Genomic DNA, 210,242 nt, shown 5'->3' with positions numbered 1-210,242 from the left:
AACATTTCAACTCAGGTCTTCCATTAGAGTACTGGGCTCACATTCTGCCTCTGACACTTGCTAGTGGGTTGGGGCAAGCCTTGGCTTGTTCATCCACAAAATGATGGAGCTTTGGACTAGATGACCCCTGGGGCCCCTTCAAGCTCTAGCTTTGATCTTTTGGATCCAACTCTGACCTTGGGCAAGTAACTTCTCCTCTCTGACTTTCAGTTTCCTCATCTGCAAAATAGCAAAAATGCAAAAGTTTTACAGAACAAATCCTTTTTTAAGAGGATTTGTTCTGTGAAGTTTGGATTCAGTCAAAGGGTCACATTTGAGGACCTAGAGGGCTCCCCACCCCTGCCCTAGAGTACATAATTACCCAGAGATGGGAAGATGCTGACAGTCAGTCATGGGATTTGTCTTCAACCTAACCACACCCATCATTTTCCTTCAACATTCCCATTTTGTCCCATCCCCTTCCTCCACTAAGCAAGTTCCTAACCTCCCTTCTCTCTCTTTTTTTAAATTTTATTAATTTATTTTGATTTATCAACAATCACTTCCATACGATTTTAAGTTGAAAATTTTTCTCCCCCTTCCTCCCCGCCACCCTCCCCAAGACGGCGCACAATCTGATATAGGCTTTACATTTACATACCCATTAAACATATTTTCACATTAGTGAAGTTGTAAGTAAAAATGAAAACCAATAGGAGGAATCATCAGAAAGATGAAACAAAACTCAACAGAAGGTAAAAATAAGTGAGAGCGATTCGACTTCCATAGTTCTTTCTTTGGATGTGGACAGCATTTTCCATCCCGAGGCCTCTGGAGATGTCTTAGATCCTCATAATGCTGAGAAAGATTCAGTTTAACAATCTTAGTCATTGCATAACGTGGCTGTTATTGTGTACAAAGTCCTCTTGGTTCTGCTCACTTCACTCAGCATCAGACCATATAAGTCTTTCCAGGTTTTTCTGAAGTCAGCCTGTTCATCATTTCTTATAGCACAATAGTATTCCATTACATTCATATAGCACAACTTACTCAGCCATTCCCCAATTGAATTTCCAATTCTTTGCCACCTAACCTCCCTTCTTTTGCCTGAGGAGTAGACCCCTCAGGGAGATGACTCTGGAGGAGAAAGTGGGGCTGGTGACTTTGCACAGCCCTCTCTCACATGCAAGTTATGACATCACCTTCCTGATGTTGAGGTCCTCTTTGAGAACTAAGGACAAACAGCAGACCCCTTAGGACAGATATAACCTAACAATTCCCTGGACACTCACAGCAAGAGCCATTGGGAAATTCTTCCCCTTTCCCCCAAGCATGATAGGGGGAGCAAGATCAGGGGGCTGAAGCAGACACTCTTGTTCCACTTTAACAACCAATGAGGAAGGTCCCACCTTTGCCTATTCATTTAGTCACTTAGGCTACCATCTTTGATACCATCTCCTTATTGTACTTGACTCTTCATGTACACCTATTCATTTGCCAAATCTTAGTCATTTCTACTTCTAACTACTCCCTTCTCTCTACTTTAGGCCATCATCAATTCTCACTTAAGACTATTCTGGCCTTAGTCTCCTAACTGGCCTCTCTGACTTAAGTCTCCCCACTCCAACCGTCTTTCACAAAGCTGCTAAAAGGATTTCCTAAAGTGCAGGTCTGTCCATGTCACTCAACAAACTCCTATGATTCTTTATTGTTTCATCCTTTTCTAGCTGTGAGGTAGGTGGCACAGTGCAGGTGATGCAGTGTATAGTGTGCTGTGCTTGGAGTCCGGAAGATGTGAGTTCAAGTCCAATCTCAGACACTTACTAGCTGTGTGACCCTGGACAAGTCACTTAATCTTTTTCTGCCTCAGTTTCCTCAGCTCTGAAATGGCAAGAATCATAATAGCCCCAACCTCACAGGGTTGTTGTGAAGGATCAAATGAGATAATATTTGTAAAGTGCTAGCATACTACCTGGTACCTTATTGTTTTTCGTCCTTCATTTTCCAAGAGGACCAATGACATCATGGAGCGATACACATAAGGCAGAGTTGCTTGGGGAAGACATCCCTCTAGCTCACCAATGGGTTTGAGCCTTGTCAGTTACCCTCAAGCTGATTTAGCTAGTTTTACTGGGGTGTGGTCACTGGGCATATCACAGCTTCTTGGAGCCACAGGTGAGAGGTGGGTGACAGATGGACACCAAAGGTAAATGAGCATGAAAAGGGCTTAGTAGCTCTCACACCAGAGGTGCTAGTTCTCCCTGAACATTCTATACACCCCAGGCACATGGTAGGCACTTAATAAATGCTTGTTCTCATTCCTTATCCCATCCTTTCAAATGTTTATTTTTTTAAAGTTTTACGATGTATGTAATTAGTATAAGCATATCATTTATAAATAATATAATTATTAATAATATGTGTGTATAATTTATAAAGAACTAAATTGTGCCCATACTGGGGGTACATGTTCAAAATTTTTTTTGCTATCAGTAAAATCACCCTTTATCAAAGGGTTCATGACCAAAAAAGTTTGGAGGCTGCTGATTTATATCTTTCTTTTGCCCCTATCACATACAACCTTAATTTTGTACAGGGTGTCACACCCCACTTGTAACAACCCCCTCTAGACTTTAAGGTCTGTGAGAGAAGGTATTCGTTTATCTTTTTCATCCTAGCACCTAGTTAATAAAAACAAAACAAAACTATATAATATTTGGGTTTTTTACTTAATTTTGCTGATATCTTTTGTGTTTTCATCATAATCATAATGTGAGGAAAGTGAATCTTAGCAGGAAAAACTCACTCAGGGCTTAGATGCAAGTCTTTTCTGTGTTTAGTACTGTCTTAAATGCATATGTTTACATGTGGTTTTGATTGCTTATACTTTGCAAGGTATCCTGGGATTTGGGGGCTAGAGTTTTTTTCTTTCCTATTTATTTATTGTTATTTTTAAAAACCTGGGCAATTAACTCTTGTTTCAAATAGTTTTCATTCATGTTTTCTTGAAATATAGCTCTGGTAAAGCAGGCTTCGATAAAGCCCATTGGGATTCAAATGGAGCTACTTGACTATGCCTTTAAACCCAAATCACTCTGGCTTTCACTGATTAGCCAATAATAGGTTCCAGCCCAAGCCTCACTTGTTCATTGTTTGGGTTTTGATGGCTCAGAATGGAGTGTAAACAAAACTCTGAGGGTTTTCCCTTCCCAGATTGATTCTTTTGGAAAGTCAGACATCTTTTGCCTCAATTCTTACCTAGCCTTTAGTCACTGAATGGGTGTTGCCTTAGACAAAACTAAGACCTGGGAAAGACCTTAGCTTAAAAAGGCCAGGATCCCCCACTGCAGCTGGAGCCATCTCCTGTCATCCTGACCTGTGTCTTGCCACTGGACACTGATAACTCTGGAGGAGACGGTGAGGCTGATGACTTTGTACAGCCCTGCCTCACTTACATCCAATTCACTTTCAAGTCAAGACATCACTCTTCTGATGTCATTAGTCCTCTTTGAGAATGAAGGATGAAAAACTATCCTAAATAAATATATTACTGTATCTGTTTCCTGTTATTAAGAGAGAGGTATGGAATTGACTTCAAAGCTGAGAAGATCTGCAATCAAGTCCTGCCTCTGACATATACTGGTTATGTGACCTTGGCCAAGTTACTTAAACTTGAAGTGTTCTAGGCAATACTTCACTATTATAAATTGCAGAGAATGTGCTGACCTGCATTGATAGCAGGAGTTCTCTTATTCAGAGTTCCATAGACGGGTGGTTCCCATTTGAGTTCAAGATGATGATCCAAGGAGTATGTCACAAAAATTCTTTAATGTATCTTAATAAATAAGTGCCCAGTTATGGTACAAATGTTTTTCCTCTGTGACAATAAGCAAATACATTTTGGAAGCATTATAGACGCATTTCTGCAATAATTATAAACCATCACGTCATGTACACAATGATTTTGGTGTTCATACAGCTATTACATCAAATTCTGACTGCTTCTGATTAAGCGCATGTCCTTGTCATTTTTCAACCTGTCATCAAATTGTTTGCAAACTGCCACAAAGGTTCAACATTCAAGCACAAATCAATTCCCAGTGGATAGCCAGAAACACATCAATGCCCTCATTTGCATTCTGTATACTACACCAGAATAGCACCCTCATTTCCTTCTGTTACCCTGTCATTGTACTTCATCAACTTTGTAATCATGTGATCAAAATGTCATCAATGTTTGTATTCTTGCAGAGAAAATGTCAGACTGTTTGCAAACTATGATTGCTAGACATGTGTATTTTAAGCCATCTTGAAATAATCATAGGCCATTACAAGTGTTCTGCAGAAATAAACCTTATATTGCCTCTCTGCAGTATTAAGGCTATTTTCTGACTTAAATTGACCTTCTACTTCTACTACCTTGTTCCTCTATCTAGCTGGTTTTCAAATTAACTGGTTGGCAACACTGGTTAGTCATTCAGTAGAGTTTATGTGAGAATGTAACCAGTGTGCCAGTGGTAGAAGAAAAGAAAGTCATATCTGAAGAGAATCTTTCCTCACAAAAGTTCGTTTATATACATGAAGTTTTGCAGATAATAGTAAACAGATGAGGTTTTGCTGGATTACTTCTTTAATTCTTATAGAATATACCACACAACTATTTATAATTATTTTGTTATTTTTATTTTTATTTTTCATAATTATAGCTAGACTAAAATTTTGTATTTTATAATTATGCAACAAATTTTAATTTGGATTTTTTTTGAGGGGAAAAGTTATCATTATAGTTATTATAAATACTTAATGGATAAAGTTAAAAGAAGGTTTGAGTATTATAGTACATTGCTCTAGGGGTTCACAACACTTTTGTTGTTGTTGTTGTTGTTGTTGTTGGAAGTGGTTCGAGAAATCAAAACCATTGGGAACCACTACTCTAGATCAATGAAATCACAAATCCAGGTTCTATTTCTACACTTATATTTCATCTTCTTGTTAGCCAGATGCTGTCAGGGGAAACTTCTGAGACTTGTGCCAGATTCTGCTCCTCCCAGAAGAAACCCTGGGTGAGGGGAAAATGAACCACAGAGATTATTACAGAGAAACATCCAAGATTACAGCAGCTCGTGTGTCAGAGGTCTGGGCCTGACATTCCTGTTACACAAGTATAGGAGTAGAAACAAAGAATCAGGAGGAAACAAAGGAATTTTAACACAAAGTTGCAAGGGAAGAAACCGGAGGAAAGAAACCAGTTACCAGACAACTCTTATTTCCTTCTTAGGTGTCAGGCTGGCATGACTTCCCTAGGTCATGACTGCATTTTTAGCTGAATATAATGTCTCCTCACCCACCCTCACTTGGTTAATTCCTTGCCTGTAATTCACTTGTTCTTTAAAAAAGGACATTTATCCCCTTCTCCTTAAGTTCCCTCTTCCCTGAAATCTGTGCTCCAGAAAAAAGGGAAGAGAATTTGATAAAGGAAATCCATCCTTTCTCTTTCTTTCCAGCAAAAGCTGGGGGCTTTTTGACAAAGTAAGTTTCTCTGTGGATCTTGACTTATCCTGCTCGTTTGCTAGAGTGCTTGTCTCGCAGAGGGTGGTAGGTAGGTAAGGCTTGGGTTTACACTAGCCAAGAACAGAGGAGAATACAGCCGGTTTTTGGGAGAAGAGAAATTTACCCTGAAATATCCTGGAAGGAAGTGAAACCATAATACAAGGCCTTGTAGTTACTTCCTTATTTACCCAGCAACCTGTAGAAATAGACCTATTTTTGATTATGGTACTTACCATTTTTCCCATCAGATTTAAACTCAACCAGCACGGAGCCAAGAGTTTCCTCATGCCTTTTACCTTTTTTCCTCTGTGCCTGAGGATGGGATGAGAGGCAGCATGGTGGAGTAGAGGGCTAGGGAGTCAGAAGAATTGAATTCTTGTCCTGGTTCTGCCATCTAATTAACTGTGCAGCCTGAGCCTCAATTTCCACATCAGTGAAGTGAGGGAATTGGAGTAGATGTCCTGAAGCTGTGACATTCTAGGATTCTTTTCCTACCCTAAGATATGATTGAGGAACTACCTTCTCGTTGCCAGGTTTACAGAGACCTGTAGGGAAACCCCACACCTGATAGAAATCAAGACCAAGGGATTTCAAACAAGGTTCTTTCAAGAAAATGAAATAAAATGCAATTTCAGCTTACTCCTGATTTCAATCAATGAATGTTTTCCTCTTTCCTTTCCCCTTTTCCTTCTCCCTTTGCCCTTTCCCTCTCTCAGGGATAAGTTATTCAGAACCTTACCTAAATTCTGATCAAGGCAGCCCTTGGCAGGCAGTAGATCTGAGACACTGAACACCAGACTGTCCCACCAGTTGAAACAAATGAAGATGGAAATATTCACTCAGTGCCAGTACACAGGTTGACTGACCAGGCGGACTCCTGGCCACAAACTGAACTGTTACCATGGGAAGCCTAGGAGGAATGCCAGACTGAGTAACGCCTCTGGAGGCATGGAGTGCAGGTGGGGGAAGTTAAATGGATACTGGGTTGCATCATCACCGCAAACACACCTAAGTTCAGGCAATGGCAGAGTTAGAAAATACATTCATTCTTTCATTTTGACTCTAGCAGAGGGCTCCCCACCTTTTCCTGTACCTATTTCCTACTCCCACTCCTACTAGAGCCTGATAAAGTTTGAAACTAGAAGAAAAAACTGTTTTCTTCACTGACCTTTAATATGCAGTATTAATATACAGAGTTAATATGCAGAATCTAGCTGCTCTCATCCTACACAAATTTCATGGGTTGGGAGGAAAAAGATGAGAGGAAGAGAAGAGAAGCTGTGTCCCATTGGCTCAGTGGTTCAAATGAGACCTCCCATGTTGGTAATAAACATCAATTAATAGGTATTTACTAAGGTCCTACTATATTGTTGTTCGGTCCTATCCAACTCTCCAAGACCCCATGGACCATACTGTCTATGGATTTTCTTGGCAAAGATACTAGAGCAGTTTGCCATTTTCTTCTCCAGTGGATTAAAGTAAACAGAGGTTAAGTGATGTGCCAAGAGTCACACAGCTAGTCAGTGTCTGAGGCTGGATTTGAACTTAGGTTTTCCTGACTCCAGGCCCAGCACTCTATCCCTTGAGCCACCTAGCTGTCCCTTTGTACTACATACAGGGACTTTTGAAGGAGGACACATAGAAGCAAGATACTGTGTATTCCTGACCTTGAGGACCTTACAGTCTAGTAGGGAGGGAAGACAAAAAGATATCAAGTTAAATGATGGAAAGTTAGAGCTGGAATGGAGCATCTAAGTCAACCTTTTGTTTTACATATGGGGAAACTGAGACCCAGAGAGGACTTGCCCAAGGTCATGAAATGACTAAGTAGTAGAGCCAAAACTAGAACCCAGGTTTCCTGACTCCTGGGCCAGTGTTCTTAGATTCCTTGAGGGAACTAGAAGGACTGGTTTTTATTTTTGCTTTTGTTTTTTACCTTTCTTTGTATTCCCAGGACTCAGCACAATGCTTGGCTCATTTTATTTTATTTGCTTTAAATAGTATTTTATTTTCCCCCACAATTACATATCAAGAAAATTTTTAGCATTCATTTTTACAAGATTTTGAATTCCAAATTTTTCTTCCTTCCTCCCTCCCTCTCTCCTCCTCTTCTGAAAATGGTAGTTTGATATATTTTATACATATACTATCATGTAAAACATGTTTCCATATTCATCACAGTTGTGGAAGAAGAAACAGATCAAAAGAAAAAAAAAAGAATAAAGTAAGTGAAAAAAGTGTGCTTCAATCTGCACTCAGAGTCCATCAGTTCTTTATCTAGATATGGATAGCATTTTCCTTCATGAGTTCTTTGTACTTGTCGTGGATCATTGTGTTGCTGAGAAAAGCTGAGTTATTCATAATTGATTATTATACAATGTTGCTGGTACTGTGTACAGTGTTTTCTGGTTCTACTCATTTCACTTTGTATCAGTTGGTACAAGTCTTCCCAGGTTTTTCTTAAATGTGCCTGTTTGTTATTTCTTATTGCACAATAGAATTCCATTATATTCACATACCACAGCTTGTTCAGCCATTCCCCAATTGATGGTCATCCCCTCAATTTCCAACCTGGCTCATTTTCGATGCTTAATACATGTCTGTTGAATTGACTTTTTTCCATTTTATTATACTACCTTACATTGTAGTTGCTATAGCACCAAGCACAGGATTCTGCTCACAGTAGGCACCCAATGAATGTTTGTTAAGAGAATATTATTAATATTGTAGCTCTGGATGAGCAACTGAGAAACCACGAAGTTCTTTCAGAGACTTGGGGATATTACAGGAGGAAGGGTTTTATATGTACTAGTTTTGTATGGTATAGTAGAAAGAAGAATGGACAAGGGGTCAGGAAGCCATGGGTTAAAATCCTGGTTCTGTTACTTATTAATAGCAAAACTTTGGAAAAGTCACTTTCTGTCTCTGGATCTCAGTTTCCTCTCTTGTAAACTGAGGATATTCCTTCCCTCCACAAAACTACTGTGAGGCTCAAATGAGATAATGATTAGGAAAGGATTTCATACCAATCAATCAATTAATAAACATTTATTAAACACCTACTATGTGCCAGGCACTATGCTAAGTGCTGGGGTATAGGGGTAGCCAGGGAAGACTAGTAACTCTGGTATGAGGTCTGCCAAGCCCTTTTTAGGGCTGCTCATCCATCTTTGTTGTCCATCTGACTCACCCAACTCTCATCTGCAGCTCCAAGAAACTGTAGCATATACAGTGGCCACACCCTGGGAAACCATTTTGGTAGATGGGCTAAACCAGGTTGAGGGTAACTGAGGGGTCTCAAACCTGTCAGTGAGTTAGGAGGGTGTCTACCCTAAGCATGTAAAGACTTTCCCTGGTGGAATGGGTGGATGAGAACAATTTGTTTCAGTGGCCATGAAAGTGGCTGAAGCAGGCACTGTGGAATGTTTAGAGCTTGATCAGACATTGAAGACACCAAGGTCATCTACTTCATTCCAGGCCATCGCCAGTCTTCCTGACTTTTGTCTTGCAACTGGACTCCGATGACTTGGGAAAAGAAAGTGAGGTGAAGACTTTGAGCAACTCTGCCTCACTTAAATCTTAAATCCAATTTATGCACTAGTCAAAAGTCATCACCCATACCATTTTACCATTTTTACCTACTTCAAATTCCTGTGGTGACAGGCAAGTGACAAAGCAGTAGGTGTGGATACACTGGGAACTGTGGTCACAACCTTGCCGACAAGTAGCCCAGGCCATAGGGTTGTCTTCTTACTGGTCTGAAACATCAGTGGGATTTGGCAGCTCCGTGGGTATCTGAATAGCCTTTTAAGGATCACACTGCTCACTTCCTGGTGTGAGGAAAGGGCTAGAAAAGGTGCCCTAAAAATTGTCTGCTTCACCTAACACTGACCTGGTTATCCTGGGAGTGGGGCGGGAGAGGGGATCTCATCCTGTGATTGAAACACAAAAAAATTATACAAAAATTTTTTTGGAGATGATCCCACTCACCATAGGTACATAGAATGTGCTTATGGACAACACAAAATCTAGTAGACCTGAAAGACAAACAGCTGTTGTTGCAAGAGAACTCAGCAGGTATTACATCCAAATAGCAGCCCTGAGTGAAATAAGGCTGGCAAATGAAGACTGGCTCACCAAAGTCAGAGCTAGATATGTATTTTTCTGGAGATGGGGAGTGCCTTGAAGCTGGCATAGGTTTTGCAATCAAAACTAATCTAGTCAACAAGCTTGTATGCCTCCCAAAAGGAGTGAACAAGAGGCTGATGACATTGCGATTGCCACTTGCAGGAAAGCACCATGCCACCATCATCAGTGCGTAGGCTCCCACTATCACAAACCCTGATGAGGTCAAAATAAAATCACATTTTAATCTGATTCTCGCTGCCCTTTGGAGTGTTGTGGGCCGCATGCAGCCTGGACAGCGTGTTTGATATTTCAAGGTTTAAGTGACTTGCCCAGGTCTTTCTCCCTTCAAGCTCAGCTGTTTAATCTCTATGCCATGCTATTATGACTCTGAAGGTAGGAAAGATCTTTTTAGGGCCTTAGGGCATTCAATTGCAACCCTTTCCCTCTGTCACATCCTGTTTTCTTGTCCTCCAAGGATAGATTTCCCCCAAAACAGGTCCTACTCTTCTGTTCCTCTCCAATCAAGCTCTAAATGTCATCTTTGTCAGTTGCTATTTCCCCAGGTGACAGGAGATGGCAGCTCTTGCTCATTCAGCTCTCACCCTGACCTCAGCCTTGTCTTTGTGACAAGCAGAAGGGACTCAGAGAAAACAGCTATGGACATTTGTCACATAGAAAGCAAAGGCTGCTGCATTCATGAAAGAAGTGTTCAGCACTGTCCAGCCCTGTGAGGAGAGCTGCAGGTGAGACAGGAGAGGACTGGCTGGGTCTTGAGCCACGATGCTCACTAATCAAATTTCTTTCCTATTTCTCTAGAGGAGACTGGCCAAATGTAGGTGCTGCTTAGAAAACTGAGGCTCCTTCTTCCACTTGTTACCCACCTAAATCTCTAGCACAGAGCTGGGTAAAAAGAATCAGAACCTGTCAGAGCTGAAAACAATCAGAGATCATAGGACATTTAATCTGGAAGGGACTTCAGGATATAGAATGGCTGGAATAGACCTTACAAATTATTGAGTTATTTTGCCAAGGAACAAACAGTTTCAAGTCACACAGCTAGCTCCTCTGAGATCTGATTCCAAGCCCTGGGCTCTTAAGACCAATAAAGAAACCAAAAGCATAAACCAGTGTCCCAAGATATGTGCTTATATGGGTCAGATTCAATCTTTGGGGTCACGCCAAACATCACCTCTTTTTGCCTTATTTTGCTCTTGACCAGAATTGTCTCAGAAATCTTAGAATATAGCTAGAATATAGTTCCTGTCTAGGTGACCATAATGTGGGTAAAAGGACCCCAGTTCCCATACAAACACTCAAGATAACAATATACATGTTGGGTACAGAATTGCCTTTATTGTACTCCACAGAAAATGCACAGAAGACTCCGAGTAGCCTATAAACAATTGACATAATTCTCTTCCTGTTTTGATGAGTTTCACCTTCCTACTCTATACAGTCCCCTAGACTCAGAGTGATTCCCTGTATTTTGGATTCCTCTGGGAAGATGAATTTAGGGTTCCTAGAGGAGCCACTCCCTCACATCCTGATGAGGCCTTTTTTTACCCTTGAACATTCAATCTTATGGTACTATCTCAAATACTTAGACTCTTCCTGGAATGGAAATTCACTTGAACTGCCAAAGAATCTCCCACTATACTGGTGAGACCCACTTTCACCTAAACCATTGAACCTTAGGATATCTTGAAAACTCTTCCCTTTCTGTCCCCATTCCCCACCTTCTCCAGAAGGAAAATGAACTTGAGGGGCCTAGGGAAACAACTCCAAGAACGGTACTACTCAGCAACTCCTCATCTCTAGAAAGCTGGAATTAGGGAAACTCCTACTACTTGGCCATGTGGTTTCTTTCCTGTGGCCATGTGGTTGAGAGAAGGAGCAGCTGCCACATGTCTCTGTCATTGCTTCTACAGAGCTGGGTCCAGGAACTCAGAATCAGGGAACTAGCAGTCCAGAAAATTTTGATATTCTGCTCTTGACCCTAGATTACTATGCTCATTTACTACTGTGTACCTAATCTATTCAGTTGACATGCTGATTTACTATTGTGTCCCTACTCTATCCCACTGATCCACTCTTCTATTTTATAGCCAGTACCAGACTGTTTTGATGATTACTGTTTTGTAATTTGAGTTTGAGCTTGAGATCCGGTACAGCTAGGCTACTTTCCTTCACTTTTAAAAAATTTATTCCCTTGGTATTCTTGACCTCATGTTCTTCTAGATGAATTTTGCTATTTTTTCTAGCTCTACAAAATTTTTTTTTTGGTAGTTTGCTGATGATTTATGTGGGTTTATTTTATATATTGCAACTTTGCTAAAGCTGTTCATCATTTCAACTAGTTTTTTTAGCTGATTCTCTAGGATTCTCTAAGTACACAATATCATCTGCAAAGAATAATAATTTTGTTTCCTCATTGCCTGTGCTAATTCCTTTAATTCCTTCTTCTTCTCATTACCATAGCTAACATTTCTTGTACAATACTAAACAATAGTGGTCATAATGAGCATCTTTGCTTCACCCCTAGGAAGGCTTCTGGCTTATCCCCGCTACAGATAATGCCTGATGACAGTTTTAGATAGATACTTAACCATTTTAAGGAAGGCTACATTTATTCCTATGCTTGCCAGTATTTTGTTTTTGAAATTAGGAATAGGTGCTATATTTTGTCAAAAAGCTTTTTCTGCATCTATTGAGGTAATTATATGATTTCTATTGGTTTTGTTATTTGTATGGTCATTTATGCTAATAGTTTTCCTAATATTGAACCAGCTCTGCATTCACCATATAAACCCCACATGGTCATAGTGTGTGATCCTTGTGATATATTGTTGCAATTTCTTTGCTAGTATTTTATTTAAAGTTTTCGCATCAATATTTGTTAGGGAAATTGGTCTATGGTTTTCTTTCTCTATTTTTGGTCTCCCTGGTTTAAGTGTCAGCATAATATTTGTGTCATAAAAGAAATTTGGTAGGACTCCTTCTTTGCCTATTTTTGCAAATAGTTTATGTAGTACTAGAATTAATTGTTCTTTAAATGTTTGGCAGAATTCACTTGTGAATTTATCTGGCCCTGGGGATTTTTTCTTAGGAGTTCATTGATAGCTTGATCAATTTTTTTTTCTAAGATGGGGCTATTCAAGTATTCCATTTATCTTCTGTTAATCTGGGCAATTTATATTTTTGTAAATATTCATCCATTTCACTTAGATTGTCAGATTTATTGGCATATAATTGGGCAAGATAGCTCCTAATTATTCTTTAATTTCTTCCTCATTGGTGGTGAATTCACCCTTTTCACGTTTGATACTGGTAATTTGGTTTTCTTTTGTTTTTTAAATCAAATTAACCAATGCTTTATCTATTTAATGGCTTTTTTCATAAAAACCAGATCCTAGTTTTACTGGTTCAATGGTTTTCTTACTTTCAATTTTATTAATCTCTTCTTTGATTTTCAGGATTTCCAATTTAGTGTTTAATTGGGGGAGTTTAAATTTGTCCTTTTTCTGGTTTCGTTTTTTAGTTGCATGCCTAATTCATTCATCTGCTCTTTCTCTATTTTGTTGTCTAAGCATTTAGAGATTTACATTTCCCCCTAAATATTGCTTTGGCTGCATCCCATGAATTTTGGTATGTTGTCTCATTGTTGTTGTTCTCTTTAATAAAATTATTGTTTCTATGATTTTTTTCTTTGACCTACTCATTCTTTAGGATTAGATTTAGTTTCCAATTAATTTTAATCTATCTTTCCACTACCATTTATTGCATATAATTTTCATTGCATTATGATCTAAAAAAGATTCATTTGATTTTTCTGCTTTTCTGTATTTGGTTGTGAGGTTTCTAGGCTCTAATACATAGTCAATTTTTGTGTAAGTGCCATGTACCACTGAGAAAAGGTATATTCTTTTCTATTCTCATTCAATTTTCTCCAGAGTTCTATCATATCTAACTTTTCTAAAATTCTATTCACCTCCTTAACTCCTTTCTTGTTTATTTTTTGGTTAGATTTATCTAGTTCTGAGAGGGGAAAGTTGAAGTCCCCCACTAGCATATTATCTACTCTGTACTATTTCCTCCTGTAACATTTAACTTCTCTAAAAGTTTGGATAAAAATTTTTTTTAAAAAATTAGAATGCTACACCATTTGGTGCATGTATATTTAGTATTGATATTACTTCATTGTCTATACTATTTTTTTTAGCAAGATGTACTTTCCTTCCTTATTTCCTTTAATTAGATCTATTTTTACTTTTGCTTTGTCTGAGACCATGATTGCTACCCTGGCTTTTTTTTTTACTTCAGCAGAAGCATAATAGATTGTGCTCCAGCACCTTACCTTTACTTTGTGTGTGTCTCTCTGCTTCAGATATATTCCTTGTATATTGTAGGATTCTTCTGCTTTTTAATCTACTGTACTATCTGCTTCTGTTTTATGGGTAAGTTCATCCTATTCGCATTCACAGTTATGATTGCTAACTGTGTATTTTCCTCAATCCTATTTTTCCCATTTATCCTTCTCCCTCTTCTTCTTTCACCCTGTCCCTCCTCACAAGTGTTTTGCTTCTGATCACCACCTCCCTTCTATCAGTCCCTGCTTCCCTTCTCTGATCCCTCTCCCTTCCTACTTCCATATAGGGTAAGATAGATTTCTATACACAACTGAGTGTGTATGTTATTCCCTCTTTGAGCCAATTCTGATGAGAGTAAGGTTCTAATGTTGCGGGCCTCCCTGCCCCCCCCATCTTTCCCACCATGATAATGTCTTTTGCACCTATTCATCTGAGATAATTTATCCTATTCTGCTGATCCCTTCCCTCTTCTCCCAGTGCAATCCTCTTTCTCACCCCTTAATTTTTTTTTTGATATCATCCCATCATAGTCAATTTATACTCGAGCCCTCTCTCTATGTATTTTCTAACTGCTCTAATAGCAATAATGTACTTAAGAGTTACAAGTATCCTCTTCCCATGTAGGAATGTAAACAGTTTAACCTTATTGAATCCTTTATGTTTTCTTTCCTGTTTACCTTTTTATGCTTCTCTTGAGTCTTGTATCTGAAAATTACATTTTCTGTTCAGCTTTGTTCATCAGGAATGCTTGAAAGTCCTCTATTTCATTGAAAATCCATTTCCCCCCTGAAGGATTATATTCAGTTTCACTGGGTAGATGATTCTTGGCTGTAATCCTAGTTCCTTTGCCTTCTGGAATATCATATTTCAAGCTCTCCACTCCTTTAGTGTTGAAGCTGCTAAATCTTGTGTTATCCTGACTGTGGCTCCATGATATGTGAATTGTTTCTTTCTGGTTGCTTGCAGTATTTTCTCCTTGACCTGGGAGCTCTGGAATTTGGCTATAATATTTGTGGGAGTTTTCATTTTGGGATCTCTTTCAGGAGGTGATTGGTAGATTCTTTTAATTCCTATTTTACTCTCTGGCTATAGGATATTGGGGCAGTTTTCCTTGATAATTTTTTTTTTACTTTTTAGGCAATTGGGGTTAAGTGACCTGCCCGGGGTCACACAGCTAGTAAGTGTCAAGTGTTTGGTCTGAAGCCGGATTTGAACTCAGGTCCTCCTGACTTCAGGGCTGGTGCTCTATCCACTGCACTACCTACCTGCCCCCGATAATTTCTTAAAATATGATGTCCAGGCTCTTTTTTTTTTATCATGGCTTTCAGGTAGTCCAATAATTCTTAAATTATCTCTCCTGGATCTATTTTCCAGATCGATTCCACCCCCCCCCATTGTATGTTTCACATTTTCTTCTATTTTTTTCATTCTTTTGATTTTATTTTATTGTTTCTTGATGTCTCATGGAGTCATTAGCTTCTATTTGCCCAGTTCTAATTTTTAAGGAATTATTTTCTTCAGTAATCTTTTGTACCTCCTTTTCCATTTGGCCAGTTCTACTTTTTAAGAAGTCATTTTTTTCATTGAATTTTGGTACATCTTTTCTCATTTTTTTCCTGCTTTCTTTGCCAAGCTATTGACTTTTTTTCATGATTCTCTTGCATCACTCTCATTTCTTTTTGCAATTTTTCTTCTACCTCTCTTATTTTTAAAAATCCTTTGTGAGCTCTTCCAGTTGTTCTTTTTTGGCCTGCAGCCAATTCACTTTTTTTTTTTTGGTGGCTTCACATATAGCCCTTTTGACATTGTTATCCACTTTTGAGTTTGTGTTTTGATCTTCCTTGTCACCATAGTAACTTTCTGTGCTCAAGTTCTTTGTTTTTTGCTTATTTTTCCAGCCTATTCCATGACTTTTAAGTTTATGTTAAAATTGGGCTCTGCTTCTGGGATGGAGGGGGTACTATTCCAAGTTTCTTGTGCTGGGGGCATAGGGCCTTACTGCTGCCCTATGCCAGGGGTGAGGAGCCTTGCTCCTGGCCTATGTTGGGGCCATGGCATCTTGCTGCTGGCTTGCCTGGACACTGCCTGCACTGGCCTGTGCTTCCCTTTTATCCCAGTGAGACAGGCCTTTCCTGCCAAACTCCTAAGTTGTCTTGGGCTGGAAAATTGTTTCATCTCCTCCTTTTGTTGGTTCTGCCACTTCAAAATTCAATTTGAGATATTATTTTATAGTTGTTTGGAAGTGAACTGGGGAGAGTTTAGGTAAGTTTTTGCCTTACTTTGCCATCTTGGTTCCCTCCTCAATCTGATGCTTTAGAACTAGATGGTAAGGGTGATGTCCATCAACCAGCCATATAATATATTATTAGGTCAGTTCTCTATAGAAGTTAACTCTTATCCTTACCTGTCAAAATGAAATGACCCTATATTAGAATTTAGATCAAAGATATGTACATGTATGCTAAAATTTATACCAAGGGAACGACTGTTAACTGAATATGAGGTTAAAACAGTAATGGTTCAGCCATCTAAGAAGTGTTGATATTTGTCTTATATCAGATAAAAACTTCCCCAAGGACAAATTTCTTTTCAAAGAAGGCTTATTCCAGCTTCATGGGGCTAACATGAAGTGTATTATTTGCCAGGGCAAATGTATACTTTGTGAATACTCATGCAGCAAATGCTATGCATCTACTAGCAACCCACTTAGAAGCATTTGTGATGGACCATAGATGGGCTAGATTCATCATATTCCTACTTGCTGATCCATAAATCATAAATAGAGTCACCAACCTAGATAGGATACTTACATTCAGGGGGAGCAATGATCTTCATTTTCATTGTGATAGAATACTTACATTCAGGGAGAGCAATGATCTTCATTTTCATTGTGCTAGGTGCCAGAGCTATGCTTTCTTTCTGCATTTTGTCAGCAATACCAGGACACATAGTAGTACCAACAGATAAATAGCGTTGCCATATAGATCCTTTTGGATATCAACATCACACTTCATGGAGTTAAAAATGGTTTCATGAATGCCACAGGATTCCATACCCAGGAAGGACGGCTGGACGAGGGCCTCTGGACACCTGAACCTCTCATTGCCAATGGTGATCACCTGGCCATTGGGAAGTTTCTAACTCTTCTCCAGGGAAGACAAAGTAGCAGCAGTGGCCAACTCCTACTCAAAGTCCAGGCCAAAGTCCACAGCTTCTCCTTGATGTCATGAACAATTTCCTTTTCAGCTGTGGTAGTGAAGCTGTACCATCTTTCTGTCATTATCTTCATGAAGTATCCTGTCAGGTAACAGCCAGCCATGTCTAGATGGAAGATGGCATGGGGAAGGGCATAACTCCCATAGATGGCACAGTGTGGGTGACGCCATCGCCGGAGTCCACAATTATATCAGTGGTACAACCAGAGGTGTACAGAGACAATACAGCCCAAATAGCAACATACATAGTTGGTGAGGTGAGGGTCTCAACCGTGATTTATGTCATCTTCTCTGTTGGTGTTGGTGTTTAAAGAAGCTTCTGTAAGCAGAATAGGATGTTCCTCAGGGCTACACGAAGCTCATTGTAGAAGATGCCAGATTTTCTCCATTTACCATCTCAGTTGGCAAGAAGGCCATGTTTATTGGGATTTTTAAGAGTCAAGATACCTCTCTTGCTCTGGGCCCATCATCAATATAATTGTCTTTCTGTCCCATTCCCACCACTACACCCTGGTATCTTGGGCATCCAACAATAGAGGGGAACACAGCCTGAGGAGCACTACTGCCAGCAAAGTCAGTTTTGTACATGCCAGAGCCGTTGTTAATGGCAAGAACAGTGACTTCTTCTTCCATTTTTTGTTTATCTCTTAGAGAAATTAGAGCCAGGAATGGGGGAAACAAAGAGTACAAAAAAGGGAGAATGTCCAAAGTAGCCTGTTAAGTGCTACCAGCTACCACTGAGTGAGCTGCTTCATGTGTTTTTAATGAGCAGAGGATTGTTGTGAACAGGATTATCTTTGTTTTATCTTTCAAAGTTTATTGTATAGTTTTGATGTATGCATGAGAGATACTTTGTTGGAAGAAAGTTTTTAAAATGATGTTTTGCTCTACTGAATCAAATGCTCTTTTTATATCCAACAAAAAGCAGAATTTTGTATTTTCTCTTTTTCAGTCAATCAGGGTCTATTGTGGCATATTGTTTTCAAAAAGCCCACCTATCCCCTGTTAATATCTTCCTGTGTATATTATACTTAAAATACTTCACATAGATGGGGAAATAGGCATATTGAATGGTGGTTGCTGATATTCTTTTGGTCACAATTTTTGTTCTTAATAGAATGTATTTTTTTCCACACCTTGTAACTTCCCCTCCTTGTGATTTGATCTTTTGATGTCCTTGGAACCCTGTTGCTGGCATAGATTTCTATATACCCTAGGTATAAAACAGATGAATTTGCTATCTTTGGGTATTTGTTTGGGTTTTGGGAGGGGTAGGGGGAGACAACTAGGGTTAAACGACTTGCCCAGGGTCACAGAGTTAAGTCTGAGGCCTAATTTGAACTCAGGTCCTCCTGACTCCAGTTTCGCTGCTCTAGCCACTGCAACACCAAGCTGCCCCTCTTTCAGTATTCTTTAATGCTTTAATTTAAAAATAACTCCTCTATAAGCACATCTATGACTGTGATATTAAGAGTTCAAGTGTGGCATTTTCCATTTCCTTTGATGATAAAAAGATTGTTATAAAACTACCCAGCATTTTGTCATCTGAAATTTAAAAAAATTATTACCTTTCCCCCCATTTTTAAAATAATGCTCTCATTCACTCAATGAAAAGAATACTAAATTTGGAATCAGAGGAACTTGGTTCATATGCCTGAGCTCTACCACTTGGGCAAGTCACTTAAGCTCTATGGACTTCAATTTCCTCACTTGTAAAGGTCGGGGGTTAGCTTAGATGAGCTCAGATGTCCCTTCCATCTATAATTCTTTTCATTGCACTGGACTATTGACGAGCTGGGGAGTGTTTGCTCCACCAGGGAGGATCATCTGTAGTCTGGCCACTCATGAAATTTACCTGATAAAGGCGAAAACTATAACCCTTCCCAGCACAGTGATGGCTACAGCTGTCAAGATGAGTGTAACCACATTTTTATTTGCAGAACAAAAATTTCAAAGTCTCTTAAACCTAAGTACATACATAAGAAAAGTGTCTAAAGGGGTTATGGATACAAGCTCTTGATGGTGTTTACTGAGAGATTCCACCAGCCCTTCCAACGCTCAGCTTTAGTTAGCTGGATATCCTTTTCTTCCTTAATTTTGTTCAGATCCAGCTGTAATTCTTCCAAATATCTCTGGGGAGGAGGAAAAGCAGAGGAAAGAGCCCATATTAGGAGAACTGCCATCTTCCCTAACGTGTCAATTTTTCGTCTCCTTTCCCTGCCTGCTTGCTTCCCTAGCCTAGATACCCTATTCAGCAGGCAGCAAGCAGTGAGCACCTGAGGAAACCCTTGCTCTTCCCAACCTTCCTCTCAGTGCTTCTTTCTCTTTCCATCTCCCAATTGGACACTGAACTTCCATTCCCACCCCTACAGGAAGTAGCTCTACTCTGACCCTTGGGTCCTCTCCCTCCTTCCCAGTGGTGGTGGGTCTGGCCCCTCCAATGGCTCCTTATGGTTGAACAGACCTAGCTGTTCGTACCACTTGGATATGTAGGGAGTTACCAACTATAGTTATTCCTTCCACATTGCAACTTTCCCCATTGTGACTTTGATATATCATGGGTTGGCATAAGAAATTAAATGGGAATTTCTGGAGAGTTTTGTGGAAGCCACAGATGATAAGAGAAGGCCAGCAGAAGACATAGAGCCTATGACCAAATACTTAACCCAAATTTTATAATAAGGTACTATAAACACCCTATAAAAGAAAACGAAAAAATTCAGACTTGTCTAGTATGAAGGGAAGGCAAAAAAATTTTACATGGATTTTCCAGCTCCCAGAGCTCCACACCCCTAACCCCCCACGATGTACAATCCTTCTGGGAAGATGGAGAGACACTAGGCCTTATAATCTACCCTGCCACTATGTATTCAGACCCCCAAGCGTTGACATCTAACCTAAAGATAGCACCCTAAGGACCCTTGGGCCTTGCCACCTGCCCTGCCACTTGGCCCCTAGGTGGTCCTCAGGACCACTGAAAACCATTTTCTTTGCCTTGGCATTCAGCTTTCCCATACGTGTTGTCTCTTCTAATTAGAACGTAGCAACTTGAGAGCAGGGACTGTTTTATTTTTGCATCTCCAGTGTTTGGCATAGTGCTTGGCCCCATAGTCAGTTCTTTTTCTTTTATTGTTTGTCTAGCATTCACTGAACATCTTTTGTCTTATCTAAGTTCCCTGTAGGATTTTGGAAAATGCATGGACAGTCACTACCTTTGTCAGAAGAATCTTTTTCCCACCCTGGTTTGAGAGTCTGGGTTGTAGGGTAGAAAAAGCTCTAGATTTGGAGTTGGGAGATGGAGTTTGGAGGCCTAGTGCTGGTACTTCCTAGCAATGTGAATATAACTTTCTGAGCCCCCTTTTCTGCATCTGTAAAATGGGGAATAATACTTATTGCTATCTTCCTCATACGGAGTTGCTGTGTAAACTGAAAACAAAAAAACCACTGTGCGCCTGTGGTTTTTAGCCTAAGGGCATATAGGAATAATCAGAGGGAGTAGGAGGTCTGGGGAGGGAGGGAAGTGAATCCCCCTGGGATATTTGAGAGTTCCATAAGCTCCTACTATTACCTCATCTCTGCAGGATAGGATTTTTATCCTAGCACTGGGATGTTAATGGTGAGAGCATCTGTCCCGCTTCTCACCATAAATGGCAGGTAACTATATTTTGGTTTTGCAAATACTAGAGTAGATAGCATTTGTGTTGTTAGGTTTTCCTGACAACCTTTTGTAGGATTATGCTAACTTGAAACACAAAGATAATTTGTCTTGAAAGGGACCTACAGGAACCATCTGGTTTAGCCTCCTGCTTTTAAGCAAATTGACATCTAAGTCTAGCCATATCTAAACCAGAGTTAATCAGGTTCAACAAATTTTATAATTACTCACCTTATAAATTATTTTTATTATATATCATATAATTATTACATGTTATATGTTATATAAATATTATTATTTCAAATTACTTATTTGAAATAGTTTGAGGGCAGAGTTCTACCATCTCTTTCTCCATTGGCACATCATCACCTACCCTCCGTGGTTGAGACAGTGCCCTGCTCATGAGCTATATTATTTACCCACTGATATCACCTTATATACATATCTTATGTACAACGAACTATACTGTAAGCTCCGTGAGGTCAGGAACGATGTCTTAAATATCTTTGGATTCACTGTTGTAATTTTTTCCAGATCAATTTTGTTTTGATCTCCTTCAACATCTAGTTACAAGCTGTTAAATATTTGAATAAATACAAAAGAGAGGATATGTGCGAAACCAAAAGCAAGAACAAGAACACCAAAAAATCACTACACTAGAAAATAAATAAGACACAGAAATGTAAGTAATGATGATCATACCTATAGCAGCACATTCTGCTTAGCTATCAAATGTTAAACACACACACACACATACACACACACACACACACACACACACACACACACACACACACACACACAAGAAAATCTGCTCAGATAAACTTTTTAGCCAGATTGTACCAATGTTAGATTTCATTGTTTATCACATGTTAAAACAATGTAAAAGGATGCATCTGAAAGCACGGCATAAAGGAAAAAACTCCAATGATTACATCAGTGGTTAATGAAGTGACTCCTCCATAGAACTAGTAATGGGAAGGGTATTTTCAATTTACTCCTGAAAAATAAGGGAGGGAAATCCAACTCTGAAATCCAATTTCAACTAGGGTAATAGCAACTTACATTTATATTGACTTAAGGTTTATAAAGCACTTGCCATGTATTATCTGAGCAGATCCTTAACAAGAACTCTATATGAAGTAGAGAGTTTGTGTTATGCTTCTTTTCCAGACAAGGAGGCTGACACCTTACCTTCATTCTTCCTCACTCAATGTCACCAACCAGTTGCCAAATCTCATGGTTTCCACTTCTACAAATTCTTTTGTAGCTGTCCCTTTACTCTCATGACTACAACCTTAGCTCAGTCCTGTATCTCCTGGGTAAGCCTCCTAATTAGCCTGCCTATCCTCTCAATTAATTCTCCACCCAATTGTTAAAGTGATTTTCTCAAAGCTCAGCTCTGTCATTCATACTTGAATATGTCATACTTGAAATATTCTAATGGCTCCCTATATAAACTCCTCTGGTTGGATTTTAAAGCCCTTTACAACCTGGTCCCAAACTACTGTTCCAATTGTGTTATATATTATTCAGTCTAGGCTGGCAGCCTTCTTGTTCCTCACACAGGACACATCATCTCTGGTACCTTTACACTGGTTCTTCCTTATTCCTGCAATACACTCCTGCCTCCTCATCTTTGCCTGGTTGAATTCCTTGTTTCCTTTAAAATGGTTGAAATGCTGCCTTCTACAGGAAACATTTCTTGGTCCTCCACCCACTTACCTTTTATTTATTTGCTTTATACATATATACATATATATATACACACATAATATCTATCTATCTCTATATATAATACACACATTTTATGTGTGTGTGTGTGTGTGTGTGTGTGTGTGTGTGTGTGTGTGTATGTTGTTTCTCCCCTGAGAGAATCTAAGTTCCTTGAGTCTGGGAAGTTTGATTTTTGTCTCTATTTCCTGTCATCTATTACCTGGCATATAGTAGGCCTTTGTTGACAGACTGATTAAAGTGATTTGTGCAAAGTCACACACAGTCTTCTGACTCCAAGTCCAGGGCTCTTATGACTACATTATATTGCACAGTAGACAAATTCCCACACAGAGCTGCTCTGGGTTGGCATATGATTTATACTGTATAGTCAACTTTCTGTTACATGTATAGGGATAGGGATGGGGTTTAAATCTGTGATTTCACTGGCAAAGAGAATGCCCAGGTGAGGAAACCCTCTCCCAAGACAAAATAGTCCCTTTTCTGCAGCTTAAAATTTTAGAGAGCTCTCACCTAGTATAGAGATGTTAAACTCATGGCCAGCAAGCTGCCAGCAAAACTCCCAAGTGGGGCAGGAACCAGATTAAGATGTACTTTAAGACATGTTTAATAAAATAAATAAAAATGCAATATAGCATAGAAAACGCTAATTTGTGGGTTTCTAAGTCAATATACAGATTGCAGGGATCCATTTCTACTTGAGTTGGACATCACTGCTCCAGGACACTGAAAAGTTCGTTAACTTCTCCAAGGTCACATAGCCAGTATGTTTCAGAGCAGAGACTGAACCCACCGGCTATTTCCTGTCTTTGAAATCATCTCTTTAGCCCCTACACCTGGGGCATGCCAGAACCAGACACGATCTGCTCTTGAGACAGATTATTAAATTTTTAGTGTGAGCATTTATACCTCAGAAATTGAGAAATGCTACAGAATAGGCCTTGATTTGTTATTTTGTTGATTGTCTAGTCTTAAGAAAGTGATGGAGAAAATGTTAACAATGCAGGTTAAATTCAGAAAGTGTCATGCCTACATTTTTTTCCTTGAGAGCCAGTTGTTAAAAATTATTTACTAGCACACTGCTTGCTATACCAGACTGTCTCTCTCTCTGTTATAGGAATGTAGTTTATTTTCTTTGTAATAAACATGTCATAAATGTGTGATCTCAGGCTAATTTAGCTCTAGTTACCTGCTTAGCATGTTTCTATTTGGTCTTTCCCCAGTGGGTTCTGCTTGGGGCATGCAGATAAATTTCAATTCTTATTTGAGCTTACCTGATTGAGGAAGGAAAATTGCTCTTACTGTCACCTCTTAGAATCCTTCACTTCTGTCAAGGCTTATCTCAGGTGCTACCTCCTCTGGGAAGCCTTTCCTATTATCCCCTAGTTGTTAGTACAGTTATTCCTTCCACATTGTAACTTTCCCCATTATGGTTTTGATATATCACAGGTTAGCATAAGAAATTAGATGGGAATTTTTGGGGAGTTTTGCTGAAGCCACAGACAACATGGGAAGATCAGAAAACAACACAGAAAAAAGTGTCTAAACTCAGAAATGCATAAATATATGTATGGTATTGCATCATATCAACATATTTTATCTTTTAATACCATAACAATTCAGACTTCTTCTCTGCTACGAAGGGAGGTCCAAACAATTTTACACGGATTTTCCAGATCTCAGGGCTGCCTTACCCCTAACCCCACTATATGGAAAGGATCACTGTGTTCCTCAAATTATCTTGGATTCACTTCTCTCTTTAAAAGTTATCAACACTCATAGTCACTTTACAAATATCATCACTCCTCTACCCCTCCAAGATCCTTATTATCATTTGTAGAATTGAAGCAAATTTTAGTTTCCCTTTCAAACAGCTGCCCTTTGCTCACACTCACCAAATATATAGTATCTCTTGCTTCCACCACTGCCTGGTGACCCAGGGTGCTTTTGGTGGTTATCATCGGAGGTGTTGGTCTGATGTGAATTTTGTTGGTAATGGTGAATGATGTAGGGATGATTCCTGGCCACTTCCTAGAATAAGAATACATTTAAAATACAGAGATGGCCTCTATTTTGAATTTCTCATCAGTGAGACATAAAGATGCAAACCTAATATCCTTTGCAGTCACCACTTGTTTGTCCTTCATTAAAAAAGCTTATAGTGAATTGGTTCATCCTTTCTAGAAAGCAATTTGGAATAAGGCAAGAAATGTTATTAAATTGCTCATATCCTTTGACCAGAGATCATACTATTAAGATGACAGCCCAAAGAGATTATTGACAAGAAAAAAACCCATCATGTGTATGTATGTGTTCATAGAAGCCTGATTTGTAACAACAAAAAACTGGGAACAACATGCAAGTCCAATGATTGAGGATGAGTTCAACAAATTATTGTAGATTAATGTAATGGAATGTCATTGGTCCATAAGATAAGTAAAAATGAATATGAAGAATTCAGAGAAATATGGGAAGACCTTTATGAAGTGATAACTGAATGCAGAAAACAGAGTCAAAAGAACAAATATACACAATAATTACACCAAATAATGACAATGTGGAGTGTCAATAAAACTTCAGTCAAATACAGTGGTCAATGTTAGAACCATATTGCCAAAGTTAATGGATACGTGTCTATTATCTCTGTTAATTAATAATATTTTCAAGGAGCATTTAAAAAAAATTTAGCACATTTTTATTTAATGCCTTCTATATACGTAGCATTATTCTTAATACTATGAAAAAGACGAAAAATTATAGGACCAAATCCCTTCCCTCAAACAGCTTAGAGTCATTACTAACATTTACATAGAGTTTTAAGATGAGCAAAATGTTCTTTCGGAGTATATTTTTAAAGGAGTTTGTTTAGGTGTTTGTAGAAATGAGGCTATCATGTCAAAACAAACAGCTCCCAAGATAGCAATAAATTAATAACATGTAACAATGATTAAAAATGGAAGCTAATCACAGTTCCTCAGTATTTCGAGGACAATGATTTAATTAGGCTAGGATGGGCCAGCAACTGCCCTGGTAAAGGCCTGGGAAACAGATGTGTGTCTTCTGACCCAGATGCCACTCTCAGTGTTTACAGAATATAGTCTGAACTCCTTAGCCTGATGGTCAAAGCCCTCTATAATCTTGCCCCCACCTACCTTACCTACCTACCATGATTTCCCATGTGAATCCAGCATTCCAGACAGGCTGGTCACACCATCTCTAGAAAGTTCCTCACTCATTCTCACTTCCAGGCAATTGTTCATTCTGTGACTTCTGGTTACCTCCCACACCAAGAGCGTCATCCCTTTTCTTCTCCTAATCTTATTCATTCTGTAAGACCCCTCTGAGGTCCCAGCACTTCCGTTTGGGCTGCTCTATTCAACATCTGGTATGTGAAAAAAGAGCTTTTATATTTTGTTTTTGTTCAAAGGCTCCACAGCTATATACCCGCTTTTGCTATGTGATTGGGCCATCTTTTTTTTAATGTCATCCTACTGATGACATGTGTCCTTTATGAAACTTCCTCTAGCACAAGTCTTCCTTTGTAATGCCTCATTCTTATCTGGGGTGAGCCTCAGTTTCCATTCTTCAGAGAAATGCCAGCATTTCATGCTCCATAGTGATATAAACACCAGAACATCGGTGGAACATTGCTTTTAAAAAGATAGACGTTATTGAATGGGGAATATTGTTCTTGAAGGTAAAGGAATATTACGGTGCCATAAGATATGGTGAATATGAAGGATACAGAGGAACATGGAAAGACTTAGATGAACTGAGATAAAATGATGTAGGCTGAGCCCAGACAACAACATTCCCAATGACTACAATAATATAAATGGGAAGAGGCAGCTGAATGATCACCATTCCAAAGTGAAATGAAACACCCTGTAAGTGTTAACTAAGCCAGTCCTGAAAAAGAGATGCAAAATGCACCTTTTTTCCCTTCTGTGAGGAGGTGGGGCACTAAGGCTGCTGTTGGTTAGATTTGCTGAACTGCCCTTTTTTCTCCCTCTCATTTTCAAATTCTTTGTTGTAAGGTAGGGGTTGGCAAAAAAAAAAAACTACCTAAGGATATACAGCTCAGTTTTCATACAGCCCACAAGCTGAGAATGTTTTTTTTAAAAAACATAATTAAATCATTTTAAAAAGTACAATAAAAACAATTAAAATGTTAAAAAAAAATAAACATTTTAATCAGACAGAAAAAGAGGCAGGTGGGCTGAATTTGGTTCTTTGGCTGACCCTTGTTATAAAAGATGGCTGGGGGGAGTTGAGTAAGAGTGATTTAAAAACAGATGTTAAATTTTTTTTAATATGAAGAGGATCTGGAGTATGTGCAGAATGCCTGGGATGTTGTTTCTCCACTTGAAGAGGCAAGTGAGTTTTTTTTGTGGGAGAATCATAATGACATGTAAAGTGAGTACCTTGGGAAGACTGTATAGAATGTTTTTGTGTGCAGACATTTTGTAACTGGATTAGGTCTGCTAACTAGGTGGGGAAGAGGAGGCATCCAAAAAGATCTAGGAGCCTTTTGGCCAATCAGCATCAGTCATTTTCTCTTCCTCATTAATTCTTGGGAGGAATTTCAGTGACTTTTTTTTTCCCCCCACAGAGTCCAGTGAGAGATGAGACTGTAAAGAGAAAGGTCCTAGAGGCTTCTTCCCTGTCTGAGGACATGGCCCTTATCCTCTGCCTTTTCTTTTTCCTGTTTTAGATAAAGGGAGTGGAGTTTCTACAACTCTGTAAATTCAGAAGGTCCAGAGGGCACCTTGGCATCCCAATGTTCCAGAGCCCTCCCAACATCAGTTTCCCAAGGAGCAAGGAGCGATCCCCAGGATTGACCTTTGGGACACAGGCCTGTGGAATCTGAGACAAGGACTCATCTGGCAGTCAGGCTGCATTTGGGCTTGAATTTGGTGGGACCAATGAGGTGTAGGAGCTAAACTAAGTTGAGCTGATTGCCCCCTCTCTAGCCTCCCCCCACTCAACTGAAGTGCTATAGGGGAGCTCATGCCCTGAAAGTATTGGGGAAAACTGTTTATATAGTTAGCCCTTCCACATTGTGACTTTCCCCGTTCTCGGATTGGCATAAGGAATTAAATTTTTTGGGGAGTTTTGTGGAAGCTACAGATCATATGCAAAGGCCAGCAGATGACACAGAACAAGTTTAGAAACTCAGAAATGCATAAAATATGTGTACAGTATTGTATAATATTAACATATTTTTTCTTTTAAGGTATTGTAAACACCCCATAAAAGAAAAAGAAAAAATTCAGACTTCTTCTCTGATACAAAGGGAAGGCCAAAAAATTTTATGCGGATTTTCTAGGTCCCAGGGGTTCCACGTCCCCCTAACCCCTGCAAAGTGGAAAGGATAACATACTTTGTTTTTGCTATATCTTTGGCATAAATGTGCCTGCATCAAAGAAGATGCCGTGCCCTATGAACACAGCAGAATTGTAGTAGCTCAAAAGAAACATGAGATGTGCAAATTTAGAGATATCTCTACTCCAAACGTTCCTGCCTACTCTTTGTGCCTGACCTGTGGTACAGCCTTCCAAATTCATTATCAGTCTGAGAGGTCACAGTCAGACACACTGCACCTTGACCCCCAAGAGAACAAAGCACAACAATCAAACCTCTGGTAAAAGCTAGTTGATGTCAGGTAATTAAATGGAACTGGGATATTAGTCATTGGCCCCCTAACAATGGGGGAACACAGCTGGGGGGGGTGCTCAAGCCAAAGGCTAAATAAAAAAGAGATTCCCCAGTCCCTCAGGGTGAGCTAGAACCCTTTGGGGAAGATGGAGCCCTCTTTGCCCTGTGATAGAGAGGCTAAATAAGTGTACTTTCTACAAAAAGCATAGGCCTTTATTTCAGCTCTAAACTTGGGTTCATTAAAACTATAATTTCCTTAAGGATATCTAGTTTTTCCTATTGTTCAACTCTAAATTCAGTTTATAGTCAACTGTACTATCTGTCCAAAATTGATGTACTAATGGCTCTACAGCTTGTTTGTGCAAGTGCACATATCCTGAACAGCAAGTATTCTTCATTCACTTCTTAGCACACGATAGGTGCTTAATAAATGCTAGTGGATTGATTACTTTATGGATAGGTAAGCCAAATTCTTTTGAGCGATGTTTTAGGAGGTTCTAAATGCAGTCAGCACAATGTCATCCGTAAACAGGAGCATCTGGAGAACTTTACCATCTACAGGGAGTCACTCTTCTAAATTTGGACTCTGTGCTAGACATGCAAAATAGTAGTGAACACCTTTAGAGAGCATATGCTTCCTCATCTCATGGCTTTGCTTGAGATTAATACTCAGCAGGTCATTGAATAAAATTTTATCTCTGTTGCTACATCTTTTCAGCAAATTTTTTATGTATGCCAAGGTGATGACTCATGGGGGTGGGGGGGGGGAAGCCTTTCAGGTGGCATTTTGTTCTAACAAATTAAATGCATTTTCCCAGTCATCAGAATGGTAAGAACAGTGGGAACTTGTATTCTCTATACTTTTTAGTCCTTTATTTGGCTGTAAAGGGTGTTCTGCTGTCCAATTCTGTTTGAGAAAGCCTGCCTGTTTCCTCTCAGAGGTTAATTAAGGCATTTGTAAAGATGATTCTCATTAAAAAATATCAATTAGAAAGTACATGTAAAGTGGTTCAAAGTCTGGGAGTTTCGTTTCTGGACACACCTCCATGTGAAAAGCAGGAAACTGAAATAGAGGATTTGAGACCCAGGGCCACAGTTTTACAGTTTACAGTAAAATAGGCCCCACCTGGCCTTCATCGTTCTGGCCTTGTCCCTGTTTGTTTGTGTGGTGAGCCACAGAGGACCTTGGAGCCCTGAGTAATGCTGGGGTGCTAAGCAAAGCCACAGTGCCTTGTGTCATACAACCCTTTGCAATTAGCTGGAAGGTGCCTTGCCACCACCCCACCACCCCAACCCTCTTCCTGCCATAGAATATATAGGTTTACTGAAGGACAATGAGAGCGTAAAAGACTTGCCTGAGATCTCAGTCAGCATATGTAGGAGGTGACACTTGACCCAGGTTGCCATGACCCCACAGTCCTAACCATCACCGAGTCTTCTCAGTGCTGCCTTTTATGTGGCCATGGCACTGTAATCAAACTGCTTACATGGAGGAATGTTTAAAAAACTAGATCAAATGATAAATGATAGCTGGCATTTATTAAGGTTTGGAAAGCACTTTGCATATATTATCTCACTTGATCCTCACAACAGTCCTGTGAGGTAGGTGCTGTTGTTTTCCCCATTTTACAGATGAGGAAACTGCGGCCCAGAGAAGTTAAATGACTTCTTGGTCACATAGTATCTGTGGGTAGATTTGAACTCAGTTCTCCCACCTAGCTGTCCCTTAGATATTAAGAATAAATTTAAAAAGCAATGAATTCTAGGATCATAGACCTAGGAGCTGGAAGGGACCTTAGAAGCCACTGCAGCAAATGTCCTCATTTTACAGATGAGGAAACTGAGTATGGAGCAGTTAAGTGACTTGTCCGAGGTCCTATGGAGATTCAGTGAGGGAGAACTGGGATTTGCATAAAGGCTTTCTGGTTCCAAAGCCAACCCTCTTCCCACTGCAGCAGTGATGGTGACTTTGAAAATTTGGGTGGCAAGGTTTGCCCAGTTATCCTCCATTAGACCAGGATAACTAAAGAACAGTATAGCTAAACACTGGTTTTCCTGTATTCACTGAAGACAGCATTCAGATGAGAAACAAGGATTTTCTAATACTCAGTCAAGACAGGGTTAGTCAGCAGCCAGAGGGAACAGCGGCGCCACTGCCAGCCTAGCTCAAAGCCCGAAAGTGCGGGTGCAGCTGGGAGAGGAGAGGGAAGGGAAAGGGTCAGAAACAGCTGTGGAGGCAGAGCCCCTCCCGTGGGGAGAAATTTGGTTTTTTTGTTCCCTCTCCTCTTCTGACTGACTATATGCTGATTAGGTATGTGCAAACGGACAAACAAACACAGAACAGCAGGTTGTTAGAGGAATTTAAAATTTTCCCTTTTTATTATTTGGGACTCAGGGACATTCCTTTTGCAATTTTTGGTTGAATCAAAGTCTGTCTTAATGGGTTTTTTTTCATTCTTTTTAAAAACTTATTTATTAATTTATTTTTAGTTTTCAACATTCACTTCCATAAGCTTTTGAGTTTTAAATTTTCTCCCTCTTCCTTCCTTTCCCCCTCCCCAGGACAGCATGCAATCTGATATAGGCTCTACATATATATTCACATTAAACATATCTTCACATTAGTCATGTTGTAAAGAAGAATTAGGACCAATGGGAGGAACCATGAGAAAGATAAAACAAAACAAAACAACAACAGAAAAAAAAGAGAGCAAATAGTGTGCTTCAATTTGCATTCAGACTCCACAGTTCTTACTCTGGCTGTGGACAGGATTTTCCATCATAAGTCTTTTGGAGTTGTCTTAGATCCTCGCATTGCTGAGAAGAGCCAAGTCTATGAAAATTAGTCATTGCACAATGTGGCTGTTACTGTGTACACAATGTTTTCCTTGTTTAGCTCACTTCGCTCAGCATTAGTTCAAAATCAGCAAAAATCTGCTTTTTCTCCCCTTTCCCCCAAACTCCCCACTTTGAGAACAAAAGAAAAACAAAAATAGTGTTACAAACATGTAGAGTCAAGAAAAACAGAACAAATTTCTGCATTGGCTATGTCAAAATACCTCTGTATTTTGTAAGTATACATACAAAATGTGTATGTATATTCTGGGATGTGAGTACGTCACACCTCTATCAAGAGGTGTCTTTTCATTACTAATTTCATTATTAGTCTTCTAGGATTGTGGTTGGTCATTAGATATTGGTTAGTTAGAGTTCCTAATTCAGTCAGTCAGTCAGTCAGTCAATAAACATTTCTTAAGCCCCATAGTTTATACCAGACACTGTGCTAGATCCTGGACACACAAAGAAAGGCAAAAGACAGTCCCTGACTGCCGAACAGAAGATTTTGTATTTGATCCCAGAGGTTACAGGGACCCACTGGAATTTATTGAGTAGGGAAGTGACATAGACACACTTTATACTTCCTCAGTACCCCCTTCCCCTTAGGCCCCTTTCTCTTGGTAATTGGAAAGGGTGGAGGGTTGACATCAGAGAACTCCTCCTAGATCCTCTATTTAAGGAGGGGGGCCCAGGGCAGAAACCTCATCATTTCCCATCTGGCTGCAAGACTTCATCATGCCTGTATACCTGATGTCTACTCCCTCCCTTCCCCATCCTCTCCCCCCTTTCTTTTTGCTTTTCAGTTTCTTTTTATGTGTTGTCATTTACCATTAGATTATGAGCTCCTTGAGGGTAGGAACTGTCTTTTGCATACATATTGTAGGTACTTCATAAATATTTATGTACTATGTTTTAGAAAAAATTACTTTGGCAGCAGAGTGGAGGATGAATTGGGATGGGGAGAGATTTGTGGCAGGCTGACCAATCAGCATGGGTTCAGTTCTAGATATGTTGATAAGATGTTTACAGGACATCCAAGGTGAGATATCTAATAGTCAGTTGTAGATGTGATACTTGAGGTCAACAGAGAAGTTAGGGCTCAATAAGTAGATTTGAGAATCACCAGTATGATGATGATCAGGGATGATAATTGAATTCAAAGGAGCTAATGAGATCACCAAGTGAAGTAGTATAGAAGGAGAAAAGAAGAGAGCCAAGGACAGAGCACTGTGGGATACCCACCATTAGTAGTCATGACCTAAATGAAGAGCTAGGAAGAGAACAGTCAGATAGGAGGAGAACTAGGAGATACTACTTCCCCAATAATCCTAGTGAGAAGAGGGCATCAAGGAGAAGAGGGTGGTCAAAGTGTCAAAGGCTGCAGAGAGAGCAAAAAGGATGAGAACTGAGAAAAGATCACTGGATTTGGAGATTAAGAGATCACCGGTAACTTTGGAGAGGGTAGTTTGGATCAAAGGATGAGATCAGAAGCTATACTTGGAGTTAAGAGGACAGTGAGAAGAGAGGAAGTGGAGGCACCTACTGTAGATGGCCTTCTGGAGGTCAGCCACAAAAGGCAGGAGAGAAATGGGATAATAATCAGTGAAGATGGCAGGACACAGAAGGATTGGCCCTGGCAAGAATTTCGTCATGTAAGACAAGGGTGAAGGAGGAGATAGTAGCAACCCCTGATGATGACAGAGTTGGTACTGGACAAATGTATTACCCCTCTCCCCCATATTAAAATGTAAACAGTTTATCCTTGTTTAGTTCCTTATCTTTGTTCATTCATATTTACCTTTTATGTTTCTCTTAACTTCTGTGTTTGAATTTCAAGGTTTCTATATAGCTCTGCTCTTTTAATCAGGAATTTTTGGAAGTCCTCTTGTTCATTAAAGATCTATTCTTTTTCACCTGTAGGATTATATGCAGTTTTGCTGAGTAAGTAATTACTGCCTTCTGAAATATGGTATTTCACTATCTGTGCTTCTTGTTAGTGATGGTTGCTGAATTGTGCATGATCTTGATTGTAGCTCCTTGGTACTTGAACTCTTTCTTTCTGTGTGCTTGTAGCATTTTTCCTTTGACCTGGAAACTTTGGATTTTGGCTGTAATATTCCTGGGAGTTTTCTTTTTGAAGGTTCTTTCAGGAGGTGACTGGTGGAGTCCTTCTATTTCCTTTTTGCCCTCTGGTTCTAAGAGATTGGGGAAGTTTTCCTGAAAGAGGATGTCTAAGCTTTTGTTCTGGTCATGTTTTTCAGGTAGTTCAATGATTCTTAAATTTTTCTTCTCTGTTTTCCAAGGCACATGCTTTGGATACCTTACATTTTCTATGAGATACCTTACATTTTCTTCTACTTTTTCAGTCTTATGAGTTTGTTTTAATATCTCTTGTTTATGGAGATGTTGTCTTCTATTTGATCTGTTCTAATTTTCAGGGAATCCGTTTCTTGGGTAAGGTTTGTACCATTTGTGCCAAACTTTCTTCCATAGCTCTCATTCTTTCCCAACTTTTCCTCTAGCACTCTCATCGAGAATACTTTTCACAGACAAAAAACATTTTTAACTCTTTAAACTTTTGCTTTAGTTTCTCTGATAAAGGTGTTATTTCCAAAATATGTAGGGGACTGAGTCAAATTTTCAAGAAAAAGAGCCATTCTCCGATTGATAAATAGTCAAAGGATATGAATTGGCAATTTTTAGGGGAAGAAAGCCAAGCTATCAATAGACATATGGAAAAAAATTCTCTAAATCACTAATAATTAGAGGAATATAAATTAAAACAACTCTGAGGTACTCCCTCATGCCCATCATATTGACTAAGATGACGAAAAAGGAAAATGACAAATTCTAGAAGTGCTGTAGGAAATCAGATTCATTGTTGTTGGAACTGTGAACTAGTCCAAACATTCCTTTAAGCAATCTGGAACTGGGACCCAAAAGCTATAAAAATGTGCATACCCTTTGACCCAGCAATTCCTCTACTAGGTCTATACCCCAAAGAAATCAAATAAAGAGGGAAAAGACTCACATACTTCTTTGACTTTTGTTATTTACCAATTGTTAACCTCACCCCTTAATGATGTATATATTGACTTTTATGTAATAGGAATCATCTTCTTATTTTCCCGATCCCCTTTCTTGATCTTCTTTACTTCATTGTTAAAGTCAACATTTATTGCTTTTTTGTTCCTGCTTCTTTTGCCTTACACCACTTCGCAGAAATCTCCCCATATTTCTTTGGATATTTCACATTTGTAATTTCTTACAGTGTAATAATGTTTCCTTACCTTTGTATATGGTAATTTGTATGATCATTCACCAATGAAGGGACGTTTATTCCATTTCCAATTTTTTCCTCTTACAAATAATCCTCTGATTTTTTTTTTTGTACAAATGATTCTTTTCTTTTTTGGTCAAACTCCTTGGTGCTTAATTTTAAAACTGCAACCATTAGAGTCAAATTTCTTTAATGCTTTATATTATTCCATATAATAACATTTTTGAAACTTGGAAGATTTGCCTTTGGAAGGCTACCACATGCCTTTTCCATTGCCTACAATGAAGGGTCAGCTACAGTTTTGACCCAAAAATTTGTTCTGAAAAGTGCTCATAACTTACTTGTAACCTCGTTCAACTTGTGGCTTCTCTCTCTCATCTTCCAAGGGAAGTCCAGCAACTTTCCGATGTATTAAGACAGATGACTTTTGCCTGAGTGGCTCCATTTCTGGAACAAAGAAGAGACAGATGAGATGACATCATGAAATTATTCATGTGGTAGAGTAGAAAGAGCACTGAGATCATTAACTCTATCTTCTCAAAAAACCTGAGGTAAGTCCCTTTGCCTCTCTGAGCCTCAGTTTTTTCCTTTGTAAAATGGGTGTTGTAATACTTGTGCTTTGCTTTGTTAACTTTGACATGTTTTGGAAAAGTGAGTTTTGATGGTGGTGCTGATTATTTGAGTGCAACTCCCACTGATCATGAATTTACTCGGTGTGACTTTAGAAAAATCTCTGAACCTTAGTTTCCTCATTTGTAAAATGAGGGGGTTGGAATTAAGCTCTTTTCCAGGCCCCAGCCTCTCCTTCTTCTGACTGTAGAGCCTTGGTGGGGAGGAATGCTGCTCTCAGAGTAGCCTTGGCTGGCCCCTGACACAGGAGACCCTCATTGGCTAGGCAACAACTTCCTCATGTCATCTGGTGGGCCAGGCATGTAGCTCTGGTCCTGGACTCCAACCAAGGGAAATTTTTAAAGGAACACAATTACAAGATGGTCCCTATCATACTGCTGTTTGATCAGTGGGATAATGCAATGAAGGGGATGAAAGAAGATGTGCTGAAGAATAATACTGTGCTTCCCTGCCACATCTACCATATTGCCTCAGTCATCCAGACAGTAGGTAACAGGTGTTCCTTCAGTATGAGGGCTTTAAGACCCAACCATGAATTCTGGTGTATCCTGGACACCATGGATGTGCACTCATCAGCTGCTGCACAATCAATGGCAAAATCTTGGTGCCCCTGAAGACTATATTCATGGAAAGTACACAGACTGGAAGAGTTGCCTTATGAAGCAGATGGTGGGAACCAGGACCTTCCTGGTAGATTTCCACAACAAGATGTCAGAAAGCATTAAATACCCCTTCCATCAGGGTATGTGAGTAGAGCTGGTGGACAAGCCACACTTGTCTAGGACATGAATGGCCAGGTTAGACATGGTGATGGGGAGGGGTGACTGCAGCTGCTCTATGATGATGATGATGGTGATGAAGGATTCTGGTGCCACATATGGAGTCTCCTCATCCATCCTGAGGGCTGGTCTCACCATGTTGGCCATAACATCAAGAAACCAGAGAGGCAAGGTGAAATTAGCAACTGCCCAATCTTTCAGAAGATCTAGTGTGACACCATCTACCATGGAAGGCAGAGCGTTTGAAGAAGAGATGAAGCTGAAAGCCATTGAGCCACCAAACCATGGCCACTGTCTACAAGGTTCTCCTGGATGGCTTCTTGATGATTTGCATTGATAGCTCCACCTCTGTGGATGGCTCAGACTATTTCTGCTACCACACCTCATCACCTGCCATCTTAACAGCCACCTTCTGCCACAAGAACTCTGTTGACCTTACTTACACTTATGAAAGGGTATGATGCCTTGTACCTCCAAATGAGCAGAAAGAACTTAAGTCTCTCTTTCACATGGGTGCCCTTTATATATTAGAAGACCATTCACTAGGCCCCTGGCTATCTCAGCTCTTCAACTTTTCTTCCTATTAGGAGATGTATCCAAATGTGATCAGACCAATGCAGAATCATCTGGATGCCATGCTTTGGGAATCTTTAGCTAACTTAACTCAAACCTCATGGCCTTTCCTCATGAGCTGCTACTGAGCAGTTCTGCACATGTGAAGGAGATTTTATGAACCTAAATTCAATACTTCACATTTGTCCCTATTTGATTTCATCTTATTAATGGCCTACTGGGATCTGGATCTTTTTGGATTCTGGCACTGTTATACAACATAGTAACTATCCCTCTCAGCTTCATAAACTCAGTTCTATTAAAATCCCTAAACTTTAAAATGGATTTAAATTAAAAAAAAAAAGATCCTTTCCAGTGCCAGATACTCTGGGCAAGTCACTTACCTTTTGTCTGCTTCAGTTTCCTCAACTTTAAAACAGGAATAATAATAGCACCGACCTCCCAGGGTTATTGTGAGAATCAAATGAGAATATTTGTAAAGCACACAGCAGGTGCTTAATAAATGCTTGTTCCCTCCCTTTCACCCGATGATGACTATCACAGTATATGGAGGTTTTTTTTCTTCTTCCACTTTTAGGGGAAATGAGAGAATTATTTCATAGACTTCAGGTGCTCGATATCTGAAATAAAAGGACTGTCTTACTTAAGCCTCTTGACTAGGAAGGGTGCCTGATAACAAGAGGAGCAATTGTCAAGGAGAAGAGGAATTTCAAGTCAAACACCAGACTCCAAGAAAGAGGAGCCAAGCCAGAGGGATTCTCTGTCCTTAGGGAGTGTCTCCTTTTTATTAGTCAGCCTCTTTGACTGAGTTCTATTTTTCTTTCTTTCTTTTTTTTTTTTTTGGCTAGGCAATTGGGGTTAAGTGACTTGCCCAGAGTCACACAGCTAGTGAGTGTTATATGTCTGAGGCCAGATTTGAACTCAGGTCCTTCTGACTCCAGGGCCAGTGCTCTATCCACTGTGCCACCTAGCTGTCCCTATTTTTCTCTTTATGAGAGAAGTAGTGCAAAGTTTCCTGGACTGGGATTGGAGAAACCTAGGTTCTTATACTGTCAGATCTGCTAAAAATTCCATAGGAAATTGGGCACATCTCTTCCTTTTGCTTGGCCTCAGTTTCCCTAACTTTAAAATTAGACAGGTTGGTCTCTAAGGTCTTTTCCATCTCTGATATCTCTTCTAGCTCTGATATTCTCTGTTCTAAGGGGTCTTCCAGCACTGGGATTTCTGTAATTTGACACACAGCTCTTGCTGGTTTCTTATGGACTTCCTTTCACTGTACTTGTGATACCAGATTTAAACAGTCTTGAGTTAAACATCTATGACAAATGTTTTAGAAATGGCCCTCTGGAGGTGCTTAATATTTGCTGAATTGAAATTTCCCTCACTACTCTTCATCCTTACCCAACCCCGTCAATTTATATTTCCAGTTTTAGATATATTTATATTATATTTTTTAAAACTGGAAAAAATTTGGTGGCAGCTCGTGTCAACATTAAAGGAGAGCAAGATTAAGAAACGAATGAAAAAAAAAACCCCAACACTTCCCATCCCACCCTCCTCCCCTTTACCCTAGAAACTTGAATCACTTGCAACTATAGTTACAGAGAAGAGCCCCTTACTTGCTTCTTGGATATCCTCAACTGTGGGGATTTCATCCAGCTGCTGAAGGAATTTCTCAGTCAAGAGGGTCAAAGAGCTTATAAATTTCCGGGCAGATTTCTTGGCACATTCCTAGAGAGAATGTGGAACTGATCAGGCTCGATCTAACAGAATAGGAAGGTGCTTACTTCCGTGCATCTGAAGACATGTCGTTGCTAGTGGGTTGTAAGCATTTTATTTATTATTTTTGTCTGGGAGGGAAGAGGAAGAGAGTGAGGACATGAGCTAGATCTATTGAGGGTTAATAAAATGATGTCGTGATTCATGCAGAAGATAACATGGCCAGAAACCCTGAGGATCTTCCCCTCACATATAGATTTTTTTTTTAATGAGGTAAAGAGGCCATTCTTGGCCTCATTTCTTATTAAGCCTTTATCAGTGAATGGGGGTTGCCTCAGTAAACCTGAGAACTGTTAAAGGCCTTAGCTTGAAAAGGCCGAGGTCTCCCACTGCATCCTGGGCCATCTCCAGTTGTGTTGATCCCTATCTGGCCAATGGACCCAGATGGCTCGGGAGGGGAAAATGAGGCTGGCGACTTTACACAGCCCTCCCTCACTTAAATGCAATTCACTTGCATGTCATGGCATCACCTCCCTGATGTCAAGGTCCTCTTTGAGAATGAAGGACAAACATCAAAGCAAAGTGGAGGAGGGTAGAGTTGGACCTGTGATTTCAATGATATGGGGAACTCCCCAAAAGGAAGCTCCTTCTACCAATGCAAGTACTCATTTCAGTGTCAGAATCTCCTGGGGGCACTTTAAGAGAAGTGAAATAGCTTGTCACTGGTCATACAGCTAAGTCCAGGTGATTGGACTTATGAGGTCAGGGTAAAGAGGAACTGAAGAACATGGAAGCCCTTTGTCCTGGTCCAGGTAGTAGAGAAACAGGAAATCCTTCTCCTTAGGACAAACAGGACATGTACCCATCCTGAGCCCATATTCTCTCCACTCCCTAGATAACTCTTGGGAGTAGAAGTGGCTGCAGGGAGTTTTAGACACTTGTCCAGGGTGTCCTGATGTAGTGCCAGAGGTTAAGCACGTATGTGGATGAGAATTCCCTTGGGCCATTAGGAAGTGGCTCTAAGGCCATCTCCAGTTGTGCTGATCCCTACAGGCACTGTGAAAGCAGGAGGCAGGTAAAACAAAGAAGTTTATTCAGCACATACTTGTGACCAGGAATAGCTTGGTTAGGTAACTAGCATGGGCCACTCTCAGATACAGAGTGGTGTCAGAGATTTGGTCTTCTGGGAGGATTTAGATAGGTGCCAAAACAGGGTCAAAGTGGTCACTTCTTTCCCTGACTTTTAGTCAGGGGGCTTAGTTGTGGCCAGGCCTGATACTAAAATTAGCTCCATCGAGACAGGTGGCTAGAGGGGTTGATGATAAGGGACCGGGAAGCTTGGGTCCTGTTACACTGATTAGGTAACCCTACCCTAAGGGGATGGAGAAGTATCCATACAGCATCTCTCAGGGCACTCCAAAGTAGGTGGACCTTTGGGTAGACTACAAGTCACTATATGTTAGTGGCTGGATTTGACTTCAGGGCTGGCTCTGGTATTGCAACCTGCCTTTCAAAAAAAGTTTAGAACCTTGAAATGGTCATACTGAAAATCTTTAAAATCTTGGGGGAAAAAAAGACATATACATAAATGTATGTATATATTATATATGTATATGTGTGTGTATATATAATATATACATACACACAAATATATATATAAACAAATCTACAAATTACAGGCCCAAAGTGAGTTGCTGAGGAAAGTGAGGATGTTTGGGGGCAGGAGAAAGGGACATTCCTAATTATTAAGGCTGCCATTAAGGACAGCAATCATGCTGTCATCAAATGATCTAGGAAATACTACCTGGAGGTTCTAGGAATACTACATGTAATAAACATGACCAAGTCTCATACCTCTAGTTTATCTGAAATGGCTAAAATCCCAGTATCTTGGTCTTTCTGCCTCTTTTCTTCCCTTTGGCACAGAGAATCCATAACTGTGGAGTTATTTGGGTGCCCGAGGTCTGGGTGTAGCTGTTGGTTATTTTCATCCTTCCAACCACAAACAAACAAACAAACAGTTAGATAAGCAATATATAAATAACATGAGCAGGGCTTAAGGTAGAGGATAGTAAGGTATTGAACAGCATTCTCCTTTTCCCCATCAACCTATGCTTCCCAGTACATACCCCTTCTCAAATACAAACTGAGCCCCTATAAGCCTTGTGGTGGGGGGAGGTAGGGGTTTAAAGGAAAAGGAATGGTTAGAAAAGGAACAGAAAAAGAATGGGAAGGGGATATGTATACTGTAGGATCATAATTTGTACCCACTTAGAACTAGAGAGTGGAATTACCCACTAATGAATCAATCAACAAAGTAGTTATTAAAAGCACCTATTATATGCCAGCAACTGTGCCCTAGGGATTTTTTTTAAATTAAAAAGTAAAAGCAGTCCCTGTCCTCAAGGGACATGTATTCTACTGGAGGATACAGCATTTATAAATTGGTACATAAAGGATAGATACAGAATAGATGGAAGATCCCCTTGGGCGGGTGGGGGATGCTAATTGCAGTTGGTGGGACTACAAAGGCCTCCTGGAAGATGGGAGCCTTTAGGTGAGTGGTAGAGGAGGGCCAGGGATTCTAAAGGTTAGAGGTTGGGAGGAAGAGCATTCCAAGCACAGAGAGATGAAATGTGCTACCTGAGAAAACCAATAAAGCTGTATTGTAGGGTGGGTGGAGAGGAATATAATTTAAGAGGACAGGAAAGGTAAGAAGGGGCAGATTACAAAGAGCTTTTAATGTCAGAGGACTTTACATTTGATCCTGGTGGCAACAGCCACCAAATTAATGCAAACTCATTAAGGACAGGGATTTTTTTTTTTGAGGGGAGTGGGGTCCTTTGTATCCCTAGCACTTAGCATAATACCTTAGCACAGAGTAGGTGCTTAATAAGTATTTGCTGAATTGAATTTTCCTTTATGACATATCCCTTATATTTCTCCCCCTTTTCAAGTACTAGATATGTTTGAAATACCAAAAGGAAATGAAGGTTCAGTTCTGAGACCACTGTTGTCTTTATTGAACTAGTTTCAAGTGATGTTGGTGCATAGTAGGTGCTTAATAAATATTTGTTGAGTTGAATTTTCCTTTACTATATATCTCTGATATTTCTCCCCTTTTCAAGGACTAGATACATTAGAAATACCAACCCCCTCATTGTGTAGGTGAGAAAACAGAGGCCCTGAGAGGGTCAGTAACTTCCTTGGGATAACTCTTTTTACTATGTCATTTTGCCTTCTTTTGGTTTGGTGTGTCAGCCTTTCCAGGACTTTTGTCTGAAAACTAATTATTACCCAGAGCAACTGTGGAACCAAGGAATCCTAACTGTGAGGCAGTCAGATTGCTGGGATGAACGCTCTTGTCCTACTGCAATTTACCCAGGGCCAACGTTTCTCTTTCTATCCTGTGAACTTGAACATCTCTGTGTCAATGGACACAGCTTGGCAATCCCTCCCAGACTGACTGGTTGACTCATCTTTAGCATGGGTGTGATAACAGTGACCAGACTTCTAGGTAGGTTGTTGATTGGGCCTAATAAACATGATTTCAAAGAACTCTAGGATTATTCAACATAAACAAACAATGGAGGAGCTAAGAATTTCAATGCCTGAGACAAATTTTAAGGCATTCTCTGTCTTGCAGTGGAAAGAACATTGAATGTGGAGTCAGAGATTTAAATCCTGACTCAGTGTTATCTTGGGCAACTCACTTAACCCCTCTGGGTCTTGGCTTCCTCATCTGTAAAAATGAGAAGGCTCGATAAGACCTCTATGATGCCTGTTTTAGCTAACTCCAGATCCTGTGGTCCTGTGTCTTTAGGATAGCTGGAAAGCCATCCAGATGGGGAAGGGTGCTCTGTTTTCCTTTCAAGACTGTGTCACAGTTAGCCATCCCACCCTAGCTAAGCCTCTGACAAAATTCACAGGTAGCTCAAAAACTCCTGCAAAGGTAGGCCGGGAATGGAGTTTTGGTCTGTTCTCCCTAAAAATTTTGAGTGAGAGGGGGAAGGAAAAAGAAACACAGATGATCCATAGACAGAAAAATCCTTGGGTACATAGTAGGGCAGCTAGGTCACTCAATGGATGGAGTTCATGGACCTGGAGTCAGAAAGACTCCTCCTTCTGAGTTCAAATCTGGTCTCAGACACTTATTAGCTGTGTGACCCTGGGCAAGTCACTTAACCCTGTTTGCCTCAGTTTCCTCATCTGTAAAATGAGCTAGAGAAGGAAATGGCAGGGGCAGGTAGGTGGCATAGTGGATAGAGCACCGGCCTTGGAGTCAGAAGGACCTGAGTTCAAATCCGGACTCAGACACATGATTCTCACTAGCTGTATGACCCTGGGCAAGTCAGTTAACCCCAATTGCCTCACAAAAAAAAAGAAAGAAAGAAAAGAAGGAAATGGCAAACTACTCCAGTATCTCTGCCAAGAAAACCCCAAAGGGGGATCACAAAAAGTCAGATGCAGCTGAAAAACTATTGAACAACAACCTGGATGATATGCAGAATAGGCAGCCACCTATATGCAATGCTTAGAGGGGCTTTAGGGGTTCCAGGTAAACCCCTCTCATTCATTTCATGGGCATGCAAATAAATAGGGGCTTAGAACATGTAGGTCTCAGGTGCTAGTTACTGAGGCCAAGCATCTTCTTTGACTCGTGCCATTTGACCTCAATAAAGAGATGATATTATAGGAAGACAAGGATAAAACCTTACTCTCTGGGTGGGCTGGGAAGTGGAAACAAAAAAAGCCAATCCTTTTTTTAGGTCAGTGGCTAAAGTAATCAGCCTTGGTCAGGCAGAGGAACTCATCCACACCTGGAAGACATAGGGCATAACTTCAGACAACCATCTATCTGTCTGATGACATGACATGGAGTCAGCCAGTTGGCAAGAGCACTCATTATCCAAGGCAGTAGTACCATTCTTGGTATTCTCACCTTGGGAACAACCGAGAATATGGTAGGCAGTGAAAGGCCTAATGTTTTCTCCCTTCCTTTTCTCCTTTGGATTAAGGGATAGAAGGCCCCGTTTAAAATGTAAATCTATTACCTAGGAGAGGTAACCTTAACCTCTCACTGGGAAATCATTTATCAGTTCCTCTCAAGTTCTAGGGGTTCTTAACCTGCTTTGTGTTATGGCTCCCTTGGGGCCAGCTAAGTGGTAGTGGATAGAGCATTGGGCTTGGGGTCAGGAAGATCTGATTTCAAATCTGGTCTTAGACATTTTACAGTCTGTAAGGCCCTAGGCAAGTCACTTAATCTCTATTTGCCTCAGTTTCCTCAGAAACAAAATGGAAATAATAACAACACCTACCTCGCAGAGTTGCTTTGAGGAGCAAAAAATCCTCATAAACATTTGTAAAATGCTTTTCCCATAGTAGGCTCTATGTAAATGCCTATTCCCTTCCCCTTCCCCTTTTATTAGTCTAGCAAAACCCACAGACTCTTCCCAAAATAAATTTTAAATGTATAAAATATAATACAAATTAAGCCAATTATATTTAAAAACCAGCTATCAAATTAAAAAACAAAAAAGTTCATGGACCCCAGGTGAAGAATCTCTGACCTAAAGAATGGGCCTTAGGAGAAGTAAGATTTAGGAAAAATACAACAGAAAACATTGCCAAGGGAAACCTTGCATCAGGATAAGGTGTAGGGAGGGGGAGCATATTCTGATAGCTCTTTCAAAGGGCTGAAAGTGCTGGAAAGGAAACTGAAGTTGATGGACTAACAGAAGACAGAGGTGAAAAAATCCATTTGCATGGTTTCCCAATGTAACACAAGTAACAATACAGGAGGCACTGGAGTTTTGGGACTCCAGCCTCTAACAAGTTCACTCTTGATCTGGGCATCCAGAAGTACAGGAAGACAAGCTTCGGTGGGGTTAAATAAGCTTACTTTATTCCAGTCTAGTCTTCTCAAAAGAGTTGCTGATAATGGGAGTACCAACACCTACAGTATTCCCTAATCACCCTTCTCACAGGGGCCTGTGAGAAGAGGGGGCAGCTACCCCTATGTCTCAATGGAGTCAGTTGAGACAGGCTCATTCCAGCTGTGTACTCCCCTAAATCCCCTTAAGCCTCAATGGCAGCCAGTTGAGGCAGGAACATGCATTCCTCTATGCATTACTAAAATCCCAAAATGGGTTCCCCACTTACTGACCAGTGCCCACTTGATTTATAGGGCAACCAACAAAGAAGGCAAATTGCCAACAATGGACTCACAAGTTTAACTTTAGCAATATGGTCATGACCTAGCATAGCACAGGTGTACATTACATCATCCCCATATCTCACTGTGACTATGCAGTAGAAGTTGTTTTCAAACATAATTCATGGGAAATTGTCTATTTGGGCCATGGATGCTGGGACCTATTATCTAAAAAGGAATAATAAAACCACCTTACTGACCCCCAGTCCTGCCCAGGCCCATTTCTGTGCAGCTGCTGAGGTTGGAAGCTGGCTGCTAGTTCTCCTCCTCACCTCAGGCTCTCTCCATTTTTGCTCTTCTAGGTATATAAAATGCTCTAGAGCAGTCCAGTTCTAGGGCAAAAGGTCACACTCAGTATACCATTCCCAAAGAATGGGTGAGGGGGTCCAAAGGAGCAAACAAAAGCACCAACCTCGTTCTGATGAAATCTGCCCCTTCTTCCCAAAGACCCACTGCTGATTTTTATTGCCTCTTGTGGTAAAATCTTCCACAGTCCAAAGATCTTACTCTGGTTAGCAGTCAACTGCCCTCTAATCTCTTTACCATTATGATTTCTCTCCTGTTGGCCACGTTTGGTCACTGGTTTCAGGTCATGGTAAGTCTGATATTTATTTTTTTAAAAAGCCCTTGAGGGCATCACTCTTATGCTTTTGGGATGAGAGTATAATATATGTTTGCATTTCTTAATGAGTTGCTCCTAGAAAAGTCTTGCTAATGGAAAATTCTATCCTGGATGAGGACCTGCCTGGTAGATAGAAGGTCAGAAGATCTTAGATTTAGAGAAAGGAAGCTTAAAGGGATCAAGTCCAAATTCCTCATTTTACCTATGAGGAAACTGAGGCTCAGAGAACTAAATGACTCGCTCAGGGGTACAGATGACGTTTCTGAGTTGGGTTTGAACCCAGGTCTTCTTGCCTCCATGTCCAGTGCTCTGTCCACTACTCCATGATGTTTCTCTACAAAGAAATGCTTTCTCTAGGCCAATAAGCATTTATTAAGCCCCTGCTATGTACCAGGAACTGTGCTAAATTCTGAGGATAAAAAAGGGCAAAAGAACTCTCAAGGAGCTCATAGTCTAATGGTCATCACACCTAGAACATTCTGATTTGAGAAAAGAAAACATGGAAAATTCAAGGCAAGCCTATGCTTTCTGGAGAGAAAAAAAAGGTGTGTTACAAATTTGTGTTATGATGTTACAAGCAAGCACCTTAGTTTCCAAGGGCAAAAAGATGGACTGTTTAACAAGTACAATCAGACTTCTGCTTCTGGGAGCCAAGATGGTGGAGTAAAAAGGTAGCCGCTCTCACCCTCCCCAATCAACCTTTGAAAACCCAGAAAATGTCACCCCAGAAAAAAAAAAAAAACCTGAAACAGCTGAACTAGAAGAAAGACGGGGAGCAGCAGTGCAGCAGCCCAGCAAACAATTCTCCCAGTACCTCAGCAAAAATTAAGGAAGCAGCACTACAAAGGGCCCCAGGCGGATAAGTACCCTGCAGCATTTATCTGAAATGAGCTGAAGAAAGCAGCCTAGAGTCTTCCTAAAGTCCCAGCCTTGCTGATTCCAACCCAACACCAGGTAAGCTGTCAGAACCCTACAGCCTCCAACTGTCAACCAGGAGGAGATCCTGAAGCCCAGGTGGTACAGCAGGCAAACACCAACACCTGGACCTCCGAGTGCCTCAGTGAGGGTGGGGAAACCAATGCAGACCAGCTGAGAAAACCAGCAGGTGCCTCAGCACTCTACCGAAAAGGAATCTCCCAGTGCATTAGCAGAAAGGAGGCAGGCAGCATTGCAAGGGGCCCCAGGCAGATAAACACCCTGCAGCACCCATCTAAAAGAAGCTGAAGAAAGCTAAAGGAAAGGAAAAGCAGGCAACCTAGAATTGCCTGAAAGTTCCAGCTTTGCTGATTCCAGACCAACACAAGGTAAACTGCCAGAACCCTACAGCCTCCAGTTGCCAACATAAGAGGTACCAGCACACAAAGCCAGTGACCAAGACCTAGGCTTCCAATACAAGAAGCTTGGGTCAGTGCCCTCTGTTCCCCAGCAGGAGAGCTCAATCTCTTTAGAGGCCAGGGAATAAAGAAACCATGAGTAAAAAGAAATGTACCATAGATTCATATTATGAGAAGAGTGAAGATCAAGAGAGAAATTCTGTTTATGCTTTTCTTTCTCTTTTTCCTTTCTCCCCTTCACTAGTGTTTTGCTTTTGACCACTGCCTCCTTCAGTCCCTTCCCCCTTTTATTATCCCTTTCCCTTTTCTTCCCCTTTAGTCTTACTGCTGCTTCCCTCCCTTCTTTCCCCCTCCCTTTTCTTTCCCCTTTTCCCTCCTACTGCCTATAGGGCAAGTTAGATTTCTATACCTAACTGATTATATTATGCCCTTCTTGAGCCAAATCTGATGAGAGTAAGGTTCAAACAATGCTCCCCCCCCTGCTGTAATAGGATTTTGTGTCTTTTCCTGTAATGTAATTTACCCTTGTCTGCCTCCTCCTTTCTCAGTACATTTTCTAAGATCAGATTGATCCACTTATTTGGATCCATTTAACCCACTTGATTAGATTTTTTTTATCATTACATCAAAGTCAACTAATATCCACCTCTTTATGTATACTCCTTTAACAAGGTGTAATAACAATACAGTTCTCAAGGGTTGCAAGTCTCATATTCCTTTGTAGGGGTTTAAACAGCCCCCCCCATTAACAACATATTGTATCTTCTGTCCCATTTACCTTTTTATGTCTTTCTTGAGTCCTGTACTTGAAGATCAAATTTTTTGTTGAGCTCTGGTCTTTTTATCAGGAAAGTTTGGAAGTCTCCTATTTCGTTGAATATCCACCTCCTCCCTTGAAAAATGATGCTCATTTTTGCTGGGTAATTGATCCTTGGCTGCATTCCAAGCTCCTTTGTCTTATGGAATATCATGTTCCATGCCCTGGTCTTTTAATGTAGAAGCTGCAAGGTCCTGTGTAATCCTGACTGTGGTTCCATGATATTTAAATTTTTCTTTCTGGCTGCTTGCAGCACCTTCTCTTTCATCTGGTAATTTTGGAATTTTGCTATTATATTCTTGGCATTGTCAATTTGGGATCTCTTTCAGGTGGTGATCAGTGGATTCTTTCTATGGTTATTTTCCCTTCTGGTTCTAGGACTTCTGGGCAGTTTTTTATGATTTCCTGAAAGATACTGTCCAGGCTCTTTTTTTCATCATGATTTTCAGGTAGTCCAATAATTTTTAAATTGTCTCTCCTGAGTCGATTTTCCAGGTCGGTTGTTTTACTGATGAGGTATTTTACATTTTCATCTATTTTTTCATTTTTTTGTTTCTGTTTGACTGATTCTTGCTCTCTCATAGAGACATTAGTTTCCATTTGTCCAATTCTAGTTTTTAACAGATTGTTTTCTTCTGTTAGTTTTTGTACTTCCTTCTTCAACTGGCCAATTGTGTTTTTTAGGGACTTGTTTTCTTCAGTGTATTTTTTTTCCAATTGGCCAATTGTATTTTTGAAGGACTCTTTCACCTCTCTCATTTGACTATTAAAATCCTTCTTGAGCTCTTCTAAGAAGGCTTTTTGGGCTTCAGACCAGTTCATATTCCCTTTTGTTGTTGCAGATGTGGGTTTGTTGACAATGTTGTCCTCTTCAGAATTTCTGTCTTGATCTTCACTCTTCTCATAATATGAATCTATGGTACGTTTCTTTTTACTCATGGTGTTTCTTTATTCCCTGGCCTTTAAAGAGATTGAGCTCTCCTGCTGGGGAACAGAGGGTACTGACCCAAGCTTCTTGTGTTGGGAGCCTAGGTCTTGGTCACTGGCTTTGTGTGCTGGGGCCTCTTATGCTGGGAATTGGAGGCTGTAGGTTTCTGGCAGCTTACCTTGTGTTGGGCTGGAATCAGCAAGGCTGGAACTTTCAGGCAATTCTAGGTTGCCTGCTTTTCCTTTCCTTTAGCTTTCTTCAGCTCCTTTTAGATGGGTGCTGCAGGTGTTTATCTGCCTGGGGCCCCTGCAGTGTTGTCTCCCTCTTTCTGCTAATGCACGGGAGATTCCTTTGCAGTGGATGCCAGACTCCTGGTGGTTTTCTGAGCTGGTTTCCACCGGTTCCCCCCTCACTGAGGCACTCGGGGTCCAGGTGTTGGTGTTTGCCTGCTTACCACCTGGGCTTCAGGATTTCTTCACAATTGGAGGCTTCAGGGCTCCTACAGCTCACCTGGTGTTGGGTTGGAATCAGCAAGGCCAGGGCTTTAGGAAGCCTTTAGGTTGTTTTCTTCACCTCCTTTCAGATGAATGCGGCAGGGTACTTATCTGCCTGGGGCCCCTTGTTTTTGCTGAGGCACTGGGAGACCCATTTGCTGGGCTACTGTACTGCTGCTCCTCATTTTTCTTCTAGTTCAGGTGTTCCAGGGGTTTTTTTTTCTGGGCTGATATTTTCTGGGTTTTCAGAGGTTGATAGGGGAGAGTGAGAGCGACTACCTTTTCACTCTGCCATCTTGGCTCCCAGAAGCGGAACTCCCCAAGAGAGAAATTCTGAAGAGGACAACATTGTCAACAAACCCACATCTGCAACATCAAAAGGGAATATGAACTGGCTGAAGCCCAAAAAGCCTTCTTAGAAGAGCTCAAGAAGGATTCTAAAAGCCTAATGAGAGAGATAGAAGAGTCCTTAAAAAATACAATTGGCCAACTGAAGAAAACAAGGCCCTAAAAAACACAATTAGCAAACTGGAAAAAAAGTACACTGAAGAAAACAAATCCCTTAAAAATACAATTGGCCAATTGGAGAAAGAAGTACAAAAACTAACAGAAGAAAACAGTCTGTTAAAAACTAGAATTGGACAAATGGAAACTAATGACTCTATGAGAGAGCAAGAATCAGTTAAAGAGAAAAAAAAAAAAGAAAAGAAAAAATAGATGAAAACATAAAATACCTCATCGGTAAAACAACCAACCTGGGAAATCAATCCAGGAAAGACAATTTAAAAATTATTGGACTACCTGAACATCATGATGAAAAAAAGAGTATCTTTCAGGAAATCATAAAGGAAAACTGCCCTGAAGTCCTAGAACCAGAAGGTAAAATAACCATAGAAAGAATACACCGGTCACCACCTCAAAGACATCCGAAATTGACAATGCCAAGGAATATCATAGCAAAATTCCAAATTACCAGATGAAAGAGAAGGTGCTGCAGGCAGCCAGAAAGAAACAATTTAAATATCATGGAACCACAGTCAGGATTACACAGGATCTTGCAGCTTCTACATTAAAAGGCCACAGGGCGTGGAACATGATATTCCATGAGGCAAAGGAGCTTGGATTGCAGCCAAGGATCGACTACCCTGCAAAAATGAGCATGATTTTTCAAGGGAGGAGATGGATATTCAATGAAATAGGGGACTTCCAAGCCTTCCTGATAAAAAGACCAGAGCTCAACAAAAAATGTGATCTTCAAGTACAAGATTTAAGAAAGACATGAAAAAGATTAAGGGGTAATATCTGGAGAATAAAATTAAGGGATGAGAGAGTATTATACTTGGAGAAGAAGAAAGAGAGAGGTAGAATGGGGTAAATTATCTCACAAAAAAAACCAAAAAAGAAAAGTCTCTTACAGTGGAGGGGAAACGGGGGAAGGTGAGAGGAAATGAGTGAATCTTATTCTCATAGGATTTGGCTTAAGGGGGGAATAATATAAACATTCAATTGGGTATGGAAATCTGTCTTACCCTACAGGAAAATAGGGGGAGAAGGGGACAAGAGAGCAGAGGGATGATAGAGAGGAGGGCAGATTGGGAAAGGGGGTAATCAGAAGTAAATACTTCTGAGGAGGGACAGGGTCAAAAGAAAGAATAGAATAAATGGGAGGGCAGAATAGGATTAAGGGAAATAGAGTTAGTTTTTTATAACGTGTCTACTATGGATGTGTTTTGCATAACTGCACATGTACAACCTATATTGAGTTGCTTACCTTTTCAGTGAGGGTGGGTGGGGAGGGAGGAAGAGAGAAAATTTGAAACCTAAAGTTTTAAAAACATATGTTTAAAAAAAGTTTTCACATGCTACTGGGAAATAAGAAACACAGGAAATGGGGTACAGAAGTCTATCCTGCCCTACAGGAAAATAGAAGGGAAAGGGGATAAGAGAAGAGGGGAGAGATAGAAGAGAGGATAGACTAGGGGAAGGGATATTCAGAATGCATGCCATCTTGGGGTAGGGGTAGGGGTGAGATGGGGTGAAAATTTGGAACTCAAAAATTTGTGGAAGTGAATGTTGAAAACTAAAAATAAATAAATTTATATTAAAATAAAAAGAAAGACATGAAAAGGTAAATGGGACAGAAAGATACAATATGTTGTTAATAAGGGTGGACTGTTTACCTCCCTACAAGGGAAGATGACACTTGCAACTCTTGAGAACTGTATTGTTATTACATCATGTTAAAGGAGTATACATAAAGGGGGTGGATATTAGTTGACTTTGATGTAATGATAAAAAAAAATCTAATCAAGTGGGTTAAATGGATCCAAGTAAGTGGATTAGTCTGATTTTAGAAAATGTACTGAGAAAGGAGGAGGCAGACAAGGGTAAATTACATTACAGGAAAAGACACAAAACCCTATGATAGCGGGGGGGGGGGGGGAGGTGAGCATTGTTTGAACTTTACTCTCATCAGATTTGGCTCAGGAAGGGAATAACATAATCAGTTAGGTATAGAAATCTAACTTGCCCTATAGGCAGTAGGAGGGAAAAGGGGAAAGAAAAGGGAGAGGGGAAAAGAAGTGAGGGAAGAAGCAGTAGGCTAAAGGGGAAGAAAAGGGAAAGGGAGCGAGGGACTGAGGTGGTCAAAAGCAAAACACTAGTGAGAATTTTTACTTACAACTTCATTAATGTGAAAATATGTTTAATAGGAATGTAAATGTATAGCATATATCAGATTGTGTGCTGTCTTGGGGAGGAAGGGGGAGAAAAATGTTAAACTCAAAAGCACATGGAAATGATTGTTGATAAATCAAAATAAATTAATAAAATAATTTTTTTTAAAAAAGGAGAAATAAAAAAAGCCCGTTAAAAAATAAAATTGTATACCCAAAAAACATTTAAAAAAATTTTTGAAAAGAATATTTTTTAAAAAGTAAAAAAAAAAGTACGATCAATGCCTGGGCCCATGTCTAGAACAACTCATGGAAATGTTGGTAATCTGGATGACTGGAAGTCTCTGAGGCACCCACCCTCATTTTCATCCACTGATCAAGCTGTTCTTTGAAGTGTCCCTGGATCTCAGCCTGGCTGGACTGAAGGCTCTTCCAGTGTCGCTGGAAAAAGCTTTCCATGATGAGATGAACCACATGAGGCAGCTGCTCCTCAAGCTCCATCAGCTGTTCCCGTAGCTCTGTCAGAATGGATGGAGACAGAACAGTTTACAGCCTAATCAGATGGCTGATGAACTAGGACACCCAGAGTGATTCTCAACAAGTATCTTAAAAATTATAAAAAGTAAATCCTTCCTTCAGAACAGTGTGATATGGAGCACTAACACAAAGATACTATAATCAGCTACACAGATTCTGCATTTCAGGTTAAATGTCAAAGGTCACTGAATATGAGAATTCTTCCCACTAATTAGTACAAGTTTTCCTATCACAGATTGTTGTAATAGTAGCTAATAGCTACTATATAAACTGATGGTTTAGTTTTTCAAGAAATGCCATGTTGCTTCTTCTATGCTTTTAATAGCACATTCTCAAGATTTCCATTTTATAAGACACCACATAATTTTCCATAGGAAATATATTTCTGACCTAACCCAAAGCTGAATGTTTCCTTAAGGACACAGAATCTCTGAAGGCCCTATAGTACAAATTCAGGATTGTCCATGTTAAACTGATCTCTTTGAGTTATTTTCAATATCTGGGTAGTGGAGAAGAGTCAGTTCCCCTCAAGTTCCCTTCCTTGCCCCTCCCCTCACAAAGGAATCACAGAAAGCAAGAGGAGCTAATGTGTCTATGCCCTGTCACCGCTTTACAAAATATGAAGGAGTTTCCTTGACACATTTGGTAAGTTATCTGACCGTTGGCTGGCTGAAGATTGACCACATGCCTGGTTGCCTTTAAAAGACTTCAGGCTAGAAACAGCTTTGCAGCTTGTAGTGTATTAGAGGGTAGCATGGGAAGAGGAGGAGGATTCTCCTTCCCACTCCTCTCTGTCAGCAATGGTATGTTGCAGTGGAGTAAGCTAAGTAGGCGACATCATACCCAGAGAGAGACAGATACAGAATTGAGGTTATAAAGAAGCCTCGAGGAAAGTGACCTCCGGCAGTTGAGAAGATAGCTGCCCATGGATTTAAGAGAGAACTAGCTTTGAAGGAGGAGAGGAGAGGGTCAAGGGCCTTAGCTGAATGACCCACCAAGTATACACTATGTCCAGGTGGGAAGAGCATGGGACACCCCAAGGAGATAAAGGACATGGGGGCCTAGCAGTAATAGAGGCATGAGTTGACTTGGTAATGTGTGTTAGTTGTGTGTGTCTCACTCCCAGCATATTCTAAATTTGTGCTCACTCTTTCTACTAATGTTATGTATATCCTGCCCCCAACCCAGTTTTATGGAGGGGGATGTTGTATAGATGTCCTTACTATGTGTATAACTTTGCATTGAGCTATTTGTGTTTACTGACTATTAAAGACAAGCATGCAGGGTGGCAGCTCATGAACTATAGATTTACAAGTGCAGACCCATCTCAAGATCTCTTAAACTTGAAGTGGAAGTCATCCCTCCAGGTGACCCACCCTGACAGTGTGAGTTGAAGCAGCCCCAGAGGGCACTCCACCTAGTTTTAACTCCTTGAAGGCAGGGACCATAAACAGTTATCCCTTCCACATTGTGACTTTCCCCTTCTGGTTTTGATGTACCATGGCTTGGCATAAGAAATTAAATGTGAATTTTTGGGGAGTTTTGTGGGAGCCACAGATGTGAAGCCTAGCAGACAGCACAGAAAAAGTTTAGAAATTCATAAACATATAAAATATATGTATAGAATTGTATGATATCAACATATTTTACCTTTTAATACCATAATAATTCAGACTTTTCTGATACAAAGGGAGGGGAAAAATTTTTATATGGATTTTCCAGATGCTGGGGGCACCATGCCCTTAACCCCCCATCCCCATGATTGGGACAACTTTATTGCCTATCTTTGTATCTTTCCCCCAAGGCTGAATATGGAGCATTACATAAAACTGGAGATATAATTGGAGCTTAATAGATATTCACTGAGAGACTGAATGAAGGAATTTTATAGAAGCAGATGAATCAACAGCTTTCCAAGTACCTATGAGACAGGCATTATGGTATTCCTCTGTCTGGTTCTCATAGTCTATGAGTTTCTTCCCAAATACCTCAGCACATTGGTCAAAGGTATCCTGCATGTAATCAGGCCTGGTGGCAGCATGTTTCTCTTTACGGTAAAAATCCTACAAAAAAATAAAGATAAAAATACTCTCAATAATAATAAAAAAATGTAGAAATATAAAAAATAAAAAAAAAATTCTCAATGGTCAGATTTGTCTAAGAAGCTTCACGGGTTAAGAAGTTGGTAGTGAGTTAGTTACTCAAAGACAAGGCCCATATTTTATTCATCTTTGTGAATAATCCCAGATTAAACCAAGCACGATAAAACAACTCACCTAAGACTCTAAGACTGCAAAGCATTTGATCTACAATGACCATGTAAGGTAGGGGTAGTGTATTATTAGCTCCATTTTAATATGTGCTAAACTCCTCAGAAAGGCTATCTACAATGGGTGCCTTCACTTTCTCTCCTCTCACTCTCTTCTTAACCCCTCCTTACAATCTGATTTTCAACCTTATCATTCCACTGGAACCTCTAACTCCTAAGTCACTAGGGATCTCTTAGTTGCCAGATCCTGGGGCCTTTTCTCCATCCTCACTCTCCCTGACCTCTCTGCAACCTTTGACACCATTGATCACTCTCTCCTCCTTTATATTCCCTTCTCTCCAGGCCAGGGGGATTCATGTGTGGCCTTGAGGCAGCTCTAGGCTTTCAGGACACCACTCTTTCCTATTTGTCCTCCTTGCCCAGAGTCAGACAATTAGTAAGTATCTGAAGCCACAGTTGAACTCAGGTCTTTCTGATTCCAGTTGCTCAATCCATTGCACCATCTAGATGCCCATATAACATATGTAAACAAAAGTTCTTTGTGAATCCTCAATAATTTTATTTTTTCTTGCTTTTTTGGTGAGGCAATCAGGGTTAAGTGACTTGTCCAGGGTCACACAGCTAGTAAGTATCAAATGTCTGAGGTCGGATTCAAACTCGGGTCCTCCTGACTCCAAGACTGGAGGTCTATGCACTGTACCATCTAGCTGCCCCTGAGTCCTCAATAATTTTCAAGAGTGTAAAGGGGTCCTGAGACCAAAACATTTGAGAGCTGCTGATGTAGGGGGAAAGACACCTTATTAAAAATCAGCAGAGAGAGGCTGCTAGGTGGCACAGTGGATAGAGCACTGGCCCTGGAGTCAGGAGGACCTGACTTCAAATCTGACCTCAGACACTTGACACTTACTAGTTGTGTGACCCTGGGCAAGTCACTTAAACCCATTGCCTAGTAAAAAAAAAAAGTATCAGGAGACTTAGGCTGTAGTATTGTCCCCCCCACGGATGCACCTTCGCTACCATAGCCTCTCCAAGTCTGTCAAATAAGGAGGTTACAATGGACACTGTGTAAGGTGTTTTTGTGTTCTGATGATCTCTAACCTTAAGTTCCTTTCAGTTCCAACATTCTATATTTTAAGTTGCTTTTTAGCTCCAATAGCCTCTGATTTCTCTGAAATTCTATGGTGGAAACCTGTTGGAACTTGGACCATGTCTTTCTTGCGCACAGAGCCGGTAAAATCCAAGATGTGATAGGAGTTAGAATTCCTTACCTCTGCTACTGAAAGCAAAGTGTCATTGCCTTCCCAGAGAAGTAAATGGATGATGCCTTTAAAATGACTGAAACCAAACAGAAGGAAGATGGCTGAAAAGACTTGCATTATACATATTGGTACTTATCCCACAAATTAAATCAAACCAAACTTTTAAGTGCTCAATTGCCACACCCCCAGTAATGGTAAAATAAAGTATATTTATGGGATTGAAACGAAAGCTGCCTTACTCAGAACGTGCAGGCTTCTCCCCAAAGACCTGATACTTCTTGTCTTGTCGGTTTGGCCGGGAATATCGTAGGCCACTGAAAAGACACAGACACTTCATTGCATTCAGAAAAGTCCCATTATTGGGGGAAAAAAACCAAACAAACCAATAACTGACTTTCTCTGGGGTAAGGATACTTTTCCTTTTGATGTATCAGCTAGGGAACTATGAAGCTATTTTCTGTTTGCATAATGATGGCTTACAACCAAATGTAGTACTGAAAATCCTAAATACCTCCTGTAGTTTCTAATTTATTTAAATTTTCATCCCTGGCCCATTTTGAAAAGGGCCTGCATGTGGAATCAGCCCAAGATGAAACATAAAGTTGGAAAGAGCAACACTTGATACTTCTAGGCTTTGGAATTAATAAGCATGATGGCAATATGTGGACAGCGAATTGGGAAGTAAAGCTTTTGGGCAGCTGAAGCCAAAATAATGCAGGAGGTTAGGGGGCAGGGGCAATATGATGGGTTTCATCTGACATAAGAAAGCAGATGTTTTTCTCTGTAGAGAGTTTTTTCTGGAAATAACGCAAGCGAGACTTTATGCGGTGGGTTTCTGAATGTTTGCACAAAAGAAAGAGAAATGCTAATTAAAGGAACACTTCTTGTATCAACTTTCTACAAAGTAAAGGACAATAGAATTAATTATAATTCAGTGCAAAAATTTCTACCAGGAGTTTAAGGGGATTTTTTTGGTTTGTTTTAAAAATATCATGTATTGGACTCACAGATCTAAATGAGTGTATTGACTATAGCAATACATGTTAAAAAATGAAGATAAAGCATTCAGTAATGAGAATAAATACAACCCTTCCTTTTGTGTCAGGCAGCAGTTTTCCTGAGAGGGGCTGATTAGCTCAGTTGGTCAAAATGTGTTGCTAATAATGCCAGGATTGCGTAGTTCTAATATATCTAAACACTTAATATACTCATATATACATATATTTACATATATTGATGTATATATGTGTGTATATACACATATATGTGTATATGTGTATATACATATATATACATATATTTATTTATTTAAAACATTCTTTTAAAAAAAATTTTGAGGGGCAGCTAGGTGGCACAGTGGATAGAGCACTGGCCCTGGAGACAGGAGGACCTGAGTTCAAATCCAACCTCAGACATCTAATACTCACTAGCTATGTGACTCTGGGCAAGTCACTTAACCTCAATTGCCTCATGAAAAAATAAATTGAATTCCAGATTCTCTCCCTCCATCCCACCCATCTTCTACCCACAATGAGAAAGCAACCAATACATAACTATACATGTGAAATCATACAAAACATATTTCCATATTAGCCATTTTGCGCAAAAAAAAGGCAAAAAAAAAAGCGAGAAAATTATACTTCAATGTGCACTCAGAGTTCATCAGTTCCTCTTTGGAGGTGGATAGCACTTTTTCATCATGAATTCTTTGGAATTATCTTGGATCATTGTATTGCTGAGAAGAGCTAAGTTATTCACAATCGATCATCTTACAATATTGCTGTCATTGTATACAATGTTCTCCTGGTTCTGTTCATTTCATTTTGCATCAGTTCACATACATCTTCCTAAGTTTTTCTACTCATCATTTCTTATAGCACAATAATATTCCACCACAATCATATACCACAACTTGTTCAGCCATTCCCCAATTAATGAATATCCTCTTAATTTCTAATTCTTGGCCCCCATAAAAAGAGCTGCTACAAATATTTTTGTGCGTATGCATCTTTTTTGCTTTTTCTTTTGCTGGATCAAAAGGTATGAACAGTTTTATAGACCTTTGGGCATAGTTCTAAATTGTTCTCCAGAATGCTTAGATCAGTTCACAGCTCCATCAGCAGTGCATTAGTGTCCTAGACTAACTGTTCTCTTTAGACAAAGACAGCACAGCACAACTACCATTAGTAGGACATGCCCTTAATTTGGCCAGGGTGACCACACACTATCAACCAGCCCCCCTTGTAACCACGAGTATTCATCTGTCTGCTAGCTAAATGTAGGGGTACAACTGAAGTAAAGAAGTATATGGGGCATACAGGCCAGGAGCCAGCTGAATTCTCTCAACATTCCCCTCCAAACAACTTTAAAATAATGCCTCATATCAAACTTTGGCAGCAGAGCCAACAAAAGGTCAGAAGGAGATTTTTTTTTCCAGCCTAAGACAACTTAGTAGTTGTAGGAAAGGTCTGCAAAACCAGAGTGGGCACAGGCACGAACTTGGCAGGAGCATCAGTGGTGGGCCTTGGAGGCAGCTGCAAAAGCAGCAGAAGCAGCTTGGGGAGTTCTCAGCCCAGACACATAGAAGAGTCAGACAACTGGCCAGAAAGAGATTACAGGGGATCCTTCGTTGGCACTGGATGCAGCTACCACTGATTGGAAACTCTATTGCCCCTAAGTAGTTCTGGGTCACCATTCCAGGAAGAGAGAAGCACTTGCGATTGGGCACAAGGGAACAGAGACCTTGGTCGCATTTCCAGGGCCAGGAGCAGCACTTGTGGCTGCAGGGGGACCAGGACCTCTTCCTAGGTAAAGGTAAAGACTAGAGAGTAAACCAAGAGAGCAGTTACCACATGTCCCCCAGGGTGCTTCCACCCTGGAAGCACTGAAAACTTGCAGACCCCCAGAACTAGCTCTGAAAAGAGCAACACAAAAAAAGCTTGTGGCTTGGCACCATGCCTCCCCACGCCCAGGTGAGCAGAGCCCAATTTTATATAAAGTTCAGTGTCAATAAATAGGCTGGGAAAATGAGCAAACAACAACAACAAAAAAAACAATAAAAGAACTTGACTATAAAAATCTGCTACAAAAAAAAAGCAACTATAGTGACAGGGAAGATGAAGAAATAAACTTATAAAGTGACAACAACGTGAAAATAGCTATAAGCAAAGCCTCAAAGAAATAATTTAAAAGTTATTAGACTACTTGAAAGCCATAATAAAAAAGGAGCCTAGACATCATATTTCAAGAGATTATCAAGGAAAATTGCCCTGATATTTTAAATTAGGAGAGTAAAATAGAAATTAAAAGAATCCACCAATCATTTCCTGATTGTGATCCCAAAACAAAGGCTCCTTGGAATATTTTAGCCAAATGCCAGAGCTCCCAGATCCAGAGATCAAGGAGAAAATATTGCAAGCAGCCAGAAAAAAAAAACTATTCAAATATCACAGGATTATACAAGATTTAGCAGCTTCTATCTTAAAAGAGTGGAGGGCTTTGAATTGATATTCTTGGAGGTAAAGGAGCTAGGATTACAACCAAGGATAACCTATCCAGTGAAAGTGAGTATAATCCTTCAGGGGGAAAAAATTAATGAAATAGAAGACTTCTAAGCATTCCTGATGAAAAGAGCAGAGCTGAATAGGAAATCTGACATTCAAACCAAGTCTCAAGAGAAACATTAAAAGGTAAATATGAAAAGAGTAATCATAAGGTACTCAATAAAGTTAAACTGTTTGTATTCCTATATAGGAAGATAATACATGTAATTCCTAAGAACTTTATCGGTATTAGGGGAGTTAGAAAGAGTCTATATAGACTGAGGGCACGTATGTGAGTTAATTATGGTGGGATGATCTCAAAAAAAATGTAGGGTTGAGAAAGAGGGATACACTGGGAGAAGAGGGAAGAGAGAAGTAGAATGGGGAAAATTTTCTCACATTAAAAAAAGCACACAAGGAAGAGTGGCAGAGGAAATAGGGAGGGGATAGGAAATGCTTGAATCTCACTTTCAGCAAAATTGGTTCAAAAAGGGAAGATTTACATACACACACTCAGTTGTGTATAGAACTTTATCTTACCTAATAGGGAAATAGGAGAAGGGGATAAGAGACATTGGGGGAGGGGTGTTGATAATAGGGAGGGAAGATTAAGGGAGGCAGTGGACAGAAGCAAAACAGACTTTTGAGGAGGGACAGGATAAAAAGAGAGAGAAGGATAAACAAAAGAAAATAGGATGGAGAGAAATAGACAGTAATTATAATGGTGAATGTGAATGTGAATGGGATGAACCAACCCATAAAACAGAAGAAGATAGCAGAATGGATTAGAAACCAGAATTCAGCACTATATTGTGTACAAGAGATGTAATTGAAATAGAAAGACACACATAGAGTTAAAATAAAGGGCTGGAGTAGAATTTATCAAGCTTCAGCTGAAGTAAAAAAAAAAGGTAGGGGTAGCAATCATGATCTCAGACAAACAAAAGCAAAAGTAGATCTAATTAAAAGAGATAATCAGGGAAACTACATTTTGCTAAAAGGTACCATTACAATGAAGTAATATTAAAAAATTTTATGGCAAGTTTCTCTGATAAAGGCCTCACTTCTCAAATACATAAAGAACTGAGCCAGATGTATAAAAATAAGGGCCATTCTCCAATTGATAAATTATCAGAGGATGTGAACAGGCAGTTTTCAGAAGAAATAAAAGATATCTATAGTCACATGAAAAAATGCTCTAAATCCCTATTGATTAGAGAGAGGCAAAGTAAAACAACTCTAAGGTACCACTTCAGATCTATCAGAAATGACAAATGCTGGAGGGGAGGAAGGAAAATAGGTAACATTAATAAACTGTTGATGGAATAATGAATTGGTCCAACCATTTTGGAGAACAATGAGGAATTATGCCCAAAGATCTATAGAATTGTGCATACCCTTTGATCCAGCAATACCACTACTGGGTCTATATCCCAAATATATAAAAAAAGGGAAAAGGACCTATTTCTACAAAAATATTTATAGCAGCTCTTTTTGTGGTGGCTAAACATTGGAAACTGAAGGGATGCCCATCAAATGGCCACACAGCTATTGTAAAATGTTTGTGATGGAATATTACTGAGCTATAAGAAACAATAATAGGATGATTTCAGAAAAACCTGGAAAGACTTACATGAACTGATGCAAAGTGAAGTGAACAGAACCAGGAGAACATTGTACACAGTAACAACAATATTGTATGATGAAGAACTGTGAACAACTTCGCTATTCTCATCAATACAATGATTCAAGACAATCCCAAAGGACTAATGATGAAGCAGACTATCCACTTCCAGAGAAAGAGTTGATATTGTTTTAATTCAGACGGAAGCAAACTATTTTCACTTTCTTTCTTTCTTTTTCTTGTATTCAAGTCTTCTTGTACAAAATGATTAATGTAGAATTGTCTTACATGATTGCACATATACAACCTATATCTGATTGCTTATTGTCTCATGGAGGAAGGAAGGAAGAGAGAGGAGGGTTAGAATTTGGAACTCAAAACTTTAAAAAACCCCATTAAATTGTTTTAATATATAATTAGGGGAAAATAAAATATTATATATTTTTTAAAAATAAAGAGAATAGTTAGTGACATTAGTCTAAAGCAGTGGTATCAAATTCAAATAGAAATGGGGCTATTAGTCCATACATAAGGATCCCTGCTGGCCACATATCAACTTAGTTTTAAAATGTAGTGTTATCTATTTTATTGAATTTTTATTTATTTTGTTAAATATTTAACTATTATATTGTAATCTGGCTCTGGGGCTGCATGGTTGATACCTCTGGTCTAAGGGATTCCACAATAATGTGATCAGAATGAATCTTGTGAGACTTGAATCTAAATTGCTTTAGGATTTTTTGACATTCAAACACCTGGAAAATATGCTAATGCCTTCCATTTCCTTGGGATAAGCTCATACTTCCAAAATCAAATGTAAAAAAAAAATGCACTCATTTTGAGAGGCAGAATAGAATAATGAAGAGGAAGCTGACTTCAGGGCCAAGAAGAACTGAGATTAAGTCTCATCTCTGGCACATATTGACTATGTGATCCTGGGCAAGTCACTTAACCTCTTAGTACTCTAGGCAACTATCTAAGACTGTTAAATTGCAGAGAATTGGCCAACCTACATTGCTAGAGGGGATTTATAAAACTGGAAGGTTCCTTATATCAATGAACTTATCCTATCCTATCTGGATGAATTTTGTTATTTTTTTTTCTAGCTCTACAAAATATTTTTGGTAGTTTGATTTGTATGGTACTGAATAAATGAATTAATTTAGGTAGAATTATCATTTTTATTATATTAGCTTGGCCTATCCATAAACAACTGATATTTTTCCAGTTATTTAAATCTGACTTTATTTGTGTGAAAAGTATTTTGTAATTGTGTTCATATAGTTCCTGGATTTGTCTTAGCAGATAGACTCCCAAATATTTCATATTATTCACACTTATTTTGAATGGAATTTCTCTTTCTATCTCATGCTATCCTTAACATTTTCCCACCTTAAATAATATTGCAGGAAGTCTTATCTCTGATATGAAAAGGAAATACTCTGAATAAAGATTAAGGCTGGTAAAATCTTAAGATAATACTAGTAACAGATATCTAGAGAGCATTTTAAAATTCCCAAAGTACTTTACACATTATTTCATTTAAGCCTCACAACACTACTTAGAAGTAGGTATTATAGCTATAATTATAACCATTTTACCTGCAAGGACACCGAGGCTCAGAAAGGTTAATTGACTTGTCCACAGTCAAATAGCTAGCAAGTATCAGAGGCAAGATTCAAATACAGCTTTTCAGAATTCCAAGCCTAGCAACTCTTTCCGCTGTACCAGCTTGCAAGCAGCACAAACCACCCCAATTTCCTATTTTAGTGGAAAACCCTGGTAGGAGGATACTTTTGAGCTTGTCTGGCTGACAGTAACTAGCTTATGGTATTGATAAAAGAGGAAAGATAGAAGGACTTCATTGAAAAGTAAAATAAATAAAGGTCCATGAGGAATAAGGGGGGGGAGGGGCGGCTATATCAGATGGCCAATGCTTCACAGAAGAGGAAATTAAGAACTGGCAGAAACTGAGTAGGAAGAGTGTGGAGAGGTAAATGGAGGGTTGAAAGGAAGGAGGGAAGGGAAGTGAGAAAGGCAGGGTAGAAAGAAGGGACAATTTTGTATTTCACAACTCCTACTTTAACAGTGAGCCGGAACTGGCGGTTGATGTGACCTTCTTTAATGTTGTGATGATGCTTTCAGTCCGTCGTCTTATACGTTTCCCTTTAGATGATGAAAAGAAAATAGCAAAATATTTGGGATATTTCCCAGTACTTTCACAAAAGCTGAAAGCATCCTTAGGATTCCTGACATCCAATTTTTTATATCCTGAAGTTTACGTACCTTTACCCTTGGTGCCATGCTCTCGATCACGCCTTTGCTCTGGGAGTCTGAAACCAAAAGGAAGAGCTCTGAGATTTCCTGAAAGAGGAACAGGTTTTATTTGTTTGTTTGTTTGCTTGCTTGCTTGTTCAGGGGGAAGAAGGTAAGAAGTTCAGTTGTGATTATGATGTCATGTTTGAAGAGTTGGAAAGATATCCAAGTTTCTAGTAGGTTACAGAAAACATTGACCTGGAGCTAGGATCATTGGTATAGAAATGAAAGGAAGTTATGAGAGTAGATGTGTCCCCTGCCAATTACCTTATACTTCTATATATTTACATAGGACCATATATTTATAGCTGAAAGGAACCTGAAGAGTTTATTGAGATCTACCTACTCATTTTAGAGATGAAGAAACTAGGTACAGAAAAGTTAGCATCATATAGCTAGTAAGTGTCTGAGACAGGAGAAGTCCTGTGCCCTATCCACTGTGCTATGATGTTTCTCCCAAAAGAGTGTAAACTTCTTGAGGGCATGGACTGTTTCATTCTTATCTTTGGGCCCCAGTGCTTGACCCATTTACCTAAAGGATCAAATAAGAAAAATAAAAATCCATTCTGTTTTTCAATTAACCCATTGTTTTGTTTATATTCTTCATGAGTATTTCTAAGCTGTTAAATTTCATCATTTAATCTTCATCTTTCTTGATTCTACCTCATGATAATTTTGTTAATTTTACCCTTTTGTTTCCCTCATTGTGCTTATTATCCATATTGAAGTACCCTTGTGTTAATTTCAGAAAATAAAAAAATAAAAAATCCTGTATGACTTTTTAAAGCCCTTTATAACTAGTCTTTTTTCTAATCTTTGTATACCTTACATCTCTACTCCAGAATCTAGTTTCTCTGCTCTTCCTTGCAAAGACTCTCCATTTCCTGACTCTGGGCATTTTTGCAGGCTGTCACCCATGCCTGGAATTCTCTCCCTCCTTATCTCCATCTTCTTGCTTCCCTGACTTCCTTCAAGTCTCATCTAAAATCCCACCTTCTGCAAGAAATACCTTTCTCAGTCCCTTTTAATGCTAGGAGCCTTTCCCCTGAGATTATCTCCAATTTATTCTGTATATGTGTGTGTATATATGTGTGTATATGTGTGTGTGTGTGTATGTATATGTATATGTATATCTGTATATACATATATAGTTTATACATTGTTGTTTGCATGTTATCTCTCCCATTAGATTGTAAACTCCTTAAGAACAGGGAGAATTTTTTTGGCCTTTTTATGTATCCTCCAGCACTTAGAATAGTGCCCATCACAGTACACACTTAATAAATGTTTGTTGACTTGACATAGCAGGTACTTAATGTTTGTTAATCCATCACCTGAATGACTAATAGATGAGATTGCTAAGGGAGAGAAAAGAGGGCCAAGGACAGAGACTTGAAATACAATCCCAAACTTAGGGGGTGGGAGGAACCAGAAAAAGAAACAAAGAGTAGAAGTGAGAGTGTTGTGTCAAAGAAGCCAAAGAAGGAAAAAAATATTAAGAAGGGCTGGTCAACATTTTCAACTGTGGCAGAGAGAAAAAGGAAAGGGAAGATGGAGGAGTGAGTGGTCACAAGAGAGCCTATCTTCTTAACACTCCCTTCAAAAAAGGCAATATAAATGACCCTGTTAAAAAAATTTTTTTAAAAGAGACAACCAAAGAAATAAGCAAACTACAGAATGCTCTAATTCAATGAATAAATATTATGGTTTAAAGGAAATTGAAGTCAAAATGCCATAGAGAAAATACACTGAACAATACCATCAGTAGACCCTAGAAACAAAGCTGAAATTAACACAAGGCACTTCAATATGGATAATAAGCACAATGAGGGAAACAAAAGGGTAAAATTGACAAAATTATCATGAGATGAAATCAAGAAGGATGAAGATTAAATTATGAAATTTAACATGTTAGAAATACTCATGAAGAATATAAACAAAACAATGGGTTAACTGAAAAATAGAATTGCTTTATTGGAGGACAGAATTGTAGAAACAGAATGAAAGTAAAGCAAGTTTAAAAAGCTAGAAGATTGCTTGGAAACTTTGCAAAAAAAAAAGGACAGCTTAAAATAACATGATTAAGCACCTTGAAAAATGTAAAGCAACAATCTCATGATTATGTTTTATGGGACAAAAGAATTTCTCAGAAATATTGAAGTTAAGGAACAAATTATAGATAAAATTCACAGGACATCAACAGAGATGACTCCTTGATTCAATTAACCCAGACACATTGCCACCAAGCTTTTAGATTAAAATGACAAAGCAATAACTTTATAAATAACCAAGAAGAAAATCTCAATGACATAGCTGGAATATGACATAATGAATGTCAAAGAAAATAGGACTTACTGAAGGATGTTTTTTATTATGTCCACAGCCACATCATCAAGCATTGATTTTCCCATCCGGCTGGGCTGAAAAAGCATATCTTTACCCATTTCTGTCTTGTTTTCCTCATCAGAAATGGCAACAGACACAAAGATAAGAGTCTCCTTTTCTGTGCTTGCCCCAAGTCCCTGGAAGAGAAGAGGGCAGGAGACAGAAGAGAATCTCCTTCTTCTGTTTCCAGCATCAGTCATAGGAAGGTTAAGCAAACAGAAACCCTAAGAATCCTCCCAATGATGCTCAGAATACACATTTTCCTTGGCTGTTTCCCAAGCCTAGAATGCTATTCCTCCTCATCTCCACTTCCCAGCTTTCCTGACTTCCTTCAAGTCCCTGATCAAATTTCATCTTCTACATGAAGTCTTTGCTAATCCCCCTTAATTTTAGTACCTTTTCTCTGCTGATTATTTCCAACTTATCCTGTATATAACTTGTTTGTCCCTTGTTGTTTGCATGTTGTTTTACCCCATTAGACTGTGAGTTCTTTGAGAGAGGGGACTGTCTTTTGCCTTTCTTTGTATCCCCAGTGTCCAGCACAGAGTAGGTACTTAATGTTTGTTGATTGACTGGTTTCAGCATCTCAAAGTGTCTTAGAGAAACTAGGCTCAAAATGTTATTTTCAGGTTTGGGATTCATTTAGTTGATTCTCCTACATTTAAAATTTGTAACTCAGATTTCAGTCTTTCCTCTTTCCCTTTACCCTCTGCAACAAATTAGTATCGAGATCCCTGAAAACTTGGGTCACAAAGGAATTCATGGACCATGGGAATGATGCATAGTATAATGGGGAAAATGTTGTTTTTAGACTCAGATGATGTGTTCATTTCCTTGTTGTACAACTTACTGAGTGACAATGGGCCAATAACTTAACCTCTCTTCTTTAGAGGCAGTCAGTGGCCCGGAGGATAGAATGCTGAGCCTGGAGTCAGAAGACCTGAGATCAAATCTGGCCTCAGACACTTACTGGCTATGTGATCCTGGGGCAAATCACTCCACCTCCGTCTGCCTCAGTTTCCTTAATTGTGAAATGGGGACAATAATGGTACCTACCTTGCAGGGATTTTGTGAGGATCAAATATTTGTAAAAAGCACTTAGTGGCCCTGCCCGGCCAGCTCTGTCAGTACAGCGTGGGACTCTTAATCCCAAGGTTGTGGGTTGGAGCCCCGGTTGGGCGGTATGTAATTTGGGGCAGCTAGGTGGCACAGTAAATAGAGCTCTGGCTTTGGAGTCAGGAGGACCTAAGTTCAAATCCAGCCTCAGACACTTAACACTTACTAGCTATGTGACCTTGGGCAAGTCACTTAACCCCAATCGCCTCACCAAAAAGAAAAAATTTTTAAAAAATTAAAGAAAGATGGGTTCTTATAAAAAAAAACACTTAGCACAGTGTTTGACACATAGTATGTGGTATACAAATACTTATTCTGCCCCTCTCCCTACACCCCCCCAACTCCCAATTTTTCTGCTATGCATATATTCCAAGGAGATCAATAATTCAAAAAAAGAAAAGCCCTATATACCCCAAAATATTTATAGCAATACTTTATGTGGTAGCAAAGAACCACAAACATGGCAGATGCTGATTGGCTGGGGAAGGGCTAAACAAATCATGGTAAATTAACGTAATGGCATAGTATTGTGCTGTCAGCAAGAATGACTACAGAGAAGCATGGTAGAACTTACATGAGCCAAAACAAGGTGAAGTAAGCAGAGCCAAGAAAACAACACACATAGTGACAACAACAATGAAAACTGAACCGCAGAGCAACGAAAAGAGGAATGTTGCAAAATTACAAGGAGCAAGCTTGGCCCCAAAGAGGAGGTTAGAAGACTTTTCTCCCACATCTTTGCAGGGATGGGGGAGAGGTCCATACATGTGGGAACATTGCAAGTGTTGTCAGATGTTTTCCAACGTGTTGGTCAGTTTTGCTGGGGGGGGGGGGCAGGGTTTGCCCCTCCTCCTCTTTTTTTTTCTTCTTTTAAAAAGTTTGTTATTGTGAGGAATGACTTTCTAGGAAGGGGAAGGGAGGAAAATGGGGGAAATTTAGATGATGACAAACAAAAGATATCAATAGAAATGATTTTTTAAAATGTGATCTCTCTGAAGCTCATGGTTTTTATCTGTAAAAAGAAGAGTTTGGTGTGGATGACTTCTAAGATCTCTTCCATCCATAAGTCACATGATCCTAAATACCATCAACTTTATATTCCCCACAGTGCTTAGCATGGGTATAGCACCCTTCATACTGCAGGCATTCAATAAATATTTATGAATGAGTGAATAAACACATTTATCAAAACTATCTTCAAGTATCATCTCTTTTTTCTATATGTTCTCTCTCCTCAGAATGCTTATCTACACTCATTACAACTATATCTCCAGTCTTGAACTCTCGTCCTATCAGTGACTTAAACTCAACATTTTCAAATCTGGACCCATTAATGAACCCTCTCAGTCTGGAGGGCCTTAACTAATCTTCCTGGAACAAATTCAGATGGGAGAGCTGGTAGAGCAGAAGAATAGAGGGCAGTTCAACTATGATACAGTTGCCCAAAACAGGAGAGGACCATTCTTCTTTGCAGCCCACAGAATTTGGAGGAGATTCTAGTACTGTGGGAACTGGAACCATGATGTAGTGGATTGGACTTGTAGAACAACTGAATTTGGAATCAGGTTGACCTAGGTTCAAATCCTGATTCAGACACTTGTTGTTAGCTGTGTGTTCTTGAGCAAATCAGTTAGCTTCTCTGTGCCTCAGTTTCTTCATCTGTAAAATGACATGACTGGATTTGACAGGTTCTAAGATCTTCCTAGCTCTAAATGTATGGGAACAGTTTGCAAAGTCCTTTGCATATATTACCTCACTGAAGCTTCCCTCCTATCTCATGAGCTAGGTACTCAGGGAAGTTGGTATTACAAAGAGCCAGCAAGGTTTCATTAAGAACACATGATACTAGACTAACCTGTTATCTTTTTTTGGATGGGATTATTAAATAGTAGATGACAGAAATATAGTAGATATAGTTTTTCCCTAGATTTTAGCAGATAAAATATTTCATACTATTCTTACAGAGAAGATGGGCAGATAAGAATTAGATCAGTGGTATGAAACTCAAACAGAAATAGCGAATGTACATAAGGATCCCCACAGGCCACATATTGACTTAGAAAACCACATATTAACATTATCTGTCTTATTGTATTTTTATTTATTTTGGTTAAATATTTCCCAATTACATTTTAATCTGGTTCAGGAGTATTGTGGCCAGATGTAGAATGCTGTGTGTTTGACACCTCTGAATTAGATGCTAGTACAATCAGATACAGTCAAAACTCATTAGATGGCCAAATTCAAAAGAGCAGTTGTTAGTGGTTCAATGTTAATATGGCAGGAGATCTCCAGTAGAATACCCAAGGATCTGTCCTTAACCTTATGTATTATGACATGGTTATCATTGATTTAGATAAAAGTATAGATGGCATGCTGGTAAAATCCATATATGAAACAAATCTTGGAGGGATAGCAACATTGGATAATACTCAGAATCCAAAAGGATTTTGAGAGCATAGACCATGGGGCTAATTGAATAAGATGAAATTCAATAGGGATGTAAAGGTAATAAAATCTTATACTTGGGTACAAAAAATTACCTACACAAATATAAGATAGGAGGCATGGTTACATAGCAGTGGTTCTGAAAAAGATCTGGGAGTTTTAATGAACCACAAGCTCAATATGAATCAGCAGTGTGAAGACAGTGAAAAAAGCTAATTCAGCCTTGGGATGGATTGAAAAAAAGCTTTAGCTTCTAAGAAGAGATGTGAAAGCCTCACTGAACTCTGCCCTCAAGAGAACTCATCTAAAGTATTGTTTTCAATTCTGGGCACCAAGGTTTAAGGAAGATATTAATAAGTTGGAGAGCTTCCGGAGAAGGGCAATCAGGACAATAAAGAGCCTTGACTCTATGTCACGTGAGGACTGGTTGAAGGAATTGGGCATGTTTACCCTGAAGAAAAGATTAATGGGGACATGATAACTATCTTTGAGTCCCTAAAAAGCTGGCATATGGATGTTTGGCCCCAGAGAGCAGGACTAGACTAAAACCAATGCACAGAAGTGCAAAGAGCCCAATTTCAGCCTGACATCAAGAAAATCTTCCTAAACATTTGAGTTGTCCCAAAGGAGCATGGGCTTCATCAAGAGGGGTTGTGACTACCCTCCTTGGACATCTTCCAGCAGAAGCTGGAGGGCCGAGGCTTGGGCATGTCATAGTGGGATTCTTCGTGTTTATGGCTTAACTAGAGAGCCACTTGGATCCTTTTTGACTCTCAAATTCTGTGATACCAAAAGTATTACTATCTGTATTTTACCAATGAGGAAACTGAGTTTGAGGGAGGTTCAATGACTTGCCCAAAGCTAATGAGTGTTAGGGGTAGAATCTGAACCTTGATCTCCCTAGTCTAGTAGCTTTTCCACTATCCCACACTGTTTCTCAGGGTTCTTATCTTAATGGACACTCTTCTCTTCAGACTCTATTGCCACCAGTTTAAGGTTTCTACCACACAGTTCTGCTCATTTCATTGCCCTACTGGAAAACCATACCCAGATCTTCATTTTCTGGCAAATAAAATTTAAATGCTTTGGCCTAGACTCTAGGACATCTTGAAGTCAGGGATCATTTCTTGTATCCCCTACAATGTCCATCATGGTGTGTGATATATTGTAGGCATTCACTAAATATTCATAAAATGAATGAATGAATAAAAGAAGTTTCCTAGTAAAAAATTCAGGCAGTCTGTAATATGTAATTTAAATACATAATAACTGAGTGAATTGAATTTTTTATCTGATCATTTTGCCTGTATACTTTATCTTCCCAACTGGATTATAAATTTTTTAGGGGTAGGGAATTTTGTCATATTTTTCTTCTAGCCTTCTCTGTCCTATGCATATATAGGAGGCATCTAATATATGCTTTTAAATTGTTTTTTTAAAAATACCACAAAGGGTTATGGAAAAAAAGGCATACTAACATATTGTTGGTGGAATAGAGAATTGACCAGATAATTCTAGAAAACAATTTGGAATTATGTGAACAGAGTTCTTAAAATGTCCATTACCGTTTTACCTGGAGATATCATTGCCAGGCATATATCTCAAAGGGGTCAATGAAAAAAGATAATACTCCCAGTCAAACGCACCAAAAATTTTACATTAGCATTTTTTTGTACTATCAAAGAACTAGAAACAAAGTAGATGCTCATTGACAAGTTGTGGGACTTTAATGTACTGGAATATTACTATGAAAAATAACAAAAATGATGAATATAGAGAGACATAAGACAACATGTGAATTGATGCAAAGTGAAGTAATCAGAATCAAGAAAACAATATACACAATGAGAACAACAATAGAACAATAACAAAACAACTAAAATTTAATGCTATGAAAATAAAATGATCAAGCCTGGCCCCACAGGAAAAATTAGAAGGTAGGTCCTCCCCTCCCTCTTTACTCCTTTGCAAAGGACTATGAAGGAACACTGCATATAGTATCAGATGTTTTTGGTGTGTTTCTTAATTTTGCTGAAAAATTTCCACCCTCTCTTTTTTATTCTTTGATATTGTGATGGAGGTGGGGAGGGAGGCTCTGATATATTGAAAAATGTAGATTACAGGTAAAAAGTACATCAATAAAAATTTTATTTTTAGAAAATCCTAATAAAAGAGGTATATTCAAAATAAGGTGGGCAAAATTTGTTACCTGTTCACCTCTAGCATATCAAAAGTATTATCTTTGATGTCATCTGGATGTTTTTAATCTGCTATATTGTTTCACTATCAATATGCAGTAGATACTTTAGATATTGGACCCCACCCAACATCAAAAGAAGGTATTTTCATTCTTTTCCAAGATTCATGTCCCTCCTGATTCTCCTAGACTTTCTCCAGGATGCCCCAGACATCTCTTCACCCTGGAGGCTCACCCCCACCCCTGGATTTTACCCATTAGAAGTATCCTCTGCCCTTTGTCCTTTCCCTCTGATTGGCTGATTCCTAGAACCTCCATTTTAAGAAGCCCAGGCCAGTCATATCTTCAAGGCTCTCTAGGTTTCCCTCTTGACTTTTTGGACTTTCTCTGTCCTTGCCATATCCCCCTCTAACTTGTTCCACTTCCTTTTATGTATCATCTTCCCCCATTAGAGTACAAACTCTGTGAGTCCCTGGACTGTCTTTCTACTTATATTTCTATTTCCAGTGCTTATCACAGCACCTGGCACATAGCACTTAATAAATGCTTGTTGACTACCTGATGGACCATGCAAGAATTACATGATCCTGTAGTATCTTTTAGGGCAATTAGGCAATTTGCTCCCCAATTAAAGACACTCCGCCACAGCACCCTGAGTTGAAAGACACAGAAGTGCTAAGTAACATATTTCCTAGGAAAAAAAATATAATTATTACCTGGTTATCTGAATGGCAATTGAGATACTGAATCCTTTGGTTTAGTTTTTCCACCACTTGTCTGGAAAAGCCGAATAAGTCTTTTGCACTCACAGTCTAATGACATGGGATAATGCAAATAAGTAGAGATTGAAAAAATTAGTTTTATTAGAACTGTACAGGAATAAATATTTAACTTTGTTTAGCAGTTTGAAGATATTTCGGTTCTGCATCTGGTTCCTTTAAGAAGTCAGGTGGGGAAATGAGTGTTTGTTCACCCAGAGAGAAGGGGTCTTGACCAAGTACGTTAGGAACAGCTGGTGTCAGAAGTTATATTATACAATCTACATCCTCTTAAAAAGTCAGTTTGGAGCCTCTTAGAAGAGGAAGGAGAGAGAAGAGCCTGGAGAGGAACAGTTGGTTCCACATGCAACTACTCAGCTTCTGACAGTTCTGAGCCTACTCAGAGAGTGCAGCAGAGAAAGAACACCAAAAAAAGCTTGGGACAGAAAGACGGGTCAGGTGAGGAACATTCCATGTTCAAAGTGAGTTGAAGAGATATGAAGTAATTAGCAACTATTTTTGAAATGGTAGCTAAACATATGATGCAATGAATGAGGCTAAAAGTAATGAAAAAACCTTGGAGCATCCTGTCTATGAGAGAAAGAAAAACACGTAAATATTTAGAGAATGGGAGCTACTAGTGATTCAATTAATGATAAGGGAAGCATCTGCTTCCCTTAATTTTTGCTTGTGATGCATTTCACATTCATAAGAAGAAAATAGAAGAAACCAAGAATAGGGTATTTTCTAAATAAACGGATAATATTTTCTTGTAAAAAGCAAGGCAATGCACTGAGTGATATATCTGCTTCTTTCAGTTAAAAATTGCCTACACTAAGCAAAGGTTCAAAGGGCTTTGAATACAGGATTTTCTTTGTAACCCCAAACCATTCTAAATGGTATAAATGTATAGGTTTATTTTTATATCCTCCTGGGACTTGTGTCTCCTCTGCCAATATCTGCTCTGGGAAAAAATATCTTATTGAGACTAGATGTTGCACAGTAGAAGATGCAAAGGGTAGCATTCAACATGCTGCTTTCTAAAGGGTCACTATACTACAATTCCTTCCTTAGAACTTGAATCATTTAGTGCCACATTAGAGAAATTATAGCAAGACCAAATTTGCAAAACAAAACAAAAACCCCCCAAACCAACAATACGAAACAAACAAAAAACAACAACAAACAGTTGTCTGGAAGTTTAATGGAAATACAGCATTATCTACAGCTCAGAGCCACAGCTTTGGACTCACACAGGCTAGGTTTTGACTGAGGGGTCTTTTCATGCAAATCTCTTTGACTTGGGTCCTTGCTCTCAGGATTTACCCTGAGAACATCAGAAATTGACTTGTCTCAGTATCCAGAAAAATGTCCTGGGTAAGTATTCATGTCAATGAAATATCTAATATAAGGCAGGTTTTATTTCATATAACAGAATATACAAAAGACTCTTAAGCCCATAAATGGTCATGGCAATTCCCTTTCTTTACAGATGGTCCTTCACCTACCCTGGGAGCCTCAACAATTCTGCAGGCTTTAGTACTTTTCTAGTTGGAAATTTCTTCTCCCCTTCCCCCTGCTACACACAATATAAAGGGAAAGAAGTCAAGATTTCTGGAATATTCTAGTCCTAGGCCATGCTAGGACAAAGATTATTCATTTATATTAAACTAGTAGTGTGATTTTTTTTTATGACAGAGATAAAGTTGAAGCTGCAAATTCATTTGATTTCACATTTCAAAAGGGGTACTGCTGAGGCTTGTATCAAAGATGCCATATTTTCTTTCCTAGGGAGGGCATTTCCCTCTAATCTCTGTTGATTTCAAGAAAAAAAGTTAAGTCCAAGAGGAGACTCAGAATCTTATCATCTAGGGCTGAGATTTATCATATTTTAGACACAAAAAAGTCCTCCTTAGAATTATATATCTATTACTAGGTACCTCTCAGATTCACAACCTGTTAGGCACAAGGTATAGGACTGGGCACTTACTTTTTGGTCCCCAAATTCTTGACCACAAATACTTATCTTGTGGCGAAGTTCTTCCAGAGCATTATTTAGTGTCTGGGTTTGAAAATTAGATTTGGACACCTGGAAATGAAGAGGGTTAGAATTTGCTTATCGAAGAAATTAAGAATACACTGAAATATATTTTCTGGTAAATGAATTGACACGTGAAAAAAAAGCTAGTACTCTCCATTTGAGGCTTAAGCCTCAAATTCAAGTTCAAAATGATGCTCAAATTTAGCAGGTAAAAAACTAGAACATTTAACTATGGGACAAAGGAAAGCATGAAGAATCTTGTTATATTTAACATCAGTTGTGACATCATATAAAAGCTAGATTATTCCTCATTAATTAGTACCTAGGAGAAAAAATGAAAAGCATTTGTTGAATTTTTTTTTTGGCTAGGCAGTAGGGTTAAGTGACTTGCTCAAGGTCACACAGCTAGTAAGTGTTACGTGTCTGAGGCCGGATTTGAACTCAGGTCCTCCTGACTCCAAGGCTGGTGCTCTATCCATTGCACCACCTAGCTGCCCCTATTTGTTGAATTTTAAAGAATTATTCAAATGATGTTTCTTTTGTGTGTGTTCTATTGGTGTCCACACAATGTAGTATGGTAGATACAGAGTTGGTCTTGGAATCAGGTAGCCCTGAGTTCAAGTCTTACCATTGTACTGGCTGTATTATTTTGGGCAAGTTAATTAACCTCTATGGGACCTGAGTAGTTATTTAACAGGTCCTTGACAATTCTCTAAGACTCTAAGTTGAAGAATAATTGCTGATCTGCATTGTTAGGTTTTCCTCAAATAGGAATTCTGTACATCAATGAAATCACAGGTCCAGATCAGACCAAAAGGACCTTGTTAATTTTTATATATCTTCATTTTAAAATTTTAAAATGCATATATCTTCATTTAAAATTAGTATGACTATGGGGCATCAAAAGCTCAAAGGACCACTCAGGCCCTTTTAAAGAACCTGCCACTAAGTAGAAAGCTGGGAAACAATTTTTACAGCTAGTATCTCTGATAAAGGCCTCATTTCTAAAATATATAGAGAACTGAGTAGAATTTATAAGAATACAAGTCATTCCCCAATTGATAAATGGTTAAAAGATATGAACAGGTAGTTTTCAGAGGAAGAAACTAAAGCTATCTGTAGTCGTATGAAAAAATGCTCTAAATCACTATTGATTTGAGAAATGCAAATCAAAATAACTCTGAGGTACCACATCACACCTATCAGATCGGCTGAAACAGGAAAATTATAAATGTTGGAGAAAATGTGGGGAAATCGGAACACTAATACATTGTTGGTGGAATTGTGAACTGATCCAACCACTCTAGAGAGCAATTTGGAATTATGCCCAAAGGGCTATAAAATTGTACATACCCTTTGACCCAGCAATACCACTTCTAGATCCCAAAGGGATCATAAAAAATGCAAAAAGGACCTACACGTACAAAAATATTTATAGCAGCTCTTTTTGTGGTGGCAAAGAATTGGAAATTGAGGGGATGCCCATCATTTGGGGAATGGCTGAACAAGCTGTGGTGTATGAATGTAATAGAATACTATTGTGCTATAAGAAATGATGAGCAGACTTCAGAAAAACCTGGAAAGACTTATATGAACTGATGCTGAGTGAAATGAGCATACTACTTGCTCTACTTTTCTTTTGTTGTTTTGTTCTGTTTTTTCATTCTCATGGTTCCTCCCATGAGTTCTAATTCTTCTTTACATCATGACTAATGTAAAAATATGCTTAATATGAATGTATAAATAGAGCCTATATCAGATTGCATACCGTCTGGGGGAGGGGGAGAAAATTTAAAACTCAAAATCTTATGAAAGTGAATGTTGAAAACTAAAAATAAATAAATTAAGGGGCAACTAGGTAGCAAACACTCATTAGCTGTGTGTCTCTGGGCAAGTTACTTAACCCCAATTGCCTCACCAATAAATAAATAATTAGTTAAAAAAGAAAAAAAAGATCCTGTCACTATAATAACTTAACATTTACCAAAAGAATATCAGGCAATGGATGCTAGCCTAGGAATCAAAAGAGATGGGATCTATTCTAGGCTCTGCCACTAAATAAGTGTGTCATCTTGGGCAAGCCACTTCACTCATAGGAGCCCCAGTTTGCCATTTGTAAAATGAGGGCATTGGGCTAGAATTGGGGGTTAGTGCTGGAATGAGTGGTGGTGGGAGCTGCCATGAGTAAAGTTCTACGATGGTTAACCAAGGGAGGTTGTGACTGTCTTATGCATTAAAAGAGATAACTCAATATTTATCAGGCAAATAAAATTTGTTATGTGTTCCACTGACCGTATCTAGATACCATACATATTCCAAATATGCTGCCTTTCATATGTGAAGATAATATTGATTACCACCTGTAAGGGAAACTTTGAGTTGTTTTTCTAATAATGTTGATGGATTTGTACTAATCTACTCCTATTTACCCACAGTCCCTGCTATGTCCAATGGCAGACAAAAGTGAGATAGTTGGTTGGGTCTGTCTGTGACTACCAAGAGATCTCAGGTTTAACTCAGAAGCTCATGAGTACCTTGTTCTAGTTAAGTAATCTGATAAGCCACAGGCAAAGCCAATTCATTCTATGTCACTTCATGCCATTCATTTGTTGCTCCTGAGAGTAGCTACTGAAAATGTCCCCCCTCCCTCCCAATTTTTTCTAGATTTGAGCCTTCACAAAGTAGAAAAAGAAGATGGCAACAGAGCCATGAGTCTAGCTAGGCACAAGGTTGGTCATGGCTAGCACAATCCCAAACTGCTGGTAGTTAGTCACTCATTTGTGAAATTCCTCAAAGGGTCTCACATTCCCTTCTTTAACAACATTACCCACTTTTCTCCACAGCTGGCCAGAAATCCCTAAGATGAAATAAATGACATCAATCCATCAGTAAAAGAAATAAGAAATTCTCTACCTCTGCCTTGATATTCACTTGCAGATTTGTCAAGAATCGCTGGATTTTCTCTATAAAAATGAGATCCACTGATAGGTTATGGAATTTACTTTCAAATTTGTTGATGACCTCACTTGCCTACAATGAAAGATAGAAAGTAGAGAGTACAGGACTAATTCTAATTCTAAATTGAATTTAAAACAAACCAACCATATACCCTTAAATTTTAAAACCTAGAAGATATTACTTTTACATTGGAATAATGGCAGAATGTCAATGACTAGTGGATTGAGAAAGATCTGCTCACCTGCTCTATGTATTCACTCTCCATTTTCTCCATTTTCAACATGATAAACCTCTCAACAAATTCAATCCGTAAGGATTCCTTTTCTAGTCGACTACAAAACGCGGTCAATTCATCAGGGGAGAAGTTCCCACCCTCTGAAAACAATCTGAAAGTAAGTTAGAATAAAAGCCATTGACTCAGAACATCTTGAATTTTCTAGTTACCAGATATAAGAGCTGGATTCAAGGAAAATGCCTGTAGGCTGCCATATCTGGAGAGAAAGGATAGAGGTGGAATCCACAATTTCATTGGTAGATAGGGCTAGTTCCCAGGTGAAGCACTTCCCCTACCAAGGCAGGTTGGTACCTTCTCTGTAATTTATCCTTTTAGAGCAGCTTGGTCTGGGGTGGAGGGGGTGCCTGCAAGGGGAAGGAGTGAAGAGGAATTCCACAAACTACTGCCTGAGGACAAATCTGGCCTACGACCTGATTTTGTACAGTGAGGTAAGAATAGGGGTTTTTTTTTCATTTTTCAACAGTTTTATTGGATTTAAAATTTTCAGAGTTAAGTCTTATTTTGCAGGCCATACAAAAACAGGCACTGCAGGGGTAGCTAGGTGGATAGAACTACATTCTTGGAGTCAGAAGGACTCAAGTATGGCCTCAGGCACTTGACACTTACTAGTTGTGTGACCCTGGGCAAGTCACTTAACCCTGAATGTCTCACCAAAAACCAAACCAAACCAAAGCAAACCAAAACAAAACAAAACAAAACAGGCACTGGGAAGGATTTGGTACTCAGGCTATAATTTGTAGACCCCCTGCCTTAGAGAGTTAATGATTTGACCACATAGCCAGTACCTACATTTTTCTGACTCTGAAGGCAACCTCTTTACCTACTACTCTCCATTTCAGCTCCAGGCATTTTGTCTGGCTGTCTTTCCTCCATGCCTGAAATGCTTTTCCTTGTCATCTCTGCCTCCTGGCTTTCCTGGCTTCCTTCAAGTCTGAGACTTTAGACTTCCCCCCTTCTACAAGGAAACCTTTCCTGATCTCCCTTAATTCTAGTGCCCTGCCTATTTTTATATCCAATTATCCTCTAACTAGCTCAATTGTACACAGATGTTTGCATCTTGTTTGCACCATTAGACTGGCATCTCCTTGATAGCAGTGACTGTCTTTTACCTTTCTTTGTGTCCCCAGGGCTTAGCACAAGTAGGTGCTTCATAAATTGTTATTATTGACTGGCTGACTACACCACACTTCCTCTTATTTGTAGAAGGAGAAACTAATGCTTACTTTAATATATCTAGTTTATGTACATGTAAAGATGGGGGAAGGAGGAGAACAAAAGCTATAAAAAAAAAAAAGAGATCATCGAGAACAAATCCACATCACTTTTTACCTGCATTTTTTCAGAAAATCCATATTTGCAAATTGGAGTTTCTCCATGTTTTCTTCTAGGTATTGTCGGAAACCACGAATGGACACCTGCATAACATCCACGTAAGAGAGCAGCTCTCTGTGCAGGCTGGAGCTGAACAGAGTCAGACTGTGAGAAAACATAAGAATGGAAATTTCTGGGGAGTGTTGCCATGATATTTTGTAAGATCATGTTCCCAAAACTCTGGCTCAAGACCACATGGATGAAAATTTTGAGCGCCCAGAGATTCTTTCCTTTCACTCCCATCTTCAACTACAAGTACCCCATTAGTCCACCAGTTTTCCATCATTGGTTTCACTTTCATGAAACCAATTTAACTGTTATCAGAAGCAGGGCAATCCATTGCTACTGCTTCCCTAGCTGATTTGAACATGTTCAAAACTTAGCGCTTACATAGTACTTTTAAAAAAGGGGGAGGTTCCTCAAAATGCTTTATATATATATATATATATATATATATGTATGTATATATATGTGTGTATATATATGTGTGTATATATATGTATACGTATATATGTATATGTATATGTGTGTATATATATGTATATGTGTATATATATGTATATATATTTTTATATATGTATGTATGTATGTATATGTATGTATATATATGTGTGTATATATGTATATGTGTGTATATATATATGTATATTTGTGGCACTGGTAAACACTGTAGCTAGAAAAAGGTATTTGAATACACTTTACACTCAGCTGATATATCCACCTCAAAGGAAGAATCAGAGGAGGACTTTGGGAAAGGAGATCAGTTTCAAAATAGGTCTTTAGGTTAAAACAAAGGAGAAGGATCAGATAATGCCTGGATAACAAATGCCTAGTTCTATTCTTCCTCTGGAATTTAAGACTAGTGATTCTGCATCTGCAGCCTGGTGGAAATCCTTTGAGGAGAGTTGCTGATCTGGGGAAAAGGTTGGCTCCCTTACTTCCGACTTGTGGTAGAGTTGAGGAAAGCTTGTTCTATGTTAGTCATCCAATTCCAGAAGTTTTTGTTCTTGGTGTTTTGTTCTTCCTGGAATTTATAAAACAGGATCCTCTCTTTTTTCAGCGTGTCCAAGATGCCGGCACAGTGACGATTGAGCCGTTCTTGGTGAAACAATAACTCAGCTACAAAGGAAAGATGGGACACAAATGAGCCTTTCGACCTGTCTTGGCAGTCCCTTCCCAAACAGACTGGGGAAACAAATAGATTTCTAAACAGTGGCGAATGATGGCATTTATGCACCACTCTTGCCAGCTGAGAGTACCCAAAGTTAGTAGAGAATGTTCATGTTCAAAGAGATGACTCACAATGAGAAAAAGAACATGGGCTCTGGAGTCAAGAGGATGTGTGTTCAAATCCTGCCTGGGATGTTTATGACCTGGGTGCCACTTAGTATCCATGGGCCTTAATGTCTTCAGCTATAAAACAAAAAGGATTGGGCTACATGGCCTCTGAGGTTCCTTCTGCCCATAGATCTCTGTGTTCTTATGATGTGAATTCATCTTTTTGTTCAAGGAGGTAAGAGTATAGCCGAGATGTATTCCTGTAGGACAGGACAGAAATTACCAATGTATTCTGATCCACAGACTAACTGGGGCTGTGACCATCCCTGGAAAAGACAGTCTATCTCTCTTCCCTCAGCCTAGAAGGTCAGGGATGGGAGAGAGTAGAAATTTCTCAAAGAAATGAGAAATGAACACGGCACACTAAGGTAAAAACAATGTACTATCTCTATAGCACTTTAAGATTTCAAAACACTTTCCTCACAATAACCCCAAGGTAGACAAAGATCATCCTCATTTGTCCTTGGATGCCCAGTGCCTAGCACAGGGTCTTTTACATAGCAAGTGCTATGTTTAATTAAATTATTGAAGGGGGGTGGATTGGATGGTCCCTGAGGCCCCATCCTCCTCTGTTATTCTGTGATTCAAATCAGAATTCTGAAGCCAACCTCTTGCAGGTCCTGCAGCAATCCACTAGTGATTCTATCTCCCTGGTTCATTTAGCCTTTGGAAGTCACATACAAAGGCAGTGATTACAGAGGGGATTCAGTGGATAGAGTGCTGGGCCTGGAGTCAGGAAGACTCATCCCCTGAGTTCAAATCTGACCTCAGATACTTCCTAGCTGTGTGACCCTGGACAAGTCACTTAACCCTGTTTGCCTCAGTTTCTTCACCTATAAAATGAGCTGGAGAAGAAAACGGCAAACCACTCCAGTATCTTTGCCGAGAAAACCCCCAATGGGGTCACGAAGAGTCGGACATGACTAAACAACAACAAATATCATTTTTGGTAATACAATACTTTGATGAATCTGGCATCTCATTGAAGTAGGCACACCCTCCCCCACACAGAAGACCTCAATCCATCCCTACATTTCTTATCGTTTACTGAAGCTGTAGCAAAATGATCCTGTAGCTTCAAGTCCGGAAGAAAGTGTAGGTGTGCAATCTCTGCACAATTGAGGGGGAAGTGTGAGAGTTGTATTCACACATAGATCAAGGCCATCATTTAAAAGACTTTAATTTCTTAATGTAGTAAAGGAAAGGGCACAAAAAGTTATCACCCTTTTGGGGAAAACTTCAGACAAATTGCAAATTCACAGTCATTTTCCACAGTTTGCTAAAAGGTGCTAAATAGACTATGAGTGCTAGGCAAATTGATGTAATTAACAAAGTGTAACCATAATTCCAGGAAAACTCTCAGACAAGCACATTTCATAGGGTTATAGATCTACAGCCCAAAGGGACCTTACAAGTCCTCTAATCTAAGCCTTTAATTTTAAAGCTGAGAAAACTGAGGTCTAGAGAGGAGAAGTACAGTGGTAGAGCTAAGATTAGAATTAGGGTCCTTTGACTCCAAACTGATCATTCTTCCAGCTATGTGATCCTGTCTTTTTGGAAAGAATTGAGGGAAAGTGGGATTCTACCTGCTCTGACATTGTGGATGTCTGTCTTTATGTATTTGATCCTTGGTTTATGTAAGTGGAGACGCAGTACCAGTTCTGAATCCAGCTCCTCAATCTTTGCAGCGACAATGATCTTGGAGTTGGTCAATGACTGGCCAAACCACTTCTCAAGGCATTCAAAAAACTCACAGCGGATTCTAGATTCAAGAGAAAAAGAACCTAGTTTAGAAGACACTCCCACTTCCAGATAAGTCAATTTAGGAAATATTATACAAGCACAGTAAAGTCATATAGAAGGAACAGAATTTACTTGATAAATACTTTAAAAAGTCATGAGTTCCATTTCAGCAGTCCTCAGCAGATGGACTTTGCAAAAGGCTTTGCAAGGGTGTAGCCAAAGCCACAAATCTTACGCATGCCTCAATTCAATTCATCAAGCATTTATTCAGTGCCTACTAAGGATGCACAAAACAAAAAGAAAAAATCCCCAGCCTCTAATGAGCTTGCATTCTACTGAGAAAACAGAAGCATATGCAAAATCATTTAGGAAGAAGAAACCATGCTAACTAGTATTTTACACAAATGTAGGCACTTTCTCCCAGCAGGTAAAGGTAATGGCTAGAGGCTGGGCTTCCTATAGCTTGAAGACAGTCACCAAACCAATGACCGTAAATAATTTCTAGAGAGGCTGCTGTGTTTTGTTCTGTTTTGTTTTGTTTCCCATCTAAATCGTTCCTCCCCCAACTCAGAATAACATCCCCTTTGCTCACTTATTTCAGATGCATCTTTTCTAAATTTTCAACATTTTAAAGGTCCCCTCTCCAATAAATTCCAGTCCAAAATACTGAAGGAAGGATATTCCTACTAACTGTTTTTTAAATCTTGAAAACAGTTGGGATGGTAAAATCACATGTTCCAGGCATGCGGCAGTATTCTGAGAAGTGTCATCCAATGATGCATCAGATAATGTAGTATGCAGCAATTTACTTTCAGCTTCTTCAGAAAGTGAAAAGACCAAATACTTGTTCCCACTGGAAGTTACAAAGGACTCGAACCCTTCATCAGAGCTTTCAATTATATTTTCCTCCTCTGATATAGTCCCAGGTTGAACCTAGACAAGTAAGATAGCTTTAATATATAAGAATCATGAACCCTGTAGCAAAGCTACAACTAGGGTAAAGTGACTGGGCTTTCCCCCATGACACTAAAATTTAGAGGGCACTGAGGACACTTTTGGTCCTTCAGGAACCAGAAACAATTAAACTTAGCACCTAGTTAGCAAATAACAGGAAGTGGTAAAATCATGTCCTTTTCCTCCCCTACACCTCAGGTGAGCTTTTCCCTAGAGTAGCATCATCCCTGCCCCTCCTAGTAAGTCTAAGTAAGTCACTAGCCATCAAGTAGTGTCTGGGGTCTCTGACCAACCTCTCAAATGAACTATGTTTTGTGCAGCTTGCCTCAGGTACAAATGGGTGGAAGGATAAATCACCCAAGGATCATGTCTTACTAGCATTTATAATCAAGATTCATACTTTATGTAGTTAGTGGCATTATAGTAACAATTTTTATTATCATATCCAAAGGGGGTGGGTTTGAAGACAGGAGAGACATCAAATGAACAAGATGTATTTAATGTGAAAATCTCTCTGCCAGCACATCAAGTTCAAATGGGGCCGTTAGGCAAACCTAACAACTGGAGTAAATATGACATTAACACTGAAGGCCAAAAAGAACTTACTCTCCATAAGATCCCCAGTGGGGGAGTATAGAAATGCTTCATTGAAAGGGACAGGGATGCTGTTACAAGGCAGTAAAAACCTCACGTACAGGGCAATGACACACTCCAAAAGCAAGACAGAATCCCATCCATGATGCTTAGTAAAAACCATTGCCTCTACTTCCTAGAAGCCTCTTCCAAATGAGTCCAATCCAATGTGATGCAATCTAATAAGCATTTATCAAGTATCTATGATGTACAAAAATTGATGATCATAGCTTGGCTGATAGAGAACTGGGGAGTCAGGAAGACTTGGGCTCAAGTTGTACCCATGAAACACACTGGGCTATGTGACCTTGGGCAAGTCACTTGAACTTTTCAGTTGTTCTTTAAGGGCAGCAGTGCAGTGTAATGGATAGAGCATTGTAGACAGGATACCAAAGGGAGTCAAGAGTCCTAGATTCTAGCCTCAACTTTGCAACTAATAAGCTGTGTGAATTTGGTTAAACTGCTCCCCCTCCCCAAACCTCCACTAGCTTACTACTTAGCCCGTGGCTATAGTGGCTGAATCTGCAGTTTATTTTATTTCTCTATTTTGCCTTTTTTTTTTGGTGGGGGGGAAGGGAGATGTGTAAACTTTTCAGTCAACGTGCTTTAGGATCTTGAATAAATTTTCCTCAATTTCCTTATAATCTTATGTCCCAATTACTAGCAAAAAAAGCATGTTGTTTACAGTATTATGGTTATAAAGAATCTTTAGAGTCAATTTATTGCAGCAAAAATAATAAAAGACAGAATGTAACTATGGGAAGATAGGTTCTATGATGGGTGGAGCTGTGGTTTGGTCTGTCTGTCTTGGGAAACAATTTGGAATTATGCCAGAAAAATCACAAACCTGTTCTTGCCCTTTGATGCCATGGTCACTCTACTGGGCAGTTGCTCCAAGGAGGTCAAAGTTAGAAAGAAAGGGCTACATGTATGTATATATATATATATATATATATATATATATATATATATATATATATATATATATATATATATATATAAAACCAATTACGCATAGCAGTACTTCTTTATGGTTAGTAAAAAAAAATGAAAGTGGAATGGGTGAATGTTTCTTGGGGAATGGCTATACACACTGTGGCATTTGAAGGTATTGTAATACTACTTTGTTATAAGAAACAATAAATTTGAGGAATTCAGAGAAACTTGAGAAGATTTATATGAAATGATGCAAAGAAAGCACAAGGAGAACAATATACATAATGACCACAATAATGTAAATTACCACAACACTAAATGGTAGCCTAACTCAGATTAATTGCACTCACTAATAATAATAACTGACATTTATATAGCACTTACCATGTGCCAGGTACTGTGCTAAGTACGTCATTATTATTATCTCATTTGATTCTTATAACAACCCTAGAAGGTGGGTGCTATTATTGTCCTCATCTTACAGATGAAGAAATTGAGGCAAACAGAGGGTAAGTGAGTTGCCTGTGGTCACACAGCTAATAAGTGTCTGAGGCCAGATCTGAGCTCAGGTCTTCCTGACTCTAGGTCCAGCACTCTGTCCACCACCACCTAGCTGTTCTTTCTTGCTGCCAAAGAACAGATGATGAAACAGATTTCCTTCTTTTTTGTTGGAGAAGTGGAGGATGGTTTAACAAAGTAGGGTTCTATGGGGTAGAAGATAGATTGGAAAATGTGATATAAAAACAAAAGATGTCAAAATAAAACTTATGTATCAACAATATTGTGCCTGGGCTGCATCGATATGATAAAAATGAAAGTGTCCCCTAAACTGCTTTATAGTTATAGCACTATACAAATCGTACTGCCTAGGAATACTTTTGAAGGTAGACAAAATGATAACAAAATTCATTTGGCAGAACAAAAGGTCTACAATCTCAAAGGAAATATAATCTAAAAAAGTAGGAATTAAGATAACACTTCCAGATTCTAAATTATACTATTGTGCTGTCTCTGCCCTCTTGGCAGGTGGTGCCCAGAAGGTGTTGTGCTTTGTATGTGTAAGGGGATATGATTGCTGATTGTCTGAGAGAATGCTGAGCCATGATGCTGTGTGAACGTAAAAGAGATTCTCTTCATTTTTATTGGACGTACACTTCTAGAGAGGACCTTTAGAAAGGTTGGGACTTCTGAATAGTAGGCTGGAGACTCAGAAGCCTTAAGAGGTATAAGGAAGCTGGCCTCCCATCATGTCTAGTAGCCCTAGACATTGCTGAGGGCAGACTTCCCTTTGGTGAGATTCTTCTCTCTCCTAGTTCGAGATGAGACCTTAGCTCGCTCTCAGATAATGAGCTTGTTTTCTCTTATGCATGCTTTTTGGTATATTCTAATATGCATGACTTTTCTTATTTCTGTTTTAAACTTTCTATAATAAAGATGTTTACTAGTTATTCATGACAGTCTTTTGTGTAACTAGCTTTTAGTAGGAAGGGATTGAACTGGAGAGTATGAGCTAAGGGTTACCCTTCCCCTTGAAAGTGACCTGGGAAGTGACTTTTGTTCTGAACTCCTTAGACTCATAGCCCTAAACTGAAGATAGTTGAGGTGTGATAAGCATAGCTTGATACTTCTATTAGAGATAAAATAGCTTCCGTGGTCTTGGATCCTACCTATCTCTTTCTCCACGTAGGCTTCTGGAGATTAGAGGGCTAGGCATATATCCCAAGGAGATTAAAGATAAGTATAAAAACAAAGAACTTTATGCTGTGAGAAATGATGAGCTGGTTGATTTAGAAAAACATGGAAAGACTTGCATGAAATAATGAAGAGTGAAATGAGTATATCCAAGAGAATGTTGTATACAGTAACCACAATATTGTTTGAAGAACACCTGTGAATGACTAAGTAGCTCAAGTCAACTACATTATGAAGATGCTATCCACCTCCAGAGAAAGAAGTGATAAATAGAAGTATGCATAGCATTCTTTTACATATATATGTGTGTGTACACATATATGTACATATATATATACCTATATACATATATATTCGTATCAATGGTGGCCTTTTCTAATATGGGGTGGAGAGGGACAGAGGAAGACAGTTCAGAGTTTAAAATGTAACAAAAAAAAAATTTAAAAATAAAGATCCCATTACACCAAAATTTTTATAGCAGCATTTTTTTGTGGTAGCAAAGAATTGTAAAGCAAGTTAATTCCCATTAACTGGGGAAAACCTAAACAAATAGTGGTACATTAATGTAATGGAATATTACTCTAGTTTAAGAAATGATGGATATGAAGAACACAGAGAAGCATGGGAAAACCTATGAACTGATATAAAGTAAAATAAGCAGAACAGAGCAAACAATACACCTAATGTCTACAACAATATAAATGGAAAAACAAACAACCTGAATCCTGTGTAATTATAGTGGTCCAGCTTGGCCTCCAAAAAGAGAGGAAAAAAAGTGTACTTCCCTCCCTTCTTTGCAGAGGTGGAGGCAATGGATGTGAAACACTATGTGTGAAACATGACTTAGTTGATACATTGCTTAGTTTTGCCAAAATACTTCCCCCCCCCCTTTTCATCCTATTTTCAAGACATGACTCCCTGGGGAGGGGCAAGGAGAGTAATATATCTGGAAATGAAGGCAATATTAAAAAAAGGAAGATGTCAATAAAAGGGTTTGTTTTGCTTTGTTTTGTTTTTTTAAGCATTGCCTTGTGATTTTTGCTGGACTGAAAATTATATGATCTTCATGAGCCCTAAAGTACATCTACTATTACAAAGTCACTCAGTCAACATTTATTGTGCATTTACTATGTGCCAGGCACGGCACTAAGCCTTGGGGATACAAAAAGAGGCAAAAGGCCCTCAAAGGGGAGGCAACATAGAAATAAATATCTGCAAAGCAAGCTACATGCAGGATAAACTGGAGATAACGAATACAGAGAAGGCACTGGAGTTGAGAGGGGCTAGGGAAGGCTTTGAGTAAAAGATGAGATTAGTGTTGCGTCTTAAAGGAAGCCAGGCATGTCAGTGGTCAGAGCGGAGGAGGGAGAGCATTTCAGGCATGGCCGACAGCCAGAGAAAATTAAAGGAGTCTAACTCACCTCGTAGAAGGGCAAGACTTCGAGGCTTTCCTGTATCTGGTCCTTTGTCCAATCTTCTAGGTGTTCTCTAGCTTCTGTCGAGCTTTCTCCTGGGGTCTCCGTTTCTCCAGGTTCCTGGGAAAGACTTTCTTTGAAGGTCTGTGTCTCCTCACTTACGACTGTATCTTTGGAGCTCTTGGCATCCTCCTCCATTTCGGAAGCTGGGCACTCTTGGATTTCCTTTGCTTCTTCCGTCGGGAAGTTGGCGTTGCTTTTACTCTTGCTCAAGGGTGTCATCTCACCGCTCTCAGGGGGAGGTATCTTGCTTTCCTTTCTAAGGTTGAAGACTTTTTTTATGATATCTTTTAGATGAGAGGGACTCTCTTCTAGAACCTCAGCTGTTGTTCCAAAATATAAAACGCATGGGTATTAATAATGATAAACATGGACTCGGCCCCAAAGCAAAGAGTCATGTGGGTTTACACTGAAAAGATGTTACCTGGCTCTCTAAACCGTATTATCACTTCACCATCCATGTTCTGAAACAAAAGAACAAGCATGTGATATAATCTTAAGCAAGAAGAGTCTCTTCCCAAGGCTGATTTTAGTTCATTCAACCGAAGGTTGATTTTCTGCTTTGAGATTTGGGTAATTTCCAGAAAATGGGAAATCTGAGTTTCTCTTCACGTACTTCAAGGCTAGGTTAGCACACCTGCCTCCACGTGTCTTCTGCACATAGCTGGGACTAAGCAAATGTTCAGTGTGTAAATACAATAACATTCCACTTGGGCCCTTTGAGGCATGTTGGAAATTTTCAGAAAATGTATCTTGAGACAAAATGATTAATTTGCCCAAGCAGTACCTGTTAACAGTTTAACACAATACAGTAATATAAATATAATGTTTATGTACAGTATAGAGTCACATAAAACATATCACCAAACAGAATGGCCTGTATGGACTTCTTTTATCTCAGTTGTCTGAGAAGATCTTTTTGTTTGTTCTTATGTTGTTTGTGTTTTCTAATGAATTTTTATTATAAATATAGCTATATATTAAAAAATTAAATGGTAGTGTTGGAATTTCAGAAAAGCCCAAACTGCTAAGTCACCTTCTTAAATTTTCTTTTAAAAATTGATTTGAGAAAACGGAATGCTTTTGTGTTTTTCCCTCATTTTAAACAATTCTGAACTTTAAAATATCAATTAAATTTATTTCCACATCCAAAGAAGAATGGAAATGAGGGGTGTAGATAAAACTGTGATTCTCTATTATGTACTCCTTGCTTTTGGCTAAGATATATAAAAATTAATTTCGTTACTTTGAGATCTGTCCAATTTGTCTATGATTTCTTTAGGTTTTCCATATGTTCTCTTCTGTGGATACAAACAGGAGCATCTTGCGGAGTAAGTTACTATCTAGCCTGCCACAGTGTGAGCCTGAATTTTAATCCAGAAGTCATCTCTAAAGACATTAGGCATTTATTAGCATCCTATACAGAAGTCCTTCTTTGTGGATGGCATTGCTTCAGGATAGCTATGCATCTCTAAAGCTAAGCATCCTGAAAGCTCTGCTTATTCTTCAAGTAAAAGAATGTCTTTCATAGCAAATAATGAACTATTAAGAAATAATTTTCAGTGTCTCTGAAAAGAAATCACCATGCTTTGCAACTCCCTAATTGATTTAGCAATTAACAATGTATATCATAGTTATCTGTGTTTGTATCATATCCCCCTACTAGGCTATTAGCTGAGCTACTAACTTATTAGAGAAGAAAGGGACCCTGACCCATCTGCCTTATCAATATCCTGTTGTGCCTAGAGTAGGAAATAGGTCTATGTGGCAACCCCCTTCCCCCCCACCAATGTTGTGAGATTGTGTGTGTGTGTGTGTGTGTGTGTGTGTGTGTGTGTGTAATCTATGCATACATATTACCAGCACCAAGTAGAATGGCCTGTATGGACTTCTGTATCTTATTCAACCAGGAAGACATTGTTTGTTCTTTTGTTTTCTAATGAATTTCTATTATAAGTATAGCTACATACATCAAAAATTATATGGTAGTGTTGGAGTTTCAGAAAAGCCTAAACTTCTAAGTTGCTTTCTTAAATTTTCTTTTAAAGACTGAAAGTTTGATAGAAGATTCTGGGAAGATGGTGGAGTAGGTCAGAAAACTTGCAGCTCTCCAAATTTCCTCCACAAAAAAAGACAAAACATTGCCTCAGCATAGCAGAAACAAACACAGGGTAAAGCAGTTGTCCTCCTAAGGCTAAGTAGACCCCAGGAAAGACCCTCCCTCCAGGCATGGAGGTTCAGACTGATTGACTGAAGTGCAAACACCTCCAGGCCAACGCTGCAGAATCAACAAACAGCAAGCCCTGGGGGCAGCTGGGTTAAGAGGCCGCCTCAGCTGTAGAAACTTTCATTTCGAACTCTGTGTGTACATGTATGTGGGGAGGAGGGGGTTGGAGGGATGAGGATGGCTGAGTAGGAAAAGAATAAAGGACCTTCCACTGTCGAGGGACACCAAGCACAGCCTTGCTGCATTCCGGACTATGGCTGCAGGGAGAAGGAGCTAGCACGCACCCAATGAGTTCAGTACTGAGGGGCACTTGACAATTTTACCTAACTAATCGATTTACTCAATGCTATCCCAATTAAATTACTAAAAAATTATTTTATCAAAATAGAAAAAATAATAACAAAGTTCATATGGAAGAACAAAAGGTCAGGGAAAAAAGGTCCCTAATGTAAAGGAAACAGATTCAGCAGTATCCCAGATCTTAAACTGTATCATAAAGTGAGAGCATTGTCGAAATGTGAAAAGGATAATTTTGCTTATTTTAAATTAAAGTTTTGTTGCATAAATAAAAACCATGTAGCTATAGAAGGAATGCAGAAAATTAGGGAAAAAAAACTTGCATAGACAATCTCTCAGATAGGATGTGTGATTGGGTTGGAATATTGCTGTGATGTAAGAAATGACTAGATGATTGATTTAGAAAGACTTGGACTTATGAAGGAAGATGCCATCCACTTTCAGAGAAACATAATAGGAGGAAATAAGCATAGTACGGTTTTACATATATGTGTATGAGTGTAAATGTGTATATATGTGTATGTATATAGATATCTATAAAGATATCTATGTATATGTGTATATATATGCGCTCTCTCTCTCTCTCTCTCTCTCTCTCTCTCTCTCTCTCTCTCTCTCTATATATATATATATATATATATATATATAATATATATATATACATATATATAATCTCCATGCTTAATTGTAGCCTTCTTTAGGGTGGGGGGGAAAGGTAAAAAAAAAAGTAAAAAGTGCATAATACAGAACAAAAGAAAACGAACAAGAAAGCAAAGAAAAGCTGGGCAGCTTTGAAAACAATGTGTAACATTTATTATATAGGTTTTCTTGAAAAGGAAATTTATTATTTTATATTAAATCCTCTCTTATGGTCTGCTGTATACATGGCAATGTTTTTTTCTTTTCTTATTTTGTGTTTGTTTAAAATTTTTAAATTTACAAAAAACTGAAATTTAAAACAAATTTCTTTAAAAATAAAATAAAAAACTATATGTTCATATATGCACACATATACAAGAAGGTATCACTATTTCTATTATTCATATTCTATGTCCCCTTGAGCATAGAATCTTAATTTTGGGGTCATTATCTGGTGATAATTTTTTAAAAGATGTGTAAAAACTCTATAATTTCTTTTTAATGGAAAGGGAAAACCTGTCTTTGAAGAAGGGGAAGGGAATAACTATTTATTAAATATCTACTATGTGCCAGGCACTGAGTAAGTGCTTTTACAAATACAGTTGTCCCTTCCACATCGCCACTTTCCCCATCTAGGTTTGGATATATTGTGGGTCGGCATAAGAAATTAAATGGGAATTTTGGGGGAGTTTTGCAGAAGACATGTGAAGGCCAGCAGATAACACAGAGCCTATGACCGAACGCTTAACCCAAATTTTACAATAAAGTACTGTAAATACTCTGTAAAGAAAAATAAAAAATTCAGAATTTTCTGGTGTGAACAGAAGGTCAAAATATTTTATGCAGATTTTCTAGATGGGGAGAGGGGAAGGGGGCTTTGCCCCTAACCCTGAGATGTGGATTATCTTACTAGATCCTAGAAGCCTTTGGTGACTAGTGTTAACTTACCTTTTTTTGTTTATTTTTATCTACAAAGTGAATGTGTTTGAAAGCTAGCCTACCGAAAGATGTGGCTTCGTTTTTGCTTCTTCATAAACACATATATTTTACATGTAAATATTTATACTTTATCAATATACATATATATATATAAATGTTCACACCCAACATGATGTTTATTTCATACCTGTTCATAGATTTCTCTAACATAAAAATATCGACTGAGAGAAATGCTGTAGTCCTGCAACACTTTCAGTATAGAAAATGGATAGCCTTTTACTTCATTTATGAGGTCGTCATGAAAATTTTTATACCTGTTAAAAACATGTAAATTGTTTTAAGGAGCATTTATACAGAATGGAAGAGGAAACATTTATACAGAATGGAGGAGGAGGAGGCTAATACTAACATAACATAAACCCAGGGAAATCAACCATTGTATTGTACTTGGAGATGCTTGGTGTATATTGAAATCTTTCATACATCTTCCAGGCTTGGGTGATAAGAGTGTCTTAATATGCTTCAAGTTAATTGGTAAGAATGGAGGATGAGTCTCTCATTTCCCCAGAAATCATAGTCGAAGTTCAAGGTTACTTAAGAATTTATTATGATACTTGATCAAGTCTACCAGGAGAGGCAGCAAGGGATAGTAGACAATTCGGGATTAGGAAGTCAATCAAATCAATAAACATTGATTAAGCAACTACTGTGTGCCAGGAATTGTGCTAAACTGTGGGGATTCAAAGAAAGTTAAAAGATAATCCCTGCTGTCAAGGACCTTCCAGTCTACTGGGGAAGACAACATGTAAACATCTATGTATAAACAAAATATATATAGGGGATATTGGGGATATTCTCAGAGAGAAAGCACTAGAATTAAGAGATTGGGAAAGGCTTCCTGTGGAAGATGATATTTTAACTGAGACTTACAGAAATCCAGGGAAGCCAATAGGCAAAAAGAAGGCAGAAGAGCATTGTCCAGGTGTGGGGGACAGCCAGTGAAAATGTTTGGAATGGTGAACTGGAGCGTTCTGTGCAATAAGCAGCAAGGTGGCCACTGTCACTAGGTCCAGAGTATGTAGGTGAGTGTAAGGTATAAGAAACCTGGAGAAGTAAGGAGGGGCCAGGTTATGATGGACTCAGTGCCAAACAGAGGACTTTATATTTGATCCTGGAGGTGATAGGGAGCCAGCGGAGTTTCCTAAGCAGGAAAGTGACATGGTCAGACCTGTGTTTTAGGAAGATCACTTTGACAACTGAGTGGAGGATGACCTTGAGTGGGGAGAGGCTTGTGGCAGAGAGAGAGCAACCAGCAAGCTACAGAAATAGTCTAGGTGTAAGGGGATGAAGGTCTGTACCAACATGGTAGAAGTGTCAAAAGAAGAGAGTAAAGTGTATGTAAGAGATATTACAATGGTAAAATTGACTAGCCTTGGCAATAGATTAGATATGGAAAGTGAGAGAGAGTAAGGAGTCAAATATGACACTTGTGGTCCCTCAACAGTATTAGGGAAACTTGGAATGGAGAAAGTACTGGGGAGAAAGACAGTGAGTTCAGTTTTGGACATTTTGATGACATTTTGGCATTTAAGATGTCATCCAGTTTGAGAAGTCCAATAGGTAATTGGAGATTTGAGACTGGAGGTCAACAGAGGTTATGATTTGAGAATCATCTGCACAGAGGTGATAATTAAATCCATGGCAACCGATGAGATCTCCAAATGAAACAGTATAGAGGAAGAAGAGAAGGCAGCCCAGGACACCTGTGGGACACCCACGTAAAGTAGGCATAACTTGGTTAAATATCCAGCAAAGAAAACTGAAGAGGAGTAGTCTTTGAGGAAAGGCTATAAGATTGGGAAATTACTAACTTTGAAGGGAGCAGTTTAGATTGGATGGTGAGTTTGGTAGCCAAACTGGAGAGTTGGAGGAAAGGAAGTGGAGGTATCTATATCAGATGGCCTTCTTGAGGAGTTCAGACAAAAAAGGAAGCAGAAATATGGGAAGTCCTTGGTTAAATTCCCAACTTTGCCACTTCCTACTAATGTCACCTTGGGTGAATTGCTTAATCTCTCTGGTCCTCAGTTTCCTTGTCTGGAAAATGACTAGATGGACTAGATGGCTGTCTTCCATATGTAAAAGTAATGATGTTGACTTAAAGTAAAATAGATGCTTTTTAGTCCATATTTTCCTGTCCAGTCCCACGTGTCAATTTTAGGTATTTGCTAACTGATTGGTCAGGGTTAAAAGATGTGTATAATCTCAAAATGAGTTTCTCTCTGTGTGAAGGCTTTTTTTTTCTTTTTCCTTTCCTTTTCCACCTTCATGATTTAAAAAAATTTTCTTCCAGATCCTTGCATGGAAGTGCAATAAATATGGTATAGTTGCTGTAGGATCCCCGGGTGGTTGGGGAGGAGGCACAAGAGATCTCCCTGCAAAGCTAACATTTCCTTGGGGGGACCAAACCTCCCACCTTGGCCTGGTCACCATGTCCTACCTATAGACTGGGCTCAAATTCCCAACATCCTTCACTTTTTCTGCCACCCAGGTTTTCTCTTTGCTTGTAGCATGCAATGCTTACTTACTTTTTTTTAATGTCAAAAAGCAGAAAATAAGCCTTGTCCAGGTAACGCATCAAAACATCTTCACTGTTTTGTTGTCTCATCTGATCCAGAACAATGTCTAGGCATGTTTCCTTCAACTAGAAAAACATATTTTTAGAAAATCAGCATATGTCCATTGGAATGCAAAGCCCTATCACCTTTGTCAATTCCTTTCCTTCATAGAAAGTTTGAATCAGAGAACCAGACTGCACTTAACAGGGGCTGGGGGAGGGGAGGGGAGGGAACACACATTCATTTATTCATTCATTCACTTCTACAAGCATCATTGATGACCTATATTCAAGGCCAGGTATTGTATTTTGAAAGTAATTTCTCAAAGATATTTGACATTATTCAAGCAAGTAATGACATTTTGGACCCAAAACACAGCACAAAACCAGTTATTTGTTTTTTGCCTCTGACAGACATAAGACTATAGACTTCGAAACAGGAGAGATCTTAGAGGTCATCTTTTTTTAACTTGCTCATTTTATATACTCCAAATCCAATAATTTTTTTCCCACCATAATCTCTGGACTTTGCTATGATCCTTCAACTTCCTTTTCTTCCCTCCTCTGTGACTCCCTTCTTTCATTGGTGAGTTCTTCCCAGAATCTCCATTTTGAGGAAAGGCCTAAATCAGCCACCCTCTGCAATCTGAACTTTGCCATCCTGTCCCCACATAGGTACCTCCTCTTCCCTTTTTTTTTTTAGCTCTCTTTTATGTGTTATCTTCCCTATTAGAATGTAATGCTTCTTGAAGGGCAAGGACTGTCCTTCTTTCCACTTGTTGTCGTGTCTCCAGTGCTTCCCCCAGTGCTTGGAGCATAGTAAGCCCTTAACAAGTATTTGTTGACTTATAGATCTGACACACATAGTAAAGGCCACAAGGATGGCAGAGAATATCCTTGCCATATTCACTTAGTTTTATTCTTGCTTAGACTCATTTGCATGGCAGTCTGGAGAAGATCTTAGGAGCAAAATAGGCTTGGAATTCCTTCCACGTGGTTCTTATTGAGTATTTCCGGGAGTGTGCTGGTAAATGTTTGATAACTGGCTGTCCCCTCAAAAAAATGTAAGCATGACACACTTTTAAAAAATAGCATTTTTTTTCCCCAATTACATCAAGACAATTTTTAGCAATCATTTTTACAGGATTTTGAGTTTCAATTTTTTCTCCCTTCCTCCCCTCCCCCTCCTTCACTTCCCTCTTCCTAAAATAGTAAGCAATTCGATACAGATTATACATGTGCTATCATGTAGAACATATTTCCATATTAGTCACAGTTGTGAAAGATGAAACAGATAAAAAGGAAAAAAAGACAAAAAAGAATAAAGTGAAAAGTAGTATACTTGGATCTGCATTCAGAGTCCATCAGTTCTTTATCTGGACGTGGATAGTATTTTCCTTCACGAGTCCTTTGTACTTGTCTTGAATCATTGTGTTGCTGAGAAGAGCTGAGTCATTCGTAGTTAATCATCCCATAATGTTGCTGATACTGCGTACAATGTTTTCCTGGTTCTGCTCATTTCATTTTGCATTGTTTTGTACAAATATTTCTAGGTTTTTCTGAAATGTGCCTGTTCATCATTTTTTTAAAATTTCTTTTTTTTCCTGGGTTTTTTTTTGGGGGGGGGGGCTAGGCAATAAGGTTAAGTGACTTGCCCAGGGTCACACAGCTAGGAAGTGTCAAGTGTCTGAAGCTGGATTAGAACTAAGGTCCTTCTGACTCCAGGGCCAGTGCTCTATACACTGCACCATCTAGCTGCCTCGTTCATCATTTCTTATTGCACAAGGGTATTCCATTACTCATATAACACAGCTTGTTCAGCTCTTCCCCAATTGATGGGCATTCCCTCAATTTCCAATACTTCGCCACCATGAGAAGGGCTGCTATAAATATGTTTGCACATGGGAGTCCTTTTCCCTTTTTTATGATGTCTTTGGGATACAGAACTAGTGGTGCTAATGTTGTATCAAAGGGTATGCACAATTTGGTTGCCCTTTGGGCATAGTTCCAAATCGCTCTCCAGAATGGTTGGATCAGTTCACAACTCCACTAACAGTGCATTAGTGTCCCAATTTTCCAACATCCTCTTCAACATTTATCATTTTCCTTTTTTGTCATATTAGTCAAATTGATAGGTGGGAGGTGGTACCTCAGAGTTGTTTTAATTTTCTCTAATTCAAAGTGATTTAGAGCACTTCTTCATATGCCTACAGATAGCTTTGATTTCTTCATTTGAAAATTGCCCATTCATATCCTCTGAGCATTTATCAGCTGAGGAATGGCTTGTGTTCTTACAAATTTGGTTCTCTATATATTTGAGAAATGTGGTCTTTATCGGTGACACTTGCTGTAAAGATTGTTTCCCAGCTTTCTGCTTTCCTTCTAATCTTGGTTGTATTGTTTGGTTTGTGCAAAAGATTTTTAATTTAATATAGTAAATTTATCTATTTTACATTTTGTAATGCTATCTCTTGTTTGGTCATGAATCTATAACTCACTTAACTTCTCCTTTAAGAATTTGGATGGGGGCAGTTAGATGGTGCAGTGTATAGAGCACTGGCCCTGAAGTTAGGAGGATCTGAGTTCAAATCCGGCCTCAGACACATAACACTAGCTGTTTGACCCTGGGCAAGTCATTTAACCCCCATTGACCAAGAAAAACAACCCCCCCCAAAACCCCAAGAATTTGGATGCTATACCACTTGGTGCATATGTTTAGTATTTATATTACTTCATTGTCTATGGTACCTTTTAGCAAGATATAGTTTTCTTCTTTATCTCTTTTAATTAGGTATACTTTTGTTTTGGCTTTGTCTGAGATCAGGATTACTATGTTTGCTTTCTTTTTACTTCAGCTGAAGCAAAATAGATTCTGTTTCAGTCCCTTACCTTTACCCGGTGTGTCTCTCTCTGCTTCAAATATGTTTCTTATAAACACCATGCTGTAGGATTCTGGTTTTTGGTCCACTGTGCTGCTAATCTGCTTCCATTTTATGGGAGAGTTCACCCTATTCATATTCACAGTTATGATTACTATATACTTCTCTCCATCCTATTTTTCCTGCTGTTTGTCCTATCTGCTTTTGCCCTTTCCCTCCTCACCAGTGTTTTGCTTCTGTCTTCCACCTCTCTTGATCTGCTCTCCTGTCAATCTCTCTTCCACTTTACTCAATCTCTTCCCTTCCTATTTCCCTGTCAGATAAGATAGATTTCTATCTTCAACTGATTGTGTATATTATTCCCTCTTTGAGACAATACTGATTATTAATTTCATAAGACACCCTCTTTTTTTTGAGGCAATTGGGGTTAAGTGACTTGCCCAGGATCACACAGCTAGTAAGTGTCAAGTGTCTGAGGCCAGATTTGAACTCAGGTCATCCTGTCTCCAGGCCTGGTATTCTATCCACTGTGCCACCTAGCTGCCCCTATTTTTTTTTTAGTAGTTTGAAGGTTTATTTAACACAAATAAAAAGGTGCAATGCTTTTTACTCATTTTCTTCACTCCTCAGTCTAGCATTTGGATTGGTGATCTTGATGGCTAGCTGAGCTGCTCTTTCTACAATGACTTTCCAATTCTTAGAAAGTATCTTAGTAAGATTCAAGCAATGCCCATTGTCCACCCTCCCATTTTCCCCTCCACTGTAATAGGTTTTTTGTGCCTCTTCACGTGAAATAATTTACCTCATTCTACCTTTCCCTTCCTTCTGCACCTCTTTCTCATCTCTTAGGGGTTTTTTTTATGTCATTCCCTCAAATTCACCTTATACTCATACCTTTTGTCTATGTATATTCCTTCTAGCCATACTATTAGTGGTACAATTTTGAAGAATTACAAGTATCACCTTCCCATTTAGGGATATAAACAGTTTGGCTCCATTGAATCCCTTATGTTTTCTTTTCCCTTTTTAAGCTTCTCTTGAATCTTGATTTTGGAGATCAAATTTTTTGTTCAATTCTGGTCTTCTTATGAAAACTTAAAATCCTTCTATTTCATTGAACAGCCATGTTTTTTCCTGAAGTATTATGCTTAATTTTGCTGGGTAGGTGATTCTTGGTTGTAGTCCTAGCTTTTTTGCCTTCTGGAATATCATGACCTCCATGATCTCTGCTCTTTAAGATTGAAGTTGCCAAGTCCTGTGTAATCCTGATTGTGGCTCCCTGATATTTGAATTGTTTCTTTCTGGCTACTTGCAGTATTTTTTTCCTTGACCTGGTAGTTCTGTAATTTGGCTATAATGTTCTTTGGAGTTTTTATTTTGAGATCTCCTTGCTGAGGTGATCAGTAGATTCTTTCAATGTCTATTTGGCCCTCTGGTTCCAGGATATCAGGGCAGTTTTCCTTGATAATGTCTTGAAAGATGCTTTTCAGGTCCTCCTTTTGATTGTGGCTTTCACATAGTCCAATGATTCTGACAGTGTTTCTCCTGGATCTATTTTCCAGGTCAGTTGTTTTTCCAATGAGGTATTTTACATTTTCTTCTATTTTTTCGCTCTTCTGAATTTGATTGATTCTTGATGTTTCTTAGAGGCATTAGCTTCCACTTGCCCAATTCTAACTTTAAGGAGTTATTTTCCTTAGTTAGCTTTTCTACTTCCTTTTCTATTTGGCTAATTGTCTTTCTAAGGAGTTGTTTTCTTCAGTAGATTATTGTATCTCCTTTTCCATTTGGCCAATCATACTTTTTAAGCAGTTTTTTTTTCATAATTCTCTTGCATCACTCTCGTTTCTTTTCCCAATTTTTCTTCTACTTCTATGACTTTTTAAGCTCCCTTTTGAGCTCTTCCATGAGTTCTTTCTGGGCTTGAGACCCTTCCCATTTTTCTTTGGAATTTTGCCCATAGGTGTTTTGACATTGTTGTCCTCTTCTGTGTTTGTGATCTTCCCTGTCATCATAATAACTTTCTATGGTCAGATTCTTTTTTTGTTGTTTTTTGCTTATCTTTTTTGGCTTTTTTCCTTTCTTTTAAATTTGAGCTCTGTTCCCAGGGTGGGAGGGGCGCTGTCTCAGGCTTCTTGTGCCAGGGGCTGCAGGCTCTGGCTGTTTACCTGGTGCTGCACTGATGTTGCTCTGAAGCCTACAGGGCTCATGTCTGGTGCTGCACTGATGGGGTGGGGTGGGAGGTGGCTGGCAGTGCTAGAGGCCAAGGGGTTCTGGCAGCTTATCTGGTGCTGAGCCAGGGTCCTAGTGCTGGTGTCTGGTGTGTGCTGAGGCCGGTGGCATGTTTCTGTGTTTCCCTGGGGCTACACTGAAACACGTGGCTACCTGGCTGTTGGAGGTTGCCTGTTTGCCTGGTTCTATGTTGAAACACATCCAGTTCCTGGAGCTGAAGTCTGCCCATTCCCCTGGCAATGCTGAGGCACATGGGGGTTTCTGGTGTTGGTGTTTGCCTGCTCCACCACACTGGGGTCCAGGATCTCCTGCTGGTTTTCCACACTTTGAAATTTAATCTGTATTACCAGTGTTTTCTTCAATACTTTCTTAAGTCTAGGTAATCAATAAATAAAGCCCTGGCTTGTAGTATTTACCAACTTCAGGGATATAAATGCTCACACTGAAAATTTAATCATTTGCTCTTGTGAGACAATTTAAGCTGTCCAGCACACCCTTGGTATTTCTTTTGGAATGCCCCATGAATTGAGTTTTGTGGTCAGAAGATCTTCACAAGGGGTTAAATAGTAAGTATAGGGGTTTTCTAAACATAACTTAGACAACTGATTCAGACAGTGGATCATCTCCAGACACAGGCAGTCCAATGAATAGACCTGATCTTAGTCTGGGGATGCTGCCATTGGTTGGATGTTGCAATTCGTGGCCTTCGCTATGACTAAGTTATCAATTTGCCCTAACTGGGGAGAAGCTTTCTAATTTCTGCAGAAAGAAGCTTGGTGATCACCAAGATCAGCAGAGACACCCAGCACAGACAACACAGTGTCCAGAGATGACATGCTTGTCAGAGAGGACATGCCCCGCTGAGAAAAGCAGTATGACCAGAGGATGCTGGCAACTCTGTGGCAGGAGAGATGCAAGCAGTCTTGGCCATGATGTGCCACATTCCTATCTTATCTACTTATTAGACTACAAAGTTATATTGATGACAGGAATTCTGTCTTTACTGGGGAGGCTACATGGTGCAAGGGAAAGAGTGCTGGATTTGTAGGATTGTGGAGGATTGTGGCTGTAGAACCTGAGTTCAAATCCCAGCCCCATTACTTATTACCTGAGGGACCTCAGGCAAGTCACTTAACCTGTCTAAGTCCCTGTTTTCTCATCTATACCATGAGGAGGGTTGGATTAGCTGACCTCTAGCTGACCCCTTCCAGCTCTAGATGGATGATCCTATGATTGATCTTATCTAAATTCTGTATTTCCTCTCATGGCCTGTAGAGTGCTCTGGGGGCTCACATAAGAGAGGGGGTGCCATATAATAGCCATTAAGATTGGCTTACACTAGACTCAGGGGACAGGGCAGTATAATGGAAAGGGCACCATCAAGTTGGTAAGGCAGGAGACTAGAGCCCCAGTCCTAGACTCTATCACTGTTCTGGGATAGGAACAACTCAGTCTAGTCTAGTAGTTCAGGCTCAGGATGGGAATGAAATGACCTATGCCTACAGTACCATACAACTTTGAACAAAAGGAAAGTTTCCTAAACAATATCATGAAAACTTAGCTAAGCTACAGGGTTGATTCAGTTCTTCCTTTAGCTCCACATTTGCCGTCATAACATGCCTGGTCAGAAAGGTGTATTGACCTCCATAGCAGCGGAGCACTGAGGAGCACTAACGGCTTATGGCTTGGGTATTTATGATTCAGAAGACTTAACCACTCCAAACTGCATCCTTGAAGCGACATCATTAGACGCTATGGTAGCTCTTAGAAGCTGTGTCATTGATTGCAGCCTTGGGTCTGGGCCAGTTGAGTCTTGAGAATGGTTTCATTGCCATTTTAAGGAAAAACTGAGTCTATGTTACAAGGCTTCCAAACTTACTGCCATGCCTTTTGGTAAATGTTTAACAATCAACTCTCAAAAAAAAAATTACATGACACATTCAGGAGCATCAATACTTTCTTAAATCTAAACAATCAACAGAACAGTAAATCAAGCTCTGGATTTGTAGTGCTTGCCCATTGCTGAGGTATGAATGATCACACTGAAAATGTGATAATCAATTCTCAGTAGCTGATTGGAGCTGGCTCCAACACACCACTGCATGGGTACCAGCCATGTTAATAGTAGCTATTTCTCCTTCCACAGCCACTAACCAGCTATGCAACCATGGGTCTAAATTACTTCAGTTCTTTGGGCTTGAGTTTCCTTGTCTGTAAAAGGAAAGGGAGGACTAGATAATTTTAAGGGTCTCTCTTCTAACATTTTATGATGTCACCCTAAACTCACCAAATTATTTGCTAGTCACATGATGGAAGAGTCCACCATGAGAGAGAATATAGCTTAGACCCCTGCTTGCTAGCCATTAGGATCAGATAATTTAATTTCTTTTAGAGTTCAGTCTCCTTCTCTGTATAATGAGGGAGTTAGATGAGACGATCGCTGTAGTCTCTTCCTATATTTCTATAAGATAAAGGTAGATCAGAGAAAGATCAAACAGGAAAGAACTGTCCAAATGAAATCAACAAGAGCTCAGTCACAACAGTCATAAGAACTCATAACTTTGGAGCACCTCTGCCCCAGGGTTGCTTTGAGAACCAAAGTTTTAACACACTGAAAATGCTCGGTTGGGCATTCAAAGTCCTTCATAACCTAACCGCCTCCTACCTTTCCAGTCTTCTTATATCTTGTTCCCTGACACACACTCTTCAGTCCAGTAACATTGCCTCCTTGCTGTTCTACCAACAAAACACTCCATCTCTCAACTCTGGGCATTTTCTCTAGCTGTCCCTCAGTCCTAGAATACTCTCCTTCCTCTGCTCTGACTATTGAACTCTTTGACTTCCTTGAAGTCCCATCGCCTTCTACAGGAAGCCTTTTCCAACCCTTCTTAATGCCAGTGCCTTCCCTCTGTTAATTATTTCCTGTGCTTCCTGTATGTTTCTTGCTTTGTATATATAGGTTTACATGCCCCAATAGATTGTAAGCTCTTTGAGGACAGGGACTAACTTTTGCCTCTTTTTAATATCCCCAGTGCTTAGCACAGTGCCTGGCACATGGTAGGAGCTTAATAAATATTAACTGATTGATTAAAAACACTTTGCAAACCTTACAGAGTTATATAAATGCTAGTTATTATTATTATCATCATTATTCGGGACAGATCTTGAGTCCAAAGCAGGAAGAAGAGAAGCAATAGTTAGGAAAACTGAAGTGTATTTAAGGGTAACAGCTGCTGAAAGATAAGTTATGAGGAAGCCTTTTTACAAGATCTGGACCCTACCTGGCCATACATTGGGAGCAGGACTGGTAGTACCAGAGATCTGCAGCTCTGGAGTAATGACAGTCGGTTCAAGGGGAAGGGACTGTTCCAAGGAACCCTTGTACGTCCTAGTTAAATTGCTCCTCTCTTTTTCAGTTAGCCAGGTGTGCTAGCTTATCTGTTCTGAATCTGTTGCTCTTAAATGATCTCATTTACCTACTAAAAAACGTTATTGGCCTACATAAGGATAAGATAATGCTACTGAACCCAAAAGATTGGTTAGTGGGAACTGATCTGAGAGACTTGAAGTTCTTAGGACAAAGTAGAAGAGCAGTATCCTACTGCTTACACCTGTCATGTGAATTTGGGATTCAGCTATTCCTAGATGTAAATCACAAGCTGGTGGAGAGTGGCAGGCTCAGCCAGAGGGTGCATAGGTAAGCTTGATTTCATTTTTTGTAGGGAACAGAACAAACATTTATTAAGTACCTACCACATGCCAGGCTCTGTGCTCAATGTTTTACAAATATTATCTCATTTAATCCTCAAAATCTACCTAAGAGGTAGGTTATTATCCCCTGATAATAATAATAAAATACAATGAACTGACAGCTGCCTTTTTTGGTAGGCTGAGTTCTAAAGGAAAGCCACTCCTTTGAGACAAGAGATCTGCAAGAAAACTGGTCCTTCAGAGGGAGTTTCTCCCTTTGCTGAATCTTCAAATACGCTGGGTGCTCAGCTTGCCTTGCTTGCTGGTGCCATCTGCTGCCTACCTAGAGAGCCTAGTAAAAAGAAAAACTGCCTTGACCTGTCCTGACCTGCACGGGCATTGCAATTTGTTGCAGGGGCCCAGCTCACTTAGCCAGTAGGTGTCAGGGGTGAGCCTTGAACCCTGCTCTTCCTGATGTAAAAGCTGGACAAAATATGTAGCGAAAACAATAATAATGGCATTTATGTAGTACCTACTATGTGCCAGGAATTGTGATAAGCACCCTTTATAGATATTATGTATTGAATCTTGAATCTCACTATAATCCTGGATGGTAAGTACTATTATTATCCCTTTTTACAGTTGAGGAAACTGACACAGGAAAAGGATAAGTGACTTGCCCAAAGTCCCACATCTAGTAAGTGTCTAAGGCCAGATTTGAACTCAGGTCATCCTGACTCCAGGTCCAGGCTCTATCCACTGCCAAAATTAACAAGGTTAATTCCAGGCAAGAGATCAGGAAAAGCCATATGCCAGAGGTCTAAGCCATGCCATTTGCCCAAGGGAAAGAAACATCTACACTAAAGAACTTCTGGATTTTTTAAAAATAAGTTTTTAGTGTAAAGTTGATGAAAACGTCACCCTACTTGAAACAATGAATAAACAAAAAAACTATACATAAGTAGAACTATTTCTTTTTTAAAATAAAATTTTTAATAAAATTATAGTAACTTATTTACCCAATCTGTTTTTGTTGTCTTTTACATCTGTATTCTTATGAAGTTTTGCTATTATTTTTTGTAAGGTTGTGGCTAATGTGGGGGGGGGGCATTGTTCTGATCCTCCCTTCCTTATTTTCTTTCAGTTTACATAAATATTTCCAGATTCTTCATGCTCCTCATATTTATCATTAATGATTATTATTAAGAATGTCACCTTCAAAGGCACAATAGCAAAGGTGCCAGAGTAAGAGGACCATTCTGTTTTAGAGATGGGAAAGCTGAGGCTTGGACAAGACAGATGACTTGGCCTTTTTATTCCAATGGCCCCCACAAATGAGTACGTGTCAGAGCTGGGATTCAAACTCAGGCCATCTTGATACCACCTCCAGTGTTCTTTGGTGCTGTGCTGGACCGATATGGCCATCTAACTGTAGGGGAGTCAGAGAGGTAGAATTTATCACTGTAGTCCTAGAAAAACACTTTCCAGAGGATGGGGCTCAAATAGGCTTATTCTTTTTTTTTTTTTTTGCTTTTTAGTGAGGCAGTCAGGGTTAAGTGACTTGCCCATGGTCACACAGCTAGTAAGTGGCAAGTGTCTGAGGCCGGATTTAAACTCAGTTCCTCCTGACTCCAAGACCGGAGCTCTATCCACTGCGCCAACTAGCTGCCCCCCAAATAGGCTTATTCTAAAATTTCTTGCTTCTTGGAATTAGAATACTAGGGTTCTACTCTTGCCTCTGTGGCTAATTAGCTTAAATGACTTTCAGAAAGTCAAATTATCTCTCTAGGTCATAATTCCTATATCAGTAAAATGGGGGAGTTGTATTAGTCCATCCCTGAGGATTTTTAGGCTGTAGTAACATGCTATTGTTAAAAGCTTACTGGATTGAGATTCAGAAGGGCTGAATTCAAGTTAACAACTTAGTAATTCTCCCAGTCACTACTAGCTATGCAACTTTAGGTATATCACTGAATTTCTCTTGAGACTGAAATGTCTCATCTGTAAAGTAGACATATCTAGTCCATCAATCCACCTAGTCCCATCTATACCTGATGTAGAATTCCTTCTCCAATGGTTGCAACAAGGGGTCAACTAACGTTTACTTAAATATCTCCAATGAGGAGAACACACTCCTGCCCAAGGCAGCCCATTTCCCTCTTAGAAAATTTTTGAAGGAAGTGAGTGTAGAACAATGAAAAGTGGCTCTGGAATTTGAGAACCTGGGTTCAAATCTTGCCTCTGCTTACTAACTATGAGATGGTGGGCAAGTCATTTAATCTTTTGGGTGCTCAGTCTGCACATCTGTAATTGAGGGGGTTGGAGCAGATGACCTCTGGGATGTCTTCTAGCTCTAGGTCTACAAAACAGTGACACAAGGAAGATGCCTCTTGGTCATTTCCAGCCACTGTTTCTAGCTCTCTCTGCTCTCTGGAGCCAAAGAGAACAAGTCTAATCTCTTACACTAATCTAATCTCTCTGTGTCTTTGAAGACAGCTATTATCTATCATGCCTCAGAGATCTTCTCTTTTCCAGATTCAGCAACTTACTTCATCCTCAGACATGATAACCATGCCCTGCCAACCTTACAGGATTAGTGTGAGGATAAAATATTAGGTTCACTTAGCAGGTTTCTCTGTATATTAAAAAAAAAAAAGTATTCCATTAGGTTTAATAAGACCATCATTGAAACCCATCTAATTTCTTTTCCCCTGGTTTTATATTAATCAAACAAATTACTATTCATAACTTGTTTTTCTAGCTACTTTTCTCTGCTAGGTAGGTAGAGAAGGGACTGGCTAGGTAACAGGATCAGAGGACCATAGACCTAGAGCTTAGAGGAACCTTAAAGGTCACCTGATCCCACTCCTTCATTTTACCAGTAAGCAAATAGAGGCCCAGAGGGGTTAAGTACTTTGCCCAAGGTGGTAAGTGGTAGAGCCATTCTGACTTCAGATATAGCCTACACTATGCTGGGCTTCACATTTATTTCTCATTGTATATTCACAGCATAACAATGGCACCGAGGTGGCATGGAGAATAGGGCGCTGGACCTGAAGTTGGGAAGACGTGAGTTCATATGTGGTCTGAGACACTTATAGTGTGTGACCCTGCACAAGTCACTTATCCTCTGCCTGCCTCAGTTTCCATAACTGTAAAATGGAGATAATAATAGTACCTAACTCATTGGGTTTATTGTCAGGATCAAATGAGGCAATATTTTTAAAGTGCCCAGCACATATCAGGTGTTTCATAAATGCTTGTTCCCTTCCCCTTTCCATTTCAGCTCATGGTGAGTTATCCCTACTCTGAACTACTGGAGCACTTACTGTTAGTACCACTCTTCTGCTGCTTTGTATTGTTTAATTATTTCCCTTGTGTATTTCTTTTCTCCTTAAATAACATAAACTTTTGGAGGGTAGTTTGCGGTCTAGAACTTCTTTGTCATTGCTCATAGTGCCTTAAGCAAAGTGGTTGGTGCTTCTTGAAATATTAGCATTTTGAAATTAAATCAGTCTCATGGAATCTCATGGAATCCTAGGTACTGTGGCTTGATTACCCCAAAATTAACTCTAGTCAAGATTCTGGAATTTAAGGGTTGAGAGAGCAGACTGTTGCGATCACTACAATTCTTTCAGCCAATCACCCAGGTTCAAAAGCTGAGTCAGTCTTCCCTTTCCTTCATCATCCAATCCATTGCTGTTCCTACAGATTCTATCTTTGTTCTTATTGAATTGCATTAAACTGAACTGGATTGAATAGAATGGTAGGGTTAAATCAGGTTTCACATGTTACCAATAATAACTTAGACATGAAAAGTGCCTTTGAAAACATCATCAAGGACATATATGACCTGAAAAAGGGGTGGGCTGGACATGAAATAACTGGGTTAGGGATAACTGACACAAGACATTCAGGCCACTGAACAAATATACACAAAGAATGTGTGGCAAGGCAGGGACAAAAATTATGCAAGACACGGGAGCAGCTAGGTGGCCCAGTGGAGTCTGGCCTTGGAGTCAGGAGGACCTGAGTTCAAATCCAGCCTCAGACACTTGACTCTTACTAGCTATGTGACCCTGGGCAAGTCACTTAACCCTGATTGTCTCATCAAAAAAAGCAAAAAAAAAAAGTATACAAGATGAAAAGACAAATATGGGCTGAAATTTACACTGGTTGGGATTCACTGATAGACTAAAGTTGCTTTAATGGGCATATGGGCATGTGCCACTAGAGGTAGCTTAATTTTTTAAATTGTGTGTACAAGAAAAAAAAATTATGTTTGATTTTTCCTCTGGAGTGGAAATCTAGCCATTGTATCAGCTGAATAATAAATGATAATGGTAACTGATACAGTTTTACTTCAGGGGTGCTCATAAATACTGGCCTCCATCTTCTTCATATATATATAGGAGGATGGAATTTAAATTAGTACAAATAATGAATTCTTCCTAATGTAATCACATTATTTGAATTTGACGACATATTTCCAACAGGCTGGGACCAATTACTATACTTTGCACAATTATAACTCCCAGTGAATATCCACTTCCAACAGAAAGGGTGCCATCCATCAAGGTAATTTTGGAGGCAAAGGCAAAGCTGGGGGGGGCGGGGACCAGGAAAGCCTCCTATGGAAGGTGCTGGATTCTAAGGGGAAGGGGTGTGGAGGGAGAACATACCAGGTATGAGGGACAGCCAGTGCAAAGGAATGGAGACAGAGGATGGAGTGTGGTATATGAGAAACCAGGGCTAGATGACGATTTGTCTAGTTGAAATAGTGAGGATTCCTTTTGTATATGGTTTGGACACTGCAATAATTCAAGAGTGATAGAGTTACAGCAGCATTTTCCAAGAAGAAGGGCACACCCACCAGTTGCAGATAAAATGAGAGTTAGATAAATCCCTTAAAAGGAGAGGGTTAGGATAAGTACAAAGCTGTGCGTTGGTACCCAGTAGAGAGTCAGGGAAGTCAACTGAGTTTGTCTTGGACTGAGAAAGAACTCTGCCTAGACACCAGGTTGAACCCAGAACTACCACTTTGCTTCCTAATAATTCAGCTTTAGAAGCACCTATGGAACATAGATCATCCATAGTGCCTTCAGGTGCTACTGGTCAACCTGAGATAGATGGACAAAGCAGTTATCAGGCACTTATTATGTGCCACAAACTGTGCTAAAGAGAATAAATTCAGACCAGTAGGTCTGATGACACCAAGGATAGAGAGCTGACAAAAGGTCATGGTAAAAGGGTCAGTGTTATTTGGCCAGTGACCAAATTAGCTTATGATGCTTAAAATGTGATGAATAAGGGGAGTCCCCATGGAATAAGACAACCAGTGATGTTATGTGTGGTATAAGACCCCTGTGTTTGCTCTATAGAAGACTTCATGCTGAATTCTACTCTTTGCCTGGCTATAGCTCATTTACTGTGTTTCTGCATGTGACCTATTATTTGGGTACTACATGCAACCTTGTTATATGATGCTGTGTGTGCATGTTACAAATGAATTTATTACAAGCATTTATTGAGTGCTTATTATGTGCCAAGCACTGTGCTATGCTCTGGGGACACAAATGCAAAAGTGAGACAAGTTTCTATTCTCAACAAGTTTAACTTCTGACTGGGAAGACAACACAAATAGAGGAATGGTGGCCAGAGAAGGGAGTTTTGGCCTGGGAAATTTTTACCAAGATGATGAATGGAATAATAAGGCAGTCCATTGGCACACTCAATCCAGAAGCAATAGTAGTAAGGATGTAATTACTATTCTCAGAGAAAGAAGGAGGTAGAGGAGGTAGGACAGTTACCTACTAAGGTCACTGCTACATAAATTATGCTATTTTTTTCCCTAAGATAATTGTCCTCATGAACTAGTTTGTCCAGGAGACTAAGGCTTGAACTGTTGACATAGCTTCCTAGTTGCCTAAGTACAAAAACTCCTCAGGCTTCACACATGCTGCTTCCTTAGAGGACCATCACAGCAAATGCCCAAGGCAAAGGAACTAGGTCCAACTGAATCAATGCTGTATCCTTGCTGAATATTCTTTCCATGCTATTGTTAAATCAACATCCTTTCACTAAATATTAGATGATCTACAAACATCTCATTTGATTCCAATCCCAAACCTGAACACTGGACTGACCTGATTCAGGCCTGTCCCAAAAAAAGGTTCCTGGGCCTTTATGGCCTCTTGCTGCTTCCAAGGTGATAAAGTGTCAGAAAAGGGGGTGGTGTATGATAAAATATATATGACCAGAAAAGGAGGTGGGTTGGTCATGTAGAGATAGCAGAAAGACCTGCAGCATGTTAGGTAGCTCTTCTGTGGGACATCTGTGGAAAGATAGAGTGCAGAACGGCAGAAGATAAAAGCACGGATGAGTTGTGACCTGCATTCACTGATGACTCCATGAATCCATCAAAGTGCATTGTCCTTACCCTGCCCACCTCATGGGGTTGTTCTGAGGCAAGTTTGGTAAACCACAACGAGCTCTATGTATGTAAGATAATATTTTTGTTTTACCTCAATCTCATAGTTGTGTTTATAGCGATACTGCTCTAGTCTCTTCTCAAGATTAATTTCTTCCTGGGTCAGGTGGTTCCGATGGACCTCCCAAAGGTGAAGAGTTGTCTGTAAATACGTGAACAGATCTTGGATCTGTACCTCGGTCTGTCTAGCTGCCTCCCCGAGGGCTTTCTAGAGGACCAAAATACAGAGAATCTATTATTTGATTGCTTATCAAGAGGAAAGATGGAGAAGAAAAGGAATCTTCTAACCATTTCTTTAATCCTTGACCCTTCCACCCAAAACAGTATATGTTCCAAGAACAATAATAATAGATAGGCAGTAATAATAGCTAGCATTAATAGAGAGCTTTAAGGCTTGTCAGGTGTTTTGTAAATATTATCTCATGTTATTCTCTCAACCACCCGGGGGGTAGGCACTATAATTACTCCCATTTTACAGATGAGGAAAATGAAGCCAACAGAGGGTAAGTGACTTGCCCAGGGCCATACATCTAGGAGGTATCTGAAGCTGGATTTGAACTCAGATCTTTCTGTCTCCAGGGCCAGGGCTCTATCCGCTGTGCCACCTAGCTGTCCAACATTATACAAGTATCTACGAAATATTAAAGCAGGTGGGCAAGAATAGGCAATGTAGCCTGACCTTTCCTACAACCATGTGTATGGGCTTTTAAGGACTTGGTCAGCGGGCTCACACATCTACTTGTGCTAGTGTATGTAAATCAAATGCTAGTCTAGAAGGCTTGGGAACAGTCTTACAACAAGGAAACAACGGTCAACAGAAACAAATTAGATTTACTGGTAGCAGTCTTAACTGTGTAAGGAGCTCTTGGCTCTGAAGGATGCTGTCCCTGACAAGCTCTGAGGAAAGGCCTCTCAAACATTGGATGCATCTTCTTACGACTAAACAATAACAATGCCATCTTATTTAACAGGTGAGAAAACTGTGGTCCAGAGAGGTTCAGCCAGTCACAGAATGAATTGCAGATGACATTTGGCATGTGAACTCAATTCCTTTGACTTCAGGTCTAGCATTTTCCACAGTATTTAGCCCCATGCTGGCAGGTGCCCAATAAACATTTGCTGTAAATTAATGAATGTGCTTATAAGACCCCCATTTCAGTTCTAGGAAGTAATGTTTCCATAACTGTAACCAAGGTAAAGTACCAAGGCCCAGATTTACTGAAAGGCAGGAAATTTATCCCAACTTAAGGGAACTTACTAGCCACTGGTTTGTACCTTTTAAAGAAGAAGGCTGGGCTGGGGCCTGGTGGTGGACCGGTGATAGAGCAGAGTCAAGAGAGTGAGCGTGGAGGTGGGACTACACTAGCAGCTTCCCTCAGCTGCTAGGGGGGTGGTTTGATAGCCAGCTCTGGCTCCCAGGGCTCCTCTGAAAAGGAGGGCCAGTGTAGGCCATAGATGGGGATCCAAGTTGTGTTCTGGCCCGGGGTGGAGAGAGGGGCCTGGTCTTAGCCCTGGCCCAGAAGCCTTATTGCTTCTCACAAATCGTAATGTTCCTTCAGGGCCCACCTCATAGTATGCCACCTCAGGTAAAGGGTCACAACACAAGTACCAAAGAGCTCAAGAACCACAGGGACTGCAGAGAAGCACCCCATCTTCCTCCTTCCCTCCCCACAACTGGGTCACAAAGAAGGTATCACTCTAAACCCCACTAAGATGATTGCTCAGTACCAATTGTGAGAAAGAAATAACCTAGGCACTTGGTTATCAAGAATATCAAGAATGAGTGGATAGAGCTCCGGCCTTGGAATCAGGATGACCTGAGTTCAAATCTGGCCCCAGACACTTGACACTAGCTGTGTGACCCTAGGCAATTGCCTCACCAAAAAAAAAAAAAAAGAACATTAAGAGTGATTAGCTAAAATAGGAAGTCTTAGGGAATTAGGAGGTGGGAGACCACAAAATGAATGATGAAAAAAGCATTTATTAGTCATTTACTATGTGCCAGGCACTGTGCTAAGCGCTGAGTATATAAATAATGATAATAGCTAACATGTATACAGTACTTACTGTCTGCCAAGCATTGTGCAAAGCATTTAAGTTGTTACAATTATTATCTCATTTGATCCTCAAAATAATCCAGGGACGTAGGTGCTATTTTTCCATTTTACAGAAGAGGAGACTGAGACGAACAGTTGAAATGACTTTTCCTGGGTCACAGAGTTACTAAGCAGCTGAAGCTGGCTTTGAACTCCACTTTTCCTTGACTCCAGGCCCATCAGGGGAGTGATGGTGGCCAGGATGGAATGGTTTGGCTAGGGATATTAGAGGGCGTGGTGATTGGAGTTATATAAGAAGATTGAATGGCGTGTCCATTTCTAGGGATGGTAATATTGAGTTGATTACTATTCTCAGAGATATATTTGGGAAAGGAGGGAGGGCATAAGCATGGCATAGAAAGAGTTGGGAAGTGGTATGGTAGACCTAGATCTGGGCCAGAGAAGGCAAATGCTCACTAATGAGTATCCAGGATCTTAGGGGTCAGAGCTGGAGGTCAGAACTGAAATAGGAGGAGGAGGAAGAGGAGGCAGGAGAAGAGAACCACATCATAGCCTCTCAGTGTCTGTGTCTCACTCACCCACCATCACTAATGGCAGCTTTCACATTCATTGCCTTGCTCAGTAGTTGTGGTTCTTGCTCAGGTGCAAAAACGTCTCATTTTGGCTTTAGGTCTTACTATAGGAGTCATTCAGTAACACTACTTCTTTTGGGTTTGGTGGTTTTCATTCTGCATTTCTATACTGTGTTTTCACTATCACATTCTGGGCAGTACATAAAGTAAGCTAGTCCTTATTTTCCTTTAGGGTAGAATGTGGGGGGGGGCTTTTCAATTATTTTAATTGTGCTGTGTTAATTACACAGTTCCTTGCACATAGGATACATTCAATAATATTGAAGCTAACCCTACAGAAACATCCAATGCTATTTTGTTTTGTTTTGTTTTTTGCTTTTGCTAGGCAATCGGGGTTAAGTGACTTGCCCAAGGTCACACAGCTAAGTGTCAAGTGCCTGGGGTCACATTTGAACTCAGGTCATCCTGATTCCAAAGCCGGAGCTCTATCCACTGCGCCACCTAGCTGCCCCCAATTGCTATTTTTAAACTGCCTTTTCCTCCACCCTCTAGGCCAGGTAAATAAAATGTAGAGACAACACGTTGGGTGATTCCAACTATTTGACTTTCTTGCAATTGGTTGTTCAACAAAGTAACAAGCTGCCGAGTGAGGGAGGTAGTGAACTCCTATCACTGGAAAGCCCTGCCGTGGCTGGGTCACCACACATCAGGAAAACTCCAGAGAATTCCCTGCATGGAGTGGAAGGTGGCACTGAGCTTCCTCTAAGCTTCTGTCTAACATGTAGATTCTAAGGGGCCAGGAACATTCTTTATTATTCACCCCTTAGAGAGAGAGCATGAACCAAGTGGCTTTCTACCCAGTTATTGCAGATCAAGTTCAGGGAATAATAGGAGAGATAAGCTTTTCCCATAGAACTTACAACACAGGTGTGTGAAGAGTATGCAGGTGAATGAGCTGTCTAGAGATTTATTTTGAGTTTCGTAACTCATGTATTGGTAAATGCTATCTCTCAGTTTTTTCTCATCATAGGTGATTATCTTCCAAAGGCAGCTCACGTTACCTATGTCTTCCATGAAGCCATCCCTTATTCCCCATCAGTAATGACCTTCCACTTTGAAACTCACATAGCCCTACTTTGTACTTTTCTGTCATACTTGTCACATAACAAATGGTGCTTACAGTTATCTGTGTTTATATCTCATTTCTATATGATTCTGTAGAGGACAGGGACCACGTCTTATATTAACACTGAATCTCACTCAGCACGGTAGCCTGCACATAGTAGGTGCTTAAGATATAACCAATTACATGAGGTTCCTTGTGCCCTTCCAGATGCTAGCCACTCCCTCACACCCCTAAAATACCTTGTATTTATTGAGGCTAGGAGTGGAAAAAATGCTAATCAAAGGATTAGATTGACAGTCCCATTAGATTATGAGCTCTTTGAGGGCAGGGACTGTCTTTTGCCTCTTTTTATATCCCCAGTACAGTGTAACACAGTGCCTGGCACATAGTAAGCCCTTAATCAATGTTTGTTGACAGACTGAAATGACCACTATGCCACTTACTGCCTGTGGACCTCAGGCAAGTCACTTAATCTCTGTGGCCCTCAGTTTCCTCATCTATAAATAAAGGATTGGACTAGATGGTCTCTGAGGTCACTTCCAGCTCTAAATCTATGATATTATAATCCAATTTTGTATATTCTTACATGAGCACATGGAAAGCAATGTGTTATAACGGGCAGAGCCTACTGGCCTTGAAGCCACTAGTAGTTGGGTTCAAATCCTACCTCTGACACATATGACTGTGTGACATAGGAAGACTGTGGACAGATTATGGAGGACCTTCAATGTCAGGCTAAGGAATTTAAATGTGATTTCATAAGTAAAGAGGCAGCACTGAAGACTTAGGTAATTCATTTTAACTGAATAACAGCAAACAAAAGGAAAGTCAACTTTAGGCTGTTAAGGAAATCAAGTTTCAGTAACAGCAAGCTGTGCAACCAGCTGACTCAAATTCTCCAAAAGTCAGAAATTACGTCCAATCCAATTAATAGAATAACAATAACAATAATCCTAACCCTAAATGTGCACTTCTATGGTACTTTAAGGTTTGCAAAGCACTTGATAAATGTTACCTTATTTAGGGCTCACTCAGTAAAATGGCCTGGGGTTGAAGGGAAGGAAGGAAATTCCAGGCCAGAATGATCACTTGGAAAGCTAGCTCATGCTACTTATTTTAAAGGACAGTCATGAGCTCTACCTCCTTAGTAGCTGGCATGTCATGTAGTGTTCTTGAATTGTCGTTTTTATTATATTAGCTCAGCCTACCCATGAGCAACTGATGTTTTTCCAATTATTTAGATCTGACTTTATTTGTGTGAAAAGCACATTTTGTAATTGTGTTCATATAGTTCCTGGGTTTGTTTTGGCAGTTAGACTCCCAAACATTTTATGTCTATAGTAACTTTAAATGGAATTTCTCTACCTCTTGCTATTGGGCTTTGTTAGTAATATGTAGAAATGCTGATAATTTATGTGGGTTTATTTTATACCCTGCAACTTTGCTAAAGTTGTTTATTATTTCAAGTAGTTTTTTACTTGATTCTTTAGGATTCTCTAAGTATATCATCATATCATCTGCAAAGAGTGATAGCTTTGTTTCTTCTTCACCTATTCTAATTCCTTCAATTTCTTTTTCTTCTCTTATTGCTAAAGCTAATATTTCTAAGTACCATATTGAGTAACAGTGATGATAATGGACATCCTTGTTTCACCCTTGATCTTATTGGAAATGCTTCTAGGTTATCCCCATTACATACGATGCTTGCTAATGGTTTTAGGTAGATGCTACTTATCATTTTAAGGAAGACTCCATTTATTCCTATGTTCTTCAGTGTTTTTAATGGGAATGCGTGTTGTATTTTGTCCAAAGTTTTTTCTGCATCTGTTAAGATAATCATATGGTGTCCGTTAGTTTTGTTGTTGATATGGTCAATTGTGCTGATAGTTTTTCTAATATTGAACCAGCTCTGCATTCCTGGTATAAATCCTACCTGGTGATAGTATATTATTCTTGTGATAAGTTGCTGTAATCTCTTTGCTAATATTTTATTTAAATTTTTTGCATCTATATTTATTAGGGAAATTGGTCTATAATTTTCTTTCTCTGTTTTGGCTCTTCCCGGTTTAGGTTAACAGTACCATACTTTTATCATAAAAAGAATTTGGTAGAACTCCTTCTTCACCTATTTTCCCAAATAGTCTATATAGTATAGGAATTAATTGTTCTTTAAAAGTTTAATAGAATTCACTTGTAAATTCATCTGGCCCTGGAGATTTTTTCCTAGGGAGTTCATTGATGGCTTGTTCAATTTCTTTTTCTGAAATGGGGTTACTTAAGTATTTTATTTCCTTTTGTGTTAATCTGGGCAATTTATATTTTTGTCAATATTTATCCATTTCACTAAGATTGTCAAATTTATTGGCACATAGTTGGGTAAAATATCTCCTAATTATTGTTTTAATTTCCTCTTCACTGGTTGTGAATTTACTCTTTTCATTTTTGATACTGGTAATTTGGTTTTCTTCTTTCTCTTTTAAAAATCTAATTAACCAAAGGTTTATCTATTTTATTGTTTTTTTTTTATAAAACCAGCTCTTAGTTTTACTTATTAGTTCAATAGTTTTCTTAATTTCAATCTTATTAATCTCTCCTTTGGTTTTCAGTATTTCCAATTTGGTGTTTAATTGAGGATTTTTAATTTGTTCTTTTTCTAGCTTTTTTAGTTGCATGCCCAACTCATTGATCTCCTCTTTCTCTATTTTATTTATGTAAGCATTCAGAGATATAAAACTTCCCCTAAGAACTGCTTTTGCTGCATCCCATAAGTTTTAATATGTTGTCTCATTATTGTCATTCTCTTGGATGAAGTTATTGTTTCTGTGACTTGTTGTTTGACCCACTTATTCTTTAGGATTAGATTATTTAGTTTCCAATTAATTTTTAGTCTATCTTTCCATGGTCCTTTATTACATGTAATTTTTATTGCATCATGATTTGAAAAGGATGCATTTAATATTTCTGCCCTTCTGCATTGGATTGTGAGGTTTTTATGCCCTAGTACACGGTCAATTTTTGTGTAGGTGCATATAGTATTCTTGTCAAAAGAGAAGTGAGACTTGATTTCTCCTTGGATGTGGAAAAGAACCTTTCAGAGACTTACACTCATCATTTCCAGTTCACTTTCCACTTGACTCTGGAGGTTTCCTATTAGCTGGAAGAAGGAGTGACTTATGGAATATTCTATTTCTTCTAATGGGAAAACTTTCCAGTCCAGTAGTTGTTTCTAAAGAAAAAGACCAAGGTCAAGTTCATGACATTGTAAGCATGATAAACCTTTGACAGGACAGTTTACTTTAGAAATACTTAAAATATCAACTACCTCTTCCTAAGAAATCCTAGAAGGAAAAGCATATGGATAAAAGGGAAATGTCTCAGCTGCCTACAAAAGTTATAAGAAACACTTTATCCTCTTTTCTCTCCTTCATGCTTCACTTCTGTGGTTTCTGCTGCACATATGTTCAGAAGTGTGCTGGTGTCAGTTTGAACAGGCTCCTGAGAGTCAATTAGCAACTTGTCGGTGAGAGCATTTAAACTTTGGAAAATGACCGATGCTACAAATCAGGGCTTGATTTATTGTTTTGTTGGTCATCTAGACTTCAGAAATTACTAGGGAAAATGTTAATGCAGATTAAACGTAAAAGTGTGCTGTGCATATTTTTTTTCCCCTGGAGAGCTAGTTGTTAAACTTTTACTAGCACACTACTGCATGTAACTAAATTGGTGCATATTTATAGATCAAGATAAGGCTCCGACCTGTGATTTCATTGGTGCTAGGAACTCCCAGGTGAGGAAACTCCCTTTATCAATGTAGCTGGACACTTTGTTTATAATTTATAGTCTTAGAGAGTTACCTGGAGCACCGAGAAGTGAATTGCTCAGGGTCAAATGCAAAGACTCCAATGCAGGTCTTCCTAATTTCAATACCATCTCTCAATACACCACCCATATTTGTGTGTGTGTGTATGTATGCATGTGGGTATGTATGTATGTATGTATGTATACACACACATATATACTATATATATGTATATAGTTCCTTTATGTTTTGCAAAAAAATTTTTGTTGTTCAGATCACCAAAAAAAGGAGACTTTTTAACTTTTCAAGTTGCCCCAGGGTTCCAGCTAGCTGCAATCATTCTTTTTTTTTTTTATCTGAAAATGTTATCATTATTTTGAATTGAGTCTATCAGTTCTCTGTCAGGAAGTAGAAAGCACACTTCATGGGGGGTTCTCTGAAATCCTAATTGGTCATTACATGGATCTGAGTTCTTAAATCTTTCATAGTTGTTTATCTTTATGATGTTGTCATTATTGTATAAAGTGTTTTCCTGCTTCACTTCCTTCACTCTGTACCAGCTCACATAAGTCTTCCTGGGCTTCTCTGAAAACTTCTTTTGTCATTTCTTACAGCATTGTATTTCATTACATTTATGTGTCGCAGTTTGTTCAGTCATTTTCCAATTGATGGGTTTCCAGTACTTTGCCACTTTATTACAATCTCGCGAGATGGCTGTCTACAAGCTCGCGAGATGGCTGTCTGCTCCTCCGATACACGTGGAGAGAGAGAGTAGCTGCAATCATTCTGAAGGTATTTATGGTCTTTTTGGTTCAGATTTGAGAATGTAGTCAGCCTTCAGTGAATGTTTCATTTTACCAGGTGTATGTTGCGTTACCCTTTTGAGTTGTTTTATCTTAATTTGATCATATTTTATCTTTCTGTACTTGCATTAATGTTGGCAAATGTCACAACACCCTAAGAATCCTGCCCCTCTAAGAACCTCCAAGTTGAGGAAGGCTCTCTAGAGTCCCTACCTTGCACTGCTCCACAAAATCCAGACACTCCTGCCAATTTTCTTCATTCCGCAGGCGAATCTTCTTCATGCTCTCTGCAATGCAGTAATCTTCATAAACAAAAGGGATGAAGATCCAAGTCAGTTTGACAGCCACAAGGACAAGCATTTCCGCCACTCAGAAAACTCACTTGCTGCTGTTCTCAGTTACTGTGACCGTCATTCCGGAAAGACTTTCTAACTGAGTAAGCTGACAATTCTAAGTATGCTATAGAGCTAGAAGGGTTCTTTAATGAACGTGTCCATTCTTTTGTCTTTCAAGTGGATTAGGTTTGCATTGTCTCCAGTACAAGTACATGCTACATGGGAATGCCTTGACCAAGGCTGTTTTATTCCCAATGTCATTAATAATTTACAACTAAGCCCTGTTTAATTTTGTGAGATTCCTGCTGCAATGTCATTTAGCCAAATACCTACTTATAAAAACTTGTCTAATTGAATTGAGTGAAGCAAAGAAAGTGTGTGGGAGACAAGGCCGGAAATAGAGGGAGGATCCCAATTGTGGAGGATGCTGAACACCAGGCTAAGGAGTTCAGAAAGTATTTGGTAGGCAAAAGGGAACAACTGAACATTTTGGAATATGTGGGGGTATGGGAAGAGAAGGAAAAGGAGGAAAGTGAGAACATGAACAGACCTGCCCACATTTTACTCTGGTAAAGATGGCAAGATGGCACTAGAACAGTTAGAAGATCTGTGTTTGAGATCCAGCTCTGCCACTTACTAGCTAGATTAACTTGGGCATAATACTTCATCTCTCTGGGGGTCAGCTTCATCTTATGTCAAATGAAGGGGGTGGATTCAATGACCTCTAAACTTCCTTACAATTCTAATAGTCTAAGACAAAAGTCAGAGATGCTTTTTAGGAAACCACCACTATTGTCCAGGCAACAGATGATGGGGTGGGGTGTCAAGATTAGAGGGACAGCAGCAGGGATGGAAAGAGGAGGGAAAGATGTGAGAGATATTACTTTAAGAATAATTCAGTCTGTGAATTGAGCAGAACCAGGAGAACATTGTCCACAGTAACAGCAACATTGTGCGATGATTGACTTTGTTAGACTTAGCTCCTCTGAGCAATGCAATGATCTAAGACAATTTCAAAAGACTTATGATGCTATCCATATCCAAAGAAAGAACTATGGAGTCTGGATGCAGATCGATGCATACTACTTTCTCTCTCTTTTTTTTTTCTTTCTCTTGGTTTTTCCCTTTTGTTCCGATTTTTCTTTCACAACATGACTGATGTGGAAATATGTTCAATATGATTGTACATGTATAAATTATATCAGGTTGCATGCCCTCTTGGGGAGGGGGAAGGGAAGGAAGAGGGAGAGAAAAAAATTTGGAACTCAAAATCTTATAAAAGTGAATGTTGAAAACTATCTTCACATGTAATTGGAAAAAATAAAATACTATTAAGTGGAGGGGAAAAGAATAATTCAGTCCTTCAAGTTATCAGTGATTGATTCATTATAAGCAATCCCTCCATGGACTCAGGCTATAGACCTTCCATGCCTTAGGAGATGTTTTCTCTGAGTTTCTGTGTCCAAAATAATTCATCACTCCATGGGCCCCTTGAGAATGAGATGCTCCAGAAATGACTAGGTTTCAGAAAACAGCCACATGCAGTTTTCCTATAAGTAAATCAGGCCTTTCCTTGAAGCCTAAACCTTTATAGAGGCTATGTTCTTAAAGAACCTGGGGTTGTGCCTTAAAGAACCTGGGGTCACTTACATGCTGTGATGTGGCATCAGGGGACTTCTTTAGCAGAGGGTTAGAGATATTATACATTTGAAATTGACATATTTAATTTGTATAGAGTGTGCTCAATAAATAATTCTTGGAAGACTAAAAAGAATGAATTAGCTGATCATTAATACGGAATTTTTATAATTAGGGGTGTGTTGATGCCAGCTTAAATATTCAGTGTGAGCATTCATGCCTCTGAATTCAGCAAATGCAACAAACAGGGGTATGATTTATTGTTTTATTTCTAGACTTAAGAAAATGATGGAGAACATGTTAATAAGGCAGATCAAACTTACCTTTCCCCCCCTGAAAAGCTGGTTGTTAAGCACTTACCAGTACACTTCTAAATGTAACTCAAATGTAACATCCCAGTGGACCTTGGACAAGTTACAGAATTAGTTTAAAGCAAAACAGAGACCTTTGCCAATTATATTTTATTTAGTTCATCAAAGGCTGGTAGGGAAGAATCTAACGACTATTCATCCAAATTAGCTCAATTTCTCTACCAGGTTCTAAAACCTGAAGTCATCTTTCAAGCATTTCCACAAATCGAAGCTACAAAAACCACAAGATCCTATTGGTTTTCCTTAATTTGATTCAATTCAACAAACATTTATCAAGGGCCTCCTATGTACAAAATCGTCACTGTCCTCAAAGAGCTTGTATTCTATATTCCCTATAAATGCTTTTTGGTCTCTTCTATCTTCCTTACCCTTGATCTCTGTTCCCACTGCCTCTCCTTTGTAGAGGGCCGGCTTTGGGGAGTTGGAGGGCTTAGGCCAGCCCAGGTCTTACCTGCAGCTTGTACTAAGCCTGACAGCTGTGAAACTCAGGATGTCGGCTCACCACCCCCCTGTTCTGTCTCTTGAAAACAGGATGCAGGAAGGGAAGAAACAGATGGGGTACGGGACAGGATGCAAGAAAGAATGTAACAGACAAGGTACAAGGAAGTAAGGAAATCACCTAATTAGATTTGTACTTTTCATGAATAACAATGTTACTATTGCTTGATCCAGTACTATATAAGCCTGAGCCCTCAGATCAATAAATAGAGTTTGTTCTTCACTGCTCTCACCTGGCCCGTGATTCTTTCTCTCTTCACACTCTGCCAACGTCAGACCACAGCCAGGGACACAGGTGCTCCCGGCACTCCTTAGTCCAGGCCCTCAGAGCCTCATGTCTAAAAGACTGTTACTGTTCTTCTACCTGGTTTCCCTGATTCCAGTCTCTCTTTACTAAAAACCATCCTGTACACCAGTGTCTACTTCATGTTTCTATTACCAAACTTTGATCATGCCTCTGTCCAGTTCCAAAGCCTTTTGCATCCACAGCATAAACTCTGTTCCCTGGTTTTCAAGACTAATATGATCTGGATTCACCTTATCTATCCAGTATTATTTTTTGCTGTCCTTAACTAGGAAGCCTGCAGTGCAGCTGGCCAAATCTCCTTCCGTGAACTTTCCATAACCATCAATAATGCCCTACTCTAGCTCATCTCATTGGTTTTCCTTGGGATGATCTGCCAAGCCAAATGCTACATATTCAGATCCACTTTGAGTCTCACCTCACCTTCCTTGATTGTTCTACCTTTCTCTGATCTCTCTGTGTATCTCTCTGTCTCTTTCTAAGTTTTAGTGGTACCTATTGTTTTTACACAATAGTCCTCTCCAGACAGGAACTGCTCCCTGTCCCCCCACTCCCAAGCTTTTTCATATAATAGAAAAACAATTAAGCAAAACCAATAGACACATCAATTGTATGGAATGTTCTACACCCTTAGTCCTCTACCTATCCAATAAAGAAAGGAGGTGCATTTCCTCATATCTTCTCCAATCTGCCTCTCCCGATCTCGGTCTCTCGAAATATTTGTAGCCTAGGCCACAGGGAGAGGCACAATGACAGGTGGTTGTGGTCAGATAGAATGTCTGCTTCTACTTAGGGTGGTGGGTCATGGCGAGACCCAGTGTGTGACCATCCTGTGGGTGGAGTGAAGCAGGAGGTCCTGTGACTTAAGAAGACTGCAGAAATACAGTAGAGAGTTTGAGGGGGCATCAATGTGAACACGTAAAAGTGGAGGAGGAGAGGAAGATGGGAAGCCAGTTCCTGCACTATTTGAAAAAGGAAACAGATGATCTGGGGTGGAGGAGGTAGTCAGTATTTTGCAGCCACCATAATTTGGACTGGGTGGAAATTTTCTATTTGAGTAGACCCAAATTTTGACTGCTGAGGGATAGAGATAAAGGGAAGGTCTGGAAGTAGCAGAGGTAATCAAGGAGTCTTCTGATTTTCCTTTTGGGATCAGTATGTCAGAAGGTAGAGCCAGTGCTGGGAGAGGATGGCTGGGAAGGTAGCATCATCAGGGGAACCAGGGCTAGTGAGGGCTAGTGGATAGGAGTGTTAGAGAAAAAAATCCAGTACAGAGGAGAGTTTGTTCATTATGGAACAGGAATTCCAAAGAGCACAGTGAAAAGGGTAGGCAGGGGAGGATTCTGGGAAGATGGCAGAGTAGGTCAGAAAATTTCAAGCTCTCAAGATTTTCCTCCACAAAATATATAAAAATAGTGCCTCTGGGTGAACATAGAGCAAGAGTAAGGGCAGAAGAGGGGTCCTCCTGGTACAATTGGAGAAGATCTGAAGAAAAATGCTGGACAAGATTTCCTCCCTGTGAAGAGTAAACACCTCCAGGCTAGGTTCTGCTTCAACAACAGGCCGCAAGCCCTGGGGTTAGCTGGTTTGGGAGGCTGCCTTTCACCCCCAGGACAGGGAGGGGAATTGGGCATCCGACCTGGGGAAGATCAAGGGAATCTTTGCTGACAAGGAAAGCTGTTCTGTGGAGATGTGGTGGGACGGAGAAGGAACCAGCCCATGCCAGGGAGCGCAGAATCAGTGGCGTGGGGACGCCTCTGCCGTGGGCACTTACAGGAGGCTGTAGGTCTTGGTTTGTAGGTCAGAAGGGTGAACTGAAGAAGATTAGAGGCACCATCCCCCCATACTCTAGGACTAGAGGTGATTATAAAAACTAAATTATTTTTAAAAATGCACAGGCAAAGGAGAAAGAATCTAACCATAAAGAACTATTATAGAAATAGAGAAGATCAGGGTTTGTCTTCAAAGGAGAATACTGAAGCAAAGAAACCCTCTTCTACCCCAAAGAATAATGTCAAATGGTCATTTGCCCAAAAAGATCTCAGGGAAGAACTTTAAAAAACCTTTAAAAATCAAATGAGAGAGACTGAGGAAAAACTAAAGAGAAAAATAAGAATAATACAAGAAAAACAAGATTATGAAAAGAAAGTCAACCAATTAGAAAAGGAGATCCAGAATCTTAAGGAAGAAAATGACTTCTTGAAAATAAGAATTGGTCAAGAGGAAGCCAGGGAAGTTATAAAGGATGAAGAAATAAAAATATATATATATAAAGAATTAAAAAAAAAAAGAAAAGAATGTGAAACATCTCATAAGAAAAACAATGGATCTACAGAACAGATCAAAAAGAGAAAACATAAAAATAACTGAACTACCTGAAAGTTCTGAGCAAAAAAAGAATCTTGATACAATAATACAAGAAATAATTAAAGAAAATTGTCCTGAAGCATTAGAACAAGAGGGGAAAGTAGAAATAGAAAAATCCACCAATCAGCACCTGAAAGAGATCTTAAGAGGAAAACTCACAGGAATATTATAGTCAAATTTCAAAACCCCCAGATTAAGGACAAAATATTCTGAGCAACAAGAAAAAAAAAATTTACATATGGTAGTACCACAACTAAAATCACACAAGTCCTAGCAGTGGCAACACTAAAAGATCGTAGGTCTTAGAACACTGTATATCAAAGAGCAAAAGAACTGGGTTTCTGGCCAAAAATATCATACCTAGCAAAGCTAAGCATAATTCTGAATGAAAAAAAATGGATTTTTGATCAATTGTCAGACTCTCAGATCTTTGTTTAAAAAAATCCTGAACTCCACAGAAGATTTGACATACAAAAATATAAGGTACATACCAATGACCACTTACAAGGTACTAAATAAGGATAAAATGTTTACCTTTTATGTATGAAAAATGTAAAACCTATGTCTAAGATTGTTACTAGTAATTAGGTAATTTATAAGGAAGATTGGGGTAGACCCAAGTATGACATTACTTCAAAAAGTAAAACCATACAAGCACAGCTAAAAGAGTAACTATCTTGGGGGCTGCTAGGTGGTGCAGTGGCTAGAGCACTGGCCCTGGAGTAAGGAGGACCTGAGTTCAAATCCGACCTCAGATACAAAACACTCACTAGCTGTGTGACTCTGGGCAAGTCACTTAACCCCAACTGCCTCACACACACACAAAAAAGTATCTTTTCCAAATGAGGTGCAAAAGGAAGAACCAATGCAGAGGAATTAGATGGGAGAGGGGGGCTGTTAGTTCTGAAAACCTACTCTTACCGGGAATGGGTTTAGGAGGGGAAAATACATATACATTTAGAAGAGTTTAAAAGTCCTCTAAATTTAGAAAGAAATAAAATTCTAAGGGAATACGGAGGGGGGAGAGGATAAAGGAGGGATCTTTAGAGGGGAGGGTGTGGGAATAGGTTAAAAGGGAGATTTAGAAGGGAATTTAGATTTAGGGGAATGGAAAGATAAGGGAGGGATTGCTGGAGTGGGGGTAAGGTTAAGTAATAGGAGGGTAAGGTAGCAGGTATAAGTAAAGTAGAGGAGTTAGGAGAGATAGGAAAAATAAAGAGATATGCACAAACATAAAAACAAAGATTAGGAGTAGATTCTCTTAGGGAAAGTATATGTATGTATATATATGTATGTATGTATGTATTATGTGTATATATATATATATATATACCTATATATATATATATATATATATATATATACCTATATATAAATATATCCAATGCTCAACTGTAGCCTTGGGGTGATGGGTAGGGGGTAGGGAGGGGGAAAAAAGAACAAAGTAAAAAGTGTACAGCAGAGAATAAAAGAAAACCTACGAGGAAGCAAAGAAAAGATGGACAGCTTTCAGCATAATGAACAATATTTAATATATAGGCTTTCTTGAAATGAAAAGTTATTGCTATATAACTTGAATCCTCTCCTATGTTCTGCTGTGCACATGACTTTTTTTTGGTTTTCTTATTTTATATTTGTTTATAATGTTTCTTTTTCTTTTCTTATCATGTATTTAAGTTTTAGCATTTGTCTAAAATTTTTAAAAAAAGAAAAAAAGAGTAGTCAGGTTTGGAGTGGGACATGGGTAAGTGGGGTCAGACTGAGGAGGATGAGGATGAAATAGGGGCTGGAGACAGCTTGATCTCAAGGGCTGGCTATTGATTAATACAGGAACAGAGAGAAAAACAAGTGAAGCATTGGGAATAGCGGTGATTGGAAGACGAATAGTAAAGTTCCCAGTCTCTAAAAACGTTGTAGAGAGAGGTTACTGTGGTGGGCCTGGATCATGGCAGCTCCTAGTCTGCTACTACAGCTTTTCCTTCTCTAGGGTAGTTGGCATTTATTAATAATACCTTATATTTTATGTGACTTTATAGTTTACAAAGTGCTTTCATAGGCAAGACACACACATATACATACACACACACAGAGAGATCACATCTGACCTCACAATACCCTTGTGAAGCAGGCAGGGCAAGTAATTCTATCATTTCCATTGAATGAATAAGGAAATTAAGGCTCAGAAAGCTTGACATGGCCAAGTCAACAGTCTCTTCATTTTACAGATGAAGAAAGAGAAGCCCAAAGATTTTAAATAATTTGCTAATAAGTCACAGAGCAGGGGCTTGTAGGCTCCTAGACTGAAACTTAGGAGGAACTTTAGAGATCTGCCCCTCATTTTACAAGGTCACACAAATACTAAGGGGCTTCCCACCTCTGAGGCTAAGACCCTTTCCACTAAATCATTGTGTCTCTCTGCTCTTCTTGAATAGAATCGTCAAGAAAAAATCCCAAAGTCTTAGCTCCCCAATATTGTCACTTACCTACGGCTTTATTCGAAGACTGAAGAGAAGCATACCATTGATCCAAGCTATCTCTTGTGTAGGCTGGAGGCAGAATATCACTGGGAAAAGGAGAACCAAGCTTCAAAGGGTCATATACTTTCACAATATAATTTATACCCACGCTTATTGGAATCAAGTAGGATCTGAATAAAATGGATTGAACTCCAGGGGTGGGGAACCTGCAGCCTCAAGGCCACATGTGGCCCTCTAGGTCCACAAGTGCAGCCCTTTGACTGAATCCAAACTTCACAGAACAAATCCCCTTAATAAAAGGATTTGTTCTGCAAAACTTGGACTCAGTCAAAAGGCTGCACCCAATGACCTAGAAGACCGTATGTGGCCCCCCACCCCGGCACTACGCCTTTTGGAAGAAGTTGAACTAGTGGTGGCCCAGCAGTCTTGGATTCCGTCCAAGATTCCCAAGTGCTTCTGCATTCCCTTAGTTCCCCAGGAAGTCATATGTGTGAGGCCCAGGGAGTTGGAAGTGGTGGGTTTTTCTCTCCCTATCTCCCAATCAGGCAGGCCCTCCGGTACAAATGCACTGGCTGTATCAGTCTATTATGCCACAAGTTTTCGTTGTTTTTTTAAGGAGGCACTCTTGTAGTCTAGTAGACAGAACTACTGACCAGGAATAGGGTGATGGGCCTGGAGTCAGGAAGATCTGAGTTCAAAACCAGCCTCAGAGGCTTAGTAGCCATTTCAACTCTGTTTATCTCCATTTCCTCAACTGTAAAGTAGGGCTAATAATAGCACCTACTTGCCAGGATTGTTTTGAAGATCAAATGAGATAATATTTGTAAAGTATTTAGCTTGGTGCCTGGCACATAGTAGGTGCTTAATAAATGTTTCCTTCCTTCTTTACCCTATATAGTGTGGCTTCAAGGGGCCAGAAAGTAGCCCAAACACACCCCACCCCCAATACTTCCTGTACCAAGTTACAGAATTTCAGAAATCCGAAATGATAAAATCTGAATTACAGCAATCTAAAACTGCATATTTCACTGAACCTACACATCATTGTGATTAGCCCTGGTAAACACTTTTGTCTTTTGGAGCAGAATGGTGATGATCTCCTCCTCTTCTGCCTTCTCCTTCTCTTCCTCTTCTTCGTCTTTTTTCTCTTCTTCATTCTTCCTCCTCCTCTTCTTCTTTGTTCCTTCTTCCTCTTTCTCTTCCTTTTTCTTCTTCTTCTTTCCTCCTCCTCTTCCTTTTTCTTTTCTTCTTCCCTCCTCCTTCTCCTCCTCCTTCTTCTTCTCCTTCTCCTTCTTCTTTCTCCCCCTCCCCCTCCCCTTCTTTCTCCTTCTTCTTCTTTTTTCTCCTCCTCCTCTTCCTCCTCCTCCTCCTCCTCCCCTGTATCATCATTGACAAAAATAGTCAGTGCATTTGCATCAGGGCATCAGCCTGATTTGAAAGAGGGGGATGAGGAACACTCACCACTTCCAATCTCCTGGGTCCCATTGAATGCTACTTCCTTGAGAACTAGCTTGTAAATACAAAGAAAAAGTCTTGAAGTTAAAAACATCCTGTAGAATTCTTTATATTCATCCTCTCATCGTTTCCTTGTTCTTCTCCACCTCAGAACAAGTTGTTTCTCTTCACTCATTAGTGAGTGGTTCAGATTGTTTAACTACACTCATAAGAGAAAATTTTGCTCACCACTCTCCATACCTAAATGAGTTGAGAATTCTGATCCGCTTCTGGTTTAATCTTTCCAGCTCCTTTATCATGGCATCCATTTCTATCTTTACAGATGGAGGGTGCTGGATCTTCTCACTTTCCATGAATTCCCTAAAGGACACAAAAATATTTGGAGAGGAATGAGGGGGAATCAAAGTAAAGGAAACAAAGCAGGTTTTAAATACAATCATAAAAAAAAAGATCAACCATCACTTTCTCACCTATTACCTAATTCCCAGATTAGCAAGAAAGAGGCTCTAACCATAAGGAATTTCTAATTTGAGCATAAAATAAATCTCTAAGGGCTTTAGTTTCCCTTGTATTTTAATAAGCAGACTATCTTCAATATGATCATTTTTACATTTAAAATAACTACATATGCAAATGAACAAAGAATGTAATATACATGCTATCCAGGTGATGGACTCAGAATGAAGTTTTCTCCTTTTTTGACATGGCTAATGTGAAGATTTGTTTTGCTTTACTATACGCCAAGCTTTGTTTTTCTTGCTTTCTCAGTGGAAGAGGTAAAGGGAAGTGGAAGAGAGGGAATTTGGAACTGAAAATAAAATAAAATTGAATTTTTTAAAAAGAATGTTATGTACATCTCCCCTTACCCCACTCCATCCCCATCCAAAAGGGCAGTTTTTATTATGCTTCAGAAATCCTACCATAAGGTATTTATTCCTTTTTCCAAACTAAAGCCTCTCCTCACAACCAAAAGCATAGAGAGCTTGAATCATTGTGCAAGTGCTATTCCAGGCTCCAGAATTTGCTATTAATAAGGTTTCAGACCTGAAATTCTGAATCATTGATTCTTTCTTCATGTTCTTCCAGAATTTCATCAGATCTTGCCACTTGTGGTGGCTACTGATTTCCTGCTTTAGGTTAGACTCCATCAGATTAATGAACAGTTTAGCAATGGCTCTTTGATTTCCCAGCAGGGCTTGGTTTATGATCTGAAAAGGTTAGATGGGAAACAGTGATCTTGGTTTGTACAAAGCTCTCCCTCTCTGAGCTCCCAGAGTTGGTACCATATGGTGCCACATCTATGGTACCATTGATTTCAAATTGGAAGGGACCTTAGTACCTCACTGCACTTCTACTCCAACCCTCTCATTTTACAGATAAAGAAACTGAGGTCATATATTCCAACCCCTTCGTTTTTCTGAGGCCAAGAGAGGATATGTGACTTGCCTAAGGTCACACAGGAAGTAAGTGACAGAGCTGGGATTGAACCTAGGTCATCCTGAGTCCAAATCCAGTGTTCTTTCCACTGCACCATGTCACCTCTTATAGTACTCTGGGTCTCTTGCTGTTCTGCAACACTTTATGTTGACTTGTATTTATTGTCAAAGTTAATTATTTAATTCAGAAAATTTTGTGAAGGCAGAGGTGTCTTGTTTTTCTCTGTAGTCTTCATGGAACTTAGTACTAGGTCTTGCACACAGTAGGGGAGGAAGGAGAGAGGGAGGAAAGAAGAAAGGAGGGAAAGAGGGAGGGAAGGAAAAAAGGGAGAAAGAAAGGAAGGAAAAAAGAGAGGAAGGGAGGGAGGAAAAAGGAAGGAAGGAAGGGAGAGAGGAAGGAAGGAAAAAAAAGAAGGAAGGAAGGCAGGCTTACTTTTATAGAAGGCTTTAAGACTTGCAACATGTGTCACATACATTACGTCATTTCACCCTCGCAACAACACTGTGAGGTAAGTACTATAGCTATTATTATCCCCATTTTATAGATAAACAAGTTGAGATTCATAGAAATTAAATGATTGTTACTACAACCACATAATTAGTATCAGAGGTGGGATTTGAACCCAGGTCTCCCCAGACTCCATGTCCAGAGTGCTTTTCACTACATCATGTTGCAAGAAGGAAGAAAGGAAGGAAAAGCAAGAAATTAAGCAAACTCTTCTTGTTTATTTTTTTAAAACTTTTCCCCCTATGTAAAATAAATTAAATTAACAAGTTTTTGTCTCAAAGATGCTTATAGTTTTTGGTATTAACCAAAGATAACAGTAAAAGGAATGATCATGATTAATAGAACTGATATCGAACAAAGAAAAACAGAAACTTCTATCTACATACACACACATATCCATGAATATATATTTATGTGTATGCATATTATAAAAGGATATATACATATATATCCATGGACACATATATACGTATGTATGTATGTAACCCTGCCTTAAAGAACAAATTGCATTTGTGGGACTTTCTCCTCATTGGTAGAAATCTGAGTCTGCATGAAGGGCGGAGTTGGTGAGAATGGGAGAGGAGAGAGATCCTGGCCTTTTCTGGCTTCCAGCATCGAGAGAGAAGATAAGCTAATTCAATCTCTCTTCAGGTTGCTGAAGGGAGAGATAGACTCTGGGAAGAAGTCAACATGAGAGGAACTTGCAGTCTCTATAGTGTCCTTATTCCTAACTTGCTGTATTAGAGAGTTCAAGGAATAAGCCCATTGGGTGAAATCTGAGACAGTCTTGATTGAGCTGAGTTATTTTGCTTCTGATGGGAGAGCTCATTTACTCTGTATATTGTCTGGCATACATTCTCATGTGTATACTATCTAATTACTGATTCGCTACCAACTTGGACAAATGGATTTCTTTGCTGTCTCCTATGTTGTGTTCATTATAGAACTGACATCTAGGGGGGAAGGGGTCAAGCTTTGGATATACAGCTTGCAGTACTCCTTTCCTATTAATGAACAGCAATGAGGAGTTTATCTTGAACCTAAAAATTACATGCCCTAGATTAATAATATTTAAGGGAGCAGATGAATAGAATTCTGGCCCAGCACCCTCCTGGGTACTGAGGAGAACAGAGTGGCCAGCTTCTGGACATTTCCCCTCCTGGCAGTAATCAAAGTTTCCCTGGGAGAAGGTCGTGGGCAGAAGACACTAGTGATGTTTATTTTTGCTTCCCTGGGAGCCACTTGTAGACAGACCCATGTAGACATACATAACCTACACAGGCAAAAACAACCATACCCCATATATATGTGATGTGTATGTGTATGTATATTGTGAATATATGCATATTTATACATATATTTCTATATATGTATATATATTTACATATATGTATATACTTACAGATATGTGTATATTATAGTAACTTTTCACTTCTCTGAAGAATGTGACTTAGCTAGAATGCAGCTAAGACCAAAAAAGTAGCAAGATTGTCCTCTAAAAAGCCAAGGTACAAGGACATACATTTCACTCATAAGTAAAGCTCTTCAGGCCCTCATTTGAAACCTATTTGCTTTTATTTTACACAAAATTATAACAAACTTAGTGATAGACTTCCTAGTCCACAGCAGATTTAGAAGCAACAAATTATAAAAGTGTAAAAGGGGCAAGGTGCTAGAAGCAGGCATAGCTAACTCAATGTAATTCAACTGAACAAATGCATATTAAGTACCATCTACGTACAAGGAGGCACTTTGGCAAATGCTGGGGATACAAATATAAAAAATGACATACTCCTCCCTCCAACCCTGCCAAGAACTTCTATATTAGCAGCAGCAGGAGTAAAAGCTAATATAGTGTGGAGGGAGATAGACAAACTATAAAAAGCAAACACAAGAACTAAAAAAACAAATCACAGCCATACAGGCCCATTGAGCATAGGGATGAATAACTCTATGAATCTCAGTAGTCCCCTACAGCGCAGAATTGGTGTTTGTAATGATGTCAAGTGTGAAAGGATGAAATTATGTTGAGCAAACTCCAAGAGAACCTAAGACACAGTATGTTGTAGTGGCTAGAGAGCCAGTCTCAGGGTCAGGAAGAGGTTGAGAAGTCACTTTCCCATTCAGAGCTCCCAGACAACTCTCTAAGACTCTAAGTTGAGCTGATCTGCACTGGTAGAGGGAATTTCCTTACCAGGACTTCCCTATACCAATGAAAACATAGGCCTGAACATTAACAACAATAACAACAAAAATACTCTAAGAAGACAGGCATATAGTGTGTGTGCGTGTGCACGCACGTTGCGTATGTAATTGAGGAGAATGTCCATCTCACATAGTTAAAACAATGGGTTGATATCTAGAATGGGAGTGAGTTAGGTGGTGGTGCTGTAGCTAGAGCACTGGGACCGGAGTCAGGAAGACCCAAGTTCAGACTCAGCCTCAGACACTTACTTACTTACTAATGGTGTGACCCTGGGAAAGTTCCTTAACCCATTTGCCTCAGTTTTCTCATCTGTAAAATGAGGATAATAATAGCACCTACCGCCCAGGGTTGTTGTGAGGATCTAGTGAGATAATAATTGTAAAGTGCTTAGCACAGTGCCTGGCACATAGTAAGCACTATATAAATATTATCATTATTATTATTATTATTATTAGTCTTCTGGAAAATTCACTAATATAGAACAGCTTATTTCTCTAGTAGTAACAGAGATGTGCAGTGAGGAACTACTATATCTTTTGACTTAGAAGTTCTCCCTGAAAGTTACTACCTCCTATGAAGATTAACTTACCATGGCTTCTTTATGAATCAGCCTTTCAACATCAGGGTAAAGGAGGTAAGCATTATTTTTTAAAATTTCCATGTATTTCTTCAGTACTTCCCCTAACTGGAGGTTAAAAAGCAACATCACGAATACACTCTTAATTTCTTTATCATGGAATATTAATTTAAAAATTACAATTGTCATTTATATACTGCTTTAACATTTCACAAAGCACTATCTCATTAAAAAAAAAACAAGCCCAACAACCTGGCACCATCCCCCATATCCCAGGGCTACAAGTGATTATAAAAATTAAACTATTACTACCAAAAATGCAAAGGTGAAAGAGAAAGAATCCAACCATAGAAAACTATTATGGGAATACAGAAAACCAGGGTTCATCTTCAGAAGAGGATATTGAAGCAAAGAAACCTCCTTCTGTTCCAAAGAGTAATGTCAAATGGTCACCTGCCCGAAAAGAATTCATAGAACTTAAAAAAGACTTTAAAAATCAAAATGAGAGAGATGGAAGAAAAACTAAACTAAACTAAAATAAAAATAAGAATAATCCAAGAAAAACAAGAAGACTATGAAAGGAAAGTCAACCAATTAGAAAAGATTCCCCAGAATCTTAAGGAAGAAAATGACACCTTGAAAATTAGAATTGGGCAGGGTGAAACCAGCAAAATTATAAGAGATCAAGAAATAATTAAACAAAATATGAATAACAAAAAAAAGAGAAAGTAAAACATCTAATAAGAAAAACAACAGATCTAGAGAATCGATTAAGAAGACAGAACATGAAAATAATTGGATTGACTGAAAGTTATGATCAAAGAAAGAATCTTGACACAATAATACAAGAAATAATTAAAGAAAATTGTCCTGAAGCATTAGAACAAGGGGGAAAAGTAGAAATAGAAAAAAAAGCCATTGATCACCACTTAAAAGAGATCCAATGAGGAAAACTCAAAGGAATATTATAGTCAAATTCTGAAACCCCCAGCAGCTCAAGGATAAAATGTTAAAAGCAACAAGAAAAAAAATAATTTAAATATGATGGTGCCACAATTAGAATCACACAAGACCTAGCAGCGGAGACTTTCAAAGACTGCAGGTCTTGGAACATTATATATCAAAGAGCAAAAGAACTGGGGCTCAGGCCAAAAATATCAAACTCAGTAACATTAAGCATAATCCTGGATGAAAAAAAAATGACATTTAATCAACTGTCAGACTTTTAAGGTTTTGTTTAAAAAAAAACAAACAAACCCCGAACTTAATAGAGAATTTAACATACAAGAGCCAAGAGAAACATAAGATACATACCAACGATGGATTACAAGGGATTCATTAAGGACAGACCATTTATTTTTTAAATATGTAAAATTCAAAATGTAGGTCTAAGATTCTTATTAATAATTGGGTAGCTCATAAGAAAGATTGGGGTGGACCTGAATATGATATGACTTTAAAAAGTAAAACCATTTAGAAACAGCTAAAAAGAGTAATTACATTATACAAATGAGGTTCAAGAGGAAGAATTGATACAGGGGAATTAGAAGAGGGATGAGGGCTGATAACTACTTTCATCGGGAATGGGTTTAAATGGGTTTAAAAGGGAACTATATATATATATATATATATATATATATATATATATATTAGAAGAGTATAAAAGTCTTCTAAATTTAGAAGAAATAAAACAGTGAAGGGATAGGGAGAGGGGAAGGACAAGGGAAGGATCTCTAGAGGAAAGGATGAGGGAAACTTATAGAGGTCTATAGAAGGGTGTTTAGATTTATGGGAACGGGAGGATAGGGGAGTGATCCTTGGAGGGGGGTAGGCTAAGTAATAGAAGGGCAAAGTAACCAGCAGAAATAAAGTAGAAGAGTCAGGAGGGGTAGGAAACAAGAGATACACACAAACATAAAAACAAAGATCAGGAGTAGAATTTGTTTAGGAAAGTATATGTCTATGTAAGTATGTATATATATGTATATATATATATATATATATATATATATATACGTATATATATGTATATATATACATATATACGTATATATACATATATATACATATATATGTATATATACGTATATATATATATATACATATATATGTATATATACGTATATATATATATATATACATGTATATGTGTGTGTGTTTATCTATAGCTATAGAAAAATATAGCCACATTCAATTGTAGCCTTCTGGGGGGAGGAAGGAGGGGAAAAAAGAACAAAGTTAAAAAAGTGCACACGGCAGGAAACAAAAGAAAACTTATAAGGAAGCAAAGAAAAGATGGACGGCTCTCAACACAAGGTGTAGTATTTATCATAGAGGCTTTCTTGAAATGAAAACTTATTGTTACATATTTTGAATCCTCTCCTGTGTTCTGCTATGCACATGACATGCTTTTTTTTTCTTTTCTTACTTTGTAATTAAGTTCCAACATTTAAGTTTATGATATGTTTTTTTCATTTTCTTTTCTCTATTCTGTATTTATGTTCTGGTGTTTGAGTCTAAAATAAAATTTAATTAAAAATAAAATAATAATAAAAAACCATAAACATCTTGCTAGATAAGTACTAAAGATATAATTATTCTCATTTTACAGATGAAGAGAGACATTAAGTGATTTGTCCAGGGTCAGACAGTTAGCAAGCATCTGATTCAGGATTTGAACTCAGGTCTTCTTATCTCTAAGTCTAGCACCCTATTATCAATTATGCCATGTTGCTTCTGAATAAAATCACCACAACAACAGTAAGACCTGACATAGAAAGAAACCATGTAAACTTTAACTCACTTTCTCAGCTCTGCAGGCTTCAAGTTTTTTCAGGCTCTTATCAAAGTCTTTAATCCATTTTCTTCTATTTATGAATTGCTTGCTTAATTTATCCCATAGTTCACACAAATGCTGCAAAGTGTAGTTTACGGCAGATCAACAGAAACATGCCAAGTAAAAAGACATAAATATAACATGTGTGGTAGGACCCTAGGGGGAGCAGCAAGCAAGAGGAAAGTCAATGGGGAGGGCAAGGTAGCCACAGCAGGCTGAGGCCTATCCTCTTACCTGAATTTTGAAAGTTTCTAATTCTATATTATCTTCAATTTCTTTGAAGAGAATGTCAACACTTTCATCGTTCTCTGACAGTTTTGTCAAAAGCTCCTCTCCAGGCTCCTTGATAAGACATTCCATCTCCTTAAATAAGCAAAGGATGCTATTAGCTATCAAATACCACACATAACTTGACCTCCATTCTTTAGCTGGTCCATCCATATTCACAGGATCATAGCATCACAGATTAGACCCTAGAGGCCATCGAATCCCAAACTTCCCTCACCTCACAGATTAAGGAAATTGAGGCACAGAGAGGTTAAATGACTTGCCCAGAGTCAGAAAGCTAATAAGTGTCTTATGGTAACATAAATAGCAATACAAGATACAGTGTGCTAAGTGCTCAATGAGTGTACACACAACATATACTTTAAAAATTCAGAGAAAGAGATTATAGAGGACTAGGCAGGAAATCCTCCCAGGAAGAGGCTAGAAATTGGACTGGACCTTGAAGGCAAAATAGTAAAAAGGCAGGGCTGCCATAGCTGAGAAGGAGAGGAATGTATTCCTCAAAGGAAAAGTGTGAGTAATGCTGTAGATGGATGCAGGAATGTCCTAAATGCCAGGCTGAGGAGGTTGGACTTTAATCTTTTGAAAGTGGGGAACCATCAAAGTTTGGGGCAATTTGTACAAAGTAATGTTTTAAGCTGATTAATCTGGTATCAGCAGGTAAGATAAATTGGGAGGTGGGAGGAGAGGTATGAAATCTCACCATCCCAATCTGTGATATTTCTTTCTGTAAGTTTCTCAAATTGACCTCACAAACGCGTCTTTTTCGGTTATCTAGCCGCTGAATGATGTCACTATCAATCTTCTCGGGAACTATAAAAGAAAGCAGAGAAGATAGATTAATAGAGAGATGTGTCAGTGGCAGAATGTAAACAAGGTCCAGCAAAAATGCTTACTGCCTCAACTTCAGAATTAGAAAAGGGAGACTGTTTTATTCTATACGTGAAGATCAGATGGCAATAATCAGTATTGATCTGCATTGAAACAATTAATTTAGCAAATACCCACTATACATGGGACTAAATATGCAATGGAAGTGTTCATTATGCTTTCTGATGATGTAATTTCCCAGAATTCCAAGGAAAGAGGTAATTTCACATGCAAAGACTGAGATCTTAAAATTTTGTGGGCCTTAAGTTGGAAGAACAAAAACTAATCTAACTCGAATGTTACTGATGGAACTATTATATATCATTATCACCAAAGAACATACAATTAATGCAACTAGACACTAGCAAATTCTTTTTGATACATATGAAATTCAAAAGATCACACCCCAAACCTTCTATCTTGTTGACTGACATGATATCCATTCAACCCTCAGTCATTTGTAATCTCAGGGTTTTAATATTTGCTTCACTCTGGTAGAGTCTTTCTTTTCGGAGGAAATAAAAAAATTCGCTCTTAATCTAATACGAGTTATTTCCCTTTGCCCATAATAAAAGCTTACTTAGGAATAATTAATATAACCATTAATTGCAAAACTAAATGGGAGACAATATTCCAGAGCTGGACAGCTTCTAGAGGAAGAATAGATATTTTAGTCTTGGTTCCTTGAATAGGCTCTGCAGTTTCTCAGTATGAATCATCCCTCCATGGACACATTTCCTCCGTGTCTTAGGAGTTACGGTCTTTGTGAAATGCTAGGACTGGAAAAACTCATAACTGTGTAACCAACGTGGTGATGTGCCTCGCCAAATTTAACTATACTAGTCTTTATGTGATTTGTCATGGGGCCTATAATTAAAGCTTTTGATGGCATCTGCCAGAGTTTCATGAGATCACACATTTGGAGCTAAAAAGGGCCTCAGAATCATCTCATCTGTCTCATTGATTTTGATGAGAACACTGAAGCCCAGAATGGTTAAGGGACTTCCTAAGGTCACACAGGTAGGTAAGTAGCAGAACAGGATCAAAGCCTAGATCTTCCTTCTCCAAATCTAGTAATTTCTTTCACTGAACTATACAGTCTCTCCTGCACCTTTCCTGAGGCTATGAGTTATATTACGGATTTTCTTGGGTATGGGGAGGTGAGGTACTCAGGGGAATTCCCCAATCAACCTAATGAGCTTACAGGGCAATGAATGTCTTTGTCTGTGATGAGAAAAATGTCTCCTTAGAGAGTATAAAAACGTCCATTGGTACCTTATTTAAGGATCAAGTACAATCTCTGATTAAGTTGTCCCAAGATGAAGCCTCTTCTTTGTGTCTTCTAGGGAAAGGGTTGCTATGAGGGGTACTACTTCCCCAGACAGCTCATTGATAGGAATCTCAGAAGGATTGTCAGAAGACAATTGATCAGGGTTTCTAGTCAGATTCTTGTCAGAAGAACCACCTGGCTATAAAAGATGGCCAGCAAATTGCTCTCAATCTTTTCCCATTGTTTTTAGCTGTTCCTTTATGCTTTTCCTGTGAGGTAGATATGGGGAAGGGGAATGTCTAACTTGATAAATTCCATAGATGAAAAAGCCTAAATTTAATTCAACTTAAATCTCAAATTGCAAGAATTACCACAAATGAATTATATAAGGAAAACTGAAAAGTCTTTTATAAGATAAATCAGCTATGTTTTTTAGATTAAACTTTTAAAAAATATTTTTAAGTTTATTTTTTATTTTTAACATTTTAAAAAAATTTTGTTTCCAAATCATCGGCATTTCTATATATTACCAACAAAGCCCAAGAGCAAGAGATAGAAAGAGAAATTCCATTTAAAGTTACCGTAGACATTATAAAATATTCAGGAGTCTACCTCCTGAAACACACCCAGGAACTATATGAACACAATTACAAAACATTTTTCACACAAATAAAGTCAGATCTAAATAATTAGAAAAACATAAGTTGCTTATGGGTAGGCCGAGCTAACATAATAAAAATGACAATTCTACCTAAGCTAATTTACTTATTCAGTGCCATACCAATCAAACTACCAAAAAATATATTTTATAGAATTAGAAAAAATAATAACAACATTCATTTGGAAGAACAAAAGGTCCAGAATATCAAGGGAACTAATGAAAAGAAATGCAGGGGAAGGTGTCCTAGCATTCCAGATCTTAAATTGTATTATAAAGCAGCAATCATCAAAACTGCTTGGTACTGGCTAAGAAATAGAGTGGTGGATCAGCAGAATAGGTTAAGTATGCAAGACACATAGTCAATGACTATAGTAATCTATTATTTGATAAACCCAAAGACCCCATCTTCTAGGATAAGAACCCACTCTTTGAAAAAAACTGCTGGGAAAACTGGAAAAGAGTATGGCAGAAACTAGGCATTGATCAAAATCTCACACCATATACCAAAATAAAGTAAAAATGGGTTCATGATTTAGATATAAAGGCTGATACTTAAGCAAACTGGGAGAGCAAGGAATATTTACCTATAAGATTTATGGAAAACAGAAGAATTCATGACCAAATAGGAGAAAGAGAACATTATGAAAAGCAAAATAAATAACTCTGATTACATTAAATTGAAAAGTTTTTGCACAAACAAAGCCAATGCAACTGAGATTAGAAGGAAGGTAGAAAATTGGGAAAGAATTTTTACAAACAGTCTCTCTGATAACGGCCTCGTTTCTAAAATATATAGAGAATTAAGTCAAATTTATAAAAACACAAGTCATTCCCCAATTGCTAAGTGGTCAAAGGATATGAACAGGCAGTTCTCAGATGAAGAAATTAAAGCCATCTACAATCATATGAAAAAAATGCTCTAAATCACTATTGATTAGAGAAATGCAAATCAAAACAACTCTGAGGTACCACATCACACCTATCAGATTGGCCAAGATGACAAAACAAGAAAATGATAAATGTTGGAGAAGATGTGGGAAAATTAGAACACTAATGCATAGTTGGTGGAGTTGTGAAATGATCCAACCATTTTAGAGAGCAATTTGGTACTATGCCCAAAGGGCTATAAAAATGTGCCTTTCACCAGCAATAGCACTTCTAGGGCTATATCTCAAAGAGATCATACAAATAGGAAAAGGACCCACATGTACAAAAATATTTATAGCAGCTCTTTTTGTGGTGGCAAAGAATTGAAAATTGAGAGGATGCTGATCAGTTGGGGAATGGCTGAGTTGTGGTATATGAATGTAATGGAATACTTACTATTGTACTATAAGAAATGATGAACAGACTGACTTCAAAAAAAACATGGAAAGACTTGTACGGTCTGATGCTGAGTGAAATGAGTAGAACCAATAGAACGTTGTACACAATAACAGCCACGCTGTGCGATGACTAATATTAATACACTTAACCCTTCTCAGCAATACAAGGATCTAAGACATCTCCAAAGGAAGAACTATGGAGTTTGAATGCAGATCTAAGCATACTATTTGCTTTTTTTTTTCTTCTGTTGAGTTTTATTTCCTCTTTCTGGTGATTCCTCCTATTGGTTCTAATTCTTACTTACAAAATCACTAATGTGAAAACATGTTTAATAGGAATGTATATGTATAGCCTATATCAGATTGTGTGCCATCTTGGGGAGGGTGGTAGGGAGAAATATTTTAAATTCAAAAGCATATGGAAATGATTGTTGATAAATCAAAATAAATTAATTTGAAAACAAAATTGTTTCCAAATTCTCCCTCTTTCCTACCCCCTCCACCACCCACTGAAAAGGCAAGCAATATGATATCAATTATACATGTGAAATCATGCAGAACATATTTCCATATTAGCCACATCACAAAAAAAGCAAGAAAAATAAAGTGAGAAAATTATATTTCAATTTGTACTCAGAGTTTATCAGTTTTCTCTCTGGGAAGTGAATAGCATTTTTTCATTATGAGTCCTTTGAAATTGTTTTGGATTATTGTATTGATTAGAATAACTAAGTCTTTCACAGTTGATCATCATTACAACATTGCTATTACTGTGCACAATGATCGCCCAGTTCTTCTCACTTCATTTTATATCATTTCATACAGATCTTGCCATGTTTTTCTGAAACCACCCCCCTTATCATTTCCCACAGAATGATAGAACTCCTTCACAATCATATGCCACAACCTTTTCAGCCATTCTCCAACTCTTTGCTACCACAAAAAGGGTTGCTATAAATATTTTTGTACATATAGGTCCTTTTCCTTTTCCTTTGATCTCTTTAGGGGTACAGGGGATAGTGGTATGGCTGGGTCGAAGGATATACACAGTTTTATAGCTCTTTGGTCATAGTTCCAAACTGTTTTCCAGATTGGTTGGACCAGTTCACTACTTCACCAACAGTATATCTATTTTTCCCTCATCCCCTCCAGAATTTATCGTTTCTGATAGTGTGAGGTGGTACTTCAGAGTTGTTTTAATTTGTCTTTCTCTAATCAATAGTGATTTAGAGGATTTTTTAATATGACTATAGGCAGCTTTGATTTCTTCTTCTGACAACTGCCTGCTAATATCCTTTGACCATTTATCAACTGGGGAATGGCTCTTATTTTTATAAATTTGACTTAGTTCTGTACTCAGTATATATATTTGAGAAATGAGGCCTTTATCAGAGAAACTTGCTGTAAAAAAAATTTGAATTACTTCATTGTCATGGTGCTTCTGATTATCCCTTTTAATTAGGTCTATTTTTGCTTTTGCTGTATCTGAGATCGTGATTACTGTCCTTTCACTGAAGTATAATATATTCTGCTCCAGCCCTTTATTTTGACTCTGTGTATGTCTTTCTGTTTCAAGTGTATCTTTTGTATACAACATATTGTTGGATTCTAGTTTCTAATCCATTCTGCTATCCATTTCTGTTTTATGGATGAGCTCATCCAATTCACATTCACAATTATGATTACTGTCTTTTTCCTTCCATCTCATTTTCTTCTGTTTCTTTTCTCTCTCTTTTTACCCTGTCTCTCCTCAAAAGTTTATTTTGCTTCTAACCATTGCTTCCTTTAATCTGCCTTCCCTTTTATCATCCCCTCCTTTCTCTTATCCCCTTACCCTTCTATTTCTTTATTGGGTAAGTTACATTTCTGTACGCAACTGAGTTTGTGTGTGTGTGTGTGTGTGTGTGTGTGTGTGTATATATATATATATATATATATTATATATATATATATATATATATATATATACATGTATATATATATGTATATATACATGTATATATATATATGTATATATATATGTATATATATATATGTATATATATATATGTATATATATATATATATATATTCTTCCCTCTTTGAACCAATTCTAATAAAATTGAGGTTCAAGCATTGCCCACTACCTCCCCCCATTTTATATTCCACTGTAAAAGCTCTTCCTTGTGTACCTCTTCTTTGTAAGAAAATTTTCTTCATTCTGCCTCTCCCTTCCCCCTTCTCCCAGGGCATTTCTCTTTCTCATCCCTTCATTTTTGAGATCTTTCCAACATAATTGCCTTACATCCATGCCCTCTGTCTATATAAATTCCTTTTAACTTCCCTAATAAAAATAAAGTTCTTATATCATCTTCCCATGTGGGAATGTAAATAGTTTAACTTTATTGAGACCCTTATGGTTATTCTTTTATATTTATCTTTTTATATTCCTCTTGAGTTTTTGTATAAATGTCAAACTTTCTATTCTTGCCTTTTCATCAGGAATGCTTGAAAGTCTTCTATTTAAATAAATGTCCATTTTTCCAATTATACTCAGTTTTGCTGAGTAGGTTATTCTTGGTTGTAATCCTAACTCCTCTGCCTCCCAGAATACCATATTCTGAGCCCTCCATTCCTTGCAGGTGGAAGCTGCTAAATCTTGTGTAATACTGACTGTGGCTCCACAATATTTGAATTATTTCTTTGTGATCACCTGAAGTATTTTCTCCATGACCTGGGAGCTATGGAATTTGACTATAATATTATTGGGCGTTGTCATTTTGGGATCTTTCAGGAGGTGATTGGTGGATTCTTTCAATTTCTATTTTACTCTCTGGATCTAAGATATCAGGGCAGTTTTCTTGATAATTTCCTGAAATATGATGCCTTAGGCTCTTTCTTTGATCATGGCTTTCAGGTAGTCTAATAATTCTTAAATTATCTCACCTGGATCTAGTTTCCAGTTGTTTTTCCTATGAGATGTTTCACATTTTCTTCTATTTTTTTTTTCATTCTTTTGCCTTCGTTTTATTGTTTCTTAGTGTTTCATGGAGTCATTAGTTTCCACTTGCCCAATTCTATTTTTTAAGAAATTCTTTTCTTCAGTGAGCTTTTGTACCTCTTTTTCCATTTAGCCAATTCTGTTTTTTAAGGCGTTATTTTTTTCAGTATTTTTGTGCCTCTTTTACCAAGTTGTTAATTCTTTCTTCATAATTTTCCTGTACCACTATCATTTCTTTTCCCAATTTTTCCTCTACCACTTTTATCACTTTCTTTAATTCTTCCAGGAATTCTTATTAGGCTTGGGTTCAATTGAGATTTCTCTTTGAGACTCTTTGTAGCTGTTTTCACATTGTTGTCTTCTTTCTGAGTTTATGTCTTGGTCTTCCCTGCCATTTTAGTAGCTTTTTTTTTGGGGGGGGGGTCAAATTCTTTATTGTTATTGTTGTTGCTGCTGTTTGCTCATTTTTCCAATCTATTTCTTGACTTTGAACTTTATGTTAAAGTTGGTCTCTGCTCACCTGGAATGGGGAAGCACTGTCCCAATCTTCATGCTTTTTTGTGCTACTATTTTCTGAGCTAGTTTGGGGGATCTGTAAGTTTTTGGTGCTTCCAAGGTGACATGATCCTGGGAGAGGTGTGATCGCTGCTCTCCTGCTCTGTACTCTGGTCTTTACCCAGGAAGGGTCCCTGGTCCCCTGCAGCAGCAAGTGCTAGCTAGCACTCCTCTTTGCCATGGAACTGTGACTCAGACCCTTGCTACCTTGTAATTGACTCCCAATGGTCCTCTGTACCCTGGAACTGTGACCCAGAACTGTGTATGGGCAATAGAGTTGCCAATCAGTGCCAGCTATACTCAGTTCCAGCAAAGCATCCCCTGTAATCTCTTTCTGACCAGCTGTCCAACATCTTTACAATCTCTAGGCTGAGAGCTCCCAAAGTTGCTGCTGCTGCTATGATCACTGTTGCTGATACCTCATGTGTGGCCTCCAAATAGACTTCCACTCCAGTGTCACAGAGCTTTCCTTCTGTCTTCCTAAGGTATCTTACACCAGAAAAATGTTTCACCCTGACCTTTTGTTGGTTCTGCTGCTCCAAAACTTGATCTGAGGCATTATTTTAAAATTGTTTGGAAGAGAATGTTGAAAAAGTCTAGAGTTGCCTCTGATCTGCCATCTTAGCTCTAATCACAGTTATTTTTAATAGAAAAATTTGTCCATCCTGCTATATTTAAAACAGTAAAGATTGATGGGATTTCCAAAACTAAGAAACGTAAATCAAGACTTCTACCAAAACCCCAGTTATCTGTAATGGAATATTACTGTGCTCCAAGAAATGATGAATATTATGACTATAAAGAAGCATGGAGAGACTTTCATGAACTGATGCAGAGTGAAGGAAGCAGAGCCAAGGAAACAATGTACACAATGACCTCAACAATGTAAATGGAAAGAACCACCACCACAACACAATCAAGAGTCAATGTTGCAAAATTGCTAAGAACAAGCATGGTTTTAAAGAAGAAGTACAAAAAGACATCTCCCCTAAATCCTTTGCAGTGGTAGAGTTCCACAGGTATGGAATTTTTAATATATTTTCAGATTTTTAAAATATATTAATCAGTTTTTCTGATTGTTTTTTCTTCTTTCTTTTTCCTTTGAACATATTTTTTATTCTATAGGCTGGTTCTCTGGGAAGGGCGGAGCATGCAAAAGTAAGTTTAAGGGATATAAAAACAAAAGATATCAATAAAAATTATTTTTTAAAAGCCAGTTATCTCTGAAGTCCTAGAGATACTCACATGGAACACGAAACAGATTGAAGATAAATATTTTGGTCTTACTCTCAGTCCATAATCTAGAAACTAATGCTGTTAAAATGACCTTAATTCTTATGAGACTCAAAGATAAATCACGTTCATCAAATATTGCTGCATATTTGTAACTCTAACACAGCTGATATTTTGTGTTTAAAGCTGGACACAGTAAGTTATCATAACCAATCTCTGATCAGATGATATATGATCCAATTTATATGTTGTTTTCCCTGCTAGAATATAAGTTCTTTGAGGGCAGGGATTGCTGTCTTGCTTGCTTAACTTGTGTCTCTATCTTTAGAGCTTGGCACATTGGGTATGTGAATAGTTTCATCTTAGAAGATCTTACAAAATCACTATGTATATGTTTTCAAGTAGGTCTTCTACAAGAGGTAAATTAGGAAGACATAGGAAACAGATTAGTCACAAAATCTTTAGCTTACCAATAAAGTCACTTAGGCCTCTCACTTCTCGGGCTGCAATCACGTCTTCAGTTTCTCGAGTCTTTTCAATGATAGCTGTTTGGATTTCCCTGAAACCGATGAACAGGAGAAAGTTTGAACCCCAAACGATCACTGAAATTTTAAATAATACTTATCTCAAACTTATGAGATTATCACCTAGAAGACTACTATTGCAGCACCTATCCCAATGCCTATTGGATCAGTGTTCTGCTGTTGAACCATGCCACTTCCACTATTTCCTTCATTCCTTCTCACTCTTGCCCCAAACCAAGTATTGACTTCACTTCCTGGCCACCAGCTCCTAACTATACCAGAGCACATGTAGCCTGGCTCCCTTTCAGGCTCCCCTTTTATATGATGTCTTCCCTATGTTAGAATGGAAGCTCCCTGAGGGTAGAGAATCTTTGCTTGCTTGTATCTCCATCTCCAGAGCTTAGCATGTTACCTGGTATAATAAAGCATAATAAAAACTTTGTCTATCTTTCTTTTTTCTTTTTTCTTCCTTTCTTCTTTTTCTTTCTTCTCTTTCTTTCTTTCTTAAATTGTTATTCAGATCAAAAGGACCATCTGGGCAACTAGAAAGACTGATGATTCAGGGATTTTTCCTACTTTAGATGGTCATTGTGAACCACCTTGTCCTTACAAATGATATTAGCTTAAGTAATGAGCTAAATTAAAATTTGATGGGAGGGAATTCATGTACCATTTAGATTGGTTCCAAAAGGAATTCTTGGGATGAGAGTTACAAAAATAGTAATAGCTGCCATTGGATAGTGCTTTACAGTTTTCAAAGCTATTTCACATTTGATCCTTGAAATAAGTCACCCAGCAAGATGGCAGCAGGTAGTAGATAGAGATCCAGCCTTAGCTCAAGATCTGCCTCTGACCCATTCTTGCTATGTAACCCTGGGCAAGTCATTTAACTTCTCAGTGGACTCAGCAACTCTCTAAGATAAACAGTCATATATGAGTTGCTGATCTGCATCTGTGGAAATAGTTTCCATGCTAGCAGTCTCCTACCTTGATCAAATATAGATCTGGACCAAAGCAAAACAAAACCCAACCCAACCCAACCACTCTATGAGGTGGGTATCCTAGTGTAGTAAAGAGAGTACAGGAGTCAGGAGATTCCTAAATTCCAGTCATGGTCCTGAAATTTGCTAGCTGTGTGACACTGGGAAAATTACTCAAACTCTCTTAGCCTTGGCTGTCTTATCTGTAAAATGGGGATAATTGTACTCCTACTAATCATCTCACAAAGTTGTTATAAGGAAAATACTTGTAAAACTTAAAATGCCACATAAATGTGAGTTATTGTAAGAAAGATATCAACCAGGGGTATAGCTGAAGGAATACTAAGCAAAATTCACTAGCTCCAGTATTGTTAAGTGTCTCTTTGAGGCACTGAAGCATAGTTTTCAGGACTCTGTCTCTCTATACCAAGAACTGAAAAGAATTTTCTTGCCCCAGTCTAAATATTGAGTAGATCTCAGGAACTCCTACTAAGAGTGATGGAGTGCTTGGGTGCTTGTACTGGGACCCCAATTCCAAGACCACATTTCTCCCTAGCCTCAGAAATACTATCCCTGGCAGTTTCTCCCCAACCCAAGGACACTATGTCTAGCAATTACTCATGAGTAGCCCTCAGCAGCACACTTATCTCTGTCCCTGGTGCAGTTATTAATTTGAATTGCCTTTGTACTAGGGCATAAAGATATTCGTATCGACTGGACCATCTATACTAACTCCCTATCTCATTATTTGCATCCTAGGCTCCTCATTATGTGTATTCTAGAGTTAAGATATATGTATACTCCCTACATCTATCTTGTCAAAAAAGACATTGATTGGTGGCAGACAGGACAACCTTCAGTTGACCCTTACTGCTAGTTAACTTAGTAACCCTAACCCTAAAAACCACACCTCCATGTAGCCCTAGCCTTGGGGCTTTTCCTGGTGAACTCTGAGTAAATGCCTGCACAGTAGATATAAAAGGTGCACATTCCTTTAAGAACTGACCACTCCTTAACTACTCCCTAATCCACCCTGAATCACCTAGTTAGCATATTTGGCACATGTTTTACTATAGTTCATCCTATATAAACTTTAACTGAATCCCTCTAAGGTCACAGGTTCCTTGAGAATCCTTGCCCACTATATAGCGTAACAATAAATCTTTGCCAACTTGACTTAAAAAATGTTTGAGTCTGTGAATTCATTCCAGATCATCCTGCCCTGCACTCAGTTCTTTGAGGGGTCTCAACCTCTCAGACCACAACAAGAAGAAATATAAAAAAGAAAATCTGAAAGACTGAGATTGCTGGCTGGGGGCAGCTGTGGGCTTGCTTAAATAGGCCTCAAAAAAGCTTAAACAACCCTCAGGCATAAACAGCTTTACAAAAGAGCAATCATTCCCTTACTATTGGAAATAGCTCCAGGAAATAAGAGTAGCAGCTCAGTATAGAAAAAGCCTCATAGAGAGGACAGCAGCTACTCTGCAGACAGTCAGCAAGTGACAATTTTTGAAAGTAAAGTGAAGTAGTAAAGAAGCATAGCAGGTTGCCAAGAGATTTAGTGATGGAATTATGAGAGGTATACCAGATGGGATGCAATGGCAGGATGATGAATTTTCTGGAACAGTTCTTTTTTTTTCCCATGGCAGCATGTGAATTGGAGGGAGATTATACCCCCTTTATGTATATTTTTGGAAGTAGAAATAATTCCTCTATTTATTTTTCCATTTTGTTTTATTAAATGTTTTTTGCTCTAAATTCATGTGTTGTCTGGCTAGGTCTGGTTAAAAAAAAAAAGTTTGACTAAAACCTGAGAAGTCTTAAATGAACTGATACAAAATGAAGTGAGCAGAACCAGGACAACATTGTACACAGTAATAGCAGTACTGTAGCGATGATCAGCTGTGAAAGACTTAGCTACTCTAATCAAAACAATGATCCAAGACAATTCCAAAGGACCCATAATGAAATATGCTATCCATCTCCAGAAAGAACCGATGAACTTTGAGTGCAGATTAAAGCATACTTTTAAAACTTTATTTTTCTTGTTTTGTGTGTGTTTTTTTCTTTTGCAACATAGTTAATATGGAAATATGTTTTGCATAACTTCACGTGTATAATCAATATAATATTGCTTGCCTTCTCAAGTGTGGGGAGGGAAAAGGGGAAGAGAATTAGGAACTCAAAGTTTTTAAAAAATGAATGTTAAAATTTTTAAATGTAATTGGGAAATATTAAATGAAATAAAAAAATTTTTAAAAAGGAGTTTCACTGATGGGAGATAAGAATTATGAATTTAAATAAATGATTACCCTAACAGCACCATGAACATGGGCACATCTGAGGATCCCTTAAAGGGGAGAAGGATGACCCAGGCAACTTTATTGTTATTTTTATTTTATAGATGAGAAAACTGAGGCTCAGAGAGGTAGAGATGTTTCTAAGGGCATTTGGCTAGCAAGTGGAAAAGTTACCACTCAGATCTATGCCGTTTAATACCTAGTCCAATATTCTTTTTATTACCTTCCCAGTGTGGATTATTCCCAATATGTCCTGTATATAGTTCATTTACACATAGCTGTTTGCGTTTGTCACTCCCATTAGACAGTGAGCAGGAACTATCTTTTGCCTCTTGCCTTCTTTTCTTATCTTCGCCCACACCCAGAGCTTTTCAAGATGTCTTACCCATACTAGGTGCTTAACAAATACTTTTCTGACTTATTGACTGTACTCAGTTCTTGAATACCACACTTAGATCTTAGAGTTTCAAAGCTTCATTTCCATTTGTGTCTAATTTAACTAATCTAACACACATTCAGTAAGGTAATACAAAAAAAAATTCATAAATGTCTCATGTAATTCCCTATATTGTTATCAATATATGTGCTTAATAGGTAGTAAGAAAGGGGAAATAGAAAACCTGACAAGACAGTATCCCCAGTATACCTGTACAAAACAGGGTTTTCTACAGATTTGTCATTGGGCAGAGCCTGAGCCCACTTTCTCTGACGAGGAGATAAGAGTTGACCTGTTGGTATTTCAGAGTTCCTGATCAGAGGGATCTTTCCACTCTTCAAAGACCCAGCATGTTCTACTGCCTTTTTTCGACTGTTTGCCAAGGAACGGAGAAGCTGGACCTATTCCATAACAGAATCAATTCATTAAAAATCTCAAACCTTTGACATTTCGAGACAAACTGCATGATCTCCAGAGACCAAAATTACCTATGACCTGTTGGAAACCATGGTATATATGAGCAGATTGCAGCATATTACTATAAGTGACAGTCAAGAAATGGTGTAAAGGAAAAGCATTATTAAGGACATGTACAATCAGAAAAAAAGGACTGACTTGTTGTGGAAAATGAAAGACAGCAGATGGACAATATTTGTAGTATAGTGGCACCCCTGAGATATTAAAAGAACCAGAGGAAAGTCTTCAATGTTTTGGATAAATCCTTTATATGAGGGGTTCTTAACCTGGGATTGACAGGCCCTCTGGAAGAGTCTGTGGATAGATTTTAAGGGATCTGTGAACTTAGATGGGCAAAAAATGACATCATTATTTTCACTAACCTCTACCTGAAATCTAACATTTGTTTTAATTGTAAGTGTAGGGAACAAAACGTTATTCTGAAGAGGGATCCAGGGGTATTGCCTATGTTCTTTAGATTGTCAAAGAGGTCCATGACACACAAAAAAAGATTAAGAACCCCTGTTCTCTTTGGAGGGATTTGAGGAAAAACATGGGTAAGAAGTATAGATAATAAGGAGGCTAGGAAGGGTTACAATTCATACCAGTGGAGAGAACAACCACACTGTTGAGATTGTGGATCTATTGAAGTCCGTATCATCCTGACATTCATCGCTTTGTCAGTTCTACTACACATATTAATGGGGGGAGGGGGAACAATGCAGAAAGTGGAACATACCTCATTGTTAAAGATCTGTCTGTAGACTTTTCCACTTTGAACTGTCTTCATCTTCCCCAACAAAGAACTGCTCCTTGGAGGAGGATTTTCAGGTAATGACCTTTTTCTTCCCCAAAAAGAAACTGTTTTTAAAGTTTCTGCCCAAGTCTTTGTTGATAAGGGTCCAAACAATGTGAGAAAATAAAAGGAACATCCGAAGTCAGCCAGGAGACATTCTCACAGAAACAAAAGCCCCATGCAACAATGGGGAATGGAATCATGGCTTTTTAGAAGGTGGCTTCCATTCTCTTTACCACCTTGCCTGAACCTAACACGAGATTCTCCCCTCCCCCAGTCCCCTCTCCAATCTCGACATGAATCTCCAATATACTCCCAGTTTTTGATCTGGAAATACAGTATCAATAAAGCCCGTGGCAGGGGGTGGAGATGGACAAGGATGTGAAGGAGAGGCAAAGAAAGGAGATTTATTTTTATAAATGAGGGAGTCAAAAGAAGTTGGAAATGGAATGAAAAATGAACGGTTAACAAGGAACAAGACCTTATTCTTGTTGCCTCCCCTTCACCAAGGAGATAAACTGTGCAAGGGAAAACCAAAATAGGGGAGAGAGTGGTGGAGGGGTAGAGAGGGTCTGGGTATGGCCTGGCTATCTCTAGATACTGTATTTGTGATGAATAACATAAAGTCCTTAATCTCAGAGGGACTCGCAGATCAAATAAAGACATTATTCTTGTTGCTCCAAGTGTAAAGTTAAATGACAAAGTTGGAAATAACACAATACCACTGTCCCAGACCCTAACTTTACTTAAGGGAGGGGAAGAGGTGGGAAGCCAGTCATAAATCCATCCAAACAACTAACTGGTCTGCATCATGGTGGTCACTTCTCTAAAGCCCCTACATAATGTTGTGTATTATATAGTTAGGTGTGATTGAGTCATATCTCCCTATTAGACTGTGAATTCTGTGAGGATCGGAACCAACAAGTGTTGCCTAAACTTTGTATCTTTCCTAACATCTAACAGCGCCCTGTACATGGTACAAAATATAATAAAGGTTTACTGAATTGAAATGAATTCAGGGCCACTGAGACCCTAGGAGCAGCCTCTGTGGGATGCTGACTACTAGGGATCTCAGGTTTGAGGAGATAAGGGAAGAGAAGTTTTGAGATTAGGGAGCAGTAGTACTTGGGAGAAGCCAAGGAGAAGAGGCTGGAAGGGGGGGGGGAGATGTATATTATGTGTGTATGGGGGAGGGAATGGTCTGGAGAGATTCTGTTTCTGGCTTAAGGGGAAAGCTCAAGGGGATGAGAAAAAGTGGATAGCTGGCTACCTTCATGGGCTATTTAAGGGTCAAAGGAATGGGGAAAAGTTTGGCAGAAGTCAAAGAGGAGGAGCCGAGGAAAAACACAGTGTTGGAGGACATATGAATTTTGGGGAAAAGCAGGTGATTTGGAGGGCGGAAAGATAAATCCGAGGGGAATGGAGGATGACCTTGGAAGAAGGATAATGAATTAGGGAGAGGATACCAAATGGGGAACGATGAATTTAGGAGAGGAGGATTAAGGGGGAGATGGTTAAATGGAAAGACAGAGAAAGAATGGAGAGGAGGATGAATGGAAGAAGGGAGAAAGAAAAAAGAGGAAAGAAGGAGGGAGGGAGGGGAATGAATGGAAGAAAGCAGAGGATGAATAGGAGAGTACTCACATCCCCAAACTAACTCTCCATACCCTCCACTTTCCCACTTTGTCTCACCTCAGAATAGAAGCTGCTTTTGCGGCTAAGGCTGACCTCGCTAGGCATTGGATCCAAGAGGATGCTGGGTAAAGAACAGCCTGTTGAGATTCGAGGGCTCGGGACCGGGGGTCCCGGCAGGTTGCTGCGCGTCCTCACCATGGCAACGCCTTCCCGGTTTTATAGCCAGACTTGGTGGAGTTCTTTGTTTCTTAGCCTCAGGAGTTGAGCTGTTGCCCCTGACAACGGGGGAAGCGTCTCTGACGTTGTCATGCCGTCCTGTTCGCCCCCTAGTGGCAGCCTGTAGAAGCGATGGGCTCTGCCTACACAGTACCTCCCCCAGGACTCTCTCCTTTCTCCTCCTTTTTCACATTTAACACATTGCTTTTGTTGAAAAGAATAAAACTTCAAAAGAAATATAAAGTAAGCGGAGCCCAGAAGACAATAAACACAGTAACTACAACAATGTAAGTGGAAAGAACAGCTACACACCAAAAAAATCAAAAGTAAATGCAGCAAAATTAGAAAGAGCAAGTAGAACTGGCTGAGGAGATATGAGAAGACACCCTGACCTCCCCTTCTTGGAGGTGGGAGGTCCACAAATGTTGACCTTTTTTTCGGACTTCTTCGATGTATTAATCAATCACTCTGATTTTTACCCCTCTCTAAAAAAATGCCATTTGTTCTATGAGATGGCTCTCTGGGAAGGGGAGTGGGAAAGATATTTGGGGAAACCATGATGATGCAAGAAACAGAATATATCAATAAAAGCATTTTTTAAAAGGAAAGAAATATAAAGTTAAACAAAAAAGTTGATATAGTAATTCTCACTGTGATTTTGTCATTTTTCTACTGTGAAGTTCCACTTCATATAAAAACTCCTGTTGCTTAAGTAATTGCTTAGTCTTCTTAACTTTTGGAAATATTTTACTGATGTTCTTTTTTTAATCATTTTCACTTCCTTCTCATACCAAAAAACATCCTCTCTCCTCGAATTCATTGTCCCTCTCAAATGTATCCTTCCTCCCTTCTCCCATTCATCCTCTTGTTCATGTATTGCCTCTCCAAAATTTATCCTATCCCTCCCACTCATTCTTCTCTCCCAAATTAAATATCCCATCCTCAACTTTATCCTCTTTTCTTTCCAAATTTATACTCTCTCCATTAAAGTCACCCATCCCTAATTAGTCTTTACCCAATACACTGCTTTCCCCCAGTTCTCTTACAGATTCTGTGTCTGTTGCCTGAAGTTCATCCTAGCAAGATTTGGGGAAGTTTATTCCCAGATTGGCAGTAAAGGGATGAATTTTTCAGCCACAGATATGCATCAGTAGACATGTCCACAATAATGAGATAATGTATCCTCCAAGCAATGCAAGGACCATGGTAGGTGGTATAGATAGAAAATATGAATTACACAATTCCTACCCTCAAAGAGTTTACAATCTAGGGGGGTTTTGGAATCAACATGTATATACCTAAAAGTTATCAAAGGTAAAGTGTGCCTGAGGCAAAAGAGAAAGCCTGATAGAGTGTTCTAGGGAAATAAGAGGAGAAAAAGAATACTGTATGCTTTCAGAGGGGAGGAGGCAAGTAGGTGAAAAAGTTTCATGGGGTTGGTACAACCTGATCGCAGCCTGGAAGCAAGAAGATTTTAATAGACCTCCGGCGGGGGGGGGGGAATTGATAAAATAATGGATGAGAGAGTGTATTCCAGGTGTGGACAACAGCCTGTACAAATGCATGATGCTGGAAGGTAACAGGTCAACCTCAGGAAACAGCTAATAGTCTGATTTGATCATAACATAGAGTATGTGAAGGAGAAGATTATAAAATAGATTGAAAATGTAGGTTAAGACTAGAATCTAGTTTAGAATTTAGGTCCTCAAGTGCAGCCCTTTGCCTGAATCCAAACTTCATAGAACAAATCCCCTTTAATAAAGGATTTGTTCTGTAAAACTTGGACTCAGGACTAGAAGGCCACATGTGGCCTCAAGGCCACAGATTCCCCATCCCTGGCCTAGATTATGGAAGGCCTTGAATACCAGGTGAGGGCGTTTGCATTTTGCGCCGTAGACACAGGGTACCAGGGCCTCTTAGAAAGTGTCTATTCCCTCAGGTGTGTGTCAGAGTAACCCACAGGATCAAGGCTGGTAACTTAAGTAGGCTGCCCCTGGTGGCAAATTTAGATATTACACTCAGATACTAAAACTGCCCAGGTGTACAATCGGTACAAGTGACTTGCTCTCTCCCTTTTCTCACCTTCTCTTTCTAAGGACCAGGTCTCCATGCCACTTCCTGCTATCTTTTAACCAAGTTGCAATATGGAGATCCCCTCCCACCTACCACTTTTCAGCTCCTTTTTATGTATTGTCTTACCCATTAGAACGGAAACTCCTTGAGAACAGGGACTCTCTTGCTTTGCTTTTATTATTGTTATTGTTGTTGTTTTTGTCCTTCATTTTTGAAGAGGACCAATGACATCGCAGGGTGATATATTAACTGAACTGGAGTTAAGTGAGACATTGCTGCACAAAGTCATCAGTCTCTCTCTTCCAGAGTCATCAAAGTCCAGTGGTGGGACAAAAGTCAGGACTACTAGAGATGGCCCCAGACATAGTGGATGACATTGGTGTCTTCGATGTCTGAACAAGCTGTAAGCCTTCCATAGTGCCTACTTCAGCTGTCTTCATGGCCATTGGAAGAAATCATTTTCATCCTCCCATTCCACAGGAGGAAGTCTTCGCATTCTGGGGGAAGACACCCCTCCCAATTACCAATGGGTTTGTGGTCCTTTGGTTACCTGGTTTAGCCCATCTGTCAAGATGGTTTACTAGGATGTGGCCACTGCACATGCCACAGCTTCTTGGAGCCACAGGTGGGAGCTGAGTGCCAGGTGGGCTGCAAAGGTGAATGAGTAACCCTGAAAAGAGCTCACACCAGAGCGGTTTGTCCTCCTTAACACCCATACACCCCTGTATAGACGATAAGCCTATATAAATATTTATTCCCTTCGCCCTTTGCCCCCTTCCTTCGTATCATTTCTACTTCCCTGCTAAGCACATTGAGGATTCTGATTACTGGAATCCAAATACAATTGCTCCATTCTTATTGACAGAGAAAACAGTTTATTATAGAAATCTTAACAAACCTTTTCCTTTTTAAAAATTTTTGGTTTTCAACATTCACTTCCATAACATTTTGTGTTCCAAATTTTCTTCACATCTCTCCCCTCTCCCCACCCTAAGACAGCATGCAATTGGATATAGGCTCTACATGTACATTCATGTTGAACCTGTTTTCACACTAGTCATGTTGTAAAGAAGAATTAGAACCAATGGGAGAAACCACAAGAAAGAAGAAACAAACAAAAAGAAAAAAAAGAGAGAGATCAAATAATGTTCTTCAATCTGCATCCAGACTCCATAGTTCCTTTTCTGGATGTGGACAGCATTTTCCATCATGAGACCTTTGGAGTTGTCTTGGATCCTTGCATTGCTGAGAGGAGATGAGTCTGTCAAAGTTAGTCATTACATGATGTTGCTTTTGCTGTGTACAATGTTCTCCTGATTCTGCTCACTTCACTCAGCATCGGTTCCTTTAAGTCTTTCCAGGTTTTTCTGAAATCCACCTGCTCATCATTTCTTCTAGCACAATAGCATTCCATTACATTCATCTACCACAACTTATTCAACCTTTCCCCAACTGGTGGGCATCCACTCAATTTCCAATTCTTTGCCACCACAAAAAGAGCTGCTATAAATATTTTTGTTCATGTGGGTCTCTAAAAATAATCTGTCTTAATTGCATTGCTTGACAAATTTTCTGTAAATTTGCTGTGCTCTCTTTGGTGAGGCAATACTTCTCATAATCTTCTATTAGATTTTATAAATATTTATATAGACTATAAATGAATCATCAAGGATATCCTACTACCTACCCAGCCCCCTTCCCCTCTATCCCAGGCAATGGAGAAAGTACATCTCCACATACGCCCAAAGTATCTATTCTTGGTTGTCAGATCACTCTACTTGGCCATTAGGCAATATGTTTGCTAATTCACATGGTTTATAGGTTCTTTTGACAGCTAGGGAGTACAGTTGTTAGAGTATTTGACCTCAAGGCAGAAATACCTGAGTATAAATTCAGACTCAGACAATTCATAGCTATGAAAATGGGCAAATCACTTAATCTCAGTTTCCTCAACTATAAAGTAGGGATAATAATAGCACCTCCCTTTCAGGGTTGTTGTGAGGATCAAATGAGATTATATTTGTAAAGCACTTAGCATGGTGCCTGGCAGGGCATGCTTTCTGTATAAGGCTATCATTCAGAAAAGAATGGGAGATTTTCCTAGCTGGTTTTAGAGGTGAGAGAAATAAAACAATTAAGACAATTAACACTTTATGAAATATGTGTTAATGCCAGGAGAATGGACTTGAGATGTTCCCTTAAGCCATATACAGGGTCCTGTTCCCTCCCTCTCCCCAGGGAGACAAGACTCTATATGGGAATTCTAGCTCAGATTCTGTAGAAAAGTGGGGAATAAATTTCTAGCACAGAAGATCCTGATAAGGTCTTTTTACATAACTACTTACAAATGTGGGCATACACATACATATTCCATAACAAGACATATTGATAGCATTTCCAGTTATAAAATTCTAAGGTATAAAACCATATACTCTCGTTTAACAAGAAAGAGGGTATAGAATTACAGACAGGCATTGTGGAAAACACTGCAGCAGTTAAAGTTTTGTTGGCCTCGCCACACATTACTGGGACTTTTACATTTTAAGCATAAAAGATTATATATTTTTAAATGAAAGATTTGCCTTTTCCTCTTTTTGGTTTGTGTGTGTGTGTGTGTGTGTGTGTGTGTGTGTGTGTGTGTTTTGTTTTGTTTCGTTTCGTTTTGCTTTTTGGTGAGGCAGTCGGGGTTAAATGACTTGCCCAGGGTCACAGAGCTAGTAAATGTCAAGTGTCTGAGGCTCTTTGAACTCCTGAGTCCTCCTGACTCCAAGCTCTATTCACTGCATCACCTACTCCCCCTTGCCTCTACCTCTTTTTTAAAAATTAATTTATTTTGAATTATCAACAATCACTTCTATAAGCTTTTGAGTTTTAAATTTTTCTCCACCTCCCTTCCCAAAATGGCACACAATCTGATATAGGCTATGCATATACATTCCTATTAAACATATTTTCACATTAGTGACATTGTAAGAATTAGAACCAATAGGAGGAATCACCAGAAAGAGGAAACAAAACACAACAGAAGAACAAAAGTAGCAAATAGTATACTTTGATCTGCATTCAAACTCCATAGTTCCTTCTTCTTTGTGGATAGCATTTTCCATCCTGAGGCCTTTTAAGATGGCTTAGATCCTTGTATTGCTGAGAAGGATTAAGTCTATCAATATTAAACATCGCAAAACGTGACTGTTACTGTGTACAATGTTCTTCTGGTTCTGCTCACTTCACTCAGCATCAGACCATACAAGTCTTTCCAGGTTTTTCTGAAGTCAGCCCATTCATCATTTCTTATAGCACAATAGTATTCTATTATATTCATATACCACAACTTGTTCAGCCATTTTGCCTTTACCTCTTAAAGAAATTATGAGCATTAGATAACAAGGAAGAAGTATTTTAATTTTCTTCCTCTAGAGATCCTTTACAGGTTCCTGAATTTATATGAACCAGAAAAATGCTAATATAGCAACTTTGCCCTGACTGGCTTCCTGACTGTGCCATGGCAGTGCAATTCATGTTGTTCACAAGTATATGCTGCTATACAATATTCCTGCTAATGTCTACAAAGAGGAACACCTATTTCCAGTTAAGATGGTGATATAAAAGAACATCAAAAAGCCCAGCTCTCCTATGTATACCCTAAAAGGCACTAGATAGAGGAGATCTAGGAAGCTGAAGAGAAATCAAATTAAATTCCTCTATCTAGTCCAGGATTGTGCAAAAAGAGAACCAGAAGTCTGTGGGAACTGGGAGGAGCTTCACATCAGAGAATCTGGCTTGAGCTCTGATCAATGAAATTAAAGCCTACAGGAACTCTAAACAATGAGACACTGGCGATATTGGAAGCCAATAAGCTCTGATAATTTGGGGCTAAAGCCAGTAGGAACTTGGCTTGGCTTGCTGGAACAGAAGTAGGAGAGAGGGCCAACCTCCGTGGGTCACTCCATATGGAGAAAGGTCCAGTGTCTTGTACTCCTTGGAATACTGAAAACCACGGCAGGAGATGGGGCCAGCTCAGTGCCTGTGTGCATGTTGGGGTGCCTTGAAGGAGGCCTAAAGAGAGTGCAATCTCCAACATCCAAACGGGGTCTTCTAGGCAGAGAGCAGAACAAATTGCTGATTTGGAATTATTCAAGGAGAAAGAGAAGGGAAAAGGCCTGTATCTACATTGCTCTGCCAGGAGAATGAGACAGAAACAAGAAAATGAGGCAGAGGGTAAGGATTGATACCAGCTACCCCATTCATAATGGCAGTGACAGAAACATCCAGCTTACAGAGGGGACAGGACCAAACAAAGTGTATCCAAACCCTCCAAGAGTTTGGGAAGGGGCAGATCATGGACCTAGCTAGTACCAAGCCCCAATCCACAAACTGAGATGGGAAAAAGAAGAAAATGCCGGTCACAATTAAGAAATACTATTTGTAAAGAGAAGACCAAAAGATAAAAATAGAAGGGAGTAACTCCACAATAACTACAATCAGAGACTCAAGAGGGGGAAAATAACTTGGCCACAAGGATCACAACAGTGGCTGAAAAAAATAAAGCAAGGAATAAAAAATGAAATTAGAATTAAAATAAGAGATCCAGAGACAAAAATCATTGGCCTTTTTGCATATTGTCAACAAAACCCAGCAAGAAAAGATAGGAAGATAAGCTTCATTTGAAATAACTACAGAATGCATAATACATCTGGGAGCCTACCAACTAAAACACAAGATAAAAACCATTCTTTACAGAAATTTACAAATTACCTAAATAGTTGGAAAGATATTAGTTGTTCATGGTTGGACCATGACAATATAGTAAAAAATGACAATTCTATCTAAATTATTTCTCAGATTTAGTGCTATGTCACTCAAACTACCAAAAGATTACTTTGTAGAACAAGACAAAATAATAGCATAGTTCATCTGGATGAACAAAAGAAAAATAAAGAATATAAAGGAAAAAATTAAAAAAAAATGAGAAGAAAGAGGGCTTTGTAGTATCAACTCTCAAATTGTACTACAAAGCAATTGTCCTCCAAACTATTGAAGATGAAAGTGTCTTAGGACCTAGAGGAGCTAAATCTCCCACAAAAGTAAAATTAAAGCTTTAAAAATTCATCAGATAAAAAGAAACCAAGAAAATCACCTGTAAACTTGTCCATCCAGTTCAAGACTTTACAAAACGATGGCCAGAACCTTGTAGAAGCTTGTAGAAGGTCTGGGGATGTGGAAGACACAGTGAAAAGCAGTTAAGTTGCATAGGACCAGTAAGCCCCACGTTAGTAGGCTAAATAGGAGAAAGGCCCTGGAAAGCCCCAGAGATTGCCTTAGCAACAGAAAGGCGAGGACCAAAGTGGACTTGGAGGCACAGGCACAGTAGGGGAAAGGGCCAGACAACATCCAGGCAGCCTGGGCCTGAACCACAGCCAGAAAGGACAAACAATTCCTGCAGAAGGTGCGGCCTAGTCTTAACTACCAAACTCAAGTTCAAATAAAGCTTGCCAACACCATTTAGTAGTGTAGGAGTAGAGTTTGTCCTAAGCAAAATCCTTCAATTCAGACTCTGAGGCTGGTGATATGAGTAAACCAAAAATTTCAAACAAAACCAAACCACAAAACCCTTCAGTTTAAAAACTTTGAGTACAAGCAGATAGATGAATGGGAAAGATATTAAAATACAAGGGAATATAGTCTCCAGGATTTCTAAATTAACTAAACATTTCTGAATAAATATTACAAGAAAAAATTTAATTAACACCTGATGAGGCAGAGGATCCTGTATATTCCTAACAGCCATGGAACCATAGCAGGATGTTCCTGAATATTTCAAAAGAAAAATAAAAATCACAAAAACAAAATTATGACCTGAACTCAGAAATAATTGTAAAAGTAGAAAATTTTAAATCCACAATGGCAAATCTGAACAGAGAAGTGAAAGTGCAAACAACTTATTGGGAATGCAAACACACAGAAGAACAGGACAATCTGAAAGAAGAGAACAAAATAAAATCACATTAAGAGAACACATGATCTCTATGTAAGCAAAACATATTTATTTTGAAGACAGTGCATAGAGACAACTAAGTCTCCTAGAAGAACGTGACACGTCAAAAAATCTGAACTCCATAATGCAAGAAATAATACAAGAAAATTGCTCAAACTTCTAAACACAGAAAGCAAGGTGCCAATCAAAAGAATATACAGATCACTTCCAGAAAGAAATCCCTATGCTGCAAACCCTAAGTTACATAACTGTTAAATTGAACAATTCCAATGACAAAAAACAAAATCCCCATGGAATTAGAAGAAAAACCTTTAAATATAAAGGAAAGGAAATTTGGATAACGCAAGAATATTCTGCACTCACCAGAAATTGCAGAAGGGACCTGCAATCATTCTATTAGACAAAACAAAAGCCAAAATTCACAACATAAATAGAGATAAACAAGAAAAATTCATTACGCTGGAAGGAACCATATACAATAAACCAATACCAATATTGAATTAATAGGCTCCAAATAACTTAGAATCCAAATCCAGAAGGGGAAATCAACTGGATTAAAAGAAGCTATAAGTAGTAAGATAATAATAGCAGAAGACTTTAATGTTGCTCTCTTAGCTTTGAGCAAATCTCAAAGAAAGATAAACAAAAAGGATAATATGGAATTGAACAAATTGATAGAGAAACTAGAGCTAAAAGACTTCTGGTATCTTCTAAAGACAGTGCTAAAGAATGCACATATTTCTCAGCACATGAAACTTTTACAAAAATTGACCATGTATTAGATCATAGATATATTTCAAATAGATGGAAAAAAGCAAAAATAGTAAATAATAATGCAATGCAATGCAATAAAAATAATAACTAGTTCAGGGAGCAAAACCTAAAGACATATCTCTAAATGAAAACTTAACAATAATGAATAGGTCAAAGAACAAAGAGTTAATAATTATGTGAAAGAAAGTTATGATAAAGCAACATGCCAAAATTTCTAAGATGTAACTAGAACAGTCCTCAAGAAAATTATATCTCTAAAATATGCATTAACAAAATAAAAAAGGAGAGGATTGATAAACTGAATGCACATTTTATTTTTCTCCTTAATAGTATTTTATTTTTTCCAATTACATATAAAGATAGCTTTCAACATTCCTTTTTGTAAAATTTTGAGTTCCAAATTTTTCTCCCTTTCTGTCTTCCCTCCTCCCTCCCCAAGACAGCAAGCACTCTGATACAAGTTATACATATACAATCACGTTAAACGTATTTCCACATAGTCACTTTGTGAAAAAAGAATCAGACAGGCAGCTAGGTGGTGCAGTGGATAGAGCTCCGGCCTTGAAGTCAGGAGGACCTGAGTTCAAATCCGGTCTCAGACACACAACACACAAGACATACAAGCTGTATGACCCTGGGCAAGTCACTTAACCCCAATTGCTTAGCAAAAAGCAAAAGAAAAAAAATTGGAACAAAAGGGAAAAACCACGAGAAAGAAAAAACAACAACAACAAGAAAAAGTGAAACTGGTATGTTTCAATCTGCATTCAGACTCCATAGTTCTTTTTCTGAATGTGGTTAGCACTTTCCATCACAAGTTATTTTGGAATTATCTTGGATCATAATATTGCTTAGAAGAGCTAAGTCTATCATAGTTAGTCATCTCACAATGTGGCTGTTACTGTGTATAATGTTCTCTTGGTTCTGCTCACTTCATTCAGCATCAGTCCCTATAAGTCTTTCCAGGTTTATCTGAAGTCTTCCCGCTCATCATTTCTTATAGCACAATAGTATTCCATTACATTTATGTACCACAACTTGTTCAGCCATTCCCCAATTAATGGGCATCCCCTCAATTTCCAGTTCTTTGACACTGCAAAAAGAGCTGCTACAAATATTTTTGTACATGTGGGTCCTTTTCCCATTTTTATGATCTCTTTGGGATACAGACCTAGAAGTGGTATTACTGGGTCAAAGGGCATGCATAGTTTTATAGCCCTTTAGGGATAATTCCAAATTGCTCTCCAAAATGGTTGGATCAGTTCACAACTCCACCAACAATGCATTAGTGTTCCAACTTTCCCACATTTTCTCCAACATTTATCATTTTCCTTTTCTGTCATATTAACCAATCTAATAGGTGATATCTCAGAGTTGTTTTAATTTGCATTTCTCTAGTCAATAGTGATTTAGAGCATTTTTTCATATGATTATAGCTTCAATTTCTTCATCTGAAAACTGCCTTTTCATATCCTTTGACCATTTATCAACTGTGGAATGACTTGTATTCGTATAAATTTGACTCAGTTCTCTATATATTTTAGAAATGAGGCTTTTGTCAGAAACACTGGCTGTAAAAATTGTTTGCCAGCTTCCTGTTTTTCTTCTAATTTTGCTTGCATTGTTTTTGTTTGTGCAAAACCTTTTTAATTTAATGTAATTAAAATTATCCACTTTGCATTTCATAATGTCCTCTATCTCTTGTTTAATTATAAATTCTTCCCTTCTCCATAGATCTGACAGGTAAACTATTCCTTGCTTTCCTAATTTGCTTATGGTATCACCCCTTATGTCTAAATCATGTACCCATTTTGACCTTATCTTGGTATAGGGTGTGAGATATTGTTCTATGCCTACTCTCTGCCATCTAAATGTGCATTTAAAAAAATATTAGAAAGCCAACAAATAAATAAGCTTAAAATAAGCACAAAGGAAGAGATATTGAAAATTAGAAGATACTACAAACAAATAATTAACAGAGGGATGGCACCAGAACTAAGATGGGTTGGGAAAGGTTTCCTGTAGAAGATGGGATTTAATTGGGACTTTAAAAAAGTTAGGGGAAGGTAGTAGGTGGAAGTGGGAAGGAAGAGCATTCCAGGCATGAGGGACAGCCAGAGAAAATACCCAGAGCCAAGAGATAGAAGGTCTTGTTTGTGGAACAGCCAGGAGACCAGTGTGACTGGATTAAAGAGTACAGTATTGGGAGATATTAGAGATGAATGGAATAAGTAACATCTAAGAACATCATTCCTAGCATAGTGCTTGGCATATAGTAGGAATGCACTTGCAAACTTCTTGATTGACTGATCTCTCTATAATCTTCACATTGGATTTGATCAAATGATTGATAGCACACCCTGGGGACTCAGTAGCCCCACTCAGAGAACCTGGAAGAATCGTTTTATGACATTATACACTGCATCATCACAAATTCTTCTTGCAAATGCACAGCTTACACAACTCAAACAAGAAAAATTTACTTGTAGGAAGAAGAAAACAAATAGGTTTCATAGCAGAATTCAAGAAAAACAATGGCACTCTCTACTGAGAAAACTTTTCCCCCAAAACCAGTATATGCAGGGTAAAACTGCCTGCTGACTTCTTGTTTCTCAAAGTGGGGCTCCTCCTATTGTTCTCTGAAGTGCCCAGCAGGTGGAATCAGTGACCAGCCTTGCTCCCCACCACTCTTAAAGGTCGCTGCTGCAAATAATGGCGAAAGACGAAAGCCAGAAGCTGCTGGATGTTGGTTGGGTGTAGGACTAAATGGCAGGGCAACTCATAGGATCATAAATTTAGAGTTAAAGGAATCTCAAAGGTGATGGAACCCAACCCATTTATTTTGCAGATGAGGGAACTGAGGCCCAGGAAGATTAAATATATTGCCCATGGTCATGTGTAGTAAGTCTCAACTAGGATTTGAAGCCAGTTCAAATGATTCTTAAAGCCAGTGCTCTTTTCACTTTATCATGCCTTCAGTTCCCCCAAGCATGTCTTCACTTTCCCCCATTCCCCTTAGAGGGAGATTAACCCCAAGCCCCTGTGCCCAGGGTAACCCAAGTTTAAAGCCGAAGGTGTTTTGCAAGTGACTGCTTAGGCATGACTCCAGATTGATGGAGAGAATGATGCCTACAAGCTGTGTGCCAACATGAAGGGTGGGAATTCATGTGAAAGCTTCATTTTTTCCCCATTCCTTCTTCATGAGAGACACACATATTCCAGATTCTCTTCAGGGAGAGACCCATGGAGAGAAAAAAAAAAGACTTGGGGAATCAGCATAAATGTCGAGAAGCTGGTGCTTCAACATACCCCTGATTTCCAGCTTGCTTTCCTAGATATTTCAGAGAATTTCCCCTTCGGTGTGACTGGGGACTCTCACTTGAGCTAAGATATTTTAATCCCAGTGGGAAAGCTCATTCACTCTGCATTTTTTGGTATATTTTAATTTGTATAACTTCTTCAATTTCTGTTCACTATTTGCTTGGATAAATGGCTTTATTCACTATTTAGGACTTGTGATGGTCTTTTGTGTAACTAGCATTTGATAGGAAGGAGTCAAATAAAAGGGTGCAAGCTTAGGGCATCATCCCTTTTTAAGGGATAGCAGCCAGAAAAGCAGCTTGAACCTAAGGATCATGCCCCTAGGCTAGCAATATTTAGGAAAGCAGAAAGAGTCTGGTATCCCCTCCAAAAGAAGAACAGAGTGGCTCCTTCTCCTCTTCCAAAGAGAAATCAAAGACTCACTAAGAGGTGGGTGGACAGGTTTCCAGAGATATGAAGCATGCCTCCTTGGGAGCTGCATTTAGACAACTCATATAAACACATACGTATGACCTACATGGGCAGTACATACAAGCTTAACTGCTGGGCAATTATTTCCTGTTTCCCTTCCACTTGGTGAAAAGGGTAAGTGGGAGATTGTGAGAAACAAACAGACACAGATGGACAGACAGCACACACACACACACACACACACACACACACATGCGCACACATATACACACACGGGAAGCTCACCAAAGCAGTTGACATCTAAACTTTTGTTTCCTAGTTGATAGCTTTTAATTCTTATGACATTTCATTTATTTGGTACAAAAAGAAGCCACCTACATTAGCTGGAGAAATTAATTGATATCAGCTGGAACAAGCTTGGGGGAAGGTATTTTGCCCTTAAAGAGAAGGGAAGTATTGTTACTCTTCAACAGAAAAATGAAGGGGAAACCCTGAGCATCCACAAGAGAGAAAAAGAGTTTGTATCAACATTATTTCTTATACCAGGGGGTTTAATCTTTTTTATGTCATGGACGTCATTGGCAGTCTGGTGAAATCCCTTCTTAGAATGTTTTTAAATGCAAAACCAACACAGGATTATAAAGGAAACCAGTCATATTTGAAGTATAGTTATCAAAATATATATATATTTTTTTAAATATATATATATATTTTAAAATATTTATATTTTTTTTAAATATATATATACATATATATATATACATATATATATATATATATATATATATATATATATATATATATATATACATATATTTTTTTTTTTAATCCATAGATCCCAGAACTGGTAAGAAAAACTTTCAAAGACTAATACATTGTTGGTGGAGTTGTGAACTGATCCAATCATTTTGGAGAGCAATTTGGAACTATGACCAAAGGGCTATAAAAATGTGCATACCCTTTGATCCAGCAATAGCACTTCTAGGACTATATCCCAGAGAAATCACACAAATGGGGGAAAGGACCCATATGTACAAAAACATTTCTAGCAGCTCTTTTTGTGGTGGCAAAGAATTGGAAATTGAGAGGATGCCCATCAATTGGGGAATGGCTGAACAAGTTGTGGTATATGAATGTAATGGAATACTATTGTGCTAGAAGAAATGACGAACAGGCTGACTTCAGAAAAACCTGGAAAGACTTGTATGGTCTGATGCTGAGTGAAGTGAGCAGAACCAGGAGAACACTGTAAGCAGCAACAGCAACACTGTGAGATTAGCTATGATAGATTTAGCTCTTCTAAGCAGTACAATGATCTAAGACATCTCCAAAGGTCTCATGATGGCAAATGCTAGCCACATCCAAAGAAAGAACTATGGAGTTTGAATGTAGATTGAAGCATACTATTTAGTATTTTTTTTCTACTGTTGTGGTTTGTTTCCTCTTTATGGTGGTTCCTCCTATTGGTTCTAATTCTTACTCACAACATCACTAATGTGAAAATATGTTTAAGAGGAATGTATATGTAGAGCCTATATCAGATTGCGTGCTGTCTTGGGCAAGGAGGTGGGGAAAGAGGGGGAGAAAAATTTAAAACTCAAAAGCTTATGGAAGTGATTGTTGATAAATCAAAATAAATTTTAAAAAAGAAAAAAAGAAAAAACCTTCAAAGCAAACATAAGCCGAAATGAGAAATTCCTCAGACTGGGGAAGTAATCTTGCACGGCAGATTGGCACCAAGGCCATTTGGCTTTGGTTTGTTGTAGCTCAACAACCAGTTGGAAGAGTTTTATAGCACTAAACTCAGCTTCTCATTAGACCTCACAAGTGAGACTGTATGTATTATTATACATGTATGATTATAACTGGGACCATTGTTTTTTCATATGAGCCTCTTTCTTTATATGTATGGATATATTACAGGTGGGATGTAGCCCAGGCACCCTAGTTCCATCTAATCATTTAACAACAGGTAATTTTTACAAAGGGATATTTAATTCAAAGATATAACAAGAACAAACATACAGGCACTTCCTCTAATACCTCCAGGGCATACTCTCTGTTATACCACTTCAGTCTCTGCAGGAGTAAGCTCAAAACCTAGCTCAGTTCCCACACAGCATTGATCTCACCAAGTTCGTGTCCAAAGATTGTTATCACTGCCGGATGTGTCTTGGTTTCATCTTTCACTGTCATGGTTCCAAAAGGCTCCTCCTGAATATTGCTTCTTGCTCCTTGGGGCATTGATGCTGCACTGTGACACAGCCTGGATTCCGACTCAGATTTCTATGGCTCACTGTCCCAAACTCACAAGTTAGAGAAACCACTCCTTTACCAGAAACTGTGAGCAAAAGTGCCACAGAGCTCTCGCAGACTCAAATGATACAAAGAGACACCCAAAGTTTACTCAATTCTTCCCAGTCCTTGTTACACAGTCAATCAAAAGAGCCTCCTACAAAGCACAAAATTAGTCACCTGAAACCAGTTACAGTATGTCCAGTCATGCTCTACAGTTTTTCAAAGGCATTTCCCTTATACATTATCATGATTCTCTTGGATTCCATCTTTCCTACTTGGTAGGTAACAGGAGTATAAAGATGATGGATAAACAATTGTTAATGATATACATTATTTCAATGAAGTACAGTTTTTAAAAATAATTACAGCAATATGGAGATTATTATGAAGGGGAAAAATTAATCAACCCCACAAAATGCCACTCAAAAATATTCTGTGTATAAAAAACATGAAGAATATAGAAAGAGGAGACCTAAATTATAAACCATCCTACACAATAATGCCAACATGATGTTCCCAAAGCACAGGTCTGAACATGGCATTATCTTTTTAATAAACTCCAACAGCTCCCCATTAACTTCAGGATCAAATATAATCTTCTTTGTTTCATATTGAATGCCTTTCACAACCGGATCCCAACACACCTTTCCAGTCTTATTTCATATTACTCTCCATGTTGGCTACTATCCAGTCAAATTGGCCTTCTCACTGTAGCTCAAACAAGAAATACATATTTCCTGTTCCTGATTAAATATCAGGAAAACGATCAGCATAATTGACCACATAAATAACAAAACCAACAGAAATCATATGATTATCTCAATAGATGCAAAAAAAAAGCTTTTGACAAAATATAATACCCATTCCTATTAAAAACACAAGAGAACAGAGGAATAAATAGAGCTTACTTAAAAATGATGAGTAATATTTATCTAAAATCATCAGCAAGCATTATCTCTAACAAGGATAAGCTAGAAGCCTTCCCAATAACATCTGGGGTGAAGCAAGGACACCCATTATTACTTCTATTATTCAACATTGTACTAGAAATGTTAACTATTGCAATAAGAGAAGAAAAAGAAATTGAAGGAATTAACATAGGCAATAAGGAAACAAAATTATCCTCTTTGGAGACAATATGATATTATACTTAGAGAATCCTAGAGAATCAACTCAAAAACTAGTTGAAATGATTAACAGCTTTAGCAAAGTTGCAGCATACAAAATAAACCCACATAAATCATCAGCATTTCTGTATGTTATCAACAAAGTCCAGCAGCTAAAGATAGAAAGAGAAATTCCTTTTAAAATAACTACACACAATATAAGATACTTGGGAGTCTACCTGACAAGAGAAACCCAGGAACTGTATGAACACAATTACAAAACACTTTTCACACAAACAAAATCGGATCTAAACAATTGGGAAAATATTAATTGCGCATGGGTAGGCCAAGCCAACAAAATAAAAATGACAATTCCACCCAAATTATTTATTCAGTGTCATGCCAATCAAACTACCAAAAATTATTTTAAAGAGCTAGAAAAAATAATAGTAAAATTCATCTGGAAGAACAAAAGGTCAAGGATGTCAAGGGATTCAATGAAAAAAATGTGAAGGAAGGTAGTCTAGTTGTACTGGACCTCAAACTGTATTATAAAGCAGTAATTAATAAAACAATCTGGTACTGGTTAAGAAACAGAATAGTGGATCAGTAGAATAGGTTAGGCATACAATACACAGTAGTAAATGACTATAGTAATCTAGTGTAAGATAAATGCCCAAATTTAAGCTTTTGGAACAAAAAAATCATCATCTGACAAAAACTGCTGGGAAAACTGGAAAACAGTATGGCAGAAACTAGGTATAGACCAACATCGTACATCATATATCAAGTTAAGGTCAAAGTGGGTACATGATTTACACATAAAGGGTGATACCATAAGCAAATTAGGAGAGCATGAAATAGCTTATTTGGCACATTTATAAACAGAATTTAGGACCAAAGAAAATACAGACAGCATTACAAAATGTAAAATAGCTCATTTTGATCATATAAAATTTAAAAATTTTTGCACAAACAAAACTAATGAGACCAAAATTAAAAGGAAAGCAAAAAAATGGGAAAAAAAATTTTTTTGCAACAAGTATCTCCGATAAAGGCCACATTTTTCCCCTTGTTTATCCCTCTCTCTCTTATTCCCACCCTGTTCCTCTTCACAAGTATTTTACTTCTGATCACCACTTCCCCCAATCCATCCTCCCTTCTATCAATCCCCTCTTCTATGATCCCCATCCCTTTTTACTTCTTTATGGGGCAAGATAGATTTCTGTATCCAGCTAGTGTGTATGTTAGTCTCTCTTTACATCAATTCTGAGGAGAGCAAGGTTTAAGCTTTGCCTGCTACCCCTCCCCCAATCTTCCCCTCCATTATAATAACTTTTTCATGCCTCTTTTATGTGAGATAATTTACCCCATTCTAGCTCCCCCCTTCTTCTTCCAGTGTAATCTTCTTTCTCACTCTTTTATTTTGTTTTTTGGAGTACCATCCCATCAAAGTTACCTTATATCAAAGCATCACCTTTCTTGATGCCCCTAGCTGTTCATACCCTTCCCCCCATCACCTTGTATCAACTTTGTCTATATTTTATATTTCCCTATATAGGTACGTATTATCTCCTCAAGTAATATGTGACTTCCATCAGGGAAGGCATGGTTTCATTTTGTCTTTATATGCTCAGAATCTAGCAGAGTACCTGGCACAAAATAGGTGCCAACACAATATATGCAATAAATACATGCTTATTTATTTATTGGTTAATATGTTCATATGAGAGCCTTCAAAATATAGGCAAATGTCTACAATATCTATATACCTAATACCTATAAATGACTGCTCTCTAATATACTTAGGAATATGTTTTGAGTGACTGACAAGATACTAAGAGTCTGTTGCCAGCTGGCAATTGGCATCAAGTTATCATCTTGCCTGCTGGAAAGATGGCACATTTTTACTTTGAAAGTTTTTCACTACATTATAATTGCTAAAATATGACTTGACCGTGACAGGAGGAAAGTAACTCATTTGAAAGCAGCGTGCCCCAGAACTGTTCATTAAAGCTACCGAAAAGCATGCCAGTCAATGACATAATGTAATCCAACAGACAGAGCATCAGAGAAGGAAATATACCACCCTACTACTGAAGAAGTATAAATAATAAAATTATTAGACAGAATAAAAGGAAAGCAGGAAGGAAGAACTGAGGGAGAGGCTTGTTTCTGAAACCATCTCACTGGGTGCACTTGGCAAGTCACTTCATTCTCTCAGCCTCAGTTTCCTCAACTGTCAAATGGTGATAATAATTCCTCTTGTATTTGCCTCAAAGTTTCAACAGAGTTAATGGATGCAATGAATTATGCAAATGAAAGTATTCTTTAAAATGTGCCCTTCCTCTTCAACACTGTGCAAAGTAAGAGAATGTGGCATAATTCCATACACCTTTCTTTTGGAAACAATAACTCCCATTTATAATCACTAGATTCTTCCTCCCCTCCCCCCATTATATCATATCTATTTTGTATATGCTCCTATTCATTCATATTGTCTCCTTAAGTAAAATGCAAGTTTTCTGAAGGCAGGGACTGTTTCATTTCTGTCTTTGTATGGCCATATACAAGCACAGAACCTGACACAGAGTAGGTGCTACATAAATGCTTATTAATTAATATAATAACAATAATAATATCTAGCATTTATATAGCACTTTATGGTTTGCAAATCACTATATATGTGTATATATGTATGTCTACATATGATGCTTATATATTTATATATTAACATATATTGTATATAAAGTGCTTATATGTAATATATACATATGTGTGTATGTATGTGTGTGTGTGTGTGTGTGTGTGTGTGTGTGTGTGTGTGTGTGTGTGTGTGTATTTTGATCCTCACAACCCTGAGAGGCAGGTGATATCATTATTCTCATTGTATCAGTGAGGAAACTGAGGCTTACAGAGGTCATATGATTTGCCCCAAGGTTGGAAGCAAGATTTGAAATCAGGTCTTCCTGACTCCAATACTCTTTCGAATTTATCACACTAGAGATAAAGAACTGCTTTCAAATTAATTTCAGCTTAGGCTGAGTTATAATTGATTTTTGGGAAGGTGTCAGCTTTACTGTCTTTAAAATAATCCCTTAACAACTCCTTCATAAGAAGAGGCCTTTCATTTGTTCCGAATCTTAGCATGGTTCTTTGGCACAGCCACGTACCTCAGTTTCCTGAGGAAGGCTGGCCGCCCTAGCAGCCGCTCATCCCACAGATATTCTGGGGAAAGGACTTTGGTGGGTTTGTGAAGAAACAGATATTTGTTTAAATGGCTCTCGTCATGCCACACTGCCTCAATGTTATTGCTCTTGTCTATCAACATAGCCTCATGACAAGCCTTGGTCACTTCATAAACCTGTTGTACTTCGCCCCCAAAAAAGCCTCCAGCATAATAAAAATCACCCTTGCCCTTGGGAATGTAGGCTTGGGATCGAGGCCGGCGTTCATAAGTAAAGGCCTTTGGCTGAGTTCCATAGAAGCCAGGGTGAAGGGTGCCAAACAAGTTGGAAAGGATCTCTACCCCAAGGTGATCACTAAACTTCATGTCTACATCCATACATGCAAGGTAGTCTACCTCCTGGAAGAAATGCTGATGAGAAAAATTGCTAATCATTTCCATCCGGTGCATGCAGATATCTTGCCACCGGGTATAGTTCCGCACCACCAATGTAATGACCTTCCTTCCTTCTCGGAGAGGAATTTTTGGAACATCACCTGGCCGGTCAGTGAACACATAGTAATTCACTTTGTATCCCACCATGAAATACTTCTCTGCAGTTTCAAGAAACAGTTTCAGGAAGACCACATACCTAAGGGCAATAATTTCCGAACAAATAAGAGAAAAGCATTAATTCCACAGGAATATCATAAAACACTTTTAAAACAGCTACCACTGTGCTAGGCACTATGGAAAACAAATAGTACCTGCCCTCATGGAGTCCACAATATGGTGTTTGTGTCTGTATGTCAAAGGATTATCACACAATATGATACAGAATTAGGGATGCAAATCATTTCAGTGTAGCGTTAAGGACAGAGGATTCAACTTGCAATGAGAGAGAGGGCTTAGAGCTGTTAGTTTGGCCTTGGAAGACAGAACCACAATCAATGCATGGAAATTCTCCTACAAAGAAGAGAATTTAGATTTGATGTTGAGAAAACTTTCTGGTACATAGACCTGTCTAAAAGTGGAATGAGGTGCCTCAGATACTTCCCACTCCCCAGTTTGGTCCTGTAAGAGGCCAAGTTAGCACTTGGCAGGTGCTAGAGGGGATTGTACTAGAGGGCTTCTGAGGGCCCTTCCAACTCTCACATTCAGTGATTCTTGGAAGAAAAGACTCAAGTCCTTCCTCACATTTTTACCAGGTATATAGCCACAGAGAAATCATTGAACAGTTCTGAGTTTTTACATCTGTAAAATGACTTACAATCATCTATATCTATAAAATGATCTGAAAAATCAACCTTTAAGGATAAAGGTTATCGGCATGCTCAAATACGACAAGGTATGTAAATTACCTTCTAAGTCTAAAAGCATTATGAGAAGGTCAGCTTTTATTATTAATAGAGTTACAAATTGGGTTTTAATTGAGTTCAAATCTGGCCTCAGACATTTACCAGCTGTGTGACTCTGGGCAAGCCACTTAACCCCGTTTGCCTCAGTTTCCTCATCTATAAAATGAGCTGAAGAAGGAAATGGCAAACCACTCCAGTGTCTTTGCCAAGCAAACCCCAAACGGGGTCATGGAGAGTCAGACATGACTAAAAAACAACTGAACAACAACAATAAAAATTGAGATCTAAAGAGGGGGTCAAGAGCATCATAATCTAATTGGAAAGATCAGGGAAGATTTTGCAGAAGTGGCGGTATTTAAGATGAGCCTTAAAAGATGAGTAAAATTTTATCAGGCAGATATGGAAGGCAGGCATTCCAGGCATAGGGAACAGTATAAGCAAAGGAACAGAGAAGCAAGAACAAAGAAAATCTAACAATGGCAGTATGGTACAATTACTTGCTCAAACAATAATTCAGCTGACTCTCTCTTCGGGATACAGTCTCCACTGTCTGTTTCTGTCCCACCCTCTCTTCAGGTGCTTCTCGAATTCATGAACCTTTTCTCGGGGCTCCACCTCCCAAAGCACTATGACTGGCCATGTGGCTTGTTGACAAGAAGTAAGGGGAATGCCCTAAAAGAAGCCTCTCCTGATCATTCTCACTTGTTTACAATGGGGACAGGTCATCTAATCTGACTCTCACCTGAGCTTTACTGTGGACAGGCCTGATGACGTGGCTTCAGGAGGGTACATTCCAGTTCTTGCCTAAAGGAACTCCAGAATATTATTTTCACTATTCTCTCCAAACCTGTAAATATTCTAAACAGGTAGAGCTGGTATACTATGGGTGACTCCACTAAAGAAATATAGGATATTTCTGGTGCACTCAAGAAGAAAAAGACAAACATTTGAAGCCCGTAGTGCTATATTAAAACGAGAAAAAAGGGGCAAAATTGGAACCTCTCTAATTGGCACACTGGGGTGGTAAAAGGATACCAAGATTTTGATTTCAAAGTCTTGGTATTTTTGTATTGAATGAATTGTGTCAATACCGGAAAAATTGTTCACTTATGTGTGATTAGATCTTTTAAGAGAAGGTCAACCCACCCTTAATTAATTAGTTGAAAACTCAGTTTTATGATGAATAGGAAGGTCCCAAAATATCTGATATTTGTTGCTGTTGTTTAGTCATTTTCAGTGGTGTCTGACTCCTTATGACCGCTTTTTTGAAATTTTCTTGGCAAAGATACTGGAGTGGTTTGCCACTCCAGCTCATTTTATGAGAAATTGAGGTAAACAGGGTTAAGCAACTTGCCCAGGGTCACACAGCTAGTAAGAGTCTGAGGTCAAATTTGAACTCAGCTCTTCCTGACTCCAGGCCTAGCTTCCTATCCACTGTACCACCTAGCTGCCTATTACGGTATCTGAGTCTTTATTTAAACCCTTTTTATTCTGATCTGAACTATAAGAGTAAAAAGAAGAGATAATAGGATTCCTAAGATTTATTGTATTAAAAATAGAGGCTAAATTCATGACTCCTTGACAAATTGGGCATGATTTCCTGAATATGGAATCACAAATTATAACACAAACAAAACTACTTGAAATTCTCTGAATTTACTATGGATTGTCAAATTGGAATTAGATATGAATACTTATTATCAGTCCCAATGTAGACTGAGTTCTCGAACAAAAAAGTTGTCTTACTGCTTTACTTCCGCTTGAGTTTATCCAATCATTCCCTCAGCTGGCTATGATAAGGATTTCTATGCCATGCCTATAAAGGGCCTAGCCCAGTTTTGGCATTTGTTTATTTTTAATCACTTAGAAACCTATATCCTTCTACCATGATCATATTGGGAGTTCCATTTTTGACTCTAACACCTGAGTTCAGCCCCTCAAAGGACCATCATAGACTTCATTCTCCTTCTATGTCCCAAAGACTATGGTGCCTGAGTTTCCCTGACAGCCTCCACTGTTGAATTCTTTACCTGTCCTTCCCTGTTTAGTTCTGAAGGCATCAGTTGCCACTCAATGTGGGATACTGCCCAGCTCTTTTTCTTGTTGTCCTGACTCCCCACAGTGTTTCCAGCCTTGGAGGTCTCCAGTAAAGTCACAACATTCCAATTAAAGGACTATTGCTTTGTACTACTAAACCAGCAGATTCTTCTGTGAAGCCTCCATGCAGACTCAGCAACAGATCACTTCAGGAGCCTGAGCAGGGCCACTTCCAATCCTATCATGTAGGTGATTGCCCCACCTCCACTAAAGGACAGCCTTCCCTGGACATTTATGCCATCCTAAAGCTTCCTCCAGATGTATGAAAACAAAAACAAAAACATGACCAATATGGTTGGGACCAATACAGTTGTGAACAAAAGATGCATTTCCTTCTTTACTATTAAGGAACATCCTTTTCCTCCCCAATTCTGTAGGCCCTTCAGAACCCTGTACTTACTTTTTGATTGCAAATACTGTCAATCCGATGGTGATATTCCTGCCCTGGAACTGCTCATTCAGGATATCTTTATCAAAGGTTCCATCCCAAACAATGGGTGCGAGCCAAGGAGTGAGGAGGGGGACATCAATGCGCCTATGGAACATGGAATCACAAGACTATATTGGGGCTGAGAATTTTAGATATCCCTTAGCTCAACTCCCTCCTTTTTTTTGGGCAGTGGGGAGTGGGGGAGAGGGGGTAGGTGATAGGCAATGGGGTTAAGTGACTTGCCCAGGGTCACACAGCTAGGAAGTGTTATGTCTCTGAGGCCGGATTTGAACTCAAGTCTTCCTGAATCCTGGGCCGTGCTCTATCCACTGTGCTACCTAGCTGCCCTGCAACCCCCTCCTTTTTGAGAGGAGGAAAATGAGGCCCAGACAGGGAAAGAGATTTACCCAGCTATAGGCAACTAGGTGATGCAGTAGAAAGAGTGTTGGGCCTGGAATCAGGAAAACCTCATCTCAAATCCAGCTTCAGCCAATTATTGATTGTGTCACCCGGGCACAATCAACTTTCACTGAAAGTTGAGATAACACCACCTAGCTCTAAAGGTTTTAGTGAGGATCAAATGAGATTATGTTGATAAAGTACTTAGCAGTGTCTGGCCCATAGCAGGTACTTAATAAATTCCCTTCCCCCTTCCTGAACTGATAATGATAGTTTGCATGTACCTAAGATTCTCTATTATCTCATTTGAGTCTCACAACAAAGATAGGTGCTATCATTAGCTAAGACCCAGAGAGTTTAAGCAATTTATCCAGCTAAGAGTGATATCGCTAGGAAGTGAATGAAGCAGAATCTGAACCCAGGTCTTCATGGCTCTAAGTCATGTGAGGACCAGAGTTGTAATTCTTCTAACCTCAGGTCCTTGGAGCCTAGTCTCAAGTTCTAGTCTTTATATTCCACTCCAAGGCTTTTCCTCCCTATCCATTGATGCATATACTGTTTGGGAAAAATTATTATATTGTTGAAATCCAATTTAATGCGATTAAAGGTTTGCCCACACCCTGACCTCAGTAATTCCAGGAAAGCTAAGGATGACTACAAGGTATTTTGGGATCCTCCCAGGTCCTGGATTTACCCAAAGCATTCTTGTTTTAAGTTCCCACAACCAGGACTCGTTTTGGATCTACCCAAGCTGGTGTTTTGGGTTCCCACGTGTTTTGGCTTTACCCAAATTCTATTGAATGTTTTCAGTTTGTTGTTCAATCTTTTTTCAGTCGTGTCCAACTCTTCGTGACCTTATTTGGGGTTTTCTTGGCAAAGATACTGGAGTGGTTTGCTATTTCTTTCTCCAGCTCATTTTACAGATGAGAAAACTGAGGCAAAAAAGGATAAGTGTGACTTGCCCAGAATTACACAGCCAGATTTGAATTCAGGAAGAGGCGTCTTCCTAACTCTAGGCCCCACACTCTATACAAGGCACACCTAGCTTCCTGAATGGAATATTTACATTGACTCATATCCATCTCAACATACCTTGCCCTTTCTGCAACTTTGCCTAAGTTTGTACATGTGTCATTCCAGTGTTATAATGTTATAATTCAAACTTCCAGAGCATGGATAGGGGAGAGCCACACCTCCTTTCCAGCGCACTCTCCTCTACCAAACTACCTAATAAATTCTTTTCCAAAACCATTTCAGATTTTAGGGTTATTCTTAGGAACGACACATTCCTCTATCCTCCTAGCCACTGATTCAATGAGCAGTTTTTAAACATTCAGTATGTGCTAAACATTGTGCTAAACGTTAGGGGTACAAAGAGAAAAACAAAACAGGGCCTATCCTTAAATACTGACTACTGTGGGGATTTCTTAATTGGTCTACCTCTCAAGTCTTCCCTCTCCGCAGTCTATCCTCCACACAGCTGCCTAAGTGATCCTCCTCAATTACAAATCTGGCCATGTCCCTTTCCTACATGATACTCCCCAGTGGCTCCCTATTACCTTTAGTATCAAATGTAAACTTTGTCATTTAACAACTTTTACCAGCTAACTCCAAACGACCATCCTAGCCCCACTGTGCATAACTCGTCTTAATGAACTCAGAAATACCGCTAAGCCGGCCTCCTCACTGCTCTTCGCACATAACGTGCCACTTGTCGCCTCTGTGCCCTTGCGCAGGCTCTATCGCATTCCTGGAATGCACTCTCTTCTCCCCTCTAACCGTTGAAATTTCTTATATCCTTCAAGTGCCACTTTCTATGCGAGAGCTTTCCTGATCATGCCTGTTGCTGGTGCTTGCTCCACTAGCATTTATTTTGAATATTTTACAATATATGTATATGCAAGTTCACATACACATATTTATATATATCCTTGTTGTCTTCCTCAAAAGAATAGAAACCTCTTGAGGGAAGGAGCTATTTGATTTCTTACTTTGTATTCCTAGTGCTTGAAATATAGTAAATACTTAATAAAACTAATGAGAAGAAATCATTTGATTTTATTTAATTAACATATTTTTTTTTTAAAATACATCGCACCCACGATATTGCAAGAGATTTAGCCAGAAATTCATCTTTTGTATAAAATTTCTAATGGGATATAAAATAAACCTCGAAATATCACTAGTTAATATATGGTTGAGATGGGGAAATCAGAATATTCCTTATTCTTCTGTGATGGGGAATAAGTGAAAATGCAGTCGGTGGTACAAAAAATGGCCAGGAAGGTTATGCCATAAAGAGAGAGCCGAGTCTCAGTAAGAGCCAGAAAACTAAAGGAATGGAAAAAGAAAAGATTTAAGATGAAAACAAATTTGTTGCCTATGGAATTGTCATTCCAAAGGGTACGGTAGCTTTAGAGTAAGATTTTCAGGAGGTTAGGTTGAAGCAAAGGGGAATATGGGATCAGGCAATGAGGAATAAGAAATAGGATTCGAATGATGACCATTGGGAGTTTAGAATCACTGGAAGGGTGACATATAACCAGTGGGGATTTTAGGGTCATACTTGCTCATTATACTTTTGCAACATTCAGCCTCAATTGTTTTATTCTTGTTCTTTCTATTTATATCATTGTGCATACAGTTTTCTTTTATGTCATTTTATATCAGTTCATAAAAGCCTTCCCATGCTTTTATATATTTCACAACTTTATGATACATATTTATATATTTCACAATTTCTTACAACATATGAATATTCTATTATCCTCACATTGCTCAACTTGTTTAGCCATTCCCCAATCAATTGGAATCTACTCTATTTTTAGTTTTTTGCTATGACAAAAAATGTTGCTATAAATATTTTGATGTATATGGGGCCTTTCCTTTGACTATTAACTTCCTTGGGGCATGTGCTTAGCAGTGAGATCTCTGAGCCAAAGGATATGGACATTTAAGTCACTTTCTTCACATAATTATTTGTTGTTTTCCATATTTTTGAGCTAATTCACAGGTCCACCAATAGTACACTAGTATTCCTTTCTTTCCACAACCCCTCCAACATTGACTATTCCCATGTTTTAATATCCTGATCAATCTGTTAAATGTGAGTTAAAATCTTAGCGTTTCAAAAAAAAATTGGTTTTGCTTATTATTAGTATTTGAAGCAATATTTTATATTGGGGTTAATAGTTTATGGTTGTTAAAACCATCTGTTCATATCCTTTCACCATTTATCTATTGAGGAACAGCTTTTGAGCTTGTGTGCTTCTATTAGTTGCCTATATGATTTAGATATCAGACCTTTTTCATAGATTTTTGATAACAATTTTTTTCACAGTTGACTGCTTCCCTTTTCCTTCTACATTATTAATTATCTTCATACAAAAACTTTTCAATTTCATGTAATTACAAATTCATTTTATCTTTTATAATTACTTAAATTTTTTGTTTGGTTAAGAACTCACTCCCTAGCCATGACTGTGAAAGATACTTTATCTGATTCTTTTTTAATTGATTATAGCATGACATTTAAGGCTTTCTCATATGCAATAAACAAACACCAGAAGCTTTTCCAATAACTACAAGAGTAAAGCACAGATGCTCACTTTCTTAGATGTTATAAGACATAATTCTAGAAATGATAGCAATAAATGAGAGTAAGAAATTAAAGGCATGAAGATAGATAAAGAGGAAATAAAACTAGCTCAATTTAGTGATGATATCATGGTTTATTTAGAAAATTCTAGGGGCAGGGAGGTAGCGCAGTGGATAGAACACCGGCCCTAAAGTCAGGAGGACCTGAGTTCAAATCCAGCCTCAAACCAAACACTTGACACTTACTAGCCATGTGACCTTGAGCAAGTCACTTAACCCCAATTGCCTAACAAAAGAAAAAAAGAAAAGAAAAGAAAGAATAGAAAATTCTAGTGAATCAGCAAGGAAACTAATAACATATATTAGGGCATAAATACCTTAAAATAAATTCAGAAAAGTAAGAACAGTAAATAGAACTTTTACTGATCATAATGTAATAATCAATAACATAAGCAAAGTAACACATTAAAAAACAAAGCCACAAAATTCAATGGCATTTCTATACAAGAACAGCAAAACCCAAGAGGAAATAATAGGAGCATCACACTCAAAATAACCACAAAATGCATAGAATCAATCCACCAAAGTATACTTAGCACATGTATAAATACAATTATAAAAATGATCCTTAAAAAATAAAGAACAACTTAAATAATTATGGAATATTCCTTGCTCATAGTTGAGCAATGCCAATATGATAAAAATGATAATGCTACTAAAACTGATTTTTAGATTTACTCCTATATCAATCAAACTGCCAGAGAGATATTTTACAAAGCAAAACAAAATAATGACAAAATTGATTTGGAGGAAGAAAGAGATCTAGAATATTCAGGGATATAAGGAGGGGAAATAGCAATGAAGAACAGCACTTCCAGATCTCAAAATATATTACAAAGCAGTAGTCAGTGAGAATACCTGGTATGAGTTAAAGAACAGAAAAGTAGATCAATGAAACAAATTAGATAAGGAAGAATAAGAAATAATGGTATTCAATAACCCAGTTTTTAATAAATCCCAGAAACATAAATTACCTTGGAATGAACTTCCTATTTGAAAAGCATTGCTGGAAAAACTGGAAAGAAGTCTGACAGAAATTAGGTTTAGACCAACAACTTATACTATCTTCCACAATAAATTCAGTATGGATATGTGACGTGAATGTCAAAGATCATACAATTTACAAAATCAGAAGACTACCTTTGTAATTTAGTTTGAGGGTCAGCCTTGGACATTTCTTGGTGTTGGACAGAAGGTTGAACAGTAGGGTTATCTCGGTGTTGGATACTAATGCTCCTGAAGAAAAGAGTTAATGAGGTTAAGTTGAGTAAAAAATACATCTGACAGAATATATTCCAGGCATTAGTTAGATGTCTGAAGACTGATTCCACGTGATCATTAGAGACAAGAAAGTATTTGAAAGCATTTAGTTCACATTGTAGACAACTTCAAATGCAAGTATGAGATGTGGGATTATTTTAATGAGGGTCTTGGGGGTATGTGACCTGGATCACCCAAGTCTTGGTCAAAGAGACTTATCAATCTCCAAATTACCTGTCTGACAAAAGGGAGAATCCACATTTTCCCAGACCTGTCTGAGTAAACACAATGAGCAGGAATCCATCCTTTCTCCTAAACTTAGAATTTTTTTTATGATCTTTGATTAGATCTTAGCCAGAGTGAGGCTTTGAGCTAGATTTCCCATGCTGGTTGGTTTCTGGATGAGGAAGTAAAAAAGGGGAAAACCTTGATCTTAATTAAATAATTAGTTATTAATATGTGAAAGAAATAATAATTTCCCTAATAGATAATCCCTTAGCAAGCCTAATTTTAAAAAAAATAGAAAAAATTACTAGTATCAAAAATGAAAAAAATCAGGGATAAGGCAAGTATGTACATTATCACCATTACTAACCAATTTAGTGCTAGATGTAAGAGGTATAACAATAAGAAAAAGAAATTGAAGAAATAAGCATAGACAAAAAAAGAAGCATAATTACCACATTTTGCAGATGACATGATAGTTTGTTTAAAGTACACTAGAAAGTCACCTGAAAAGCTAATCAAAACAAATTATAACTTCAGCAAAGTAATAGGATATAAAATAACCCCCCACAAATCATCAACATTGCTATATATTACTGACAAAATTCAGCAGGAAGAGATAGGAAGAAAAAAATACGTTTAAAATATAAAATACTTGAGAGTATACCTGCTAAGACATGCATAGGAACTATATAAACACAATTACTAAACATTCTTCCCACAAAGAGAAATCTCAATAATTGGAGAAATATTCATTGTTCACGGGTAGACCAATCAAATACAATAAAAATGACAATAGTACCCAAGTTAATTTATGTATTTAGTACCATACCAATCAAAATACCAAAGGATTACTTTGTAGACTGGAAAAATTGTAACAAAATTCATCTGGAGGAACAAAAGGTCAAGAATAGCAAGAGAATTAATGGAAAAAAAAGAAGTATAAGGGAAAGGAGACTAGGAATACCAGATCTCAAACTATATCACAAGGTCAAAATTGTCAAAATATTTGGTACTGGATAAGAAACAGAGAGGTTGATCAGTGGAACAGATAAGGTGTAAAGAAGTAAAAGAGCTAGTGTTTGATAAAACCAAAGATTCCTGATATTGGTTCAAGAACTAATGATTCTGCAAAAACTGTTGGGAAAACAGTAAAGTGGTCTGATAGAAATTAAGTCTAGTAGACCCACATTTCACACTATATACCATGATAGGCTTCAAATTAGTACATGATTTGATATAAAGAGTGATATCAAAACAAATTGGAGAAGCATGGAAGAAATCACCTGTCAGATCTATATATGGGGAAGAGTTTATGATCAAACAAAAGACAGAGGGGCTTATGGGAGGTAAAATGGACAGTCTTGAACACATAAAATTAAAGGTTTAGGGGTTTTTTTACAAACAAAACCAATGCAGCTAAAATTAGATAAGAAGGATGAAATTGGGAAAAATCCTTATAGCAAGTTTCTCCAATAAAGGTCTCATTTTTAAGATATATAGGGAACTGATGGGTCGCAAGGTGGCACAGGGAAGCTAGATGGCACAGCAGATAGCTCACTGGGCCTGGAGTCAGGAAGACTCCCTTTATGAGTTCAAATCCAGCCTCAGACACTTACTAGCTGTATGACTCTAGACAAGTCACTTAACTCAGTTTCCTCATCTGTAAAATGATACGGAGAAGGAAGTGGGAAACCATTCCAGTATTTTTGCCAAGAACACCCAAAAAGGGGTCACAAAGAGTTGGACACAACTGAAAAATGACTCAACAACCAAAGGGAACTGATACTAATTTATAAGAATAAGAGACATTCAGCAGTTGATAAATGGTTACAAAATATGAATAGTTTTCGAAGGAAGAAATCCGAACTATCAGTAGTCAATAAGAGGGAAAGGAGATGAGATCAGCTGGTATTATCAAGAAGATTGAATACAAATTTCAGGCCTTGGCATGGAAAAGGGTTAGCACTTCATCGGAGACTGAAGAAAAGGAGGAGAGAATGAATGGCTTTCATTTTTTTCAAGTGCTTTGAAATAATAACAAGAATAATAATAGCCAGTATTTTTATAGCACTTTACAAATACTATCTTATTTTGTTCACACAACAAACATAGGTAGGAACTATATCTTACCTAAAATTTGTATCTTCCCAAACTAGCACAGGACTTTAACAGTAAAGTCCTTTAAAAAAAATGCTTGTTGACTGAATAATGAATTTCTTTGTGTATGTGTATGTGTGTTTGGATGTGAGTGAATCCAGATTAAGGCCATTAGCTCCATGAGAGCTAAAAGGACTGGTCAGATAATTTTTCATAGCCCCCACAGAGCACAATAATCATTTGTTGACTGATATGTTGAAAAAATTCCAGAAATGAGATTCACCAGCCTCCAATGGTCTCTCATTCCCAACACTTTTCCAAAAGAAGAGAAGCAGTATGGGATAGTGGTAGAGAAAGGGTCTAGAAGACCTGAGTTCAGGTTCTGCTTCTGACACATAGTGGCTGAGGGACCCCAAGTAAGTAGTTTCTCAGTGAATCTCAGTGTTCTAGGAAACTCTCTAAGCCTGAAAATTGGAGATAAGGTGACCACCTGCACGAGTCAAAGGGAGATTTCCAAATCATTCATAGTCCCACTATATAATCCTCCACTGAAAGGAAGGGCTGATGCCTTAGTCGATGCCTTGGTCAAAGGCTTTTTCTACACAATCTCTAAGGTCTCTTCCATCTCAGAAATTCTGAGTCTTTCAATGAGCAAGGTCACTTACCTTTGTGGCTCTGGTCTCAGTGCAGGTGTATTGAGTTCCAGAATGAAGAATCTGCTAAAAAGAAAGACAGTAGATGAAATATGGTCCTTTTGATAATGAAAAGGAATGAAAGGAACAAAGAAGAAGAAAGGAGAGAAAGAAAGAGAGAGAGAGAGAGAGAGAGAGAGAGAGAGAGAGAGAGAGAAAGAAAGCAGGGAAGGAGAGAAGAAGGAAGGAAGGGAGAGAAAATGGATGGAAGGGAAGGAAGTAAGGAATATGGGAAGAAGGAAGGAAGGAAATAGCATTATGTGCCAAACACTGTGCTAAGTGCTAGGGATACAAATTGAAAAAGCAAGACAATCCTTGTCCTCAAGGAATCTACATTCTAAAAGAGGGAAACAACAAATATAAGGGGATATTGACCAGGGAAGTAGTTTTGGTCAGGAAAGCCACAAGGTTAATGAAAGCAGTCACAAAGCAATTGACTGGCATGTCCTTTCCAAGAGCCATAGTGTAGTAGTATTGATTTGACTACAGGTCCTGGAGTTGGAGATGGAAAGCAGAGAGGATGATGGGTATGCCCACTGTAGCATGGTATGAAGACAGAGCAGCAACATGCTTGGTGTGGGTCAGGCTAGTTATGGTGATTACTCACCGCAAGAAGCCGATGGCTCCAGAGAGGAGCACAAGTTAGAGTGAGATATTGTGAGAAATTATTATTTCTCTCTTGCATTTAATAACTAATTATTTAATCAGGACCAAGGCTTTTCCCCTTTTCTACTTCCTCATCTAGAAATCAACCAGTGCAGAAATCTTAGGCAGAGATTTACTTAGGCTAAGACCTAATTAGACAGTAAAAGAAATTCTAAGTTTGGGACAATGGGGGCATTCTTGCTCGTTGTGTTTGCTCCACAGGTCTGGGAAAAGGTGGATCCTCCCTTTTGTCAGGCAGGTGATATGAAGATTGATAAGTCCCTTTGACCAAAATTTGGGTGATCCAAGTCACATACCCCAAGACCCTCATTGTAATCTAGCCCATTCTCTCACAGTCATATTCATTTTCTCATTAATTGTTAACCAATCAGAGTTCATTGCCATCCTCAGGAACATTTACTCCTCAAAGAGCATATAAACTGTGAGCCCACAGCCATTAGGAGTCTTTACTGTAAGAGAGATGGCCAAATGACCATCCTTTTTTAATAAACATGGTGGCCTTATTAACAAAATGATTAAGTTACCCAAAAATTATGTCTCTCAAACTTTTTCAAATGCCACAATATTTAAAGATAAATGTCAATACATCTGATATTTAAGCTAACATTAGAAGAAAAAAAAGAACTTCACCAGCATCAGGGAGGGAAGAGGGATATATTAGGAAATGAAGGTATATATACATAAAAAATAAATTAAGAGAGGAAAAATATGAATCTTGTCATGAGCAACTGGCAAACATAACTCAGGAGAGATGGAAAGGCAGTTAACTGGGTGGCCATACTTATCATAAGATGATAAATATGAGGGGCACAGCCAATCTCAAAGACCATTTACCAAGTCACAGGATGGCTGTGAGAGCCTCACCTCTGAGATTCCGTTCCCCTGACAGAAAAAAGGAACTAAGTTGCCCAATCATCCAGATCTAAGGTTAAAGTTGCACATCTGAAAGGCACACATGGTTATCAAGTCCTAATTTGTGACTCTCTGCTTAAGTCAGGCATAGAAAGGTTGGAAGAGAGCCCTGTTCCTAGAAGACTTTACACAGAGCCATAGCTAGACCATGATACCTGTGAGGATGTTCTCTTGACTTTGCTCCTCACTCCACCACAACCATGTAGACATGACATGCACACACATACACACAGACACACTAACAGGGAACTGAGAGAACAAGCATTTCTACGTTATATGAATAATCATAACTAAAATAAATTGGTACAGATAAAAGTACTGGTAAAGGGAGAGTTGCAAAATAATTCAAAGTCCTACATACATCCTCAGCTAATTGGCCCCAGACTCTGGCAAAAGACGAAGAGAGGGGCAGAGCCAAGATGGCAGAGAAAAGGCAGCGACCTGCCTGAGCTCTCCCCAAATCCCTCTGAACACCTTTAAATAATGGCACAAAATAATTCCTGGAGCAGCAGAACCCACAAAAGGATGAGATGAAATAATTTTCCAGCCAAAGACAACTTGGGTCAGCAGGAAAGGTCTGTTGCATCTGGGCGAGAGTGGAACACAGTCCAGGGCAGAAGGTGCCAGCACAGACAGGGCCCCAGCCAATCAGCAGCAGGCCTTAGGAGCCACTGAATCCACAGTGGCAGCAGCTGCCTCTGGGGCTCTCAGGCCACAGACAGCAAGGGAGTCAAAAAACTGGTCAGAAGGAGGTAACAGGGGCCTCTTTGCTAGCACTGAGGCAGGACGTGGTTATTTTGCCCATACTCGGATCCAAGCTGCAGTCCTGGATGGCGGTCCCAAGGCAATAAGGAGAGCTCGCATACCAGATCTTGCAACTGCAGTGGAGCAGAGACCCTCCTTGCAATTTCAGGGCAGAAAAGAATGCTTGTGGTCTCTTACAGACCAAAACACAGGCCAGGAGAGTAGTAAACATACCTCTCCTTAAAGCAAACCATCTTGTTTTTTGGGAGTTTTTTTGGGGGGGGTTTGGCTAGGCAATGGGGTTAAGTGACTTGCCCAGGGTCACACAGCTAGTAAGTGTTATGTGTCTGAGGCCAAATTTAAACTCAGGTCCTCCTGACTTCAAGGCCGGAGCTCTATCCACTGCGCCGCCTAGCTGCCCCTAAAGCAAACCATCTTGGAGGAACTGAAAACTTACAGGTTCCTAGAAGTATCTCTGAAAATAGCTACACAAAACCCCTGAAACTTGAAATAGTGCAACCTCCACCCTGGAAACAGAGCCCTACTTTAACAAAGAAATAGGGTGGGAAAATGAGCAAACAACAGAAAAAACTTCTGACCATACAAAGTTACTATGATGACAAAGAAGATCAAAATACACACTCAGAAGATAACAAAGTCAAAATTCCTACATCCAAAGCCTCCAAGAAAAATAGGAATTGGTCTCAGGCCATGGAAGAGCTCAAAAAGAGTTTTGAAAATCAAGTAAGAGAAGCAGAGGAAAAATAGGGAAAAGAAATGAGAGTGATAACAAGAAAATCGTGAAAAAATGAGTCAACAGCTTGGTAAAAGACACACACACACACACACACACACACACACACACACACACACACACACAAATACTGAAGAATATAACACCTTAAAAAACAGACTAGGTCAAACAGTAAAAGAGGTACAAAAAGCCAGTGAGAAGAATGCCTTAAAAAGCAGAAATGGCCAAATGGAAAAAGAGACACAAAAACTCCCTGAAGAAAATGCTTCCTTAAAAATTAGAATTGAGGGGCAGCTAGGTGGCGCAGTGGATAGAGCACCAGCCCTGGATTCAGGAAGACCTAAGTTCAATTCCGGCCTCAGACACTTAACACTTACTAGCTATGTGACCCTGGGCAAGTCACTTAACCCCATTGCCTAGCCAAAAAAAAAAAATTAGAATTCAGCAAATAGAAGCTAATGACTATTTGAGAAATCAAGAAACAATAAAACAAAACCAAAAGAATGAAAAAATAGAAGACGATGTGAAACATCTCATTGGAAAAACAACTGACCTGGAAAATAGATCAAGGAGACATAATTTTTAAATTATTGGACTACCTGAAAGCCATAATCAAAAACAGAGCCTAGACATCATCTTTCAAGAAATTACCAAGGAAAATTGCCCTGATAGTCTAGAACCAGAGGGTAAAATAGAAATTGAAAGAATCCACTGATCACCTCCTGAAAGAGATTCCAAAATGAAAATTCCCAAGAATATTATAGCCAAGCAGCTAGAAAGAAACAATTCAAGTATCATGGAGCTATAGTCAGGATAACACAAGATTAAACGGTTTACATTCCTACATAGGAAGTTGATACTTGTAACTCATGAGAACTTTCTCATTATTAGGGCAGTTAGAAGGAGTACATATAGACAGAGGGCACAGGTATGAGTTCAATAAGAAGAGATGATATCTAAAAAAACCTAAAGGGTGAGATAGGAGCATACTGGGAGAAAAAGAAAGGGAGAAGTAGAATGGGGTAAATTATCTCACACGAAAGAGGCAAGAAAGAGCTTTTATAGTGGAGGAGAAGTGAGGGAGAGTGAGTGAACCTTACTCTCATCAGAATTGGCTCAAAGAGGGAATAATACACATACTCAATTGGTATAGAAATCTATCTTACCCCACAGGAAAGTAGGAGGGGAAGGGGATAAGAGAATGGTGGGGGAGGGTGATAGAAGGAAGGGCAGATTGGAGGAGGGGGTAGTCAGAAGCAAAACACTTTTGCAGAGGGACAAGGTGAAAAAAAGGGAATAAACAAGAGGGAAATAGGATGGAGGGAAATACAGTCAGCAATAGTAACTATGAAAAAATATTTTTGAAGCATGTTTCTCTGATAAAGACCACATTTCTCAAACATATAGTAAACTGAGTCAAATTTATAAAAATAAGAGCCATTCCCCAATTGATAAATGACCAAAAGATGTGAACAGTTTTCAGATGAAGTAATCAAAGCTCTCTATAGCCATATGAAAAAATATTCTAACTCACTATTGATTGGAAAAATGCAAATTGAAACAATTCTGAGGTACTAACTTGTATCTTTTAAATTAATATGACAGAAAAGGAAAATGACAAATATTGGAGGGGATGTGGGAAAAATGGGACATTAATGCATTGTTGGTGGAGTTGTGAACTGATTCAACCATTCTGTAGAGCAATTGGGAACTATGCCCAAACAGTTATAAAACCATGCATGCCCTTTGACCTAGCAATACCACTACTAGGTCTGTATCCCCAAAGAGATAAAAAACGAAAAGGAAAAGAGTCTATATGTGCAAAAATACTTATAGCAGCTCTTTTCTGGTAGCAAAGAATTGGAAATTGAGGGGATGCCCATCAATTGAGGAATTGCTGAACAAATTGTGCTATGTAATTATAATAGAATACTATCGTGCCATAAGAAATGATGAGCAGGATGCTTTCAGAAAAACCTGGAAGGACTTACATGAGCTGATGCAAAGTGAAATGTACTGTGTAAAAGTAACAGCAACATTGTAAGATGATCATCTGTCAGCAATACAATGATCTAAGATAACTGAAGGATTTAGGATGAAAAATGCTATCCCCAGACAAAGAAATGTCTGAATACAGATTGAAGCATACTTTCTTTACTTTATTTTTCTTGAGGGTTTTTTTTGGTCTTTGTTTTCCTTCACAACATGACTAATATGGAAATGTTTTGCATGACTAAACATGTATAACCTATATCAAATTGCTTGCCTTTTCAATTCCGGGCAGGGGAGGAGGGGTGGAGAGAGGAAGGGAGAGAATTTGGAACTCAGTTTTAAAAATGAATGTTAAAAATTATTTTCACATGTAAGTGGATGGAAATAAAATACTAGAAAACAACAACAACAACAACAACAACAAAAACCCAAAAAACACTGAATAAGGTCAGATCTAAACAAAATAAAAGGGTGGGGGGGGATAAGCATTTATATAGTACCTACTATGTGCAAGGCACTGTGCTAATTACTTTATAAATATTTTCTTCTTTGATCCTCACAACAACCCTATGAGGTATCTGCTGTTATTATCCTCATTTTACAGTTAAGGAAACTGAGGCAAACAGTGGTTAAGGAACTTGCTCAAGGTCACACACAACTAATAAGCACCCATAGCCAAATTTGAACTCAAGCATCCCTGATTCTAGACCCATTTCTCTATCCATTGCACCACCTCAATTCCTCTATGGAATTCTTAGGGCATCTTTAAAGGGGAGAAATATGGTAGCATAGAAATTAGATCACTGTGTTTTCCCTTCTTGACATGTGTAATGCCGTTTTTAGAATATCACAATTCAAGTTTAAACTGGCAGCTGTGTTTAACCCTTATGTTTTACCTTCCTTTCTCCCAATTCTTATGGAAGGCCAATGAAAAGATAAGAGTCCACTAGGCCTCAGACCTCTGAAGTCAATGACAGACTAGCAGTTCAGAAAAACTCTTGTTTCCTCTCCCCAGAAACACAACAAAATGCCCTCAAGGCTAGTGACTGTAAATTAATTAATTCAAAGCTAAAGGCTGTGAATCTCTATGTTTACAGTAGGACTTGAGAGAAATGACTCATTTCCCAACCCCCACTTATCCTATGGAGACACACTTCTCAGTATGCCAAATAAAGCTTCTCCCTGCCTAGGCTTATAACAAAATACATAAGAAAAAGAATTAACATTTTTGTTGACTTGTGCTTTCAATTATAATAAAAAAAGTGTCTCAGTGTAACCAGTTTTTATGTTCTATTTGGCAGCATATGTACTACCATAATTAGAATAATACAAAAAAGAAAACTAGATTGCCATGAACATAAGAAGATGGAGAGTTTTCCTAAGAAAGGGCCCATAGAGATCATCTGGCCCAAGCCCCTTAGATGAAGACACTGAAGCCAAAAAGGTTCAGTAATTTGAGTAGGTGGTGGAGGGTTTTCTGAGGACAAAGTGAAAGAGGAAGGCCCTTTTGGCACTAACTATGGGGCCAATGGAAGGTCACCTAACCTCTCTGAAACAATGAAGATAATGTTGTTGGTGCTATCTATAAATCACAGTTATTGTGAGGCTCCAACGAAATAATGCATGTAAAGTGCTCTGAGAACATGAAAACCCAATATAAATAACAATTCTTCCTTTCTACTCCTCAACAGGGGCAGTCCATACCTCTCTCATGTGACAGTCTTATCCAGGGGTGGGGAACCTATGGCCATGTGGACCTCTAGGTCCTCAAGTACAGCCCTTTGACTGAATCCAAACTTCACACAAAAAATCCCCTTAATAAAATGATTTGTTTTGTAAAATTTGGACTAAGTTAAAAGGCCACACCCAAGGACCTAAGGCCACATTTGATCTCCAAGCACAGGTTCCCCACCCTTGGTCCAGTGGATAGAATGGTAGACTTGGAAATAAGAGAAGCTGAGTTCACAACCTTCTCCTTGCCAAGATAAGCTCCTCTACCTGCCCAAGTGACTCCATTTCATCCTGCCTTCTCCAGCAGATTGCCCCTTCTATCATTCCCACTGTCTTATATTCAGTCTCTCCCTGACCACTTCCCTACTGCTTCCCTACTGCCTACAAATGTGCCCATGTCTCCTGTATTCTCAAAAACCTCTCACTTGATCCGTCCACACATGCTAGCTATGGCCCCAAATCTCTCCTTTCTTTTACGCCTAAACTGCCTAAGGAGGCTGGCTATAATAGGTACTTCCACTTCCTTTCCTCTTACTCTCTTCTTAACTCCCTGCAGTCTGGCTTCTGACCTCATCATTCAGCCTAAACTGCTCTTTCCAAAGTTACCAGTGATTTCTTAAATCTAATGGCCTTTTCTCAATCCTCATCCTTAACCTCTCTAAAGCCTTTGACTCTATTGATTGCTCTCTTCTCCTTGGTACCCTCATCTCCCTAGTTTTCTGAGACACTATCTAACCTGAGCCTTTTCATACCTATCTGACTACTTGGATGTCCTACAGGGTTCCTTCTTGTTCCCTCTTCTTTTCTCCCTCTATACTATTTCACTTTGTAATCTCATCAACTCCCACCATTTCAATGATCATTTCTATGCTGATAATTCTCAGATTTACTTGTCTAGTCCCAACATCTGTGCTGACCTCTAGATTCCCATGTCCAACTCCTATTAGACATCACAGACTGGATATAGACATCTTCATCTCAACCTAACCAAAATTGAACTCATTATCTTCCCCCCAAAATCTTTCCTTCTTCCTAACTTCCCTATTACTATCGAGGATACCCCATCCTCCTAGAACCCCAGGCTTGCAACTTAGGTCTCATCCTTGACTTCTCATTCTCTCTCACCTACTATAGCCAATCTCTTGCCAGGTTTGGTCAACTTTACCTTCATAATATCTCTTGCATACTCCCCCTCTTTTCCTCTAACACTTCCACAACCCTTATGCAGGGCCTCATCTCCTCATGCCTAGATATCGCAATAGCCTCCTGGTTGGCCCACTCCTGCCTATCTTTATAACCCCAGGCCTTATCACAGTGTTTGGTGTATAGAAGGTGTATCTTTTTGTATGGTTAGCAGATATCCAAAGTGCTTAAAAGAAGTTTATCACCTTATGTCATTTAAGCTACAGTCTTGTTTATATATAGATTGGGGGTGACAAATGCTTTTTTTCTTACCTTGTACAAATTTAGACTTGAGCTCTGACCCTGTCCAAATTAATTATAAGTTTTATACCTTGGTGGCCAGATTATTGAAACTTAAACACCTGGATCAGGGGTATGGAACCTGTGGCCTTGAGGCCATAGGTGGCCTTCTAGAGCCTCGGGTATGACCTTTTGACTGAGTCCAAGTTTTACAGAACAAATCCTTTTATTAAGGGTATTTGTTCTGTGAAATTTGGATTCAGTCAAAGGGCTGTACTTGAGAACCTAGAGGGCCACATGTGGCCTCAAGGCTGCAGGCTCCCTACCCCGATCCTAGATCCTAGATTATCATCTCTCATTTCCTTGTTAGCCTTGCCAAGGAAAGCAATATGAATGATTCTTTGTTTTCCCTCTGGTTTTAGAACACTTGCTTTTTTGAGTCATATCCGTATTGTTTCTAAAGGTCATAATTGAAACAAGCCCTTTCCTTACCTATATACACCTAGGCAGGCAGCCAACGCCAATATTACCCACAGCCAGCGCTTGGAATTGTTACTCAGCCATTCTGCAAAAAAGAAATCATAGATTATTTGAGGCCTGCTTTACCAATCTAGGAATCTCCTAACTCCAGACCTTCCTTTAGCATACACAGGTACTCAGGGATAAAGTCTAACACTGGTTGATTTGGGGAGTTGCTGGCCACTCTCATAGTCAGAGAATCTCACAGGTGCAAGACACCTCAGGGTCCTTGACAGCAGATCACCCTATCTCTGCTTGATTAATTCCAGAGATAGAGAGTTCCCTTGGTCAGCAGGCAGCTCATTCCATCACCAGGCCTCCCTAATCATTCTAATGCATTCATTGAACATGAATTTATTCCCATTACAAATCAATTATTGATCAAAGCATATAAATAAATAGTTCTCCAAAAAAAGCCACAAACTACTGACAACCATATGAGAAACTACTCCAAGTCACTCATAATTAGAGAACTGCAAATCAAAGCAACAATGATGTTTCATTTCATACTCAGCAAAATGGCAAAGATGACCAAAAATGGAAATAGTCAAGATTGAAGGGGCTTCAGGAAGATAGGCACATTAGGACAGATTGAAGTTATGAATTGTTCCAACCGTTCTAGAAAATGATATGAAATTATCTTTTAAAAAAGGATGAATATTTCCACACCTATTGACCCTAGATTCCATTGCTAGGCAAGGAGGTCAGCTGCCCATTCTAACAAGAACTGAGTATGATTAAGCTTTGTGCAGCTGGATAGCACAGTGGATAGAGTGCTGGACCCGGAGTCAAGAAGATTCATCTTCCTGAGTTCAAATCTGACCTCAGACACTCACTAGCTGTGTGACCCTGGGCAAGCCACTTAATGCTATTTGCCCCAGTTCCTCATCTGTAAAATGAGCTGGAGAAGGAAATGGGAAACCACTCCAGTACCTTTGCCAAGAAAACCCCAAATAGGGTCACGATGAGTGGGGCATGACTGAAAAACAACTGAACAACAACAAGTGAGCTATGTGATAATTTTGGGGGCAGGTAGGTGGTGCAGAGAGGGTCAGGGGGAAGAGGGACAACAATCATCATGACAAAGAAGAAAATGAGAGAGAGAGAGAGAGAGAGAGAGAGAGAGCACCATTGAAACATTTTAAAAATAGCACAGAAAAGAACATGAGTTCAGAAAGAGGCACAGATAAGCAGGACAGTTTTGAAAGTAAAGTGTAGAATTTATTATATACTGTTTTTAAAAAGCAAGCAGTATGAAATAGAGACTCATAGTTTCATAGGGAATGCTTTTTTGTGTGTTCTGCTATGTGTATAGTAATTCTGTGTGTGTATGCGTGTATGAGTGTATGCATGCATGTGTGTGAGTGTGTAAGTTTAGAATTAAAAAAAAATTTTTTTAATTTAAGTTTTAAATTAAAAAAATTTTTTTAAATCCTCTCTCAAGGTCCAGATCAACCTCTATCCCTCTAAGATGTTTGTGCTCCCTTGCAAAAGGACTAACCATTGAGTTCTGGTTAGTCCTCAAGTGTCCTTGTGACTGAGTTCTATGGCAAAGATGACTGGTGACTCAGCCAGAAAGCACCATTCCTTCTGTAGGTTGTAAGGAGTGAGGAGAAATGACTACCATTTTCTTGGTGAGCTGGTGTTCTTTTGGAACACAAGTGTAGAACTCCACCTGTAGACATGCTAGTGATAAACGTGGAGTACCTTAATTGTAAGGGAAGGATGATCCCTCAGACTGGCCAATGTTCATGTTAGACTTAAAATTTCTTATAGAATTTCAGAGCTGAACATGCAACACAGTGTAGGAGAGTAGTCAAGACCTTGAGCAGTTGATTTCCTCCCCACCCCTAGTTGATGTAATCACAGAAAGCAAAGAGCTCACTGACGAGTTAGAATGGAGCAAATGGAAGCCAACAACTCTATGAGAAATCAAGAAATTATAAAACAAAGCCAAAAGAATGAAATAATAGAAGACAATGTGAACTATCTCATTGGAAAAACAATTGATCTGGAAAATAGATTCAGAAGAGATAATTTAAAAATTATTGGACTACCTGAAAGTCATGATCAAAAAAAGAACCTAGACATTATCTTTCAAGAAATTATCAAGAAAAACTGCCCTGATATTCTAGAACCAGAGGGTAAAATAGAAATTGAAAGAATCTACCAATCATCTCCTGAAAGAGATCCCAAAAGGAAAACTCCCAGGAATATTACAGCCAAATTCCAGAGTTCCCAGCCCAAGGAGAAAATATTACAAGCAGCCAGAAAGAAACAATTCTAATATTGTGGAAACACAATTAGGATAACACAAAATTTAGCAGCTTCTACATTAAGGAATCAGAGGGCTTGGAATATGATATTCCAGAGGTCAAAGGAGCTAGGATTAAAACCAAGAATCACCCAGCAAACAAAACTGAGTGTAATCGATGAAAGGGGAAAATTGAAATTCAATGACATAAAGGAATTTAATGCACTCTTGAAAAAAAAATAACAAGAGCTAAATAGAAAAATCAACTTTCAAATGCAAGACTCAAGAGAAGTATGAAAAGGTAAACAGGAAAGAGAAATTATAAGGAATTTATTAAAGTTGAACTGTTTACATTCCTACATGGAAAGATAATATTTGTAACTCATAAGACCCTTCTCATTATTAAGGTAGTTGGAGGGAATATATACATATATATATAGACAGAGGACATAGGGTGATTTAAATAGGAAGGGATGATATCTAAAAAATAAAATTAAGGGGTGAGAGAGAGGAATGTACTAAGAGAAGGAGAAAGGGAGACGTAGAATGGGGTAAATTATCTCACATAAAAGAGGCAAGAAAAAGCTTTTACAGTGGTAAGGAAGAAGGAGGAAGTGAAAGGCAGTGAGTGAACCTTACTCTCATCGAATTTGGCTTTGGGAGGGAATAACATACACACTCAACTGGGTATGGAAATCTATCTTACCCTACAGGAAAGTAGGGGGGAAAGGGATAAGAGAGGAGTGGGTGATAGAAGGGAGGGCAGATTGGGAGAGGGAGTAATCAGAAGCAAACACTTTTGAGGAAGGACAGGTTCAAAAGAGAGAATGGACTAAATGAGCAGCAGGATAAGATAAAGGCAAATATAGTTAGTCTTTCACAACATGACTTTTATGGAAGTGTTTTGCATGACTACATATGTATTACTTGCCTTCTCAATGGGGGTGGGTGGGGAGGGAGGAATGGAGAGAGTTTGGAATTCAAAGTTTTAAAAATGAATGTTAAAAATTGTGTTTACATGCAACTGGGAAATAAGATACACAGGAAACGGGGTATAGAAATCTATTTCACCCTCCAGGAAAATAGAAGGAGAAAGGAATAAGAGAAGGGGGGAGCAGATTGGGGGAAAGGGTAATCAAAATGTACACCATCATGGGGTAGAGGGAGGTGAGAGATGGGGAGAAAATCTAGAACTCAAAATTTTGTGGAAGTGAATGTTGATAGCTAAAAATAAATTAATTAGTTTGAAATGTGGGGGGTGGAGAGAGTTTGAAGCACAACTGAAGGAGTTGAGACTATATTCTCTGTTTGACAAGGACACAAAAGTAGTATCTCAAAGGAATGAACAGTTTACTGGCTGATAAGCAGAGATTCCTAGACAGACTCAGAGTAGCACTAGCCCTGGAATTCAAACCAAAGCTGTGGAGAAGACTACGTGAGGAAAGAAAGTTCAAGGAGGCTCTGCCGAATAGAAGGCACGAATTACCTTGGCCACATGTAGAGCTCACTATTGCTATACTCTAATTCTGTACCTGTAGACCACAGGGAGAGTATACTCTAGGGTTGTGGGGAGAAATGGTTTTTAGTTATTATTCTTATGATATCATCTTAACACAAGCCTTTTGTTTTGAACTAATTGTGTCTAGTGGCTGACTGTGGATAGAAGGAACAAAAGAGAATAACTGATCTCACATCCCCTAGACCAGAGGTTCCCGAACTTCTTTGACCTACTGCTCCCTTTAAAAAAAAAATTACTCAGAGACCCCCTGGAAATCTACTTTCTTTAACCCTTTAATAGTTTTTTTAAAACTTTGTGTCATTTCAAAAAAAAAATGATTTTTAAATGATGCATCTTAAATTTAATAATTTATTGTAAATTTATGGTATTTTTCCGGCATTGAAATTTTAATGATGCAATATTGTGTTATGTAACCATATAGCAGCATATTGTAAATAAGTTATTACATGCACATATTCCTACTGATGCATCCTAGACTTCCCAACCATGTGCAACACACTAACCTGCCAACACTTGCTTGTTAAGACCTGTTGGCAGACTTGACCACTGATTGGTTATAATTTGCATTTTGTGCATTTAGTTGGAAAATAATATAATCACTATGACTTTCACTCTGTTACACAACAGATGAAACACATACAAATGTTTTTTCAAAATTTTCTTCTCTTCTTTCCTTATGCTTCCACTATTCCCTTGTTTTATTCAACACCCACCACTTGCACCTGAGGCTACTACCACCTACCCTGGATCTTTCCAGTACCCCTGCAGGGGGCAGTATTGGGAACCTATGCCTAGAGGTACCCAGATAGTTCAGACTCCTCAGTGCTTGGGCCTTGGAGACTTCCTCTTTCCATTCCTTTCACTACCCAGCACTTAAAGGAAAACTAAGTCCCCTGGAACAACTAGAAAAGAGTAGACCAAATCACACAAAGGTGGGAGCCAGTGACAACCCCCTTACAACTTCATCATAGCTCCATACTACTACCAACATCAATTATTTAATCAATCAATAAATATTGATCAAGGCTTGCTATATGCCAGGCACTATAAAGTCCCTGCCCTCAAGGAGCTTACAATCTAATGGGGGAAATAACATACAACTATATACAGAGAAAGCTATATACAGGACAACATGGCTAAAAGTGGGAGCAGGTATAGTGATAATTTTTTTAAACTTTATTATTTTTTTCTCTAGCTTTGACATTTGAATATTATTTTATTTCTTCCTTTCTTTTTTTTTTCTTTAAGCAGGATATTCCAGCATCACTGCTTACAAGCATTAGATGTGGCCTGACTTTGAAAAAAATACTTTCATATTTTATTCATTTTGTGTTTCTGAAGTTGACCCTTTTCCCCCCCTTGAGTTTTGAGTTGGATTAAGCTCAACATTTGTTGTTATTTTTGGGAAGAATTGTTGGTTCTTGTATTTTGTAATTTCGGTGCCTAATTTTAAAAAAACATGCTTTTGTTCCTTTGTCACTGAATTTTATAAACCCTTTCAAATCCTATTAATATTTTTAGCTTCTTTTTGTTTTGACTTTCTTTTTGCCTTGCATTTTTTCTTCTAGTTTCCTATGAACAATTTCTGCTACTTTGTGCAATTTGCTGTACTTTTGTTGAATATTTGTATAAGAATGTAATTCAGGGGGTAGCTAGGTGGTACAGTGGATAGAACACTGGCCCTGAAGTCAGGAGGACCTCAGTTCAAATCCAGCCTCAGACACTCAATACTTACTACCTGTGTAGCCCTGGGCAAGTCACTTAACTCTAATTGCCTCTCAAAACAACAACAACAACAACAACAACAACAAAGAATGTAATTCAGTACTAGGTCTGCATCCCAAAACAGATTTTAAAAAAGGAAAAAAAAGAAAAAGGACTTTTATGTACAAAAATATTTATAGCAGCTCTTTTCTGGGGGCAAAGAATTAGAACCCTTTGACCCAGCAATAGCACTTCTAGGGCTATATCCCAGAGAGATCATACAAATGGGGAAAGGACCCATATGTACAAAAACATTTCTAGCAGCTCTTTTTGTGGTGGCAAAGAATTGGAAATTGAGGGGATGCCCATTAACTGGAGAATGGCTGAACAAGTTGTGGTATATGAATGGGATGGAATACCATTGTGCTTATAAGAAATGATGAACAGGCTGACTTCAGAAAAACCTGGAAAGACGTGTATGGTCTGATGCTGAGTGAAGTGAGCAGAACCAGGAGAACGTTGTACACAGTAGCAGCCATGTTGTGCGATGACTAATATTGATAGATTTAACCATTACCAGCAATACAAGGATCTAAGACATCTCCAAAGCCCTCATGACAGAAAATGCTATCCACATCCAAAGAAAGAACTATGGAGTTTGAATGCAGATTGAAGTATACTATTTGCTTTTTTTCCCCCTTCTGTTGTGTTTTGTTTCCTCTTTCTGGTGGTTCCTCCTATTGGTTCTAATTCTTACAACCTCACTAATGTGAAAATATGTTTAATAGGAATGTATATGCATAGCCTATATCAGATTGTGCGCCATTTTGGGGAGGGAGGTGGAGAAAGATTTAAAACTCAAAAGCTTATGGAAGTGATTATTGATAAAACAAAATAAATTAATTTTTAAAAAAACCTGGAAAGACTTGGATGGGCTGATGCAAAGTGGAACGCACTGTGTACAAAGTCACAGCAATATTGTAAGATGATCAGCCATGAATGACTTAGCTATTCTCAGCAACACAATGACCCAAGACAACTCTAATGAACTTATACTGAAAATGCTATCCACTGCCAGAGAAAGAGCTGATGGCGTCTGAATACAGTTGAAGCATATTTTTTCTGCTTTCTTTATTTTTCTTGAGGTTTTTTTTGTCTGTTTTCTTTCACAACATGACTATTATGGATATGTTTTACATGACTACACATGTATAACCTATATCGAAATGCTTACCTTCCCAATGAGGTGGGGTAAGGAGGGAGGAAGGGAGAGAATTTGGAACTCAAAGTTTTAAAAATGAATGTTAAAAATTGTTTTTACATGTAATTGGGGAAAAAATAAAATACTAAACAAACAAAAAAATGTAATTCAATGATGCTACTGATATCATTAAGTGTGATTTAGTTTCCTTTGTAGCTGTAGACATTTCTGTTAATTTGAATATTTGCTTCAATGCTGTGTGTCATTTGCTTGGAGGATCATTTTTGTGTCATTGTGGTATAATAGTCTGTATCTAGTTTGCTTATATATTGTGATATTTATAATATTGCTATCGGGGATGATGTATTTTGACCTTTAATGAAGTCCAAGTTGCTTCAAAAGTTTTGTAATTTTTTTCTCTAGAAATTCATAAGAGTCTCTTGATATTAGAATTAGACACAGAGAATAAAAATAAAGTTACTAGAAGGAAATTGAAAGGTCAAAGATTTGGAAGATTGCAAATAATTCAGAGTGAGAAAATCAAATTGATTCTGATTCCACTTTGTAATCGAGTCTATTCTGTATCACCTTCAATACAGTGTAAAATTTCCTAAGCCATATTTCTTTGTTTCTGAGTTAAATTCAGAAGTTTAGCTTTCTTCTCTGAGCTAAGTAGTGCCATAAATCACCTTAATTCAAAGAAACATATTACCTCTACACATCTTACTGCCCATACACAAGTAAAAGAGATCTGCCATCTGGCTAAAGCCTTGTAAGATGCAGGTGCACACCAGGAAGTCTGTTATCTTTGCAATGCTGGCTGTCCTTCAAGAAAGTCTAGATCAGGGGTGGGAAACCTACAGGCTTCCATGTTTTACAGAATAAATCCTTTTATTAAGAGGATTTGTTCTGTGAAGTTTGGATTCAGTCAAAGGTCCACACCCATCAACCTAGAGGGCCACATGTGGCCTGGAGGTCACAGGTTCCCCACTCCTGGTCTGGACTGTTGTCTCTATGACTCTAACCAACCATGCAGGCAGACACCCACTAATGGATTTTCCACAGCAACAAGATAGAAGGTGGGGTTGCTACTAGTTTTGCATTCCTGACTTCCATACAATCATATTGTTTTCCATCATCTATAATGCTTCAGACTTTGTTTTATGCTTCCTATTCTTTGTTGCCTTGGACCTCTCAAAACTATAGGAAGGCTAGTAAGCCCTACGTCATGGTCTTTTGGCTGACTGAGGATACAAGGGAAATGTTTTATTGGTAATTGCTAGCCTTGCCAATAAATTGAATGTGTTCAGAACTTTGTGCCTCAGTTTACCTTATTTTGACCATAATAATATCAAGGTTAGAGCTGGGAAAAATAAACACTTAGCTAGTACTCAGTGATGGGGAGAGGTGAATGGCCTGAAATAGCAAAAACAATAAGACCAGACAGTGCAGAGTGGCTTGCTGCTTCCTAAAATGAAAATATAATTGGATAGCCAAGAACTCTGACAGTACGCACCAGATTTTGAAGTTGATAAAATCAGGGCACATAACAGAGGGTAATTTCTAATGCTGCTAAGAAGGATTCTTTGTGGGAAGTCCCATCAACAAACAGCTCAAGAACACATTTGGCTATCGGGAAAAAAGCAAGATACTGGAGACCCAGGGTCAAAAGAAGAAGCCTTCTGGAAACCTCATTAAAGAAGGAATCCCAAACAAAACCTCTCCAATGGGAAAGGTCATCTCAAGGGAATGGAGACCAGGACAGCCTGATACATGAACATCACTATCAGGAGACAAACAGAAAGTTGTTCTGCAACAACTGGGGGGAAGATGGCCACATGAGGGGTGGATGCCCTTGTGAGGAGAATGCACCTTTGGTGCTGCAGAAGCAAAGGTCTCAAGGAGTGGCATTGGGTAAAGGAAACAGGACCAGAAAAGGTTACCCACACTGCATATGTACGGTAGTAAGCATGACCTAATCAGCAACTCCTTATGGGTTTATTCTATCCAGACTCATAGCACCTTTCTGAGGGGTGCTGGTGAAGACTGAGGATGTGGAATGCACTGATTACAAGTCATGACCATATTCTAATGCTTCATCAAAGGTATCTTGGGGAAAAAACCCAACCTTTTTTAGCCTGAAAAGACTTAGAAGAATGAGTAACAAAAAATAGTCATATCTGGGATACACACAGCAGAGTAATCCTGAAACTTTCTGCAGGTTGTTGTCACAGGACAAAGAAGAGATGGACAAAAGTGTTGGGTTGGCTAAGAGGAAAAAGGCCTGAAGCTTTCGAAAGAAAGTTCCAGTATTGCAGAGACTCTGTTAAATATGTGATTCATGGAGTATATTTCTCGGCTGAGACAACAACAGAAAAGCTAACCATGCAGCCGCAACTTCGTCTCAGAACTCTGACAGAAACAAATGATGGTAGGGCGCCACAGTCCATTGTCAAGGTGACAGGAATCTGCTGAGGAATCTTGGCATTCAAGGGCTGGACACACAAATGGGCAAATTCTTGGAAAGCTACTCCACACCTGCTGACAACAGCCCGAACAATCTGTCTGTTAACAGAATACGCTGGGCTGAGGAATACGCGGGGAGGAAGGAGGCGGGCAGGGAGGGAGGCCCCGACGGCGATCCACCGCCCTCTCCCCCTACCTCCCCCGACCCTTCTCCCTTCCTCTCCCTCCCCCCTTCCCCCATCTCCATCCTTCCCTCTATCCTTTCTCCTTCTTCCCTTACTCGGCCTAGACGGGGCCGTGGTGGAGCCAGCCGAGGCGGACATCACTGGGCTGTGCCGGACGTGTTCTCCAAAATGGCCACGTACCTGACCGGCTTAAAGTATCTAGAGGTGAAGGATATTGCAGTAAACATACGCAGAAACCTAAAAGACTTAAGCCACCAATTTGCAGCACTTCGGCCTCATCGGGATCGGATCTCTTTCACTGAGGAGCAAGCAGCAGCTCTTGAGCGAACAGCCTACAAGTTGGACGTGTATTCAAAGAAATTAGAAGCAAAGTACAAGAAGTTAGAGAGGCCAGGAAAGAATTCTTTAGCACAAAGACTTTAACTACAAGAATGTTTCATAAGAGCTGAAATAAGTGGGATGGAACTTATCACTATGCTTCAATTCCTAAAAGGAAGCGGTGCTGCTGATCCAAGGAGAATCCCAGCCCCCACCTCTGGTTGGATGTGCAACTTGGGCCGCCCCTTGAGGTTTTGTAAACCTGTAGCCCCTGGAACCTCATCTTATCTTGTGCTTCATTGTGTGCCCTGGACCAAGGCTCAGAGATCAGGATCAACCCGGTCTGGAGCAGACACAGAGGAGAGGCTCTGGTCTCCCTGTCTCCTCCCCTCTCTCCTCTCCCCTAGGGCTCGACCTTGGACTCTGTTATGAATGTGCCCCCCCCACCCCCTTCATAACCTGTTCTTCAACTTAAATGATAAATGCTGACTTATGACCCTCAAAAAAAAAAAATACCACTAGAGATAGACGGGGCCCCAGGAAAGATAATTCACTGCAACCACCTGTTGCTCATAGGTGAATGGACTGCCTAATGAACAAGATAAGTGACTACCAGCAAAAGTGACTGCCTTCCAGTTGTGCAAAGACTCTCTGAACTAGGCAATGGCTCAAAAAAAAAAGATATTTTAAAATTTTTTAGTTATTTATTTTTGTAAGCATCTTTCCTACTTCTCTTCCCATCCTCTCACTGAACAATAAAAAGAAAGAAAAAAGGAAGGAAGGAAAGAAAGAGACTCTCATAATAAATATGCATAGGCCAGCAAGACAAATTTTCACTTTGGTCACGTCCAGAATTGTATGTCTCTGTCCCCTGAGTCTATTGCCTCTCTTTCAGGAGTTCAGTGGCATGCTTCAGCTATGGACTCATGGCTTACCATTGAATTGAACAGTCCTAATCTCTTTCAAAGTTGCTTTTAAAAACGATGTTGTTCTATACCCAAAGAGCTATAAAAATGCGTATACCCTTTGATCCAGCAATAGTACTTCTAGGGCTATATCCCAAAGAGATCATACAAATGGGAAAAGGACCCACATGTACAAAAATATTTCTAGCAGCTCTTTTTGTGGTGGCAAAGAATTGGAAATTGAGGGGATGCCCATCAACTGGGGAATGGCTGAACAAGTTGTGGTATATGATTGCATTGGAATACTATTGTGCTAGAAGAAATGATGAACAGGCTGACTTCAGAAAAACCTGGAAAGACTTGCATGGTCTGATGCTGAGTGAAGTGAGCAGAACCAGGAGAACATTGTACACAGTAACAGTCATTGTGCAATGACTAATATTGATAGATTTAACCATTCCCAGCAATACAAGGATCTAATACATCTCCAAAGGCCTCATGACAGAAAATGCTATCCACATCCAAAGAAAGAACTATGGAGTTTGAATGCAGGTCAAAGCATACTATTTGCTATTTTTTTTTCTTCTGTTGAGTTTTGTTTCCTCTTTCTGGTGGTTCCTCCCATTGGTTCTAATTCTTACTTACAACATCACTAATGTGAAAATATGTTTAATAGGAATGTATATGTATACCCTATATTAGATTGTGTGCTATCTTGGGGAAGGAGGGGGAGAAAAATTTTAAACTCAAAAGCTTATGGAAGCAATTGCTGATAATTCCAAATAAACTAATTTTAAAAAAATGTTCTTGTCATTGCATAAATTGAGAGACATTTCAATTAAAGAAAAAGTACACAGTAATCCAACAACCAGTTCTGATAGATTGTCATTGTTGTTGTTGTTTGTCCTTCAGTCTCAAAGAAGACCATGACATCAGGGAGGTGATGCATCTGAATGGATGACATGCAAGTGAATTGGATTTAAGTAGGCAGGGCTGTGTGAGGTCACCAGCCTCACATTCTCCCCCAGAGCCATCTGGGTCCAGTGGCCAGATTTAGATCGGGACAACTAGCGATGGCCCAGGTTGCAGTAGGGGACGTTGACCTTTTCAAGCTAAGGTCTTCTGACTGAACTCCTAGACAATGCCTTGCCTGCCTAGAACATCAGCTGTACTGACTCCAAAGATGCAAAAACACTCACACAGAGCATAGGAACACTGCTGGCCAGCGCAGCTCTCCCCATGCTTAAATTTAAGAGTAGGATTGCAGTTCTCAGGAGGATTCTGTTCAACCCACACTAAAAATGAGTTTGGGTATAGAGGAGGAGATGAATGACTAGCCTTGTATCTCTGCCCTTAGGTGAGCTCAGAAAAAGTAGGATCTTCTCAAACATACTTCATGACCTCAGAGTACAGCTCTGATGAAATCCTTGTTGTAGCTGCAGTCACCTCCTCAATCCCCTAAAAAGCCACTTTAAATCTGTGATTTACAGGGATTAGGCTTTGCCTAATTAGCTAACCCTTCCTAAGGGAGGAGGAAGAAAACAGAAGCCACAGACCTGGGAATGTGCACTGAAATGAGCAGGAATATGTGAGAGAAGTCATACAGGGTGTGACATATCAGGTACAGCCCCGACAAATAACAGAGTAGGAGCCTGGGAGGATAGAAACTTTGCAGAGCAATCACCTTGGAAGCAGGAGCAGAATTACAACAAGGAAGTCATTATAGTTGAATTTCTAGGTTACAAGCAATTCCTAGTTTTGCTAAGTTCACTCAGAGGGACAGATGCAGGGCTGGTGATTCCTCACTCCCCTTCTCCTTTTCCTCCTGCTTCTCCATTCTCTTATAATTTATTGCTTTAAAGTTTGTTTCCTCTCACCTTGTCTTTACAGATGGTTTTACAGGGGCAGTTAGGTGGCGCAGTGGATAGAGCACTGGCCCTGAAGTCAAGAGGACCTGAGTTCAAATCCAGCCTCAGACCAAACACTTGACATGTACAAGTTGTGTGACCTTGGGCAAGTCACTTAACCTTTTAGCCTCACTAAAAAAAAAAAGTAAGAGAACTTCTATGGAATTTGAAGCAAAAGAGCAGGATGAGTATACTAGGAACCTTTCCCCTGCCAAAGAAGTAGGTTGGTTACTCCAGAGTGATGAGGCTATTCTTCATGATAGTGTCTATTACCTCTGGAATAGAAAGTCTGTACATTAAGTTCTAAGTGCCTTTCTGGAGGGAAGTGCAAAAGACAGCTAGGAATGCAGTATCTAGTGGAATCTAGGTTCTTTCTACAATGCAGTGTGGTATTGGGAGGTCTATGTGATGTGTAGGAGAGCAATTCTTGAGGGAATATAGTCTATGCTTACATAACAGGTGCTCTGAGCATAATATTCCATGTTTGGCATGAAACAGGCATCAATGGCCTCTGATTGGAAGACTAGAGGGTAGAACACCAAACACCTTTCAATGGCTTCCTTTATAAAGGGTAGAAACTGGACTTTCTCACCTCTCTTCACTCTGCATCCACTACTGTTTTCAACTCCAGTGAACGAGATATCCTTTGGTACCCCACCCCAACCCTGCTTTCCTGCCTCCTTTTGAGTCTTGTATCCCACCCCCCATTAGACTGTAAGCTCCTTGAGGACAGGGTCTATCTTTCTTTTTATTAATTTGTATGCCTAGCATTCAGCACCATGCCTGGCACACAGTAGGTGCTTAATATATGTCTATTGGATTGGATTGGATTGGCAATCAACTGACTTACCCTCTCCATGGTAACATTGACTTACTCTTTCTAGATTCAGAAGTGGAAAGGGAGAAGACAGCCAGAGTGAAACCTGATGGATCTAGGCCACAGGGGTTGAGGCCACATGTGGCCCTCTAGGTCCTCAAGTGCGGCCCTTTGACTGAATCCAAACTTCACAACAAATCCTCTTAATAAAAGGATTTGTTCTGTAAAACTTGGACTCAGTCGAAAGGCCGAACCCGAGGACTTAGAGGACCACATGTGGCCTCTAGGTGGCAGGTTCTCCACCCCTGATAGGATCAGTTAGAAATGGTGAACCAGTAAGAATTGTGGAAGAGAGTAAGTTAGAGAACTGGATTCTAAACTCTGGTTGGGATTTCCTATCAGGAGTTTGAAGGACTAGAGACTGAAGTATATCACAATATGGAAAATCCAGTCAGTCATTCTAGGAAACACCCAACCCCATTTTACAATTTATAAAGCAAAGGTCAATTGACCTTTTGTTAGTTTTAGTTTGATAGTTCTTTTGTTAACCTAATCACAGAGAGAGGATGTGTATCTGTTATTTACCTCTGGGAAGACTGACTTTTTTTAAGTATACGTCAACATTACCATACTCTTCACCTGGCAGAATGAAAAAGAAACCCTAAACTGATCTAAACAAGCAGTTAAGTGGCTCAGTGGATAGAGCACTGAGCCTAGAGTGAGGAAGACCTAAGTTCAAATCTGGCTACAGACACTTGTTAGCTGTGTGACCCTGGGCAAGTAAGTCACTCAATCTCTGTTCGCCTTGTTGTTTGTCCTTTATTTCAAAGAGAACAAGTGTGTCACTGGGTGATATCTTGACGTGTGTGTGCGTGTGTGTGTGTGTGTGTGTGTGTGTGTGTGTGTGTGTGTGAGTGTGTGAATTGGATATAAGAGAATCAGACTTGCAAAAAAGTCCTTATATTTTCCAGTGCCATCGAAGTCCAGTGGCAAGACAGAAGTCAGGACAACTGTCGATGGCCCAGGATGCAGTAAATGACCTTAGTATCTTTGATGTCTGACCAAGCTCTAAACACTCCACGGCACCTGCTTCAGATGCCTTTATGGGCTTGGAGACAAATTGTTCCCATCTACCTATTCCACCAGGGAAAGTCTTCACATGCTTGGGGTAGACATGTCCCTATCTCACCGAGGTGTCTGAGGCCTGTAGGTTAACCTCAACCTGGTTTAGCCTGTCTTAGCCCAGTTTGGCCAAGATGGTTTACCAGGGTGTGTATACTGTGTGTGCTACAGTTTCTTGGAGCCACATGTGAGAGTTGGGTGAGGTAAACACCAAGAATGGATAAGTAGCCCTGAAAAGGGCTCAGGAAGCCCTCATAACAGAGGCTAATTCTCTCTGAATATCCACATCTATTTGCCTTAATCCACTGAAGAAGGAAATGGCAAACCACTCCGGTATCTGCCTGGAAAAACTCATGCTTGTGGTCCATGGAACTTAGCTGGACATGACACAATTGGACAGAATTGGACATGACTGGACAGCAATAACAACAAAACTGATCTGTGTACATTTGTGACTGTGAGTTTCTGCTATTTCACAGTTACTATAAAATGTGAGATGTAAATTATTTGGCCAGGAAATTATTTATTACATTTTCCCTCCAAGTTGAAACACATAAATATTATTGAATGTCTATGATAGATGTTAGTTTAAAAAAAACTCTTAGTGGATTCCTTCCTCCATGCCCAATAGGCTATTCCAACTGAAACCTGGAAGACTCCAAAAAGCTGATGGAATGGGTGGTTAAGCTCTGATCATACAACAAGGATGATGCCTGTCTGAGAAGAGCAAGGATGAGTGTATATCATAAACTAAGTGAAGAACACCACAAAAGAAAAGCAAAATGTCAAAAAGTAAGCTTCTGTGCATAGCAACACAAGTATCAGATCCAATTCCCTTCATTTTCAAATAAGGGAAACTAAGACTCAATAGGTGGGAGAAATGACTTGTCCAAGGTCATACAGGTAATCATTGATAGTGCTAAAAGTAGAATTCATGTCTTCCTGAATGTGGAGCTTAAAGACGTGAGTTGTTCCCACTAATACACCTGGTTCTCTGCTCAGTAGATCAAGAAAATCTTTTACATCTTTAAAAGCATAAATACAGAAAAAAAAACCTTTGAAATCCAATTTATTCCAAAAAGCACTGAATACCTACCATAAGAAAGGTCTCCAGTTCAGTGCTAATTAGAGTGATTAAAAGACACCCCGTTTTTTCAACAAAACATCTACTGATAGTGAGGGGGAAAGGAGGGGAGAATTATTATGAACATTAATAATAATGATAATGATGTTATCTCACAGTTCTCTATCACATTAAAGTTGATATAGTACCTTCCTCACAACTCTTTGAGGGAGGTTATATAAGTAAGCCTGTCCTTTGTTGCAGATTTAGAAAAAAAAAAAAAAACAACAACAACCTAAAACTTAAAAATGAAGTGACTGGGCCATGGTTACACAGTTACTAAGTGGATTTGAACCCAAATCTCTATTAACTTCCCCTCCAATGTGGTTTTCATTACGTCACAAGCTATATAAGAGGTTGTTCCATTACAGACATAATAGAGACCAAGACAATTGGGGAGACAGAGGTTGGCTTTCACAAAATATCTCTATGGGTCATAAAAGAGACCCTGGAAACCTTGTATTTGACTCACTTTGCTCCCTTCAGAGGTCTCCCTACATATGCCAATATTTTAAAAGAGCATTAAATATAGAAGTTTTATTTGACCTGGTAATTGATCCAGATAGCATTGGCTTTCAAGCCTTTAGTAAAGCAGTTCAGAGTCCATGCCAACTGGCATCCTCTGCCTACACACGCACTGCTTTCCCTTAATCTGCCCACCACAGTCCCTACAACGCTGGATAGGCTGAGGTCCAGCCATGTGGAAGATTTCAGGCTACATCCCTGTTCTGTGACTCTGGGATGGATGGGACTGGACCTGCTGCTTTCCTCTTCTGGCTTTTGCATTTGTTCCTGAGCCCACCTCCTTGTTCAGAGGTTTTGCCCGAAAAGAATACAATTTGAAAGCAGCCCCCGGCTGTGGGTGGCTGCAGACTTGATGGGGTCTGTCAGAGTATGCAGCCTGGGAAGAACCTTGAGGCTATGTTCATAGAGAGGGCCAGGAAGGCAGTGGAGAAGTGAGGGCAAGAGGGGAGAAGCAAGAAGGCAGAAGAGGAGAATGAAAGAGTGGGGAGAGGGAGAAAGCTGGAGAGAAGGGGGGTGAGAGAGGGTTGGAAAGAGGAAGGATAGAGAGAAAGGGGAGGGAGACGGGTGAAAGGGTGCTCTTGTAATAGACAATTTTCTGAGCAACAATTTATACCTTACATTTTACAATAACTGTGAAGCAACAGAAACCCTCAGTCACAAATGTACATAAATCATTTTAGGATTTCTTTTTTATTCTCCCAAGTGAACAGTGCTGAACACAGTCAGAATTGCCTGACGAATTGCAAACTCGGGATCTTATCTAACACTGTTCCTTCCCTTTGGGGTGTGCATGGATCTAGTGATCTGTGGACCTGGAGGCCAGGGGGAAGAGGTTAGGAAACTGCTTTCCTTAGGCAGAGGTGCAGAGACGTACATGCAAATAACTTTCTCAGGGCACCTGAAGGTTACCTGGCTCCCCTGCAAGAAAGCACAAGTCGGGCAGGCTCCTCCTGACCAGACGGAAATTGGAAAGGCCAGGGAGATCTCAACCTTACTCAGAGCCATTTGTGTGCATTTGCTCCCCACCCAGCAAGAAGTTTGTTATTGGAGACCGATGACCAGGACTGTGGAGGAGAGCCATGGGAAAAATCTGTGCCAAAGAACATGAAATACCTGTCCTACCAAGCCCTCCATCTTCCAGGGTTCATCATGAGGTTTACCTTAGACATAGGTAGAATTCATACTTTTCCTCTTCCCATTTCTGTCCTTCTCTTCTTCTTTCTGTTCCCTCCAGCTCCCTTCACCATCATCTCCTCTCTCTACCTTCCTCTATCTTCCTCCTTTCCACTCTCTTCACCTCCCTGCCCCTCCACCCTCCTCCCTCCTCCTCTCTACCTACCCTCTCTTCCTTTCCAACTCGCCCCCTCCCTCTTTTCTCTGGCTTTCTCCCCCCCCCTTCTTTCTCCTCTTCCTCCTTGATTCTTTCCTCTTGCTCTCACTTCTCCACTGCCTTCCTGGTCCCCTCCATGAACCCAGAACCCAGAACCCAGAACCAAGGGTCTGCCCAGGCTGCATACTCTGACAGACCATCAAGTCTGCAGCCATCACTCAAAACCTGGCAGAGTAGGGGGAGGAGGTGGACAGCAATTGTTTTCTTTTTAGACAAAATCTCTCAGCAGGGGAGTAGGCTGAAGGACAGATGCAAAAGTCAGAAGGGGAAAACAGCAGGTGTGGCCTCATCTATCCTGGAGTCACAGGACAGAAACAGAGGAAAAAAATGAGAAGGAAAAGGACAGAGGGCTGCCAAGAGCAGATCCCCCAGCTAAGGTGCAGACACAACCAAATCAAGGGGGCAAAGGACCTGGGCTCTGTGGGGTTCCCAGGCTGGAGCAAAGTGTCCACCCAGCATGCCTCTCTCCCTCCAACATTAGACTTACACAGGAATTCAGAGTTTCCTTTACCTCCACTGAAATTGTCCGTGGGCAGATCTGACGCCAGGCTTGAACTGTAGGACTCTGTCAGAGTCCTTACCTTACCTTACCTACTCTAAAATAAGAAGGTGGGTCAGATGATCCCTAAGGTTCCCTCTAGATTTGCCACCCTGCTGAATGCCATGATCCCAAAAGGCCAGCTTCCTAAAGCCTGGGAATAGACAGAGAGGAATACACTCCCACTATTCCTTCTGAGACGACCGCCTTTCCCCTAGCTGTCCATCATAAAGGTCCCAATTAAACCCAGAGCCAGGCACCTTGGGTGCTCAATATACTGGCTGAATTGGGTAGGAGAGGAAGACCCTGAGCCATTGGGACAGCCCAGCCCTGCTCAGCTCACCTTTGAGAGCTCTCAATTCCAGCATATTCCAAACCTTTGGAGGGCTCATCCTAAGACGTCTCTTCTTTAGCAGCTGAAGGCCAGTGGCTTAGGTCAGCCTCTGTGTGCTGAAGTTGCAAAGAAAGGAAGACCTGTTTATGAGAACACCTTTGCCTTATATTCACTCCCTGGCTGCCTGAGGAGACAGCTGATAGGCAGGTGGCAGGTTTGCTTCTGATTTGCCAAAGACAGAATTAGCCAGCCCTCCAGAATCAATCTGGGAGTTAGGATACCTGGATTCTTTTTTCATTTCTGCCCTGGTGCTTCCGAGGGATCCTGAAGCAGTCTTTCATCTCTCTGTGCTTGTTTTCTCCTCTGTGGAACATTTAAAGGCCCCTTCATTAGCAATGAACAGCAGGACAAGCTGCCGGACAGGGCCTCTTGACCTGGAGTAGCTGTGTGACCAGGAGCACATTACTTAACTTTCTGACTCCCAATCTGTTCATTTGTAATATAGCAACAATACCTATAGTACCTACAGTGCTGGGTTTTTGTGAGGCTCAAATGAAATCAATATTTTCTGAAGTCTAAGTAATGAGTGGTAGGTTTTTTCAAGGACCTCTGGCAGGTCCAGCCAGTGTAATCAGCCAGGACACTCTATGCAAGGCAACCTATCTAGCTTATCTCTGATCACTGCCCTTCCAAGCCTCAAGTCCCAGGCCATGGTCAGAGCAGCACTTCTGAAGGCTCCAGGAATCTTTTTTTTTAAAATTTCATTAATTTATTTATTTTTAGTTTTCAACATTCACTTCCACAAGATTTTGAATTCCAAATTTTTTCCCCATCTCGTCCCTCCCCCTCCCCAAGATGG

At 39.1% G+C, this 210,242-nt stretch overlaps 2 protein-coding genes across 4 annotated transcripts; both read right to left on the bottom strand.

Annotated features, from left to right (window-relative positions):
- Positions 1 to 19,152: 19,152 nt before the first annotated feature.
- Positions 19,153 to 151,351, bottom strand: CCDC180 (coiled-coil domain containing 180). Of its 2 annotated transcripts, XM_020981992.2 has the most exons (38): positions 150,815 to 151,349; positions 149,066 to 149,212; positions 148,081 to 148,271; positions 144,101 to 144,189; positions 135,440 to 135,549; positions 134,683 to 134,811; positions 134,416 to 134,526; positions 131,625 to 131,720; positions 127,930 to 128,093; positions 127,126 to 127,245; positions 125,437 to 125,516; positions 117,654 to 117,742; positions 115,942 to 116,064; positions 109,118 to 109,291; positions 93,764 to 93,879; positions 91,366 to 91,492; positions 87,501 to 87,540; positions 87,023 to 87,399; positions 82,078 to 82,319; positions 81,230 to 81,405; positions 79,244 to 79,424; positions 78,264 to 78,410; positions 76,881 to 77,025; positions 76,595 to 76,711; positions 73,631 to 73,729; positions 71,599 to 71,694; positions 65,092 to 65,258; positions 62,707 to 62,753; positions 62,502 to 62,586; positions 55,494 to 55,568; positions 55,264 to 55,330; positions 53,648 to 53,789; positions 51,547 to 51,707; positions 39,960 to 40,097; positions 38,006 to 38,117; positions 34,746 to 34,851; positions 24,524 to 24,659; positions 19,153 to 19,371 (listed from the first exon to the last, which is right to left on the bottom strand). In XM_020981992.2, the coding sequence occupies exons 1-38, from the start codon at positions 150,953 to 150,955 to the stop codon at positions 19,240 to 19,242; spliced, it is 4,995 nt and encodes a 1,664-aa protein (XP_020837651.1). In that variant the 5' UTR covers positions 150,956 to 151,349; the 3' UTR covers positions 19,153 to 19,239. The 2 variants fall into 2 exon arrangements, with proteins under 2 accessions (XP_020837651.1, XP_020837652.1); XM_020981993.2 differs by lacking the exon at positions 24,524 to 24,659 and having other exon boundaries at positions 150,815 to 151,351.
- Positions 151,352 to 165,498: 14,147 nt separating this feature from the next.
- On the bottom strand, positions 165,499 to 209,504 carry LOC110205086 (histo-blood group ABO system transferase). 2 transcript variants are annotated; one of them, XM_020981384.2, is made up of 6 exons: positions 209,393 to 209,504; positions 191,049 to 191,121; positions 182,309 to 182,362; positions 179,199 to 179,294; positions 173,973 to 174,107; positions 165,499 to 170,769 (listed from the first exon to the last, which is right to left on the bottom strand). In XM_020981384.2, exons 1-6 carry the CDS (start codon positions 209,439 to 209,441, stop codon positions 170,079 to 170,081), a joined length of 1,098 nt encoding a protein of 365 aa, XP_020837043.1. In that variant the 5' UTR covers positions 209,442 to 209,504; the 3' UTR covers positions 165,499 to 170,078. The 2 variants fall into 2 exon arrangements, with proteins under 2 accessions (XP_020837043.1, XP_020837044.1); XM_020981385.2 differs by having other exon boundaries at positions 182,309 to 182,359.
- Between the last annotated feature and the right edge of the window lie 738 nt (positions 209,505 to 210,242).

The sequence above is a fragment of the Phascolarctos cinereus genome, unplaced genomic scaffold (assembly GCF_003287225.1).
Source record: "Phascolarctos cinereus isolate Bilbo 61053 unplaced genomic scaffold, phaCin_HiC Scaffold_2;HRSCAF=192, whole genome shotgun sequence".
In the NCBI taxonomy this organism is placed as follows: domain Eukaryota; kingdom Metazoa; phylum Chordata; class Mammalia; order Diprotodontia; family Phascolarctidae; genus Phascolarctos; species Phascolarctos cinereus.
Note: the sequence above shows the minus strand (reverse complement) of the source record. Positions and strands in the feature narration are given on the sequence as shown.

Coding starts and splice junctions, on each gene's coding strand:
- LOC110205086 (XM_020981384.2), bottom strand. CDS start 209,441: ATGAGCCCTCCAAAGGTTTGGAATATGCTGGAATTGAGAGCTCTCAAA. Junction 191,122..209,392: donor GGAATTGAGAGCTCTCAAAG/GTGAGCTGAGCA, acceptor TCTTTTTTGCAG/AATGGCTGAGTAACAATTCC. Junction 174,108..179,198: donor CCTCAAACTAAATTACAAAG/GTAGTCTTCTGA, acceptor CATGTTCCATAG/GCGCATTGATGTCCCCCTCC.
- CCDC180 (XM_020981992.2), bottom strand. CDS start 150,955: ATGGTGAGGACGCGCAGCAACCTGCCGGGACCCCCGGTCCCGAGCCCT. Junction 144,190..148,080: donor GAAAACCCTGTTTTGTACAG/GTATACTGGGGA, acceptor CATCGGTTTCAG/GGAAATCCAAACAGCTATCA. Junction 34,852..38,005: donor TGAGGATATCCAAGAAGCAA/GTAAGGGGCTCT, acceptor TCTTTGTTCCAG/AAATGGAGCCACTCAGGCAA.